At 44.9% G+C, this 240,246-nt stretch overlaps 3 protein-coding genes, 1 long non-coding RNA gene, 3 other non-coding genes and 2 pseudogenes across 20 annotated transcripts, besides 26 other annotated features; 1 reads left to right on the top strand and 8 right to left on the bottom strand.

Moving 5' to 3' along the window:
• Positions 6,196-6,696: an enhancer, noted in NCBI's record as "H3K4me1 hESC enhancer chr1:28866050-28866550 (GRCh37/hg19 assembly coordinates)". NCBI's record gives its function as "activates a minimal SCP1, AML or CMV promoter by ChIP-STARR-seq in naive H9 embryonic stem cells {active_cell/tissue: H9 hESC(naive)}" and the evidence as "EXISTENCE:reporter gene assay evidence [ECO:0000049][PMID:30033119]".
• On the bottom strand, positions 7,245-40,191 carry RCC1 (regulator of chromosome condensation 1). Of its 6 annotated transcripts, none has more exons than NM_001381865.2 (13): positions 40,150-40,191; positions 38,074-38,106; positions 37,329-37,404; positions 29,367-29,509; positions 16,295-16,376; positions 14,244-14,431; positions 13,884-14,063; positions 11,088-11,184; positions 10,854-10,976; positions 10,208-10,363; positions 9,853-9,972; positions 9,335-9,487; positions 7,245-8,402 (listed from the first exon to the last, which is right to left on the bottom strand). In NM_001381865.2, the coding sequence occupies exons 5-13, from the start codon at positions 16,365-16,367 to the stop codon at positions 8,227-8,229; spliced, it is 1,266 nt and encodes a 421-aa protein (NP_001368794.1). In that variant the 5' UTR covers positions 16,368-16,376; positions 29,367-29,509; positions 37,329-37,404; positions 38,074-38,106; positions 40,150-40,191; the 3' UTR covers positions 7,245-8,226. The 6 variants fall into 6 exon arrangements, with proteins under 6 accessions (NP_001368794.1, NP_001368795.1, NP_001041664.1 ...); NM_001381866.2 differs by having other exon boundaries at positions 37,333-37,404; NM_001048199.3 differs by lacking the exon at positions 29,367-29,509.
• PRDX3P2 (peroxiredoxin 3 pseudogene 2) lies at positions 18,996-19,876 on the top strand (annotated as a pseudogene).
• Positions 21,674-22,175: an enhancer, noted in NCBI's record as "H3K27ac hESC enhancer chr1:28850571-28851072 (GRCh37/hg19 assembly coordinates)". NCBI's record gives its function as "activates a minimal SCP1, AML or CMV promoter by ChIP-STARR-seq in naive H9 embryonic stem cells {active_cell/tissue: H9 hESC(naive)}" and the evidence as "EXISTENCE:reporter gene assay evidence [ECO:0000049][PMID:30033119]".
• Positions 26,529-27,379: an enhancer, noted in NCBI's record as "H3K27ac hESC enhancer chr1:28845367-28846217 (GRCh37/hg19 assembly coordinates)". NCBI's record gives its function as "activates a minimal SCP1, AML or CMV promoter by ChIP-STARR-seq in primed H9 embryonic stem cells {active_cell/tissue: H9 hESC(primed)}" and the evidence as "EXISTENCE:reporter gene assay evidence [ECO:0000049][PMID:30033119]".
• Positions 27,026-27,235: an enhancer, noted in NCBI's record as "active region_600". NCBI's record gives its function as "activates an Ori minimal core promoter by ATAC-STARR-seq in GM12878 lymphoblastoid cells {active_cell/tissue: GM12878}" and the evidence as "EXISTENCE:reporter gene assay evidence [ECO:0000049][PMID:35858748]".
• Positions 27,376-27,465: a silencer, noted in NCBI's record as "silent region_542". NCBI's record gives its function as "represses an Ori minimal core promoter by ATAC-STARR-seq in GM12878 lymphoblastoid cells {active_cell/tissue: GM12878}" and the evidence as "EXISTENCE:reporter gene assay evidence [ECO:0000049][PMID:35858748]".
• Positions 27,376-28,231: a biological region, named in NCBI's record as "H3K27ac hESC enhancer GRCh37_chr1:28844515-28845366".
• Positions 27,380-28,231: an enhancer, noted in NCBI's record as "H3K27ac hESC enhancer chr1:28844515-28845366 (GRCh37/hg19 assembly coordinates)". NCBI's record gives its function as "activates a minimal SCP1, AML or CMV promoter by ChIP-STARR-seq in primed H9 embryonic stem cells {active_cell/tissue: H9 hESC(primed)}" and the evidence as "EXISTENCE:reporter gene assay evidence [ECO:0000049][PMID:30033119]".
• Positions 27,516-28,155: a silencer, noted in NCBI's record as "silent region_541". NCBI's record gives its function as "represses an Ori minimal core promoter by ATAC-STARR-seq in GM12878 lymphoblastoid cells {active_cell/tissue: GM12878}" and the evidence as "EXISTENCE:reporter gene assay evidence [ECO:0000049][PMID:35858748]".
• On the bottom strand, positions 28,659-28,758 carry LOC124904836 (small nucleolar RNA U13). Its single transcript, XR_007067432.1, has one exon. It is a non-coding gene; the product is annotated as a small nucleolar RNA U13 (small nucleolar RNA).
• Positions 29,306-29,365: an enhancer, noted in NCBI's record as "active region_599". NCBI's record gives its function as "activates an Ori minimal core promoter by ATAC-STARR-seq in GM12878 lymphoblastoid cells {active_cell/tissue: GM12878}" and the evidence as "EXISTENCE:reporter gene assay evidence [ECO:0000049][PMID:35858748]".
• Positions 33,875-34,443: an enhancer, noted in NCBI's record as "H3K27ac hESC enhancer chr1:28838303-28838871 (GRCh37/hg19 assembly coordinates)". NCBI's record gives its function as "activates a minimal SCP1, AML or CMV promoter by ChIP-STARR-seq in primed H9 embryonic stem cells {active_cell/tissue: H9 hESC(primed)}" and the evidence as "EXISTENCE:reporter gene assay evidence [ECO:0000049][PMID:30033119]".
• Positions 34,925-34,974: an enhancer, noted in NCBI's record as "active region_598". NCBI's record gives its function as "activates an Ori minimal core promoter by ATAC-STARR-seq in GM12878 lymphoblastoid cells {active_cell/tissue: GM12878}" and the evidence as "EXISTENCE:reporter gene assay evidence [ECO:0000049][PMID:35858748]".
• SNHG3 (small nucleolar RNA host gene 3) lies at positions 35,342-40,291 on the bottom strand. 2 transcript variants are annotated; one of them, NR_036473.1, is made up of 4 exons: positions 40,150-40,291; positions 39,907-40,014; positions 38,074-38,106; positions 35,342-37,404 (listed from the first exon to the last, which is right to left on the bottom strand). It is a non-coding gene; the product is annotated as a small nucleolar RNA host gene 3 (long non-coding RNA). The 2 variants fall into 2 exon arrangements; NR_002909.2 differs by lacking the exon at positions 39,907-40,014.
• Positions 35,828-36,593: an enhancer, noted in NCBI's record as "H3K27ac hESC enhancer chr1:28836153-28836918 (GRCh37/hg19 assembly coordinates)". NCBI's record gives its function as "activates a minimal SCP1, AML or CMV promoter by ChIP-STARR-seq in naive H9 embryonic stem cells {active_cell/tissue: H9 hESC(naive)}" and the evidence as "EXISTENCE:reporter gene assay evidence [ECO:0000049][PMID:30033119]".
• Positions 35,835-36,054: an enhancer, noted in NCBI's record as "active region_597". NCBI's record gives its function as "activates an Ori minimal core promoter by ATAC-STARR-seq in GM12878 lymphoblastoid cells {active_cell/tissue: GM12878}" and the evidence as "EXISTENCE:reporter gene assay evidence [ECO:0000049][PMID:35858748]".
• Positions 37,472-37,676, bottom strand: SNORA73B (small nucleolar RNA, H/ACA box 73B). Its single transcript, NR_004404.2, has one exon. It is a non-coding gene; the product is annotated as a small nucleolar RNA, H/ACA box 73B (small nucleolar RNA).
• Positions 38,126-38,891: an enhancer, noted in NCBI's record as "NANOG-H3K27ac-H3K4me1 hESC enhancer chr1:28833855-28834620 (GRCh37/hg19 assembly coordinates)". NCBI's record gives its function as "activates a minimal SCP1, AML or CMV promoter by ChIP-STARR-seq in primed H9 embryonic stem cells {active_cell/tissue: H9 hESC(primed)}" and the evidence as "EXISTENCE:reporter gene assay evidence [ECO:0000049][PMID:30033119]".
• On the bottom strand, positions 38,663-38,869 carry SNORA73A (small nucleolar RNA, H/ACA box 73A). The gene has a single exon (NR_002907.2). It is a non-coding gene; the product is annotated as a small nucleolar RNA, H/ACA box 73A (small nucleolar RNA).
• Positions 39,083-39,377: an enhancer, noted in NCBI's record as "tiled region #7965; K562 Activating non-DNase unmatched - State 2:TssF". NCBI's record gives its function as "activates a minimal TATA promoter and a strong SV40 promoter by Sharpr-MPRA in K562 cells {active_cell/tissue: K562}" and the evidence as "EXISTENCE:reporter gene assay evidence [ECO:0000049][PMID:27701403]".
• A 5,578-nt stretch (positions 40,292-45,869) lies between the features above and the next one.
• PHACTR4 (phosphatase and actin regulator 4) lies at positions 45,870-176,494 on the bottom strand. 6 transcript variants are annotated; one of them, NM_001350159.2, is made up of 16 exons: positions 176,409-176,494; positions 153,293-153,392; positions 138,771-138,824; positions 88,379-88,402; positions 86,976-87,149; positions 85,942-86,022; positions 80,385-80,549; positions 79,466-79,852; positions 72,083-72,680; positions 69,943-70,127; positions 65,630-65,783; positions 57,009-57,064; positions 55,222-55,283; positions 54,447-54,584; positions 53,143-53,219; positions 45,870-49,700 (listed from the first exon to the last, which is right to left on the bottom strand). In NM_001350159.2, exons 3-16 carry the CDS (start codon positions 138,784-138,786, stop codon positions 49,685-49,687), a joined length of 2,133 nt encoding a protein of 710 aa, NP_001337088.1. In that variant the 5' UTR covers positions 138,787-138,824; positions 153,293-153,392; positions 176,409-176,494; the 3' UTR covers positions 45,870-49,684. The 6 variants fall into 6 exon arrangements, with proteins under 6 accessions (NP_001337088.1, NP_001337089.1, NP_001337090.1 ...); NM_001350160.2 differs by lacking the exon at positions 88,379-88,402; NM_001350161.2 differs by lacking the exon at positions 153,293-153,392 and having other exon boundaries at positions 88,375-88,402.
• RNU6ATAC27P (RNA, U6atac small nuclear 27, pseudogene) lies at positions 64,754-64,872 on the bottom strand (annotated as a pseudogene).
• Positions 95,412-95,461: a silencer, noted in NCBI's record as "silent region_540". NCBI's record gives its function as "represses an Ori minimal core promoter by ATAC-STARR-seq in GM12878 lymphoblastoid cells {active_cell/tissue: GM12878}" and the evidence as "EXISTENCE:reporter gene assay evidence [ECO:0000049][PMID:35858748]".
• Positions 108,682-108,976: a silencer, noted in NCBI's record as "tiled region #2241; K562 Repressive DNase unmatched - State 8:EnhW". NCBI's record gives its function as "represses a minimal TATA promoter and a strong SV40 promoter by Sharpr-MPRA in K562 cells {active_cell/tissue: K562}" and the evidence as "EXISTENCE:reporter gene assay evidence [ECO:0000049][PMID:27701403]".
• Positions 128,722-128,781: a silencer, noted in NCBI's record as "silent region_539". NCBI's record gives its function as "represses an Ori minimal core promoter by ATAC-STARR-seq in GM12878 lymphoblastoid cells {active_cell/tissue: GM12878}" and the evidence as "EXISTENCE:reporter gene assay evidence [ECO:0000049][PMID:35858748]".
• Positions 136,211-136,270: an enhancer, noted in NCBI's record as "active region_596". NCBI's record gives its function as "activates an Ori minimal core promoter by ATAC-STARR-seq in GM12878 lymphoblastoid cells {active_cell/tissue: GM12878}" and the evidence as "EXISTENCE:reporter gene assay evidence [ECO:0000049][PMID:35858748]".
• Positions 145,863-146,080: a silencer, noted in NCBI's record as "fragment chr1:28726665-28726882 (GRCh37/hg19 assembly coordinates)". NCBI's record gives its function as "represses an EF-1alpha promoter that drives an FKBP-Casp9 reporter gene in an ReSE screen in K562 erythroleukemia cells {active_cell/tissue: K562}" and the evidence as "EXISTENCE:reporter gene assay evidence [ECO:0000049][PMID:32094911]".
• Positions 176,121-176,340: a silencer, noted in NCBI's record as "silent region_538". NCBI's record gives its function as "represses an Ori minimal core promoter by ATAC-STARR-seq in GM12878 lymphoblastoid cells {active_cell/tissue: GM12878}" and the evidence as "EXISTENCE:reporter gene assay evidence [ECO:0000049][PMID:35858748]".
• Positions 176,367-177,322: an enhancer, noted in NCBI's record as "H3K27ac hESC enhancer chr1:28695423-28696378 (GRCh37/hg19 assembly coordinates)". NCBI's record gives its function as "activates a minimal SCP1, AML or CMV promoter by ChIP-STARR-seq in primed H9 embryonic stem cells {active_cell/tissue: H9 hESC(primed)}" and the evidence as "EXISTENCE:reporter gene assay evidence [ECO:0000049][PMID:30033119]".
• Positions 176,422-176,716: an enhancer, noted in NCBI's record as "tiled region #70; HepG2 Activating DNase unmatched - State 1:Tss, and K562 Activating DNase unmatched - State 1:Tss". NCBI's record gives its function as "activates a minimal TATA promoter and a strong SV40 promoter by Sharpr-MPRA in HepG2 and K562 cells {active_cell/tissue: HepG2 | K562}" and the evidence as "EXISTENCE:reporter gene assay evidence [ECO:0000049][PMID:27701403]".
• Positions 210,269-217,194, bottom strand: MED18 (mediator complex subunit 18). Of its 3 annotated transcripts, none has more exons than NM_017638.3 (3): positions 217,054-217,194; positions 215,499-215,637; positions 210,269-211,817 (listed from the first exon to the last, which is right to left on the bottom strand). In NM_017638.3, exons 2-3 carry the CDS (start codon positions 215,569-215,571, stop codon positions 211,264-211,266), a joined length of 627 nt encoding a protein of 208 aa, NP_060108.2. In that variant the 5' UTR covers positions 215,572-215,637; positions 217,054-217,194; the 3' UTR covers positions 210,269-211,263. The 3 variants fall into 3 exon arrangements, with proteins under 3 accessions (NP_060108.2, NP_001120822.1, XP_005245971.1); NM_001127350.2 differs by having other exon boundaries at positions 217,110-217,194; XM_005245914.5 differs by lacking the exon at positions 217,054-217,194 and adding an exon at positions 215,859-215,948.
• Positions 216,145-216,652: an enhancer, noted in NCBI's record as "H3K27ac hESC enhancer chr1:28656093-28656600 (GRCh37/hg19 assembly coordinates)". NCBI's record gives its function as "activates a minimal SCP1, AML or CMV promoter by ChIP-STARR-seq in primed H9 embryonic stem cells {active_cell/tissue: H9 hESC(primed)}" and the evidence as "EXISTENCE:reporter gene assay evidence [ECO:0000049][PMID:30033119]".
• Positions 216,653-217,160: an enhancer, noted in NCBI's record as "H3K27ac-H3K4me1 hESC enhancer chr1:28655585-28656092 (GRCh37/hg19 assembly coordinates)". NCBI's record gives its function as "activates a minimal SCP1, AML or CMV promoter by ChIP-STARR-seq in primed H9 embryonic stem cells {active_cell/tissue: H9 hESC(primed)}" and the evidence as "EXISTENCE:reporter gene assay evidence [ECO:0000049][PMID:30033119]".
• Positions 232,097-232,597: an enhancer, noted in NCBI's record as "H3K4me1 hESC enhancer chr1:28640148-28640648 (GRCh37/hg19 assembly coordinates)". NCBI's record gives its function as "activates a minimal SCP1, AML or CMV promoter by ChIP-STARR-seq in primed H9 embryonic stem cells {active_cell/tissue: H9 hESC(primed)}" and the evidence as "EXISTENCE:reporter gene assay evidence [ECO:0000049][PMID:30033119]".

Genomic DNA, 240,246 nt, shown 5'->3' with positions numbered 1-240,246 from the left:
TGAGGAAAAAATACTGAGGTTCTGGGCTCAGGTGGAGGCTGAATAGACTATGCACTTGGTAGCCTCCTGACCTCAAGCAAGTCACTTCAACTGGCAGGGACTGTTCCCTGAAGGATAGTAGAGCTGATGTGAGGATTAAACAAGCTATTGCATGTAAAGTGCTCAATACGATGCCTACCCTACTCGAAGTCCCAATGCATATGAGCTATTAAGAATGAGATACTGGCCGGGCATGGTGGCTCACGCCTATAATCCCAACACTTTGGGAAGCCGAGGCAGTTGGATCACTTGGGGTCAGGAGTTCGAGACCAGCTTGGCCAACATGGGGAAACCCCGTCTCTACTAAAAATACAAAAAAATTAGCCGGGCATGGTGGTGCATGCCTGGACTCCTAGCTACTCAGGAGGCTGAGGCAGGAGAATCGCTTGAACCCAGGAGGTGAAGGTTACAGTGAGCTGAGATCGCACCCACTGCACTCCAGCCCGGGAGACAGAGTCTCCAAAAAAAAAAAAAAAGGAGGTACTATTTTCTTTCTTTTTTTTTTTTTGAGACAGTCTCGCTCTGTCACCCAGGCTGGAGGGCAGTGGCACAATTTCGGCTCACCGCAACCTCCCCCTCCTGGGTTCAAGTGATTCTCGAGCCTTAGCCTCCTGAGTAGCTGGGACTACAGCTGCATGCCACCATACCCAGCTAATTTGTTATATTTTTAGTAGATTTAGTAGATACAGGGTTTCACCATGTTGGCCAGGCCGGTCTTGAACTCCTGACCTCAGGTGAGCCACCCACCTCAGCCTCCCTAAGTGCTGGGATTACAGGTGTGTGGGCGGCAAGCCACCCAGCTGCTGAGGCGAGAGACTGAAGGCACAAGCTGTTCCAGTATAATAAAGAAAATCCTTAAAATAAGAATAGGTATATTAGACATAGAATATAGACATGATTTTATATGAATATTATCAATCATTACTTTGTAGCATTACTCTTTATCCCAATATTATAATAATATCTGCTCTACAATTATAACCTAGGAAAAACCAGGCCATACAGAGATAGGAGCTGAAGGGACACGGTGAGAAGTGACCAGAAGACAAGAGTGTGAGCCCTCTGTCACACCCGGACAGGGCCACTAAAGGGCGGTAACGGCAGTGCCCAGGAAGGCACCCGTTACTTAGCGACCTTGGCCTAGCAGTAGCGCCAGTGCCTGGGAAGGCACCCATTACCCATTACTTAGCAGACCGGGAACGGTAGTCTCCCTTTCCCCTGGGGAGTTAGAGAAGACTCTGCTCCACCACCTCTTGTGGAAGGCCTGACATCAGTCAAGCCTGCCTGTAGCCATCCGGAGGCCTAAACGTCTCCCTGTGATGCTGTGCTTCAGCGGTCATGCTCCTGGTCCACTTTCATGTTCCACTCTGTACACCTGGCTCTGCCTTCTAGATAGCAGTAGCAGAATTAGTGAGAATATTAAAGTCTTTGATCTCTCAGAGAAATGCATAGAAGAAATAATGACGTACGCTGTCCCCCCTCTCTCTCCGCCTTGGCTACCAAACAGGGAAGGGCCCCCCCGTCTGGTGGACACGTGACTCACATGACCGTTACCTATCATTGGAGATGACTGACACTCCTTACCCTGTCCCCTGGCCTTGTATACAATAAATAACAGCACAGCCAGGCATTCAGGGCCACTACCAGTCTCCGCATCTTGGTGGTAGTAGTCCCTGGGGCCCAGTTGCCTTTTTTTTTTTTTTTTTTTGAGATAGAGTCTCGCTCTGTCGCCCAGACTGGAGTAGAGTGGTGTGATCTCGGCTCACTGCAAGCTCCACCTCCCGGGTTCACGCCATTCTCCTGCCTCAGCCTCCTGAGTAGCTGGGACTACAGGCACCCGCCACCACGCCCGACTAATTTCTTTTTTTTTTTTTTTTTGAGACGGAGTCTCGCTCTGTCGCCCAGGCCGGACTGCGGACTGCAGTGGCGCAATCTCGGCTCACTGCAAACTCCGCTTCCCGGGTTCACGCCATTCTCCTGCCTCAGCCTCCCGAGTAGCTGGGACTACAGGCGCCCGCCACCGCGCCCGGCTAATTTTTTGTATTTTTAGTAGAGACGGGGTTTCACCTTGTTAGCCAGGATGGTCTCGATCTCCTGACCTCGTGATCCACCCGCCTCGGCCTCCCAAAGTGCTGGGATTACAGGCGTGAGCCACCGCGCCCGGCCGACTAATTTCTTTTTGTACTTTTAGTAGAGTCGGGGTTTCACCGTGTTAGCCAGGATGGCTATGATCTCCTGACCTTGTGATCCGCCCACCTTGGCTTGCCAAAGTGCTGGGATTACAGGCGTGAGCCACCGCGCCCAGCCCAGCTATCTTTTCTTCTATCTCTTTGTCTTGTGTCTTTATTTCTACAATCTCTGGTCTCCACACACGTGGAGTAAAACCCACAGGCCCTGTAGGGCTGGTCCCTACACAGGTGTGACCACCGCACCTGACCAATAACGAAGTACTTTTGTAGGTGTAGTGGCTCACGCCTGTAATCCCAACATTTTGGGAGGCTGAGGCAGGCAGATCACTTGAGTCCAGGAGTTCGACACCAGCCTGTACATCGTGGCAAAACCCTGTAGCTACAAACAAATACAAAAATTAGCCAAGTGTAGTGACACATGCCTATGGTCCCAGCTACTTGGGAGGCTGAGGTGGGAGGATCACCTGAACCTGAGGAAGTCAAGGCTGCAGTGAGTGGTGATCATGCCACTGCACTCCAGCCTGGGTAACAGAGTAAGACACTGTCTCAAAAAAAAAAAAAAAAAAAAGAGGTACTTTCACCCTGCTATATTATATTGCTGAGTGGGAAAACTCCAATAAATATAATTCCAAAGGATTTTTTTGGGGCTGGAGTAGCGGACATACAAGTACTTTTCGCAAAGCAAATATTAAAATATAGTGCCTGCATCAAAACTACAAGTTCAAGAAAAAAGAGTATATATATATATATATATATATATATATATTTTTTTTTTTTTTTTTTTTTTTCTTTTTTTGAGACGGAGTCTTGCGCTGTTGCCCAGGCTGGAGTGCAGTAGCGCGATCTCGGCTTACTGCAAGCTCCGCCTCCTGGGTTCACGCCATTCTCCTGCCTCAGCCTCCCAAGTAGCTGGGACTACAGACACCCATCACCACACCCGGCTAATTTTTTCTATTTTTAGTAGAGTTGGGGTTTCACTGTATTAGCCAAGATGGTCTCGATCTCCTGACCTTGTGATCTGCCCACCTCAGCCTCCCAAAGTGTTGGGATTACAGGCGTGAGCTACCGTGCCTGGCCTTAAATTTTTCTTAAATTTACTTTTATTTTTTATTTTTATTTATTTATTTATTTTTTTTTGAGACGGAGTCTTGCTCTGTCGCCCAGGCTGGAGTGCAATGGTGCTATCTTGGCTCACTGCAAGCTCCGCCTCCTGGGTTCACACCATTCTCCTGAATCAGCCTCCCAAGTACCTACAGGCGCCCGCCACCATGCCCGGCTAATTTTTTTGTATTTTCAGTAGAGATGGGGTTTCACTGTTAGCCAGGATGATCTCGATCTCCTGACCTCATGATCCGCCCACCTCGGCCTCCCATAGTGCTGGGATTACAGGCATGAGCCACCGCGCCCGGCCTATTTTTTTTGAGATGAGGTCTCGCTCTGTCACCCAGGCTGGAGTGCAGTGGTGCAATTGCGGCTCACTGCAACCTCCACCTCCCAGGTTCAAACAATTCTCTGCCCTAGCCTCCCGAGTAGCTGGTATTACAGGCGCTCAACACCACACCTGGCTAATTTTTTTGTATTTTTTAGTAGAGACGGGGTTTCACCATCTTGGCTGGTCTTGAACTCCTGACCTCGTGATCCACCCACCTTGGCCTCCCAAAGTGCCGGGATTACAGGCATGAGCCACCACACCAGGCCTAATTTATTTTGAGATGGTGTCTCACTCTGTCACCCAGGCTGGAGTGTGGTGGCACAATCTCGGCTCACTGCAACCTCCGCCTCCCAGGTTCAAGCAATTCTCCTGCCTCAGCCACCAGAATAGCTGGGATTACAGGTGCACACCACCATGCCCAGCTAATTTTTTGTATTTTTCATAGAGACAGGGTTTCACCATGACGGCCAAGCTGGTTTTGAACTCCTGACCTCAAGCGATCCGCCCGCCTCGGCCTGCCAAAGTGCTAGGATTACAGGCATGAGCCACATATTACATTTTTTTAATATCATATTCATTTTTCCAAGTCTCTGACATCCAATAATCCTCCTGGTGTTAATAAAACTTTCCTGTTACCATACACCGATTCTTTGTATCAGCACTGTCCATTGTAACTTTCTGCAATGGGAAATGTGCTGTATTTGCACAGTCCCATACCACAAGTACTAGCTTGTCACTCGTGACTACTTGAAATGTGGCTTGTACAACTGAAACTGAGTTTTTTGTTTGTTTTGAGATGGAGTCTCACTCTGTCACCTAGGCTGGAGTGCAGTGGCCTGTTATCAGCTCACTGCAACCTCCATCTCCCAGGTTCAAGTGATTTTCCTGCCTCAGACTCCCGAGTAGCTGGGATTACAGGCATGTACCACCATGCCCAGCTAATTTTTATATTTTTTTTTTGTTTTTTTTTCAGTAGAGACAGGGTTTCACCATGTTGGCCAGGCTGGTCTCAAACGCCTGACCTCAAGTGATCTGTCTGCCTTGGCCTCCCAAAGTGCTGGAATTACAGGTGTGAGCCACCACGCCTGGCGAAACTGAGTTTATTTCGTTTTAAATATATATTAATTGATTTTTTTTTTTTTTTTTGAGATGGAGTCTCGCTGTCGCCCAGGCTGGAGTGCAGTGGTGCAATCTCGGCTCACGGCAAGCTCTGCCTCCCGGGTTCATGCTATTCTCCTGCCTCAACCTCCTGAGTAGCTGGGACTACATGTGCCTGCCACCACGACCGGCTAATTTTTTGTATTTTTAGTAGAGAGGGGGTTTCACTGTATTAGCCAGGATGGTCTCGATCTCCTGACCTCATGATCCACCCACCTCGGTCTCCCAAAGTGCTGAGATTACAGGCACGAGCCACCACACCCGGACAATTGATTTCAATGTAAACAGCCACATGTGGCTAGTGACCACTGTATTGCACAAGTCAGCTGTGTGTGATTTTTGTGGGTCAAATGCTTGTGAAAATCTACAGTAATATGTTATCGTTAAGAATTACTGTGTAAGGCATGAAACCCTGTTTCTACTAAAAGTATAAAAATTAACCAGGCATAGTGGCGCATGACTGTAATCCCAACTACCTGGGAGGCTGAGGCGGGAGAATCACTGGAACCTGAGAGGCAGTTGCTGCAGTGAGCCAAGGTGGCGCCACTGCACTCCAGCCTGGGCTAAAAAAAGGCACTGTCTCAAAAAAAAAAAAAAAAAAAAAAGTGCTGGGTGTGGTGGGGCATGCCCTACTTTTTATTATTGTGCAAATAATGATGGTTAAATAAGTACATCAGTTGCTGAAAACAATACACAAGCGGCTCAGTAAGCCTTTTTTTTGAGATGGAGTCTCGCTTCTTCACCCAGGCTGGAGTGCAATGGCGCGATTTCAGTTCACTGCAACCTCCGCCTCCTGGGTTCAAGCGATTCTCCTGCCTTAGCCTCCCCAGTAGCTGGGATTACAGGCACGTGCCACCACGCCTGGCTAGTTTTTTAATTTTTAGTAGAGATGGGGTTTCACCATGTTGGCCAGGCTGGTCTCAAACTCCTGACCTCAAGTGATCCACCTACTTTGACCTCCCAAAGTGCTGGAATTACAGGCGTGAGCCACCGTGCTTGGCCTCAGTAAGCATTTCTAGAGATGGTACTGTGTTAAAAAATCTTGGTTTGGCCAGGCACAGTGGCTCATGCCTATTGTACCAGCACTTTGGGAGGTCAAGGCATGTGGATCACGAGGTTAAGAGATCCAGACCATCCTGGCCAACATGGTGAAACCCCGTCTCTACTAAAAATACAAAAATTAGCTGGCCATGGTGGCGCACGCCTGTAATCCCAGCTACTCGGGATTACTGAGGCAGGAGAATCACTTGAGCCTGGGAAGCGGAGGTTGCAGTGAGCTGAGATCACACCACTGCACTCCAGCCTGGGTAACAAGAGCGAAACTCAGTCTCTAAATAAATAAATTGCTGGGTGCGGTGGCTCATGCCTGTAATCTCAGCACTTTGGGAGGCTGAGGTGGGCGGATCAGGAGGTCAGGAGTTGGAGACCAGTCTGGCCAACATAGTGAAACCCCGTCTCTACTAAAAATACAAAAAAATTAGCCAGGCATGGTGGCACGCGCCTGTAGTCCCAGCTACTCGGGAGACTGAGGCAGGAGAATCGCTTGAACTTGGGAGGCGGAGGTTGCAGTGAGCCGAGATCATGCCACTGCACTCCAGCCTGGGCAACAGAGCGAGACTCCGCCTCAATAAATAAATAAATAATTTTAGAAATTAGCTGGGCTCGGTGGTGTGTGCCTGTAATTCCAGCTACTTCAGACGCTGAAGCAGAAGAATCACTTGAACCCGGGAGGTGGAGGTTGCAGCGAGCCGAGATCACACCATTGCACTCCAGCCTGGGCAAAGAAAGCGACTGTCTCAAAAAAAAAAAAAAAAAAATCGGCCAGGCGCGGTGGCTCACGCCTATAATCCCAGCACTTTGGGAGGCCGAGGCGGGCAGATCATCTGCGGTCAGGTGTTCGGGACCAGCCTGACCAACGGGGCAAGACCCTGTCTCTACTAAAAACACAAAAAAATTTAGCCAGGCATGGTGATGCATGCCTGTAATCCCAGCTACTTGGGAGGCTGAGGCAGAAGAATTGCTTGAACCTGGGAGGCGGAGGATACAGTGAGCCAAGATTGCGCCATTGCACTCTAGCCTGGGCCACGAGAAAAACTCTGTCTCAAAAAAAAAAAATTTTTTTTGGTTTGGTATTAAAAGATCCACCCTGCCTCTATTGTACTATGCAGCATTTAAAAATAATCCAGTGACTCCCAAAACAGAAATACCCAAACAAAATTCAAACAAAACTTTTCCTTACTTCTTGACAGATTTGAAGCCTTTGTTACAGTCACACTGACAGCTGGTTGGCACCTCAGGACATCTTGACATCACTTAAGTTGTAGCCTCAACACCAGGTTTATAGTTTATTCTGTCTTTCCCAGCAGTGCCTGGCACATAATATGTGCTCCCTTAAAAAGCAGGGAATGTGTAGAAAACAAGTGGCCTATTTTATAAAACTCTAAATTTATTCAAAATGTTAAAAGATTTTGTTCTCCCTCCAAAATATTTTACAATTAAAAAAATCAAAACTATATCCTATTTTCTCAGCCACTGTACAAGTTGCTGTTTCCATCTCAGGACTAGTCTCTGGCCCTCCAACACTCTGTCCCTCCCTCAATCCCCCACCTCCTTTCAATATTGCTGTTAAGTTTGTTTATAAAACCCTCCACCCTCTCTCCCCACCCCATACCCTGCTCTGCTCTGCCCAGAGTGGTGTCTCTTTGCGATTCCAGGCCGTTGGCTGCAGGTGAAGCCGAATGGATGGGTACGATGTACACAAGCAACACCTGAGGGGCAAGAGTATGCTTTGTGCTTCTGGGAGAATCACTTTTTTCTTGGTCAAGTGGAGGATCGTTCTTTTTTGTCCCATGGACACCTGTTCTGAGCCAAATATTTGGCTTATAGTTGCCCACAGCCATGTAGCTCTGCTTTTTTCTGCACGTTCCTCTGGGCGTGGGTCCGTGACAGATGGCTCTTATGACTGTACCATTTGTTTGCCTGTGGACTGTTAGGGACAGGAAAGGGGCACATGACTAGAATGGGGCTTGATGGAGCCCCAACTTCTCAGAGAGTGGGCACAAAACCCCAGGGGGGAAGTTTTGGTTTTCTAGTAGGCAAAGCCAGGGCCAACCAGGACCATGGAAGGTAGGGAAAAGGGGAGAAACGTCTAACCATATAGCTCTGAGTGAGCCATGTTCCTTTTGAAAACCCCCTGTCCATCCCCCCCTTTATTCTGTAGGTCCCAGGAAAATTCCAAAGAGGAGGAAGGAAAAGAGGAAAAGGATTCTGTTCTGCTGATGAGAAAAGGCAGGAACTGACACAGTGCTCAGGGCTGGGGAGAGGCCCGCTGCCATCTGCAGCTGTCACTGCTTCCCTGTTCTGTGAGGGAGGTTGTGCAGGACAGAAGCCAGGCCCTCAGAGGCTTCATCAGCTCTGTTCTTTGTCCTTGACTAATAAGACTGTATGCTGGCCCCCGCTGGACACAGATAAGACCACACGGTTCTCCAGCTGTTTGCCCATCATCTCCACAGGGCTCCAGGCGTCCTCATCCTGCCCTGTGCCCAGCTGGTAGTTGGTGCCCATGCCCCAGGCGAAAACACGACCTGCAAGAGAGAGAAATGGGTACAGCTGTCTCCAGGATCCCCAGCCCACCTTTCTGTAGCAGGAGAAACCTGGGACATGGGCGTGGACTGTGGCCTTGGCCAATAGCAGCTTGGCAAGGTACCAGACTCTGGGAGTTCAGGGAAGTTGGGAGAACCCAAGGAGATGATGGATAAAAAAGAACTCTGTAAACCAGAGAGCACAGTCCCTACACACTGCCAAAGGCTGCTCCTAGGCGTGGCATTCAAGGTCCTACCCCACCCTCTGTTCCCAGGACCAGCCACCTTTGAGACTGCCCTGATGTTCCTCTGCCTGGAATGGCATTCTTTGCTTTTCACAAGGAATGGAACCTTCAAGGTACAGTGCAAGCCCCACTTCCTGAGGAAGTCTTCCCAGATAACCTCAGGTCAAGCACCTCTGCCAGCTCCAGGCTTCTACAGGACCTCCATGGCTATCCCCCTCACCCACTCAGGCTTTGGTGGTCACTTGTTCACACCCTCCTCTGCTATAGTTGCTACAACTCTGACTACTAAGCCTTTTTTTTTCTTGATTTAGATTCTAAGTAAAAGTCCCTGGAAAGCGGGAACATACAAGGTGATATATGAAGGGGTCACCCTGAGGGGAGAGAGCAGCCTGGGTTAGGAGTCTGGAGACTTGGGTTCCAGTCCCATTGCCTCCTTAGGCCTCAGTGATATCTCACTCTTTGCTATTTCTCTCCTCTGCATAATAAGTCACCTTTACTAAAATAATTTGTGTACTCATTTCATATTCATCAATGCCAGAGCTTCTGAGAAGCAGGAACAAAGTGCCATCACAAACACTGCTCTCTGTACCTCGGCTCCCCCGAGAGTGGACATCACAGCCTATTGGGGAATTGGGTAAGAACCATGACCCCCAGGTCCCAACTAGACAGAGTGTAGGCAGCCCCACTCACCATCCTTGGTCACAGCATACCCCACAGAGGCCCCACAAGCCACCGAGGAGACAGCAGGCAGCCTGGAGATGAGGGTGGGTATGCTCTTCTCCTCAGCACCCTCTCCAAGGCCCAGCCGCCCATACTCAGCCCGGCCCAGGCTGTATGCTTTTCCTATGGGAGGAGGGAGAGAGATGAGCAATAGCAGAGGGCGTGCTACAGGCAAAATGGGTGGCAGGCTAGGTGAGTCCACCTGTCCATGGGAGTGTGTCCCTGCTCCCAGAGCGATCAGAAGGAGATCTGCAGTGTCTCTTCCCAGTTTTGGAGGAGGCCTAGGAGAATCTACATGGGCCCCCATTGAACTCACACTTGGAAGAACACCAGGACTCTAGGAGGATGAGAGTGACTCTCATGGACCCATGTATGGTACAACCCATGGAACAGACCCAGGCTCCAAGGACCATGGTCTCAGGAATCTGGCTAGGCCTAGGCCAGGGAACACTCCACCCCCAAACTAGAGAAGGACGTAAAGGCCCTACCTTCCGAATCCATGCAGACTGTATGGTGCTGGCCACCAGAGAAGCCCACCCAGGACTTGGTGGAATTCTTGAAGGATGTTAGGTTCTGGGGTATGAAGCAAGATTCTGTGCCCGGAGTTCCTGGGGGAAAGGCCGGAGCCATCAGGGGTGAAGGTGTTCTGAGAGCTGCCCTTCTCAATCTCCTCCCACAGTGAGGCCACCTCCCATCAGGATATGGACATTCTCACTTTACAGATGACAAAACTGGCTTGGAGGGGTTAGACGACCCCGCAAAGGATGCACAATGAATGAGTGGCAGAGCCAGGACAGGAACGCAGGCCACTGGGTCATGCCTGAAGCTGGGCTCGGGGCTCACCAAGCTGATGGTAGTTGGAGAGGCCGAAGCCGTACACGTGGCCCTCATGGGAGATGGCAAAGGTGAAATAGGCACCACAAAAGGCATCCTGGAATCTCACGTGGCCCCGGCTTCCCCTGGATTTCAGCATCACACACTTGGGGACCAGGAGTCGTTCTGCAGGCAAAGGGAAAGCCACGGTCAGTGACAGACAGACACACATGGCTTCTCTCTGCCCCGAGTTTAATTCTCCTCCATTATAAAAGCCCTTGAGAGGCTAAGTAGGGACTCTTATCCCTATTTTATAGAAAAGGAAACTGAGATCAAGAGAATACAAGTGCCTTGCTCAGATTCCCACAGTCATTACGGGTATCATTTACGTGGAACTTACCATCTGCCTGATATTCTTCTCATTAACTCATTTAACTTCACAGCAACCTAATGAAGTAGGTTTACAGGTAGGTAGACTTAGTGATGAAGAAACTATGTTCAGAGTCCCATAGACAGTAGGTGGCAAAACTACCAGAGCAGTCTGTCTCCAAAGTCCTAACCAACACCACAAGCCCATCTGATGCAAGCCTGACCACAGCAAATCCTTCCTGCCTTTGGCCTTCACTGTGGGGGTGGCCTGCCAATTTGCCCTGCTGGAGGTACCAAGGCCACTTACCGAGGCCTTGCCGGCCACCACGGTTGGCAAATAACTCAGGCACACGGCCTAGCTGGCCCTGTTCCCCGCAGCCCAAGGTGTAGAGGTCACCATCAGCTGTCAGCATCACCAAGTGGTCGTTTCCTAAGGATGAAAAGGTAAGGGATGCAGGCCACAACTGTAAGGCCCAAGGCTAGGCCAGCCCCAGAACAAGGTCCTCCAACTCCTGCCCTGAGCAAGTGCCCCCAGACCCACCTGAGGCCACCTTTACCACAGGCACATCCAGCTGCACCTGCACAGGCACCATGCTCTTCTTCATGGGCTCCAACAGTCCAATCACACCGTTATTGTCCTAGAAGGGAGGGACAGGGCACTTATCAGCCAGTCCTGCCTGCCCCGTGCCAGTGAAATCCAGAAGGGCAGTGGCACCAGATGGGGATGGAGAAGTGGGCAGGAGCCAGGCCACATACTCAAATACTTATGAATGAAATCATTTATGGTCTGCGACTTGCATTAAAATAATCAAGGAGTCAGAGAGCGGATGCAAATAGAGATAAACAAGTCTGGCCACAAGCTGATAATCATTGAAACTGTGTGGCAAGTAAATGGGCACTCAATATACTATTCTGGGCCAGGCATGGTAATTCATGCCAGTAATCCTAGCACTTTGGTAGGCCCAGGTGGGCAGATCGCTTGAGCTCAGGACCAGCTTGGGCAACACGGTGAAACCCCGTCCCTACAAAAAATACAAAAATTAGCTGGGCGTGGTGGCACAAGCCTCTAGTACCAGCTACTTGCGAGGCTGAGGTGGAAGAAATCACCTGAGCCCAGGAAGTTGAGGCTGTAATGAGCTAAGACGATGCCATTGCACTCTGGCCTGGGTGACAGAGCAGGATCTCGTCTCTAATTAAAAAAGAAAAGAGGCCGGGCGCGGTGGCTCATGCCTGTAATCCCAGCACTTTGGGAGGCCAAGGCGGGCGATCACGAGGTCAGGAGATCGAGACCATTCCGGCTAACACGGTGAAATGCCGTCTCTACCAAAAAATACAAAAAATTAGCCGGGCGTTGTAGCGGGCGCCTGTAGTCCCAGCTACTCGGGAGACAGAGGCAGGAGAATGGCGTGAATCAGGGAGGCAGAGCTTGCAGTGAGCCGAGATCGCGCCACTGCACTCCAGCCTGGGCGACAAAGCGAGACTCCGTCTCAAAACAAAGAAAAAAGAAAAGAGGCCAGACGTGGCGGCTCAAGCCTGCAATCCAGCACTCTGGGAGGCCCAGACGGGCGGATCACCTGAGATCAGAAATTCACAACCAGCCTGGCCAACATGGTGAAACCCCGTCTCTACTAAAAATACAAAAATTAACCAGGTGTGGTGGCGCATGCCTGTAATCCCAGCTACTCGGGAGGCTGAGGAAGGAGAATTGCTTGAGCCCGAGAGGCAGAGGTTGCACTGAGCCGAGATTGTGTCATTGCACTCCAACCTGGGTGATAGAGCAAGACTCTGTCTCAAAAAAAAAAAAAAAAAAAAAAAAAAAAAAAAAAAAAAAAAAAAAAAAAAGAAAAGAAAAGAAAAGAAAAAAATATAATTCTGATATTCTGATTACTTCCTTTTTTTTTTTTTTTTTTTTTTTTTGAGACAGAGTTTCGCTCTTGTTGCCCAGGCTGGAGTGCAATGGCGCGATCTCGGCTCACTGCAACCTCCGCCTCCCAGGTTCAAACAATTCTCCTGCCTCAGCCTCCCGAGTAGCTGGGATTACAGGCATGCACCACCATGTCCAGCTAATTTTGTAATTTTAATAGAGACAGGGTTTCTCCATGTTGGTCAGGCCGGTCTCGAACTCCCGACCCCTCAGGTGATCAGCCTGCTTCGGCCTCCCAAAGTGCTGGGATTACAAGCATGAGCTACTGCGCCCGGACTTCTTTTTTTTTTTTTGAGATGGAGTCTCGCTCTGTCCCCTAGGCTGGAGTGCAGTGGCGCGATCTTGGCTCACTGCAAGCTCCGCCTCCCGGGTTCAAGCCATTCTCCTGCCTCAGCCTCCCGAGTAGCTGGGACTACAGGCACCCGCCACCACGCTTGGCTAATTTTTTGTATTTTTAGTAGAGACGGGGTTTCACCATGTTAGCCAGTATGGTCTCGATCTCCTGACGTCGTGATCTGCCCATCTTGGCATCCCAAAGTGCTGGGATTACAGGCATGAGCCACCGCGCCCAGCCCAATTCTGATTACTTTCATGTGTTTGAAATTCTCCATGAAAATTTCAAAATAGATGTGATAAGGAAACACCCATCAGGCCGGGTGTGGTGGCCCACGCCTGTAATCCTAGCACTTTGGGAGGCTGAGGCGGGTGGATCACCTGGGGTCGGGAGTTCGAGACCAGCCTGACCAACAGGGGAAACCCCGTCTCTACTAAAAATACAAAATTAGCCAGGCGTGGTGGCGCATGCCTGTAATCCCAGCTACTTGGGAGGCTGAGGCAGGAGAATCACTTAAACTTGGGAGGCAGAGGTTGCAGTGAGCCAAGATTGCGCTATTGCACTCCAGCCTGGGCAACAAGAGTGAAACTCCATCTCAAAACAATACAAAAACAACAACAACAACAACAACAAAAACCCACAATCTGTTTTTTCAACTACACTCCTCTGTACCTTGGAAACTCTGAGATGCGACAATCCCTGCCTCCACACCTCCTTGCCCCATCCAAGCCTCTGGGAAGTGTGGAAGAGGCAGTGCTGGCAAGGTGAGGGGGAGACAGAAGTCAGGGAGATGGGTGAAGACAGCAGGCCTCCTGGATCAGCCTCAACCCAGGGACATCCTTGACCCACTCACTTCCCAGGACAGACACTTGATGACATCGGATTCAAGGAAGCAGCCAGTGGCGTGGACAGGCCCACATGAGGAAGCTAGAGTCCTGGGTCTGGGCCTCAGCTCTACCTGTGGGCTTTCATCTCCCCACCAGTAAGTACCATGGGGGCATGGAAGTGGATTATCTTTGGGGCCCCGCCAATTAATTCTGTCTTTCAGGGACCATGCAGACTTTCAGACCCAGCCTTACCCGGAAGGAGCCCCAGAGGAAGACACGGCCATCATCGGTGAGGGCTGCTGTGTGACTGTCTCCTGCTGACACCTGTACCACCTTCTCTTGCAGCTCCACTTTCCCAGGGACCATCTCCGAGCCCTCCACTGATGTGTCCCTTCCCAGGGCACCCTCATCATTGCAGCCGAAGGAATAGACCTGTGCCCAGGATGCCCTCATTAATGCAACGTCTGGCCTCGCAGTCCATTCTCATGTAGGCCACTCCCCACTTGACTAGCCAGCTCCATTTCCACAGTGAACATGCGTGGTTCAAAAGCCCTGCCCCAAGCCACCCAACCCCAGGCCTTGTCCAACCCTGTGCCAGTCCCCAACACCTACCTGGCCACTTTTGCTTAGACACACGGTGTGCATGCCCCCAGCCTCAGCCTGCACAACATCCTCCGGAATGGATACCAGGGCCGGCTTCTTCCTCTCCATCACATTCTCACCCAGCCCCAGCTGGCCCACGTCGCCCTGGCCTAGTGTCAGCACCAAGCCGGGTTCTGTGCTGTGGGACCTGTGTGAGACTGAAGGGTGAAGAAGATAGACCCTGAGTGTAGAGGATGACGACAGCGAGGAGAGGTCACAGGCTCTGGGATCAGACAAACCTGTGCAGAAGCCCCTGCTCTGCCACAGACTGTTAGTATGAACTTTCTAAGTTTTGTCATCTGTGAAATGGGGACAACAAAAGTACCTCTCTCACAGGATTTTTGTGGAGATTAAGAACTGAGCACATTATTCACGTGAAAGGGGAGAAAGGGAAACAAGGAGACACTGGATACTGTGAAATGAATCTTGGTGGAGAGGGCAAGAAGGGCTGGGTGCGGTGGCTCACACCTGTAATCCTAGCACTGTGGGAGGCCAAGGCGGGCGGATCACTTGAGGTCAGGAGTTAAGAGACCAGCCTTGCCAACAGTAGCCTGTAATCTCAGCTACTCAGGAGGCTGAGGCAGGAGAATCACTTGAACCTGGGAGGCGGAGGTGGCAGTGAGCCAAGATCGTGCCACTGCCGCCTCCAGTCTGGGCGACAGAGTGATACTTGATCTCAAAAAAAAAAAAAAAAAGAAAAAGAAAAGAAAGCTAATTATTGTTATTGTTATTTTGAGACGGAGTCTCCCTTTGTCGCCAGTCTGGAGTGCAGTGGTGGATCTTGGCTAATTGCAACCTCTGCCTCCCGGGTTCAAGCGATTCCTCTGCCTCAGCCTCCTGAGTAGCTGGGACTACAGGCGCGCGCCACCGCGCAAGGCTAATTTTTTGTATTTTAGTAGAGACGGGGTTTCACCGTGTTAGCCAGGATGGTCTCGATCTTCTGACAGGCGTGAGCCACCTTGCCCCGCAGAAAGCTAATTATAATAGCAGAATCTGCACCGAAAGCAAGGGAGACTACGTGGGTCAGAGAACAATCCCCAGTCTCCATCCAAGCCCTCCTCCATGCCCAAGCCGTCCGCCAGTGAATAAGTTCAGCTCCCGGGCAAATCCACTGCAGAAACGGACTCTTCCCTCCACCATCCAGTGGAGAGGCAGGAGGGGCGGGAGGAAGAGCGGACAGCGGCATTTGCGGGAGGTGCGCGCCCGGGGCTCTCTGTGGGCCAAAGGCGGCCCCCCAACCCGCAGCCCCGGGCAGCCAATGGCGCCCAGCCCCTCCCCCGAGGATGTGGCCACCGCTGAGGAGCCCGCGCTGGCAGCACAGAGGGCGCCCCGGGCGCGGAGCCACCTGGTCGGGTTTTCTGGTCAGGAGGGCTCGGCCCGCAGGCACCTTGGCAGGAGCGGGCGCCAGGAACGCGGCGGGAGGCAGCGGCCCTCGTGTCTGCAAAAGACAGACACTGTCTGAGCGTGGGTCCACACTTCCCCTCCCAGTTTGGTGCTGGCTTTTCTCTCCTCCCTGTCCCCCTCCGGGGTCCCAGGACAGAGGAAACCACAGCCACCTCCCTCAAATGCTGCCAGGCCATTATCTCATCTCATCCTCACACAGCCCAGAGAGGGTGACGCTGCTCTGGCTGCCGCCATTTTAAGAAGTTGATAATCCAAACTGCGGGATTAAGTGACTTGCCCAGCAGCTAGAAAGTGGCAGAGCAAGGACTTGAACCCATGTCGGAAAGTCAGTGGTCCTAACCATAATGCATCACTGCCTGGGGTGAAGCCCTAGGGTCTAGTTTTTTTTTTTTTTTTTTTGTGCCAGTGCTGCCTGAGTGCTTTGAGAGGAGTTTCTGCCCACTTTGTGATTCCCAGAGGGTAGGATTCAATGAGCTACAGGAAACCTTCCAGCTGGGTGGGGTCTCTGCACATCCACACCCTTCAGCTTCAAGCCTCAGGAAGAAAGGAGCCCAGTCCCGGGTTCTTAGGGTTTCAAGGGGCCACCTGTACCCACAAAGAGGCCAAGGCCAACTTACCCTTCACCTTCTTGCTTTTGGGGATGGCATCTGCTGGGGGGGACCTTCTTTTAGCTATGCGCTTGGGTGACATCTTCCTGTCCTGAAAGTCAGTCAAATACTACATATGAGAAATGGCAAACATTTTCCTGGGCCAATCAGACAATATTTATCAAACACTCTAGAAATACGTTAAGAGGAATTGCCCAACAATTCCACTTCTCAAAATGTATCCCAAGAACAGAATAATGGATGCACCCACAGATTAATTACACAAATATTCTCTACTGTATCCTTCATAACATTTTAAAAACAACAAAAACAGAACCCGAATGTTCAATAGTAGTGAACTAAATATGTGGTATATTCATGATAGAACAGTATGAAGCCATCAAAAGTGATGTTTTCAGAGATCAATCTATTGAATAGAAAGATGTTCCCCATTGCCAAGTAAAACAAGCAGAATGAAAAACAGACGGCCAGGTGTGGTGGCTCACATCTGTAATCCCAACACTGTGGGAGGCCGGGGCGGGCGGATTACCTGAGATCAGGAGTTCCAAACCAGCCTGGCCAACATGGCAAAACCCCGTCTCTACTAAAAATACAAAAATTAGCCAGGCACAGTGATGGGCACCTGTAATCCCAGCTACTCAGGAGGCTGAGGCAGGAGAATCGCTTGAACCCGCGAGGTGGAGGTTGTGGTGAGCCAAGATCGAGCCACTGCACTCCAGCCTGGGCAACAGAGCCAGACTGTCTCAAAAAAAAAAAAAAAAAAAAAGCCTGGGCGCGGTGGCTCACGCCTGTAATCCCAGTACTTTGGCACTTTCGGAGGCCAAGGTGGGTGGATCACTTGAGGTCAGGAGTTCGAGACCAGCCTGGCCAACATGGTGAAACCCCGTCGCCACCAAAAAAAAAAAAAAAAATACAAAAATTAGCCAGGCATGGTGGTGTGCGACTGTAATCCCAGCTACTTGGGAGGCTGAGGCAGGAGAATTGCTTGAACCTAGGAGGTGGAGGTTGCGGTGAGCCAAGATCATGCCATTGCACTCAGCACTCCAGCCTGGGAGAAAGAGTAGTGAAACTCCACCCCCCAACCAAAAAAAAAAAAAAAAAAAAGGAAGAAAAACAGCCTATCATCCATTTTTTTTTTTTTTGGAAAAAAAATGCATACACAAAAAATATGTGAGAAAAATGTGGGGAAGAAAATATATCCCATATTAACAATGGTAACCTCGGAAAATGGTATTATAGATAATCATTACTTGTTTCGTTTTATCTTCCTATATTATCTAAGATGTTTAACAAGGAGCATTACATGTATTTTTCTGTTTTTTGAGACGGAGTCTCACTCTGTCGCCAGGCTGGAGCGCACAGGCATGATCTCAGCTCACTGCAACCTCCACCTCCCGGGTTGAAGCAATTCTTGTGCCTCAGCCTTCCGAGTAGCTGAGATTACAGGTGTGCATCACCATGCCCTGCTAAGTTTTGTTTTGTTTTTGTTTTTTTGAAATGGAGTCTCGTTCTGTCACCCAGGCTAGAGTGCAATGGTGCGATCTCGGCTCATGCAACCTCTGCCTCCTGGGTTCAAGTGATTCTCCTGCCTCAGCCTCTCGAGTAGCTGGGATTACAGGCACCCACCACCACACCCAGCTAATTTTTGTATTTTTAGTAGAGACGAGGTTTCACCAGTTTGGCCAGGCTGGTCTCGAACTCCTGATCTCAGTGATCCACCCCGCCTTGGCCTCCCAAAGTGCTGGAATTATAGGCGTGAGCCACTGTGCCCAGCCCAAATTTTGTATTTTTAGTAGAGACGGGGTTTCACCATGTTGGCCAGGCTGGTCCCAAACTCCTAATCTCAAGTAATCCACCTGCCTCAGCCTCCCGAAGTCCTGGGATTACAGGCGTGAGCCACTGCGTACAGCCGATTACATGTTTTTTTTTTTTTTTTTTTGAAGCAGAGTTTTGTTCTTATTGCCCAGGCTGGAGTGCCATGGCGCAATCTCGGCTCACCACAACCTCTACCTCCCAGGTTCAAGTGATTCTCCTGCCTCAGCCTCTGGAGTAGCTAGGATTACAGGCATGTGCCACCACGCCCGGCTTATTTTGTATTTTTAGTAGAGATGGGGTTTCTCCATGTTGGTCCCGCTGGTCTTGAACTCCTGACCTCAGATGATCCACCCACCTTGGCCTCCCAAAGTGCGGGATTACAGGCGTGAGCCATCGTGCCTGGCCACATGTATTTAAAAAATTTTTAAGTCTGTTGTAAAAAATTAAAACATTGAAGAACAACATTAAATGAAATATCCATCATAACTCCATTCAACCCCATGTAAGCACCAGTAACTTTGGTAATGTGTTGTTATAATCAGAGGGGGAGAAGAGCTATTTTCTTTTCTTATTTAATTGATTGATTTTTTTTAGAGACAAGGTGCCACCACACCTGTAATCCTAGCACTTTGGGAAGTCGAGGCAGGAGGATCGCTTGAGCCCAGGAGTTCAAGACCAGCGTGGGCAACATGGCGAAACCCCATTTCTATCCAAAAAATTACAAAAATTAGCCGGGCATGGTGGTGCACGCCTGAAGTCCTGGCTACTCAGGAGGCTGAGGTGGGAGGATGGCGTGAGCCTGGGAGGCTGAGGCTAAATTGAGCTGAGATTGTGCCACTGTACTTTAGCCTGGGCGAAAGAGACAGACACTGTCTCAAAAAAACAAAAACACACATGCACTGAAGATCGCGGCTGCTGTGGGAAGGTTACTCTGAGCATCAGTTGCCCGGCATGTGAGTGCCATTCCTTGGGGGCATTTCTGCCACTGCAGCCCTCAGGCCTGCTGCTTCTGGAAGAACAAGTTTGACAAACATATTGTGGTCTGGTTCCGGTCAAGCAAAATTCTGGTACCAGTTCCTCATACCATGCACCTGATGTCACCCAGCATGCGCCCTATTTTAAGGGTACAGCCGTGGTCAATGGAGAGTTCAAAGACCTAAGCCTTGATGACTTTGAGGGGAAATATTTGGTGCTTTTCTTCTATCCTTTGGATTTCTTTCTTTTTTTTTTTTTTTCCGAGACGGAGTCTTGCTGTGTCACCCAGGCTGGAGTGCAGTGGCACGATCTCGGCTCACTGCAACCTCCCCCTCCTGGGTTCAAGCCAATTCTCCTGCCTCAGCCTCCTGAGTACCTGGAATTACAGGCGCCTGCCACGACGCCTGGCTAATTTTTGTATTTTTAGTAGAGATGGGATTTCACCATGTTGGTGAGGCTGGTCTTGAACTCCTGAACTCAGGTGATCCACCCACCTCAGCCTCCCAAAGTGCTGGGATTACAGGTGTGAGCCACCGCGCCCAGCCCTATCCTTTGGATTTCACCTTTGTGTGTCCTACAGAAATTGTTGCTTCTAGTGACAAAGCTAAGGAATTTCACGATGTGAACTTTGAAGTTGTTGCAGTCTCAGTGGATTCCCACTTTAGCCGTCTTGCCTGGATAAATACACCAAGAAAGAATGGTGCTTTGGGCCACATAAACATCGCACCCTTGTCAGATTTAACTAAGCGAATTTCTCGAGACTTCGGTGTGCTGTTAGAAGGTCCTGGTCTTGCACTAAGAGGTCTCTTCATAATTGACCCCAATGGAGTCATCAAGTACTTGTTTTTGTTTGTTTGTTTGTTTGTTTTTTTGAGACAGCATCTCACTCTCTGTTGCCCAGGCTCAAGTGCAGTGGCACAATCACGGCTCATTGCAGGTTTGACCTCTTGAGCTCAGGTGATCCTCCCACCTCAGCCTCTAGAATAGCTGGGACTACAAGTGCGCATCACAGTGTCCAGCTAATTTTTATATATTTTGTAGAGACAGGGTTTTGCCAAGTTGCCCAGGCTGGTCTAGAACTCCTGGGCTCAAGCGATCTACCCGCCTCAGCCTCCCAAAGTGCTGGGATTACAACAGCTGTGAGCCACCATGCCCGGCCGGAGCCACAGTCTTTAAGGTCATGAAAAACAATCAAGTTGTCTAAGCCTCTACCTAATGTTACGAAGGGAAGGAGAACTCCAAGAGCCCTTCTCGGTCTCAGCTCTGGGCCTAACCAGCAGCCCCCTCATTCCTTCCTTCTAGTGGTTCCCGAGAACCTCGCCTCTCTAGCTCTCCCCTCCATGGTATATGGACACAAGGCCAGGCACTTTTCTGCTGATTATCCTGGGGAAGGAGAACTAAATACTAAAGATGGGAAAGTAACCAAAGGTCTAGAATCCTGATAAGCCTTTGCAGGCTGAGCTTCTGCAGGTTGTCACTGGCCCAGTTCTGACTGATGAGGTGGCAGTTCTGAACTTCACCCAACTTTTATTCTCCCAGGGCTGAGAATCCTCCCACCTGTCTTTTGAGACCCCTTGTCCCACACTAAAAAGTGCACATTCTTTGGGATTAGAGGGAACTGGGTTCACCTTCCAGAGCTTGTGGCTGGCCAGTTGCCTTAACCTCTCTGAACTGTATCCTCATCTATAAAAGGGGATGCAATGACTACTTCTCAGGGCTGTCATCAAGACTGAATGAAATGGTTGTAAATCCACAAATATTTATAGTGCTTTACTACTAAGGGAGGAGACCACCCCTCATATTGTCTTATGCCCAATTTCTGCCTCCAAAGAAGTAAAAACTAAAAGGCAGAAATGAAATCCACAGGCAGACAGCCTGGCGCCGCGACCTGTGTCTGGTTAAAGATCGACCCCTGACCTAACCGGTTATGTTATCTATAGATTCCAGACATCGTATGGAAAAGCACTGTGAAAATCCCTGTCCTGTTCTGTTCCGTTCTGATAACCAGTGCATGCAGCCCCCAGTCACATATCCCCTGCTTGCTCAATCAATCACGACCTCTTCATGCAGACCCCCTTAGAGTTGTAAGCCCTTAAAAGGGACAGGAACTGCTCACTCGGGGAGCTCAGTTTTTGGAGACGTGAATCTTGCCAAAGCTCCCAGCTGAATAAAGCCCTTCCTTCTTTAACTGGGTGTCTGGGGGGTTTTGTCTGCGGCTTATCCTGCTACACTACTGCTTGGCTTTGGGTGAGGAGGTGTAGCAAGGATAAAGGAGACTAACCCTTTTTTACTCTCATAATTTGTTCATCCTTTGTATTTATTTTTGAGACAGGGTCCTGCCCAGACTTGAGTGCAGTGGCATGGTCATGGCTCACTGCAGCCTCAACCACCCGGGCTTGAGCCATCCTGGATAGCTGGGACTACAGGTGTGCACCACCACGCCCGGCTAATTTTTGTATATTTTGCAGAAACAACGTCTTGCCATGTTGCCCAGGCTGGTCCCGAACTCCTGGGCTCAAGCGATTCTCTAGCCTTGGACTCCCAAAGTGCTGGGATTATAGGTGTAAGCCACCATGCCTGGCCTTTTATTTTATTTTTTTAAGAGAGGGGGTCTCACTCTGTCACCTAGGCTGGAGTGCAGTGGTGCAATTAGCTTATTGCAGCCTCGAACTCATGGACTCAAGCGATCTTCCCACCTCAGCTTCCCAAGAGCCTGGGATCATGGGCACGTGCCACAGCACTTGGCTTGATTTGTTCATCCTAAAAAAGTCCAGAGGATTCTTGGCAGGCCTGCCCAAGATCCCCCTATGAGCTTGGCCAAACACAAAGACTCCCAGGCTTGGGCTTAAATGACCAGGTAGATGGTAGACTTCCATGTAGTGAGATAGAGAACACTGTTGAACAAACAGGAGAGAAGAGACGTGAAGCTCCATGTTGCTAGGTGTTTTCATTCAATCTGAAGTGCTTGGGAGCCATCCCAGAAAGGATGTCAGGCAGGCAAAGTTAGATGGGGTAGGGATGTGGGATATAAGAGGCATCTTTGTGGCCGGGCACGGTGGCTCACGCCTGTAATCCCAGCAGATTGGGAGGCCAAGGCGGGTGGATCACCTGAGGTCAGGAGTTCGAGACCAGCCTGACCAACGTGGAGGAACCCCATCTCTACTAAAAATACAAAATTAGCCAGGCGTGGTGACGCGTGCTGTAATCCCAGCTACTCGGGAGGCTGAGGCAGGAGAATCGCTTGAACCCAGGAAGTGGAGGTTGTGGTAAGCCGAGTTTGCACCATTGCACTCCAGCCTGGGCAACAAGAGTGAAACTCTGTCCCTCCACCAAAAAAAGAGGCACCCTTGTTTTAGATAGACAGCTGTATGCCAAGGCAAACATCTCATCAGTTCATCAGAATAATCTGTAGCAGTCTGCTGTGCCTGGGAGGGAGACTGTATTAGCATGAAAAGTACTCACAATAAGAAGTCAGGAGAAAAAGCAGGAAACAATTATGTCAGCACAGTTGGTGCTGATGGCTGGGCTGCCATGAGCACAGCCCGGAATGGAGTCAGACACATAAGGGCTATATGAAGTGTTGGTGTCATGGGGCATTAACCAAAAAATCTGTTATCATGGATGGAACAAACCCAGTCAACATCTCCTTAGTTGTGTTTGGCTAATATTCTGGAGCGTTTCACTACAAGCTGGCCACAATGATCCCACTCTACAGAGAAGAAAACTGAGGCTCAGAAAGGTGAAGTATCTCACTCAAGATTGGAAGAGAAGGCCAAGATCTGAACCAAGTTAGTCAGACTCCAGAGCTGGCGTCCTTGAGTGTTATTAGAAATTTCTTCTGGCCGGGCGCGGTGGCTCACGCCTGTAATCCCAGCACTTTGGGAGGCCGAGGCGGGCGGATCATGAGGTCAGGAGATCGAGACCACGGTGAAACCCCGTCTCTACTAAAAATACAAAAAATTAGACAGGCGTGGTGGCGGGCGCTTGTAGTCCTAGCTACTCGGGAGGCTGAGGCAGGAAAATGGCGTGAACCCGGGAGGCAGAGCTTGCAGTGAGTCGAGATCACGCCACTGCACTCCAGCCTGGGTGACAGAGCAAGACTCCGTCTCAAAAAAAAAAAAAAAAAAAAAAGAAATTTCTTCTGCCTCCTTCCTCCCCATGCTCCCTAGTAGTCTCTCAGCTTGCCTGGAACTGTGTCTCCTCCTCCTTTCCCTAGGAAAGACAGCAACTTTTCACTGGTCTTCCGGTCCCCACCCTCATCCCCTCCTCTCATTCTCCAAGTCATTCGTGATCAATAAATATGTGTGTGTGTATATATATACATATATATATTTATTTTTTTTTGAGACAGGGTTTCACTCTGTTGCCCAGGCTGTAGTGCAGCAGCACGTACACGGCTCACTGCAACCTCCACCTCCTAGGCTCAAGCGACCCTCCTGCCTCAGCCTCCAGAGTAGCTGGGACTACAGGCATGTACCACCACGCTTGGCTAATTTGTAATTTTTTTTTTTCTTGTAGAGACAAGGTCTCACTATGTTGCCCAGGCTGGTCTCAAACTCCCGGGCTCAAGTGATCCTCCCACCTCGACCTCCCAAAGTACTGGGATTATAGGCGTGAGGTACCATGCCCGGCCTCATTCATGATCTTTCCAAACCTCAAACCTGAAGCAAGCTGCTGGCCTGCTTGGACTCCTTAGTGGTCCCCTTTTCCTGGAAGATAAAGCCCACATTTCTTAGCTGGGTATTAGAGGTCTCCAACATCGGGTACTGACAGAACCTTTAGCTTCATTTCCTATCTATCACATCCTCCCTTCTCTTCCCACACAATCTCCTTGCCAGACCCACCAGGCCAGAATGCTAACTGTCCTCTCCATACTATTTGCATCTCTTTACCTGGAACGCCTTCCCATCCCTTATCCCACTGGAAGAACATCTACTGGTGTCTCAAAGTCACCTCCTCTGATCCCTCCTCCATCCTGAACTAGTCATTCTCTCTGAGAAACTGGGACAGACTTTTGGATCACAATCACTTTAATTTACATGCCTGTCCACCATACCAATCAACTTCCTAAAATATGAGCCCCTGGGGGCACCGGCTAACTCACTGTATCTTCCATATGCAAAACCCTTTTATTCCTCACAGGAAGCTGAAGAAGGCAGCACTGTCACTCCTATTTCACAGTTAAGGAACTGAGGCTCAGAAAGATAACTTTATCGGCCTAAGTTCACAGAGCAAGTAAAGGGCAGCCTAGAAAAGCAACCCAGGCCTATCTGACTGATTCTGAAGGCAGACCTTGGTCCAGGCAGGGGCTAAGGCAGTCTGGGCAGGCCTCCCCAGTATCCCCTATGCACTTGGCCAAGTCCAAGAAGCAGAGAGCAGAAGCCAGCTGAGGAGAGGATGGTGAGACCAGAGAGGAGACAATGAGGCAGCTAGAGCCTGAGGGAAGGTGGGGTGGGTGGTGACAGATCCACCCACAGATGTGGGGAAGGACAGTGGCGACAACTCCCTGCTGCGGTGGAGACGGCACCTGAGTGCTCTTTGAGTCCCAGAGGCTTCCTCTCCAAAATGGAAGACTTGAGGCCCTGCACTGGGCTGGCAATCGCCAGGGAAGGGCAGGGGATGGAGGGCCACCTTCTTTTTTTTTTTTTTTTTTTTTTCTGAGGTGGAGTCTCGCTCTGTCGCCCAGTCTGGAGGCAATGGCGCGATATCGGCTCACTGCAAGCTCCGCCTCCCAGGTTCACGCCATTCTCCTGCCTCAGCCTCCCGAGTAGCTGGGACTACAGGCGCCTGCCACCACACCCAGCTAATTTTTTGTATTTTTAGTAGAGACGGGGTTTCACCGTGTTAGCCAGGATGGTCTCGATCTCCTGACCTCATGATCCACCCACCTCGGCCTCCCAAAGTGCTGGGATTACAGGCGTGAGCCACTGCTCCCGGCCAGAGGACCACCTTCTAAAAGGTGGAGCCCTGTTCCCGGTACCTGCCTGCACAGCCTCTACTGCACAAATGGGTCTTGTATACAGACTTCTCTCACTGCTCTGGGTGTGTTTTCCTTTATTTGCTTTTCTTTTCTTCTTTTTGAGATGGAGCCTCACTCTGTTGCCCAAGCTGGAGTTCAGACTCACGATCTCAGCTCACTGCAACCTCCGCCTCCCAGGTTCAAGCGATTCTCCCGCCTCAGCCTCCCTAGTGCTGGGACTACAGGCGCAAGCCACCACGCCTGGCTAACTGCTTGGTATTTTTAGTAAAGACGGGGTTTCACCATGTCGGCCAGGCTGGTCTTGAACTCCTGACCTCAGGTGATCTGCCCACCTTGGCCTCCCAAATTGCTGGGGTTACAGTCGTGAGCCACCGAGCCCGGCCTCTCTGGCTGTTTTCTTAACCAGGCAGTGAGTGTCTGGGCTGGGAATAAGGAGTTGGCTTTTGGCATCATGCTTCCCCACCCCGCCCCACACAACACAGCTTCCATCTTCAAGGAGCATACAGTCTCTGGGAGAAGAGTGAGACAGTCACAGATAAGTCGGCTACAGAGTCAGCTTCCACCATCAGGCACTCCTGAATGCCCACAGCTGCCCTTTGAGGTGAGCAGACTCATCCCAGTTTTACAGCTAAGGGGAAGATGAGGCTCAGGGAAAGGTGACCCAGGTCACAGAGAGGTGGAATGAAATCCCAGTCTCATGACCATGCTCCACCAGAGCTGGAGCTGCCCTACCCCCACCTCACCTTCCTTATTTATTGAAGAAAGTGGGTAGGCACGCCAGTCTAGACAGTCTGCCCGGAGCCTGGTGCTCCTGCCCTGACCTCCAGTGACCTCACCACAGCCTCGATTTCTGTAAAAGGAGACAGAGCCCTCCCAGGCCACTGCAGCTGTGCCCTCCGTCCCCCACACCAGGAGGAAGAACTTGCCTGCCAGACTAAGGCTGAAAAATCTCTGTGTGTAAGGTCCCCAGGAGGGAAGGGAGGAGAGGGCTCATGTGTCAACAATATACATTTGGTGAGCTGCTGTTATGCCAGGCACACAGGTGGTATATTTCACACTAGGAGTTTCTCACCTGGGATCCCCGTTCTATACAACCTGTGCCTGGGCCTATGTGTTCATTTTTCCTGGGGGAAGGGACACACAACTTCACTGCTTTATGAAAATTATAGGATATTACTATTCGGGAGGCTGAGACAGGAGAATCGCTTGAACCCGGGAGGTGGAGGCTGCAGCGACTGAGAGCACGACACTATACTACAGCCTGGGCGATAGACCAAGATTCTGTATCAGAAAAAAAAAAAAAATTGGCCGGGTGCGGTGGCTCACACCTGTAATTCCAGCACTTTGGGAGGCTGAGGCAGGTGGATCACCTGAGGTCAGGAGTTCAAGACCAGCCTGGCCAACATGGTGAAACCCCGTCTCTACTAAAAAAAAAAAAATACAAAAATTAGCTGGGCCTGGTGGTGTGTTCCTGTAGTCTCAGCTGCTCAGCAGGCTGAGGCAGAATTGCTTGAACCTAGGAGGTGGAGGTTGCAGTGAGCTGAGATCGCGCCACTGCACTCCAGCCTGGGTAATAAGAGTGGAAACTCCGTCTCAAAAAAAAAAAAATTATATCCTCACCACATGCCCCCTACCATTGCTTTACAGATAAGGAAACCAATGCTCTGGGGGACTGGGTGGGTTGCCCAAGGGCATCTGATGAGAAAGTTGTAACGATGAACAGAACAGGATTCCTGCTCTTGGGATGTCTTTGAAACAGGAGCCTCGTGAACTCCTAATTCATCTGTCCAGGTTTCACTCTGATACCCTTCTTGGGGGAAATCTTCCCTGCCTCCTCCACCCCGCAGAGTTCCTTAGTCTTGCACACAAGACGCTTCGTGACCCAGCCCCTGCTGTATCATCTTGTTACTCTCCTCCTCCAGTCACCTCAAGACCTGTGGTATCCCTGACCACAATACCTATACCTTCATGCCGTTGCACGTGCAATCCCTCTGCCTGTATCACCCTAATCCCACTACCCTCAGACTGCCTGAAAAACTCTGTTCCTTCAAAACCCCATTCAAGAGTCACTTCACCTGGAAAGCCATCCCTGAGCCTCCTGGGCAGGGTGGGGGATCCCCCTGAGGGCTCCCCGTAACACCCCACACACTCAACTTCTGCTAGGGCACACAAGTCACACGTGGTCGAAGTTAGGTCAATATGTGACGTATGAATGACTTGCCAGTAGCGTCCGTCGCCTGGGTTCAAGGGCATAGTTCGCTAATGACACGGGCCTGCTCTTCTCACTACTGTCCCCCAGCCCCGCAAGAGAGGGACGCAATAAATGGCCAGCAAATAATCTGCTGACAGACTGAGCTGCTGCGGAGTTCAAGACACACGGCTCCCAAAGGTCCACAGCGGGAGACCCTCGAGCTCCTACGACCCACCCTCTCCCGGGCAGGGCTCCCTCCCCGATCTGCAAACCGCCTTCTCCAAGCGCATGCCGGACAAAACCATCCTCCTCGCGGCAGAGACCCATCCCCCGCCCGGGCGGCCGCGCGCACCCGGCCCGCCGCGCTCGCGCAGTTTGAATCTCCCGCCTGCGCGGGCGCCGCGGTGCGGGCGTGAGAGGCGCGGCGGCGGAGGGGCCGCGCGGCCCTAGCTCCAGCGAGGCAGCGCCCAGCCGCTGCTGGAGCGCCCCGCGGGGCCGGGGAATCGCGAGCCCGCACCGCGCCTTCCTGCCTCCGGGCTTCACGTGGGGCCGGCGCCGCGCGACACGGGCGAGAGCGGGCAGCGACTTAGGCCCGCGTGGACCGGCCCGTGCTCCGGCTGTGGCCGCTCCGCTTACCGCCCTCTGCCCGGACCCTCCGCGCGTCCCAGGCGAGACCTACCTTGGTGCACGTCGGCCACAAGGAACTCCGGCGCTCCCCGCCGGGCCGCGAACTGCCCCAGAGCATGCGCTCTGCAGGCCTCTGGCCCCGACCCGGGTGAGAAAGGAAAACAAAGAGCCCGGCGGCCCCTGGCGGCCATCCCAGGATCTGCATGTGGCGCGCTCCCGGGCTGGGGGAGCCCTTGGCCGGGCTGGGGGAGCCCTTGGCCAGGCTGGCTCCCCTGGCCCGGTTCCAGTGGGCGTGTATTTTGGAAACCCCAAATCGGGACACGTGGACTAACAACCAGAAAGACTCCTTGAGTTCGGTCTGTTTAGGAAAATCTTGTGCGGTAGGGTCTGTACGGAGAAAAAAGATACTCATCTTCCCTACCCTCAAGAGGGCATGGAGAAGGTTGAAAAATCAGACTATCAACAACCACACAACGCTATGACAGGGATACCCAGAGGGGCATCTGACTCAGTCCGGGGCTTAAGAACAGCTTTCCAAGTTAAGTCTAGGGGGGCAGGACATCCTAGGAGAAGCGACGTTTGCAATGACAGGGAACCACGAGAACCCAGGGAGGTTGTGGGAAACTGCCAAGTAGATGGGAGTAGAGGGTGCCTGTGGGAGTGACAGATCATGGATACAGGGTCTTGTGTGTCTAAGGGGTCCAGCCTCTATCCTGAGGCAGTAGGGATATATGGGAATTTGGGCACGGGAATGGCATGATCAGATTTTTTTCCCCGTGAGTTAACATCAGATGGGTATGTGCCCATGTCTTAACAAGGTTTGAGGGAGGCACATCTCATATGCGTGTGAACACCCAGTCATCTTCTTATGAGCTACAAGAGCATCCTAATATGATCAGATCTTATAGAACAAAATAGAGAATGGACTTGGGGAAAACGGGAGCCAAGTGGGGAGGAGCAAGAGGAATGAGAGAGACCAGATAAAATAGAAGGGTGTGAGTTGGGGTTGGGTTAGAGATGGAAAACAGGTACCAAGAAAAGGCTGTCTCTTATTAACACCCATTCTTCAGGATGGATACAAACAGTTCTTCAGGATTTCAGGTGTTCCCTGAAACCCTTGCAAAGGACGTTTTCTCGATTTCATGTTGATTCAGACTCTGAGTCATTCTACGGCACCCAAAGTCTAGATGGACACTTTTGATGAGTTCTTACCAACTGAACTGAACTTTTTTTTTTTTTGAGATCGAGTCTTGCTCTTGTCACCCGGGCTGGAGTGCAATGGTGAGATCTCGGCTCACTGCAACCTCTGCCTCCCAGGTTCAAGCGATTCTCCTGCCTCAGCCTCCCAAATAGCTGGGATTACAGGTGCCTGCCACAAAGCCTGGCTAATTTTCGTATTTTTAGTAGAGACTGGGTTTCGCCATGTTGGCCAGGCTGAATTCTTATATGCAGAGCCTGCCACAAAGCACTCCCCTGTCTTCAGGGTTTCTTACCTCTCCAAGTTTACCTCTGCCTCCATCATGGACTCCTCTTTTGGATGATGTACTGTGAAATTTCTCCAACTTTTAACCCTGGGATCTCTGATCTCTCTCTCTCTCTCTGCTGTCTTCCTCCAAGATCTTACACATTCATGTAGCTTCATGTAATAATAATAAGTGATTATTATTATTATTGCCTATTTTGTAAGACCCTTTATTTTGTTAACTACAGAAACATCCATGTCAGCTCATTTGTTCCTCACAAAAACCTCATGGCAGTTGGAAGATAAGAAAACTGAAGTTTAAAGAGGTAAAGCAAGTTTTCTGGGGTCTTCACACAAGTGGTGGAAGGAGACCTCAACTCTTTTTTTTTTTTTTTTTGAGATGGGGTCTCACTCTGTTGCCCAGGCTGGAGTGCAGTGGTGCGATCTCGGCTCACTGCAGCCAGGTTCAAGCAATTCTCCTGCCTCAGCCTCCCAGGTAGCTGGGATTACAGGTGCCTGCCACCACACCCAGCTAATTTTTGTATTTTTAGTAGAGACAGGGTTTCACCATCTTGGCCAGGCTGGTCTTGAATTCCTGATCTCATGAGCCACCCACCTCATCCTCCCAAAGTGCTGGGCTTACAGGCGTGAGCCTCCGCGCCCAGCCTTAATTTTTGTACTTTTAGTAGAGATGGGGTTTCTCCATGTTGGCCAGGCTGATCTCGAACTCCTGACCCGCCCAGGCTAGAGTGCAATGGCACGATTTCAGCTCACTGCAACCTCTTCCTCCTGGGTTCAAGCAATTCTCCTGCTTCAGCCTCCTGAGTAGCTGGGATTACAGGCGCCTGCCACCATGCCCAGCTAATTTTTGTATTTTTAGTAGAGACGGGGTTTTACCATGTTGGCCAGCCTGGACTTGAACTCCTAAACGTCAGGTGATCCACCCGCCTCAGCCTACCAAAGTGCTGGGATTACAGGCGTGAGCCACCGCGCCTGGCCATTTTGTGTATTTTTAGTAGAGACCGGGTTTCACCATTTTTGCCAGGCTGGTCTGGAACTCCCGACCTCAGGTGACCTGCCCATCTTGGCCTCCCAAAGTGCTGGGATTACAGGCATGAGCAACTGCACCTGGCCTTTATTTTTATTTTTTTAGTTTTGTATTTGTATTTTTTATTTTATTTTGAGATGGAGTCTCATTCTGTTGCCCAGGCTGGAGTGCAGTGGTGCAATCTCGGCTCACTGCAACCTCTGCCCCCTGGGTTCAAGCAATTTTCCTGCCTCAGTCTCCAGAGTAGCTGGGATTACAGACACGCACCACCATGCCCGGCTCATTTTTGTATTTTTAATAGAGACAGGGTTTCACCATGTTGGCCAGGCCGGTCTTGAGCTCTTGACCTCAAGTGATCCACCCATCTCGGCCTCCCAAAGTGCTGGGATTACACGTGTGAACTACTGCGCCCAGCCCCAGTTGTTTGTCTCAAGAGTCTCACTCTGTCATCCAGGCTGGAGTGCAGTGGCAGGATCTCGGCTCACTGCAACCTCTGCCTCAGCCTCCCGAGTAGCTGGGACCACAGATGTGCACCACCATGCCCAGCTAATTTTTTTTTTTGAGACGGAGTCTCACTCTGTTGCCTAGGCTGGAGTGTAATGGCGTGATCTCAGTTCACTGCAATCTCTGCCTCCTGGGTTCAAGCAATTCTCCTGTTTCAGCCTCCCGAGTAGCTGGGATTACAGGCGTGCACCACCACGTCCAGCTAATTGCCCATCTAATTTTTGTATTTTTGGTAGAGACAGGGTTTCACTATGTTGGCCAGGCTGGTCTTGAACTTCTGAGCCTCAGCAGTCAGCCTGCCTTGGCATCCCAAAGTGTTGGAATTACAGGAGTGAGCCATCGCAACTGGCTGATATGGAGGTTCTGGCTGTAATAATGTACTGTGGGTTTTATAACATATATAAAAGTAAGACACATGACAATATCAAAGACTATATAGTGAGAAATGGAAGAAATATTTATTTATTTTTTCGAGACGGAGTCTCGCTCTGACCTCGTGATCTGCCTGCCTTGGCTTCCCAAAGTGCTGGGATGGATTACAGGCGTGAGCCACTGTGCCCAGCCGGAAGATTGTTTTTTTTTTTTGAGATGGAGTTTTGCTCTTGTTGCCCAGGCTGGAGTGCAATGGCATGATCTCGGCTCACTGCAACCTCTGCCTCCCAGGTTCAAGCAATTCTCCTGCCTCAGCATCCCGAGTTGCTGGGATTATAGGCATGTGCCACCATGCCCGGCTAATTTTGTATTTTTAGTAGAGACGGGGTTTCTCCATGTTGGTCAGGCTGGTCTTGTACTCCCGACCTCAGGTGATCCGCCAGTCTCAGCCTCCCAAAGTGCTGGGATTACAAGTGTGAGCCACCACACCAGGCCGCCAGAAGGTTTTTTTTTTGTTTTTTTTTTGAGACGGAGTCTCGCTCTGTCGCCCAGGCTGGAGTGCAGTGGCGCGATCTTGGCTCACTGCAAGCTCCACCTCCTGGGTTCATGCCATTCTCCTGCCTCAGCCTCCCTAGTAGCTGGGACTACAGGCACCCGCCACCACGCCCGGCTAATTTTTTGTATTTTTAGTAGAGATGGGGTTTCACCGTGTTAGCCAAGACGGTCTTGATCTCCTGATCTCGTGATCCGCCCGCCTCGGCCTCCCAAAATGCTGGGATAACAGGCGTGAGCCACCGGGCCCCGCCTTTTTTTTTTTTGAGACGGAGTCTTGCTCTGTTGCCTAGGCTGGCACGATCTCAGCTCACTGCAACCTCTGCTTCCAGGTTCAAGCAATCTTCTGCCTCAGCCTCCCAAGTAGCTGAGACTACAGGCGAGCACCACCACACCTGGCTAATTTTTTTTTTTTTGTATTTTTAGTAGAGGCGGGGTTTCACCATATTGGCCAGGCTGGGGAAGATTCTTATACTACAAGTGAACTGGTTTAATATCAATTGAATGTGGACTATTGTAAGTTAAAAATGTATAATATGGCTGGGCATGGTGACTCATGCCTGTATTCCTAGCACTTTGGGAGGCCAAGGTGGGAGGATTGCTTGAGCCCTGGAGGTCAAGACCAGCTGGGACAACATCATGAGACCTTGTCTCTACAAAAAATACAAAATTTAGCCAGCCATAGTGGCACATGCCTGTGGTCTTCACTACTCAGGAGACCGAGCTGGGAGGATGGCTTGAGCCCAGGAGTTCCAGTTTAAGGCTGCAGTGAGTCATAATCTTGCCACTGAACTCTGGCCTGGGTGACAGAGTGAGACCCTGTCTTAAAAAAAAAAAGTAAATAGCCTAAACACTCCAATTAAAAGACATAGACTGTCATACTGAAAAACCCAACATGTTACCTACAAGAAATAAAATTTTAAAATAAGGCCAGGCACGGTGGCTCATGCCTGTAATTCTAGCACTTTGGGAGGTCAGGGCAGGCGGACTGCCTGAGCTCAGGAGTTTGAGACCAGCCTGGGCAACATGGTGAAACCCCATCTCTACTAAAATACAAAAAAATTAGCCAGGCATGGTGGTGCATGCTGTAGTACCAGCTGCTCCAGAGGCTGAGGCATGAAAATTGCTTGAACCTGGGAGGCAGAGGTTGCAGTGAGCTGAGATCGCATCACTGCACTTCAGCCGCGCAAACCCCATCTCTACTAAAAATACAAAAAAATTAGCTGGGCGTGGTGGTGCGTGACTGTAATTCCAGCTACTCCGGAGGCAGAAGTTGCAGTGAGCTGAGATTGTGCCACTGCACTCTGGCTTTGGCAACAGAGTGAGACTCTTGTCTAAAAAAAAAAAAGAGGCTGGGCGCGGTGGCTCACACCTGTAATCCCAGCACTTTGGGAGGCCGAGGCGGGTGGATCACAAGGTCAGGAGATTGAGACCATGGTGAAACCCCATCTCTACAAAAAATTAGCAGGGCATGGTGGCAGGCACCTGTAGTCCCAGCTGCTGGGGACGCTGAGGCAGGAGAATGGTGTGAACCCAGGAGGCGGAGCTTGCAGTGAGCCAAGATTGTGCCACTGCACTCCAGCCTTTGGAGACGCAGTCTCCAAAAAAAAAGAAACTAGCAAGGATAGATTTGAACAACACTAATACAACAACAATAATACACTTTCAAGTAGCCCATAGATCAAAGAATAGAAAAGGAACTCAAAAATATTTTGAAATGAATTAAAATGAAAACAAAACATACCAGAATTTGTGTGTTGTTAACAGTATCTGGAGGAAATTTATAGCACTAAATGCCTACATTAGAAAAAAAGAAAGGTCTCCAATCAATGAGCTCAGCTACTAGCTTAAGAAACTAGGAATAGATGAGCAAACTAACCCCAAAATAAGCAAAGAAAATAATAAAGATAAAAACAAATCAATAAAAAAGAACACAGAAAAATTAAATCAGCCAGTGCTTGCTATATGGCAGGCACAGTACAAGAATAAGTACTGAGTTTACATATGCAGTCTCTTGAGGATCCTCCAAGTAGGTTAGATGGACATAAAATGGAAAATAACCAGATCAGAATACTAATGACCAGGAAGAATGATCAAGGTGCCAGCCTGCCTTCAAGAGCCAGTGAGGCCATTGTGGATCCTTAGGGAAAGGGGAGGTGAGGATAGTGGTTAAGAGATCAAGGCTCTGCCGGGCGTGGTGGATCACCTGAGGTCAGGAGTTTTGAGACCAGCCTGGCCAACATGGCGAAACCCTGTCTCTACTGAAAAAAAAAACACAAAAATTAGCCGGGTGCGGTGCAGGCGCTTGTAATCCCAGCTACTTGGGAGGTTGAGGCAGGAGAATCGCTTGAACCCAGGAAGCAGAGGTAGCAGTGAGCTGAGATCACGCCACTGCACTCCAGCCTGGGAGGCAAAGACTCCATCTCAAAAAAAAAAAAAAAAAAAAGGATCAGGCTTGAGGCTAGGCGCAGTGGCTTACGCCTGTAATCCCAACACTTTGGGATGCTGAGGCAGGTGGATCACTTGAGGTCAGGAGTTCGAGACCAGCCTGGCTAACATGGTGAAACCCGTCTCTACTAAAAAATGCAAAAAAAATTAGCCGGGCATGGTGGCGTGCGCCTGTAATCCCAGCTACTTGGGAGGCTGAGGTGGGAGAATTGCTGGAACCCGGGAGGTGGAGGTTGCAGCAAGCCAAGATGGCTCCATTGCACTCCCTCCTGGAGACAGAGTGAGATTAGATCTCAAAAAAAAAAAAGCTGGGCATGGTGGCTGACGCCTGTAAACCCAGCACTTTGGGAGGCCGAGGTGGGCGGATCACGAGGTCAGGAGATGGAGACCTTCCTGGCTAACATGGTGAAACCCCTTCTCTACTAAAAATACAAAAAAATTAGCCGGGTGTGGCGGCGTGCACCTGTAGTCCCAGCTGCTGGGGAGGCTGAGCTTGCAGTGAGCTGAGATTGTGCCACTGCACTCCAGCCTGGGCGACAGAGCGAGACTCCCTCTCAAAAAAAAAAAAAAACAAAAAACAAAAAATTGGATACTGTATCCTTGGTTTCTGAGAAGTCACAAAAGAATGTTATTTAATAAGTGATCATGCTGCTGCACTCCATCTAGAGACCCTAAGAATCTTTTCACAAATACCAACTCCTTTGTCCTTATTACAACTCTATGAGGTAGTTTATCACTTATTTTGTGAACATGAAATTGAGGCAGAGGGGCTGAGTAACTCACCCAAAGTCTCATGAACAGCAAGTGGTGGGATCAGGATTCAAACCCAGTCTAGTACTCCTAAGATAGGCAACCAATACTGTCTGCCTACACAAAGAACAAGGCCAGAAGTGCCTGTTTGGAAAGTCTAAAAAAGGGGTATTGCAAGCTGAAGTTTAGCAGAGTGGGACCTGAACACCTACTGACAGCTTTGCTTCACCTCTACCTTGCAAGTCAATAGAAATTCATTCATTTCCTGCCCAGCACTGCAGTTACCCAAACCCACCTGAGTATATGGATTGAAAACATACTAAAACCACTGGTTCAGAAAAAAATCACTTTACTCAGGTGAGATCTATGTAGTTACAGCAGGACACGGATGGGACTGGGCATACAGACGAATGGGGCTGACTCATCTGGCTTCTTCCTGAGCAGGGAATTTGATGCTTGTTTCTGCAGAGGTGCCACTTCTAGTTGTGGACTTGGACAATTAGTCTTTTGGTTCCTGGGATTCCCCATTGGAATATGCTGTATTAAAGCCCACTTAGTGCTTACCTAGAACAGTGCCTGGCACAGGTAAGCACAAATACAATTGCTTTAGGAAGATGCCTTTTTTTTGAGACTTAACTCTGTCACCAGGCTGGAGCGCAGTGGCAAGGTCTCAGCTCAGTACAACCTCCATCTCCCGGGTTCCAGCAATTCTGCCTCAGCCTCCCACAGGTGCACACCACCATGCCCAGTTATTTTGTATTTTTAGTACAGACAGGGTTTCACCGCGTTGGCCAGGATCTCTAGATGTTGTGATCCGCCTGCCTTAGCCTAAGTGCTGGGATTACGGGTGTGAGCCACCAAGCCTGGCTGCATTTAACATGCCCTCTTAAACACTGCCTCACTCCTCTTAGCTTGTAAGAAAAATCAAGCTGTGTTCCCCCACAATCATAGCTAGTAACTAGCTTCCATTCTCAAACCAACCCTGACCTCAACACCTTGGCAAGCAAGCTCTACAGTCCACCAAACTCCAATCTCACCCACCTCCCTCAAACCTGTCTCCATCAAGTTCCAAATGGCTTAACGGCTGTCCCACCTCCCCTATGCCAGTAGGTAACTTTACCTTCTAGATGATCCCCCTTCAGTCCCATCCTTCAGGGTACTGAACATTTATGTTGGCAGCCAGTGCAGGGGGCTTGACAAAGTTTCCATTGTGACTCACGTCATGAGGCAAGCAATTCTGGCAATCTTCAGGCGGAGGTGCGCCAGGTAGTAGAGGCTCATACAACTCATCAGCTAGGGATACAACCTCCCGTTGCTACCATCGATTTTTCCTCCACTACACTGCAGGAAGCTAAAGAATCGGTCTAACTCATCTTGCACTCAACCCAGACTTACGGTCCTATTGGTCAGGACCTAATATCCATTTTCCCAATAAACTGCCAATATAAAGTGAACCCAAGGGGGACCCACCTGAGACTAGGTTTCAGGGCCTTTAGAACTGAAGCTATCATGCTAGTTTCCTTCAACAGTACCATTCAGATTCTTGGCTGATGTCACCACAGCCACCTCCACAAAAATGAACCACAAACATGCAGTCGTATTTATTTTAATTCATAAATACATTAACATAGCAGATTAGGCAATTTGTTAGGTAAATTACAAATACATTAGAAATCATACAAAAGTGGCCGGGCAGGGTGGCTCACAGCTGTAATCCCAGCACTTTAGGAGGCTGAGGTGGGCGGATCACGAGGTCAGGAGTTGAGAACAGCCTGGCCAATATGGTGAAACCTCATCTCTACTAAAAATACAAAAATTAGCCAGGTGTGGTGCTACACGCCTGTAGTCGCAGCTACTTGGGAGGCTGAGGCAGGAGAATCGCCTGAACCTGGGAGGCGGAAGTTGCAGTGAGCAAGATCATGAAAAGCAAAATACTCAAGGACTTTTAATATAACCACCAACACAGTGTGCCTTCTGGCCAAGCAGAGTCACTTCTGTGGTTCTTAAAGTATGAATGAGGTGAAAGAATGTGCATTCCTAGCTAAATGCCAAATTCCAAAGCCTTTAGTACAAAAACAGCAGACTTTCTGCAAAACAGGTCGACTTTTAAAAGAGGTATGAGGGCTGGGCGTGGTGGCTTATGTTTGTAATCCCAGCTACTTGGGAGGCTGAGGTTGCAGCCAAGATTGCGCCACTGCACTACAGCCTGGGCGACAGAGCAAGACTCTCAAAAGGAGGCATGAAATGCACCTCAATCTTTTGCTCCAAGTCTGCCAAAGATTGTCAAACCCTCCCTGTTAAAAAAAAAAATCAGTTTACCTACTCTCCCTTCTATATAAAGGACCCTAAAATTAAATGTCAATGCCAAAATGCGAAGTGCAGATCGTCTTCTCTCCTAAAAGAAAAGAAATAATGATTAGACTCCTGAAGATCCTACTTCAACTTAAAATCTAGTATACTAGATATGTTTCCTGCATGGTTTGTCTCCCCAGTCATTGTCCACAGGACTCTGGGAAGCTGTAGGAATATGCAGGCGCAGACACGAGGCCCAGCTTCATCTTCAACGTTGTGGAAAGGGACTGTACATCATGGGGCAGAGCCCTAAGCTCCCCTATGCCACTTGGACAGAGCCTGGGGAGAGTGACCTCCCAGGGTATCCACGTTGGAATGCTCATTAGTGAGGAATTGGAGTAACCGACAAATCCAATATTGCTAATCACCCACAGTATTTTCAAGGGCTAGTATCTTTCTCAGCTCAGGCTACACATGTAGATAAAGCCAATTAGGCTTCCTACAGTTCACTAGGGCAGCTTTTACTACTTTGCACTTTTAATGAGCTGACTAAAAAAAGCAATTTTTACAGAACAGAGCATATGTTGAAGTTATGTCAACATGCCTACAAAAATGCAGCAAAGTCGATATTTGGCTATTGCTCTGAGAATGATTAAATGCCTCAGAGGTAAATCCTGACCAACTAGAATAAAAGTCTCTTCAATCCTATTTCCATTACAGAAATCATTGACAAAGAGCTGATAAGCAAAAAACAATTAGCAGATTTACTCACCAAATAAGAGTTACTTGGAATCCTTAACAAATCCTGCAAAACAAGATATTAATCTATTAGTACAGCAAAACCCTAAACTTTTTCAACGAGGGGCCTCATGCTATCGCCTGGGGTTGGAGTACAGTGGCACTGGAGTATAGGTTTGAGTATAGGTCACTCCTGGGCTCCAGCGATTCTCCTTCCTCCAGCTACCTATCATCATGCCTGGCTACTTTTTAGCCAATTTTTCTTAAACATGTATTAAGACTTCAATCCAGCCAGGTGTGGTGGCTCACGCCTGTAATCCCAACATTTTGGGAGGCCAGAGGCTGGCGGATCACAAGGTCAGGAGTTTGAGACCAGCCTGACCAACATGGTGAAACCCTGTCTTTACTAAAAATACAAAAATTAGCCTGGCGTGGTGGCGGGGGCCTGTAATCCCAGCTACTCAGGAGGCCAAGGCAGGAGAATCACTTAGCATAATCACTTGAACCCGGGAGGCAGAGGCAATGGAGTGCGCCACTGCACTCCAGCCTGGGCAACAGAGCGACTCCATCTCCAAAAAAAAAAAAAAAAAAAAAGACTTCAATCCAGATTCAGTGCTCTAGAAGGCTGTTTCCTGCATGGTTTGTCTCCCCAGTAATTGTCGACAGGACTCTGGGAAGCTGTAGGAATATGCAGGCGCAGACACGAGGCCCAGCTTTATTTCCAACGTTGTGGAAAGGGACTTGTACATCATGGGGCAGAGCCCTATGCTCCCCTACGCCACTTGGACAGAGCCCGGGGAGAGTGACCTCCCGGGTGTATCCACGTTGGACAATCAGTGTAACGCATAAATTTACAGAATCCAATAGGAAACAATTTCATCCATTCATGTTACTACAGATCTTAAACAAGAAAGCAAACGAGTTTCCACCCTGTCCACAGTGGGGTGTTAAAAAAAAATCGGTTTCTAGACTGGTAACATGCATATTCAGCTATTCTAATTACTTTACAATAGGCGGTTAGTACTATGTGGAAGGTACCGCAGAAGCAAAGACAACAATTAGGCCCAGCTATCCTAAATTCAAATGAAACACGTGGACTTGTTAATTACCCCCAAATCGGCCAGGCACGATGGCTCACGCCTGTAATCCTAAAAATATAAAAATAAAAATGACCCAAATCACAAAAATACGAGAAAGCATAATTACGAAACGCAATGCTTCCAAATTATGAAAATCTTCGGCCTGGCGTGGCGGACCACAAGGTCAGGCGTTGGAGACCAGCCTGGCCAACATGGTGAAATCCCGTCTCTACTAAAAATACAAAAATAAGCCAGGCGCGGTGGTACACGCCTGTAGTCCCAGCTACTCGGGAGGCTGCGGCAGGAGAATTGCTTGAGCCCAGCAGGCGGAGGTTGCAGTGGTGCGATCAAATAAAAAGAAAAATTGAGAAAATTCTTAAAGGCAAATGAGGATCCAGAATAAAACTGTGTGCAATTATATTGAGAACGACAATGTGCCTACTATGAGGCAGTAAGATAAACAGTGGGGGTGGCGGTGCACCTTCAGAGGCTCGCTGGGTCGGGCGGCAGCCCTGCGGGTCCCGAGGTCTCCATGGCCCACTTCTGGCCCAGGCCCGTCTAACGCGTACTTTAGAGTTGGGACCGATGCCGCCTAAGACACCCATATATAGTTTTAAATTACATGATTTCCGGCCAGGCGCGGTGGCTCACGCCTGTAATCCCAGCACTTTGGAAGGCCGAGGGTGGTGGATCACCGGAAATCAGGAGTTCAAAACCAGCCTGACCAACATAGCGAAACCCCGTCTCCACTAAGAATACAAAAATTGGCCGGGCGTGGTGGCACGTGCCTGTAATCCCAGCTGCTGGAGAGGCTGAGGCACGAGAATCGCTTGAACCCGGCAGGCGGAGGTTGCAACGAGCACTGCAGTCCAGCCTGAGTGACAAACCGACTCCGTCTCAAAAAAAAAAAAAAAGTAAATAAATAAAATACTATATGATCTTCCTAGGGAAGCTCGGCTACTGATCTATAGCATTAGACCCACAACTCCGGTGGCAAGCATCTGATCACACTTACCAAGGATCACACTTACCAAGGAGAAGAAGCGACCACTGCGAATCTGTCTCCAAAAAGGAGAGAGAAAACGCGAAGCATCCTTTTTAAACCTTACGAAGTGCCCGGAAGTCCTGGAATGTCTATTGCGCGTGCGCAGAAGCATGCGCAGTTAGAGAATCAGAAACTCACTGAGGCTTCTGGGAATCTACTGCAGATTGAGCCCCACCCCTTCCTGGCTGGGAGGCCTCTCGCGGTAGTGGATCCTTCCCGCGGGACCTTGCTGGGGAATGTACGTTACAGAAATAGGTTTGTAGGTATGTAGCTGCAGAGGACGTTTACTTCTGTGCAATCACTGGACTCAGTCTGTAGGATATGCCCTTAGATAAACTGGCCAAAAAGTTTTTGGAAGAGTCGAACGCGGTGGCTCACGCCTGTGATTACAGCAGCTCTGAAGGCCGTGAGGGGCGGATCGCTTGAGGCCAGGAGTTCGAGACCGGCCTGGGCATCATGGCGAAACCCCGTCTCTACAAAAAATACAGAACATAAGCCAGGCATGGTGCCGCGCACCTCCAGTCCCAGCTACTCGGGAGGCTGAAGCATGAGAATCGTTTGAACCTGGGAGGCGGTGGTTGCAGTGAGCCGAGATCGCGCCGATGCACTCCATCCTGGTCGACAGAGCGAAACTCTCTCTCCAAATAAATAAGTAAAACGTTGGAATAATAAGAATGCAGAATGAAAAAAATACATATAGAGAAATACGGAGTATCAAAAGGAATTGAATCTGCTCTGTCACCTGTGAAAGAAATAATTTGATAAATGTGAAGGTAAATAAGATGAAAGTGCCCCTAGACGAATCAGATAAAAGTTTAAAAACTCCAGGCCTGGCCCGGATAAAAATAAATAAAAATAAAAAATAAAAAACTCCATTGCACAACAGTGTGAATGAATGTAATTAAAAGCACTGCCCTATACTCTTTCTTTTTTTTTCGAGATGGAGTTTTGCTCTGTCACCCAGGCTAGAGTGGAATGGCGCGGTCTCGGCTCACTGCAACCCCGGCCTCCCGGGTTCAAGCGATTCTCCTGCCTCGGCCTCCCCAGTAGCTGGGATTACAGGCGCCCGCCACCGTGCCTGGCTAATTTTTGTATTTTTAGCAAGACGGGGTTTCACCATCTTGGCCAGGCTGGTCTCGAACTCCTGACCTCAAGCAATCCACCCGCCTCGGCCTCCAAAGTGCTGAGATTACAGGCATGAGCCAGCGCACCTGGACTTTTTTTTTTTTTTTTTTTTTGAGACGGAGTCTCGCTCTGTCGCCCAGGCTGGAAGGAAGTGGTGTGATCTCGGCTCACTGCAACCTCCACCTCCCAGGTTCAACCAGTTCTCCTGCCTCAGCCTCCCGAGTAGCTGGGACTATAGGCATGCCACCATGCCCGGCTAATTTTTGTATTTTTAGTAGAGACCGGGTTTCACCATGTTGGCCAGGCTGCTCTCGAACTCCTCACCTCAAGTGATGCCCGCCTTGGCCTCCCAAAGTACTGGGATTACAGGCCTGAGCCACCACACCTGGCCCCCTATACATTTTAAACTAGTTAAAAATGGCAAGTTTTATGTATATTTTACCACACACAAAACCCTCTGAATATGAAGTAGGCAAGTAAAGAATGCTTACGATATATATACATAAGAAATGTTGCAAATATGATGGAATTTTTAGTGTGGTGTAAGGTGGAAAAACGTTGGCTAGAGAGACAGAGCTATCACAGCTGGGCTATCTTGAGTAGTAACGTTTATGGTGTTCCTCCTACATATTAGATTTTGTTCTGAATGCTTTATTACGTACATTATTTACTATCGCAGCAATTCTTTTTTTTTTTTTTTTTGAGATGGAGTCTTGCTCTGTTGCCCAGGCTGGAGTGCAGTGGCTCGATCTTGGCTCACTGCATTCTCTGCCTCCTGGGTTCAAGCAATTCTCCTGCCTCAGCCTCCCGAGTAGCTGGGACTGCAAGCAAGTGTCACCATGCCCCACCAATTTTTGTATTTTCAGTAGAGACGGGGTTTCACCATATTGGCCAGGGTGGTCTTGAACTCCTGACCACGTGATCTGCCCGCCTTGACCTCCCAAAGTGCTGGGATTACAGGCATGAGCCACCGTGCCCGGCCTACAAATTTTTTTTTTTTTTTAGATGAAGTCTCACTCTGTCCCCCAGGCTGGAGTGTAGTGGTGCGATCTCGGCTCACTGCAACCTCCGCCTCTCAGGTTCAAGCAATTCTCCTGCCTCAGCCTCCTGAGTAGCTGGGATTACAGGCGCCCGCCACCATGCCCAGCTAATTTTTGTATTTTTAGTAGAGACGGGTTTTCAGCATGTTGGTCAGGCTGGTCTTGAACCCCTGACCTCATGATCCACCTGCCTCGGCCTCCCAAAGTGCTGGGATTACAGGCTTGAGCCACTGCGCCCGACCCCGGCCTACAAAATTTTAAAAAAAATGTTAGCTGAGTGTAGTGGCACATTCCTGTAATCCTAGCTACTTATGAGGTGTGAGGATCACCTGAGCCCAGGAGATGGAGGCTGCAGTGAGTCGTGATCATGCCACTGCACTCCAGCCTGGGCAACAGAGCAAGAACCTATCTCAAAAAAAAAAAAAAAAAAAAAAAAAAAAGACATTTCTGATGTAGGGTTTGTCGTCCCACTGGAATTGCAAGGTAAGAGAAGAACTTGAGGATACCAGAGTTTCAGGCTTAGGAGGCTGAACATACTATGGTCTCTAACCTTGATAAGTGGAAATGCAGGCAGTGGGGGAGGAGTAATGTCCACATTGGAGTATATACGAGTTACCTGAGTAACATCTGGTTGTATATAAGTCCAAAGAGCAATTAGATATATGGGGTTGGGCTTCCTGTAAGAAATCTGAGTTGGTGATAAAATATTTAGAAGTTGTAAGAATTAGCATGGTGGCTAAAGTCGTCTTGGAAGAATGAGGAGAGTGATGGGAAGACATGAAACCCCAGCATTTATTTTATTTTGAGACAAGATCTCGCTCTGTTGTTGAGGTTGGAATGCAGTGGTGTGATCAGGACTACTGCAGCCTGGACCACCAGGGCTGAAACGATTCTCTCACCTCAGCCTCTTCTGAGTAACGGGAACTAGAGGCATGCACCACCATGCTCAGCTAATTTTTTAAATTTTTGGTAGAGATGGCCTCTCACTATACTGCCCGGGCTGGTCTTGAACTCCTGGCCTGAAGCGATCTGCCAATCTTGGCCTCCGAAAGTGCTGGGATCACAGGCATGAGCCACCACACCCGGTAAAACACAGCATTCATTTATTTTATTTTATTCATTTATTTTTGGATGGAGTCTCACTCTTGTCACCCAGGCTGGAGTGCAGTGTTGTGATCTTGGCTCACTGCAACCTCTGCCTCCCGGGTTCAAGCAATTCTCGTGCCTCAGCCTCCCAAGTACCTGGGACTACAGGCACATGCCACCACACCCAGCTAATTTTTTTGTAGTTTTAGTAGAGATGGGGTTTCACCATGTTGGCCAGGTTGGTCTCGAACTCCTGACCTCAGGTGAACCACCTGCCTCGGCCTCCCAAAGTACTGGGATTACAGGCGTGAACCATCGCACCTGGCCGAAAACCCAGCATTTAAATGGTGTTCGAGGAAGAAGCCAGCAGCACAGAGAAAGGTCAGTCAGGGAAGGAGAACCAGAAGACAGCGGTGCCTCAGAAGCCAAGGAAGAAGAGTTTTGAGGACTAGAACATTGTCCAAAGCACCAAATGTTGCAAAGCAGCCAAGTGCAATAACCGAAGGCTGAGAAATCCCTGGTGACCACAGGAAAGCCATATTGGTTTGGATTTCGTTTAGATTTTAATGAGCTGAGTGAATATGGCCTTAGGTAGGGAAAACAATGTGCACAGACCAGAGGTTATGAAGCAAGGCCAAGAAGCCTGTTCAGTTTACATCTCCATCACTAGTTCTTCCTCTGTCAATCATTTAGCCCAGCTGCCTGGCCTGAGAACTTGGGTTGTTTAACATTGGAATAGATTGTGTGAAGGGAGTATAGGAAAAGCAGGAGAGAGGGTAATAGATTGAAGAGAAATTGGGGTCACGGGAAGATTGTGTCTTTGTTGCGGGTGAGGGTAGGAAGGAGGTAAGCATTAAATAATTTATTTAATGCTCCCCCTCCCACAATCCTCACTGAGGACTGTGTGTCCTCAGTGCCAAATGAAGGAACATTAAAGCTGTTTGTTCCTGTCAGATGACCTCTATGCTCTACATAGGAGGCAAAATTCTTTGGGGAAGAAATTAACAATATCCACACAAAATGACAGATGGAGCAAGAGGTCTGGGTTGCTGGTCATTCCTGGTTTTCCCTTCATGCCTCCTAGGGCTGAAATGGAATAGAACGTTGAAACAGTGGTGCTGGCTGTATTTTGGCTTCAAGGATAGGATTTTCTTTGTTGCACATTGTCATCTTTTTATGCTTATTATTTCATCCTTTGCCTATTCAGTGTCCATTGGACCTGCTCCTCTTTTTTCAAGAGACAAGGTCTATGTTGCCCAGGCTGGTATTGAACTCCTGGGCTCAACTGATCCTTCCACCTCAGCTTCCCAAGCTGCTGGGACTACAGGTGTGCATCACTGCACCGGGCTGGACCTGCCTTTTCCTGGGGTACAGTTATATAAATCCACAGAGACCCAAAATTCATTCATTGTTTTGGCAAACACTGGGCAATCTTCATCTTCAAAACAGCTTTCTGGAGACAATTTAACCTCAAAAGGGCAATAGCAATTTGAGGCTTCTTTGGAGGGCTAGTAGAAGGACAATCTGGAAGCAGGTGGACACAAGGAGTTCTGACTCATGGTTTCTTTTAACTCTTGGTAAAGGGTGGTGCACTAAACAAGGCCAGTCTCTTAAGTGACAAATAGAAGTGAGTCATTGCTGAGGCCACCTGGACTGAAACTGGGCTGCTTGCTGGAAAAGATAACATGAAGTACTAAGTGTCCTGGGCCGGGTGCAGTGGCTCATGTCTGTAGTCCTAGCACTTTGGGAGGCTGAGGCAGGCGGATCACCTGAAGTCAGGAGTTCCAGACCAGCCTGGCCAACATGGTGAAACCCCGTCTCTACTAAAAATACAAAAAATTAGCCGTGGGTGGTGGCAGACGCCTGTACTCCCAGCTACACAGGAGGCTGAGGCAGGAGAATTGCTTGAATCCGGGAGGCAGAGGTTGCAGTGAGCCGAGATCATGCCACTGCACTCCAGCCTGGGTGACAGAGCAAGGCTCCGTCCTGGGGAAAAAAAAAAAAAAGAAAAAGTACTAAGTGTCCTTTTGTAATGTCATCTTGGGGGTCCAATTATATGTGGTTAATATAAATTCTTTTTTTTTTTTTTTTGAGACGGAGTTTTGCTCTTGTTGCCCAGGCTGGAGTGCAGTGGCGCGATCTCAGCTCACTGCAACCTCCGCCTCTTGGGTTCAAGTGATTCTCCTGCCTCAGCCTCCCGAGTAGCTGGGATTACAGGCATGTGTCACCACGCCTAGCTAATTTTGTATTTTTAGTAGAGATGGGGTTTCTCCCTGTCGGTCAGGCTGGTCTCAAAGTCCTGACCTCAGGTGATCCGCCTGCCTTGTCCTCCCAAAGCGCTGGGATTACAGGTGTGAGCCACTACACCTGGCTTACATATCATTTTTAAGCTGGATTTAATCTTTTGGGATAGAGTGTAATGTAAAAGAAAATACCTCACACCAGAATAGTATAGTTGGTATTTAAAAATTCTAAAATATTTAATAATTAATATTGATGAGAAGACTGATATACAATGCAATTATTTATTTTACAAGGAGATTCTATACATCAGGGAGGCATCTTGAAGTACAATACACCAGGCTTTCATTTCTTCTTTACATTATGATTGTGAGTTTCCATATAAGTTGGTACTTACATGGAAAGGGAACACAAAATCCATTTTTATATACATAAAAACAAAACACCCAAAGAGACTTGACCCCCAAAATGTCTTGTTTCACTTGAAAATAACATGAATGAGACGAAAGATGAACCAGATTACTTGGTGACGCACAGAAGGCGAACAAGTAGCTCAGGAAATCAAATCCTGTTTCAAGCTTGGCACATTAAGGGTAAGAAAGGTAGTGAAAGAAGGGTTCGAAAATATCATCTCAAGCCACAAAAAATCTGGCAGAAGACAGCCTCCAAATCAATAAGATAGAATGGTTAGAAGTCAAGTTAGAGTTATTGTGTGGCTACCTTATATCCAGACCTCTAATAGACTGAGTGGAATTGTCACTTCTCTTCCCTCAGTTATCCCAATTGTTAGTAAACTTCAAGGAGGCTGGGCATGATGACTCACACCTGCTATCTCAGAACTTTGGGAGGCGAAGATGGGCAGATTCCTTGAGCCCCGGTGTTCAAGACGAGCCTGGGCAATATGGCAAAACCTCATCTCTAACAAAACACAAAAATTAGCTGGGCCTGGTGGCACGTGCCTGTAGTCCCAGCTACTTAGACTGAAGTGGGAGGATTGCTTGAGCCTGGGAGGCAGAGGTTGCTCTGAGCCAAGATTGTGCCACTGCACTCCAGCATGGGTAACAGAGTGAGACCCTATCTCCAAAAACAAAACAAAACAAAACAAAACAAAACAAATCAAAACCAAACAAAAAACTTCAAGGAAGGCTCGGCACGGTGGCTCATGCCTGTAATCCCACCACTTTGGGAGGCTGAGGTGGGTGGATCACCTGAGGTCGGGAGTTTGAGACCAGCCTGACCAACATGGAGAAACCTCATCTCTACTAGAAATATAAAATTAGCCAGGCGTGGTGGCTCATGCCTGTAATCCTAGCTACTTGGGAGGCTGAGGTAGGAGAATCGCCTCAACCCGGGAGGCGGAGGTTGCAGTGAGCTGAGATTGCACCATTGCACTCCGGCCTGGGCAACAAGAGCAAAATTCTGTCTCAAAAACAAAATAAAACAAAAAAAACTTCAAGGAGATGTGGATTCAGGGCTTGCTTTCCTTCCTTCCTTCTTTTTTTTTTTTTTTTTTGATGGAGTCTCGCTCTGTTGCCCAGGCTGGAGTGCAGTGGTGCAATCTTGGCTCACTGCAATCTCCGCCTCCTGGGTTCAAGCGACTCTCCTGCCTCAGCGTCCTGAGTAGTTGGGATTACAGATGCGTGCCACCACGCCAGGCTAATTTTTGTATTTTTAGTAGAGACAGGGTTTCATCATGTTGGTCAGGCTGGTCTCAAACTCCTGACCGCCTTGGCTTCCCAAAGTGCTGAGATTATAGGCGTGAACCACCATGCCTGGCCTAGGTTTTGTTTTGAACTGATATTCTGTTTCTTCAGCAAGTCCACATAAGAATGTGGATATGAAAGGATGAAAATCTACTGAAAGATTACATAAAGAACAGATAACAGGGACCCACAGAATAAATCAGAAGAAATCTATGAAATAGCCACAACTTCTTGAACATTAAAGTGAAGGGAAAAAAAGCCACATTCATCAGATTAAACAGAAGCTATTAATTTTTTTCTTCCATTTATAGTGTGGATAGGAATTAAAGCAAAACAGTGAGACTGTATGGTTTTCAATACAAGTTCAAAGAAAGCAACAAAATCTTCTGTTTTAGGAAATCATATTAATATCTATTACAAATGCAGAAAGCAGGGGGGCTGAGTCAATGCCCCAGCACCAACCATACTGGTTATAGTGTGGAAGAGGGGCGGGTGAGGTGGAAGCTGCCAGAGAGAGCAGGAGGATCAGCACTGGAGTGAAGAGGAAGCACGCAGCAGGAGAGGGCAAAGAGCACTGAGAAGAAGAGGGGAGCAGTGGGCCATGATTGTGCCCTTCTTGCTTCTCCAGAGACCCTTTCCTATGCAGCACCCCACACCCAGCCAGACCTTATTGTGATTCTGGCTAGAAGTGTGGGGACTGACAGCTCATAAATGCTCCCACAGAGTTGATACAACTCTGCTTTAAGGAGGAGAATACATTTATTGGTCGAAGTGATTTAGAGAATATCATTTGGTAAATAAAACTACAATAGCCTATAAAATGTAACCTGCTAGTTTTCTGCCACGTTAGCATTAATATTAAGGCTTTTTTTTTTTTTTTGAGACGGAGTCTCGCTCTGTCACCCAGGCTGGAGTGCAGTGGCGCGATCTCGGCTCACTGCAATCTCCACCTCCCAGGTTCAAGCAATTCTCCCGCCTCAGCCTCCCCAGTGGCTGGGACTACAAGGCACAAGCCACCATGCCCGGCTAATTTTTTTTACTTTTTAGTAGAGACAGGGTTTTGCCATGTTGGCCAGGCTGGTCTTGAACTCCTGAACTCAGGTGATCCACCCGCCTCAGCCTCCCAAAGTGTTGGGATTACAGGCGTGAGCCACTGAATCTGGCTAAGGCTTTTTTTTTTTTTTTTTTTGCAAGGAAGGAATAAGGGGATTTATTGAAAATGAAAGTACACTCCACAGTGTGGGAGTGGGCCTGAGCACAGGGGCTCAAAACGCCTTTCTTGTTTTTGTATATAGAAAATATACATGCTTTCTCATCTAACCGATTTTTTTTTTTTTTTTTTTTTTAAGACAGAGTCCCACTTTGTTGCCCAGGCTGGAGTGCAGTAGGCATGATCTTGGCTCACTGCAACCTCCACCTCCTGGGTTCAAGCGATTCTCATGCCTCAACCAGGCGCCACCACACCTGGCTAATTTTTGTATTTTTAGTAGAGATGGGGTTTCACCATGTTGGCCAGGCTGGTCTTGAACTCCTGACCTCAGGTGATCCACCCACCTCGGCCTCCCAAAGTGCTGGGATTACAGGCGTGAGCCACCGCGCCTGGCCTCATCTAACCAATTTGGATTCTGGTTGGAGTTCAGGAAAAACTAAGTTCCCATTACTTCCAGATTATTTTAAAATAAAAAATCATGATGACTTGTGAGGAAAAGGAAGAACATGTCAGATCCTGAGCTTCCTCTCAGGCTTGAGTGCCTCAAGAGGACTGTATTGCTGTGTTACGAGAGGTACAGTGCAATGCTTTCATCTGATATGCCAGTGTGGTAAGAAGGCTTTCCCTGGAGGTAGAGACTCTTTTATCAGAAGGTTGGGGGTCTCCAGAAGGTTTTCCCCACCAGGAATTGGATTTGATGGCTGGAATTTAGAGCCTACACATTTGGGTCTCACAATCAGGGCAGGGCAGGTAAGGCTAATGGTGCAAACTGTGTCTCTGCACAGGCAGTCATCTAGGGGAAGGGGTGTGGTGCAGCCAGTAAAACCTGGAACCTGCAAGTGGTTCAGAACTTTGGTGGCCAGTAAGGGAAAAACTCCTCAAGCATGCTACAATATTGAAAGGTTCAAAAGCACTGACAAAGTGTTGTTTTGCCCCCGGTGCAGCACATAAGACTCTGTTCCAGTGAAATGCTACATTCAAAGTGCTGTCCACCTCAGAAGATCCCAGAGGATGCAATTCTGGCTGTGCTGGGAAGTGCTAAAGTTCCCTCCATATGTCACTTTGGAGAAGGAAGCAGCAAAGCAGCCATGTTGATTCCTCTCTCAACCTTTGGCATCATGGACGATGGTAGCTAAAAGAGATTAAAAAAGAGACAAGTTACCACATGATGTACATTGCTTTGCTATTAATGTATCAGTAGTAATGAAATGTTATACCTAATTAACACTGCCTTTCCTCTGCTCTAATTCGACCTGACCTTTCTGTTGCATCTGATACTCCTCATCTGCTTCCTTCTTAAAACTCTTCTCGGCTGGGCGCAATGGTTCACACCTGTAATCCCAGCACTTTGGGAGGCCGAGGCGGGCGGATCAAGAGGTCAGGAGATTGAGACCATCCTGGCTAACACGGTGAAACCCTGTCTCTACTAAAAATACAAAAAATTAGCTGGGCGTGGTGGCGCGCACCTGTAGTCCCAGCTACTCGCGAGGCTGAGGCAGGAGAATGGCGTGAACCTGGGAGGTGGAGTTTGCAGTGAGCCGAGATCGCGCCACTGCACTCCAGCCTGGGTGACACAGCGAGACTCCGTCTCAAAAAAAAAAAAAAAAAAAAAAAAGAACTCTTCTCTTGGCTTCTGTAACACTATCTTTTCCATAATTTTCTCTCTTCTTCAATTGATCTTTCTCAGTATGCTGTCCTGGTTCATTTTCCTCTGTCTACCCTTTAAATAAAAAACAACTTTCCTTGGCCAGTCACGGTGGCTCATGCCTGTAATCAATCCCAACACTTTGGGAGGCCAAGGTGAGAAGATCATTTGAGACCAGGAGTTTGAGAGCAGCCTGGGCAACATACGGAGACCCTGTCTCTACAAATGATCAAAAAGTTAGCCAGGTGTGGTGGCCTGTGCCTGTAGTCACAGCTACTGAGGAGGCTGAGGTGGGAGGATGGCTTGAACATGAGAGGTTGAGGCTGCAGTGAGCCACGATCATGCCACTGCACTCCAGCCTGGGTGACAGAGTGAGACCTTGTCTCAAAAAATAAAAAAAAAAAAAATAAATAAATAAAAATAAAATCCCCCCTAAAGGTCCACTATCTTCTTTCATTTGTATCTTGAGACTTTGCTTTCTTTCTGGATTCTAGGCTGCATATCTAATGGTCTTCTAGGTATCTCCATGTGTCATAGGCTCCTCAAACTAAACACATGCAATTTATTTTCTAGCTTGTTCATTGTCTGCCTTCTTCTTTTAGAATAAAAGCTTGGCCAGGCATAGTGGCTCACACTTGTAATCCCAACACTTCGGGAGGCCAAGATGGGAGGATCACTTGAGGCCAGGAATTCAAGACCAGCCTGGGAAACATAGTGAGACCCCATCTCTATTAAAAAAAGAAAAAAAAAGAATAAAGCCTCATTGAGGACAGAGACTTTATCTTATTTCCTGCTGTAGCCCAAGGACCTAGCACTATACCTATCGTGGTAGGTGCTCAGTATTTGTTGAATAAACTAAACTGTTCAGCTAAACTTATCACCTTCAAAGACCTCAAAAAATACAAGTTAAAAATATCAGAGTCATTTTGACTACTCCTTTATTTCATCTCTGGAATCCAACAAATTGCCACATCTTGTTGATTCTATGCTTGAAATGTCTTACAAATCTATCACCTTTGCATTCTCACTATCTCTGGTGTGAGCTACCACTATGCTCACTAAGATTATTTCAGATACTTCCTGTTTTCCTTGCTGCTAGTCTCTTCATCCTTCCATATCATCTTTGTTGTTTGCATCAGAGCTTGTTCTGAAATACACAGAATTTCCTGCTTATGAACTGCCAATGGTTCCAACATCCTAGCATAACAGTCAAAGCATTGCGAGGGACTGCAACCCATTTTCTAGTTTATTTTCACCACACTGCCCCAAACATCCTCTGATCCAGCTACATTTTCTGTTACCCAGAAACACCATGTGTTTTCCTCTCTCCCATCGTCTTGCTTAAGCTGGTCCTTCTTTTTCTTTTTTTGAGAGACAGTCTTGCTCTGTTGCCCAGGTTGGAGCGCAGTTGCGCGATCTCGGCTCACTGCAACCTCTGCTTCCGGGGTTCAAGTGATTCTCCTGCTTCAGCCTCCCAAGTATCTGGGACTACAGGCATGCCACCATGCCCGGCTAATTTTTGTATTTTTAGTAGAGACAGGGTTTCACCATGTTGACCAGGCTGGTCTCCAACTGGCCTCAAGTGATCCACCTGCCTCAGCCTCCCAAAGTGCTGGGATTACAGGTGTGAGCCACTGCGCCTGGCTGCACCTTGCTTATTTTTTTTTTAAGTTTATTTTTTGTAGAGATGGGGCTCACCGTGTTTCCCAGGCTGGTCTCAAAGTGATCCTCCCACCTCGGCCTCCCAAAGTGCTAGGATTACAGGTGTGTACCACTGCACCAGGCCCCTGCCTAAATCAAAAAATAGATTTTTTTTTTTTTTGTAGGGATGGAGTCTTACTATGTTGCTCAGGCTGGTGTCAAACTCCTGTGCTCAAGCGATCCTCCCGCCTCAGCCACTCAAAGTGTCGAGATTACAGGCATGAACCACTGCACTCAGCCTCATTTGCCTCTTTTTGTAAATGTTCTAAGAATCATGTAAAGATACTTTCACTGATTCCATTTGTGGCTAGCTGATTCTTTGGATATGGGTGGGTCCTTAATCACAACCGTAATTCCAAATCAAAACACTTGATTTGTTGGCTTGTTGGCTTTGTTGGATTTCTTGGCTTGTTTCATGAAGACAGCTAATTAAAATGTTGTTTATACATTAAGTTGGTAAGATCAACTGTGCTAGACAGAACTGAACCAGAGAGGGCAAGATCTTGTCTAACTTAGCACAGTCTCCTCATTTATAACCTGAGAGAGTAAGGTACAAGGAAGAGAGCACCTCACATCCTTGAAGTCATTGATTTCTTTCTCCGAATCCTGGTTCTGCAATTTACTAGCAAGTCAACCAAGTTACTTAACCATTGTGAGCCTCCATTTCCTCAGTGATAAAATGGGGATGTTAACACATCTTGCATGTTTATTACAAGGATTAAATAATATACATGAAATGCCATAATCAGAATACACATTTACTTATTTTTTTTTTTTTTTTGAGATGGAGTTTTGCTCTTGTCACCCAGGCTGGAGTGCAATGGCATGATCTCAGCTCACTACAACCTCCATCTCCCGGGTTCAAGTGATTCTCCCGCATCATCCTCCCTAATAGTTGGGATTACAGGCGCCTGCTACCAGGCCCAGCTAATTTTTGTATTTTTAGTAGAGATGGGGTTTTGCCATGTTGGTCCGGCTGGTCTCAAACTCCTGACCTCAGGTGATCCACCTGCCTCAGCCTCCCAAAGTACTGGGATTACAGGCGTGAGCCACCGCACCTGGCCTAGGCATTTACTATTGCTTCTTACTTTTCATCCCTTTGAATGCAGTCTTGCAATCAACACTGAGTGTTTTCCTTTTTACTGATGTCATTAGAGCCCTTCATATCTGAACAATTTTTTGGAAAACTCTACCTAGCACATATATGATTGGGTCTTTTGGGTCTTACCGTGTAAAATGTTTGCTCTCTTCATGAACCTCCATCTCGGAGCTTTTAAATTCATTTAATTCTTTTCTTATGGCAGCCTGTGGAGTAGAGACAAAAATGTTTCAGCTTCTTCTGGCTGCTTTGCACAGCAGTGTAACTTGTCATTTTTCTGTACTGTGTTTAACTTTGTAAGTCACTGCAACCCCTCACAGGCAACCCAGACACCAGGTCAACACAATGATACCCATCTGTCTCATAATAAACCTAAAATTTTTAGTTTAATCAAAATACTTGAAAATCTTGAAAGATATATTGTAGCTTTTATAGTTTTGTTTTTATTTTTGTTTTTCCCTGAGATGGAATCTCGCTCCGTTGCTGGGGCTGGAGTGCAGTGGTGCAATCTCAGCTCACTGCAACCTTCAGCTCCTGGGTTCAGGCGATTCTCCTGCCTCAGCCTCCCGAATAGCTGGGATTACAGGTGCGCACTACCACGTCCGGCTATTTTGTATTTTTAGTACAGACAGGGTTTCACCATGTTGGCCAGGCTGGTCTTGAACTCCTGACCTCAAGAGATCTACCTGCTTCGGCCTCCCAAAGTGCTGGGATTACAGGTGTGAGCCACTGCACCTGGCTAGTTTTGTTTTTTTTTTAATTTTAATTTTTTATTTTTATTTTTGAGGTGGAGTCTCACTCTGCTGCCCAGGCTGGAGTGCATTGGCATGATCTTGGCTCACTGCAACCTCCACCTCCTAGGTTCAAGCAATTCTCCTGCTTCAGCCTTCCAAGTAGCTGGTATTACAGGTGCATGCCATCACACCCAGCTAATTTTTGTATTTTTAGTAGAGATGGGGTTTCACCATGTTGGCCAGGCTGGTCTCGAACTCCTTACCTCGAGTGATCCCTCTGCATTGGCCTCCCAAAGTGCTAGGATTACAGGCATAAGCCACCACGCCTGGCCAGCTTTTATAGTTTTTCACAGCATTATAAAAATGAAATATTGGTAATTACTAAAATATATAGCCCAAACTCCCTCTAACCAAACAACCACTGTTTGAAATGTATTTATTCCTTCCAGTATTTTTACTCTGTGAGATAGCAGGGATTTTCTTTCTTTCAGTATTGGTGGTGGAGTTACCAAAACATACTGAGTTAGTATAACATTTTGACTTGTTCAACTTGGCATTTTGTATCTTGATTTGAAATTTAATATTATATTAAAACTAGAAGTTTTGTTTATGGTTCTCCCTTCTAGTTAGTATCTTGGATCCTCCAAATAAAGAGAAAAAGAGAAAGAGAAAAAAAGCAAGAGAGTGCTTTCCAGGTACCTTGTCAGCAGGGGTCAGTTTGGTCCAAGGTTTGTCGGCTCGCCGGTCATAATCTTGAGCATCTGTTACCTCTACATATTCATTAAACCTCAGAATCTTCCTGGCAAGGAGTTCAGCGACAGTTGGCCTTTGACTGAGCTGAAGGAAACGGAGCCTCTTAGTTCACCAAGCCAATAATTAGGCATCAATCATGCATTCAAATTGCCTCTAACCCAGTGCTTCAATCTTCATTGGAATCACCTGGGGGAGCTTTAGACACTATTGATCCCTGGAGGTCCCACCCCCAGTGATTATGGTTATCAGGTGGTTTTTTGTTTTGTTTTTTTTTTTGAGACAGGGTCTTGCCCTGTCACCCAGGCTGGAGTGCAGTGGCACAATCACAGCTCACTGCAGCCTCAACCTCCCAAGCTCAAATGATCCTCCTACCTCAGCCTCCCAAGTAGCTGATATTACAGGCGCATACCACCATGCCTGGCTAATATATATTTTTTTTTGTAGAGGTGGGGTCTTGCCATGTTGCCCAGGCTGCAAATTCATTTTTTTCTTTTTCTTTTCTTTCTTCTTCTTTTTTTTTTTTTTAATGTAGACACAAGGTTTCACTGTTTTCCCCAGGCTGGTCTTGAACTCCTGGGCTCAAGCAATCCTCCTGCCATGGCCTTCCAAAGTGCTGGGATTACAGGCGCAAGCCACTGTGCCCAGCTGTGAATTCATTTCCAATCAAATAGGCCATCCAAATATAACACATATAGTTAACTGAACACACAGGCAGTAGTACCTTTCTAGTGAGCCGACGTTTAATTTCTCGTTTTTCTGCCTGACGATCAGCTTCATTTTTAGCTACAGTTGACAATCAGAAGGAAGGAATATTACTCACAAATGACAATTTGCATATCAAACGTTTTAGTAATTACATTACAGATATTTCTTTTTTGTTTTTTTTTTTTGAGACGGAGTTTTGCTCTTGTTGCCCAGGCTGGAGTGCAATGGTACAATCTTGGCTCACTGCAACCTCGGCCTCCCGAGTTCAAGCGATTCTCCTGTCTCAGCCTCCCGAGTAGCTGGGATTACAGGCACATGCCATGCACAGCTGATTTTTGTATTTTTAGTAGAGACAGAGTTTCATCATATTGGTCAGGCTGGTCTCAAACTCCTGACCTCAGGTGATCCACCCGCCTCGGCCTTCCAAAGTGCTGGGATTACAGGCGTGAGCCACCGTGCCCAGCCCAGATATTTCTTTTTTTTTCTTTTTTTTTTTTGAGATGGAGTCTTGCTTTGTCGCCCATGCTGGAGTGCAGTGGCGCAATCTCGGCTCACTGCAAGCTCCGCTTCCCGGGTTCACGCCATTCTCCTGCCTCAGCCTCCCGAGTAGCTGGGACTACAGGCGCCCGCCACCATGCCCGGCTAATTTTTTTGTATTTTTAGTAGAGACGGGGTTTCACCATGTTAGCCAGGATGGTCTCGATCTCCTGACCTTGTGATCCACTCGCCTCGGCCCAGATATTTCTTATAGGCCCAAATCAGAATAAAATACTAACTTTGGGGATGGCTAAACAAAACAATTTTCTTGTCAACGATACAAATACTTAAAAGCAAGAGTCAGCAAACTATGGCACCACATCTCGCCAGTTGCCTGTATTTTTCCTGCCCATGAACTAAGAATAGTCTTCACATTTTTAAATGGTTTTGTAAGGACCTATTACGTATAGTTGTTCATTTGCTTTTTGGCCTGCAAAACCCAAAATGTTTACTATGTATGCTTTAAGGAAAAGCCTGCAGATTCTTGCTCAAGAGTAACTGCTAAGAATGGACAATGGTGATCACACTGAGTTTTGTGTGATACGTTATAAGGGCTCCCACACTAGAAAATGTACTAAGTTATTAAGTTGTGTATACCCAAGTAGTGCTGAGAGAACAGGGGATGGATTGGTCAGACTGAACATGCTCACAAATAGCCCCAAGGAAGCCCAAACCTTCTCAGTGAGGAGACTTTTAAGGCCAAATTTCACTCTATATTCTGGAAAAACAAATGAAATATGTACTAGATTAGAATGCTATTTCAGGAAATTAATTATGTACACAGACAGCAAATTAAATATATGGTCCCATTTGGTAACTACAGAGGTAAGAAAGTCTTAAGGGATTAAACCAAGAGAAAAGCTGCTGCATTTGGGACTTGCTTTGGGCCCCAGCCCTCACATTCTAGGAATAGGAAGGTCTCCATATGCACAGCTACCTCCTTAGCTCCCTGAAAACAGAAAAATTGGGCACATCTCCCATATACTGTCAAAGCCTCCCAAATGCCCAAGGCAGTTCCAGGATACAGTGAGAACACTGAAACAAAGCTTTCTAGAGTATCACAGCACACTAAACAATACCATAATAGCATCTTCCAAAGGAAGCTTGGTAAGCTCTGTTCCTTCATGGGGAAATAAATAGTCCTTGCCTGGCTGGAACACTCTCCCTTAGCCCTTGTAGCAAACGCTTCTTTTTTCTTTTATGTATATTAAAGTCAGAAACATACAAAGAAAATCTATACAACTTTATTTCCATAACTGGACTCACGTTGCAATATATTGCGTTGTTCTAGTTCTTCTGGTGTTGGTCTTTGACTCAGTCGCCTAAAAATGAGATAAATAAAGGTAATGTTTATGTTAAACCTCCCAATCTTGTTTATAAAGATTTTTTTGGTCACAGTATATATTAGCCCCTATATAAGTAAGAAATCAACAAATTTTCAAACTGATATATTTCATTTATTTATGATTGTTTATAAAACAATTTCACATTAAAAGTGTTAACACAGATATCACATTATAAAAAGGAACTGTATATGCAAACAAGTGGCCAGGATTCTAGTTCTAGACCTTGATAAGAGCTATTAGCACAAAAAAGTTCAGTTAGACCTTGAGTGTCCTCATCCGTGAAGCGAAGGTTTGGACCGAACTGGTGGCTCCTAAACAAATTTGCTCCTTCAGAAGCATTAGAGACTTTTTAGAAAACACAGATTCCCAAGAAACGTTAACAGAAATTCTGATTCAGAAAATCAGGATGAAAAATGAAATTACATATATCTATATATAGATTTTTTTTTTCACAAAACTTCTTCTATGACTCAGATGCCCCTCTTTAGATTTTTTTTTTTTACAATTTTTTGAAAATAGAGATGAGGGTCTCACTCTGTTGCCCAGGATAGTCTTGAACTCCTCCTGGGCTCAAGCTATCTTCCCGCCTTGGCCCCCCAAACTGCTGGGATTATAGGCGCAAGCCATTATGTCCAGCTAGGTTATTTTTGAGATGGAGTCTTGCTCTGTCACCTAGGCTGGAGTGCAGTGGTGCAATCTCGGCTCACTACAAGCTCCGCCTCCCGGGTTCATGACATTCTCCTGCCTCAGCCTTCCAAGTAGCTGGGACTACAGGCGCCTGCCACCACGCCTGGCTAATTTTTTGTATTTTTAGTAGAGACGGGGTTTCACCGTGTTAGCCAGGATGGTCTCGATCTCCTGACCTTGTGATCCGCCTGCCTCGGCCTCCCAAAGTGCTGGGATTACAGGCGTGAGCCACCACGCCTGGCCATGCCCAGCTAGGTTTTTAAATCAGTGGTTTAGGAACCACTGGAATTTAAGTTTGTCTCTTTCTGTGTGATATTCTATAATTCTATGATTTAAATCTCAGTCTTCTCTGTGAAGCATTTGATAAAGTTATCTCACCTCATCACAGTTCTGAGATGTTATTCACCAATAACAATTTGTTGGCCAGGTGTGGTGGCTCATGCATGTAATCCCCAGCACTTTGGGAAGCTGAAGCAGGTGGATCACCTGAGGTCAGGAACTCAAAACCAGCCTGGCCAACATGGTGAAACCCTGTCTCTACTGAAAAATACAAAAATTAGCCGGATGTTGTGGCGTGCTCCTGTAGTCCCAGCTACTCGGGAGGCTGAGGCAGGAGAATGCTTGAACCTGGGAGATGGAGGTTGCAGTGAGCTGAAGCTCATGCTACTGCACTCCTGCTTGGGCGACAGAGTGAGATTCCATCTCAAAAAAAAAAAAAAAAAAAAAAAAAACAACAAAAAACTACAATTTGTCATTTTTGAAATCAGAAAGTTATTCATTTCTTACTTTTAATTTATACTTCTCAGACAGTATTTGGGCTAATTAGCTAGTACTTGCAAAATTTTCAACTCTTCTGTTGCTTGCATAAGGAACTTCCAGTCCCATTCTATATACAACTTTTCTTTCTGAACAAGACCTTCCTTTTTTTTTTTTTTTTTTTGTGTGTGTGTCAGGGTCTCACTCTGTACCCAGGCTAGAGTGCAGTGGTGCGATCACAGCTCACTGCAGCTCCACCTCCTAGGCTCAAATGATCCTCCTACCTCAAGGATCTTCCATTTTATTTATTTATTTTTATTTTATTTTTATTTTTTTTTAGGCAGAATCTTGCTCTGCCGCCCAGGCTGGAATACAGTGGCTTGATCTCGGCTCACTGCAACCTCCGCCTCCCAGGTTCAAGAGATTCTCCTGCCGCAGCCTCCCGAGTAGCTGGGACTATAGGCGCGTGCCACCATGCCCGGCTAAGTTTTTGTAGTTTTAGTAGAGATGGCGTTTCACCGTGTTAGCCAGGATGGTCTCAATCTCCTGACCTTGTGATCCGCCTGCCTCGGCCTCCCAAAGTGCTGGGATTACAGGCGTGAGCCACTGTGCCCCGCCCCATTTTATTTTTTAAAAAGTACGTATGTATGTATGTATGTATTTATTTATTTAGAGACTGGGCTGGCTAATTTTTTTATTTTTGGTAGTGATGGAGTTTTGCCATATTGCCCAGGCTGGTCTCAAATTCCTGGGCTCAAGTGATTCCCCCAGCTCAGCCTCCCAAAGGGCTGGAATTAGAGATGTTAGCCACCACACCCAGCTGGACCTTCCTGTTTTTTTTTTTGAGACAGAGTCTCACTCTGTCGCCCAGGCTGGAGTGCACTGGCGCCACCTTGGCTCACTGCAACCTCAGCCTCCTGGGTTCAAGTGATTGCCCTGCCTCAGCCTCCTGAGTAGCTGAGACTACAGGCATGCACCACTAGGCCCAGCTAACTTTTAATAGAGATGGGGTTTCAGCATGTTGGTCAGGCTGGTCTTGAACTCCAGACGTTAAGTGATCTTCCTACCTCAGCCTCCCAAAGTGTTGGGATTACAGGCATGAGCCACCATGCCTGGCCTGGGCCTTCCTTTTTAAATGTTCTTCGGAAAAACAAAAAACAAAAAACAAAAAACAAACCAGCTTTAATACGATATAACTGACACAATAATACTGTAAATATGTACAACTGTGTACATACTTAACATGTACAATTTGGCCACTTTTGCCATATATCACCTGTGAAATCATCATCACAATTGCAAGAATGAACATATCACTCCTGTATTTATTTCCTTTCCTTTCTTTTTGAGACAGAGTTTTGCACTGTTGCCCAAGCTGGAGTGCAGTGGCCCGATCTTGGCTCACTGTAACCTCTGCCTCCCCGGTTCAAGTGATTCTCCTGCCTCAGCCTCCCAAGTAGCTGGGATTACAGGCATGTGCTACCACGCCCAGCTAATTTTGTATTTTTAGTAGAGATGAAGTTTCTCCATGTTGATCAGGCTGGTCTCGAACTCCCAACCTCAGGTGATCTGCCTGCCTCGGCCTCCCAAAGTGCTGGGATTACAGGGGTGAGCCACCACACCCGGCCTTGTCAGTCTTTTAAATTGCATAACTTTAGCCATCCTAGTGTACTCGTGGTGGTCTCTTATTGTGTGTGTTTTTTTAAATTTCAATCTTATTTTATAGTGATAACACTTACTATGAGATCTACCTTTTGAACAGACTTTTAAGTGTACAATACAGTATTATTATTATTTTTTTTGAGATGGAGAGTCTCACTCTGTTGCCCAGGCTGGAGTGCAGTGGCGTGATCTTGGCTCATTGCAACCTCTGCCTCCCAGGTTCAAGCGATTCTCCTGCCTCAGCCTCCTGAGTAGCTGGGATTACAGGCATGCGCCACCACACCCGGCTAATTTTTGTATTTTTAGTAGAGATGGGGTTTCACCATGTTGGTCAGGCTGGTCTGGAACTCCTGACCTCGTGATACGCCTGCCTCGGCCTCCCAAAGTATTGGGATTATAGGCATGAGCCACCACACCTGGCCAATACAGTATTAACTATTGACTGATTGATTGAGACAGAGTCTCACTCTGTTGCCCAGGCTGGAGTGCAGTGGCACGGGATCCCGGCTCACTGAAACCTCTGCCTCCCGGGTTCAAGCAATTCTCCTGCCTCAGCCTCCTGACTAGCTGGGATTACAGGTGCCTGCCACAACACCCGGCTAATTTTTGTATTTTTAGTAGAGATGGGGTTTCATCACGTTGGCCAGGCTGGTCTTGACCTCCTGACCTCGTGATCTGCCTGCCTCGGTGTCCCAAAGTGTTGGGATTACAGGCGTGAGCCACCGCGCCCAGTCTACAGTATTAACTATAAACACAATGTTGTACAGTGGATCTCTAGAACTTACTCATCATGCATAACTAAAACTTTATACTTATTTATTAGCAACTCCCTATCACCCCTGCCTTCAATCCCGAGCCCCTGACAACTATCTTTCTACTCTCTGCTTCTATAAATGTGACTATTTCAGATACCTCGCAGAAGTGGAATCATGCAGTATTTATTGTTCTGTGACTGGCTTACTCATATTAATGTCCTCAAGGTTTGACTATGTTGTTAGCATATTGGAGGATTTCCTTCTTTTTTAAGATTAAATAATATTCCACTGTATGTATAAACTATATTTTCTTTTGAAACGGAGTTTCTTTTGCTCTTGTTGCCCAGGCTGGAGTGCAGTGGTGTGAACTCAGCTCACTGCAACCTCTGTCCCCTGGGTTCAAGCGATTCTCCTGCCTCAGCCTCCCGAGTAGCTGGGACTACAGGTGCCTGCCACCACCCGGCTAAATTTTTTGTAATTTTAGTAGAGATGGGGTTTCACCGTGTTAGCCAGGATGGTCTCTGTCTCCTGACCTCGTGATCCACCCGCCTCGGCCTCCCAAAGTGCTGGGATTACAGGCATGAGCCACTGCGCCCGACCCATGTTTTTATATTTTTAAAGGTAGGAAAAAAAAAAAGAGAGAGTTTATATGGCCATCAAATCCATATATATATATGGACATATATACACACACGTACACATATATATTACATACACACATATATATTACATACACACATATATATACACATACACACATATATACACATACACACATATATATACACATACACACATATATATACACATACACACATATATTAAATATATTAAATATAACTATATTTATGCCCTGTCTAGTATATAGACTACTGGGCTTAAGTAGTTCTGCTGCCACAGCCTCCCACGTAGCTAGGACTACAGGGGCATGCTACCATGCCTGGCTATTTTATTTATTATTTTTTGAGATGGAGTCTTACTCTGTCGTCCAGACTGGAGTGCCATGGTGTGATCTCAGCTCACTGAAACCTCTGCCTCCTGGGTTCAAGTGATTCTCTTGCCTCAGTGTCCTGAGTAGCTGGGATTACAGGTGGGCGCCACCACGCCTGGCTAATTTTTGTATTTTTAGTAGATGGGGTTTCACCATGTTGGCCAGGCTGGTCTGGAACTCCTGATCTCATGTGATCCACCTGCCTCGGCCTTCAAACGTGCTGGGATTACAGGTGTGAGCCACTGTGCCTGACCTATTTTTATTTTTGTAGTGATAGAGTCTTACTATGTTACCCAGGCTGGTCTCAAACTCCTGGCCTCAAGCAATTCTTCCACACTGGCCTCCCAAAGTACGGAGATTATAGGCATGAGCCACTGCACCCTATCCTAAAATATTTACTATTTGGTTCTTTACAGAAGAAGTTTGCCAAATCCTGGCTTATAGGGTATAGGATTATGGCTGATTTATCTCTCTCTTTTTTTTTTTTTTTTTTTTTGAGACGGAGTCTTGCTCTGTCACCCAGGCTGGAGTGCAGTGGCACGATGTCAGCTCACTGCAAGCTCCACCTCCCAGGTTCATGCCATTCTCCTGCCTCAGCCTCCCGAGTAGCTGGGCTACAGGCCCAGCACCACACCCAGCTAATTTTTTTGTATTTTTAGTAGAGACGGGGTTTCATCGTGTTAGCCAGGATGGCCTTGATCTCCTGACCTCATGATCCACCCGCCTCGGCCTCCCAAAGTGCTGAGATTACAGGCGTGAGCCACCGCGTCCGGCCATGATTTATCTCTTTTTTTTGTAATTTTTCAAACTACCATATAATAAACATGTCTTTCTTTACTTTTTTTTGAGACAAGGTTTTGCTCTGATGACTGGGCTGGAGTGCAGTGGGGCATGAGCACAGCTCACTGCAGTCTTGACCTCCTGGGCCTTGATCGCCTGGGTCTTGACCTCCTGGGCCGACCTTGAGCCCCTCCTGGGCTCAAGCAATCCCCCTGCCTCAGCCTCTTGAGTAGCTGGGACCATAAACGTGTGTCACCATGTCTGGCTAAGTTTTTTGTTTTTTTGTCGAGACAGGGTCTTGTCATGTTGCCTCGAACTCCTGGGCTCAAGTGATCCGCCCACCTCAGCCTCCCAAAGTGCTGGGATTACAGGAGTGAGCCACCGTGCCCAGCCTTCTCCCTTAATTTCAAAGTAGTCAGACCACAGAGGTCATACAGGCTGATAATTATGTTTAAGTAAAGAAATTGCAGAGAACAATTTCTGGATCCAAAAAGTGTCTATTAGAAGACAAAGGGAAAACTTGCCCTGAGGTACAGCATACACAGTAAAGCCAGGTGTCTCTTTTTTTTTTTTTTTGAGACAGGGTTTTGCTCTGTCACCCAGGGTGGAGTGCAGTGGTGCAATTACAGCATACTGCGGCCTTGATCTCTCAGGCTCAAGTGATCCTTCTACCTAAGCTTCCAGAATAGCTGGACTAGAGGTATGTGCCACCATGCCCAGCTAATTTTTTAATTTTTTGTACAGATGGGATCTCACTTTGTTGCCCGGGTTGCTCTGAAACTCCTGGGCTCAAGTGAGCCTCCCACCTCAAGTGAGCCTCCCAAAATGTTGGGATTATAGGTGTGAGCCACCTTGCCCAGCCAAAACCAGGTATCTGCAATAGTACAGAAAAAGAAATTTTAATTAGTAGACATGATCAATTAATTATTTTGTAGGGAACTGTGCCACGAGTTCCAGCTCCTTATCCTCTCTTTACTGGGAGAAACATCTGTGTCAAACAAAAACCCATCTATACAACCTGGATTCTTACACTGTTACATATGCAGAAAGCTGGCTTGCATTCAGTTTCTCTATACTTTTGGTTCCAGTTGACTTGAAAAATATACCAACACTTTGAAAGGAGGCAGTTACACGGAACATATGAAACAGATATAATGCAAATATGGGTGTGACTGTTAATTGGGTTGGCATCTTATGGTTAAGCAACCAGATAAAAAAAGTGACAGAGGAGCCTTTCTGTTCTGGGAACCATTCTGATTTATGTAGAAACTTTTGCAAAACCATATGTCTATCTCATGGTTTAAAGCTCTCACAGGCTGGCCAGGTGTGGTGGCTCACACCTGTAATCCCAGCACTTTGTGAGTCGAAGGCGGGCAGATCACCTGAGTCAGGAGATCGAGACCAGCCTGGCCAACATGGTGAAACCCCATCTTTACTAAAAATACAAAAATTAGCCAGGTGTGGTGGTATGAGCTTGTAGTCCCAGCTACTCAGGAGGCTGAGGCAGGAGAAGCACTTGAACCCGGGAGGCAGAGGTTGCAGTAAGCCGAGATTGCACCATTGCACTCCAGCCTGGGTGACAGAGCGAGGCTCCATCTCAAAAATAAAATAAATAAAATAAAACTCTCACAGGCAGCTACATCTTCAATTTCCAAATTCTTAGAGGATACCCAACTGTGTCCAATATATATTTTTTTGTTTCTTTTCTTTTCTTTTTTTTTTTTTTAGATGGAGTCTCACTCTGTTGCCCAGGCTGCAGTACAGTGGCGCGATCTCAGCTCACTGCAGCCTCTGCCTCTTGGGTTCAAGCAATTCTCCGATCTCAGCCTCCCGAGTAGCTGGGACTATAGGCGCATGCCACCATGCCTGGCTAATTTTTGTATTTTTAGTAGAGATGGGGTTTCATCATATTGGTCAGGCTGGTCTTGAACTCCTGACCTCAGATGATCTGCCTACCTCAGCCTCCCGAAGTTCTAGGATTACAGGCATGAGCCACTGCACCCAGCCTCTTTTCTTTTCTTTTTCTTTTTTTGTAAAGATAGTTAGATGCCACGTAGTAGGTGGCAATGCCTTGTATGTGTGTTGTCAGGCCCAAAGGGCCTCTTCCATCCTTGTCAAGTGGAGTGCTAACCTTCTCTCCTTTCATGCAAAACCCAATATGTATTTTTTAAAATTATACTCAAAGTGATGGGTGTGGTGGCTTACACCTATAATCCCAGGACTTTCGGAGGGCAACGTGGGAGGAATGTTTGAGGCCATGAGTTTGAGACCAGCCTGGGAAACACAGAGAGACCCTGTCTCTACAAAAAATTACAAAAATTAGCAGTGCATGGTGGCGCATGCCTGAGGACCCAGCTAGTCAAGAGGCTGAGGTGGGAGGGTGCCTTGAACCCAAGAGTTGGAGGTGGTGAGCCATGATTGAACCACTGCACTCCAGCCTGGGTGACAGATCAAGACTCTGTCTGAAAAGAAAAAAAAATCACACTAAAAAAGATAAATGAATACTCCACAACAAAGTAAACATATAGACTAGGTATAGGGGCTCATGCCTGTAATCCCAGCACTTGTGGAGGCCAAGGTGGGTGATCACTTGAGGCCAGCAGTTCGAGACCAGCCCGGCCAACATGGCGAAACGCTGTCTTTGCTAAGAATACAAAAATTAGCCTGGCGTGGTGGCAGGTGCCTATAACGCCAGCTACTCAGGAGACTGATGCAGGAGAATTGCTCGAACCTGGGAGGTGGAGGTTACAGTGAGCCGAGATCGCGCCACTACTCCAGCCTGGGTGACAGAGCAAGACCCTGTCTCAGAAAACGAAACAAAACACACACAAAAAAACAACACATCTAACAACATCTAACACAAATACTGGCATAACCAAATCAATCAAGCAAATCTAAGCAAAGGCCTACCGGATCAGTGTGTTTCCAATCTGGTGCCGTATTTCATTCCACTCCTCCTTGCTTTTACAAGGCCAAGAATTCAGGTTCAACTCTGGTTCACTGGGTCTGTGGTTCAACTTCATTGCCAGTGTGTCTTTCCTCTTCACTTTGTTGGCGAGAGCACCTTTGCACACGGGGAAGAAAAAAATGTAGAACTTGAGGCTTAAAGCCAAAGGTTCAACCTTACCTGGAGCTAGTCAAGAGTCTGAACAAATACAATATTTAATTCCCAGTTCCCACCTGGCCTCAAATGATCCAGCTGAACACTGAGGTGGGGGTAAAGCTAAAGACACCTAAAAATCTTTTTAGCCAGGTGGACTAAGATGGTTAAAAGGTATCTTTTCTCTTCTATCAGGCCTCTACATTTTTCCTCCTTGGTAAGAGTTGCTACAGGAGAGAGAATCTAAGCATGGGACAGCCCTCTGAATTAAAACATAAAGGCTTTCATACTAACACCTCATAGTCTATCTGTTTTTAAAGCTGCCTTTCTACTTCAATTAATCAGGACTCAATTATTTGCAAAGATGTGAGGGTATGAAAATGTTTATTTTTCTCTGCCCTGTGGCAATAAGTTCATTAGACCAAAGGGAAAACATCACTTTTATCTTTTCACCTTAGCCCATGTGCCACCTTTCCTCTACTCCATATTGTTGTTGGTTTTTTTGTTTGTTTGTTTGTTTGAGACAGAGCTTTTGCTCTTGTTGCCCAGGCTGGAGTGCAGTGTCACGATTTCAGCTCATTGCAACCTCCGCCTCCCAGGTTCAAGTGATTCTCCTGCCTTAGCCTCCTGAGTAGCTGAGATTATAGGCGTGGGTCACCACGCCCAGCTAATTTTTTGTATTTTTAGTAGACACCGGGTTTCGGGTTTCGTTATGTTGGCCAGGCTGGTTTGAACTCCTGACCTCAGGTGATCCACCCACCTCGGCCTCCCAAAGTGCAGGGATTATAGGCGTGAGCCACCACGCCTGGCCTCTTTTTTTTTTTTTTTTTCTGAGGCGGAGTCTTGCTCTGTTGCCCAGGTTGCAGTGCAGTGGCAAGATCTCGGCTCACTGCAACCTCCGCCTCCCAGGCTCAAGCAATTCTCCTGCCTCAGCCTCCTGAGTAGCTGGGGTTACAGGTGCCTGTCACCATGCCTGGCTTTTTTTTTTTTTTTTTGCGACAGAGTCTCGCTCTGTGACCCCGGCTGGAGTGTAGTGGCACAGTCTTGGCTCACTGCGACTTCCGTCTCCTGGGTTCAAGCAATTCTCCTGCCTCAGCCTCCTGAGTAGCTGGGATTACAGGCGCCTGCTACCATGCTCAGCCAATTTTTTATTTTTAGTAGAGATGGGGTTTCACCACATTGGCCAGGCTGATCTCGAACTCCTGACCTCAGGTGATCCGCCTGCCTCGGCCTCCCAAAGTGTTGGGATTATAGGTGTGAGCCACCGTGGCCAGCCATGCCTGGCTAATTTTTTCTATCTTTAGAAGAGATGGGGTTTCACCATGTTGGCCAGGCTGGTCTCAAGCTCCTGACCTCACCGGCCTCGGCCTCCCAAAGTGCTGGGATTAGAGGCACTTAGGTGAATAGTTTTAAAATTGGGGGCAAACAAAAACCTGAAATTAGTACAGCCATTGTGGAAAACACTATGGAGGTTCCTTAAAAAACTGAAAATAGGCCAAATGAGGTGGCTCATGCTTGTAATGCAGCACATTGGGAGGCCAAGGCAGGAGGATTGCTTGAGGCTGGGAGTTTCAGATCAGTCTGAGCAACACAGCAAGACTGTGTCTCTACTTAAAAAACAAAACAAAACAAACAAAACACCCTTAAAAATAGAACTACCGGGCCAGTCACGGTGGCTCATGCCTGTAATCCCAGCACTTTGGGAGGCCAAGGCAGGTGGATCATGAGGTCAAGAGATCAAGACCATCCCAGCCAATATGGTGAAACCCTGTCTCCACTAAAAAAACAAAAACAAAAACAAAAACAAAAACTAAAATGAGCTGGGCATGGTGATACACACCTGTAATCCCAGCTACTTGGGAGGCTGAGGCAGGAGAATCGCTTGAACCTGGGAGGCGGAGGTTACAGTGAGCTGAGATCGTGCCTCTGCACTCCTGCCTGGTGACAGAGTGAGCCTCCGTCTATTAAAAAAAAAATAGAACTACCATACGATCCAGCAATCCCACTGTTGGGTACATATCCAAAAGAAAGGAAATCAGCAAATCAATCAGTCATGCTTATTGCAGTACTATTTATAATCCCCAAGATATGGAATCAGACTAAATGTCCATCAATAAATGAAGGGATAAAGAAAACGTGGTGTATATACACAATTGAAGATTATTCTGCCATGAAAAAGAAAGAAATCCTGTTATGTGCAACAAAATGGATGGAACTGGAGGACAATTACGTTAAGTGAAATAAGCCAGGCACAGAAAGATAAATGTTGTATGTTCTCACTCTTACGTGGGAGCTAAAAAAGTTGATCTCATGGAGGTAATAAATAAAATGGTGGTTACCAGAGGCAGGGAAGGGTAGAGGGGATGGGGGAGAGAGAGACTGGTTAATGGGTATAAAAACAGAATTAGATAGAAGAAATAAGATCTAGGCCGGGCGTGGTGGCTCATGCCTGTAATCGCAGCACTTTGGGAGCTGAGGTGGGCAGATCACTTTGAGCTCACAAGTTCGAGACCAGCCTGGGCAACATGGTGAAACGCTGTCTCTATAAAAAAATACAAAAATGAGCTGGGCGTGGTGGCTCACACCTGTGTTCTCAGCTACTTGGGAGGCTGAGGTTGGAGCATTGCTTGAGCCAGGAAGTGGAGGTTCCATTGAGCTGAGATTGTGCCACTGCACTCTAGCCTGCAGAGTGAGACACTGTCTCAAAAAAAAAGGAATAAGATCTAGTGTTCGGTGGCACAATAGGGTGACTATAGTTAACAATAATTCATTGTATATTTCAAGATAACCAGAAAGGTAGATTTGGAATAATCCCAATACAAACAAATGATAAGTGCTTGAGATGGATAGCCTAATTACCCATACACACATGCTTATATCAAAATATCTCATGTACCCCATAAATATATATTACTATTATATATCTATAAAAATTAAAAATAGGCTAGGCACGGTGGCTCATGCCTGTAATCCTAGAGCTTTGGGAGGTCAAGGCAGGGGGATCACATGAGGTCAGGAGTTCAATAACAGCCTGGGCAGCTGGGCACAGTGGCTCACACCTATAATCTCAGCACTGTGGGAGGTGGGCGGATCACGAGGTCGAGTTCGAGACCAGCCTGGCCAACACAGTGAAGCGCCGCCTCTACTAAAAATAAAAAAAAATTAGCTGGGCCTAGTGGCAGACGCCTGTAATCCCAGCTACTTGGGAGGCTGAGGCAGGAGAATTGCTTGAACCCGGGAGGTGGAGGTTGCAGTGAGTTGAGATCGTGCCCCTGCACTCCAGTCTGGATGACAGAGCAAGACTCTGTCTAAAAAAAAAAAAAAAATTATATATATATCTTTTATGGCCAGGCACGGTGGCTGACACCTATAATCCCAGCACTTTGGGAGGCCGAGGCAGGCAGATCACCTGAGGTCGGGAGTTTGAGACCAGTCTGACCAACATGGTGAAGCCCCATCTCTACTAAAAATACAAAATTAGCCAGGTGTGGTGGCACATGCCTGTAATCCCAGCTACTTGGGAGGCTGAGACAGGAGAATTGCTTGAACCTGGGAGGTGGAGGTTAAACTGAGCCGAGATCGCACCATTGCACTCCAGCCTGGGCAACAAGAGCAAAACTCCGTCTCAAAAAAAAAAAAAAAGAACAGGCTAGGCAACCTAACGAGACCCTGTCTCTACAAAAACAAAAAACAAAACAAAAAATCAAAGAAACCTAACCAGTTGTGGCACACATCTGTCCTAGCTATTTGGGAGGTTGAGGCGTAAGGATCACTTAAGTCCAGGAGTTGGAGGCTACAGTGAGCGACGATTGCACCACTGTACTCCAGCTGGGTGACAGATCAAAACCTTGTCCAAAAAAAAAAAAAAAAATTAAAACAAAAAAAAACAAAAAACCTAAAACCTGAGTGACTCAATCTACTTGGATCCCTGTCTTGGCTTGTTTTAACAGAGGGGTGATAATAGGGACAAGGAGTCCTTCACAGTGGCTTCCAACATCAGTTAGCCAGATGACTTAATGGGAGAAGGTACCTGTTTCCATATCTCTTTTGACACTTGCTAAGATCAGCAAATAGTTTTATCTGGAAAAGAATTCTCTGTTTTGCTTTTCCCTCCCTTTCTTACTCTGATAGCTTTCATCTTCATCTTCTTCATCTCGGTACTGAATGGGACCTTCTGAATCAGAGTCGCTCTCCTTCTCTTCTTCCTCCCGTAGACACTGTGGTAATTTAGGAATGACTGAGGTAGGTGTCATTTCTTCACTGAATGTGGATGGACAGGTTTGCTCCTCTTCTTCTTCATCGTCTGGACTAACAAATTAACATAATTATATTTTCCTTTTAGAAATGAAGAGGATAACTGACTTTTAAGACAAAGGACTGAAATAAAGACTGGGCGTGGTGGCTCATGGCTGTAATCCCAGCACTTTGGGAGATGGAGGTGGGCAAATTCACCTGAGGTCAGGAGTTTGAGACCAGCCTGGCCAACATGGTGAAACCCTGTGTCTACTAAAAATACAAAAATTAGCCTGGCATGGTGGCAGGTGCCTGTAATCCCAGCTACTTGAGAGGCTGAGGCAGGAGAATCTCTTGAACCCAGGAGGCAGAGGTTGAAGTGAACCGAGATTGTGCCACTACATTCCAGCCTGGGTGACAAGAGTGAGATTCTATCTCAAAAAAAAAAAAAAGACAAAGGACTGAAATAACCATAAATACAAAAAAATCTATGGATGAAGTAACTTATAATTAATTCTCTCCCTTAACTTTAACAATCTTACTAAGAAACTTTTTAGCAGGTATTAATCTAAGGGTTCAGATCCCAGCTTTACCACTTATTAGGCACTGGTGCTTTCCAGAATTTGTCTAATGTCATTCTCACAAGCCTACAGAGTAAATATTATTCCCATTTAGAGATGATATAACTAAAGAGCAGAAGGCTTCAGTAACTTAACACTACTATAAGCTAAGAGTGGTAGTGCTGCAATTTGAACCCAGGGCTATCTCACTCCAAGGTGAATGCTCTTAAGCACAACATTATACAATGCCTTCCCTGTAGTATATAAAACTAGCGGTTGTAATTTTTCATGTACATAATTTTGTAAATTTTGTGTCATCACAAAAATCTCCATGAAAAAAAAAAAATCACAAGAGTAAAAAATCAAAATTTGGCCAGGCGCAGTGGCTCACACCCATGATCCCAGCATTCTGGGAGGTTGAGGCAGGCAGACTGCTTGAGCCCAGGAGTTCAGGGTGAGCCTGGGCAACATGGCAAAATCCCATCTCTAACAAAAAATATAAAAATTAGCTGGGTGTGATGGCATGCGCCTGTAGTCACAGTTACTCGGGAGGCTGAGGAGGGAGAATTGCTTGAGCCCAGGAGATGGAGGTTGCAGTGAGCCAAGACTGCACCACTGACTCCAGCTTGAGTGAGAGAGTGAGAACCTGTCTCAAACATAAATAAATAAATAAATAAATAAAAATAAAGTTTTAAGGTAAGATTAAAAAAAGAAAGAGTCCAAATTCTATAACTTATTCTTTTGGCAGAGTATTCTTTGTACTTTAAATTTATTCACAATGCTGGGCGCGGTGGCTCACACTTGCAATCCCAGCACTTTGTGAGACCGATGCAGGTGGATCACCTGAGGTCAGGAGTTCGAGACCAGCCTGGCCAACATGTTGAAACCCCATCTCCACTAAAAATACAAAAATCAGCCGAATGTGGTGGCACATGCCTGTAGTCTCAGCTACTCGGGAGGCTGAGGCAGGAGAATCGCTTGAACCTGGGCGGCAGAGGTTACAGTGAGCGGAGATCGTGCCACTGCACTCCAGCCCGGGTGACAGAGCAGGACTCCATCTCGGAAAAAAAAAAATTATTCACATTTTCTTTTTTTCTGTGAGACAGAGACTCGCTTTGTCGCCCAGGCTGGAGTACAGTGGCACAGTCTTGGCTCACTGCAACCTCCACCTCCCTGTTAAAGCGATTCTCCTGCCTCAGCCTCCCGAGTAGCTGGGATTACAGGTATGTGCCACCACGCCTGGCCAATTTTTGTTATTTTCATCGAGACAGGGTTTTACTGTATTGGCCAGGCTGGTCTTGAACTCCTGACCTCAGGTGATCGGTCCATTTGCCTCAGCTTCCCAAAGTGCTGGGCTTACAGGTGTGGGCCACTAGGCCCGGCCCACATTTTCTTTTTATAAGTAATTTTTTCCAAGCAGGGCTATCTAGAGTAAAGGAGAAATAAGAGGCAAGCTTTAAAGGCACTTACACTTTTAGCATTTCAATAGTGATGGGAAGAGACCTGGTCCGACCCAGCGTACTGCTGTCCTCAGAAAAGCTGTCACTGTTTTCAAAAAGCAACGAATGAGCTCTGTGAGAACCCTCCAGAATAGGAGTCATGGGAAGTGGGCTGGTGAGGGCCTGCTGGATTCGAATATGCAGTGGGAGTGGAGGCAGCCTAGAGGGTATATGGGGCTCCCCAAAGTTCTGGTCCAGTATCCTCTTGGGGACTTCCTTTTTCTGATCTTCCTGCTGGGGAATCTCCTGGTGTAGATCTAAGGATGGTGGAAACTCAATTTCTGGCACAACTTGAAAAGTCTTAGCAGGGAATGGAGGGGTGCGTGGAGGCTCTGGAGGTATATGAGTAGGCAGTGGGGGGGACGGAGAGCGAGGTGAGATCATTGGTAGTAGTTCCGAGCCCATAGAACACGTGCTCTTCTCTCTTTCATCACTTGGTGTTTTTGTGGTGATGGCAGCAGCAGACTCCAAGGTGGGTACTGAGGTTGATGGAATGCCTCTCTTAGGTGGTAAGGGTGGGGACGGTTTTGATAACAATGTACCACTGTTTATTGCTTGGGACAGTTCAGCTGGAAAAGAGAGAGCAACACATCAATTTCACGACTTTCCAATGCTTTGAAGGGCCGGCCCAGGGCCTAGAATTAAAGTTGAGTTCAGTTTTAATCTTTTAAGCAAGTTAAATAATTTCATAGTTTTGCCATTCCCTATATATTTTATCCTGAAATGAAGTTTATATTTATTCAAATAGAAGGCTTAATAAATGTACAGAGGTGTAGGAAGACTGATGAGTAGCTTACTTCATTGCTATGGCAACAGATATGACAATTTTTTTTTTTTTTTTTTTTTTGAGACAGGGTCTCACTCTCTCGCCCAGACTGGAGTGCAGTGGCGCGATCTTGGCTTACCGCAACCTCTGCCTCCCGGGCTCAAGCGATACTCCTGCCTCAGTCTACCAAGTAGCTGAGATTACAGGCGCACGCCACTACGGCCCGGCTAATTTTTGTATTTTTAGTAGAGGCGGGCTTTCACCATGTTGGCCAGGCTGGTCTCGAACTCCTGACCTCAAATGATCCACCTGCCTTGGCCTCTCAAAGTGTTGGGATTACAGGCGTGAGCCATGGCACCCGGCTGACAACTTTTTGTAACTTGATCTTGGTGTAGTTAATATGAATAGAGACAAAAAAAATCTGATAAAAAGTTATCTTGTGGCTGGCACGGTGGCTCACACCTGTAATCCCAATACTTTGGGAGGCCGAGGTGGGCAGATTACTTAGGTCAGGAGTTCGAGACCAGCCTGGCCAACATGGTGAAACCCCGTCTCTACTAAAAAAAAAAAAAAAAAATTACAAAAATTAGCTAGGTGTGGTGGTGGGCACCTATAATCCCAGCTACTCAGGAGAGGCTGAGGCACGAGAATCTCTTGAACCTGGGAGGCGGAGGCTGCAGTGAGTCAAGGTCATGCCACTGCACTCCAGGCTGGACAGCACAAGACTCTGACTCAAAAAAAAAAAAGTTATTTTGTATAACAGTACTCCATTAAAAAATTTAAACATTCAGATAGCATAAAATAAGTATTAGTGGGTATTGTTACCATATCCTGATAATGGTATCTAGATATCTTAGCTCTGTGTTATAAAACTGTCAATACTGACATCTTGAATTTTTATAGCAATTGCAAAGTCCTTTGAAGAAATCAAAGTGTTTTTTGTCCTTGAAGTCATATTCTCCTTATACCACCTGAGGTGACAGGGGAAAAAATATAGCATCTTTACCATTTTTCAGAAGGAAAAGGCAAGGCCACAGAAGCTAGGTGACTTTGCCCAAGATCATACTACAAACTGGCATGGACTCAGCTGGTATCCAAGTCTCTGACTATTTGACTGCATCCTACTGTCTCTAATTTTTTTTTTTTTTTGAGACGGAGTCTTGTCGCCCAGGCTGGAGTGCAGTGGTGCCATCTCGGCTCACTGCAAGCTCTGCCTCCCGGGTTCACACCATTCGCCTGCCTCAGCCTCCCAAGTAGCTGGGACTACAGGCGCCCACCACCACTCCCGGCTAATTTTTTGTGTATTTTTAGTAAAGACGGGGTTTCATCATGTTAGCCAGGATGGTCTCAATCTCCTGACCTCGTGATCCGCCCGCCTCGGCCTCCCAAAGTGCTGGGATTACAGTCGTGAGCCACCGCGCCCGGCCTACTGTCTCTAATTTTTATTGGTATGCACACCTCTTATGTTCCCTTTGCACCTCAGCTTCCCATGTTCACTCTCCACTATATCATGGGCTCCTTGATGGCAGGGCAACCTTGTCTCCATCAACATATCATCCACAGGGCTGTGCACAGTACCTGGCATCTAGTGGACCCTCAATATATGTTTATTAGATGAGAAGCCTTCACCCTGTATCATGACAGTATATATTCCTATAGTTTCACCAAAGCCCACAATGACTCAGCAAAGGTGTTGGTGTTGTTTCAGCAAAGTCCCTTTGGAGGGCTCCAGATGACCTGTAAGAAGTGGATCATCAGATCACACAGGAGTAAAACTGGTAAAGTAATTAAAGGGTAGTTATTTTTTCCCTGCTGACAGGAAAAAAAAAAAAAAAGTAGTTCTTTTGATCACCAACCTCTAACCTTCTACTCAAACCCTTTAGTTTCATCCCACTCAGTATTCTCAAACACTCTCAAAAACTTCCCTTAAATAAAACTGTATTTGTCCTAAATCTCCAAAATTGGAGATGTTCAAAGTAAAAGGCTAGCTAATTATTTTTTTCTTTTTTGAGATGGAGTTTCACTCGTTGCCCAGGCTGGAGTGCAATGGCGCCATCTCGGCTAACTGCAACCTCCACCTCCTGGGTTCAAGTGATTCTCCTACCTCAGCCTCCTGAGTAGCTGGGATTACAGGCATGTGCCACCACGCCCGGCTAATTTTTTGTATTTTTAGTAGAGATGGGGTTTCTCCATGTTGGTCAGGCTGGTCTTGAACTCCCGACCTCAGGTGATCCACCCGCCTCGGCCTCCCAAAGTGCTGGGATTACAGGCATGTCCGCTTTGCCCGGCCAAGGCTAGCTAATTTTATAATTCTTTTTTTTTTTTTCTTTTGAGACAAGGTCTCCCTCTGTTGCCCAGACTGGAGTGCAGTGGCATGAACAATAGCTCACTGCAGCCTCGATCTCCTGGGTTCAAGTGATCCTCTTGCTACAGCCTCCCAAGTAGCTAGGACTACAGGCCCATGCCCCCATGCCTGACTAATTTTTTTAATTTTTAGTAGAGACAAGGTCTCACTATGCTGCCCAGGCTGGTCTTGAGGTCCTGGGCTCCAGTGATACACCTATCTCAGCCTCCCAAAGTGCTGGGATTATGGATGTGAGCCACCACACCCAGCCTCTTTTCTTTTTAAATTTATTTTTATTTTTAAATTAAATTAATTTATTTTAGACAGGGTCTCACACTGTGTCACTGGAGTGCAGTGGCGCAGTCACGGCTCACTGCAATTTTGACCTCCCTGGGCTCAGGTGATCCTCCCACCTCAGCCTCCCAAGTAGCTGGGACCATAGGCATGTGCCACCATGCCCGGCTAATTTTTGGGGGGGGTATTTTTTGTAGAGATGGGTTTCTCCATGTTGCCTAGGCTGGTCTCAAACTCCTGGGCTCAGGTAATCTACCTGCCTCAGCCTCCCAAAGTGTTGGTACTACAGGTGTGAGCCACTGTACCTAGCCTTTTCTTTTTTTTTAGAGACAGGATGTTGCTCTGTTACCCAGGCTAGAGTGCAGTGGTGCAATCATAACTCACTGCAGCCTTGAACTCCTGTGCTTACCCAATCCTCTTACCTCAATCTCCCAAGTAGCTAGAATTACAGGCACATGTCACCATGCCCAGCTAATTTTTAAATATTTTATAGAGATGGGGTCTTGCTACGTTGCTCAGGCTGGTCTTGAACTCCTGGCCTCAAGTGATCTTCCCACCTCGGCCTCCCCAAATGCTGGGATTATAGGCATTGAGCCACTGTGCCTGGCCTAATTTTGTAATGTTTTAATGTCTCTCATCATAAATAATTTTTTTTTTTTTGAGACAGAGTCTCGCTCTGTTGCCTAGGTTGGAGTACAGTGGTGCAATTTTGGCTCACTGCAACCGCCACTTCCCGGGTTCAAGTGATTCTCTCCTGCCTCAGCCTCCTGAGTAGCTGGGATTATAGGCATGCACCATCATACCCAGATCATTTTTTGTATTTTTAGTAGAGATGGGGTTTCACCATGTTGCCCAGGCTGGTCTCAAACTCTGGGCCTCAAGCGATCTGCCCACCTCGGCCTCCCGAAGTGCTGGGATTACAGGCATGAGCCACCATGCCTGGCCCCATAAATAAATTTTAAAAAAGGCTTTCTAGAAAAACACTGCATACACACACAAAAAGATTCTAAAAATGTGAATTTTAGGAGCAGTGAAAGAGATATTTTTGGAAAGATTGGATTTTTGCTGATTCTCTAAAAATAGCTGTTAGCTATTCCATCTACAACAAAACTCATTCCTGATGAGACCATAAATGAATATTTTTACTTTTGAATTAATAAAATAAATTCTATTTGGTAATTTGAGGAAGGCATATATGTTAAGGAAGTAAATTCTGGTATATATACCCTGACAACAGCATCTGGCTGTAGTTCTGTGGAAAAATTTCAGAGTGTTTCTGGGATGGGTAATAATTCCCTTTCACCCGTTCAGCTATTGCTGGTGGTTTTTCCTTAGTCGTAATACTCCATGTTATATGGATGAGAAGACAGTAGTACTTCTGAAGCAATGATTTCCAAACTTTTGGATTTCAGTGACCAAAACAATAACAAAAATCTTGATCAACCTCAGATTGTTGGTTTTTTTTCTAGTGTTTTTTTGAGGTTGTCATTTTCTAAGATTTCCAAATAAGGCTTGATATTAAGTAAACCATTTATGATCATAATCCTTTTGTGAAAGAAATGGCATTTTAACACCAAAGGATTAGGAAGGTTGTAATTTTAGAATAAAAGAGAGTCCTTTAAATTAAATCTATTTAGCTCTAAGAAATGCTCTGTGAACTGTTCTATTTTTCTTCTTTTGTTGAGGACCCCTCATGGACTAATACTGATTCCTCAGTTACAAGGTCTATTGTTTTGGGCTATTTACCTCAAGCTAAGAATGAGCTCTGCAGTTTAGTCCAGGGTATCATACACAAATTATCATTTTATATGTTGCCTTAACTTGAAAAGGGTGGTATGCCACTGGTGTAGAGCAGAGGCTCTTAATGTGTGCTCCCTGGAGAGCAGCATCAGTGTCATCTGGGAACCTATTAGAAAGGCAAATTCTCAAGCCCATCCCAGGCTTACTAAAATCAGAAACTCTACGGGTAGTGTCCAGCAGTCTGTTATCATAAGCTTTCTAGGTGATCCTGAGGAGAACACCAGTTTGCAAACACTACTGTAAGGAACAGAGGTCTGGACCTGAGAGTTGAAAAGCCTATGTTCAGTTTCTATCTTTCACTAACTACAACCTTCTTCTTTTTTTTTGAGATGGAGTTTTGCTCTTGTTGCTCAGGCTGCAATGCAGTGGCACAATCTCAGCTCACTGCAACGTCTGCTTCCCACGTGCAAGCAATTCTCCTGCTTCAGCCTCCCGAGTAGCTGGGATTACAGGTGCCTACCACCATGCCCGGCTAATTTTTTGTATTTTTAGTAGAGATGGCGTTTCACCATGTTGGCCAGGCTGGTCTTGAACTCCTGACCTCAGGTGATCCACCCGCCTCTGCCTCCCAAAGTGCTGGGATTACAGGCATGAGCCACTGCGCCTGGCCTACAACCTTGAATGAGTCACAATGTCTTCATGTTCTAATTGCCCTACCTATGGAAAAGATAAAATTGGTTTCCTGCAGCACAAGGTAGTTTTGAAAATAAGTATGTGAAAGCTCCCCAAGTTCCTCACAGATAAGTCAACATGACACTATCCATCCAAAGTGGTGGTAATAACAACTTCATCCTGTTTTCATCAAGCTACTCCAAACTGTCATACTCATAAAATATTCTAAGCCTGTTTTTCAAGGTTTGAATCACTCCACCCAACATGGTGATATTAAATATTTAATGAGTATAGTTTTTATTCATTCGTTCAATCGTGAACAAGAACTTTAAGCAATACTAAGCCTAGTATCATTTTTCCTGAAAAAACTATATTTTTATTAGCTTTGAAGCACTCATTAGCTTTCCTCTCCCTTTCTTGAAAATTCTTCTAAGAAATTGTGCATTTATATAAAGAAAGTAGACTTAAATAGAACTTTGGGTAAATGCAAAAAATTTACTAAACCCATACAAATTTTACTGATTATATTCCCTGCTTTCTCTACCATCACTTATTTTAACATAAGAATAGCATTCTTAATTCTCCCAAGATAAAACATGATTTTATCAGAACAATTTAAGTAATAGCTTCTGCAGTTCCCTGTGAAGATAACTATGCCAGACACTGAATCCCAAATTCCACTGGCATCTACAGAATCATCCTTTTATCTACTAGACTCATTAATGCTTATGGAAGGCATAGGTAGTTTTAAGTAGATTTAAAAATTTTCATTTGAAAAGTTTGCCTTGCCCCTTGTGAGCTGAGGCATTATTCTAATTTTTCAGCAAGTGCCACAGATAATTCCATGCAGGTGGAATCTGTTATGGTTTTCACATATCCAGTCCAATTACACACACACACACACACACACACACACACACACACACAAATATGTATAGTGTTTTGGAATCATTGTTTTAGAAAAACAGATTAAATATTAGATTAAAAAATAGGTTAAAACCCCCAAAACTTAAATCTAATCTTAGTGATGTTTACATTTATGGCCATCTGCCTCAGTTTCATGACTTTTTTTGTTTGTTTGTTTTTGTTTTTTTGAGACGGAGTCTCTCTCTGTCGCCTAGGCTGGGGTGCATTGGCACAATCTTGGCTCACTGCAACCTCCGCCTCCTGGGTTCAAGCAATTCTCTTGCCTCAGCCTCCCAAGTAGCTGGGACTACAGGCACGTGCCACCACGCCTGGCTAATTTTTTGTATTTTTAGTAGAGATGGGGTTTCACCATGTTGCCAGGATGGTCTCAATCTCCTGACCTTGTGATCCACCCACCTCGGCCTCCCAAAGTGCTGGGATTACAGGCGTGAGCCACCGCACCTGGCCTATTTTTTCTTAACCTAAGACTTTTCTCCATATTGAGGTCATTCAAAGGGACAAGATATGGAAAATTCTCACAGACCAAATCAATGTTGTACCAGTTATCAAATAAAATAACCATCCAACATCAAACCAAACCCAAAACACTGGAAGCCTAAAGACTTACTTACCAATGACAGGGTTGCTATTTCTGTGAGCTGGTTTAGGGGGAGGGATAGGGGGCTGCTTGGCAGGGACCATATGAGTGAGGCTTGGGGTAGCAGTAGTGTTAGTGCTGGCAGGAGCAGCAGGCAGAGTCCTGGGTGCTGGGGAAGGGGTGACAGAGAGATTAACAGTCTTTGCAAGGCTTGTGGCAGCAGTGGTGGCAGCGGGTGCTGTGGTGATGGAGGTGGAGATGATGAACCTTGCCGTGCCGCCAGAGGAAGTGGCATCCTTTGCTTGCCCTTCACTTGCTTCATGAGAAGAGGACAAGGGTCTTTTGGGAGGAAGTAAAGGTGGTTTGGGTACATTCTCAGGAACAGACTCTGCTTCAGAATTAGGCTGGCTTCCAGTTGAGCCTGTGTAATAACATGTATGGTATAAAAAGGGAAGAGAGAGTAACAAGAGAAACTGAAAAAGCTAACACATCTATGAATTTGTGGCCAATTTCACCAATTAATTTATAGATTAGCTTATAGGTTACCATTCTCAATGCCTCCCAACCTCCCCATACTTAAGAAATGTCAGTAAGAAAGGCTCACTAAGAGATGCTCATTGTGGTAGTGATTCTTCACACAAGGGCCAGGCTACTGGAGGAGAGCCACAACAAAATTCCTTGGGTGAAAGAAGTGGAATGTGTAGCTGGAAAAAATCCTATAGGTATCTGATACTTAACATCCTCTTCCCTTCTTGAGGATCACAAATTTAGGTATTTAGTGAATAAAAGCGGGGTGGGGGAGGAAATTCCCCTTGAAGTTGCTAGTTAAGGTATTGTTAAAGGAGAATGTAATTCTCTCTAGATTTCACTTTTCCCTGTTCTCTTGCAAACCCCTTATGTAAGGAGAATAACTGGCCCGTGGCTCTTAAACTCAAAAATCCAGAGTTTCTTACCTAGTCGTTTCTTTAGGTCCTCTTCTGGAATAGCTTTCCTAAGACTTGCTAATCTTACTGGCTCTTCCTCTACTTGGACTGGACTAGATGATCTGGCATTCCCTATGGGGGTGGTATGGCCATTCTTTAACATGGCATCGCTTGGCTTTCCTGGATCCTCACCACCTGCAAGGTGAAAGAAGAGTACAAAGTGATGAAGTTGGCATGAACAGATAGAAAGAAGAGTTAGTAATTTCTTTTTTTCTTTCTCTCTCTTTTTTAAATTGAGACAGGGTCTCACTATGTTGCCCAGGCTGGTCTTGAACTCCTGGGCTCAAGCAATCAGCCCGCCTTGGTCTCCCGAAGTGCTAGGATAAATGGCATGAATCACTGCGCCTGGCCAGAGTTGGTGATTTGAGACAGGGTCTCACAGACCAGGCTGGAGTGCAGTGGCATGATCTTGGCTCGCTGCAGCCTCTGCCTCCCGGGTTCACGCCATTCTCCTGCCTCAGCCTCCTGAGTATCTGGGACTAGACGCCTGCCACCACGCCCGACTAATTTTTTGTATTTTTTAGTGGAGACGGGGTTTCACCGTGTTAGCCAGGATGGTCTCGATCTCCTGACCTCGTGATCTGCCCGCCTCAGCCCCCAAAGTGCTGGGATTACAGGCGTGAGCCACCGTGCCCGGCCCAGGGTTGGTGATTTCTAACCTTTCTTATCTTCTTTCCCTCGTCTTCCTGTTTTAGTTTATTATTGAGATCTAGATTATCTGGATGCTTAAACAGAAACAAGTGATTTCTTTTTCCAATACATGTTTGATAGCCTACTATGTGCCAAGTACGTTGTTATATGAATAAGACAAATAAAAGCCGGGCGCAGTGTCTCACACCTGTAATCTCAGCACTTTGGGAGGCTGAGGCAGGTGGATCACCTGAGGTCAAGAGTTCGAGACCAGCCTGTCTAACATGGTAAAACCTTGTCTCTACTAAAAATACAAAAATTATCCAGGCATGGTAGCAAGCGCCTGTAATCCCAGCTATTCAGGAGGCTGAGGCAGGAGAATCAACTGAACCCAGGAGGCAGAGGTTGCAGTAAGCCAAGATTGTGTCATTGCACTCCAGCCTGGGCAGCAGAGCAAAACTTCCAACTCAAAGAAAGAAAAAAAAAGACAAACGAATAGGGCAAACTTATATATAAGTAACTACAATGTTAAATGTCAAGAGCTCTAATTAGTGAAGTACTGTGGTAGGAATGAAGAAGAAATCATTTTCCTGGAGTGAGAATAGAGTTAGGAAGGCATCACAGAAAGTATCTGAGCTGGAGTTGAGATGGTCTTGCTATGTTACCAGAATGGGCCTTGAACTCCTGGGCTCAAACAGTCCTCCTCTCTCAGACTCCCTAGTAGATGGGACTATAGCACACACCACCATGCCTTGCTTTGAACTGGATCTTGAAGGAGTAGGAGCCTACCACACTGAATAAAGACAGTCTGTTTGGAAGAAGGACAGCATGTATAAAGGTGTGAAGTTATTCAACGTGTTTGGGGCACTGGCAACTAGTTTGGTCTGGCAGGAGAATAGATTCACATAAGAAATGGTTATGGGGGGCCGGGTGTAGTGGCTCACGCCTGTAATCCCAACACTCTGGGAGGCCGAGGCGGGTGGATCATCTGAGGTCAGGAGTTTGAGACCAGCCTGGCCAACATGGTGAAACCCCGTCTTTACTAACAATACAAAAATTATTCGGGTGTGGTGGCAGGTGCCTGTAATCCCAGCTACTCGGGAGGCTGAGGCAACAGACTCCATCTCAAAAAAAAAAAAAAAAAAGAAATGGTTATGGGCTGGGCACAGTGGTGCTCATGCCTGTAATCCCAACAATTTGGGAGGCTGAGGCGGGAGGATCGTTGAGCCCAAGAGTTTGAGATCAGCCTGCGAAACATAGTAAGACCCTGTCTCTACAAAAAAGTAAAAAAACTAGCTGGGTGTGGTGGCACATGCCTAGTCCCAGCTACCTGGGAGGCTGAGGTGGGAGGACTGTTTGAACCCAGGAGGTCAAGGGTACAGTAAGCCATGATCAGACCACTGTGCTCTAGCCTGGGTGACAGAGTGAAATCCAACATCATTCTTCATGAAGTTCCAATAAGAGGTGGAGTGTAGGCTCAAAGTAATGAAGATTCTAAGGCAAGTGAAAAGGTACTTCTAAAGCCAAAGTAATCTGACAACTACTTTTTATTTTTAAAACAGGGTGGGGGTAAGATGACAACAACTATACAAAAATAGTAAGTTACTGCCCATGTTTAACAAAAACAAGATTTTCTAGAATACTGAAGCAATGATTTCAAAGTCAACAAAGGCTGCTCTTTGTGAAAACAACATAATAAAGTTTAAGACAGTGTTAATTAGTTTCTACTCAGCACACACTAGTGAAATACATGCAAAAGTGATCAGTTATCTCAAGTTACTTAATCAGGGATGTCTACTTTGCAGTATCATTTCTTATATTAAATATAGAGGGTTCTGCAATGTTAATGAAGTGGAGTAGTACTATGGGGCTTTAACATCACTGAATGTTCTCCCTAAACCCAGAAAATCAATTAAAATCAATTAAATATTTTACAGTACAGTCAAGTTAGCACTATAATCAAGCCAAAAGCCACCTTTTTTTAAAAAAAAAAACAGGGTCTCACTCTGTCGCCCAGGCTGGAGTGCAGTGGTGCAATTAATACTTACTGCAGCCTTCAATCTTCTGGGCTCAAGCCATCCTCCATCTTTTGGGCTCAAGTAGCTAGGACTACAGGCCTGCACTACCATACCTGGCTAATTTAAAAAATCTTTTATAGAGATGAGGTCTCACTATGTTGCTCAGGCTGGTCTGGAACTACTGAGTTCAAGGGATCCTCCCACACTGGCCTCCCAAAGTGCTGGGATTACAGCATGAGCCACCGCGCCAGGCCAGCCAAAAGTTCCCTTTAAGTATGCAGAGGACTTCAAGGTTCAAACACTACTTTTGGCCTAAAATGCAGATCTATAAGCCAGCATGAGGCCCATCCCTGTTTTTAGATACAGAATAAAGCTTAGGTCATTTATCTGGTTGGCAGAATGGCATCTTGTCCAATGGCTGCAACTCGTTTATTAATTGGGCCTGTGAACTTGTAGGCTAAAAACAACTTGGATTAGGGGCTAATAGAAAGTATAGGGCAAAAGATCATCAGGCGTGGTGGCTCATGCCTATAATCCCAGAACTTTGGAAGGCCGAGGCAGGTGGATCACTTGAGCTCAGGAGTTTGAGACCAGCCTGGCCAAAACGGTGAAACCCTGTCTATTAAAAATACAAAAATTAGCTGGGTGTGGTGATGCATGCCTATAATTCCAGCTACTCGGGAGGCTGAGGAAGGAGAATTGCTTGAACCCAGGAGGCAGAGGTTGCCGTGAGTGTAGGGCAAAAGAGACTGAAGGTGAAAAACAAGAAATGAGTAATGTATGTGGTTTATGATAAGTGAGCAAGAAAGGTGAAAAGAAAGGCCATGGAAAGTGGAACAGCTGTATCAAAAAAGCAAGGGCCAGGCCAGGCATGGTGGCTCACGCCTGTAATCCCAGCACTTTGGGAGGCTGAGGTGGCTGGATCACTTGAGGTCAGGAGTTCGAGACCAGTCTGGCCAACATGGTGAAAACCCCAACTCTACTAAAAATACAAAAATTAGCCAGGTGTGGTGGCGGATGCCTGTAATCACAGCTCCTCGGGAGGCTGAGGCTGGAAAATTGCTTGAACCCAGCAGATGGAGGTTGCAGTGAGCCAAGATCACACCACTGCACTCCAGCCTGGGAGAGAGAGTGAGACTCTGTCTCAAAAAAGAAAGCAAAGCAAGGGCCAAAGAGGTGCTACAGTGAAACCATTAAAGTAGTACGTAACTACCTAAATACTGAGAAGATTTTGTGTCCTAATGTAAAAAAACAAATAGAGTTATATAAAACAAAAGTTATATATGCTCATAACTAGTCACATACAAAAAAAAAAAAAGAAAGAAAGAAAACATCGCATAGCACCTGGGCACAGCAGCTCACGCCTGTAATCCCAGCACTTTGGGAGGCTGAGGCAGGAAGACTGCTTGTGCTGCCCATGAGTTTGAGACTAGCCTGGGCAACATAGGGAGACCCTGTCTCAATTAAAAAACAAAAAAAAAGCCCACCCATGTTCCCACCTCAACTTCAGAGGTAACCAATTGTAATAATATTTCAAATTGCTCCTTCAAGCTTGTTGTCTCTGGTTAGTTTTTATACAGTTGAGATAATAAATCTTCAATACATACAATTTAATTTTTTGAATAGGCAATATATTCGCATGGTTTAAAGCCCAAAAAGTATACAGTAATACTCCATCTATTTGGTTCCTTTCCCCTATTCTTCAAAGGATATGATTTTTTAAATTTTTTTGAGAAGGAGTCTTGCTCTGTTGCCCAGGCTGGAGTGCAGTGGCGCCATCTCAGCTCACTGCAACCTCTGCCTCCTGAGTTCAAGTGATTCTCCTGCCTCAGCCTCCCAAGTAGCTGGTACTACAGGTGCCTGCTACTATGCCCTCCTAATTTTTTGTATTTTTAGTAGAGATGGGGTTTCACCATTTTGGCCAGGCTGGTCTCAAACTCCTGACCTTAAGTGTTCTGCCCGTCTCGGCCTCCTAAAATACTGGGATTACAGGCGTGAGCCACCATGCCTGGCCAGTATACAATATGGCTTTCAGATTTTGCCTCATGCAACATAACTCAGATGAAGAGAAATGAGATGCAACCAATGTACTATACTTTCACATTTGCAATAACTTGCTTCATAGAGTCACACATTGAAGAAAGTCTTGACATTATTAAACAAACAATGACTGGTAGACTGGTGCAGTGATATGGGCATGGGGACAAATGTGTTCAAAAAAGAAAATGAGCTGGGCGCGGTGGCTCAAGCCTGTAATCCCAGCACTTTGGGAGGCCGAGGTGGGCAGAACACCTGAGGTCAGGAGTTCGAGACCAGCCTGGCCAACTTGGTGAAACCTCATCTCTACTAAAAATGAAAAAATTAGCCAGGCACAGTGGCTCACACCTGTAGTCCCAGAACTTTGGGAGGCCAAGGCGGGCGGATCACCTGAGGTTAGAAGTTCAAGACCAGCCTGACCAACATGGTGAAACCCCATCTCTACTAAAAAGTCAAAAGTTAGCTGGGGGTGGTGACAGGTGCCTGTAATCCCAGCTACTTGGGAGGCTGAGGCACGAGAATTGCTTGAACCCAGGAGGCAGAGGTTGCAGTGAGCCAAGATTGTGCCACTGCACTCCAGCCTGGGCAACAGAGCAAGACTCTGTCTCAAGGGGGGGAAAAAAAAGACACGCAATATTGTAGCTGGCACAAAGTTGAGGATGTACACAGAGGAAAGGAATGTTTGCCCCAAGGAAGGAAGGGTGAACTTTTTTTTTTAAAGGCCACCCTCCAACCCAAAAATAGCAATATAAAAGAAAGAAAGAAAATTCAAATATCTCGTCAGACCCAATCAAAGACCAAGTGCACAGAGACAGGCATATGCTATTTATTTGTAAACTCACCTTGCTCAGGGTCTTCCAACAGAACCCCTCTTTTAACCAGCTCTTCTCTTGGCTTTCGCATAGATATTTTCCGTTCTAAAACTAACATTAAATTGGAAAATGGCACTCAGAAATGTGACAGTTGAAAGTCAACCTTACACTTAGCATTCTAATTCTACAGGTAAAAGAATAAAGTAGTTTAAGTTTATATTCTCAGGAAAGAAAATAACTAGCAGACTAACTTCAAATTAAAACTCTTAAATTTCTTTTATAACCTGTGCTGTCAGGAAAGCATCACTTCCAAAAAACTAGCCTTACATAATTGTAACTTAAGAGAAAATTTCATTAGTAAGTTATTTACGGATGAACTTTGTGTGGATGGGCAGAGTAGAAAATAAGCATTTTATTTATGTATGTATCAACTCATTCAGTCATTTTCTTCACCAAGTTCTGATGGAAAGAAGCATCTTAGATTTGCGACAGTTCAGGAACTCCATTCACCACTCAATAGATACTTATATGCCATCAAAATACAAACCTGGGAATGAGGGTATACAATATTAGGTTTAGTACATGACCATTTTGATGTTTAATTCTAAAAGATTAAACTCTGGCCAGCCACAGTGGCTCATGCTTGTAATCCCAGCACTTTGGGAGGCTGAGGTGGGAGGATCGCTTGAGCCCAGGAGTTCAAGACCAGCCTGGGAAACATAAGGAGACCCCATCTCTACAAAGAATTTAAAAATTAACTGGGCACAGTAGCTCATGCTTGTACTTCCAGCTACTTGGGAGGCTGAGGCAGGAGGATTACATGAGCCCAGGAGGTTGAATCTGCAGTGAACTGTGATTGCGCCACTGTACTCTAGCCTGGGCAACAGAGGGAGATCCTGTCTCACCAAAAAAAAAAAAAAAAAAAAAGAAGAAGGAAAGAATAAAACATTAAATACCCTCTTCAAATAGAGGACTACAGAAACTTGGGAAGATAAGGAAAAATTAAATACATCTAACATAGAGAATTCTAACTCAGAACACACATTTAACCCTTAATATCTCACCTTCTGAAGTCTCTTTAAATTTATCACTACTTTTTTTTTTCCTCCATTTCCAGGGCTTGAAGATCTTGCCAAAGCCTGAGAACTTGCTCTTCCTTTTGGTAGGAGGTGTTGTGTCTCCTGCTTCCACACTGTCCAGGACCATGCCTGGCTCTGTAGTGGGCTGGTCTGCTTCCTCTGTTACATGAAAAGAAGAGAGGGAAGGAAGCAAATGTATTATTTCAGCATAATCTCTAAAATGTCCCTTCCCCTCTCTTCCTGTGGTAGTTGGAAAGGATCGGAGCAACGATAAACAATCATGCAGACAGGGAGACTCCTGGACATCACATGGACACCAAACATCAAAATCCATTAACAGATAAACTACTAAGGAGAAAAAGGAACCAAACCAAGCTGACATCATTTTAGGACAAAATCTGGTGAAATGATCAGAGCCGGCTCAAAATCTTTTAAAGGCGCATGTATACAAAATGTGGATATCTTAACAAATGCATGAGATCTTGCCTTACTGAGGCAGGGAATTCCTGCCTCATTAGTGAGTGAATCATTTTCTCTATTAAACATTGCCCTTTCCCTGCCCTTTTCAGGATATAAATAGTTCAGGGAGAGGTAACACATTGTTAGTACCTTACTTATATCTGCTCATCAAATTATTTTCTCCCTTCACAAAAGGACCCTAGGTATTGGAAAGTGCTCAGGGTTGCGGGGCAGAAGCATTAGAAAGCGGGTACATTAAATTGGAGGGAAATGTTTTCAGAAAGTAGAGGTGAGATTCCAATTTGTTTACCATAGTAGTGCCTTAGAGACAATCATAGGCTGAGCACAGTGGCTCATTTCTGTAATCCCAGCACTGTGGGAGGCTGAGGCAGGCAGATCGCTTAAGCTCAGGAGCTTGAGATCAACCAGGGCAGTAAGGTGAAACCCTGTCTCTACAAATAATACAAAAACAAAAATTAGCTGGGCATGGTGGTGTGCACCTGTAGTCCCAACTACTCAGGAGGCTGAGTTGGGAAGATGGCTTGAGCCTGGGAGGTCAATGCTGCAGTTGGCTGTGATTAAGATACTGCACTCCAGCCTGGGCAACAGAGTGAGAGCCTGTCTCAAACACACACACACACACACACACACACACACACACACACACACACACACAAACACACACACCATAATATTAAGGATTTGACATAAAACATAACTGACATGATACATGTGCAGAACTGAAATAAAAGGCCATGAACCCCTCATAATGACCATGCATGCAGGGTTTAGTTAGTTAGTTTTAATGGCAGAGAAAGGAGAGCCAAGGCGGGGCCAAGAATTTAAAGAAAGGAAAAAAAAAAAAACCAGCAGGAAGGCAACCAAAAAAAAGCAGGAAGGTACACAATGCAGCTTTGCACTCCACCTACTGTTCCAAGGTTCTCTGGAGAAGTCTAGAGAGGAAGAAAAAAAGAGTCATGTGGAAAAACCATCCTGAAATTAAAGTGGAACCTCTACTTTGTAGAAATACATCAAGGAACAGCATATGATAAGCTAACATGTTGACTGTAAACAATTTCACATCTGAAGCAAGTAACACTTTTGGAGGAGGGTAAAAAGGTCATAATAGTCACTAAAACATCTTTTTTAAAAAAATTTATTATTATTATTATTATTATTTTAGAAACAGGGTCTCACTCTGTTGCCCAGGATGAAGTGCAGTAGTGTAATCACAGCTCACTGCAGCCTCAAATTCCCGATCTCAAATGATCCTCCTGCCTCAGCCTCCTGAGTAGCCAGGACTATAAGCATGTACCATCACTCCTGGCTAATTACAAAAACAATTTTGTTTTGTAGAGATAGGGTCTCACCAAATTGCTCAGGGTGGTCTCAAATGCCTGGTCTCAAGAGATCCTCCCTGCTTGGCCTCCCAAAAGCACTGGGATTAAAGGTGTGTACCACCACACCTGGCCTCTCTCTCTTTTAAAACTAGGTATTTTCAAAAGAGAAAATATACAACCAACAGCATTAAATTTTTAAAAGAAACAACTGCCAAATTCAATCTTTTTTTCACTTGATTGATGGAGGTTTAGGGAAGTTTTTCAATAAAGGTTAGATTTATACAATCGTAATTATCACAGTAAATGCAATGGTGACTACTGATGCATTAGTTTGCTATGCCCAGAAGACTTAGGCAAAATAGCATCCTCATTACTAAAGTGCAAAAGATGGAAATGACAAGAGGACAGTGACTCTTCCTAGTTGCATGACTTATACAAGGACATTCTGGGTCTCAATTACTTTAACACTTTACATGAAATACACTAGAATCTGATTATCTATCTATCTATCTATCTATCTATCTATCTGTCTCTCTATCTATTTATCTAGTTATTTTAGAGACAGGGTTTCGTTCTGTTGCCCAGCATGGAGTGCAGTGGCACAATCACAGCTCACTGAGCCTTCAACTCCAGGACTCAAGCAATCCTCTGCCTCAGCCTCCTGAGTAGCTGAGATTACAGGCAAATAGTTGAAATTATGAGAATGTCTCAGATTACAGACACTGGCTACAGCATCTGGCTTCTCTTCTTTTTTAGGTAAAGAAAGACCAGCCTGGGGAACATGAAGAAACCCTGTCTCTTAAAAAAAAAAAAAAATTAGTTGGGCAGGGTGCCATGTGCCTAGTCCCAGCTACTTGCGAGGCTGAGGTGGGAAGATCGCTTGAGCTCAGCAGGTCCAGGCTGCAATGAGCTGTGATCGTGCCACTGCACTCCAGCCTGGGCGACAGAGCCATACTGATATAGTTTAGATATGTGTCCCGCTCAAATCTCAGGTTGAATTGTAATCTTCAGTACTGGAAGTGGGGCCTGGTTGGAGGTGACTGGATCATGGGGGTGGATTTCTCATGAATAGTTTAGCACCATCCATATGGTGCTGCCTTAGCAATAGTGAGTGAGTTCTCGTGAGATCTGGTCGTTTAAAAGTATGTGGCATCTCCCTCTTTGCTCTCTTGTTCCTGCTCTGGTCACGTGACATGCTTATTCCTGGTTGGTTTTCTGTCATGATTCATGATTGTAAGTTTCCTGAGACCTCCCCAGAAGCAGGGCAGTTGCAAGCATTATGTTTCCTGTACAGCCTACAGAACCACGAGTCAAATAAAGCTCTTTTCTTTATAAATTATCCAGTCCCAGGGATCTCTTTATAGCAATGCAAGAATGGCTTAATACAGGGACCTTGTCTCAAAAAAAAAATAGTTGATACATAAGCAAAATATGTATAAAAAAAATAAAGCCACTGAATACAAAAAACAGAGCAACATTTTCTTTGCTTCTCATGCAAATGTGCTTGATTTTCACTTTTACAAAACTTTTAGAGGCAGATGTCCTTCTTTCCTCTTACCTCCTGTGTTGGGGTAGAGCCACACCTGGCCCTGACTCAGTTATCTCAAATTCACACATACATATTCATATCCTCATATTCTCCCTCCTTCCTTCCCCTCTTTTTCCTACTCTCCAGGACAAACAGTACATTATTTCCAAGACTCCGAAATCTGTCCAAATACTTGGAATCAGCCCAATTGCCTTTTCAAAATACAGAATCTCCAGGAGGTAGGACTTTCAGAATCTGTTTTAAAAAATCTCTCCAGGTCAGCCTAGGGTCCTAAGGTCAGTCAGGTGTGTTAAACCCAATACCAGATTATTATCTGGAAACCTCATGGAGGTTAAAAGAGACAGAGGCAGACATTTTCTGGCTATAGGCTGCTTCTTTGTTGAAGAAAAATGAATTAGGGGCCAGGCATGGTGACTCATGCCTGTAATCCCAGCACTTTGGGAAGCCGAGGCAGGCAGACCACCTGAGATCAGGAGTTTGAGACCAGCCTAGCCAACATGGTGAAACCTCGTCTCTACTAAAAATACAAAAATTAGCTGGGTGTGGTGGTACACGCCTATAATCCCAGCTACTCGGGAGGCTGAGGCAGGAGAATCTTGAACTTGGGAGGCGGAGGTTGCAGTGAGCCAAGATCACATCACTGCACTCCAGCCTGGGTGAAAGCAAAACTCTGTCTCAAAAAAAAAAAAAAAAAAAAGAAAGAAAGAAAAAGAAAAAGAAAAATGAGGCCAGATGCGGTGGCTCATGCCTGTAATCCCAACACTTTGGGAGGCCGAGACAGGTGGATCACTTGAGGGCAGGAGGTTGAGACCAGCCTGGCCAACATGAGGAAACCCTGTCTCTATTAAAAATACAACAACAAAAAAAAATTAGCTGAGTATGGTGGCAGGCACCTATAATCCCAGCTACTTGGGAGGCTGAGGCAGGAGAATGGCTTGAATGCGGGAGGTGGAGGTTACAGTGAGCTGAGCTGGTCTCAAACTGCTGGGTTCAAGTGGTCCTTCCACCTCAGTCTCCCAACGTGGTAGGATAATTGGAGTGTTTAGGCCATTTATATTTAATGCTTTTCCTATATATCTCAAATATGGTCCAAGTTGCAAATAAACAACAGAAGCTTACAGTTGTTTCTTCCCAAATTTATAATACATTATCTCCAATTATGTGTTATTGGAAAGTGTATTGTGCAATTGTTGGGTATGGTGTTCTAAATATGCCAATTAGGTCAAGGTGGTTAATCATATACAAATCATTAAGATCCCTTCTGATTTGTTGTCTGTTTGCTCTATCAGTAACTGAGAGAGGTATGTTAACATCTCTAATTATGAAAGTGATGGCCGGGCGCGGCGGCTCACACCTGTAATCCCAGCACTTTGGGAGGCCGAGGTGGGCGGATCACGAGGTCAGGAGATCGAGACCATGGTGAAACCCCATCTCTACTAAAAATACAAAAAATTAGCCGGGCGCAGTGGCGGGTGCCTATAGTCCCAGCTACTAGGGAGGCTGAGGCAGGAGAATGGCGTGAACCCGGGAGGTGGAGCTTGCAGAGAGCCGAGATCACGCCACTGTACTCCAGCCTGGGCGACAGAGCGAGACTCCGTCTCAAAAAAAAAAAAAAAAAAAAAAAAGACAAAGTGATTTCTCTCTTAGTTCTATTAATTTTTGCTTTATATACTTTGAAGCTGTTATGAGGTATATACAAATTTAGAGTTATTATATCTTCCTTTTGAATGGACTTTTTTATCTTTCTGGGTTCAATCAATCCTCTGGCCTCAGTCTCCAGAGCAGCTGGGATTAAAAGCGTGTGCCACTACACCTGGCTAATTAAAAAAAAAATTTTTTTTTAATAGAGACAAGGTCTTGCTATCTTGCCCAGGCTGGTCTCAAACCCCTGAGCTCAAGGGATCCTCCCACCTTGGCCTTCCAAAGTGCTAAGATTACGGGCGTGTGCCACCGTGCCTGGCCGTGTTCCATGTATTCTTTTCCTGCCTGAATTACATCCAGGGTCCTCTTCTTTTGGTCCTGATCCAGTAGCAACTTTTATGCTTTGTCCACAGCTTCAAAAGCCTTTTGTGCTCTGTCAGCATCATGATTTTTGTCAGGACGCACCAATGTGGATAACTGCTGAAACCTCTTTTTTTAATTTCTTCATCTGTAACTTCAGGATCTAACTGAAGAACCTCAAATGGGTTCAAATTGAAGTAAGAGGAACCAGGACGGGTCCATCTTTCAATCTGATTTTTGGATGTTAGAACCGAGTCTCTCTTCTCTATTTGTTTCACCTCACTGTAGAAGGTCAGAAATGCATCCACTGTGCTGCCTCTGCTGCCCAAGTCCCACTCTCTCGTGAAGCCGCCATTTCCCCAGCCCAGCCACCACCTATGTATATATACTTATAAAAATGGCAGGCAACTGCAGCTACAGACCTCAATCTATGGTATGCATCACATCAGGCGATTCAACTTTTCCTTGTGTTTTCTCTTTTTTTCGTTTTCAACTTTTTCTTATAATGTCATGACTCTTCTCTGCTTCTTAAGAGCAATTCCAGTATCATTAGTGGCACGTGTTGTAGGTCCCGTGGTGTTATTCAAGATTTATGATATTGCACTAAGCTATGAAGAACTGCTCACTAGAAAATTAGCATCATACAGCATTTTAAGTGGATACTGGCAATACTTGAGCTCACTTCAATAGTAATAGGAGGTGGCTATGAAATTACAGCAGTACAGTATATGCTAGTTAATTTAATTCATTTTTATTTTTATTTATTTATTTTTTTGAGACAAAGTTTCATTCTTGTTGCCCAGGCTGGAGTGCAATGGCGTGATCTCGGCTCACCACAACCTCTGCCTCCTGGGTTCAAGCGATTCTCCTGCCTCAGCCTCCCAAGTAGCCGGGATTACAGGTACGCAAAACCACACCCGGCTAACTTTTGTATTTTTAGTAGAGATAGGGTTTCGCCATGTTGGCTAGGCTGGTCTCGAGCTCCTGACCTCAAGTGATCCACCCACCTTGGCCTCCCAAAGTGCTGGGATTACAGGCGTGAGCCACTGTGCCCGGACTTATTTTTATTTTTATTATTTGTTTGTATTTTTTATTTTTTGAGATGGAGTCTCACTCTGTCTCCCAGGCTGGAGTGCAGTGGTGTGATCTTGGCTCACTGCAACCTCCGCCTCCCAGGTTCAAGTGATTCTTCTGCCTTAGCCTCCTGAGTAGCTGGGACTATAGGCGTGTACCACCACGCCCAGCTAATCTTAGTAGAGATGAGGTTTCAACATGTTGGCCAGGCTGGTCTTGAACTCCAGATCTAAAGTGATCTACCCACCTTGGCCTCCCAGAGTGCTGGGATTACAGGCATGAGCCATTGTGCCCAGCCTCTTTTTAAAATTTTTGAGACAGCATCTCACTCTTGCCCAGGCTAGAGTGCAGTGGTGAGATGAGAGCTCACTGCAGCCTCCAACTCCTGGTGGGATCAAGTGATCCTCCCACCTCAGCTGTCTGAGTAGCTGGGACAACAGGCATGTGCCACCACACCTGGCTAATTTTTTAATTTTTTGTAGAGATGGGGTCTCACTATGTCGCCCAGGTCGACCTTGAACTCCTGGCCTCAAGTAATCCTCTTGCCTCAGATTCCCAAAGTGCTGGGATTACAGGCAAAAGCCACCACATCTGGTCTGCCTGTGAGTTTTTTTTTTCAAATTGTTGTAAATCTCCAAACAATCTGTCAATACATTTATTGAAAAACATCCACACATAAGAACCCACACAGTTGAAACCTGTGTTGTTTAAAGGTCAACTGTAATCTGGATTCTAAGAGTTCTTTTAAGTATATTCTCCTAGTTTGCCACAAGTAAAATATTGTGCTAAAGGAGCTAGAAACCAAATTTAATGAAGATCTAAATATGCCAGGTAAAAGTGTTTTAGCTGTATAATAAAGAGTTTTGAAGAATGCATAAATTTGCCAGGCATGGTGGCTCATGCTTTTAATCCTAGCACTCTGGGAGGTCGAGGTAGTGGGGATCACTTGAGCCCAGGAGTTTAAGATCAGCTTGAGCAACATAGGGAGACCCTGCCTCTACAAAAAAAAAAAATTAGCCAAGTGTGGTGCTTGCCTATAGTCTTAGCTACTTGGGAGGCTGGGGCAGGAGGATCCTTTGATCTGAGGAGGTTGAGGCTGTAGTGAGCTGTGATTGTGCCACTGCACTCCAGCCTGGGCAACAAGTGAGACCCTGTCTCAAAGAAAAAAATTAATGCATAAGTGCTTCATAGCAGTGGCTGATTAGATCTAATTAAGCCATTTATCTCTAAAACTGCTACAATAACACTGGGCAGGGCACAGTGATGCGCACCTGTTGTCCTAGTTACTCAGGAGGCTGAGGCAGGAAGATTGCTTGAGTCTAGGAGTTGAGGCTGTATTGTGATATGTATCATTGCACCTGTGAATAGCCACTGCACTCCAGCCTGGGCAACACAGCAATACCCTGTATCTAAAATTAAAAAAAAAAAAAATCCTGCTACAATAGTTCAAGCTTCAAGCTTCTTAGTATGAATTTCTGTTTGACAGGAGGATTCAATTGCAATGCTTAGAAACTGTAATAGAAACAAAGAGAAACTGACAGATGAATACATTACAGAACAAAGAGTAGGCTGGATGCAGTGGCTCACGCCTGTAATCCCAGCACATTGGAAGGCCAGGTGGGTGGATTGCTTAAACCCAGGAGTTCAAGACCAGCCTGGGCAACATACTGAGACATCATCTTTACAAAAATACAAAAATTAGGCTGGGTGCGGTGGCTCGTGCCTATAATCCTAGCATTTTGGGAGGCCGAGGTGGGCGGGTCACTTGAGGTCAGGAGTTGGAGACCAGCATGGCCAACATGAAACCCTGTTTCTACTAAAAATACAAAAAAAAAAAAAAAAAAAAGCTGGGTGTGGTGGTACATGCCTGTAGTTCCAGCTACTGGGGAGGCTGAGGCATGAGAATCTCTTGAACCCGGGAGGCAGAGGCTGCAGTGAGCTGAGACAACTCCACTGCACTCCAGCATGGGCCACAGAGCAAGACTCCCTCTCAAAAACAAAACAAAACGAAAACCACACACACACACACAACAATTGGCTGGGCGTGGTGGCATGCACCTGCAGTCCCAGATACTCGGTAGGCTAAGGCGAGGGAACTGCTTAAGCTCAGGTGGTTGAGGTTGCAGTGAGCTGTGATCATACCACTGTACTACAACCTGGGTGACAGAGGGAGAACCTGCCTCAAAACAAACAAACAAACAACCAAAAAAAACAAAAACAAAAAATATACTCAGGTATCCAGAAATCATCACTGTTTTTTAAAAAATTATATAAGTACACCCAAATTTGTTTTATACTAATAAAGGACTAAGAAAGATGGGCCTGAAACTGTTCATACGCCAATTCTGCACATAAATCTTTGTTCTCAGCATCTGATTTTATAAAATGCTCCCTCTAATTTCCAATTTGACAGAGAACATATAGGCATGCAGTCACATTTGGATAGACTGTTGTTTCTGTTTAAACTAGTTATGGCATTTTAAATGGCCTATGGCCCCATTCTGTTTTCTATGAGTGAAAAAAAAAAAAAAAGGTAGTTTTCCTTTGTTTGCCAGAAATCAGGGTGTAGGATGCTGGGTATAGTTTTACAATTGTGTGTTCCAAAGAAAACACCTTTTTCTTTGAGTCATGTAGCTACAGGCCATTAGGAAAGCACGTCACAGAGTTGACAGTCTTGGTGTTTTTTGGAGGGGGTGGAGGCTGGGAGTGGAAGATAACTAACCAAATTACAGTTTGGAGTTTCCTGTTTGAGTAGTACCCTGAAACCAGGCCTGGTATTTAAACTACTTACTCCCTCATTCAAGTTGTAGCACCTCACATATCATAGGCTTGTTTCTTACATCATTAATTATGCAGAGTTCTAGTAGTTTCTTCAACCACCATATTTTTCCTAGTAAATATTTAATTGAAGTTTTTAAGTGCAAGTGTAGTTGTTTCATATGAATTTCAGGGGTGATTTTTTTTTTTTTTATACAGAGTGTCACTCTGTCACCCTGGCTGGAGGGCAATGGCACGATCTCAGCTCACTGCAACCCCTGCCTCCTGGGTTCAAGGGATTCTCCTGTCTCAGCCTCCCAAGTAGCTGGGATTACAGGTGCCCACCACCACGCCTGGCTAACTTTTGTATTTTTAGTAGAGACAGGGTTTCACCATGTTGGCCAGGCTGGTCTCAAACTCCTGACCTCAGGTGATCCACCCACTTTGGCCTCCCAAAGTGCTGGGATTACAGGTGTGAGCCACAGCACTGGGCCATTGGCTGTGATTTTTAAATAAATGTATGATATTTATAAAAACCACTTAGCACCTTTCATCTTCGGATAAAGTATTCATTAACTATTTGCTATAGATACATATTATACCTGCATAACTTGATGGAGATATGAGATAAAACAGGATTAAACAATATGCCCTAGGTCAAAGATAATGTTAATTTTAGAATTAGATTTACAACCAATTATTTATTTTATTATACATATATATTTTTATTTTTTAGATATGGGGTATGTTACCCAGGCTAGAGTACAGTGGCTATTAATGGGCGCGATCATGGCACAGTGCAGCCTCAAACTCCTGGTCTCAAGCAATCCTGCTGCTTCAGCCTCTCAAGTCACTGGGGCTCTAGGGGTGCACCACTGCACCTGGCACAGCCAGTTGTTGTTGTTGTTGTTGTTTTGTTTTGAGACAGTGTCTCACTCTTTCACCCAGCTTGGAATACAATGGCATGATCATAACTCACTGCAACCTTGGACTCCTGGGCTCAAGCAATCTTCCTGCCTCAGCCTCTGAGAAGATAGAACTACAGGTGCAGACCACCTTATCTGGCTAATTTTTTTAGTAGAGATCAGGTTTCGCTATGTTGCCCAGGCTGGTCTCGAACTCCTGGTCTCAAGCAATCCTCCTGCCTCAGCCTCTCAAAGTGTGTGAGCTACCATGCCTTGTCCCCCCACCCCCGCCCCCCGCTTTACTTGACTTGGTAATAAGTAACAAAGTTATTGGATCTGTATGAACTCTCTGTATGTTTTACACCTTATCAGGTTTTTTTTTTTTTTTTTTTTTTTTGAGATGGAGTCTCGCTCTGTCGCCCAGGCTGGAGTGCAGTGGCACGATCTCGGCTCACTGCAAGCTCCACCTCCCGGGTTCACGCCATTCTCCTGCCTCAGCCTCCCAAGTAGCTGGGACTACAGGCGCCCACCACCATGCCCAGCTAATTTTTTTTTTTTTTTTTTTTTTTAAGTAGAGATGGGATTTCACTGTGTTAGCCAGGATGGTCTCGATCTCCTGACCTCATGATCCGCCCTCCTCGGCCTCCCACAGTGCTGGGATTACAGGCATAAGACACAGCGCCCGGCCACCTTATCAGGTTTCCTTTCCTTTCCTTTCCTTTCCTTTCCTTTTTCCTTTCCCCTTTCCTTTCCTTTCTTTTCTTTTCTTTTTTTTTGAAACAAAGTCTTGCTCTGTCACCCAGGCTGGAGTGCAATGGTGTGATCACCTGAGGTCAGGAGTTCCAGCCAGCCTGGCCAACAGTGATCTATCCGCTTCGACCTCCCAAAGTGCTAGGATTACAGGCATGAGCCACCGTGCCCAGCCTATTTGTCCAAAATTTTAATGTATGATTTTATTCAACAAGGTATACATACTTCACTGTGAAGAAGTACCAAATATCTTCATAATATAATGGTTTAGTCTGTTTTTAAGCCCACCTAGCTGGAAACAGATTTGCTATAAACAACCTTTTCACAGTATCAGAACATTGTAAACGTAGAACATTCATTTATGGTATTTACACTACTGTACTTATTCATTTTTGCCTTCTAAAAGAGGATTATTATTGGCTTTAAACAACTGTTTCAGAAAACTTCGGCAAAATTACAGAAAATAAACCTGCCACTAATGAACAAAGCAGGCTTTGTATAGAGAAGGCCCACAACTTCCTGTGGAAATATTGCATAGATCTGACCCTTGGGAATTAGAAAGAACTCGGTAAAGCCGTCAGGAGAAGATAGTCAGGTGGAAGGTCTCTCTCTGAACTTGCAGGTACAGTTATGTCTGAGATTCTACCTCTGGAAAAATAGTTTTCTGCCTATGATTGTATCAAGAAGTGAAGTTGCTTTACCACTGGCAACTTAATGTGCACACTGTTCTGACAAAAAATTCCAGGTTAAGGGTATGTTTTTATAGTGAAGGGCCAGAATATAAGCTATTCACTCATGGAAAAAAAACTTCAAACTTTCCAAAGTTTACTTGCAAGTAGAAAGACGAAATACATAGCCAGGCATGGTGGTGGGCACCTGTAATGCCAGCTACTTGGGAGGCTGAGGCAGGAGAATCACCTGAATCCAGGAGGCAGAGGTTGTAGTAAGTCGAGATCGTGCCACTGCACTCCAGCCTGGGCGACAGAGTGAGACTGTCTCAAAAAAAAAAAAAAGAAAAAAGAAAGAGGAAATACATATGTAGGTTGTGATAATAGGTCTATTAGTCCATTCTTGCATTGCTATAAAGAATTACCTGAGGCCAGGTACAGTGGCTCACACCTGTAATCCCAGCACTTTGGGAGGCCAAGGCAGGAGGATCACCTGAGGTCAGGAGTTCAAGACCAGCCTGGCCAATACGGCGAAACCCCGTCTCTACTAAAAATACAAAAAGTAGCCAGGCTTGGTGGCACGCGCCTGTAGTCCCAGCTACTCAGGAGGCCAAGGCAGGAGAATTACTTTGAACCCAGGAGGTAGAGGTTGCAGTGAGCTGAGATCGCACCACTGGACTCCAGCCTGGGCAACAAAGTGAGACTCTATCTAAATAAATAAATAAATAAATAAATAAAAAGAAATACCTGAGACTGGGTAATTTATAAAGAAAAGAGGCTTAATTGGCTCATGTTTCTGCAGTCTGTATAGGAAGAATGATGCTAGTATCTGCCTGGCTTCGGGGGAAGCTGCAGGAACTTACAATCATGGTGGAAGATGAAGGGGGAGTAGACACGTCACATGGCCCAGAACAGGAGCAAGAGAGCAAGGGGGCAGGTGCCACACACTTTTCTTTTTTTTTGAGATGGAGCCTCACTCTGTTGCCCAGGCTGGAGTACAGTGGCGCAATCCTGGCTCACGACAACCTCCGCCTCCAGGGTTCAAGGGATTCTCCTGCCTCAGCCTCCTGAATAGCTGGGACTACAGGCACACGCCACCATGCCCGGCTAATTTTTGTAGTTTTAGTAAAGACAGGGTTTCACCATGTTGGCCAGGCTGGTCTTGAACTCCCGACCTCATGATCCACCTGCCTCGGCCTCCCAAAGTGCTGGGATTACAGGCATGAGCCACTGCACCCAGCCTCCACACACTTTTAAATGACCAGATCTCATGAGAACTTACTATCTTGAGGACAGTACTAAGTGGATGGTGTTAAACCATTCGTGAGAAATCCACCCCAATCACCTCCCACCAGGTCCCACTTCCAACACTGGGGATTACAATTTAACATGGGATCTGGTTGGGGACCTAGATCCAAACCTTATTAATGGCCTATTTAGAAAATCCACTGGAGCAGAGAGAGGGATCAATAAGTTTTGGTTGGTAGTCCAAATTTGATAACAGAGAATCTTTTAAGGAGTTTATGACAGACCCCTATATTGCCACCTCCTCCTGAACACTGGATTACATGAGGAAAGTATGCCTGTTTCTCCTTTTTTAAAAGAAAGCATTTACTGTTAGATAAACAGCAGACAGGTATGAGAAATGTCTTTATAATTCTGATAACCAAATACTACTAAGCCTTTTTCTCCAAAATCTCATGAAGTACTTTATTTTAAATTAACCTATTATTTACTCCAGTTTTATTGTTGTTATGTAGCTATGTTAAATTTTATTCATCCTGCAATCTCCTTAGGATTTTGCCTCTAAGTGATAATATATTTCTTTTCCTTTCTTTTTTGTTTTTCAAACACAGTCTCGCTCTGTTAGCCAGGCTGCAGTGCAGTGACATGATCATGGCTCACTGCAGCCTCAACCTCCTGGGCTCAAGTGATCCTCCCATCTCAGCCTCCTGAACAGCTGGGACTGCAGGTGTGCACCACCACACCTGACTAATTGTTACATTTTTTTTGTAGAGATGGGGGATGATATATTTCCAAATCACGTTCCCCAAAACTGCTTCCAGTATCATAAGGGTGAGAACCCCATAACTCCAAGTTTCAGAGAAAATAAATCAAATGGTTATGGAAAAGGAATGTAGGAAAGAGAACATACAGTATCTTTTATAGCAATATATTATTATGCAAAAGAAAAGTGGGGGGAAAAGTTAATTAGTGAATTAGGGTAAATGAAGGGGCAAAAAGGAAAAAAAAAGAGAGGTAAAATGGAAAGACAGAGAAGGAAAGTTCCAAGCCAAATGGTTGGAGAGAATTTATTAAAAATCTTTGGTCCTTCTAATTAGAATTAGGAAGGGCTGGGTGCAGTGACTTATGTTTGTAATCCTAGCACTTTGGGAGGCCAAAGTGGGAGGATCGCATGAGCCCAGGAGTTCAAGACCAGCCTGGGCAACATAGCGAGACTCTGTCTTAAAAAAGAATAATTAAATATGGCCAGGTGAGGTGGCTCACGCCTGTAATCCCAGCACTTTGGGGGGCTGAGGCAGGTGGATCATGAGGTCAGGAGTTCAGGACCAGCCTGGCCAAGATGGTGAAACCCCGTCTCTACCTAAAATACAAAAATTAGTCGGGCATGCTGGCAGGCGCCTGTAATCCCAGCTACTCAGGAGGCTGAGGCAGAGAATTGCTTGAACCCGAGAGGTGGAGGTTGCAGTGAGCTGAAATCGTGCCACTGCACTCCGCCTGGGCAACAGAGAAAGACTCTGCCTCAAAAAAATAAAATAAATAAATAAATAGTTAAATAATATAAAAATGGGAGGCTGGGCGCAGTGGCTCACACCTGTAATCCCAGCACTTTGGGATGCCGAGGCAAGTGGATCACGAGGTCAGGAGATCGAGACCATCCTGGCTAACACGGTGAAACCCCGTCTCTACTAAAAATACAAAAAAAAAAAAAAAAAATTAGCTGGGTGCGGTGGCAGGCGCCTGTAGTCCTAGCTACTTGGGAGGCTGAGGCAGGAGAATGGCGTGAACCCGGGAGGTGGAGCTTGCAGTGAGCCGAGATCGCGCCACTGCACTCCAGCCTGGCCAACACAGCGAGACTCTGTCTCAAAAAATAATAATAATAAAAATAAAAAAATAAATAATATAAAAATGGGAAAGACCAAATGATCTGAAGAGACATTTCTCAAAAGAAGACATAAAAATGCCCAAATAGGCCAAGGGCTGTGGCTTATGCCTGTAGTCCCAGTACTTTGGGAGGCTGAAGTGGGCGGATCACAAGGTCAGGAGATCAAGACCATCCTGGCCAACATGGTGAAACCCTGTCTGTATTAAAAATACAAAAATTAGCTGGTCATGGTGGCACGTGCCTGTAATCCCAGCTACTCGGGAGGCTGGGGCAGGAGAACAGCCTGAACCAGGGAGTCGGAGGTTGCAGTGAGCCAAGACTGCTCACGCCACTGCATTCCAGCCTGGCGACAGAGCAAGACTCTGTCTCAAAAAAAAAAAAAAAAAAAAAAAAAAAAAAGCCAAATATATTTTTTTAAATGCTCAACATAACAAATCATCAGGTGAATGCAAATCAAAACCACAATGAGGTATCATCTCACCCCAGTTAGGAGGCTATTATCAAAAAGACAAAAAGTAGCCAGTGCTGGTGAGGGTACAGAGTAAAGGGAACACTATACACTGTCGGTGGGAATGTAAACTAGTATAGCCACTATGGGGAACAGTATGGAGGGTCCTCAAAAGAAAGAAAAACTACAAATAGCGCTACCATATGATCCAGCAATACCATTACTGGGAATATATCCAAAGGAAAGGAAATCATTATACTGAAGAGATATCTGCACTTCCATGTTTACTGTAGTACTACTCAACAACAGCCAAGATATGGAATCAACCTAGGTGTTCAACAACAGATGAATGGATAAAGAAAATGTGGTATATATACAAAATGGAATACTATTTAGCCATAAAAAAGAATGAGCCAGGTGTACTAGCTCACAACTGTAATCCCAGCACTTTGGAAGGCTGAGGCAGGAAGATCACTTGAGTCCAGGTCCAGGAGTTTGAGACCAGCCAGGGAAAGAGAGTGAGACCTCGTTTCGTCAAAAAATAAAAAAAACTAGCCAGGTGTGGTGGCATGTGCCTGTAGTCCCAGCTACTTAGGAGGCTGAGGGGGGAGGATCGCTTGAATCTAGGAGGCTGAAGCTGCAGTGAGCTATGATTGTGTCACTGTACTCCAGCCTGGGTGACAGAGTGGGATTCTGTCTCAAGAAAAAAAAAAAGAATTAGCTGGGTATGACAGTGTGCACCCGTAGTCCCAGCTACTCGGGAGGCTGAGGCAGGAGAATTGCTTGAACCTGGGAGGTGGAGGTTGCAGTGAGCCGAGATCGCGCCACTGCACTCCAGCCTCGGTGACAGAGTTGAGACGAAAGAACGAAAGAAAGAAAGAAGAGAGAGAGAGAAAGAAAGACAATGAAATCCTGTCATTCTCAGCAACATGGATGGAACTAAGGACATTATTTTAAGTTAAATAAGCTAGGAACAGGAAGTTTAACACCACATGTTCTCACTCATACATAGAAGCTAAAAAAAAGTTGATCTCATAGGAGTAAAAAGTACAACAGAGGCTACTAGAGGCTGGGAGAGATAATGGGAAGGGATGGGTAGGGAAAGATTTGTTAAAGAATACAAAATTACAGCTAGATAAGAGGAAAAAGTTCTAGTGTTCTATGCCACTGCAGAATGACTATAGTTAATAATATGTAGTTTCAAATAGCTGAGGAGGATTTCAACCTTCCCAATATAAATAAATACATGTTGGAGATGATGAATATGCTAATTACCCTAATCTAATCACATCATACATATGGAAATATCCATTATGTAGCCCATGAACAGGTACAATTATTTTCAATTAAAAAAAAAATTTGCCAGGCACAGTGGCTCACACTTGTAATCCCAGCACTTTGGGAAGCCAAGGCAGGCGGATCACTTGAGGTCAGGAGTTTGAAAGCAACCTGGCCAACATGGCGAAACCCCGTCTCTACAAAAATACAAAAATTAGCCAGGCTTAGTGGTGGGCACCTGTAGTCCCAGCTACTCGGGAGGATGAGACAGGAGAATCACTTGAACCTGGAAAGCAGAAGTTGCAGTGAGTCGAAATCACGCCACTGCACTCCAACTTGGGTGACAGAGTGAGACTTCATCTCAAAAAAAAGTAAATAAATAAATACACAAACAAACAAACAAAAACTTTTTTTTCTTTTTTTTTGAGACAGAGTCTCACTCTGTCGCCAGGCTGGAGTGCAGTGGCACGATCTCGGCTCACTGCATCCTCCGCCTCCTTGTTTCAAGCGATTCTCCTGTCTCAGCCTCCTGAGTAGCTGGGACTACAGGCACGCGCCACCATGCTCAGCTAATTTTTGTATTTTTAGTAGAGACAGGGTTTCACCATGTTGGCCAGGGTTGTCTCATCTCCTGACCTCGTGATTCACCCGCCTTGGCCTCCCAAAGTGCTGGGATTACAGGCATGAGACACTGCGCCCAGCCAAAAAAATACATTTAAAAAATAAAAAATAAATTGAAAAAATTCTTCGGTCTTGTGCCTAATTTAAGGATATGTGATAATTAGCTAGTTGTTTTAATATGACACATAGTAAAGAATTTTGGTGAGCAAAAAAACAGTTTTTATGTTCATTAAGAACTACAAAGTAGGATTTGAAAGTTTGTGTTTCTTTTTCTTGAGACAGTGTCTCCCTCTGACACCCAGGCTGGAGTGCAGAGGTACAATCATGAGTCACTGCAGCCTCAACCTACCAGGCTCAAGCGATCCTCCCACCTAAGCTTCCCAAGTAGCTGGGACTACAGATAAGTACCACCACAGTGGCTAAATTTTTATTTTTGTAGAAACGGTGTTGCCCTATGTTGCCCAGGCTGATCCCAAACTCCTGGACTCAAGTGATTCTCCTGCGTCAGCCTCCCAAAGTGCTGGGATTATAGACACGAACCAATGCACTCTGCCCTGATTGCAATGTTTTATCTAGATAAATCTACATGCTTCTCCTATGAACGTATTTTATTTAATTTTTTTCAATGAACTGATGAGAACTTATTTCCTTGAATGGATACCACAGCATAGATTCCTAATGTACATTCAAATACTCAGTTCACCAGTTGTTAGAAAGATCCTACAGTAGAAACTCTGGTTGGATATGGTTATAACATCTCATAAATTTGCATATGAATCCTCATGCAAAGGTTATTTATTTGAAAGCAGACTCTTTGGTTAATAGCGCTGGCCTTCCATTACAAGTCAAGGGAATCAATTAACTTAAAGGAGTGGGTCCTTTTTTTAACTGCAGGACTGGTGGCTCACACCTGTAATCCTAGCACTTTGGGAGCCCGAGGTGGGAGGATCAATTGAGGCTAGAGTTCGAGACCAGCCTGGTCACGACAGTGAGACCCCATTTTCACACACACAAATATTTTTTAAGTAAAAAAAAAATAAAATTAAATTAAAAAAAAAGAAGTATGCCTTAATCTTTAAAAAAATTTTACAAATATTTTGGATACTTTTTCATATTTTAAATTCTCAACTAGAAGACAAACTTCTTGAGGGCATAGACATGAATAATATCTACATAGGGGCCTCTATGTTATTCACAGTGCCTGAAAGTAATAATAAATCAATTCAATATATTCATTCATGTGTTTTGCATCAGTTGACTTGCTAAATCTAGTACTATTAATTTCAAAGCTCAAAACTAAGTGCTGTATTATAGGCCTAGAATAGTAAACAGATAATTTAGGTTTTAATTTACTTTGTATATTTATCATTCCAAGTAAAATGGTGAGATTTTCCAAACAGCTACCCACATAAAGGCTTTGAAAATTAAATTAAGAAACTGTTGTTTGGTGAAAACCTTTATTGGAATTGGTATAGTCCTCAAGGTTTTCAGTTAAGCCTTCATAACCTGGTCCTGATCTGCTCAAACAGAATACATCCTGAATTATAAATAGCATAATAATGGAGTCAGTCCATGAAAACTGCTGATAGTCAACTACTTATTATCTAGGTAATAGGAAATAAAACCCCAAAATTAAATCCAGAGGAAACATAAAAAACTTAGTTAAGCTCCTGATTTCTATTTCTTCCTCAAATGTCTTTTATTAGGGCTACTGGTAGGAATAGAATTGATGAATTTCAGCTACTCGGGAGGCTGAGGCAGGAGAATGGCGTGAACCCGGGAGGCGGAGCTTTCAGTGAGCCGAGATCAAGCCACTGCACTCCAGCCTGGGCGACAGAGTAAGACTCCGTCTCAAAAAAAAAAAAAAAAAAAGAATTGATGAATTTGATTCTTACTTTTTTTCAGAAGCATACAAATACCAAACGTTACTCAGATGAACTTTTTTTTTTTTTTTTTTTTCTTTTTGAGACGGAGTTTCGCTCTGTCGCCCAGGCTGGAGTGCAGTGGCACGATCTCGGCTCACTGCAAGCTCCGCCTCCCGGGTTCACGCCATTCTCCTGCCTCAGCCTCCCGAGTAGCTGGGGCTACAGGCGCCCGCCACCACGCCCAGCTGATTTTTTTGTATTTTTAGTAGAGACGGGGTTTCACCGTGTTAGCCAGAATGGTCTCGATCGCCTGACCTCATGATCCGCCTGCCTCGGCCTCCCAACGTGCTGGGATTACAGGCGTGAGCCACCGCGCCCGGCCTCAGATGAAGTTTTTAATACAGTATATAGATCTTAGATGGGCATTCTTCTTAAATACCACCACTCACCACTAAATTTTACTTGCTTTACAATTTATTGTTTGTCAAAGCCCTTTCATTTCCATCTCATAGATAAATGCCTAGCATTGAGTCCTTACTATACTTGCTAACAAACAACTAATGTTTGGCGTAGAAACCACAGGAGAATTTACAGCCCAAAAGTGAGTTATTTATCAAATATAGGAGAGTGTTTAATTCTGGAAACAAAGAAGCAAAATGTCATCAGAAGGGAATGCAGAAGAGAAGGATAGTGTGAGGTTTATCTTTATGTTCTAAATTTCATCTGTTAGGCTGGGGAGTGGCCCCAGATGATTCTTTATATTTTTCTTTATACCTTTTTCTATTTATGAAACATTTCATTTTTTTAAATGAGTTAATGAATTGATAAAGACACAGCCCTAGTGATCAAGGTAAAGTGAGTCAAGTCCTGACTTCAGTTCTGAAAATCTGTTGCTGAATGACTCACTTTGTGATCCATGTGCCTCAGTTTCAATAATACATGAAAAATACTGAAGATATTTCATCTAGGAAGCTCTCAGGTGAAAATACTACCTTTAGAAACAAAATCTCACTACATTATGAAACATTTGGGAGTGTTACCTGTGTTTCCACACTTTATGCTTTTTTTTTAAGTCACCAACATTTTTTGTTTCTGAAAAACAAAAAACAAAAAATGCAGCCTAGGACTGAACATGTTTTCTGCTGCTCCATAAATCAAAGTGAAGGTATAAATCTTTCTTAAATATTATAATGTCTAGAAATGATTCACAGGCTTTCCCTAGTTTTGCTTATACTTAAGCAACCCTTTAATGAACATCTGCTTAAAACTGTTTTTCCCAATTTATGATTGTCATATAAAACCCTACAAGATTAGGAAAATGAGCTTGCAGTGACAAGTGACTACCATTTCACATAGAAGATTTGAAACTCTGAGCTATACTCACAATCAGCTTGCTCTCTAGCTATCCCTTAGTAACATTTCAAATGTAAAGTACTAACTTCAGAAAAGTTTATATCAAAGTGTTGACTTAAGAGAAACGGAAACACTAGTGCAATGGAAAATGCCTGAGACTTATTAGGAAAATGTATAACCAAGTCTAAAAACTTAATTCTTAAAAGTGGTTCTGTCTATAGAAGTCAACAGTTCTATTTTCCAAGTTCTGTAAAATACTAACAAAATATCTCTGAATTCTAAATAAGTTTCTGTAGCATTTATCTTTAGTAACGGCAAGAAATTAACAGATAATTCCTTAGCAATATAATATAAAAAACTTCAAAGAGATCAAGTAAAACAAAACTGTGAGCGATAAATTAATAAACTGAATTTAAGTTTTTAAGTTTTAAAAAACTTAATTTTTTAAAGTTTCTCGCCATGTTCCGCATGACTTCATTCATTCTTCACAAACATAAACATTTCAAAGTTGGGATCATCAACATTCTCGTGTTTAACTTCACATAAATACTCAAGTTCACCTGTAAATCTGCCTTGCTTCTGTCAAGATTTTCTGTTTCTCTGCCTTCTATTACTCACCAACTGCATCTGGATTTACCGGTCTGGAGACATCAGCTTGTCCCATGATTATATTGTCTGATGTATCTCACGACAACAAACTGTCCCGGACAAAAGCAAACTTTTCATAAAAGATAAATCCACATAAAGAGGGGACATGCGGTCCTCTTTCAGTGTCACTGCCAAACATCAGGAAATGGCATAAGGTCAGTTCATCTGCTGAAGTTTCTGTTTCCCATACAGCCTGAGCACTTGCAGTTCTTACAAAACTGTCTTCACACTGGCACTCTTCACACAGGAATGCCTGTCATTCCAGAATGCACACTGTGTAGAGCTGAAGTGCAGGAAGGGGAGGAGACTGCCAACCACATTCTGGCTGCTGACTGGCATAGCCCAAAAGTCCACACCCCCGTTCCTGACTTTTGAGCTTGGCTGCAACGCTCCAGGCTCTGAGTCACAGAAGAAAGGGAGCCTGCTCAAGAGTACACCAAAGAATTTACAAATTTAATCACACAAAAACACCAGGATGGTTTTGAGTAAAAGGCTAATAGGAGCAGTAGTCCATTCAAAGGTGTGTTTTAGACACAGGTTTACCTCAAAAGTATCAGATTTCACTGTGTTATGGACTGAATGTTTGTGTCCCCTTACAATTTATATATGGAAATTCTAATGACCAATGTGATGGTGATAGGAAATGGGTTCTTTGGGAGATAATTAGGTCATTGAGGGTTTTAAAGCCCTCACTAATAGGATTAGTACTTTATCAAAAAAGACCCAGAGAGTTCTCTTTTTCCATCATGTGAGGCTACGCAAGAAGACAACTGTCTGGAAACCAGGAAGAAGGCCCTCACAGATACCCAGTCTCCTGGCACCTTGACCTTGGACTTCCCAGTATCCAGAACTGTTAGAAATAAATGTCTGTGGCTGGGCCTGGTGACTCATGCCTGTAATCCTAGCACTTTGGGAGGCCAAGGCTGAAGGATTACTTAAGCCCAAGAGCTCGAGATCAGCGTGGGTAACATAATGAGACTCTGTCTCTATAAAAAATTTAAAAATTAGCCAGGCATGGTGGCATGTGCCAGTAGTCCCAGCTACTGGAGGGAGGGGAGGTGAGGTGGGAGGATTGCCTGAGCCCAGGAGGTGAGTTGTGAGCTGTGATTACACCACTGCACTCCAGCCTAGGCAACAATGCAAGACCCTGTCTCAAAAATAAATAAATAAAAATAAAAGAAAGAAAGAAATGTTTGTTGTTTAAGCCCCCCAGTCTATAGTATTCTGTTATAATAGCCTGAACAGACTAAGACATGCTGCTTATTCTAAAATTTTATTTCCTACCTGTAGGTGGGCATGCCTAAAGCAAGGTGAGATCTATGTACTGGGAATTAATAACATTAGAAACAGTATTTTAGGATTGAATATACCTTTTCTGAGAATACAAACAAATATTTCTGAAAATCTGCTTACTAAAACAATAAACGAAATAAATATTTGGAAGGTATTATATAACAGTCTCTTCTTGCTAAAACTCAATAATTTCCATATGATCTTGGGGAATAAAAAATTACAAAGAGTAGCCCTACATGCTGGGCATAATACATGGAAAGATCAGCTAATCACATGCAGCAAATGAACGTCCAGTTTGCACATTGATTTTTCCTTTTTTATCCGTAACTAACTTACATATAGCCAAGTACATAAATATTAAGGATACAGCTTGATAAATTTTTATTTAGTATACTAACACTAAATTTTCTAAATGTAAAAAAGACACACATAACACAACCTTAACATAACCTCCACATAACCTGGATTATTCCACTAACATCTGAAGGTAAAAGAGGAAGCTAACAATTCTGAGTAATATATTAAGGAGTTTTACACTTGTTACTGCATTTAATCATCACCACAACTAACCATGCATTGTGAGGTATATTTATTTACCCTATTTTCAGGTAAGAAAACTAGGGCTAGTAAGGTCAAATCCTGTGTCTAATATCACCAAGCTAGTAAGTACCAAAGCCCTAATATTCCTTCAATAAAAGACAGCTACCACTGGGTGGAGTGGCGTGCACCTGTAGTCTCAGTTACTCAGGAGGCTGAGGTGGGAGGATCACTTGACACCAAGAGTTTGAGTCCAGCCTCGGCAACACAGTGAGCCCTGTCTCTAAAAAAAAAAATTAAAATAATTTTTTAAAAAAAGACAGCTACCAAAAAATGGGAGTTTTTCATTTAAATCTTTATTCTCCAAACTGAGATCCCAGAAAGATTTCTAGCATCTGAACTTTCCTGTACTTAGCTTGTCCTTGGTACAATCCCTTCTCTATTATCTTAGCCCCATTATCTGCTTTTGATAGAGAAAAAACAGCAAAGGTAACAAATAAGAAAACCTCAATGCTAAGGCATCAGTAAGGGAAAAAAGTACAGAAACATTCAGACAACATTAAATTGTTAATACTGGTAGTAATTAGAAAAACATTATGATGTTGACCATTAAAACAGGAAAGAAAGTAAAAGGAAAAATGCACTGAAAGCACAATTCAATAATGCCCAATACTTTGGAACCTAGGTACTTATACTTATTAGCCTAAAAGCAGACCATGAGCAAAAGCAGTTTCCACTATTGTAAAATGGGAATGCAAAAGGTGGCAATGCATTGCTTGTCACTCAGGAGGTGCTCAACATATTGTAATTAACAACATCGTTATCACCATCATCATCATCATGGAACTAACACAGTATATTGCTTAAGAGCATGAGCTTTGGAGTCAGATTGAAATTTTAATTCCAGCTCTACCACTTATTAAGTGTTAACACTAGACAAGTTACTTCACCTCTCTAAGTCTCAGTTTTCTAGTATTATAAAAGTATACAACAATTACTAGTACAAGGCTGGACGTGGTGGCTCACGCCTATAATCCCAGCACTTTAGGAGGCCAAGGCAGGCAGATCACCTGAGGTCAGGAGTTTGAGACCAGCCTGGCCAACATGGTGAAACCCTGGCTCTACTAAAAATACAAAAATTAGCTGGGAGTGGTGGCACATGCCTGTAATCTCAGATACTCAGGAGGCTGAGGCGTGAGAATCGCTTGAACTCAGGAAGCAGAGGTTGCAGTGAGCCATGATCATGCCACCGCACTCCAGCCTGGGCAACAGGGCGAGACTCTGTCTCGAAGAAAAAAAAATTGTTAATACAGGGAATTTGTAAGGATTAAATGACATGAACAGAAATAAAGTGCTTTGTAATGTTCCTGGTACCTGAAAACCTCTCAATAAATGCAAATCGAGAAAGGAGGGGCCAGGTCAAGAGTATGACTCCAGGGAGCAAGTTGGAAGAAGCAGGCCAGAGAGAAAGTCTGAACACAACCAGTTGGTGTATAGAAATATTAAGCAAATGGAAGGACCCAGATAAAAGCATTACCTTGAATATTTGGGTAAGTTCAAACTGGGCACATTGAAAATACACACACACACACAGCCCAGAAACAGTACCTTCTAATCTAATTTATGTAGACATGACCATACAAGAGTATAACAAGATAGATTTATGGATCTAGGTATAGCTGCTAAAACCATCTGCCAAATTTAAATGCCAAAATAAAAACGACCTGCCAAATGTAAAAGGCCAGGCACAGTGGCTCATTCCTATAATCCCAGCATTTGGACAGGCGAAGGTAGGAGGATCCCTCGAGCCTAGGAGTTTGAGACCAGCCTGGGCAATATAGTAAGGCCCTGTCTCTAATAAATAAAATAAAATAAAAGCCAAATCTTGGCATGGCTCACTGCTGATTCTACGATATTGTGAGAGTGTCAATAAAACTTAAAGAATGAAAGGGGCTGGGCACAGTGGCTCATGCCTGTAATCCCAGCACTTTGGGAGGCCAGGGTAGGCAGATCGCAAGGTCAGGAGATTGAGAACATCTTGGCCAACATGGTGAAATCCCGTCTCTACTAAAAATACAAAAATTAGCTGGGCTTGGTGGTACGTGCCTGTAGTCCCAGCTACTCAGGAGGCTGTGGCAGGAGAATCACTTGAACCTGGGAGGCAGAGGTTGCAGTGAGCCAAGATAGCGCTACTGCATTCCAGCCGGGGTGACAAGAGTGAAACTCCATCTCAAAAAAAAAAAAAAGAAAGGATTCTTAGCAATCTTTTGGCTCAATTTCAATCTCCTACTTTTTGCAGAAGGAGGAAACTGAGGTTCAAAGAGGTTAAATGCCTGCTCAGAGCCAGGACTAAAATCCAGGTATCCTTAGTCTGACTCCCGGACTTACTGAAACTCTTGTATAAATGGCCAAGAATTTTTAAGCTCCAAAAGAAATATTTATTTTCCAAGGAAGTCCATGCTCTACAACTAATCTCTTAGAAATGCTAAATTTAGACAGGTGCAGTGGCTCACGCCTGTAATCCCAGCACTTTGGGAGGCCAAGGTGGGCGGATCATGAGATTAGGAGTTCAAGAAGAGCCTGACCAACATGGTGAAACCCCTCTCTACTAAAAATACAAATATTAGCCGGGCGTGGTGGCGGGAGCCTGTAATCCCAGCTACTCAGGAGGCTGAGGCAGGAGAATGGCTTGAATCCAGGAAGCGGAGGTTGCAGTGACCAAGATTGCACCATTGCACTCTAGCCTGGGTGACAGAGCGAGACTGTCTCAAAAAATAAAATAAAAAACAAAATAAAATGAAATGCTAAGTCTAGGCCCGGTGCAGTGGCTCACTCCTGTAATCCCAGCACTTTCAGAAACCGAGGCGGGCGGATCACCTGGGGTCAGGAGTTTGAGACCAGCCTGGCCAACATGGAAAAACTCCGTCTCTACTAAAAATACAAAAAGTAGCCGGGTGTGGTGGCTGGCACCTGTAGTACCAGCTACACAGGAGGCTGAGGCAGGAAAATTGCTTGAACCTGGGAGGCAGAGGTTGCAGTGAGCTGAGATTGTGCCAGTGCACTCCAGCCTGGGTGACAGGGCGAGACTGTCTCAAAAAAAAAAAAAAAGAAAAAAAGAAAAAAAAGAAAGAAAGAAATGCTAAGTCTGTTGCCTATGTGCCAAGACACTACATGTTCCCTGACCATCATGTTTCATTTTTCTTCTAACAATCAGTATTTACTCTGTGCTAATTGGTAAGTAGACAAGCAGAAAGGTAGGACGATACTGGCACACTAATGACATTAAAATTAACAATAAAGCCTTGAGTTCATTTTAGTCTTCCATGCATTATGTTTTAGAAATGTAAAAGGAAGAATCACTTTAACTTTGTAAGAAGTAGACAGCTATCTCTTGTTATTTGTTAGCTAATAAGATACTCCCTTTTTAGAGTACTTATTCTCCCCAGCTTAGTCCCTCAAGGGGAAGTAGCAGAATTAAAATTTGTGATTCTCTTCCTATTTTACTTAGGGAAAGAACAAGAAACCTTAGGTCAGGTGCAGTGGCTCACGCCTCTAATCCCAGCACTTTGGGAGGCCAAGCGGGGGTTGCTTGAGTCCAGGAGTTCAAGACCAGCCTGGGTAACATGGTAAAACCCCATCTCTACAAAAAAAAAAAATACAAAAATTAGTCAGGCATGGTGGCACATGCCAGTGATCCCAGCTACTTGGGAAGCTGAGGCAGAAGGATTGTTTGAGCCCAGGATGCGAAGTTGCAGTGAGCTGAGATCGTGCTATTGAACTCCAGCCTGGATGATAGTGAGACCCTGTCTCAAAAAAAATAAAACACCTTAGAAAAATAAGATTTAATAGGCAAAGGAATTGAAGCTACCATTGAGATTTAGACAGCACTTAAAGCCCTCTAATGAGAGCCTTTTTTCATTTTTATTTTTTTTTACAGACAGAGTCTTGCTCTGTCACTTAGGCTGGAGTGCAGAGGTGCGATCATAGCTCACTGGAACTCCTGGCCTCAAGTAATCCTCCCACCTCAGCCTCCGGAGTAGCTAGAACATCAGGCATGTGCCACCCACCCAGCTAATTTTTTAATTTTTTTTTATAGAGACAGGGTCACACTATGTTGTCCAGGCAGTCTCAAACTCCTGGACTCAAGAGATCCTAGTGGGAGAAAAATTTAAAGTTTTACTCAAAAAAAAAAAAAAAAAGAGAGAGAGAGATCCTCTAGCCTCAGCTTCCCAAAGTGCTGGGATTATAGGCATGAGCCACTGCACCCGACCTAAGCCTTCCTTGTTTTATTAAAGAACTGTTTCTAATTACCACATATAACCTATAAATTGCTGGGCATACCAAAGATATTCTTTTTTTTTTGATACAGAGTCTCGCTCTGTCACCTGGGCTGGAGTGCAGTGGCACGATCTCGGCTCACTGCAACCTCCACCTCCTGGGTTCAAGTGATTCTCCTGCCTCACCCTCCTGAGTAGCTGGGATTACAGGCGTGAGCCACCACACCCAGCTAATTTTTGTATTTTTAGTAGAGATAGGGTTTCACCATGTTGGTCAGGCTCGTCTCGAACTCCTAACCTCATGATCTGCCCACTTCGGCCTCCCAAAGTGCTGGGATTACAGGCGTGAGCCACTGTGCCCGGCCAAGATATTATTTTCCTAAAAGCCCAGATTTGGACAGTTCCACAGGTAGTGCTCAACAGAGAAACTTAAGATCATCAGCTAACAGCACAAGTTGCTCCAAAGCAGGCCACATAAATGTGAACTGAATTTCTCATCAGGAAGCCATGAATTGTTCCTTCCCTCCATTAAGCTAATGCTGATTTGTTAAAATTGTTTATAAGCAGTAAGACACTGTGGAATATCTTTCCCAGGTTCCATCCAGAAGATGTGGAAGACTTTATCTTCCTTTTCCTGAACAAAGTATAGTTTGAATTGTCTTCTTATATGTTAGTCATTGGGCTTCATTACTAAAGACAGACTGAGATCACGGTAAGCTTTTACTGTTGGTGTCTGACTCAGAGTTCTTTTTGGAATGTGGTGTTTGGTGTTTTAAATTCACTATAAAAATTGTATTGTAGTGGCTGGTGCGGTGGCTCACGCCTGTAATCCCAGCACTTTGGGAGGCCGAGGCAGGTGAATCACGAGGTCAAGAGATCAAGACCATCCTGGCTAACATGGTGAAACCCTGTCTTTACTAAAAATACAAAAATTAGCTGGGCATGGTGGCACGTGCCTGTAGTCCCAGCTACTTGGGAGGCCAGAATGGTCTAGATCTCCTGACCTCATGATCCACCCGCCTCGGCCTCCCAAAGTGCTGGAATTACAGGCATGAGCCACTGCACCCAGCCCCATGTTTATATATATATATATATATTTTGGTTTTTTTTTTTTTGAGATGGAGTCTCGCTCTGTGGCCCAGGCTGGAGTGCAGTGGCGCGATCTCAGCTCACTGCAAGCTCCGCCTCCTGGATACACTCCATTCTCCTGCCTCAGCATCCCGAGTAGCTGGGACTACAGGCGCCTGCCACCACGCCTGGCTAATTTTTTTGTATTTTTTAGTAGAAACAGGGTTTCACTGTGTTAGCCAAGATGGTCTCGATCTCCCGACCTCGTGATCCGCCTGCCTCGGCCTCCCAAAGTGCTGGGATTACAGGAGTGAGCCACTGTGCCCAGCCTATATTTTTAATAAGCAGTTTACAAGATCAATCACAAGAGTAGAATGCTTTAAATTAAATGTATTTTTATGCTGAAGTATGAATACAAATTGGATTACCTAGGAAAATCAGCTATTGACTATTTTAATTATAGCTCCCTCAGCTTAATTCAGCATACTTCTTTCTTATGGCTTGAGATGTCTGAGGGAGGTAAACTCCAGTGAGGGGTTAGGAAGAAGTCACTTTCCTCTAGGACGTGATGACCAACAGAAATTACTAGCAAATCACACAAATACATATTCACATCAAAGACTAATTTTCAACCTCTGAATATATAATTAGGGGAAAGAGCAGCTTTCTTTTCTTTACCCCATGATCTACTCTAGGCTGGCTGGCACTGGATAGTTAAGGGAGGTAACATCCTACAATTGATAACATGTGCCTCAAGCTACATGTGGAAATTAGAAAGCCTTGCTGGTAATCTGCAAACTCTTCATTTCTCATCTATTTGTACAAATTGCTCCCTTCGCCAGGAATTTCTCTCCTAGATATATTTGGCAAATTCCTACCCATCCATTAAGAACTGTCTGGAAGGCCGGGCGCAGTGGCTCATGCCTGTAATCCCAGCACTTTGGGAGGCCGAGGCGGACAGATCACGAGGTCAGCAGATCAAGACCATCCTGGCTAACATGGTGAAACCCTATCTCTACTAAAAATACAAAAAAAATTAGCCTGGTGTGGTGGCGGGTGCCTGTAGTCCCAGCTACTCGGGAGGCTGAGGCAGGAGAATGGCGTGAACCCGGGAGACGGAGCTTGCAGTAAGCCGAGATCACGCCACTGCACTCTAGCCTGGGTGACAGTGCGAGACTCTGTCTCAAAAAAAAAAAAGAACCTGAAAGAGTCAGCCATAGGAGGGATGACAGAAGTGAGAAATAGGTACAAGCATCAAGGGATAATACAGGAGAGGTAAAGAGCTAATCATAACTATGGTTTTCTGGACACACCACCAAAAAAAAGTTTTTTTCTCTGACCTCAGGACAAAGCTAGACACACTTACACCTACCAATATATGTTGGCACAGTGCCTAAGTTATCATACTCTGTTATTAAGTACACCAGCCTGAAATGCAGTAATCTTCAGACTTCTCAATTAAGCTAGAAATTCCTTGTGGGCAGGGCCCATGATGTATTTATCCTTAAACTCTCAATGCTTGTCACATTTGATGTACAGTATACACGCACCGAGTATTATTAATCTTGAGTATAAGGAAAGAAACAGCATTCTTTAATTTTAAACTTTTCTCAGAGATTCTATTCTACCATAGACTATTTTACCCTGGCAGAATATTCATCCACTATATTCATCCAAGGTAGGCTATTCATCCACTATTCTACCATGGATAGAATAGCCCATCATCTCTACATTTCTTCCGACCTCCAACAGTGGAACTTTTCTCACGGAGGCCAGAAAAAACGTCGAGACCATAGACTACTCTATCATTCCACACAATCCTGGGAGCTGCTGTGAAACTCTTGCTTTTGTGGGGAAAAAATGGTATGTTCATGTGGTTTTTGAGAACATACTGCTTTGCAAGTAGTAAGAAAGGGGATAGATTTGTCATATGAAGCTTCACATACTCCCTCATTTAATCACAACTGTGAGGCTCAAGATCCTTAGTAGGAAGTGTTTGTACTTCATGTGAACTAGCCTGAAGAACAGGCTGAAAGCGACAGAAGGTTAAAGTTAAGGCAGGGCCACTGGAATCACCAGATACTCATGCCACTTACCACAAATAATACTGGTTTATTTATGTGGCTAGCTCACTGGATGTGAAAAACAAACAAACTGCCTCCTATTCTACATCAAACGCTGTAACTCTTGTTCCCTCCCTTGCCTCCACTTCTAGAAGGCAGCATGGCTTACCAATGGAAAAAAGCACAGGGTTTACAGTCATATAACTATGTAAAATCTCAGCTTTCCCATTTACTGATTAGGTTACTCTGGAAAGTTACTTTACTTACATGCACTTCAGTTTACACATCTGTAAAATGAAGAAAACTGCTCATAGAGTTATGAGGATTAAATAAGAAAAATTTCCAAAGACTACCTAATGATTAGAGGTGCTTAATATATTTTGGCTCCTCTCCTTCCATTTAGATTCTCTATATAAATGAACCCCACCTCCCCAATAGTTTAAATTAAACCACCACAGTTCTTTAGGAAAAACTGGAGAGGTTCTGTCATGCTTTTATGTCACAGAAGCTACATTATTTCTTCTTCTCTCAATAATGGTAGGCATGAAGTAATGTATATGTTTAAAACCTACAATATGTTGGACTTTTATTAGCGAGAGAAACTGAAATTATGCCAGCAGGATGGCTTTCAGCTCCACAAAATGAAAGATCACACTCAAAGAAACTGGAGATATAGGGATTCTGCCTTGTTGCTTTCTCTTCAAGTTTTGGTTTTCAGGCCAATAAGCTCTTGAGGATATCCCAGGGGATAGGGAGAAGATTCTGGAACTGAGGAAGGAGTTATAAGAAATCATAATCAACAGGAAAGTTTCAGTTAATATTGGATAGGGATTTGAGGAGTTCCTTAAGGTCCAGTAAAGTCAGTGGGAAAGGCAGGCCTAGAAGAAAGTGAGAACTAGCTGAATGGAGATGAGAAGATGTAGAAAAAGTAAGTGAGCAAAAGGTTCATATGTTGTGGGATGAAGGAAAAGGGGAAATGAGAAGAGGATGTAAATGACACTGATGGAACTTTAAACCACCATGTGACATCAGACAACTGATTCAAATCATTGCCAAGTCCCTTCCAACCAATGATTTAACCGATTCAATATTCTGTTTTAAATAATGGTTCAAAGAAATGTTTTTAGTTTTCTAAATTTTTTTCTTGTCAGTGATTTGAAGCTCACAAAGAAATAAATGTTTTACTATGGAAAGGGTAGTGACCATAGTGTACTCTATATAACTAATCTAACTCAATGCTTGCTATATGCAAAATAAGTGTTAAATGAATTAGATTATAATTATTGAGAAACCACAACCCTCACTTATTCACTCCACAAATACTTGCTGAGTACCTCTAATGTGTCAGGTATCATTCTAGGTGTTGGGACACAGCAGTGAATACAACAGGGGAAAATAATCCCTGCCCTCTTCCCATTACATTAGATGGTGACAAGTACCACAGAGTAAAAAAGGGAGGAAAGGAAAATAAGGTGGGCTGAAAGGAAGGGTGCTAAATTATAAACTGGGTGAGCGGAAGGGCCTCAGTGGGAAGATGATGTATAAGTGAAGACCCGCAGTAAACAACACATTCCTAAATTAACTTCCTCTGTCTTCTTCCTAATACTATAGCCTTTTTATTTTTTATTTTTTATTTTGAGACAGGGTCTCGCTCTGTTGCCCAGGCTGGAATGCAGTGGTGCAATTTCAGCTTACTGCAACGTCCGCCTCCCGAGTTCAAGTGATTCTCCTGCCTCAGGCCCCCAAGTAGCTGGGATTACAGGTGCGCACCACCATGCCTGGCTAATTTTTGTATTTTTAGTAGAGACGGGGTTTCACCATGTTGGCCAGGCTGATCTCAAACTCCTGACCTCAAGTGATCCACATCCCGCTGCCTCCCGAAGTGCTGGGATTACAGGTGTGAGCCACTGCGTCCGGCCAAATATTATACTGTTATTGGTTCTAATGGCAGCAAAACAAAAAGCAACATTTCCAAGCATACTAAAAGTAAATAAGAATTACATTATTTTAATCATTGGTAGAGAAGTATTGGTTATCAAACTTGCTGCTCAGTTCTCAAATGTCTATGTGTACTGTCCAATACTGTGGCCACTAGCCACACATGATTATTTACATTTGTATTATTAAAATGAGATACAATTTACAATTCAGTCTCTCACTTTTACTAGCCACATTTTAGGTGCTCAGTAGCTAGCTACATATGACTACACATGGGAGAGTGGCAGATACAGAACATTTCCATCTTTGCAGAAAGTTCTACTGGACATGCTGAACTTAAAAGGATTTTTAAAGCCCACTCAGAATTCTTCCACGGCCAGGTGCAGTCCAGGTTCATTACTGTAATCCCAGCACTTTGGGAGGCCAAGGTGGGAGGATTGCTTGAGCCCAGGAGTTTGAGACCAGTGGGGGCAGATCTTGTCTCTATTAAAAAAAAAAAAAAAGTCTTCCAGTAATAACAGAGTATCTCAAAGAACCAATTCCACGTTTCTTTTTTTTTTTGAGACGGAGTCTCGCTCTGTCGCCCAGGTTGGAGTGCAGTGGTGCAATCTCGGCTCACTGCAAGCTCCGCCTCCCGGGTTCACGCCATTCTCCTGCCTCAGCCTCCAGAGTAGCTGGGACTACAGGCGCCCACCACCACGCCTGGCTAATTGGGTTTTTTTTGTATTTTTAGTAGAGATGGGGTTTCACTGTGTTAGCCAGATGGTCTTGATCTCCTGACCTCGTGATCCACCCGCCTCAGCCTCCCAAAGTACTGGGATTACAGGCGTGAGCCACCATGCCTGGCCTCCCAATTCCACGTTTCATCAGCATGTGTTATCTGTTTTTCATAGTACCAACTACTATTGGTAGTATGCGCTGAAGAAATCTTCACAGCTAAATAAAAGTTTCATTTTATTTAGTTTCAAACTATTGGACTATTTATATTCACAATTTTTTTTTTTGAGAAGGTTTCTCGCTCTGTTGCTCAGACTGGAATGCAGTGGTGTGATCTCAGCTCACCGCAACCTCCGCCTCCCGGGTTCAAGCGATTCTCCCGCCTCAGCCTCCCGAGTAGCTGAGATTACAGGCGCCTGCCACTACGCCTGGCTAATTTTTGTATTTTAGTAGAGACTGGGGTTTCACCATGTTGGTCAGGCTGGTCTCGAACTCCTGACCTCAGGTGATCTGCCCATCTCTGCCTCCCAAAGTGCTGGGATTACAGGCGTGAGCCACCGTGCCCGGCCCAGTTGACATCTATTAAGGAACCAAGAGGTATCACTGATGTGTAGAAACTAGTCAGAAATCAAGGAGCCCACATCACAGAGGTTTGAAACATGTGACTATGACTAGTGACTCAAAGAGATGACTATTAGCCACTGCCAATTATTCTTCCTTCTCTCTCTTTCACAACTCTTCCTAATTCGGCTGGCCCTCAATATTCACTTTAAGTGAGTGAGAAAGAAACCTGAATATTACCAACACTAGATATCCAGTGGGAACACAGTATGTGTCTGATGACAGCTAGCTATAACATTTGTAAAAGTTATGCAGAAATTCCTAACAAGAAATCTCCTTAAACAATATCATTTTCCAGTACATGAATAGGAGAATATAGCCTTCATTCTCTACTAAATAAAAATTCTCAGTAATGAACACCTAGTTACACTACGACTCAATAAAAATTCCTGTAGAAGAACTAGGATGACTATATAAATAGTGTTTATATCAAACCTCTTCAAGCCAGTAATTCAAAAGCACTTTGTTGTGGTCAGGCTTGGTGGCTCACTCCTGTAATCCCAGCACTTTGGGAGGCCAAGGCAGGCAGATCACGAGGTCAGGAGTTTGAGACCAGCCTGGCCAACATGGTGAAACCCTGTCTCTACTGAAAATACAAAACTTAGCTGGGTGTGGTGGTGGATGCCTGTAGTCCCAGCTACTGGGGAGGCTAAGGCAGGAGAACTGCTTGACCCTGGGAGGTGGAGGCTGCAGTTAGCTGAAGATCGTGCCAATGCACTCCAGATTGGGTGACAGTGAGACTCTGTCTCAAAATAAAGAAATACATAAATAAATAAATAAAATTTAAAAAATAAGGCTGGGCGTGGTAGCTCATGCCTATAATCCCAGCACTTTGGGAGGCCAAGGAAGGTGGATCACCTAAGGTCAGGAGTTCGAGACCAGCCTGACCAACAGTGAAAATGCCATCTCTACTAAAAATACAAAAATTAGCCGGGGTGGTGGTGCATGCCTGTAACCCCAGCTTCCCAGGAGGCTGAGGCAGGGAGAATTGTTTGAACCTGGGAGGAAGAGGTTGCAGTGAGCCTAGATTGCACCACTGCATTCCAAGCTGGGCGACAGAACACGACTCCATCTCAAAAAAAAACACAACAAAAAAACAGGCCAGCCACGGTGGCTCACACCTGTAATCCCAGCACTTTGGGAGGCTGAGGCGGGCAGATCACAAGGTCAGGATATCGAGACCATCCTGGCTAACACAGTGAAACCCCATCTCTACTAAAAATAGAAAAAATAAGCCAAGTGTGGTGGCACGTGCCTGTAGTCCCTGCTACTTGGGAGGCTGAGGCAGGAGAATCGCTTGAACCCAGGAGGCGGAGGTTGCAGTGAGCTGAGATGGTGCCACTGCACTCCAGCCTGGGTGGCAGAGAGACTCTGACTAAAAAAAATAATAAATAAAATTTAAAAATAAAAATAAATGAAAATAGCTCTTCAGCTGGATATGGTGGCTCACACCTGTAATCTTAGCACTTTGGAAGGCTGAAGTGGGAAGATTGCTTGAGCTCCAGAGGTGGAGACCAGCCTAGGCAACAAGGTTGGGAGTGGTGGCATATGCCTGTGGTTCCAGCTACACAGGAGGCTGAGGCAGGAGGGTCACTTGAACTCAGGAGGTGAAGGCTGCAGTGAGCCCTGTTCACACCATTGTACTCCAGTCTGGGCAACAGAGTGAGACCCTGCCTCAAAAATAAAAATAAAAAAATAATTAATTAATAATTTTTAAAAATAGCTCTGCTTTTCTAGTTCCTGTAAGAAACACTTAGAAGGACAAAACTGCAGCACTACCAGTTTTTAATCACTCAAAGCTGATTTCTGTTCTCTATTTCTTCTCTCCTTGATTTATGTTTCCTGGTTTCTGATCATTTCCCTAAATGGTAAAAACTGGTATCTGAAAAATTAGAACATAAATAAAATAAAGTTAAGTTCAAATTTATCTACTCTGTTATGTGTGAAAAGATTTGAAGAAAGCTAAAACTTAGAAAATAAACTAAATTCAACTTCCCAAGTATTCCTTCTCCCAATTCTGTTTGAATAATAATAGCTAACATGAATTGAACGTGTGTTATAATCCCAACGATTATTCTAAATATTTTACATATACTAACTTGTCTAATTCTTACAAGTCTATGAGCAAGACAGCATTTATTATTCCCATTTTGTATATGAGGAAACTGAGTCACATAGGAGTAAACTGGTCTAAGTTAAAAACTGGCAAACTGGCAAAGTTAGGATTCACATCTAAGTAATCTGGATCTGAGTCTCCATTCTTTGCTACACCATAAACCTACATATACAACAAAAACTCTCTAGCCATAGTCTTTCATGAGAAACCCAAAATTACTGAAGCACAGGTTTATATAACCTTTTAACCATACTTATGCTACATGGAGCATTATTATTAGCAATGTACAAGTATGTTTTATGAGAGCGCAAGATATTTATTTACTCATTTATTTATTTATTTATTTATTTATTTATTTATTTGAGGCAGGATCTTGCTCTGTTGCCCAGGCTGGAGTGTAGTGATATGATCATGCTTCACTGCAGCCTCGACCTCCCTGGCTTAAACAATCCTCCCATCTCAGCCACTTAAATAGCTGGGACTATAGGCATGCACCACCACACCTGGCTAATTCTGTTTATTTTTTGTCAAGACAAGGTCTTGCTATGTTGCCCCAGAAAGGCCTTGAACTCCTGGGCTCAAGGGATCCTCCCGCCTCCCAGAGTGCTGGGATTACAGGCATGAGCCGCCATGCCCAGCCCTATCTATACTCTCTAAGGTAGTTAAGAAGTCTCTAGTTTTAGGCCGGGTGTGGTGGCTCATGCCTGTAATCCCAGCAATTTGGGAGATGGAGGCAGGCGGATTACCTGAGGTCAGGAGTTTGAGACCAGCCTGGTCAACATGGGGAAACCCCGTCTCTACTAAAACTACAAAAACATTAGCTGGGCGCAGTGGCATGCGCCGGTAGTCCCAGCTACTTGGGAGGCTGAGGCAGGAGAATTGCTTGAACCCGGGAGGTGAAGGTTGCAGTGAGCTGAGATGGCACCACTGCACTCCAGCCTGGCGACAGAGTGAGACTCTGTCTCAAAAAAAGAAGTCTCTAGTTTTTACCTATTTCCCCAGGGTCACCAAATTCTCTTTTTAGATACAAAACAAACACGGTAAAACAAAAAACTTGCCCTAAAGAAATCGCCACTAAACTGTTCAAAGAACACAGATACAGGAAAAGAAATATGGGCTGGTCAGAATGCAGTGGGGTTTACAACTAATTGATCACAACCACTTAAGATTTCTTTGTTCCTTCTCCCCTCCCACTGCTTCATTTGACTAGCCTTAAAAATAAAAAGTAAAGGAAAAGAAGGGAAATACAGTCATCCTTCAGTATCCAAGGGGGATTTGTTCCAGGACTCTCCTTGGACACCAAAATCCATGGATGTTTAAGTCCCTTATATAAAGTGGCAAAGTGTTTACATATAACCTATACACATCCTCCATAATACTTAGTCTTCTCTAGATTATTTATAATACCTAACAGTGTAAATGTGATGTAAAGTTTTTATACTGTATTTTTTAAAAATTGCATTATCATTTATTGTTGTATAATTATTATTTTTTCCCCAAGCATTTTCAATCTGTGGTTGGTTAAATCCATGGATGTGAAACCCTCAGAAACAGAGGGCTGACTACACATGCTATACAATTAAGTTTTAATAATTTCCACAAGTACAAATCATGCTGAATAACATGGCAGGAAATTCCAATAACACAAGTATTTTTATTTGTATAAAATAACTTCACTCTGTCTCACATTAAAAGTTCTCAATCTCCTCTTTGAGAGCTGAAAATGTAACTTACTCATCTTTTTCCTGCATGGCAGTTAGGGCAGTGAGCCAACAAAAATTTATTGAATGAATTAATAAGTCATTCAGTCAGCCAATCATACATCCATCCATCATTCACCTTTGGGGTGGGGTTAGGATAGTAACTGGCCTTCACTGAAACCAACATTAAGCCATGTATCCCGGATGTATTATGAGATTATAACCAGAACTAAACAAATACACACCTTTAGTATTAAGCCAAGCTCCCCATCCTAGCAGGAATGTCCTTCCTTTGGTGCCACTTTTGTCTTATACTATTTAAGACATAATTCTTAAGCCTTCTTGCTATTTGTGCCCTTTGATTACTGAGCTCTAAACTGAAGTGAGGAAAAGACTGACTCACCCTGTGCGGGGAAATGGACAAAATAAAGCAGCCAGGCCTACGTTTTAGAGCATCTAAATTATTTTAAGAAATCAATGAAAAGAAACAGAATATAGCAGCATTAAAGGAAACCTAAATAAGAAATCTAAAAATTCTTAAAGAGGTCAAATATAATATTAATTTTTATGCAATAGTAAAAAGGAAAGCTATAGCTATAGATTACAATCTGATATGATGTTACTCTGGCTACCGCAAGATAAAACACTGGTTTGATGAGGAATCAAAAAAAAAAAAACAAAAAAACCCACGAATCTTCAACGAGGATTAGAGGCCATCAGCACCATCTACAAGATGGTCCATTATACTACCATTACTTTCATTCAATGGAAGCCTCAATTATAACATGTGAGTGTGTATGTGTGTGTATATATGTGCACATGCCCATGTGCTCTGGTTTCATTGACGTTTCAAACAGTAATCTTGTAAAAATTACCCTGCCTTTGGGTCAACTCAAAGCTCTGATCATGAAAGGTCATTTTGAATAAGATAGGACATGCAGAAGTCAGCCAGTGACGTTGTTTTGACTGTAGTAATAAACACATTGTAGAACTGGTACAAAAACTGACAAATTGTTCAACAGAAAAGAACATAAAGTCCAAAAATACACCCAAGACCTTACAAAACTTAGTGTGACCAAACTGGCATCATAAACCCATTAAAAAGGGGAGTTTGTTAACTTCTTAGCTTTAATTTTTTTCTAAGTTATATTTGATCATCACTTTGTCAAATATCAAAAGCTAATGTAAGTTCTCTTCAACTATTAATGTTGTATTAAACATATATAATAAATTTAGGAATAAATGACACCAATAACTTTTCCAGTTTTTCCCATTACTTGACATAATGGATCTATTTATTTATCTACAGCACACTTCTAGTTTTATCATATGGGCTATGTTGCTGAGATCACTCCTAGGTATTTTATAATTTGGGTTGTTATTGTAAATAACTCCTTTAGATTTTCTATAGATAACAATCCTCTTTTATTTTGAGACAGGGTCTCATCCTGTCACCCAGGCTGGAGTGCAGTGGCACAATCATGGCTTGTATTAGTTTGTTCTCACACTGCTATAAGGAAGTGCCCAAGACTGGGTAGTTTATAAAGGAAAGGGGTTTAATTGACTCACAGTTCAGCATGGCTGGGGAGGCCTCAGGAAACTTACCATAATGGTGGGAGGTGAAGGAGAAGCAAGGTGTCTTCTTTACAAGGTGGCAGGAAGGAGAAGGGCTGAGTGAAGGGGGAAGAGCGCCTTATAAAACCATCAGATCTTGTGAGAACTCAGTATCATGAGAACAGCATGGGGTAAACTGCCCCCATAATTCAATTACCTCCACCTGGTCTCTACCTTGACACGTGGGGATGATAGGCATTATGGGGTTTACAATTCATGATGAGATTTGGGTGGGAAGACAAAGCCTACCCATATCAATGGCTCACTGCAGCCTCAATCTCCCAGGCACAAGTGATTCTCCCAGCCTCCTGAGTGGCTGGGACCACAGTACTGCGAGACCACTCACAGTTCATTTTTGTATTTTTTGTAGAGATGGGGTCTCACAATGTTGCTCAGGCTGCGCTCAGACGATTTGCCTGCCTCAGCCTCCCAAAGCACTGGGATTACAGGTGTGAGCCACTGCATCTGGCCTAGAGAACTGGTCTTGATCCTATCAAAGTATGTAAGCAATGTTGTAACAGAAAAAAATGAACTAGAAGGATATACACAACATTCGTGGTATGTATGGGTTGTCACTAGACAAAGGTGGTCAAAGGAGACTTTATCTAACAAGTTTTACTTTATAAAATGTGTCTTAATGTTATCAATTTTTAAATCAATTTGGTAGAAATGCAGATGTTGATATTATTTAAGTATTTAAGAATAAAAATACATTATCCTATTCCTAGGGTAACTAAAGCTTTTAACTAGAAGAGTTGAATTTTCCCATCTACAAAGATAAGCAAGCATATCATTTTCGTTCTAGTTTTTGACCTATCAAGGTAATAATTTGTAACTATTTATAGATTAGCCAGGCATGGTGGCTGCTCACCTATAGTCCCAGCTACTCGGCAGGCTGAGGCAGGAGAATCGCTTGAACCCAGGAGGCAGAGGTAGACTTCATCTCAAAAAAAGTGTGTGTGTGTATATATACACACACACATACATGTATCACTTTATATATGTTTTTTACACTATATACACATATATATTTACACTTTATATGTGTGTGTGTATATATATGTGTAAAGTGATAATATATCTACATAATCCTTAGATATTGCAATAAATCCTCTTGGGTCATATTCTTTCAATATATTTATAGATTTGACATATCAAATGGGGACAAAAACAGGCCAGCCACGGTCGCTCACGCCTGTAATCCTGGCACTCTGGGAGGCCGAGGCGGGTGGATTACTTAATTTCAGGAGTTCGAGACCAGCCTGGCCGACATGGTGAAACCCTGTCTCTACTAAAAATACAAAAAAATTAGCTGGGCATGGGGGCGGGCACCAAACAAGCAGAAAACAGCTAGCTATAAATTGGCATGTTAAAAAATGTAACTACTGTACATAGAAAACTTCCCTAGAAAAAAATCATAAAAGTAGATATATCAAAATGTTATTAGTAATTACCAATGGATAGAAAGGTCAAATGATTTAAATTTTTCTCCTTTTTTTATTTTTTGAGATGGAGTCTCTCTCTGTCACCCAGGCTGGTGTGCAGTGGCACAATCTCAGCTTATTGCAACCTCTGCCTCCAGGGTTCAAGCAATTCTCCTGTCTCAGCCTCCCAAGTAGCTGGGACTACAGGCGCACACCATCATGCCCGGCTAAATTTTGTATTTTTAGTAGAGACAGGTTTCCACCATATTAGCCAGGCTGGTCTCGAACTCCTGACCTCAGGTGATCCACTGCCTCAGCCTCCCAAAGTCCTGAGATTACAGGTGTGAGCCATTGCACCTGGCCTTAAAATTTTCTCCTTTATGCCATATTTTCTCATTTTTCTCAAAGAAATATATATTGTTTTTGTAATAAGAAAAAATAATGATTTGTTGGATTTAATCTACATGTAATTTATATAGACTTTCTACAGCTGTATTAAGTGGAATAGAACAAATGTATTTGTTTGTTTGTTTTGTTTTGTTTTTTGTTTTTGAGATGGAGTCTTGCTCTGTCACCCAGTCCAGAGTGCAGTGGCGCAATCTTGAGTCACTGCAACCTCTGCCTCCCAGGTTTAGATGTTTCTCCTGCCTCAGCCTCCCAAGTAGCTGGGGTTACAGTTGCCTGCCACCACGCCCAGCTATTATTATTATTATTTTTTTTTTTTGTATTTTTAGTAGAGTCAGGCTTTCGCCATGTTGGGCAGTGTGGTCTCAAACTCCTGACCTCATGTGATCTGCCTGCCTTGGCTTCCCAATGTGCTGGGATAGGCATGAGCCACCACACCCAGCCGGACAAATGTATTTTTCTACTATCTTTGTCAGCATTTATTTATTTAGAGATAGGGCTGTGCTCTGTCCTCCAGGCTGGAGTGCAGTGGCACAATCTCATTTCACTGCAGCCTTGACCTCCTGGACTCAAGCAATCCTCCCACCTGAGCCTCCCAAATAGCTGGGACTATAGATGTGTGCCACCATACCTGGCTAACTTTTTAAAAGATTCTTGTGTCTTTTTTTTTTTTTTTTTTGTAGGGTCTCCCAATGTTGCCTAGGCTGTTCTTGAACTCCTGGGCTCAAGCAATCCTCCCGTATGGGCCTCCCAAAGGACTGAGATTAGAGGCATGAGCCACTATGCCCAGACTGTCAGCTTTTAGTTATCAAGATTTTGCCAACTTTATAAAATAAACAGGTATACTTTCTTTTTCTCTGCTATACTGATTGATATAGCATTATAGAGCTGTCCCCTCTTATCTGTGGTTTCACTTTCTGCAGTTTCAGTTACTTGTGGTTGACTGCAGTCCAAAGATATAATATGGAAAATTTCTAGAAATAAATAACTTGTAAGTTTTAAATCATGTGCCACTCTGAGTATCATGATGAAATCTCATGCCATCCTGCTCTGTCCTGCCCAGGGGTGAATCATCCATCACCTTGTCCAGCATATCCACACCGTATGTGTTCACTGCCTGTTAATCACTTAGCAGCCATCTCAGTTGCCATATCAACTGTGGCGGTATTGCAGTGCTTGTGTTCAAGTAATCTTTGTTTTACTTATTTGTTCTATTTTATTATTAGTTATTGTTATTAAATTCTTACTGTGCCTAATTTATAATCCAAACTTTATCACAGGTACATATGTATGTATGTATATACAGGAAAAAAACAGTACATATTGGGGTTCAGTATTATCCATGATTTCAGGGATCCACTGGCATTCTTGGTCTTGGTATATCCCCCATAAATAAGGAGGGACTACTGCAATCATCTGCTTCATCAACATGAATTAAATTGTCCACAAAACCCCTGGCCTAATCACATTTTAACACTAGTCTACATAGGATTTTTATTTCTTGAGTTCCTTTGGCAAATTATATTTTCCTAGAAAATTACCCATTTCAGGGGGAAGGAAGGGGGGAACAGCAAAAAAAAGAAAAAAAAAAGCAAGAAAGAAAATTACCAGTTTCATCAGGAATTCAACAGGGTGTCAAGGTAATTCAGTGGACAAAGGAGAATATTTCCAACTTTGTACCATATCTAAAAATTAACTCAAAAAGAATCAACAACTTAAAATAAAACCTAATCTTTGGTTAAGCAAAGATTTCTTCAAGAAAACACAAAAATTATGAACTATAAAAGAGAAAATGGATTAAATTGGATTGCATTACTTTAAAAGCCTCTGAAAGCAAATAGACAAGCCACAGGCTGGAAGAAAACATTTGTATGACATATATCATCGTCTGTCCAGGGTGCATGACACATTGATAAGGGCTCAGTTTGCAGCAATAAATTCAGATGGAAACCAGTCCATGCATTTAGTCAACCTATCCCACTTGCTATGATTTTCTAGGAGTAAGACGTAGTCAGAAGTGATAAAAAGTGGTGAGAGGACACAGGCAATAGTCCAGAATGTCAGCATTACTGCCTTTCCAGGCTTCTACTACTACTACTACAGCTCATCTTTTTCTACTGACAGAAAAAATAATTACATAATATCTGTTATTCAGGTTCACAGAATTTGGTGCCTGTGTACTCTGTTTTCCTTAAGATTGGTAATTCTATCTTATGCAGAAAAATTAAAACCACTGGAAGAAACACATACAGATATGTATTGTGTGTTTACTACTGGGCAGTGGGTAGGATGTAACAGTAAAAACATGTTGACCTTTATACCCCTTCAGGAAATAAGATGACAGAGGATATTTAATATATATTTATAATAATGCTATATTAAATTTCTCATCAAGACCACTAGGAGAAAAAATGGAACTAGCATCAATTTTGGCATCATGTAATACTGGAGGAATTTAACTCCTACACCCTGAGGACCTCAAAACTAATTAAGCTTGTATTTTGTCTTTCATTCTTAAAGAGGAGGGAGGGAAGGACTATGTTACTGGCATATTTTGAGCTTCAAGTGATAACAACATAACATCAAAAATGTTTTCCCATGAACTTTGAAGTGCATTATGTCTTGAGTTTGGCTCCTTGGCAAATGTTCTTAAACAGCTAGAAAAAAACTCCTTTATAGCATCATCATAATAATTCATAAATTCAGATACAGAATAAGAAAAAAATAATTGACTTTGTTTAGGAAATAATAAATTCTATTTGCTACCTTAACAAACTACTTCTCCTATTTCCTATATGATACAAATTCTAATCAAAAGGAGGTATTATCTTATAAATTTGTTTCCAGAATGCCATGCATATGAATAAAGCCTTTGCAACTAGCTTTAAATTCAGAATGCAAACTGATAATCTACATCTCATTAAACAATCACCAAACACACCCAAAAAAGTATTTTCAACAAGTCATGTTCATATTTATACAAGAGAGGGTATATAGAAACTTAATGAAGTATTCAGATGATTTAAAACATTTTGGGAAGGCAATTAGTATGCAGATCCTCCTCCACCTCAAAAATCTTTAGAAGGAAGTCACAACTCAGTACTTTTAAATAAGTGATATGCTAGGGTTTCAGTCCCTTTTGTTCTGGTATGCTCTTGGGAGAATGACTGTTAACTCCATAAGCAGTTGAAAAGGGAGGAAGAAAGCAGAAGCACGAATTAGCTATTTTTGAAAGTAGTGGGGTGTGGAGCATCATGGTAGCACAAATTCTATGCACATCCTCTCTGGATCCTTCCTTCACTCAGCACTTATGTACAGTGTAGCCATGAATTTTTTTCTTTCTTTTCTCTCTCTTTTTTTTTTTTTTGAGACAGAGTCTCGCTCTGTTGCCCAGGCTGGCGTGGAGTGGCGTGATCTTGGCTCACTGCAACCTCCGCCTCCCGGGTTCAAGCAATTCTCCTGCCTCAGCCTCCCAAGTAGCTGGGACTACAGTAGCACGCCATCATGCCTGGGTAATTTTTTGTATTTTAGTAGAGGCGGGGTTTCACCTTGTTGCCCAGGCTGGTCTCGAATTCCTGAGCTCAGGCAAACCGTCCACCTCGGCCTCCCAAAGTGCTAGGATTACGGGGGTGAGCCACCGCGCCCAGCCTAATTTTTTCTTTTAACTGGTAGTATACACCAGTATAGGTTAACAAGTAATACATTCATTGTATTTTATCCAGGTCTCTGAAATGAGATGAAAGGGAGGTGACCTAAAATCAGGAGAAGCAAGGTAAAAGCTGTTTGATTCCTCTATCACTTTCCCTACTCCATGATCTTCAATGTCTGTCCTACACTAACTCTGGCGGAATTTTGGAATCTGTTTTCCAAGAAAGTGTAAAGCAAATGGTCTCTGGAAAGGGGTCGCAAAAGGCAACTGATGGTAGGGATATGGTACAAAAAATGGAAGGGGTTGGGTGCAATGGCTCATGCCTGTAATCTCAACTTTTGGGGAGGCCGAGGTGGGAGAATCACTTGAGCCCAGGAGTTCAAGACCAGCCTGGGCAACATAGGGAGACTGCATCTTTACAAAAAGTAAAAAAATTAGTCAGGCATGGTGGTATGTGCCTATAGTCCCAGCTACTTGGGAGGCAGAGGTGGGAGAATTGTTTGAGCTCAGGAGGTCGAGGCTGCGGTGCTTTTTTTTTTTTTTTTTTTTTTGAGACAGAGGAAGACTGACCCCAAAAAATAAAAATAAAAAAATAAAATGAAAAAGAAAATAAGGCCAGCTGCAGAGGCTCATGCCTGTAATCTCAGCACTTTGGTAGGCCGAGGCAGGCGGATCACCTGAGGTCAGGAGTTCGAGACCAGCCTAGCCAACATGGTGAAACCCTAAAACTACAAAAATTAGCCAGGCAGTGATGGGTGCTTGTAATCCCAGTTACTCGGGAGGCTGAGGCCAGGAGAATCATTTGAACCCAGGAGGCAGAGGTTGCAGTAAGCTGAGATGGCGCCACTGCACTCTAGCCTGGGTGACAGAGCAAGACTCCATCTCAAAAGATAAAAATAAAGTAAAATAAAATACAAATACAAGTAAAATTAAAAATGGAAGAGAATTAAGTGAAAATATGCATAATTAATGCTGAATGCAGCAGTCTCTTCAGTCAGTTTTCTTCACCCCTTACCATCCAAACACAGTGGGAAGACTGTGCCCCTTAGACCCTGATACTGATATGAGAATGTTCATCAACAATAAGGCCAAGAAGCTCACCCAAAGGCAACCTGCCTATACATTTAAAGCTTCTAACTGGCTATTTAGTCCCTCACTTTTAACCATCAGCAGACAGTTAATTATTACTAGACATCAGAGAAAAACTCTAACATAAAAGAAACCAAATCAATATTTAAAAACAATGTTAGGAAAAAAAGAGACTATGCAGGGCAAGGAAAATCTGTTGAAAGAATGAAAGGATAGTATAAAAAGAAACATGCAGAGACTTCAAAAAGACCTCCTGGAGATTAAACTCTAATAGTAGAAAAGAAAAATTTAATAAAAGTAGAAGATAAAGTTGAATAAATCTTGCAGGAAACATATCTAAAGGAAAAAGAAATGAATTAGATAATTATTCCAGGAGGTTCAACATCAAAAAGCTACTGGCAACCAAGACAGAGGAAGACATGAGGGTTTAGGAAACAAAGGAGCTAACACAGGAAAGAAGCAAAGCTGTCAGGAAAATGGAGACTGGATAACCCAGGATGACAGTTGCGTACCACCTCTACAGACTGCAAGGCCACCTGTACACAGACTGGAGCAATGTGACTCAAGAGATATATTGAAAGCTGTCATCACCAATATCTCTGCTGCTATTTATCCTTTTTAAAGCTAAGAACACAGTACCCAGGTGAGCCTGGCCCTCAGCCTGTCTTGACTAAATGCTTATGGATTTCTTCTTTGAACATACTTGATTGCCTAATGAGTTCCAGACTCATTTCGCTCCACAAAAGTTTCTTTAACCCAGCGGTCCCCAACCTTTTTGGCACCAGGGACCAGGTTCATGGAAGACAATTTTTCTACAGACGGGGGTGTTGGGGTGGTTTGGGATGAAACTGTTCCACCTAATCACTGATCTGACAGGAGGTGGAGCTCAGACTGTAATGCTCACTGGCCCACTGCTCACCTCCTGTGGCCCGGGGGTAGTGGTGCAGGGTACTCCTGCTTAGGAGAAACCACAGAGCTAATCACTCCCTCTGACCATATTTCTGTCAAATGTCCAAGACCTAGTCCACACTGAAACCCTGCCCAATACAATCTCCAGGATTAAATCTTAACTTTACTCATGACTTCCATAGAAGGGCCTCTAGGAACCTCAGGAAAATGAAGCAAGTATAATCTGCTGATCTCTGGGGATCCCTGAGATCCTTTCAGAAGTCCAAGAGGTAAAACTAAATACATAAGAATACAAAAAAATTATTTGCCTTTTCCACTGTGTTGACACTTGCACTGATGGTACAAAAGCAATGGTGAGCAAAACTGTTAGCACCTTAACACAAATCAAGGCAACAGCACCAAACTGTAGCAGAAATCATTGTATTCTTCACAACTACACAGTTACAGTGAAAAATAAATTCAACTTTAAGAATGTCCTTGATAAAGCAATAAAAAATATTAGTTTTAATAAATATCAACCCTTTAGTACATATATTTTTATTACTGTTTATGATGAAACAGAAATATGTATAAAGCACATTTGTATACTAAGTATGATGGTTATCTCCAGGAAAGGCATTTGTGTGACTGAGTTGCAAACTGAACTAGACAGTTTTCTTCATGGAATACTATTTTTACTTGAAAGACTGAACAACAAGCTATGTTATTCAAGCTTAGATAGCTGACAGGCATTTTCTCAAAAGTAAGCCTGTCACTAATAAAGAAAATTAACAGTATTTGTTGCTAGTGATAGAATTCAAGCTTTCAAGTGAAATTCCTATTTTGGAAAATTTACATCCAGAATGAGCTTGACAGCTTCCCAACATTTAACATTTTTTTCAACGAGACCAATAGTGATATTAACGAACATGATATTTAAATATTATATAATGAAATGTGTAAGCATCTGTCCAGGTAGAAAAGGTCCTAGAGACCTTAGGTCTATCCTTCTGGTACTTTATTCGTAAAAATCCCTCACTACTTTTATTTCCAGAATACCACAAATAATTCTTTCTTTCTTTCTCTTTCTTTCTTTCTTTTGTTCATTCGTTCTTTCTTTCTTTTGTTCATTCGTTCTTTCTTTCTTTCTTTTGGGTGGTTTCTGTTTTCTTTTTTTCCTTTTTTATGTCATTTTTTACTTCAATAGGTTTTGGGGAATGGGTAGTATTTGGTTACATGAATACGTTCTTTAGTGGTGATTTCTAAGATTCTGGTGCAACCATCATCCAAGCCGTGTACACTGTACCCAATGTGTAGTCTTTTATCTCTTTTTCAATATTTCTACTTAATTATTAGCTAACTTGATTATAACAAAATTCTCACTCCACCAAAAGAAACAAACTCATTTTACATCCTCAATTCTTTTCTTTGTCAAATGACACTGAGTACACCAAATTCTTATCATATGTATATGTGTGTATATGTATAGTAAACAACTAAGAAAAAAATCATTATAACATTTAGAAGGAAAAATGGAGACAGAGGAGAATGGTAGTTAAATATGAGTCATTTCTGTTTTCCTATAAACTCCATATTATGATTGAATGAATGTTAATTTACAAATTCCAAGATTTAAATAAGTGTTTAGAAAAAAATAATCTCAGGCCGGGCTCACACCTGTAATCCAAACACTTTCGGAGGCCGAGGCAGGTGGATCATCTGAGGTCAGGAGTTCAAGACCAGCCTGGCCAATATGGCGAAATCCCGTCTCTATTAAAAATACAAAAATTAGTTGGGTGTGGTGGCAGGTGCCTGTAGTCCCAGCTACTTGGGAGGCTGAGGCAGGAGAATTGCTTGAACCCAGGAGGCGGAGGTTGCAGTGAGCCGAGATCACACCATTGTACTCCAGCCTGGGTGACAGAGCAAGACTCCACCTCAAAAAAACCCCCAAAAAACAAAAACAAACCAAAAAAATAAAAATAAAAAATAATCTCAGCCGGGCATGGTGGCTCACGCCTGCAATTCCCGCCACTTTGGGAGGCCACGGCGGGTGGATCACCTGAGGTCAGGAGTTCAAGACCAGCCTGGCCAACATGGTGAAACCTCATCTCTACTAAAAATACAAAAATTAGCTGGGCATGGTGGCAGGTGCTGGTAATCCCAGCTACTCAGGAGGCTGAGGCAGGAGAATCACTTGAACCCGGGAGGTGGAGGTTGCAGTGAAGTGAGACTGTGCCATTGCACTCCAGCCTTGGCGACAAGAGCAAAACTCCGTCTCAAATAAAAAAAAGAAAAGAAAAAGAAAAAAATAATCTCACTAGCACAGAACCCAAATTTCTACCTATCTTAGTAAACAATCAAAAGCACATTTCACTTTATGCCTCAATTGACTACTGGTCAACTATAACTTCTATAGCAACTCTCACGTTGATACTCCCTAGAAAATTTAAGTTATATTTAAGGTTAATTTCAGTTTAATTTAATTGTTTAATAATAAATTTGATTGATAAGATTATATTAAAATTTAGGTTATGTTTACTTAAGTGAAGCAAGGAGGTCACTCAGAATGAAAACTTAGGTTTCCAGTACAAACCTACGGAGTTGTCATGTATTATTCTAGTTTATCATATGGTCATGTTCTTTAGAATTTGTCACCAGACTACTATAATAAAACTCAGTTTACCAAATTCTTCAAGATTTAACCTGGTAATGAAGCTACAAACTTTAGGAATAAGTGGCTGGGCACGGTGGCTCACGCCTGTAATCCCAGCACTTTGGGAGGCCAAGGTGGGCAGATCATGAGGTCAGGAGCTCGAGATCATCCTGGCCAAGATGGTGAAACCCTGTCTCTACTAAAAATACAAAAAATGAGCTGGGTGTGGTGGCACGTGCCTGTAGTCCCAGCTACTCGGGAAGCTGAGGCAGGAGAATGGCTTGAACTCGGGAGGCGGAGATTGCAGCGAGCCCAGATCACCCCACTGCACTCCAGCCTGGGGACACAGCGAGACTCTGTCTCAAAAAAAAAAAAAAAAAAAAAAAAAAAAAAAAAATTTATGAAGAAGTACAGACTGCCCTCTTGTGTTCAAACTAAGGATGGATCTAATTGATGATGGATCTAATTGATGAACTAGGCATAATCCTAAAAACTACTCTTCAGGGGGGAAAGAAAGCCAAGGTCCTAAAGAAATTATCTAAGGTCGTTAAAAGCAGAAAAATTCTGATATTACAAAGTAATAAAGGGCAGTCTTCTCAAAGCAAGACAAAAGCTCTTAATCTGAGCCAGATGATTGCTAGTACTAGTAGCCCAAAAAGCCTAACCTCAGTTAGTATTATATAGTAGTATTTTTACTATACTTCCTCAAGCTGCACTGGCATAAAAAGGGATTCAGACTTCTTTCCGTGTGATGAAGGATCAGAAAATGCTTGAATCGGATGCTTCCTCCAGTACGCTGAAATTAAACAAGTAAAACTGCCTCTGATTTCTTTTTTTTCTTTTTTGCTAATGTGTATTTTAAAATGAAAAGTACTTCCTAACTAGTCTTCCTAGTCAATGTTATGGTTTCAAAAAATCTGATATCCTAAGACATATCTCTCACTTTGAAATGAGCATCAGTTAAAAATAGGGCCAGGAGTGGTGGAGTATGCCTGTAGTCCTAGCTACGTGGGAAATATGCATAATTAATGCTGAATGCAACAGCCTCTTTACTCAGTCTTCTTCACCCCTTACCATCCAAACACAGTGGGAGGCTAAAGCAGGAAGACTGCTTGAGCCCAGGAGTTCAAGGATGTAGCATGCTATGATTGCTTCTGTGAATAGCCACTGAACTCCAGCCTGGGCAACACAGTGATATCCAGTCTTGGAAAAAAAAAAAAAAAAGAAAGAAAGAAAAGGGGTTCCACACACAGTAAATGACTTTATCGCCAAAAAGGCAGACATTAAACCTTTGTATATCTAGACTTACATTCCTTTACTCATGTTGCTAGATGAAATATACACAGGCTAAACTTAATTAGAAATATTAGGCTGGGTGCAGTGGCTCACGCCTGTAATTCTAACACTCTGGGAGGCCAAGGCAGGTGGATCCCTTGAGCCTATGAATTCCAGAGCCGCCTGCTCAACAAGGCAAAGCCCTATCTCTACCAAAAAAAAAAAAAAAAATCAGTCGGGCATAGGGGTGCACACCTATAGTCCCAGCTACTCAGGAGGCTGAGTTGAAAGGATTGCCTGAGCCCGGGAGGTCAAGGCTGCAGTGAGCTGTGATGGTGCCACTGCACTCCAGCCTGGGCGACAGAGTGAGACACTATCTCAAAAAAAATAAATTAAAAAAAAATATATATATATATACACACACACACATATATAGACACACACACGTACATATATATTACACATGCCTGCTATTATGATTACTTCCACGTTATCTTTCTCTTTTCTTTTCTTTTAAGACAGAGTCTCCCTGTGTTGCCGAGGCTGGAGTGCAGTGGCATGATCCCGGCTTACTGCAACCTCCGCCTTCCAGGCCTCAAGTGTTTCTCCTGCCTCAACCTCCTGAGTAGCTGAGATTACAGGCACCCACTACCATGCCCAGCTAATTTTTGTATTTTTAGTAGATGGGGTTTCACCATGTCAGCCAGGCTGGTCTCAAACTCCTGACCTCAAGTGATCTGCCCATCTCAGCCTCCCAAAGTGCTGGGATTACAGGCATGAGCCACTGCGCCCAGTCACTTTCATGTTATCTTCCATTGGCCAAGTACTAATGAAGCACTACAAAGCACACATTGTTTCTGAAATATGAGCAGAACTACATTTCCAACCAAAGAGAAGTATACATAAGTTACTGAGTGATTAAGACAGAGTTTATTTACTTATTTTTCTTTTTTTGAGACAGAGTCTTGCTCTGTTGCCCAGGATGGAGCGCAGTGGCGCGATCTCAGCTCACTGCAACCTCTGCTTCCTGGGTTCAAGCGTTTCTCATGCTTCAGCCTCCAGAGTAGCTGGGATTACAGGTGTGTGCCACCATGCCCAGCTAAATTTTTGTATTTTTAGTAGAGACGGGGTTTTGTCATGTTGGCCAGGCTGGTCTCGAACTCCTAGCCTCAAGTGATCTGCCTGCCTCAGCTTCCCAAAGTGCTAGGATTATAGGCGTGAGCCACCACTCCTGGCTAAGATAGAGAAATTTAAATTTCTCATTTTATCTTGTCAAATGGTTCTTGATTTTTTTAATTAAAAATGTTATTTGTGTAATATATAATGGGTTTATCAATGTTGTTTTTAAACAAATTAATATTTTTAAAGTTTCTCAGGTTTAATTTGTAATACAGCAAACATCAATAGATATGTCACATAAACAAAAGGTAATTGGCACTCTATCATTAAATATATAACTGAATTCTTATAGAAGCAAAAAGTTTGAGACCCATTATTCTAGAGAGTAGCATACTGAATATGAAAAAAAACCAATTTACTCTCAAAGCTTTAATGGAGGTGAGGATAAAACAGAAATGTCATTTACTAAGAACAATGTAGGTGATACTCACCAAATGGATCTTCCATGCCACTATTAACCAGTTTAGGGAGGTGAGATACTGTTTCTAAAAAGAGAAAAAGGTAAATGATACACTTAATACATATAGTCCATCACCTTTTATGCTTTTAAAAAAATAATCCTAATTCAGTAACATTGACTATAGTTTAAAAGTGGAACATTATAGAAATGTACAACTTATTAAATGATAGTTTTTTTTTTTTTTTTGAGACAGGATCTCCTTATGTTGCCCAGACTAGATTTTAATTCTTGGGCTCAAGTGAGCCTCCCATGTCAGCCTCTTGAGGATTACAACAGCCTGAGACTGTGCCAGGCTGGGAGTTATTTTAGGGGAATTGAGATACAGATGTACAATACTAGATTATCATAAAACATTTAAGGCTAATTTTTGTCTTAAAATATATTATTGTCAGTTTCCTCAAATAAGCTCCCTTTCCAATCCTCATTTTGAATTTACTAGAGTATAGGGAAAAAGGCAAGTTTTTTTGTAAGAAAAATACAACACCTGAGAAAGGGCATGAGGAACATCTTTGAAGAAGGGAATTGGTTTTGCCTAAGGAAAATGGAAGTTATTTTAGACACAGGAGGATGGTTCAGTAAGCTGTAAGTTTATCCACTCAAGTATGAAAATAAAACAAAAAACGTTTCAAAAGAAAGTTGACTAAGTATAATATACAACCTCCTGCACCCCCAATCAAGGCAAGTGTCAAATCTGCCCTACCCAGCTTCCTACTCCTCCTGTGGTTTTTATCCTAAGGTCATTCCCTAACAGTCTAAATACTAAACTCCAATTCAGAGCCTGCTTTTTATAAGTCACAACCTACTGACAGGAATGACTGGAGAAACTTGGGAGTAAGATGCAGTTGTAGGGCCGGGCGCAGTGGCTCATGGGCTACTCGTACTAGCAATCATCTGGCTCAGATTAAGAGCTTTTGAGAAGACTGCTGTTTATTACCTTGTAAGATCAGAATTTTTCTGCTTTTAACAACCTTAGATGATTTCTTTAGGACCTTGGCTTTTTTTTTCCCCCTCAAGAGTAGTTTTTACCTAGTTCATCAATTAGATCCATCCTTAGTTTGAACAGTCTGTTCAAAAAGGGCAGTCTGTACTTATTCATAAATTTTGTAGCTTCATTACCAAGTTAAATCTTGAAGAATTTGGTAAATTGAGTTTTATTATAGTAGCCTGGTGACAAATTCTAAAGAACATGACCATATGATAAACTAGAATAATACATGACAACTCCATAGGTTTGTACTGGAAATGTAAAGTTTTCATTCTGAGTGACCTCCTTGCTTCACTTAAGTAAACATAACCTAAATTTTAATACAATCTTATCAGTCAAATTTATTATTAAACAATTAAATTAAACTCAAATTAACCTTAAATATAACTTAAATTTACTAGAGAGTATCAAAGTGAGAGCTGCTATAGAAGTTATGGTTGGCCAGCAGTCAATTGAGGCATAAAGTGAAATATGCTTTTGATTGTTTACTAAGATAGATAGAAATCTGGGTTCTGTGCTAGTGAGATTATTTTTTTCTTTTCCTATTCCTTTTTTTTTTAAGATGGAGTTTCGCTCTGTTGTCCAGGCTGGAGTGCAATGGTGCAATCTCAGCACACTGCAACCTCTGCCTCCTGGGTTCAAGTGATTCTCCTGCCTCAGCCTCCTGAGTAGCTGGGATTACAGGCACCTGCCACCATGCCCAGCTAATTTTTGTATTTTTAGTAGAGACAGAGTTTCACCATGTTGGCCAGGCTGGTCTCGAACTCCTAACTGGTGGTCATTCCCTGGTCACTGAATGTGAAATTGAAATACACATACTTGGGGCCAGGCGTGGTGGTTCACACCTGTAATCCCAGCACTTTGGGAGGTCGAGATGGGTGGATCACCTGAGGTCAGGAGTTTGAGACCAGCCTGGACAACATGGTGAAACCCTGTCTCTACCAAAAATACCAAAATTAGCTGGGCATGGTGGCCTGTACCTGTAGTCCCAGCTACTCAGGAGGCTGAGGCATGAGAATTGCTTGAACCTGGGAGTCGGAGGTTGCAGTGAGCTGAGAACATGCCACTGAACTCTAGCCTGGGCAACAGAGTAAGATTCGGTCTCAAAAAAGAAAAAGAAAAAAATTTAAAGTTTTGTGCTTCAAAGGACACCATCAAAAAAGTGATAAGGCAACCCACAGAATGGGAGAAAATTTTTGCAAATCATCTATCTGATAAGGAACCTATATCTAGAATACATAAAGAACAATAACTCAATAACAAAAAGACAACCCAATTTAAAAATGGGCAAAGGATGTATATAAACATTTCCTAAGAGAAGATATACAGTCAATAGGCACATGAAAAGATCTTCAACATCTCATTTTTAGCCCTACAGGAAATGCAAATCAATGTCACAATGAGATAACACTTTACACCCATTATGATGGCTATAATAAATAAAAGAGGTAATAACAAGTGTTGGGAGCTAAACCGAGAACACATGGATACTAGGAGGGGAACAACAGACACTGGGGCCTGCTTGAGGGTGAAGGATGAGAGGATCAGAAAAAATACCTATCAGGTGTTATGGTTATTACCGGGGTGACTAAATTATCTGTACACCAAACCCCCGTAACACACAGTTTACCTATATAACAAACCTGCAAGTGTACGTGTAACCTGAACGTAAAATAAAAGTTAAATAAATACATAACAAGTATTAGGAAAGATGCAGAGAAACTGGGGCCTCAATAAACTGCTGGTGAGAATGTAAAATGATGTAGCCGATTTGGAAGAGTAACAGTTCCCCAAACAGTTAAACATAGAGTTTACCATATGACCCACTCCTAGGTATATATCCAAGAGAAATAAAAACATATGTCAAGGCCAGGTGCGGTGGCTCACGCCTGTAATCCCAGCACTTTGGGAGGCTGAGGCGGGCAGATCACCTGAGGTCAGGAGTTCGAGACCAGCCTGGTCAATATGGTGAAACCCTGTCTCTACTAAAAATACAAAAATTAGCTGGGCGTGGTGGCAGGTGCCTGTAGTCCCAGGTACTCAGGAGGCTGAGGCAGGAGAATCGCTTGAACCCAGGAGGCGGAGGTTGCAGTGAGCTGAGATCGCGCCACTGCACTCCAGTCTGGGTTACAGAGCAAAACTCCGTCTCAAAAAAAAAAAAAAAAAAAAAAAAGGATGTTCATACAAAATCTTGTACACAGGCCAGGTGCAGTGGCTCATGCCTGTAATCCCAGCACTTTGGGAGGACAAGGCAGGCAGATCACTTGAGGTCAGAAGTTTGAGACAAGCCTAGCCAACATGGTGAAACCCCGTCTCTACAAAAAATACAAAAATTACTTGAGCATGGTGGCACGTGCCTATAGTCCCAGCTAACTACAAAAACAAACGTCCCCCAAAACAAACAAACGAAAAACTTGTATACAAATGTTCATAGCAGCATTATTCATAATAGCTAAAAAGTGAAAACCACCCAGTGTCTTTCCACTGATCACTGGATAAACAAAATTAATACAACGGGACATTCAGCATAAAAAGAAATTAAGTATTGATACGTGTTGTAACATGGATAAACGTTTAAAACACACTAAATGAAAGGCTAATCACAAAGGACCATGCAGCGTATTATTCCACTTACATGAAATGTCCATAATAGGTAAGTCTATAGAGACAGAAAGTTTGCGGTGGCCTATGTTGGGGGTGGGTGGGGAGGAGATTACAGAGTGACAGCTAAGGGGAACAGAGTTTTTTGGGGGGTAATTAAAATGTTCTAAAATTGGTTAGAGTGATGGTTACACAACTTGCAAATATATTAAAAGCCATTGAGTTGTATACTATAAACTGTAATTATAAATTTTACAATAATGAATTATATCTCAAAAATACTGTTTTTTTGTTTTTTAAGTAGTAGATCTGAGCAACACAAGGGTATACTGTGGTAGCATGCTGTTGCACTGGCTGGATCCTCCATTAAGGAATGACAGGACTGCTGTTGGGAGACAGCCTACAACTGTCAATCCTTTCAGGGAGTGCCTCAGATATGAAGAGTTGACTCAAGGAAGGTCACAACCTTCTCAGGGGTCCACATCCAATCAAGACCAGGGTGTAAGCCCAGCCGTTACAGCACATATAAGACAACTCTAAAAGGTCATTTTAGCTCCAGAGCCCCCGTGGGGTCCACTAAGGCTCCTGTTGGATCTCTATTGCCACTTGACTTCTCCCTATGGCCAAATACTGCTGCTCCTGTCCCCTCCCTTCTACGGGTGTTGATCCCAAGGGCACTTCCTAATAAGCATTCTTCAGGCTATACTATCAGAGTCTGCCTCAAAGATAACCCAACCTAGGACAGTACTCCTTTAAGAATAGGACTTTACTGACAGTTTGCCAGCCATCTGATACCTTCCAATTCTAATATTAAGCTATCGAAATCACAGATCGCAATTTTCAATACCACATGGTCCTTTCACATGTTCCAAGGGACTCTTATAGACCTTTAATTTCTCTATTAGATTATACTGAACTCTTCCAAAGCCACAGAAATCATTTACTTCTTTTGATTGATGTTGTTATAATATCAATCCTAGGGGATGATCCTGGTTTGTGATGGAAAGTTTCCATTAACAAAATACCCCTGTTCTTACAGAATCACAAACAGAAGCATGTCTTGCTAGAAAAATCCTGTGTAGTTTTTGCAGAGGAGAAGCCTACTTTGTGTTTCCACTAACTGGACACCTGTGCAAGACAGAAATATTCCTATGGCCTCTGTAACCACCCATAAACAGATGATGCTCAAACCTATATGGTGAGCCACAGCACCTAGTAAGCACCAAATTAGGTGCCCGGCCTAAATTTTTAAAAATTTTTGTAGAGACGGGGTCTCACTATGTTATCTAGGCTGGTCTCAAACTCCTTACCTCAAGTGATCCTCCCATCTTGGCCTCCCAAAGTGTTGGGATTACAGACATAGGCCAACATGCCTAGCCTAGTTCTACCATTTTTAATACCCCCTATATACACTGATGATACAAACAAATTCTTATTTCCAGGCTGAACATCTCCCCTGAACTTCAACAGACTGATATATCTACAGCATACTCAATACTCTATTTGGAAATCTAGGAAGTTTCATAAACTTACTATGTTTTAAAGAACAAACTCTTGATTTCCCACTCCCAATTTTTTCCCCCCCAGGTATTCCCTATTCATGAGTAGGGCAACAGATGTAAAGCACTTAGAAAAAGAGCTGGCATCTGTGTTAGCTGCTATTTTGTATCATTTCAGTAAAATGGCAGCTTAAGTTTTCTAGTTGTTCAACAAGGTGTCATCCTTGACTCTTCTCTTTCTCTCACAGCTACAATTAAATCATTACCAAGTCTTATTGCCTCCACCTCCAAAAGATATCCATAATTTAACCACTTCTCACTCTAGTCTAAGCTATCACCATCTCTTGCTAGACTAGTACAATCAACCCCTAATTAACCTCCCTTCTTCTCAGACTCTTATATTCTGTTATCCTCAGACTGGCCTGGGTGATCCTTTCAAAAAGTAAAGCAGAGCTGGATGCAGTGGCTGATGGCTATAATCGCAGTACTTTCAGATACTGAAGTGGTAGGATCACTTGAGGCCAGGAATTCAAGGCCAGCTTGGGCAACATAGTAAAATCCCTGTCTCTAAAAAAATTTAAAAATTAGATGAGCGTGGTGGTGCGTGCCTGTAGTCCTAGCTACTCTGAGGCAGGAAGACAGCTTGAGCCCAGAAATTTGAGGTTACAGTGAGCTATGACTGCACCACGGCACTCCAGCATGGGCAACAGAGCCAGACCCTGCCTCTATTAACAACAACAAAAAAAAGGGCATGGTGGCTCATGCCTGTACTCCTAGCATTTTGGGAGGCCAAGGCGGGCAGATCGCCTGAGGTCAGGAGTTCAAAACCAGCCTGGCCAACATGGTGAAACCTCGTCTCTACTAAAAATATAAAAATTAGCCGGGCATGGTGGCGGGCGCCTGTAATCCCAGCTACGTGGGAGGCTGAGGCAGGAAAATGGCTTGAACTCGGGAGGTGGAGGTTGCAGTGAGCCAAGATCGTGCCACTGCACTCCAGCCTGGGTGACAGAGCGAGACTCCATCCCCCCCAAAAAAAAAAAAAAAAAAAAGTAAAGCAGGTCATATATCCCTGTTGTAGCCAAGTATCTCAGCCTCAAAATGCGTTTTAAAACTTTTTTTTCCTTTCTTGCTTTCAGCCTTGAAACATACTTTGAAACTCTTTGTTTCCCTTTCCTACCAGGTACTTCCATGAACAATGCTCACTTATCTAATTATGTGCTTGCTTACAAATTCCAGGGGCCAATTTTGAAACAAATCAGGCAGAGAGAGCCAGTTGCAGAATCCTCCCACCTAAGGGGAGTTCTGAACAGTTGGCTCACCACTATTAGGCAGAAATCAGGATGAAAAAACCAGAACTCCAGACAGGTGATTACTCAAGACAGCCATGGGAACAAGATTTGAAGGCCTATCCCCTCCTGCACCACTATCACATATTTCCCATATCTTTGCCTTCTTAAAACCCTTCACTCAGGCCGGGCGTGGTGGCTCATGCCTGTAATCCCAGCACTGTGGGAGGCCGAGGCAGGCAGATCACCTGAGGTCAGGAGTTCGAGACCAGCCTGGCCAACATAGGGAAACCCCGTCTCTACTAAAACTACAAAAATTAGCAGGGCGTGGTGGCGCGCGCCTGTAGTCCTGGCTACTCTGGAGGTTGAGGCAGGAGAATCGCTTCAATCTGGGAGGCAGAGGTTGCACTAAGCTGAGATTGCGCCACTGCACTCCAGCCTGGGTGACAGAGTGAGACTCCATCTCAAAAAAAATCCTTCACTCAGCCCAAAAAACTGGAATGGTCTTTTGAAGGCATGAGCCTGGCCATTCCCCAGCTCCTAGCATTTGATTAATAAAACTGCTTTCCTTAAACCGCACCTGGCTTCTCTTTTTTTTGGCCTCTGAGTGGCAAGCAGCCAGACTTAAGCCGGCTACATTATTACATCTGAAATTAACTCCAGATTTCTCTTTTTTTTTTTTTTTTTAATTGAGATGGAGTCTTGCTCTGTCACCCAGGCTGGAGTGCAGTGGCACGATCTTGGCTCACTGCAACCTCCGACTCCCAGGTTCAAGCGATTCTCCTGCCTCAACCTCCCAAGTAGCTGGGATTACAGGCGTGCGCCAAGACGCCCGGCTAATTTTTGTATTTTTAGAAGAGATGGGGTTTCACCATGTTGGCCAGGCTGGTCTTGAACTCCTGACCTCAAGTGATCTGCCCACCTTGGCCTCCCAAAGTGCTGGGATTACAGGCATGAGCCATTGTGCTTGACAACTGCAAATTTCTTACCACGGCCTATAAGATCCTACATGTCCTGGTCCCTGTCTGCTCCACTGACCACATTTCCTACTTCTCTTGCTCACTCTGTTTTACCCATACTGAGCTTACTATTGTTTCTGTAACATAACAAGCACATTCTTACCCTAGGGTTTGCAGTTGTTATTCAGTCAGCCTGGAATGCTCTTTTCCCAGAAACTGCGTGATTTGCTCCATTATTTCAGGTCACTCAAGTGTGACTCCCTCAGAGAGGCCTTTCCTTGGCACCCCCTTTTCAAAACATTCTATCCATTTACCCTGTTTTATTTTTATTTTAATGTATCACTATCTGATGGTATACTATCTGTAATTTATCTATAGATATGCTTACCTAAGTTCTTATTGTGTCTCTCCCAATCTAGAAAGTATCATTAGATACTTTATCTGTTCTGTTCACTACTATATCCCTGCATTTAGAAGGTGCATACACTAGGTACTAAGAAAATACTTACTGAATAAATAAATGAACACTAGCACCAAACAGTACTACATAGTCCGAGACCAACAAGAAATTAATAGAAATGGAATTAGGTAAGTATCCATGACGTATGTGAGCCATGAGAAAACCAAATAACTTCAAAGGAACAAGTTTCCTGGCAATGTGAATACCGAAAAGTGGTAAAAGAAATAAATCATGCCATATCACTTAACAGTAGAGACATACTAAACTCAAAAAATATTTATACACAGCAGAAATTTCATCAACACAAAATTATTCATCATATATATATTTTTTGAGACAGAGTCTTGCTCTGTCGCCCAGGCTGGAGTGCAGTGGCATGACCTTGGCTTACTATAACCCCCGCCTCCTGGATTCAAGCGATTCTCCTGCCTCAGCCTCCCCAGTAGCTGAGATTACCGGCATGTGCCACCACACCCAGCTAATTTTTGTATTTTTAGTAGAGATGGGGTTCCACCATGTTGGCCAGGCTGGTCTTGAACTCCTGACCTCTGGTGATCCACCCGCCTCGGCCTCCCAAAGTGCAGAGATTACAGATGTGAGCCACCGCACCCAGCCTTTCCTACCTCTTTACACAGCTAATTCCTTTAAATCTCAAGCTTGGCTAACGTGTCTTCCGGAATACCTTCTGTATTAGGGTTCTTCTCAGAAACAGAACCAGTAGGATGGATACAAAACATACATATTTGAGATCTGATAAAACTATTGCCTCAAAAGTGCTTCTTTTTGAATATCAGTATTTAATTAATTAAATTTTTTTTTCTTTTTTGAGACAGAGTCTTGCTCTGTCACCCAGGCTGGAGTGCAGTAGCGCGATCTTGGCTCACTGCAACCTCCAGCTCCCAGGTTCAAGCAATTCTCCTGCCTCAGCCTCCCAAGTAGCTGGGATTATAGGCATGTGCCCCCACGCCCGGCTAATTTTTGTGTTTTTGGTAGAGACAGGGTTTCACCATGTTCACCAGGCTGGTCTCGAACTCTTGACCTCAAGCGATCCGCCTGCCTTAGCCTCCCAAAGTGCTGGGATTACAGGCATGAGCCACCGTGCTCGGCCTATTTTATTTTTTGAGACAGGGTCTGTCTACTCTGTTGCCCAGGCTGGAGTGCGGTGGCATGATCTCGGCTCACTGCAACCCTCCGCCTGTGGGGTTCAAGTGATTCTCCTGCCTCAGCCTCCTGAGTAGCTGGGACTACAGACACATGCCACTATGCCTGGCTAATTTTTTGTATTTTTAGTAGAGACGGGGTTTCACCATGCTGGCCAGGCTGGTCTCAAACTCCTGACCTCATGATCTGCCCACCTTGGCCTCCCAAAGTTCCAGGATTACAGGCGTGAGCCACCCCGGCCAGCCACCCAACAGATATTTAATGCTGCTGTTGCTAATGGCAGCCACAGCCTTGGTGGTGTTAACATAGGTATATGAGAATTCTAAAATATATTATCCTCTTCCCACCTTTAACAGAACTCTTCGAATGTATCAATTCCTCAACTTGGTAACTGTGGCTAGGTCAGTTCAGTGAAAGAAACACAGAAGCATGTACTGCAGGCTAGAAACTTGATATTAAAAGCAAAAATTAGGCCAGCGGCGGTGGCTCATGCCTGTAATCCCAGCACTTTGGGAGGCCGAGGCGGGCGGATCATGAGGTCAGGAGATCAAGACCATCCTGGCCCAAATGGTGAAAACCCGTTTCTACTAAAAATACAAAAACAACAACAACAACAAAAAATTAGCAGGGCATGGTGGCACGCACCTGTAGTCCCAGCTACTCGGGAGGCTGAGGCAGAGGAATCGCTTGAACCCAGGAGGTGGAGGTTGCAGTGAGCCGAGACTGCGCCACTGCACGCCAGCCTGGCGACAGAGAAAGACTCAAAAAAAAAAAAAAAAGCAAAAATTATTTTTTTCTCAATTACCCTAATAATAGCTTCATTCCTTGTTTCATTTTGAATGTCCAAGATAGCCTCAGATTGTACATACAAATATAAATTAATCTACTCAGATGGAAACCGTCAAGAATGAAATTATTTTCTGCCTTTTCTATTCCTTTCTGGGTAATTGCTGTAACGCTAGACCCGTGTTATTCAAAATAACCTTCTCCCTCCTGAGAAAGCTTAACAAGCCAGGCAAAAATCAAAAGAACAAAAGTTTACTGGTTAAGAGAACTTGCATTATCTTTCATTGGACAAATTAGCACAAGTTAGTTTCAAATATCAATCATATACAAACTGGTTAATGATTTTGGTTACAAAAGATAATATTGCAGAATAATTTAACCTTCTTGTCTTTGGGGATTCAAGTGGGATTAATAATACTCATCTTTAATGAGAATCTCATGAAATAGCATTTATTATAAAATAAAACAGGAAGAAATGGGCTGTGCCTGGCATATAGTTGGCAGTCTTAAAGCTCACCTCACTCCTCCATTTCAGTTCTAAAACAAAAAAAGCAGTTTTTAATTCTATCATGATTCAAAGCCTGATCAAAATACACAATGTCTAAAAACACCATCAAGATAATGAAACCTAAATTTACATTGGCAGACTGAACAACTAAAGTGTTATTTCCACATTTTCTTGGACTTGATTTAAAAGCATATCACGGCCAGGCACGGTGGCTCACACCTGCAATCCCAGCACTTTAGGAGGCCGAGGCGGGTAGATCACCCGATGTCAGGAATTTGAGACCAGCCTGGCCAACACGGTGAAACCCCGTCTCTACTAAAAATACAAAAAAAAAAAAAAAAAAAGAAAGAAAGAAAGAAAGAAATTAGCCGGGCGTGGTGGTGTAAGCCTGTAATCTCAGCTACTCAGGAGGCTGAGGCAGGAGAATCGCTTGAACCCAGGAGGCAGAGGTTGCAGTGAGCCGAGATTGCGCCATTGCACTCCAGCCTGGGAGACAAGAACAAAACACCGTCTCAAAAAAAAAAAAAGCACATCACTAGAGAAAATTAAGAAAGTAATAAGGTATCTATTCTTCTAGAGTGACCTTCAGATGCTACTACATTAATATAAGGAGTAAATACTGTAATCTACACGCATCTTTATTATCTTCTTTTTTTTTTGAGACAGAGTTTCGCTTTGTCACTCAGGCTGGAGTGCAATGGTGCGATCTCAGCTCACTGCAACCTCCGCCTCCCAGGTTCAAGTGATTCTTCCGACTCAGCCTCCCGAGTAGCTGGGATTAAAGGTGCATACCACCACGCCCAGCTAATTTTTGTATTTTTGTAGAGACGAGATTTCACCATGTTGGCCAGGCTGGTCTTGAACTCCTGACCTCAAATGATCCGCCTGCCTCGACCTCCCAAAGTGCTCGGATTACAGGCATGAGCCACCGTGCCTGGCTACATGCATCTTTATTATCTGTCACCAATTTACCCTTTTCCCTGGAAATCTGGAAGTGTAGAAAACCTCTACATTTCCCTAAAATAACTTTCTTTGCTATTTCTAAACTATTTTTGTTACACTTAGCAGAGAAATTTAGTAGCTACAAATAAAAGCAGTTAATAAAGAACTTAATTTGTTTTTGCCTATCACAAAGAAAATGAAACATTATATAGAGACTTACAATCATGTTCTTAGTAAGGACTGAGTTTTACAAATGGAAAAGCCTGTTCAAAAAAAAAAAAGTTGGCCGGGCGTGGTGGCTCACGCCTGTAATCCCAGCACTTTGGGAGGCCGACGAGGCGGGCGGATCACGAGGTCAGGAGATCGAGACCATCCTGGCTAACACGGTGAAACCCCGTCTCTACTAAAAAAAAAAAAAAAAAAAAAAAATTAGCCAGGCGTGTAATTGTAACAGTAGCTGGCAGGTGCCTGTAGTCCCAGCTACTCGGGAGGTTGAGGCAGAATAGCATGAACCTGGAAGGTGGAGCTTGCAGTGAGCCAAGATGGTGCCATTGCACTCCAGCCTGGGCGACAGAGTGAGACTCTGACTCAAAAAAAAAAAAAAAAAAAGTTATGCTTAAGAAAAGTTTGTTTTTAAGCACAAATATTCAATATGTAACATATTACTGAGGAGTAAAGACATAAAAATGAAACTTTCTTCTTTGAAGAAAAACTGACCTCCTCCTCTTTGTTAAACATAGTACTTCTGTTACCACTAAGAAGCATGAATCAGCTCTTTAAAACAGAGGTGTGGCTTATTGATAAGCAAAAGCATTGCGTGCTAATCCAAATTATCCCAGAAAATAACACTAGTGAGTTATAAAGGACATTAATTTCAGAAAACATGCTTACAGAGCACAGGAAGGGCAATTCATCATCATCACTGATCATGACAAAATCAACACCCACAAAAATGAAGCCGTATATATTTCTGGCATCGTTATGTATCACATTTTGAGGAAACCTCAAAGACAAAACATACTTTTAAAAGATGGCCAGCCGGGCCTGGTGGCTCATGGCTGTATCCCAGCACTTTAGGAGGCCAAGGCAGGCAGATCACCTGAGGTCTGGAGTTTGAGACCAGCCTGGCCAACATGGCGAAACCCCATCTCTACTAAAAGTACAAAAATTAGCCAGGGTGGTGGTGGGCGCCTGTAATCCCAGCTACTCAGGAGACTGAGGCAGGAGAATCGCTTGAACCCGGAAGGCAGAGATTGCAGTGAGCTGAGACCGTGCCACTGTACTCCAGCCTGGTCAACAAGAACAAGACTTCATCTCAGAAAAAAAAAAAAAAAGAAAAAAAGGATGGCCAGGTCCAGGCATGGTGGCTCACCCCAGTAATCCCAGCAATTTGGGAGGCTGAGGCAGGTGGAACACCTGAGGTCGGCAGTTTGAGACCAGCCTGACCAACATGGAGAAACCCCATCTCCACTAAAAATACAAAATTAGCCAGGCGTGGTGGCACATGCCTGTAATCCCAGCTACTCGGGAGGCTGAGCCAGGAGAATCACTTGAACCTGGGAGCCAGAGGTTGTGGTGAGCCGAGATCGTGCCACTGCACTCCAGCCTGGGCAACAAGAGCAAAACTCCATCTCCAAAAAAAAAAAAAAGAAAAGATGGCCAGGAGAGGTGGCTCACACCTGTAATCCTAGTGCTTCTGTAGGTCAAAGCAAGAAGATCACTTGAGGCCAGGAGCTTGAGACCAGCCCAGGCAACATAGCAAGATCCCATCTCCATAAAAACAATTTTTTAAAAATTAGCTTGGTGTGGTAGGACACATCTGTTGTCCCAGCTATTCAGGATGATAAGTCAGGAGGATTTCTTTTCTTTTTTTTCTTTTTTTCTTTCTTCCTTTCCTTTCCTTCCTTTCTCTCTCTGCTCTGTCTCTCTCCTCCCTCTTCCTTCCTCCCTCCCTCCTTTCCTTCCCTCCGTCCCTCTTTCTTTTTTTTTTTTTTTTACTTTCTAAAACTTTTTGTTAAAAACTAAGACACTAACAACACATTAGCCTAGGCCTCCACAGGGACAGGATCAAGAATATCACTGTCTTCCACTTCTACATCTTGACTTCTTGAAAGGTCTTCAGGGGTACTAACAGGCATGGAGCTGTCATCTCCTATGATAACAGTGCCTTCTTCTAGAATACTTCCTGAAGGACCTGCCAGAGGCTGTTTTACAGTTAACTTTTTTAAAAAATAAGGCTGGGTGAGGTGGCTCACACCTGTAATCACAGCACTTTGGGAGTCCAAGGTGAGCAAACTGCTTGAGCCCAGGAGTTCAAGACCAGTCTGGGCAACATGGCAAAACCTTGTCTCTACAGGGAAGAAGAAAAAAAAAAAGTTAGCCAGTATGGTGGCATGTGCCTGTAGTCCCAGCTACTTGGGAGGCTGAGGTGGGAAGATCACCTGAGCCTGAGAGGTCAAGGCTGCAGTGAGCCCTAATTGTGCCATTGCACTCCAGCCTGGGCAACAAAGTGAGACCCCATCTCAAAAATAAAAATAAAATAAAAATATGTGTGTGTGTGTGTGTGTAGAAGGAATACACACTAACAATTAAAAAGTATAGTAAATATATAAACCAGTAATATAGTCATTTATTATCAAGTATTATATACTATACATAATTGTATGTGCTATAGTTTTATATGACTGCCAGCACAGGTTTGTTTACTACCAGCATTACCACAAACGTGAGTAATGCATTGTGCTATAACATCATGATGGCTACATCACCAGGCAATAGGAATTTTTCAGCTCCATTTTAACCTTACAAGACCACCATCATTTGTGCAGTCCAGCATTGACAGAAGTGTTATTATGCAGTGCATTCATTTAATAGAATGAGCCTACTATAGTGGTTTGCATTTACCAATAAATTAGTGTTGCCATAGTGGAAGGATGAACCCTTCTCCCAAGTATATAAAGATGTTGTCCCAGAAGTCCTATCTCTTACCTAATTTTATTTAAGAAGGTAAAGTATGTAAAAGATTGTTAGTAAAATTCCCAATCTTATTGGTATCACCAATAGCTTAAAAGAGATTGTGCCATATTTTGTTTAACTGACAAAAATTATATATAGTTACGGTGTGTAAAATGACATTCAGAAATACAGTAGTCCTCTCTTATCCTTGAGGGATACATTCCAAAGCCCCCAGTGGATAACTGAAACAATGGACAGTACTGAATCCAATTGCACTCAATCAAAGTACGTTTTTGTTCATGTCTCCCACCCACAAATTTAGTGTCTTTTCCATCTTCACTAGGAACTTACTGTGCACTGTGATTGTAACTTCTGCAATGTGGAGTACAACAGCAAAACTAGCACAATTTTCTTTTTTCGTCTTCACAATTTCACAGATAGAAAATTCATTCTTTCAAATACAATATGCAGGGTTCATAAAAAACAAAAAAAAAATCATTTTTACTATAGATTTTAGCAATCTTGGCATAAGATTTTTTTTTCCTTAGTAAGTCTAGAACTTTCATCTTTTTGCTTAAAGGATACACTTAATAGCTTCTTGGCTGGGAGTGGTGGCTCACACCTGTAATCCCAGCACTTTGGGAGGCTGAGGTGGGTGGATCACTTGAGCCCAGGAGTTCGAGGTAACATGGCAAAACCTCATCTCTACAAAAAATACAAAAATTAGCCAGGCATGGTGATGCACATCTGTAATCCCAGCTACTCTGGAGGCTGAGGTGCAAGGATTGTTTGAGCTCAGGAGGTGGAGGTTGCAGTGAGCAATGATGGGGCCACTGAACTCCAGTCTGGGCAACAGAGCAAGAGTCTGTCTCAAAAAAAAAAAAAAGAAAAAGGAATTTATCCTTGGTATATCCAAATTGCCAGCATCACTACTCTTGCACTTTGGGGCCATTATTAAGTAAAATAAGGGTTACTTGAACACGAGCCCTGCAATAGCCTGAGTTAATTTGACAACCAAGTCTGCTACTAAAGGGCATGTAGCAGACTCAGTGTGGAGACACCGAGCAAAGAGATGATTCATGACATACGCAGGACGGCAAGAGAGATTTCATCACACTACTCAGAATGGCATGCTGTTTAAAACTAATGAATTGTTTGTTGCTGGAATTTCTTTTTCATATCTTCAGACCATGGCTGATCTTGGGTAACTAAAACCACAGAAAGCAAAACTGTGGATAAGGGGGAGCGCTACTGTATGTGAAGACTGTGGAATGGCTAAATCAAACTAATGAACATATCCATTACCTAAAATAATTACGTTTCTTTGTGGTGAGAACACTTAAAATCTACTCTCAGCAATTTGCAGGTACAGAATATATTTTTAGTGGCCGGGCGTGGTGGCTCACACCTCTAATCCCAGCACTTTGGGAGGCTTAGGCAGGCAGATCACCTGAGGTTGGGAGTTTGAGATCAGCCTGACCAACATGGAGAAACTCCGTCTCTACTAAAAATACAAAAAATTAGCTGGGCATGGTGGTGCATGCCTGTAATTCCAGCTACTTGGGAGGCTGAGGCAGGAGAATCGCTTGAACCTGGGAGGCAGAGGTTGCAGTGAGCCAAGATCATGCCATTGCACTCCACCCTGGCCAAAAAGAGTGAAACTCTGTCTCAAAAAAAAAAAAAAAAAAAAAAAGAATATATTTTTACTAAGGTCACTATGTTGTACAACAGATTTCTTGTGCTTATTCCTTCTGTCTAACAGAAATTTTATATCCTTTGACCAACACCTTCCCAATCTCCACTCCCACCCAGCTCCTGGTAACCACCATTTTATTCTCTGCTTCTATGAGTTTTACTTTATTATTATTATTATTATTTTATTTATTTATTTTTTGAGACAGAATCTCCCTCTGTAGCCCAGGCTGGAGTGCAATGGCTTGATCTCAGCTCACTGCAACCTCTGCCTTCCGGGTTCACACCATTATCCTGCCTCAGCCTCCCGAGTAGCTGGGACTACAGGTGCCCACCACCACGCCCGGCTAATTTTTTGTATTTTTAGTAGAGACGGGGTTTCACCATGTTAGCCAGGATGGTCTCCATCTCCTGACCTCATGATCCGCCTGCCTCGGCCTCCCAAAGTGCTGGGATTACAGGCATGAACCACTGAGCCTGTCCTATTTTTATTTACTGTTTTTAGACAGGGTCTCACTCTTGTCGCCCAGGCTGGAATGCAGTGGCACAATCACGGCTCACTACAGCCTCAACCTCCCTGGGCTCAGGTGAGATCTTCCCACCTCAGCCTCCCAAGTAGCTGGGACTACAGGTGCACACCAACACACCCAGCTAGTTTTCGTATTTTTTGTAGAGATGGGATTTCACCATGTTGCCCAGGCTGGTCTCAAACTCCTAGGCTCAAGCAATCCGCCTGCCTCCACCTAGCAAAATGCTGTGTTACAGGCTTGAACCACCTGCGCCCAGCCTGGAATTTTTTCTATTTTTTGAGATGCAGTCTCTTTCTGTTGCCCAGGCTGGAGCGCAGTGGCGTGATCTCGGCTCACTGCAACCTCCACCCCTGGGGTTCAAGTGATTCTCCTGCCTCAGCCTCCTGAGTATGTGGGATTACAGGTATGGGCCACCACGCCCGGCTAATTTTTTTGTACTTTTAGTAGAGATAGGGGTATCACCATGTTGGCCAGGCTGGTCTCAAACTCCTGACCTCAGGTGATCCACCCGCCTCGACCTCCCAAAGTGCTGGGATTACAGGCATGAACCACCATGCCCTGCCCCAGCCTGGAATTTTTATTAGAATTATATTCTGTAATACTAAAAGCCTTGGTCTACAGTTTACCCAACAGATATTTAATGCTCCTGTTGCTAATGGTAGCCACAGCCTTGGTGGTGTTAATATAGGTATATGAGAATTGTAAGATTGAGTTTGACATTTTAGATTCCATATATAAGTAAAAGCATGTGGCCAGCCATGGTGGCACCTGCCTGTAGTCCCACCAACTCAGAAGGCTGAGGCAGGAGGATCGCTTGATACCAGGAGGGACTTCGAGGCTATAGTGTGCTATGATTGCACCTGGGAATAGCCACCGTACTCCAGCCTGGGCAACACAGCAGCAAAAAACCCTGTCTGTAACAACAAAATAAGAGCATGCAGCATTTGTCTTTCTGTGCCTGGCTGACTTCACTTAATGTAATATCCTCTAAGTTCATCCATGTTGTCCCAAATGACAAGATTCCCTTCTTTTTCAAGGCTGAATAGTATTTCGTTGTGTATATATACCAAATTTTCTTTATCCATTCATCTACTGATGGACACTTAACACTGATTCTGTATCTTGGCTCTTGTGAATAATGCTGCAATGAACATGAGCGTACAGATACCTCAACATACTGATTTCATTTCCTTTGGATATATACCCAGTAGTGGAATTGCTGAATTGTATGATAATCCTATTTTCAATTTTTTGAGGAATCTCCATACTGTTTTCCATAGAACAGTAGTGTACAGGCCAGGCGCGGTGGCTCACGCCTGTAATCCCAAAACTTGGTGGGGGGCCGAGGCAGGCGATCACGAGGTCAAGAGATCAAGACCATCTTGGCCAACACAGTGAAACCCCATCTCTACTAAAAATACAAAAATTAGCTGGGCGTGGTGGCACGCGCCCGTCGTCCCAGCTACTCGGGAAGCTGAGGCAGGAGAATCGCTTGAACCTGGGAGGCGGAGGTTGCAGTGAGCCGAGATTGCGTCACTGCACTCCAGCCTGGCAACAGAGCGAGACTGTGTCTCAAAAAAAAAAAAAAAAAAAGTAGTATACAAATTTACATTTCCACCAACAGTGCATGAGGGTTCCCTTTTCTCCACATCCTTGCCAACACTTGTTATTTTTTTTCTTTTAATTTTACATTTTTTTCTTCACCAGTATGGTATCCCACAAATCTTTCATCTTTCTGATAAAAACCATTCTAACACGGTGTGAGGTAATATCTCATTGTGGTTTTAATTTGCATTTTCCAGAGGATTAGTGATACTGAACATTTTTTCATATACTTGTTGGCCATTTATAGGTCTTCTTTTGAGAAATGTCTATTCAGATCTTTTGCCCATTTTAAAATGGGATTGTTTCCTTGCTGTTGAGTTCCTCATAACTTTTCCTATTAACCTCTAATCATACATATAGTTTACAAATATTTTCTCCCATTCTATACGTTGTCTCTTCATTCTGTTGTTTCCCTTGCTGTGCGGAAGCTTTTGAGTTTGATGTAATCCCCTTTGACTATTTTTGCTTTTTGTTGCCTGTGCTTTTGGGGTCATAATCAAAAAATCATTGCCCAGACCAAGTCATGAAGCTTTCTCTTGTGTTTGCTTCTAGTAGTTTTACAGTTTCAGGTCTTACATTTAAGTCTTTAAATCCATTTTGAGTTGATTTTTTTTTTGAGATGGAGTCTGGCTCTGTCGCCCAGGCTGGAGTACAATGGCATGATCTCAGCTCACTGCAACCTCCGCCTCCTGGGTTCAAGCGATTCTCCTATCTCAGCCTCCCAAGTAGCTGGGACTACAGGTGCACACCACCACGCCCAGCTAATTTTTGTATTTTTAGTAGAGACGGGGTTTCACCATGTTGGCCAGGATGGTTTTGATCTCTTGACCTCGTGATCTGCCCGCCTCAGGCTCCCAAAGTGCTGGGATTACAGGCGTGAGCCACCGTGCCCAGCCAGAGTTGATTTTTTAAGATGGTGAGAGACATGGATCTAATTTCATTCTTCTGCATGTGGATATCCACTTTACCCAACATCATTTACTGAAGACACTGATTGTCCTTTCCCCACTGTGTGTTCTTGGCATCTTTGTCGAAAATCAATTGACCATACCTACGTGGACTTATTTCTGGATTCCCTAGTCTATTCAATTTGTCTATGTCTTTTTATGGCAGATCCACGCTGTTTTACTTCAGTTTTGTCGCATATTTTGAAATAAGACAGTATGATGCCTCTGGCTTTATTCTTTTAGCTCAAAATTGCTTTGACTATTCAGAGCCTTTTTGTGTTCCATACAAATTTTAAGATTATGTGACATCTTTTTTTGGTGTTTTTTTTGAGACAGAGTCTCACTCTGTCGTCCAGGCTGCAGCATAATGGCACCATCACAGCTTACTGCATCCTCAGTCTCCTGGCTCAGGTGATCTTCCTGCCTTAGGCTCCCAAGTAGCTGAGACCACAGGCCCACGTTGCCATACTTGGATAATTAAAAAAAACAAAGGCCGGGCATGGTGGCTTACACCTGTAATCCCAGCACTTTGGGAGGCCAAGGCGGGTGGATCACCTGAGGTTAGGAGCTCGAGACCAGCCTGGCCAACATGGAGAAACCCTGTCTCTACTAAAGATACAAAAATTAGCCAGGCGTGGTGGCGTGCACCTGTAATCCCAGTTACCCAGGAGGCTGAGGCAGGAGAATCGCTGGAACCTGGGAGGCAGAGGCTGCAGTGGGCCAAGATCGTGCCATTGCACTCCAGCCTGGGCGACAGAACAAGACTCTATCTCAAAAAAAAAAAAATTGTTTTTTGTAGAGACAGTGTCTTGCTATGCTGCCCAGGCTGGTCTCAAACTCCTAGCCTCAGGCAATCCTCCAGCCTCAGCCCCCGCAAAGTGCTGGGATTACAGGTATGAGCCACCATGCCCAGCCTTTCACCCTTTAATACATACAGCAAAGGTGCACTGATATCCTGAATCATAATGCTCACCCTGAAATAAATTCAAATTTAGAGGAAGGGACAGGAGGCAAAATTGGGTATGTGCAAGTAAAAGGAAGAAGAAAGTCCTTTTATATCCTATGATTGGTTCTATACAGTTATTCTTTGCTATTTACTGGCAGCATTTTTAACAGGGATTAATCCATGAATGAAGGGAAGAAGATGTAAGGCTATTTTTAAATATTATCTCTTGGAATCCTCCCTCTTTCTATTTGTCACTCACTGGAGGAGGGGGAAAACTGTTTGAGGGCTCTAATTTTTTTTTTTTTTTTTTTTTGAGACAGGGTCTCGCTCTGTTGCCACACTGGAGTGCAGTGGCACAATCTCAGCTTACTGCAACCTCTGCCTCCTGGGTTCAAGTGATTCTCCTACCTCAGCCTCCCGAGTAGCTGGGACTATAGGTGCGTGCCACCACGCCCAGCTAATTTTTGTATTTTTAGTAGAGACAGGGTTTCACCATGTTGGCCAGGGTTGTCTCGATCTCTTGACCTCGTGATCCACCTGCCTCAACCTCCCAAAGTGCTGGGATTACAGGCGTGAGCCATCTCGCCCAGCCTGAGGGCTCTAATTTTTAAGCTTGCTTAATAAACAATCAACTCACCTAAGCTTTCCCAAAGAACAACCATTTCTCTATGAGCCCTATACTCAGGTAAACAAGAAATATACACATCATCAACACTAGTGTAAGAAAGATACTTCACTATTTTTTTAAATATCGTTGGTCCTATATAAAGTGCAGATTTTAAATATCTAATGACCTAGGTGGATACTAGTATCACAAGACTAATAAAAACACGTCATTATTTGGTGTCTTACAAGGTTCAAAATGCCCTCACAAATCAATTGCTACTGAAAATAATTGGATAGCATTATTTAAAAAAACACAAGGCTGGGCACGGTGGCTCACACCGCCACATATATATACCCAACATAGGAGCACCCAGATTCATAAAGCAAGTTCTTAGAGACCTTCAAAGGGACTTAGTTTCCCACAAAATAATAGTGAGAGTCTTTAACACCCCACTGACATTATTAGATCATCGAGACAGAAAATTAACAAAGATATTCAGGATTCAAACAGCAGTGGGTGAAAGGGACCTGATAAGACACCTACAGAACCCTCCATCCAAAAACAACAGAATTGGTCAGGCGTGGTGGCTCATGCCTGTAATCCTAGCACTTTGGGAGGCCGAGGCAGGCAGATCACTTGAGGTCAGGAGTTCAAGACCAGCCTGGCCAACATGGTGAAACCCTGTCTCTACTAAAAGTCCAAAAATTTGCTAAGATTGGTGGCACATGCCTGTAGTCCCAGCTACTCGGGAGGCTGAGGCAGGAGAATTGTTTGAATCTGGGAGGTGGAGGCTGCAATGAGCCGAGATCGCACCACTGCACTCCAGCCTGGGTGACACACCAAGACTCTGTCTCAGAAAAACAAACAAACAAATGAAAAACAGAATACACATTCTTCTCATTGCCACATGGCATATACTCTAAAATTGGTTGCATAATCGGAAGTAAAACACTTCTCAGCAAATGCAAAAGAACTGAAATCATAGTAAACAATCTCTTGGACCACAGCGGAATCAAACTAGAAATTAAGACTAAGAAATTCACTTAAAACCAGCCGGGCGTGGTGGCTTACGTCTGTAATCCCAGCACTTTGGGAGGCCAAGGAGGGCGGATCACCTGAGGTCAGGAGCTCAAGATCGGCCTGGCTAACATGCTGAAACCCTGTCTCTACTAAAAATACAAAATTAGCTGGGCGTGGTGGCACACACCTGTAATCCCAGCTACTCGGGAGGCTAAGGCATGAGAATCGCTTGAACCCAGAAGCGGAGGTTGCAGTGAGTTGGAATCGCACCACCGCACTCCAGCCTGGGCAACAGAATGAGGCTCCGTCTCCAAAAAAAAAAAAAAAAAAATTCACTTAAAACCATACAATTACATGGAAATTGAATGACCTGCTCCTGAATGACTTTTTTTTTTTTTTTTTTGAGACAGAGTCTTGCTCTGTCGCCCAAGCTGGAGTGCAGTGGCACGATCTCAGCTCACTGCAACCTCCGCCTCCAGGTTCAAGCAATTCTCCTGTCTCGGCCTTTCAAGAAGCCAGGACTATAGGCATGCACCACCATGCCTGGCTAATTTTTGAATTTTTAGTAGAGATGGGGTTCTACCATGATGGCCAGGCTGGTCTCAAACTCCTGACCTCTGGTGATCCACCTGCCTCGGCCTACCAAAGTGCTGAGATTACAGGCATAAGCCACTGTTACTGGCCCTGAATGACTTTTGAGTAAATAATGAAATTAAGGCAGAAATCAAGAAGTTCTTTGAAACTAATGAAAACAAAGATATATCATACCAGAATCTCTGGGACACAGCTAAGGCAGTGTTAAGAGGGATATTTAGAGCACTAAGTATCCACATCAAAAAGTTACAAAGATCTCAATTTAACAACCTAACATTACAACTAAAAGAACTAGATAACCAAGAGCAAATCAATCCCAAAGCTAGCAAAAGAGAATAATCAGTATCAGAGCTGAACTGAAGGAGATTGAGACACTGAAAACTCATTCAGAAGATCAACAAATCCAGGAGGGATTTGGGTTTTTTGTTTTATTTTATTTATTTATTTGTTATTATTTTTTGAGATAGAGTCTCACTCTGTTGTCCAGGCTGGAGCACAGAGGTGCAGTCTTGGCTAACTGCAACCTCCACCTCCCAGGTTGAGGCGATTCTCATGCCTTAGGCTCCCAAGTAGTTGGGATTACAGGTGTGCACCACCATGCATGGCTAATTATATTCTTAGTAGAGATGGGGTTTTGCCATGTTGGCCAGGCTGGTCTGAAACTCCTTGCCTCAAGGGATCCATCCACCTTGGCCTCCCAAAGTGCTGGGATTACAAGCATGAGCCCTTGCGCCTGGTGGAGTTGGGTCTTTGAAAAAAGTAATACAACAGACTGCTAGCTAGACTAATAAAGACAAAAAGAGAGAAGATTCAAATATAATCACAATCAGAAATGAAAAGGGGCTATTACCACTGACCCCACAGAAATACAAATAACCATCTGATAATATTATGAACACCTCTATGTACATAAACTAGAAAATCTAGAAAAAATGGATAATTCCTAGACACATACACCCTCCCAAGACTGAACCAGGAAGAAATTGAATCCCTGAACAGACCAATAACGAGCTCTGAAACTGAGTCAGTAATAAATAGCCTATCAGCCAAAAAGAGCCCAGGACCGGATGGATTCACAGCTGAATTCTACCAGATGTACCAAGAAGAGCTGGTACCATTCCTGCTGAAACCATTCCAAAAGAATGAAGAGGAGGGACTCCTTCCTAACTCATTCTATGAGGCCAGCATCATCCTGATACCAAAACTTGGCAGAGACACAACAAAAAAAAGAAAACTTCAGGTCAACATTCTTGATGAATATCAATGCAAAAATCCTCAACAAAATACTGGCAAATCAAATCCGCAGCACATCAAAAAGCTTACCCACCACAATCAAGTAGGCTTTAGCCCTGGGATGCAAGGTTGGTTCAACATATGCAAATTCGTAAATATGATTCATCACATAAACAGAACTAAAGACAAAAACCACATGATTATCTCAACAGATGCATTAAAGGCTTTCGATAAAATTCAATACCACTGCACGTTAAAAATTCAATGAAGTAGGTATTTAAGGGCATCTAAATAGGAAGAGAGGAAGTCAAACTATCTTTGTCTGTAGACAACATGACCCTGTATCCAGAAAACCTCATGGTCTCAGCACAAAAGCTCCTTAAGCTGATAAACAACTTCAGCAAAATTTCAGGATACAAAATCAACGTGAAAAATCACTAACATTCCTATACCTCAACAACAGTCAAGCTGACTGCCAAATCAGGAACACAATCCCTTTCACGACTGCTACACACACACACACAAATACCTAGGAATACAGCTAACCAGGGAGGTGAAAGATCTCTACAAAGAGAACTACAAAACACTGCTCAAAGAAATCAGAGATGACACAAACAAATGGAAAAACGTCCCATGCCTATGGATAGGAAGAATCAATATTGTTAAAAGGGCCGCACTGCTCTAAGAAATGTATAGATTCCATGCCATTCCTATTAAAATACTATTGACATTCTTCATAAAACTAGAAAAAAAAATTATTTTAAAATTCATATGGAACCAAAAGAGCCAAGGAAATCCTAAGCAAAAAGAACAAAGCTGGAGGCATCATGCTATCCAACATCAAACTATACCACAGGGCTACAGTAACCAATACAGCATGGTACTGGTACAAAAAAAGACACATAGACCAATAGAACAGAATGGAGAACTCAGAAATAAAGGCCACACACCTACAAGTATCTGATCTTTGATAAGCCAGACAAAAATAGGCAATGAGGAATTCCCCATTCAATAAATGGTGCACGAGGCCAGGCGCGGTGGCTCATGCCTGTAATCCCAACACTTTGGTAAGCCAACGTGGGTGGATCACTTGAGGTCAGGAGTTCGAGACCAGCCTGACCAACATGGTGAAACCCTGTCTCTACTGAAAATACAAAAATTAGCCAGACATGGTGGCGGGGCCTGTAGTCCCAGCTACTCAGTAGGCTGAGTCAGGAGAATCACTTGAATCCAGGAGGCAGAGGTTGCAGTGAGCCAAGATCGTGCCACTGTACTCCAGCCTGGGCAACAGAGCGAGACTCTGTCTAAAAATAAATAAATTAATAATAATAAACAGTGCTGGGATAACTGGCTAGTATGCAGAAGATTGAAAATGGATCCCTTCCTTACTCTATATACAAAAATTAACCTAAGACAGATTAAAGACTTAAATGTAAAACCCGAAACTACAAAAACCCTGGAAGACAAGCTAGGCAATACCATTCTGGACATAAAAATGGGCAAAAATTTCATGATAGGCCGGGCGCGGTGGCTCACGCCTGTAGTCCCAGCACTTTGGGAGGCTGAGGCGGGCGGATCACGAGGTCAGGAGATCGAGACCATCCCGGCTAGCACGGTGAAACCTTGTCTCTACTAAACATACAAAAAATTAGCCAGGCGTGGTGGCATGCGCCTGTAGTCCCAGCTACTCGGGAGGCTGAGGCAGGAGAATGGAGTGAACTCAGGAGCCGGAGCTTGCAGTGAGCCAAGATCGTGCCACTGCACTCCAGCCTGGGCAACAGAGGGAGACTCTGTCTCAAAAAAAAAAAAAATTTCATGACAGAGACACCAAAAGCAATTACTACAAAAGCAAAAATTGATAAATGGGGTCTAATTAAAGAGCTCCTGCACAGAAAAGGAAACTATCAACAGGGTGAACAAACAACCTACAGAATGGGAGAAAATTTTTGCAAACTATGCATCTGACAAAGGTCTAATATCCAGCATCTACAAGGAACTTAAACAAATTTGTAAGAAGAAAACTAAACAACCCCATTAAAGAGTAGGCAAAGGGCTGGGCGCAGTGGCTCACGCCTGTAATCCCAACACTTTGGGAGGCCAAGGCAGGTGGATCACTTGAGGCCAGGAGTTCGAGACCAGCCTGGCCAACATGTTGAAACCTCATCTCTACTAAAAATACAAAAATTAGCCTGGCGTGGTGGTGTAGTCATCCCAGCTACTCAGGAGGCTGAAGCACAAGAATCATTTGAAGCTGGGAAGCAGAGGTTTCAGCGAGCCAAGATTGTGCCATTGCACTCCAACCTAGACAACAGAGCAAGACTCTGTCTCAAAAAGAAACAAGAAAAAAGTCGGCAAAGGACATGAACTGACATTTTTCAAAAGAAGACATACATACAGCCAACAATCATATGAAAAAAGCTCAACATCACTGACCATTAGAGAAATGCCAATCGAAATGACAATGAGATACCATCTTATACCAGTCAGGATGACTAGTATTAAAAAGTAAAAAAATAGGCCAGGCCAGGCGCAGTGGCTCATGCCTGTAATCCCAGCACTTTGGGAGGCTGAGGCGGGCGGATCACGAGGTCAGGAGATCGAGACCATACTGGCTAACATGGTTTAACTGCGTCTCTACTAAAAACACAAAAAATTAGCCAGGCGTGGTGGCATGCACCTGTAGTCCCAGCTACTCGGGAGGCTAAGGCAAGAGAATCGCTTGAACCCGGGAGGCGGAGGTTGCAGTGAGCTGAGATCACGCCACTGCACTCCAGCCTGGGTGACAGAGCAAGACTCCGTCTCAAAAAAAAAAAAAAGGCCAGGCGCAGTGGCTCACGGCTGTAATCTCAGCACTTTAGGAGGCCGAGGCGGGCAGATCACGAGGTCAGGATTTCAAGACCAGACTGCCAACATGGTGAAACCCTGTCCCTACAAAAATACAAAAATTAGCCGGGCGTGGTGGTGTGGGCCTGTAATCCCAGCTACTGGAAAGGCTGAGAGGAGAATTGCTTGAACCCGGGAGGCAGAGGCTGCAGTGAGCCGAGATCACTCCACTGCACTCCAGCCTGGGTGACAGAGCAAGACTCTGTCTCGGAAAAAAAAAAAAAAAATTCAAAAAATAATGCTGGCGAGATTGTGGAGAAAAAGAAATGCTTATACATTGTCAGTGGGAGTATAAATTAGTTCAACTATTGTGGAGGACAGTGTGGCAATTCCTCAAAGACTTAGAAATACCATTCAACCCAGAAATCCCATTACTGGTTATATACCCAAAGGAATATAAATCATTCTATTATAAAGACATATGCACACATATGTTCACTGCAGCACTATTCACAACAGCAAAGACACGGAATCAACCTAAATGCCCATCAAAAGTAGACTAGATAAAGAAAAGGTGGTATGTATACACCATGCAATACTATGCCACCATAAAAAACAACAAGATCATGTCCTTTGCAGGAACATGGGTGGAGCTGGAGGCCATTATCTTTAGCAAACTAATGCAGAAACAGAAAAACAAATATCACATGTTCCAAATATTGCATGATGAGAACACATGGACACAGAGGGGAACAACACTCACTGGTGCCTATTGGAGAGTAGAGGATGGGAGCAGGGAGAGGATCTGGAAAAATAACTAATGGGCACTAGGCTTAATACCTGAGTGACAAAATAATATACACAACAAACCTCCATGATACAAGTTTACCTGTATACCAAACCATGCACATATATCTCTGAACATAAAAGTTACATTTAAGGCCGGGCGCGGTGGCTCACGCCTGTAATCCCAGCACTTTGGGAGGCCGAGGCGGGCGGATCACGAGGTCAGGAGATCGAGACCATCCTGGCTAACACAGTGAAACCCCGTCTCTACTAAAAATACAAAAAATTAGCCGGGCGTGGTAGCGGACGCCTGTAGTCCCAGCTACTCGGGAGGCTGAGGCAGGAGAATGGCGTGAACCTGGGAGGCGGAGCTTGCAGTGAGCCGAGATCGCGCCACTGCACTCCAGCCTGGGCGACAGAGCGAGACTCCGTCTCAAAAAAAAAAAAAAAAAAAAAAAGTTACATTTAAAAAAACACAGAATAACATTTTTATCCCACACATCTAAATTAGTCTGTCCAAAAGTTAAAAAAAAGTTGATAATAGAAACACAAGTTGAGAATATAATATTTACTCCACTTATGGAAAAATAATTTTACAATTATGGAATATAAGAAATTATAGGCTGGGCGCGGTGGCTCACACCTGTAATCCCAGCACTTTGGGAGGCCGAGGCGGGCGGATCACGAGGTCAGGAGATCGAGATCATCCTGGCTAACACGGTGAAACCCCGTCTCTACTAAAAATACAAAAAATTAGTCGGGTGTGGTGGCGGGCGCCTGTAGTCCCAGCTACTCGGGAGGCTGAGGCAGGAGAATGGCGTGAACCCGGGAGGCGGAGCTGGCACTGAGCCGAGATTGTGCCACTGCACTCCAGCCTGGGCAACAGAGCGAGACCCCATCTCAAAAAAAAAAAAAAGAAAAGAAATTATAGGCCAGGGCCAGCCACAGGGGCTCACACCTGTAATCCTAGCACTCTGGCAGGCCAAGGTGGATGGATCACTTGAGACCAGGAGTTCAAGACCAGCCTAGGCAACATGGCGAAATCCCATCTCTACAAAAATTTTAAAAAATCAGCCTGGCGTGGTGGCCCGCACCTATAGTCCCAGCTACCCGGGAGGCTGAGGTGGAAGGATCACCCACCTGAGCCTGAGGAGGTAGAGGTTGCAGTGAGCTGTGGTCGCACCACTGCACTCCAGCCTGGGTGACAGACTGAGACTCTGTTTCAAAAAAAAAAAAAAGAAAGAAAGAAATTATAGGCTGGCCATGGTGGCTCATGCGTGTAATTCAAGCACTTTGGGAGGCCCAGGCAGGAAGATCGCTTAAGCCTAGGAGTTCAAGACCAGCCTAGGCAATGTGGCGAAATCCCATCGCTACAAAAAACCCAAAAATTAGCCAGGCATGGCGGTATGCCTGTAGTCCCAGCTACTCAGCAGGCTGAGACAGGAAGATTGCTTGAGCCCAGCAGGGGAGTTGAGGCTGCAGTGAGCCATGACTGTGCCACTGTACTCCAGCTTGGGCAACAGAGCAAGACTCTGTCTTAAAAAAATAAATACATACATAAATAAAAATAAAAATAAATAAACCTAGATCAGTGCCTGGGTAATAACAGTAATCAACTGGTAACAACTACTCTTATTTCACCTTCCATGTCCACCACTTCCAAATATATCTTCTCTCACCCTTTATTTCTTCATATTCCTCTTCAAAGTTTACTGTTTCATGAGCTTTTCATTCTATTTCCTCCTAAGACTTCTTCATTATCTACATTTTCTCTGTGCACATCTCCAATATCTGCCTCTCTGCTGGCTGCTTTCCCTTTCCCTTCAAACATGTCAAACCTCTCCCATCCTTAAAATCAAAACAAAACAAAACATTCTAAATACTTCCTCTATTTTTTCCCCCTTGTGCCCTTGGGTTGTTAAAAAAAAAGGGGGGGGGGGCTGGGGGGAGAAAGAAAGAAAGAAAAACAAAAAAATGGTTAAAAAAAAAACTTTTTTCTTTTTTTTTGAGATGAAGTCTCACTCTGTCACCCAGGCTGGAGTGCAATGGCATGATCTTGGCTCATTGCAACCTCCGCCTCCCGGGTTCAGGGATTCTCCTGCCTCAGCCTCCTGAGTAGCTGGGATTACAGGCACTTGCCACCACACGCAGCCAATTTTTTTTTTTTTTTAGTAGAGACGGGGTTTCACCATGTTAGCCAGGCTGGTCTCGAACTCCTGACCTCAGGTGATCCACCCGCCTCAGCCTCCCAAAGTGCTGGGAATACAGGTGTGAGCCACTGCGCCTGGCCAAATTTTTTTTTTTTTTTTTTATGAGATGGAGTCTCGCTCTGTCACCCAGGCTGGAGCGCAGTGGCACAATCTTGGCTCACTGCAAGCCGTGCCTCCCAGGTTCACGCCATTCTCCTGCCTCAGCCTCCCGAGTAGCTGGGACTACAGGCACCCACCACCATGCCCGGATAATTTTTTGTACTTTTAGTAGAGACGGGGTTTCACCGTGTTAGCCAGGATGGTCTCAATCTCCTGACCTCGTGATCCGCCCGCCTCAGCCTCCCAAAGTGCTGGGATTACAGGCGTGAGCCAACACATCTGGCCAAAAATTTTTAACAAGTACATAAATACCTTCTCTAAACCCTCTCACCAACCATCAAGATAGTAAGCAATTTTTTTTTTTTTTTTGAGATGGTCTTTCACTCTGTCTACCTGGGCTAGAGTGCAGTGGCGCAATTACGGCTCACTGCAGCCTCAACCTTCCAGGCTCAGGCAATCCTCCCACCTCAGCCTCCAGAGTAGCTGGGACTCATAGAAGCGTGCCACATGCCAAGCTAACTTTTTTGTAGTTTTTGTAGAGACAGGGTTCTGCCATGTTGGCCAGGCTAGTCTTGAACTCCACCTTGTGGCCTCATGATCCTAGGATTACAGGCCGCAGCCACCACTCCTGGCCTACAGATCATTTCAAAAAGCTTTGATGGGCTGGGTGTGGTGGCTCATGCCTGTGATCCTGGCACTTTGGGAGGCTGAGGCGGGCGGATCACTTGAGGTCAGGAGTTCAAAACCAGCCTGGCCAACATGGTGAAACCCCATCTCTACTAAAAAAAAAAAAAATTAGCAGGGCATAGTGGTGCACGCCTGTAACCCCAACTACTCAGGAGGCTGAGGCAGGAGAATCACTTGAACCCAGGAGGCGGAGGTTGCAGTGTGCTGAGTTCACGCCACTGCACTCCAGCCTGGGTGACAGAGCAGGACTCCCGTCTACAAAAAAAAAAAAAAAAAGGCTGGGTGCGGAGGCTCACGCCTGTAATCCTACCACTTTGGGAGGCCAAGGTAGGTGGATCACCTGAGTTCAGGAGTTTGGAACCTCAGGACCAGCCTGGCCAACATGGCGAAACCCTGTCTCTACTAAAAATACAAAATTTAGCCGGGCATGGTGGTGAGCGCCTATAATCCCAGCTACTTGGGAGGCTGAGGCTGGAGAATCGCTTGAACCCGGGAGGCAGAGGTTGCAGTAAGCTGAGATCACACTGTCACTCCAACCTGAGTGACAAGAGCAAAACTCATTTCAAAAAAAAATTAAGGCCGGGCGCGCTGGCTCACGCCTGTAATCCCCACACTTTGAGAGGCCGAGACAGGTGGATCACGAGGTCAGGAGATTGAGACCATCCTGGCTAACATAGTGAAACCCTGTCTCTACTAAAAATACAAAAAAATTAGCCGGGTGTGGTGGTGGGCGCCTATAGTCCCAGCTACTTGGGAGGCTGAGGCAGGAAAATGGCGTGAACCCGGGAGGTGGAGCTTGCAGTGAGCCGAGATTGCACCACTGCACTCCAGCCTGGGCGACAGAGCAAGACTCCGTCTCAAAAAAAAAATTAAAAGGTCTACATAGGCCCAGCGCAGTGGCTCACGCCTGTAATCCCAGCACTTTGGGAGGCCAAGGCGGGTGGATCGCTTCAGCTCAGGAGTTCAAGACTGGTCTGGGCAACATAATGAGACCTTGTCTCTACTAAAAGAAAAAAAAAAAAAAGAAAAAATTAGCCAGGCATGGTGGTGCATGCCTGTAGTCCCAGTTACTCAGGGGGTTGAGGTGGGAGGAGTGCTTGAGCCTGGGAGAGAGGTCAAGGGTTCAGTGAGCCCTGATCATGTCACTGGACTCCAGCCTAGGTGACAGAGTAAGACTCTGTCTCAATTTTTTTTTTTTTTTGAGACAAGGTCTCACTCTGTCACCCAGGCTGGAGTCCAGTGGCACAATCTTGGCTCATTGCAACCTCCACCTCCTAGGCTCAAGTGATTCCTGTGCCTCAGCCTCCTGAGTAGCTGGGACCACAGCAGTGAAAAAAAAGAAAAAGAAAGAAGAGAAAAGAAAAAGGTCTACATAATTTGGTTATGGTAGCCCCTGTGAAGACACGGCTGTGAAAGTTTTTTTTGTTTGTTTGTTTGTTTTTTTGAGATGGAGTTTCGCTCTTGTTGCCCAGGCTGGAGTGCAATGGTGTGATCTCAGCTCACAGCAACCTCCGCCTCCCGAGTTCAAGCCATTCTCCTGCCTCAGCCTCCCAAGTATCTGGAATTACAGGCGTGTACCACCACGCCTGGCTAATTTTGTATTTTTAGTAGAGACGGGGTTTCTCCATGTTGGTCAGGCTGGTCTCCAACTCTGGACCTCGGGTGATCCACCCACCTCGGCCTCCCACAGTCCTGGGATTAGAGGCGTGAGCCACCGCGCCTGGCCGATTGTGAAAGTTTTACAACAGGACTTTAGAGCTCCCTCAGAATAAAGAATCCATCCATTCCCTTCTCTCTTTCCTATTTTACTTATTTACTTATTTTTTGAAACAGGGTCTCCAGCTCTGCCACACAGGCTGTAGTGTGGTGGCACAATCATAGCTCACTGCAGCCTCAAACCGTGGAGCTCAAGTGATCCTCCTATCTCAGCTTCCTGAGTAACTGGGAGTACAGATGTCCACTACCATGCCTGGCTGATTTTTAATTTTTTTTTTTGTAGAGACAAAGTCTTGCTATGTTGCCAGGCTGGTCTCAAACTCCTGGGATAAACATAAAGTGATCCTCCTGCCTTAGCCTCCCGAAGCACTGGGATTACAGGCATGAGCCACTGGGCCCAGCCTCTCTCTTTATAAATAATCTTCTTCCAATGCTCCTTGTTTTCTTTTCTTTTGTTTTTTTTTTGGGGGGGTGGGTGGGGGCGGGCAGGGGTGGTGGGAGGATGGAATCTTGCTCTGTCACCCCGGCTGAAGTGCAGTGGCACAATCTCTGCTCACTGCAACCTCTGCCTCCTGGGATCAAGCAAGTCTCATGCCTCAGCCTCCCAAGTAACTGAGACTACAGGCATGGGCCACCACCCCCAGCTAATTGTTTTATTTTTAGTAGAGATGGGGTTTCGCCATGTTGGCCAGGCTCGTCTCGAACTCCTGGCCTCAAGTGATCTGCTTGCCTTGGCCTCCCAGAGTGCTGGGATTACAGGCGTGAGCCACCGTGCTGGGCCTCTTCTTCTAATAGTAGTAAAAATAACTTGCTACAGGAATTTGAAGCGAATAATGTATCCAAATACTTATTCTACTCCCTCTTAGAAACAATCCACAAGATAGGAAGAGCAGGAATCAATTACATCCATGTTAAAGACAAGAAAACTAAAGCTCAAAGAGGTTGAGTTGCTCAAGGTTGCAGTTATATGAGGGAATTTTATTTATTTAGTGCTTATTTACTGTCAGACTCCTTCCTCTTCCCAGCCAACCCTAATCAGTAGGTAAACCCCAAGAGGGAAAATACTTGTTTTCACTGTTTTGTCCTCAATGTCTACAACAGTGCCTAGAATATAACAGACTTTCCGTATTTGTTGACTGAATGAACAGATGGTTTTGGAAATGAAGTAAACCAACAGCAAAAGCACAAGGAAAAAAAGTTCTTTCCCATTATAATGCAATAATAAAAGATTTCAAACAGGCTACTACCAGTTAGAAAGGCTAGACTACATAATTGTATTGACTCAATTCCATTGGCATGTTATGCATTTTACCTAATAAGTAAGGGAGGTGAAATAGGTTTCTGTTTCTGATGTCACATTCATGGCATGTACTAACATAAATCCAAGACTTAACTGCAGGTTTGAAACTGATTAAAAGTTTTTATTAAAAGCAGAAACTAGAGAGAGCATTCTCTTGAGTCCCGATGGTCTGACTAAAAAAGTACAGTATCTTAATTTTGGTTCTGTCTTCAATGTTAGTTTCAGCAGCCAAAGCTATTGTATTTATGTTCTCCAACATATTTAATAAACCTTATAGCAAAGATTAGGGGGAACCAAAACTGAGTAACTCACCACTTTTTGAGCGTTGCATAAAACTGCCATTCTGCCTAGGCACAAGGTAATCACAGCATATGAGAAGACAAAGTAATGGGACCAATGTTCAATATAATTTAAGAGAAAGACTCATTGTTTATGGTTCCAGAAATTCCAGTTCCTTGTAAATCAATTTGCCTTAATTGGAAAATATTTTCCATTTTCTCCAATATTTAGATTTTAGCAAATTAAAGCTGTTGGTGCTGCTAAGATTAGTAGCTGTAATAAGTGTGAGGTAACTGAAAGAGGACTAGATTTGAAGTATGGTTTACTCTGATATTTCCTACCTGGGTTAACTATAACCTTGGGCAAGTCACTTCAACATTTTAGAGGCTAGGCTTTATCAGCTGTAAAATGAGAGTAACAACCATCTCACAGAACTGTAGTGAGGATTAAATGACACAATGTGTATTAATTTGTTTAAAAAATGGTACTGGGAGGCCGGGCATGGTGACTCATGCCTGTAATCCCAGCACTTTGGGAGGCTGAGGTGAGAGGATCGCCTGAGCCAAGGAATTTGAGACCAGGCTGGGCAACATGGCGAGACCTGTCTCTATAAAAATTATAAAATTATGGGCCAGGCGTGATGGCTGACGCCTGTAATCCCAGAACTTTGGGAGGCTGAGGTGGGCGGATCATCTGAGGTCAGGAGTTCAAGACCAGTCTGGCCAACATGGTGAATTCCCGTCTCTACTAAAAATACAAAATTAGCCAGGCATGTTGGCACATGCCTGTAATCCCAGCTACTCAGGAGGCTGAGGCAGAAGAATCACTTAAACCCGGGAGGCAGAGGTTGCAGTGAGCCAAGATCGTGCCATTGCACTTCAGCCTGGGCAAAAAGAGTGAAACTCCATCTCAAAAAAAAAAATTATGTTTAAAACAAACAAAATAAATGAATAAATATATAGCTAGACACACTGGCTCACGCCTATAATCCCAGCACTCTCGGAGGCTAAGGTAGGAGGACTGCTTGAGTCCAGGAGTTCAAGACCATCCTGGGCAACACAGGGAGACCTCGTGTCCACAAAAAAATTAAAAAATTAGCCAAGTGTGGTAGTGTGCACCTGTAGTCCCAGCTACTCAGAAGGCTGAAGTGGGAGGATCATTTGAGCCCAAGAGGTTGAGGCTACAGTGGGCCATGATCATAGCATTTTACTCCACCTGGGGGACAGAACAAGACCTTGCCTCAAAAAAATAATAATAATCATAAAAATAAATAATATTGAGAAAATTGTCATGTTTGTACAATTAAGCAATAGTCAATAGTAACTGCTGTTTCTTAGTTTATTATTTCTGTGTTTTTTTTTTTTTTTGAGACTGAGTCTCCCTCTGTCGCCCAGGCTGGAGTGCAGTGGCGCAATCTCAGCTCGCTGTAACCTCCGCCTCCCAGGTTCAAGTGATTCTCCTGCCTCAGCCTCCCAAGTAGCTGGGATTACAGATGCCCACCACCACACCTGGCTAATTTTTATATTTTTAGTAGAGATGGGATTTTACCATGTTGGCCAGGCTGATCTCGAACACCTGACCTTAGGTGATCTGCCTGCCTCAGCCTCCCAAAGTGCTGGGATTACAGGTGTGAGCCACCGCGCCCAACCAGTTTATTATTAAAACTAGAGCAATTCTGTGGTTGCTTCTTCAAACTATAGCCAGGAAAACACAAAAGACCCTCACTCACTGCTGGATTAAAAATTGAAGAACTGCATTAAGGATCTACCATCCCTATACAGTATTACTAATACAATCTAGGATTCTCAAGAGTAAGTCACTTCCATTATGAGATATCAAACAAAGTAATACAGGGTGAAGGGCTTTATTTTGCCTACTCGGCTAGGGCAGGAATTAACCTATCTAACTTCAGTAACCTTCCCTGATTCATGTAAAGGGGTCCTCCTGGCTGTCCTCATCCCAGAGACTTGAAACACGAATTAACCTATTTTTCAAAAGGGTTATTTGCAATGACCTTCTTTAGAATTTTTTATTGGCCAGGCACGGTGGCTCACACCTGTAATCCCAGCACTTTGGGAGGCGGAGGCAGGTAAATTACTTTAGGTCAGGAGTTCCAGACCAGCCTGGCCAACACGGTGAAACACCATCTCTACTAAAAAAAAAAAAAAAATTAGCCGGGAGTGGTGGCACATGCCTGTAATTCCAGCTACTCGGGAGGCTGAGGCAGGAGAATCGCTTGAAACCAGGAGGAAGAGGTTGCAGTGAGCCAAGATCACGCCACTGCACAGCCTGAGCAACAGAGCAAGACTCTATCTCAAAAAACAAATACAGTATTCTTTATCTTAAGGTTTAATACCAGCACTTTGGGAGGGAGGATCACTTGAGCCCAGGAGTCCAAGACCAGCCTGGGCAACAGAGTGGGACCCCAATCAATACAAAAATTTTTTTAAAAATTTTTTTAATTAGCTGCGCTGGTGGCCTGTGTCTGTTGTCCCAGCTACTCTGGAGGCAGAGGCTTGAGCCCAGGAGGAGGTCCAGGCTGCAGTGAGCAGTGCTCAACTCACTGCACTCCAGCCTGGGAAACCCAGCGAGACCCTATTTCAAAAAATAAATACATAAAAATTGGCCAGGCACGGTGGCTCACGCTTGTAATCCCAGCACTTTGGGAGACCGAGGCGGGTGGATCACCTGAGGTTAGGAGTTCAAGGCCAGCCTGGCTAACATGGTGAAACCTTGTTTCTACCAAAAATACAAAAACTAGCTGGGCATGGTGGCACACACCTGTAATCCCAGCTACTCAGGAGGCTGAGGCAGGAGAATCGCTTCAACCTGGGAAGTGGAGGTTGCAGTGAGCCAAGATCGTGCCATTGCATTCCAGCCTGGGTAACAAAGTGAGATTGTCTCAAAATAAATAAATAAATATAAATAAATTAAATTAAATAGTCGGGCACAGTGGCTCATGCCTCTAGTCCCAGGCATCTGGGAGCCTCTGGTGGAAGGATGGCTTAAGCCAAGAAGTTCGAGGCTACAGTGAACTAGGAGCTCTCCACTGTACTCAAGCTTCAGCAACCAAGCTAGACTCTTGTCTCTTAAATGAAACAAACAAACAAATTTTACCTTAAGCTGATTCTAGCAATGCAGTCTTCCAACAGGAGGACATACACAGTTACCATTATCTAGCCAAATTTGATCGAATCCACAATCCACGCAGTTCCGCGGTTTCCGGTAAGAATCTACCACACCTCATCCCCTAAACTGGCTTCATTTCTAAACGGGCTTCATTCCTTTTTTTTTTAAGATGGGGTCTTGCTGTGTTGCCCAGGCTGGTCGCGAACTTCTGGCCTCAAGCGATTCTCCTGCCTCAGCCTCCAGAATAGTTGGCATTACAGGCGCGCGCCACCACGCCCGAAATTCATTTCTTTAATTTGGCGAAAAAGTAAGTGACTTCTAGAAGCCACTGGGTTTCTGGTTCCTCTATAAAGCAAATTCTTCCACTGAAGGACTTTTTCCTTCCACTGTTTGTTTTAAAAAGAACAAGAAAAGGAAGAGGTTGGAAGGAGCGAGGAGCTGAGTGTCCGAATGAAGCACTGGAGGGTTTTTTTTTTTTGCAAGCAATCAGTGATGCCCTGTAAGTCACTCTCCTCCGAGATTTGGGAGGTGCGTGAACTGCCATTCTACCATTCACCACTGGTTCTTTGGTCCACCGATCACAGATGTGAGCTGCACAGACATCGCAGCAAATTCGATGCCTTCCCGGTTTCCCGGAGCCGGGGTGTAGAGGGTGGGAGAGAGGGGTCGCTTCTTTTCCTTAATCTCATCTCTCCACCAAGAAAAACGTCGGGAGTTTCGTGCCCTGAAGCCGCCCAGGCTGATGTTTGAAAGTTAAATAATAACCTCCAGGTTTTTACAGAAACTCCGCCTGGCTCCGAAGCCCCCGTTCTGCCCAGCAGGGGTGCAGAGGTCTGAGGCAGGACGGTTTTGAAAAATGTACTTTGACCCGATCCGGTTACTGTAACCGGATCCCCAGGGAGCAGTCCCTGTTGGGGACCGGGGGAACAGGCTCCCCCGTGGCGGAGACTCCATGCACGGACACAAAGGGGGAGCAACGCAGCCCAGACAAAAGGGCCCAGCCAAGTCTCGGGGGGCGGAGAGGGCGAGCCTGCGCGGGCCCTGCCTCAGGCGGAGAAGCCCGGGTTGGACCGTTGTGGGAGGGCCGAGGAGGGAGGCGGCGGCCCCGCCCCGCCCTGGCCCGAAGCGACGGCGACCCGGGCCGTTACCTTCTGCCCGGACCGGGACCCTCTCGCAGAGCCAAGAAAGGGGCCGCAGCCTGAGAGGAGGCCGCAGCCTGATACTGAGCGCGTCCTGCTCACTTTCCCTTGCTCGCTGAACTTACCCAGATCTCCGCCGCCGCCTCCTCAGCCTCCACAGCAGCCTCTCCCGGAAATCCTACCTGGCCCGTTGGCCGCCAGGCAGCAGCCGGAGCCCTTGGCCCCCGGGGAGGGGGAAAAAGGGAGCCGGCTGGACAGTGTAGGGTAGGACGTGCCGCCGCGGAGGCTTACGGGACTTGTAGTCCCCAGCAGGGGCCGGTTGCCCGGCAAGCTGAACAAAATGGCGGGAAGCGTGCGTCCTTTCTCTCCGGGCGGTCGTCCTCCTTACGACCTCTCTGGGCATGCGCTGGCCGCTCTGCGCACCTTGTGTGTAAAAGAACTTGGGCACCTTTCCTGGTACTATGGGAGGCAAAGGTCTTTGGGCTTGGGAGGACAGGGTTCAATACTGGGCTCCAGGCAGTACCCAAAAAGGGAACTGATACAAGAGTGTTGTTTGAGAAAACTGTATCCCTGACTGGCCAAATTTCAATCATAACCTCCCCAAAGGAAAAACTATTTATTGAGGACCAATTTGAAGTGCAAAAAACGTACAAGCAAGTTATCTACCCTCAGTGTTGTGCGTAAGAAACCCAGGAATCATTCTGGACACTTCCCTCAAGCCATTAAGTCCAGTCATTCTACATCCCCAGTATTTTAATTCATTTCGATATCCTTCACTACTATCACCTAGTGAAAGCCACCATCACTTCTCTCCAAGTCTCAGTAGTTTCAGGCCCTAGGCTATCACCCTCCGAAAACCTTCCTTGCTGCTGCCAGAGGACCCTTCTAAATGCAAACCCATTGTATCACACAACCTAAATTAGACCTACATGTAAAACTTGAAGCTACGGCACATCTAGAGGACATTCCAGGAGAAAAATCGATGTGACTTTTCAAATACACTATCCATAAAATTAAAAAAATTGGCCAGGCGCGGTGGCGCATGCCTGTAATCCCAGCTACTCAGGAGGCTGAGGCAGGAGAATCGCTTGAACCCAGGAGGCGGAGGTTGCAGTGAGCCGAGATCTTGCCATTGCAGTCCAGCCTGGGCGACAGAGCAAGACTCCGTCGCAAAACAAACAAACAAACAAACAAACAAATTATCCGGGGCCTAGTGCCAAGCTCCTGTAGTCCCAGCTACGTGGGAGGCTGAGGTGAGATGATCACTTGAGCCTGGGGGGTCGAGATCGCACCAGTGCACTCCAGCCTGGGCAGCAGAGCAAGACCCTGTCTCAATAGAAAAAGAAAAAAGAAGAAAAAAAAATTGGCCGGGTGCAGTGGCTCACACCTCTCATCCCAGCACTTTGGGAGGCTAAGGCGGGAGGATCCCTTGAGCCCTGGAGTTTGAGACCAGCCTGCCAGCCTGGGCAACAGAGTGAGGCCCCATCTCTACAAAAACAATTTTAAAAATTAGCTGGGCATGATGGAACGTGCCTGTAGTCCCAGGTACTCAGGAGGCTGAAATAGGAGGATTATTTGAGCTGGGGAGGTCCAGGCTGCAATGAGCTGTGATGGTGTCGCTACACTCCAGCCTGGACGACAGAGGGAGACCTTGTCTCAAAAAAATATTTAAAATATATTTATTGGCCTGGCACGGTGGCTCACGCCTGTAATCCCAGCACTTTGTGAGGTTGAGGCTGGTAGATCACCTGAGGTCAGGAGTTCGAGACCAGCCTCTCCAAAATGGTGAAACCACATCTCTACTAAAAATACAAAAATTGGCCGGGCACGGTGGCTCACACTTGTAATCCCAGCACTTTGGGAGGCTGAGGCGGGCGGGTCACGAGGTCAGGATATCGAGACCATCCTGGCTAACGCAATGAAACCCTGTCTCTACTAAAAATACAAAAAATTAGCCGGGCGTGGTGGAGGGCGCGTGTAGTCCCAGCAACTCGGGAGGCTGAGGCAGGAGAATGGCGTGAACCCGGGAGGCAGAGCTTGCAGTGATCTGAGATCGCGCCACTGCACTCCAGCCTGGGCAACAGAGCGAGATCCCGTCTTAAAAAAAAAAAATACAAAAATTTATTGGGCGTGATGGCCCACCCCTGTAATCCCAGCTACTCAGGAGGGTGAGGCAGGAGAAGCGCTTGAACCCAGGAGGCGGAGGTTTCAGGGAGCCGAGATCGCACCATTGCACTCCAGCCTGGGTTACAAGAGGGAAACTCAGTCTCAAAAATAAAATTAAAAAATATATTTTTTTAAATTAATAGGCTACACATGATAACTCATGCCTGTAATTCCAGCACTCTGGAAGGCCAAGGCTGGAGGGCTGGTTGAGACCATGGGTTCAAGACCAGCCTGGGCAACACAGTGAGACTCCATCTCTAAAATATAAATAAATAAATTTTAAAAAGAAAAAAATTGCCGGGCGTGGTGGCTCACGCCTGTAATCCTAGCACTTTGGGAGGCCGAGGCAGGTGGATCACAAAGTCAGGAGATTGAGACCATCCTGGCTAACACGGTGAAACCCCATCTCTACTAAAAATACAAAAAATTAGCTGGGCGCGATGGCGGGCTCCTGTAGTCCCAGCTACTCGGGAGGCTGAGGCAGGAGAATGGCGTGAACCCGGGAGGCAGAGCTTGCAAGTGAGCCGAGATCTTGCCACTGCACTCCAGCCTGGGCAACAGAGCGAGACTCCGTCTCAAAAAAAAAAAAAAGAAAAGAAAAGAAAAGAAAAAAATTGAATAAATTGTATATCATCAAAATTTCAAACTTTAGTCAAGACTGTTATGAAAATAAAGATAAAACCGGGCGCGGTGGCTCACGCCTGTAATCCCAGCACTTTGGGAGTCCGAGGTGGGCAGATCACGAAGTCAGGAGATCGAGACCATCCTGGCTAACACAGTGAAACCCCGTCTCTACTAAAAATACAAAAAATTAGCCGGGCGTGGTGGTGGGCGCCTGTGGTCCCAGCTACTCGGGAGGCTGAGGCAGGAGGATGGTGTGAACCTGGGAGGCAGAGCTTGCAGTGAGCGGAGACTGTGCCACTGCACTCCAGCCTGGGCGACAGAGCGAGACTCCGTCTCAAAAAAAAAAAAAAAAAAAAGAAAAGAAAGATAAGCTGGCCAGGCTCAGTGACTCACCCATGTAATCCCCACACTTTCAGAGGCTGAAGCGAGTGGATCACCTGAGGTCAGGAGTTCAGGACCAGCCTGGCCAACATGGTGAAACCCCATCTCTATTAAAATACAAAAAAATTAGCCAGATGTGGTGGTGCATGCCTGTAATCCCAGCTTCTTGGGAGGCTGAGGCAGGAGAATTGCTTGAACCCAGGAGGCTGAGGTTGCAGTGAGCAGAGATTGCGCCATTGCACTCCAGCCTGGGCAAAACTCCGTCAAAAAAAAAAAAGAAAGAAAGAAAGAAAGAAAAGAGAGAAAGAGAGAGAAAATGAAGACAAGCCACAGATCAGAGTAAAATTGCGCAAAACATGTAACCATTACCTGGAAATATACAGAGTTATTTCAACTCAACAAGAAGACAAACAACCCAATTTGAAAAACAATTAGCAGAGACAATTTACCAAAGAGAGAAACTAAATGGATGGCAAATAACATGAAAGATGTTGGGGGGAAAAAAGGAAACGCAATGAGATTACACTACACACCCACCAGAATGGCTGAAAGGACTGGCAATACCAAGTATTAGCATGAATGTAGAGCAACAACAATTCTCATACACTGATGGTACCATTTTAAGGTGATAAAACCGCTTTGGAAACTGGTTTGGCAGGTTTTTTTTAATATCCTGATTGTGGTTATGGTTTCAAGGGTGTATGGTTATGGTTTCAAGGTTGTATAAATATATCAAAACTCGTCAAGGCTGGGTGCAGTGGCTCCTGCCTGTAATCCCAGCACTTTGGAAGGTTAAGGCAGGCAGATCGCTTGAGCTCACTAGTTCGAGACCAACCTGGACAACATGGCAAAACCCTGTCTCTACAAAAAAAAAAAAAATACAAAAATTAGTCTGGGCGCGGTGGCTCACGCCTGTAATCCCAGCACTTTGGGAGGCCGAGGCAGGTGGATCACAAGGCCAGGAGATCAAGACTATCCTGACTAACACAGTGAAACCCCATCTCTACTAAAAATACAAAAAAATTAGCCAGGCCTGGTGGCGGGCACCTGTAGTCCCAGCTATTCAGGAGGCTGAGGCAGGAGAATGGCATGAACATGGGAGGCAGAGCTTGCAGTGAGCCGAGTTTGCGCCACTGCACTCCAGAGCCTGGGTGACAGAGCGAGACTCTGTCTCAAAAAAAAAAAAAAAAAACAAAAATTAGTCAGGTATGGTGATGGGCACCTGTAGTCCCAGCTACTTGGGAGACTTAGTTGTGAGGATAGCTTGAGCCTGGGAGGTGGAGGTTGAAATTGTTGTAACCAAGCGAGTTATAGAGAAATGCCACACTTTGAGACAAATTAAAGAGTCCTTTATTAGCCGGCAATCGAGAGGCAGCTAATGCCCAAAATTCTCTCGGCCCCGAGGAAGGGGCTAGGTTAGTTATTATACCTTGGTCTAAATAGGGGTGGGGGGCTTTTAACTGAAACAATTTTTACAGAAGCAGAACTGGCAAAAGGTTAAAAAATTAATTGGTTACAAATGCAGTTACAAAAAAATAAACAGTTCCAGGTGCAGGAACTTAAGCTATCACAAAGAGATAAACGCAGGGGTGTTGGGTGCCATCCACCGCGCACACCCCCAGGAACTGCTGGTGCAGCTTGCCTCACCATCTTATCAACAGGTGCATTCCTGGACATGCCTTGAGTCAGATTTACACTAGCTATGCCTGGAGGGAGGTGAAAGGGGTTACAAGTGAAGAAACTAAAATGGAGTCTGTCTGGCTCTCTTTCTGCTAGGAGAGAGTCACTCAGGTTAAAACAAGGTAGCGTATCACAAAATGAGTCAAAATCATGCCACTACACTCCAGCTTGTGTGACAGAGCAAAAGCCTGTCTAAAAAAAAAAAAAATTCATTTTATTGCTCATCAATTATACTTCACTAAATCCGAAAAATAGTACAGTAGAAAAAATGTTTAAAAGAAAGAAAATTCATCAATGGCTTTCCAGTACCCTCAGGAAAAAGACAAAATTATTTTGCCACAGAAACTCTATTGTAGGCTGGGCGCAGTGGCTCACGCCTGTAATCCCAGCACTTTGGGAGGCCGAGGCAGGTGGATCACCTGAGGTCAGAAGTTTGAGGCCAGCCTGGCCAACATGGTGGAACCCCGTCTCTACTAAAACTACAAAAAAATTAGCTGGGTGTAGTGGCAGGCACCTGTAATTACAGCTACTCAGGAGGCTGAGGCAGGAGAATCACTTGAACCCGGGAGGCGGAGGTTGCAGTGAGCAGAGATCACGCCACTGCACTCCAGCCTGGGCAACAAGGGTGAGATTCCGTCTCAAAAAAAAAAAAAAAAAAAAAAAAAAGAATAGAGGTTGAGGCAGGAGAATTGCTTGAACCTGGAAGGCAGAGGTTGCAGTGAGCCGAGATCACGCCACTGCACTCCAGCTTTGGTGACAAGAGTGAGACTCTATCTCAAAAAACAAAAAACAAAACAAACGAAACTCTATTGTAGAGCTTCAATATCATCCATGGTTTCAGGGAAGAGGACTAATGGATGGCAACTTGAAATCCTAGGTAATAATAACAGTGGGAACAGTAGTAGCAGTAATAGTAGTAATAATAAAACTGCTATTTTTTCTTGAATACCTACCATGTAGCAGATATTTTGCACACATCTTAAGATTCCGTCCAGAGGCTGGGCGCAGTGGCTCACACCTGTAATCCCACCACTTTGGCAGGCCAAGGCGAGTGGATCGCCTGAGGTCAGGAGTTCGAGACCAGCCTGGCCAACATGGTGAAACCCCATCTCTACTAAAAAAATACAAAAAAAAATAGCTGGGCATGGTGGTGGGTGCCAGTAATCCCAGCTACTTGGGAGGCTGAGGCAGGAGAATCGTTTGAACCCGGAAGGCGGAGATTGCAGTGAGCCAAGATCGCACCATTGCATTCCAGCCTGGGCAACAAGAGCAAAACTCTGTCTCAAAAAAAAAAAAAAAAAGATTCCATCCAGAAAGTAGAACCTAAGACAGGTGTTAGTTACAGGTAATTTACTTAGAAGGTGATCCCAGGGATTTAAAGTAAAAGTCCAGAATAAAATAGGAAGAGGAAAAAAGCCAACACAAGGATGTATTAACAAGGTGTTCACTGCTGTGGGCACCTGGGGCTGGATCCTACCAAGCCCATCTGATAATTTTCTTTCTTTCTTTCTTTTTTTCTTTTTTCTTTTTTTTTAAATTGGGCAGCCTCCTGAACCAAAGCGGGCTCAGAGACTCCCCATCTGAGTTCTGTAATGCCTCTCATTATGGTCTTCCAAAAGACTGCCAGAGAAGCATTTAACCCTTGGTTTATATCCTCCATTGGTTTGGATTTCCCCAGGAGGCATCAACTTCCCTTGCACTTCTGGGTAGGCACTCACCAGTATCCTACATTATGGTTTAGGAAAAGCTCCAGAACAGAGAGAAAGATACAAGGAGAATTGAAGCCCTCACTGAATTGTTTTCAAAAGCTTTGCCCATTGGGAAGGCTGAGAGGATGGAAGGAAAGGTACAAAACCTCCCAGACCATCCCTTGCAGTGCTCAGATTCATCCATGTGCTCCATTAGATCCAGTCCATCACCTAGTTTTCAAGATAATGGCTAGCTATCATCTTGACAGAAAACTCAGTGGTGCTAAAAATTCTTTGCAAAATGTTTGTTGTCCCTTACGCCTTTTGTGCCCTATAACATACCATACTCAACCATATAGATGATTCTCACAAATAATGTTAAGTGAAAGAAGCCAGACCACAGTACTATGTTTGATTTCATGTGGATAAAATACAAGACAAGCAAAAATATTCTGTTCAAGGCCAGGATAGCAGCTACCCTTTGGGGTGAGAGAGCAGTGTCTAGAAGGGGGAATGAGAGGAGATTTTGCAGGTGATACTTATCAGATATGTGATTTACAAATATGTTCTCCCAATCTGTGGCTTGTCTTTCCTTCTTCTTTATTTTATTTATTTATTTTTTTTTTGAGACAGAGTCTTGCTCTATCGCCAGGCTGGCGTGCAGTGGCGCTATCTTAGCTCACTGCAACCTATGCCTCCCAGGTTCAAGCGATTCTCCTGCCTCAGCCCTTCAGCCTCCCGAGAAGCTGGGATTACAGGTCTATGCCACCACACCCAGCTAATTTTTGTATTTTTAGTAGAGACGGGTTTCACCATGTTGGCCAGGATGGTCTCGATCTCTTGACCTCGTGATCCACCCAACTCGGCCTCCCAAAGTGCTGGGATTACAGGTGTGAGCCACTGCGACCGGCCTGTGGCTTGTCTTTTCATTCTCTTTACAGAATCTTTCACACAGCAGAATTTAAAATTTTTGAAGGCTAGGCATGGTGGCTTACACCTGTAATCCCAACACTTTGGGAGGCTGAGGCGGGCAGATCACCTGAGGTCAGGAGTTCAAGACCAGCCTGGCTAACATGGTGAAACCCCGTTTCCACTAAAAATACAAAACAATTAGCTGGGCGCGGTGGCGCACGCCTGTAATCCCAACACTTTGGGAGGCTGAGGCGGGCAGATCACCTGAGGTCAGGAGTTCAAGACCAGCCTGGCTAACATGGTGAAACCCCATTTCTACTAAAAAATACAAAAAAATTAGCTGGGCGTGGTGGTGCAAGCCTATAATCCCAGCTACTCAGGAGGCTGAGGCAGGAGAATTGCTTGAACCCAGGAGGAGGAGTTTGCAGTGAGCCGAGATCGGGCCATTGCACCCCAGCTTGGGCAACAAGAGCAAAACTCCATCTCAAAAAAATAATAAATAAAATAAAAATAAATAAATAAAATATTTGAGTAAGTCCAATATTTCCATTTTTTAATCTTATGGATGGTATCATATCTAAGAAATCTTTGCCTAATCCAAGATCACAAAAATGTCCCCCTAAATTTTCTTCTATAAGTGTATAGTTTTATTTTTATTTTTATTTTTTTGATATGGAGTTTCACTGTTGTTGCCCGGCTGGAGTGCAATGGCGTGATTTCGGCTCACCGCAACCTCCACCTCCTGGGTTCAAGCGATTCTCCTGCCTCAGCCTCCAAGTAGCTGTGTTTTAGTGATCCCTAACCCTTGCCACCACCATGCCCGGCTAATTTTTTGTATGTTTAGTAGAGATGAGGTTTCACCATGTTGGTCCGGCTGGCCTCGAACTCCTGACCTTAGGTGATCCACCCACCTTGGCCTCCCAAAGTACTGGGATTACAGGCATGAGCCACTGTACCTGGCCGTGTATATTTTTAGATCGCCATTTTTTAAAAGGATTATTTGGGATAGAGTCTCACTCTGTCACCAGGGCTGGAGTGCAGCAGCCGATCATGGCTCACTGCAGCCTTGACCTCCCAGGCTCGGGTGATCCTCTCACCTCAGCCTCCAAACTAGCTGGGACTACAGGTGCACACCACCATACACTGCTAATTTTTTTGTGTTTTTTGTAGAGACAGAGTTTTGCCATGTTGCCCAGGCTGGTCTTGAACTCCTGAGCTCAAGTGATTCTCCCGCCTCGTCCTCCCAAAGTGCTGGGATTACAGGCGTGATCCACCACACCTGCCCATGCATATACTTTTCTATTCAGTCTAAACCTGAAAGAATACACAGCTTTCCTCTGGGGTAGGAAGATAGTGGGATTTGGGGTAAGTATGCTAGAAAGATTGGCTTTTCACCGTATACCCTTTTGTGCTATTGAATTTTTTTTTTTTTTTTTTTGAGATGGAGTTTCACTCTTATCCCCCTAGGCTGGAGTGCAATGGCGCTATCTCGGCTCACTGCAACCTCTGCCTCCCAGGTTCAAACGATTCTCCTGCCTCAGCCTCCAGAGTAGCTGGGATTACAGGCACATGCCACCATGCCCAGCTAATTTTTTGTATTTTTAGTGGAGACGAGGTTTCACCATGTTGGCCAGGCTGGTCTCAAACTCCTGACCTCAGGTGATCCACCTGCCTCAGCCCCCCAAAGTGCTGGGATTACAGACGTGAACCACTACACCCAGCCAAATAATTTTTTAAAACGCAAACTCAAAAAGGGTTGGGAATCACTAAAATACAGTTCCACTGAACAGTTTAAAATCACCATAATGGGCCTGGATCAGCACTTTGGGAGGCCAAGGCAGAAGGCTCACTCTTTTTTTTTTTTTTGAGATGGAGTCTCGCTCTGTTGCCCAGGCTGGTGTGCAGTGGCACGATCTTGGCTCACTGCAACCTCCGCCTCCCGGTTCAAGCAATTCTCCTGCCTCAGCTTCCTGAGTAGCTGGGACTACAGGCGTCTGCCACTGCACCTGGCTAATTTTTTGTATTTTCAGTAGAAACTGGGTTTCACCATGTTAGCCAGGATGGTCTCGATCTCCTGACCTCGTGATCCTCCCGCCTTGGCCTCCCAAAGTGCTAGGATTACAGGCGTGAGCCACCACGCCCGGCCAGAAGGGTCACTCTTGAGCACAGGAGTTCAAGACTGGCCTGGGCAACACAGCAAGACTCCCATCTCTATAAAAATTAAAATAATAAAAATGAGCCAGCTGTGGTGGATGCCTACAGTCTCAGCTATTCAGGAGGCTGAGGCAGGAAAATCGCTTGAGCCCAGGAGTTTGAGGTTACAGTGAGCTATGATCGTACCATGGCACTTCAGCCTGGGCGACAAAGTGCGACCCTACATCTAAAAGAAATAAATAATAATAATAAAATAAATAAATAAAATCACCACGATGCTTGTTGGATTGGATGATTTCACTGCAGCTTCAAATCCTGAGGGTTCTCTCAAGCCTGGCAGTTCTCACTGAGCTAAGAAACTAAAAGTCACATTTATTGGCAAAGAATGGATTGGGCCCATCAGAAGATAATATGCAAATGATGAGTGTGAATTTATAGTTTCCTCTCTATAGCTTTGAACATTGCTGAATTTAGAGAAGAAACTATGAATGTTGCTGCCACCTGCCGGCCACATCTCTCAATATCAGGTTCCTGGAAGTACCTGGTGGGATTCTTCTTTCAATTGAGTCCTCTATTAGGCTCTGGATTGGAGAAAGACTGATTTACAGATTTCTCCCTTTTTGCTGTCATCATCCCATAATCTGCCACAAAACCAAATTGCTAAAAGCAGGGAGCTGTGGCATTCAATTGTCTGCATTTGAATTCTGTCTTTACCTCGGGTAAATCAGATACCTGTTCTATACCTTGGGTAAATCAGATACCTATTCTTTTTTTTTTTTTTTTTTTGAGATTGAGTTTCGCTCTTGTTGCCCAGGCTGGGGTGCAATGGTGTGATCTCGGCTCACTGAAGCCTCCGCCTCCTGGGTTCAAGCAATCCTCCTGCCTCACAGGCGCCTGCCACCATGCCCGGCTAATTTTTTGTATTTTTAGTAGAGACAGAGTTTCACCATGTTGGCCAGGCTGGTCTCTAATTCCTGGTCTCAGGTGATCTGCCTGCCTCAGCCTTCCAAAGTGCTGGGATTACAGGCGTGAGCCACCGTGCACAGCAATCAGATACCTATTCTACACTTCAGTTTCCTCATCTATAAAATGGGGATGATAACAGCAGCTCCTTTACATAGGTGTTGTGAGGATTAAATTAGATCACATAAAGCGCTTAGCACAAGGCCTGGCACACAGTGAGCACGCAACAAATATTAATGGTTGTTGTCATTGTCAGGCAGAGCTTCAGAGCCTCTCTCATCCTTTTTTTTTTTTCCAGCTGAATTTAAGATTCAAGGCCCTCCCATTCTAAACTGACAAATTGTACCTGGACACACAAAAGTCTATTGGAAAGACCTATAGCATCTGGTTCCACCACTTCCTGACCGTGGGCAAGCGTCTTAACCTCTCTGAACCTTACTTGACCTCACAGATGGTTTTGGAGATTACATGAAATCATCTGCGTAAAGCACCAAGACAGTGCCTGGCATGGAGTGGACAGTTAATAAGTGGAATGATGATGGAGTGATGATTAACACAGAAATACTTACCAAGTATAGCTAAAGGTTGAGCAGCACAGGTTGCAAATAGGCAGGCCATAGGCAGTCACTAACCTACAGATATTTGGCCCACAGTGATTTACATTTTAACCCCAGGAATTTTACATTCAAGTCTGAATTCTTAATTTCTCTTTTAAAATGTGAAGATCTGCCGGGTGCAGTGGCTCACGCCTGTAATCCCAGCACTTTGGGAGGCCGAGGCGGGCGGATCACCTGAGGTCAGGCGTTCGAGACCAGCCTGACCAACACGCAGAAATCCCGTCTCTACTAAAAATACAAAATTAGCTGGGCGTGGTGGAGCATGCCTGTAATCCCAGCTACTCCGGAGGCTGAGGCAGGAGAATCGCTTGAACCCGGGAGGCGGAGGTTGCGGTGACCTGAGATCGCACCACTGCACTTCAGGCTGGGCAAAAAGAGCTAAACTCCGTCTCTGGGCCGGGCGCAGTGGCTCACGCCTATAATCTCAGCACTTTGGGAGGCTGAGACGAGGGGATTGCTTGAGTCCAGGAGTTTGAGACCAGCCTGGGTCAACATGGCGAAACCTCGGTCTCTACTAAAAATACAAAAAATTAGCCGGGTGTGGTGGCACGCATCTGTAGTACCAGCTACTTGGGAGGCTGAGGTGGGAGAATCATCTGAAGCCTGAGAGGTCGAAGCTGCAGTGAGCCGAGATCGCACCACTGCATTCCAGCCTGGGCAACCAGAGTGAGACCCTGTCTCAAAAAAGATTTTTTTTAATTTTTATTATGTTTTAATTTTATTTTATATTTTATTTTATTTATTTTATTTTATTATTTTATTTTATTTTATTTTTTATTTATTTTAATCTGTGAGAGGGAGTCTCGCTCTGTCCCCCAGGCTGGAATGCAGTGGCACCATCTCTGCTTACTGCAAGCTCCGCCTCCCAGGTTCACGCCATTCTCCTGCCTCAGCCTCCCGAGTAGCTGGGACTACAGGCGCCCGCCACCATGCCCGGCTAATTTTTTGTATTTTTATTTTTATTTATTTTTATTTTTTATTTTTTTTGGAGACGGAGTCTCGCTCTGTGGCCCCGGCTGGAGTGCAGTGGCAAGATCTTGGCTCACTGCAAGCTCCGCCTCCCGGGTTCACGCCATTCTCCTGCCTCAGCTTCCCGAGTAGCTGGGACTACAGGCGCCCGCCACCACGCCCAGCTAATTTTTTTTTGTATTTTTAGTAGAGACGGGGTTTCACCGTGTTAGCCAGGATGGTCTCCATCTCCTGACCTCGTGGTGCGCCCGCCTCGGCCTCCCAAAGTGCTGGGATTACAGGCGTGAGCCACTGCGCCTGGCTTTTGTATTTTTAGTAGAGACGGGGTTTCACCGTGTTAGCCAGGATGGTCTTGATCTCCTGACCTCGTGATCCACCCGCCTCGGCCTCCCAGAGTGTTGGGATTACAGGCGTGAGCCACCGTGCCCCCGGCCAAATTATTTATTTGTTTATTTATTTTTGAGACGGAGTCTGGCCCTGTCGCTCAGGCTGGAATGCAGTGGTGGATCTCGGCTCACTGCAACCTCCGCCTCCCAGGTTCAAGCAATTCTCCTGCCTCAGCCTCCTGAGCAGCTGGGACTACAGGCACACCCACCACACCCGGCTAATTTTGGTTTTTGGTTTTTTGTTTTGTAGAGAGAGGGTTTTACCATGTTGGGCAGGCTGGTCTCGAACTCCTGGCCTCTGGTGATCCGCCTGCCTAGGCCTCCCAAAGTGCTGGGATTAAAGGTGTGAGCCACTATGCCCAGCCTGGAAACAATTTTTGTAAATTAAGAAATAAATAAGGCCGGGCGTGGTGGCTCATGCCTGTAATCCCAGCACTTTGGGAGGCCAAGGCAGGTGGATCACCTGAAGTCAGGAGTTCGAGACCAGCCTGGCCTACATGGTGAAACCCTGTCTCTATTAAAAATACAAAAATTAGCCGGATGCGGTAGCGCGTGCCTGTAATCCCAGCTACTCAGGAGGTTGAGGGAGGAGAATCGCTTGAACCCGGGAGGCGGAGGTTGCAGTGAGCCGAGATTGCACCACTGCACTCCACCATGGGCGACAGAGCAAGACTCTGTCTCAAAAGAAAAGAAAAGACAAGAAAAGAATTAAATAAAATACAATAAAATGTGAAGTCCTGACAGTGTATTACACTGATCTATACGGAAGGTGGCATATAACAGAGAAACCTAATTTCTTCCAAGGAAGCTAAGTAATGCTCCCTGAAGAAGTGCTGCTAAAGCTGAAACAGGAGTTGACTGGGGGTGAATCCGATAAAGAGGTGGGGATGCTGCTCCAAGCGTAAGGACTGTTGGGTCCAAAGGCCTTGGTCAGGGAGATTCGTGCCTCTGGGAAACCTCAGGGTAGCCAGGTGGCCGGAGCACAGTGAGCAAGACAGCAGGAAGAAGATGAGGCTTCCATTAGCATCTTAAGGATTTTGGTCTTTATCATGAGGACAAATGTATTTCAAAGCTAAAAGCTGGGAGGTAGCCAATTGGTGTAACAAACTGAGGAGCTAGACAGAAATAGAAGGGAGAAAGGTCAGGGGTCAATAATAGCTGAGAAGGCAGAGAAGCACAAGGATAGTATGGAATCTAGAAACTGGGGGCACGCAGGACAGCATTTCAGGTGTGGTCTGGCAAAAGGCAGACTTTACGGCAACCAAGTTAAGTGGGACACCAGGATGAATATCTTATGTTCATTTAAATAGTGGAAAAATGAGAAGAACAGACATTTCGTCAAGGGCATATCACAAGTGAGATACGGAGCTAGATTCACAATACCTATCTTAATTTGTTGCTCTTCCCATTAGTTTTCTCAAGGCAAGTAAACTCAGTACAATACTCTGTTGTTAATACTACTAACAAATCTCATTTATTAAGAGTTTGCTAAATGTTGGGCTCTGTATTTATGTGCATTATTATCTTGTTTTTTTCACAGAGTTAACGAGAACAGTCCACCCAAAATATTATGAACCAAGAGACTATTAGACATTGGAGACAGGAATAAATGAAACAGACACTATCCCTCTCCTTTGGGAATTCACAGTTCAGAAAGGAAGGGAATAGTTTAAGAAGTAATTATAGGCCGGGCACAGTGGCTCATGTCTGTAATCCCAGCACTTTGGGAAGCAGAGGCAGGTGGATCACCTGAGGTCAGGAGATCGAGACCAGCCTGGCCAACACGGTGAAAACCCGTTTCTAATAAAAATACAAAAAAACTTAGCCGGGTGTGGTGGCAGGTGCCTGTAATACCAGCTACTTGGGAGGCTGAGGCCGGAGAATTGCTTGAACCCAGGAGGCAGAGGTTGCAGTGAGCTGGGATCTCGCCATTGCACTCCAGCCTGAGCAACAGAGCAAGACTATTTCCACACACAAAAAAAAAAAAAAAAAAAAAAGAAAGTAATTATAAAGAGTAATTGACAGGTGCTACAGGGAGAGTATAACAGTGAACCCAACCTACCATGGGCGGCAGGGAAGGCATTCTGGAAGAAGTGACAGTCAAGCTGAAAAATCGGGGGAATTAACAAGGTGAAACATGGAGGCCAGGCAGGGTAGCTCAAGCCTGTAATCCCAGTACTTTGGGAGGCCGAGGCCGGTGGATCACTTGAGGTCAGGAGTTCGAGACCAGACTGGCCAACATGGTGAAACCCTGACTCTACTAAAAATACAAAAATTAGCTGGGCAGTAGTGGCACGTGACTGTAATCCCAGCTACTTGGGAGGCTGAGGCAGGAAAATCCCCTTGAGCCTGGGAGGCGGAGGTTGCCATGAGCTGAGATCACACCACTGCACTCCAGTCTGGGTGACAGAGTGAGACCCTGTCTCAAAAAAAAAAAAGAAAAAAAGAAAAAAAGATAATTTCAAAAAATAAATAAAAATACAAAAATTAGCTGGGCATGGTGACACATGCCTATAATCCTAGCTACTTGGGAGGCTGAGGCAGGAGAATAGCTTGAGCCTGGGAGGCGATGGTTGCATTGAGCCAAGATCAAGTCACTTCACTCCAGCCTGGGCGACAGAGCGAGACCCTGTCTCTCTGTCTCTCTCTCTCTCTCTCACACACACACACACACACACACACACACAAAATCCAAACATGGGGTTTCACCCTTCATGAAACGAGTGTTTCAGGCAAAGAGAACAGCAGTTGGAAGGCACTATTCTCACAATAACTTCATTAAATAGATTCTATTATTATTCCCTTCTCACAGATAAGAAAACTGAAACTCAGAGATTAAGTAACTGACCCACTAGGTGATATTGAAGCCAGGATGTAAGCCTCTATCTACCTAGACTAGAGCTCATTCTTTTAGTTGCTAAACCAGATATTTCTATTAGTTTGCCCTTTCTTTCTAAGGATCATGTGAGTGGAATGGGATTATTAATTGAGATGTCTGCAATGCAGGAAGTTGAAATCGTGGCTTACAAACTATGCAAGCATGTCTGTGTCATTGTTGTCTGTAAATTTTGCAATGACAGCTATTTAGTGACACAGCTCTTGTGCTAATGTCTGAATGGATATTCATTTCAATTTAATATGATTCAACAGCTATGTACTGAGTGCCTACTACGTGCCAGGCATGATGCCAGGCATGGTGCCAGGCCTTGTCAGTTACCAAGATGATGAGACAAGTTCCTAGGTACTAGGCTAAAGATCGTGTTAATCACTAACAATTTTTAAAAAATAAATAACAAAGCCATAACCCTAGCAGTTGGAAACTGTAGGTAACTTATTGCAATAGCTATAGGTTTGAGCATCAACCATGTGCCAAGCACTGCATGAAGTACCTTAATGAAAATTTAAATGGTCATGATCGGCCGGGCATGATGGCTCAAGCCTGTAATTCCAGCACTTTGGGAGGCTGAGGCAGGCAGATCACCTGGGGTCAGGAGTTTTGAGACCAGCCTGGCCAACATGGTGAAAGCCTGTCTCCACTAAAAATACGGAAAAAAAAATAAAAAAGCTGGGCGTGGTGGCATGTGCCTGTAGTCCTAGCTGCTCAGGAGGCTGAGGCAGGAGAATTGCTTGAGCCTAGGAGGCGGAGGTTGCAGTGAGCTGAGATTGCACCACTATACCCCAGCCTGGGCAACAGAGAGTCTCCCATCTAAAAAAAAAAAGATCATGATCATAGCTAAAAATTAAAAGTGCTTACTCTGAGCTCTGTGTTAAGCAGTTTACATTATTATCTCCTTTAACTCTCATGTTCATTCCAAAAGGCTGATATCATAGTTTAATTATATTATTATTTCTCATTTTACAGGTAAGGAAATGAGCTTTGGAGATTTCATCTACTTTTTTCTTTTTTTTTCTGAGATGGAGTCTTGCTCCATAGCCCAGAGCTGGAGTGCAATGGCGCAATCTTGGCTCACTGCAACCTCCACCTCCCGGGTTCAAGCAATTCTCCTGCCTCAGCCTCCTGAGTAGCTGGGATTACAGGCATGCGCCATCATGCCCGGCTGATTTTGTATTTTAAGTAGAGACAGAGTTTCACCATGTTGGCCAGGCTGGTCTTGAACTCCTGACCTCTGGTGATCCGCCCGCCTCGGCCTCCCAAAGTGCTGGGATGACAGGCGTGAGCTACCACGCCCAGCCACTTCATCTGCTTTTACCTGGGCCAAATGGCCATTCTTCTGTTCAAATCTGTTTAAAAGCATGGACTGTGCCACACACCCAGTATCCATCCAAAAACAAGGACTGCACCCTAAATTCCAAATACCAGAGACTGAAATTTTCAGCCTTGCTAAGGGAACACCTCGGTCTTTGAACCTTTATTGTGTTTTGTACAGGGCATTCTCTGTACTAGTTTGTTGTGATTATAAAACACTTAGCAAAATTTAAAAAAGGAAGAAAGAAACTTGTAGGAAATTGAGACAATGCAGAGAGAAAGCTTTTTCTTAATTTATTTTAATTAAATATTTATTTATGGCCGGGCGCAGTGGCTCACGCCTGTAATCCCAGCACTTTGGGAGGCTGAGGGAGGCTAATCACTTGAGGTCAGGAGTTCAAGACTAGCCTTGTCAACATGGTGAAACCCCGTCTCCACTAAAAAATACAAAAATTAGCCGGGCATGGTGGTGGTCACCTGTAATCCCAGCTACTCGGGAGGCTGAGGCAGGAGAATCGCTTGAACCCAGGAGGCAGAGGTTTCAGTGAGCCAAAATCGCACTACTGCACTCCAGCCTGGCAACAGAGACTGTCTAAAAAAAAAAGTTGAGGAGATATCATAAAATAATTTAAAATATTTTCCACAAATTTCCAGATTGAAAGGGCCCACTGTGTGCCTAGCACAATGAATGAGAATAAACCTATATCATGACTCACCACTGACATGTCAGGACCTGCAGACAAAGACAAGATTCTATCAGTTTCCAAACAGAAAAGATACAAGTCCCACATAGCAGATCAGAGATCAGAATGGCTTTAGACCTCTCAATGGCAACACTTGAAGTAAAAGAAGGGAGGAATGCCTTCAAAATTCCGAAAGGTGATGATTTCCAACCTAGGATTCTGTACCTTGTTAAAACATTAACATCAGCCGGGCACGGTGGCTCACGCCTGTAATCCCAGCACTTTGGGAGGCCAAGGCGGGCGGATCACAAGGTCAGGAGATTGAGACCATCCTGGCTAACACGGTGAAACCCCGTCTCTACTAAAAATACAAAAAATTAGCCGGGCGTCGTGGCCGGCGCCTGTAGTCCCAGCTACTCAGGAGGCTGAGGCAGGAGAATGGCGTCAACCTGGGAGGCGGAGCTTGCAGTGAGCCGAGATGGCGCCACTGCACTCCAGCCTGGGCTAGAGTGCGAGACTCAAAAAAAAAAAAAAAAAAAAAAAAAAAAAATTAACACCATCGTTCAAACATGTGGGTAAAGACATAATCAGATATACAAGATCTAAACATTTTTACCTCTGATGCATCATTTCACAAGAAACTACTGGCAGATATGGTCTACCAAAACCGGAGGGCAAACAAAGATACAGTTCAGGTAACTTTAGATAAAATTCTGGAAACAGGAAATGGGAAAGTCAATACAGGAGAAAAGCAAAAGGAATCCTCAAGAGGAGGGAGGGGCTGGGTGTAGTGACTCATGCCTGTAATCCCAGCACTTTGGGAGGCGGAGGTGGGTGGATCACGAGGTCAGGAGCTCGAGACCATCCTAGCTAACAAGGTGTAACCCCATCTCTACTAAAAATACAAAAAATTAGCTGGGCATGGTGGCATGTGCCTGTAGTCCCACCTACTTGGGAGGCTGAGGCAGGAGAATCGCTTGAACCCGGGAGGTGGATGTTGCAGTGAGCTGAGATCATGCCACTGCACTCCAACCTGGGTGACAGAGCGAGACTCTGTCTCAAACAAACTAAAAAGGCCGGGCGCGGTGGCTCACGCCTGTAATCCCAGCACTTTAGGAGGCGGAGGCGGGTGGATCATGAGGTCAGGAGTTCGAGACCAGTCTGGCCAAGATGGTGAAACCCCGTCTCTACTAAAAATACAAAAATTAGCCAGGTGCTGTGGTGGCCGCCTGTAATCTGAGCTACTCGGGCAGGAAAATCGCTTGAACCCAGGAGGTGGAGGTTGCAGTGAGCCAAGAGTGCGCCACTGCACTCTAGTCTGGGCAACAGAGCAAGACTTCCATCTCAAAAAAAAAAAGGTAGTAATACTACAACTTCTGGTCTAGCGCAACCGTTGCCATCCACTCGCCACACCAATATCCTCCCCGCAGGAGGCCACTAGGATAATCTAGGGTCTCCAAAAGAAGATGGGCTTCCTGGTATTGAGAGGAGGAAAATGTTATACTTTAAAAAGGAAGCAAAGACATCACAAGCAAATGTAACATGTTGACCTTGAGTGGATCCTGACTCAAACAAACCATAAAAAGACATTTTTAGGCCAACAGTGGTGGCTCACGCCTGTAATCCCAGCACTGTGGGAGGCTGAGGCAGGCGGATAACCTGAGGTTGGGAGTTCAAGACCAGCCTGACCAACATCGAGAAACCCCATCTCTACTAAAGATACAAAACATTAGCTGGGGATGGTGGCACATGCCTGTAATCCCAGCTACTACTACTTGGGAGGCTGAGGCAGGAGAATCGCTTGAACCCGGGAGGCAGAGATTGTGGTGAGCCGAAATCTTCCCATTGTACTCCAGCCTGGGCAATAAGAGCTAAACTCTGTCTCGAAAAAAAAAATACATTTTTGAGGCAATTATGGAACTGCGAATAATAATTGGGTATCATGTGATATTAGGAAACTGTTGGCCAGATGAGGTGGCTCATGCTTGTAATCCCAGAATTTGGGGAGGCTGAGGAGGGAGGATCGCTGGAGCCCAGGAGTTCGAAACCAGCTTGGTCAACAAAGCCAGACCCTGTCTCTACAGAAAAATTTAAATACTAGTTGGCATGGTGGCATGCACCTGTAGTTCCAACTACTCGAGAGGCTGAAGTGGAAGGATTGCTTGGGCCCAGTTTCCTAATATCACATGATACCCAATTATTATTCACAGTTCCATAATTGCCTCAAAAATGTATTTTTTTTTTCGAGACAGAGTTTAGCTCTTATTGCTCAGGCTGGAGTACAATGGGAAGATCTCGGCTCACCGCAACCTCTGCCTCCCGGGTTCAAGCGATTCTCCTGCCTCAGCCTCCCAAGTAGTAGTAGCTGGGATTACAGGCATGTGCCACCATCCCCAGCTAATTTTTTGTATCTTTAGTAGAGATGGGGTTTCTCAATGTTGGTCAGGCTGGTCTTGAACTCCCAGCCTCAGGAGGTAGAGGCTACAGTAAGCCATGATCACACCACTGCACTCCAGCCTGGGCCAGAGAGTAGGACCCTGTCTCAACCCTCTTCCGCAAAAACATACAAAGAAACAAAACTCATAGCCGGGCGCGGTGGCTCACACCTGTAATCCCAGCACTTTGGGAGGCCGAGGTGGGCAGATCACCTGAGGTCAGGAGTTCGAGACCAGCCTCAACATGGAGAAACCCCATCTCTACTAAAAATACAAAAAATTAGCTGGGCGTGGTGGTGCATGCCTGTAATCCCAGCTACTCGGGAGGCTGAGGCAGGAAAATTGTTTGAACCTGGGAGGCGGAGGTTGCGGGGAGCCGAGATCGTGCCATTGCACTCCAGCCTGGGCAACAAGAGCAAAACTCTGTCTCAAAAAAAAAAAAAGAAACAAAACTTATAAAAAAGCGATATGAACAAAAATTAAATTATGCATAATCCCACTACCTATTAACCATTTTTGTATCTCTTTCTAGTAGACACATGTGTCACTATGTTGCCCAGGCTGGTTTTGAACTCCTTGGGCTCAAGTGATCCTCTTGCCTCAGCCTCCCAAGTAGCTGGGATTATATGCATGATACATTAAGTTTTTCTACAATAACACTTTAAATAGTTGCATGGTTTTCGCTATGTAAATTGTTTCCTATCATTACTGTAGGATATATTGATTCCTTCTAAATTTTTTTATTATTGTTTTATTTTTGAGACAGGGTCTCACTGTTGTCCAGGCTGGAGTGCAGTGGCATGATCTCGGCTCACTGCAACCTCTTCCTAGGCTCAAGAGATCCTCCTACCTCAGCCTCCCAAGTAGCTGGGACTACAGGCACATACCACCATGCCTGGCTATTTTTTGTAATTTTTGGGTAGAGACAGGGTTTTGCTATGTTGCCCAGGCTGGTCTCAAACTCCTGGGCTCAAGCAATCCACTCACCTCAGCCTTTCAAAATGCTGGGATTATAGACATGAGCCACCACATCTGGCCTTTTTTTTTTTGTACAGATGGGGCCTTGCTATGTTGCTGGCCTTGAATTCCTGGGCTGAAGCTATCCTCCTAACTTAGCCTCCCAAAGTGCTGGGATCACAGGTGTGAACCACCGTGCCTGGCCTGCAGCTTTAATTAATTAATTTACTTATTTATTTAAGAGTGAGACAAAGTCTCACTCTGTTGCCCGGGCTGGAGTGCAGTGGCACCATCGTGGCTCACTGCAACCTCCACCTCCCGGGTTCAAGCGATTTCTGGCTAATTTTTGTATTTTTAGTAGAGACTGGGTTTCACTGTGCTGGCCAGGCTGGTCTTGAACTCCTGACCTGAAGTGATCCGCCCTCCTCGGCCTCCCAAAGTGCTAAGATTACAGGTGTGAGCCAAGGCGCCTGGCCTGCAGCTTTAATTTAAATTCTAGAAGTTGAGGAGATGGCTGGGCTCAAGTCACAAAGAAAGCATCTCCAATTTGGGGGCTAAGTGGAGTTGTTTAAAAATGGAAACTGCTATGGGAAGCATGCAGGAGTGATGCAGGGTACAGGCTTGTATGTGTCTTTCCAATGACTATGTTGAGTTATTGTCCACCTGGAGTGCTGGCTGGCTGGCCCCATTTCAGCTGCAGCGGGACTGTTGATTAACCTCACTGAGGTAATCTCATGGGGAAGAATTCAGCGCTGGGTCTCCATGCCTGGTTAGTTTCAAGATCAGCCCCTGGAATGAACTTTTTTCTTTTTTTTTTTTTTTTTGAGATGGAGTCTCGCTCTGTTGCCCAGGCTGGAGTGCAGTGGCATGATCTCAGCTCACTGTAACCTCTGCCTCCTGGGTTCAAGCGATTCTCCTGCCTCAACCTCATGAGTAGCTGGGATTACAGGTGCCCGCCACCACCACGCCTGGCTAATTTTTGTATTTTTAGTAGAGACAGGGTTTCACCATGTTGGTCAGGCTGGTCTTGAACTCCTGACCTTGTGATCCACCCACCTTGGCCTCCCAAAGTGCTGGGATTACAGGCATGAGCCACTGCACCCGGTCAGCCCCTGGAATTTCTAAATGAACATATACTCAGATAGGTGTGCATGGTACAACAAAGTGTCAGGTGGGAAAGGGAGGGAAGATAATTCTAAAATAGGTTTCAAGGCTACATCTTAAAATTAAGAAGGAAGGCCAGGTGCAGTGGCTCATACCTATAATCCCAGCACTTTGGGAGGCCGAGGTGGGTGGATCACCTGAGGTCAGGAGTTTGAGACGAGCATGGCCAACATGGTGAAACCCCGTCACTACTAAAAATACAAAAATTAACCAGGCATGGTAGTGGCTGCCTGTAATCCCAGTTACTCGGGAGGCTAAGGCAGGAGAATCACTTGAACCTGGGAGGCACAGGTTGCAGTGAGCAGAGATCACGCTATTGCACTCTAGCCTGGGCAACAAGATCGAAATGCGGTCTCAAAAAAAAAAAAAAAAAAAGATTAAGAAGGAAAGGAGGAGAAAAAAACAAAATACATTTTAAGGCTGAGATACTCAGTTAAAATAATAATAATTTTAATGGCTGCATAATATTCCATCAAATGGGTTTGCCAAAATTTATTTAACTGCTTCTCTCTCTTTTTTTTTGTTTTTGTTTTTTTTGAGACGGAGTCTCACTCTGTCGCCCAGGCTGGAGTGCAGTGGCATGATCTCGGCTCACTGCAACTTCTGCTCCCCAGGTTTAAGCAATTCTCTGCCTCAGCCTCCTGAGTAGCTGGGATTACAGGCACGTGCCACCATGCCCAGCTAATTTTTTGTATTTTTAGTAGAGACGGGGTTTCACCATCTTGGCCAGGCTGGTCTTGAACTCCTGACCTTGTGATCCACCCACCTTGGCCTCCCAAAGTGCTGGGATTACAGGTGTGAGCCACCGCGCCCGGCCAAATGCTTCTCTGTTTCAAGATTTTTATTACTAAGAAATATAAGTGGCTGGGCGTGGTGGCTCAGGCCTGTAATCCCAGCACTTTTTGGGAGGCCGAAGCGGGCGGATCACCTGAGGTAGGAGTTGAAGACCAGCCTCGCCAACGTGGTGAAACCTGGTCTCTACTAAAAATACAGAAAAATTAGCTGGGCGTGGTGGCAGGCACCTGTAATCCAAGCTACTCAGGAGGCTGAGGCAAGAGAATTACTTGAACCCGGGACGTGGAGATTGCAGGGAGCCGAGATCACGCCACTGCCCTTCAGCCTGGGCAACAAAAGCGAAACTGCATCTAAAAAAACAAAAAAAAACCCCATTTTAGGGCCAGGCATGGTGGCTTATGCCTATAATCCTAGCATTTTGGAAGGCTGAGGTGGGAGGATCACTTGAGGCCAGGGTTCAAGATCAGCCTGGCCAACCTAGCAAGAGTAATGGGTATACTTTTTTTCTTCAAGAAATACCATACCTAAAATAGTACCGTAAACCTATTTTGAAATCAATTTGTTTGACATCTCCCCAACCCACCCCAAAAATCCAATGATTACTTGAACAATGCTAAAGTGTTCATTTATCAAAATAAATACTTTGAAGGAAACTACTTATTTAAATGTTTATCTTCTGATATATTTGTTTGTTTTTCTAAATTAGTCTTGTCAGTTCATATTCATACCACGGAGGACAAACACAGAAACAATTATAGTCAACTTGACGAAAGGCCAGTGTGATGACTCACATCCTGTCTCTGCCTCTAGAGTTAAATGTTGGTTCTTTATCCTTGGGCCCCATATTTGATCTGTCAAGAAACTGTTGGCTGGGAACTCCTGAGGTCAGGAGTTCGAGACCAGCCTGGCCAACATAGGGAAACCCCATCTCTACTAAAAATACAAAAAATTAGCTGGCCATGGTGGCTGGCGCATGTAATCCCAGCTACTTGGGAGGCTGAGGCAGGAGAATCGCTTGAACCTGGGAGGCAGAGGTTGCAGTGAGCCGAGATCGCACCACTGCACTCCAGCCTGGGTGACAGTGCAAGACTCCGTCTCAAAAAAAAAAAAAAAGAAACTGTCATTGCCTAAAAGCATCCTGGGGATCCTTTCTCATTTGAAAAAAGAGGAGATCACTTTTCAAAGGAGATGGAGAAGGCTGACTCCTCCTTCACACTCATATACTGGCCACAGGGGCTAACAAGCATGGCACAGGCAAGGTGGAAAATCCCAGACATCCTTACTCCCCTACTAAAGCAACACTCTTTCTCTGTTTTATGTTTTCTTTGTGTGTGTTGTTGTTGTTATTGTTTGAAATGGAGTCTCACTCTGTTACCCATGCTAGAGTGCAGTGGCGACATCTTGGCTCACTGCAACCTCAACCTACTGAGCCCAGGTGATTCTCCCACCTCAGCCTCCCGAGTAGCTGGGATTACAGGTGTGTACCACCATGCCCCCCTAATTTTTGTATTTTTTTGTAGAGACAGGGTCTTGCTACGTTGCTCAGGCTGGTCTCAAACTCCTGACCTCAAATGATCCATCTGCCTTGGCCTTCCAAAGTGCTGGGATTACAGGTGTGAGCCACTTATTAACGTTTTGAAATATTTACTTTCATACCATTATATCTATGTACATGTACTATAAAAAAGTAGCATATTAACATACTATTTTAAAGCTTTTCTTACAATAATTACAATTTATATGTATATAATGTTTACTCTAGGCCAGGTACTATCCCAAATGTTATTACATATAATAACTCATTTAAACCCCATGATAACACTATAAAGAAGGCACTATTAGTATCCCATTTAATGATAAGGACACTAAGGCAGAGGAGTTAAGTAATTTACCTTAGGCCACACAGTTAATAAGTTAACTATCTGGGATATTTTTCCATTAAATTCATTTCTACAAATTCTTTTTGTATAGCTGTATCTTATTATATGGATGTGCAGTTTCATTTAATTATTCCATTCCCTTTTATTAGACATCAAGATTATTTCCGCTAAGCATGGTGGTGCACGCCTATAACCCCAGCACTTTGGGAGTCTGAGGAGGGAGGATTGTTTGAGCCCTGGAGGTCAAGGCTGCAGTGAGCCATGTTGGCACCACTGTATTCTAGCCTGGGCAACAGAGCGAGACCCTGTCTCAAAAAAATAAATAAATAAAAAATGGAAAATTATTTCCATTTTTTGCTAAATCACACACATCACTAAGATAAGCATCCTTATACTAAACCTTTGTGAAAATTCTTAATTATTTTCTTAGGCTAAATGAGCTTAAGAAGAGTTGGCATTGATTTTTATTTCCTCCAAAAATGTACTCCTTTCTCCATGTTCTCCGTGACCTTAAATGTTGTAAATTTTAACATTTTTGCCTAGAGCAACTTTTTTTTTTTCTGTGACGGAGTCTCGCTCTGTTGCCCAGGCTGGAGTGCAGTGGCGCCATCTCGGCTCACTGCAAGCTCCGCCTCCTGGGTTCACGCCATTCTCCTGCCTCAGTTTCCCGAGTAGCTGGGACTACAGGCACCTGCAACCATGCCCGGCTAATTTTTTGTATTTTTATTAGAGGCAGGGTTTCACCGTGTTAGCCAGGACGGTCTCAATCTCCTGACCTTGTGATCCACCTGCCTTGGCCTCCCAAAGTGCTGGGATTACAGGTGTGAGCCACCGCACCCGGCTACCTAGAGCAACTTTTTAAAATTTGTTTTTTCAGTTCTGAGAAATAAATTAGAGTACTAAAGCGTGAATGGCTTCTTCAGAGTGAAAAAGCCACAGCTGGCCAGGCACAGTGGCTCACACCTGTAATCCTAGCACTTTGGGAGGCCAAAGCAGGCAGATCGCTTGAGCCCAGGAGTTCAAGACCAGCCTGGCCAACGAGGCGAAACCCTGTCTAAAAATTTTATCTAAAAATACAAAATATTTAGCTGAGCATGGTGGTACATTCCCAGCTACTTGGGAAGCTGAGGTATGAGAATCGCTTGAGGCACGAGAATTGCTTGGGAGGCAGAGGTTGCAGTGAGCCGAGATTGTGCCACTACTCTCCAGCCTGGGTGACAGAGTGAGACTCTGTCTCAAAAATAAAATAAAATAAAATAAAATAAAAAAATAAGCCAGGCATGGTGGCTCACGCCTGTAATTCCAGCACTTTGGGAGGCCGAGGGGGGTGGATCACCTGAGATCAGTGGTTTGAGACCAGCCTGGCCAACATGGTGAAACCCTGTCTCTACTAAAAATACAAAAAAATTAGCTGGGTGTGGTGGCGCATGCCTGTAATCCCAGCTACTTGGGAGGCTGAGGCAGGAGAATCGCTTGAATCTGGGAGGTGGAGGTTGCAATCAGCTGAGATTGCGCCACTGCACTCCAGCCTGGGCAACAGAGAGAGACTCTGTCTCAAAAAAAAAAAAAAAAAAAAGGAGAAAGCCATGGTCAAAAAGCTACCCCCTTTCCACAATTTCCTCCTGCTTACTACAGATGCTGAGCCTCATGGCGTACATACCACCTCATTGAAGAGGAATGTTAACCTGGGACAAACCAGCTTACACAGGCAAGATTCTTTTGGTCTCCAAGTCAGCATTCACAAGTTCACTCACTCATTCACTCAACAAATATTTGAAAGGTCAATTATATGAGTAGTACTAAGCTAGGTAGGGGTTATGGGGTTCATAGAAATAAAAAGTATTTAGAACACTGCTAAATAAAACATTTAACACAGTGCCTGGCATAAATATTTATTTATTGATCAATTATTATGTCCCAGGCACTGTGCTAAATGAGTAGATTATCTCATTTAATCTCTACAACAATCTCTAGGAACAGTCTATGATCATATGCATTTTGCAGACAAGAAAACTAAGGCTTACGGAGGTTTACCCAGCTTGAACAACATACATGCAGTGGAGTTTAGATTTAAACCTAAGATTCCAAAGTTTGTGCTCTTAATCATTATGCTATACTACAAAACACAGCTCCTCTCCTTAGGAAGCATACAGTCTTGCTAATAATACTAAAATTGGGCCGGGCATGGTGGCTCATGCCTGTAATCCCAGCACTTTGAGAGGCCAAGGTGAGCAGATCACTTGAGGTTGGGAGTTCGAGACCAGCCTGACCAACATGGAGAAAGCCCGTCTCTACTAAAAATACAAAATTAGCCAGGCATGGTGGTGCATGCCTGTAATCCCAGCTACTCGGGAGGCTGAGGCAGGAGAATCCCTTGAACCTGGGAGGTGGAGGTTGCAGTGAGCCAAGATAATGCCATTGCACTCCAACCTGGGCAACAAGAGTGAAATTCCATCTCAAAAGACAAAAATTAAAAATAAAAAATAATAAAGTCAGATAGTAATATGAAAAAAAAGGCCGGGCACGGTGGCTCACGCCTGTAATCTCAGCACTTTGGGAGGCCAAGGCGGGTGGATCACAAGGTCAGGAGATCGAGACCATCCTGGCTAACAAGGTGAAACCCCACCTCTACTAAAAATACAAAAAATTAGCCGGGCATGGTGGCAGGCTCCCAGCTACTCGGGAGGCTGAGGCAGGAGAATGGCGTGAACCCGGTAGGCAGAGGTTGCAGTGAGCCGAGATCGCGCCACTGCACTCCAGCGTGGGTGACAGAGTGAGACTCCATCTCGAAAAAAAAAAAAAAAAAAGAAAAAAAATAAAGAGGCTGGGTGCGGTGGCTCATGCCTGTAATCCCAGAACTTTGGGAGGCTGGGACAAGTGGATTGCTTGAGGTCAGGAGTTCGAGGCCAGCCTGGCCAACACAGTGAAACCCCAACTCTACTAAAAATATAAAAATTAGCTGGGCATGGTAGTACACGCCTGTAATCCCAGCTACTTGGGGGGCTGAGGCAGGAGAATCGCTTGAACCCGGGAGGCGGAGGTTGTAGTGAGTCCAGATGGTGCCACTGCACTCCAGCCTGGGCAAGAGAGTGAGACTCTGTCTCAATAAAAAAGAAAAAAAAAAGATAAAGGGATAGAGAGTAGAGAATGACAGAGAATGAGTTTGCTACTTAATTCTGGATGGTCAGGGAAGCTTCTCTGACATTTTAGCAGAGACCTAAAAGGTGAAGAAAGCCAGCCACACTGAATTCTGGGCAGGAAATGTTCCATGAAAAGATGTTGGTTCTCTTCCAAATTAATCAATACATATTCAATGAAATTCCAATAAAATTCCAGTAGTAATGTTGAGAATCTACAACTTACTCTAAAATGAATATGAAAGAATAAAGGCCTATGAAAACCCAGTCTATATTTGTGTTGTTGTTGAGACAGGGTCTCAATGTGTCACCCAGGCTGGAATGTAGTGATCTCATCACAGCTCACTGCAACCTCAACCGCCCAAGCTCCAGAGATCCTCCTACCTCAGCCTCCCACATAGCTGGAACCACAGGTGCATGCCATCACACCTGGCTAATTCAAAAAAAATTTTTTTGGAGAGATAAGTTCTTGCTATGTTGCCCAGGCTGGTCTTGAATTCCTGGCCTCAAGTGATCCTCTTGCCCCGGCCTCCCAAAGTACTAGGATTATAAGCATGAGCCATCATGCCTGGATGCTAGATCTATTTTCTTTTCTTTATTATTATTTTTTGAAATATTACTACACTATAAGTCTATTTTAGAGGACAAAAAGGTAAGGGTACCTGCCCTATTGGTAGAAATGGCTCTACTATAAAGCCATAACAATAAAAACATTGTGTTGCGGGCACTGAAACAAAGAAATAAAAAATGAAATAGAATGGAGAGCTTAAAAATAAAGTATATACGAGGAAACCTAATATGTAACAACGGTAGCATCAGAAAGCACTGAAAATTGTTTTTCAGATGGTGGTAGAAAAACTAATTCACTGCAAGGAGAAGAAAGCTGGATTTTTACTTGAAACCACCTAGAAGATAGACTCCAGATGGATTAAAGACCTAAATGTGAAAGTTAAAACTATAAAGCTAAGAAGGAAAATCTGTTCCCTAAGGGTAAATGAAGACTTCCTACACAAAATTCTATGCCGGGCGCTGTGGCTCATGCCTCTAATCCTAGCACTTTGGGAGACTGAGGCGGGAGGATTGCCTGAGCTCAGGAGTTCGAGACCAGCCTGATCAACATAGTAAAACCCTGTCTCTACTAAAAGTAAAAAAATTTAACTGGGCGTGGTGGCATGCACGTATAGTCCCAGCTACTCAGGAGGCTGAGGCATGAGAATTGCTTGAACCCGGGAGGCAGAGGTTGCAGTGAGCTGAGATCCTACCACTTCACTCCAGCCTGGGCAAAAGAGTAAGACTCTGTCTCAAAAAGAAAAACTAAGGAACAAGATTCCAAACCATAATATAGTCAAAATTTAGGATCTCTGCTTAATTAATGACATCACAGATAAAGTTAACAGAAAGGTGACAGACTGAGAGAAGATATTTGCAATGTTTTAAGCAAAGGATTAATATCTAGAATATACAAAGGTTCTGCAGATCAATACCATTGAAAATAAAATATAAAAAATGGGCAAAGAATATAGATACCTTAGTTTCACATACTAAAAAAGTCTATATACTGTTACATACAAAGAAAGAAATGAAAAGATTCAAATGTAATTATAACCAGAGACAAGCAAATCAAAACAACCAAGAGCTGCCATTTTACATCCATCAAACTGGAAAAAACTAGAAAGACGGGTCATGCCACATCACACCAACTGGTGAGGATGTGGCTATGAGTTCTTGTTCACTAGCAATAGGAAAGTAAATGTTACAGACATTCTGAAAAGTAACCTGCAATAGTTGGCAAATGTGAGCATGCTCATAGCTATACAGCCCAGGGGATTTTTTTTTCTTTTTTTTTTTTGAGACAGAGTTTTGCTCTTGTTACCCAGGCTGGAGTGCAATGGAGTGATCTCGGCTCACCGCAGCCTCTGCCTCCAGGGTTCAAGCGATTCTCCTGCTTCAGCCTCCTGAGTAGCTGGGATTACAGGCATGCGCCACCACATCTGGCTAACTGCATTTTTAGCAGAAACGGGGTTTCTCCATGTTAGTCAGGCTGATCTCGAACTCCCGACCTCAGGTAATCTGCCCACCTCGGCCTCCCAAAGTGCTGGGATTACAGGAGTGAGCCACTGAGCCCAGTCTTTTTTTTTTTTTTGAGATGAGGTCTCTTTCTGTTGCCCAGGTTGGAGTGCAGTGGCGCAATCTCAGCTCACTGCAGCCTCCGCCTCCACCTCCCAGATTCAAGCAATTCTCCCACCTCAGCCTCTCGAGTAGCTTGGATTACAGGGGCATGCCACATGCCCGGCAATTTTTTGCATCTTTAGTAGATATAGGGTTTCACCATGGTGGCCAGGCTGGTCTTGAACTTCTGACCTCAGTTGATCCACCCACCTCGGCCGCCTGAAGTGCTGGGATTACAGGCATGAGCCACCGCGCCCAGTCATCCAGGGGAATTTTTATAACAATCTACGAATTTGCTTATTTTAGCATTTTTTATGGTAGTGAAGAGTTGCAGGCAATCTCAGGTGTTTTTGTTTTTGTTTTTGTTTTTTTTGAGACAGAGTCTCGCTTTATCGGCCAGGCTGGATTGCAGTGGCACAATCTCAGCTCACTGCAACCTGTCTCCTGGGCTCAAGCAATTCTCCTGCCTCAGTCTCCTAAAGAGCTGGGATTACAGGCGTGTGCCACCATGCCCAGCTAATTTTTATATTTTTAGTGGAGATGGGGTTTCACCATGTTGGCCAGGCTGGTCTCAAACTCCTGACAGGTAATCTGCCTGCCTCGGCCTCCCAAAGTGCTGGGATTACAGACATGAGCCACTGTGCCCAGCCAGGTTTGTTTTCTATTGTTGTTGTTGTTTTTAATAGATACAGGGTCTCGCTGTCCCTGAGGCTGGAGTGCAATGACACCATAATAGCTCTGCAGCCTCAACCTCCTGGGCTCAAATGATCTTCCTGCCTCAGCCTCCCAAGTGGCTAGGACTACAGGCCTGTGCCACCATGCCAAGCTTAAAAAAATTTTTTTTTTAGAGATGGGGTCTCACTATGTTGTCCAGGCTGGTCTCAAATTCCTGGCCTCAGGCAATCCTTTCACCTGAGCTTCCCAAAGTGCTGGGATTATAGGCATGAACTACGCACCCAGCAGCAATCTAGGTTTCTATGATATAAAGGGACTAAATGAATAAAACATGGTGGATACACAGTGATTACGTGTCTAGATTGTGGAGATGATCTGCCTGATTTGAAATTCAGGCTCCACCACTTACTAGTTCTGACTTTGGACAACAGAAAAAAGAAATTTGAAGTTGGTTGTAGTGGCTCATGCCTGTAATCCCACCATTTTGGGAGGCCAAGGCAGGCGGACTGTTTGAGCCCAGAAATTTTAGACCAGCCTGGGCAACGTGGTGAAACCCTATCTCTACAAAAAAATGCAATAATTAGCCAGGTGTGGTGGTGCATGCCTGTAGTCCCAGCTACCTGGGAAGCTGAGGTTGGAAGACCACCTGAGCCTGGGATGTCGAGGCTGCAGTGAGCTGTGATTGTGCCACTGCGCTCCAGTCTAGGCAACAGAGTGAGAAGACTATCTGAAAAAAAAAAAAAAATTGAGAAACCTCTCTGTATAACCTCATCTATAAAATGGAAATAATAACAACTCACAACCCTCATACAGTTGTTATGAGAAGTACATGAGTTGAAACATTTAAAGTACCTGTCATGGCTGGGTGCGATGGCTCAAGTCTGTAATTCCAGCACTGTGGGAGGCCAAGGCAGGTGGATCACCCAAGGTCAGGAGATCAAGACCATCCTGGCTAACATGGTGAAACCTCATCTCTACTAAAAATACAAAAATTAGCTGGGCATGGTGGTGGCCGCCTGTAATCCCAGCTACTCGGGAGGCTGAGGCAGGAGAATCGCTTGAACCCGGGAGGCAGAGGTTGCAGTGAGCTGCGATTGCATCATTGCACTCCAGCCTGGCAACAAGAGCAAAACTCCCTCTCAAAAAAAAAAAAAAAAAATCAAAATTAGCTGGGCGTGGTAGCACATGCCTGTAATCCTAGCTATCCAGGAGGCTGAGGTAGGGGCATCGCTTGAACCCGGGAGAAGGAGGTTGCAGTGAGCCGAGATGGCACCACTGCACTCCACCCTGGGTGACAGAGCAAGACTCTGTCTCAAAAAATAAATGAATTAATAAATAATAAAAATAAAGTACCTGTCATGGAGCAAACACTATTTAAACACTAATACTTTTATTAGTATGAAAGCATATGCAAGTTGGAAGTTATGAGTTAGATTTACATAGAGTAACAAGTACATATCAGGCCAGGCACAGTGGCTCATGTCTGTAATCCCAGCATTTTGGGAGGCTGAGGCAGGCAGATCACTTGAGTTCAGAAGTTCGAGACCAGCCTGGCCAACATGGTGAAACCCCCTCTCTACTAAAAATACAAAAATTAGCTGGAAATCACCTGAACCCAGGAGGCGGAGGTTGCAGTGAGCTGAGATCATGCCATTGCACTCCAGCCTGGGCGACAGAGCAAGACTCTGTCTCAAAAAAATAAATAAATAAAAGCTCTATTGTTACACAGCTTATAAAAGCAAAAAAAATGGGATCAAACTGAAAATCATAGAGGATTCAATTAGATAACTTATAGCAAATCCATATGATGAAATAGAAATAGCAATTATAATTGTCAATATTTAAATACCAGCTCTGCCAATCAGTAGCTGTATAGCTCAGGGAAAGTTAATTAATCTATATGTACCAGTTCTCCTGTTTACAAAACGGGTTTAACATACCTGAAGCACTTAGGATAGCACTGACACATAACAGGAACTCAATAAACTAGCTTTAAAAAGAAAAAAATTTTGGCCGGGTGCGGTGGCTCATGCCTGTAATCCCAGTACTTTGGTGAGGCTGAGGTAGGGAGTTCGAGACTAGCCTGACCAACATGGTGAAACACCGTTTCCTTCTTCTTTTTTTTTTTTTTTGAGACGGAGTCTTGCTCTGTCGCCCAGGCTGTACTGCAGTGACGCGATCTCAGCTCGCTGTAAGCTCCGCCTCCCGGGTTCAAGCAATTCTCCTGCCTCAGCCTCCCGAGTAGCTGGGACTATAGGCGGCCGCCACCACGCCCGGCTAATTTTTGTATTTTTAGTGGAGACGGGGTTTCACCGTGTTAGCCAGGATGGTCTTGATCTCCTGACCTCATGATCTGCCCACCTCGGCCTCCCAAAATGCTGGGATTACAGGCGTGAGCAACGCGCCCTGCCCGAAACACCGTTTCTTAAAAACACAATGCCACTGCACTCCAGCGTGGACAACAGTGAGACCCTTTCTCGAAAATAAAAAATATAATACAAAAAATTAAGGCCGGGCGCGGTGGCTGACGCCTGTAATCCCAGCACTTTGGGAGGCCGAGCGGGGCGGATCACGAGGTCAGGAGATTGAGACCATCCTGGCTAACACTGTGAAACCCCGTCTCTACTAAAAATACAAAAAATTAGCCGGGCGTGGTGGCGGGCGCCTGTGGTCCCAGCTACTCGGGAGGCTGAGGCAGAAGAATGGCGTGAACCCGGGTGGCGGAGCTTGCAGTGAGCCGTGAGTGCGCCACTGTACTCCATCTCAAAAAAAAAAAAAATTAGCCGGGCATGGTGGCCCATGCCTGTAATCCCAGCTACTTGGGAAGCTGAGGCAGGAGAATCACTTGGACCTGGGAGGTGGAGGTTGCAGTGAGCTGAGATCATCGCAGTACTGCACTCCAGCCTGGGCAACAAGAGCGAAACTCTGTCTCAAAAAAAAAAAAAAATTTTTTTTAACAAAAGGGGAGTGTAGACAAATGTCCTGGAAAGATGTTAATGATAGATGAATGGGAAAAAAGGGTTATAAACCAGTATATATGGAATCTTTTTATAAAATAAACACATTTCATATACATAAATTTATAAAAAAATAAAGACTAGATGGATATATACCAAAATAGAACTAGTACTTCTCTTTGGATAATAGGTGTTATTTTCTATCTGTACTATATTTTAAAAGTTTTCAACAATAAATATGCTACTTTTATGAAAGGTGAAAACTCTCATCCTCATCTCTGCCACAATTAAAACTAGGAACTGTCATTTTTTTTGCTTCAACTGGTAATGAATCTACCCCAAATTTACAGGGTAAGGGAATAAAGAATCAGAATTACACAGACATGTCTCTTCATTGGCTTTATTACCATGTAACACAAGCTCACAGCCTCTAATGTTACCAACCTTATACACAAATGGCCAAACAAGAAATTGTCCTTTCCAAAAGATAATTTATTCTGGTTTCCCCTCTTCATTTTTATTTTTTTTTGAGACGGAGTTTCGCTCTTCTCACCCAGGCTGGAGTGCAATGGCGTCATCTCTGGTCACTGCAACCTTCACCTCCTGGGTTCAAGCGATTCTCCAGCCTCAGCCTCCCAAGTAGCTGGGATTACAAGCGCCTGCTACCATGCCCGGCTAAATTTTGTATTTTTCGTAGAGATGGGGTTTCACCATTTGGCCAGGCTGGTCTCAAACTCCTGACCTTGGGTGATCCACCTACCTCAGCCTCCCAAAGTGCTGGGATTAGAGGTGTGAGCCACTGCGCTTGGCCCGGTTTCCCCTCTTAATACAGTGGGATTAGATAGATTCTCCGTGACATCCTGAGCCTTTAATATAGAAAGGCTGTCATGAAAGTGAAATCGCCACATGAGGAGAACAGTGCAAAGAACCAATTAATTCTCACCATCCTCTCCCTGAAGGAAGAATGCCTGCCTGGCAATGGTGAAATGGGACATTTAAAACATATTTTTTTGGCCAGGCGTGGTGGCTCATGCCTGTAATCCCAGCACTTTGGGAGGCCAAGGTGGGTGGATCACGAGGTCAGGAGTTCGAGAATAGCCTGACCAACATGGTGAATCCCCATTTCTACTAAAAATACAAAAATTAGCTGAGCATGGTGGCATGTGCCTGTAATCCCAGCTACTCAGGAGGCTGAGGTGGGAGAATTGCTTGAACCCAGGAGGCAGAGGTTGCAGTGAGCCGAGATCGTGCCACTGCACTCCAGCCTGGGAAACAAAGCGAGACTCTGTCTCAAAAACAAAACAAAACAAAAACCAAAAAAAGCAAACATATTTTTTCAAACAAGTAAGGATAGGCCCCAAATGTGGACAGATCCTCTTAGTCACATGAGCCTCTTGGGGTCTATTTTCTCTAGGTGAACCAGAGGTTTTAGCTGTTCTGCGAAGTTCTTCATGTCATCAGAGACCATGTCCTGCCCAGCGGGTGCTACCACACTTAATTCCACGAGATAGGAGAGTGACAAGGCCTCAGTGCTGTCTGTGTTCCCTGGCACCAGGATGCGGAAAATCTTGTACACCATAATCTTCATGATGCCCTTACGGAACAAATGTCCCTTAGCAACAAACTCATGGTCCATGCGGAAGCCCATTTCCATCAAGAAGTCGGTGAGGTTCTCAGATGTGGCAATGTCCACGCAGTTTCGCACCAGGGCATGGCGGTTCTTGTCTCCCATTTCTGGCTGTCCCAGGTAGCGCAGATGCCAGGGTGCCCCTGCCCTGTCCATAGAGCGTCGGGCCCTGAGAACAAATGGGCTGGCTTGCTGGCCCTTAAGGAGGAATACCATCTCATGGTCAAGGAAAGTCTCAGGTTCCATGTTGTCACACAAACCACGAAGGCGGTGGATGAGGCTTTCCAAACTGTGATCTAAAACACTTCCTGAAAACGGAAAAAGCACCACTGAGTCCTGTCTTTCATTTTAGGTCATGGAGTTAGTATACAATTGAAAAAACTTAAATGAAAAACCAAAACAGTTTAGTGAAGCATTTCATAAAACATACAGCCAAACATGAGATTTTACAGAAATTACACTACCAAGGTATTGTATAACGTTGTGAGAAAGTTATTTTCCTTTTCAATTTTTTTGGAATTTTCTTATTTAGCACTACAAAGTCTTTAGGCCTCTTCTAATGCTCATCTCCAGCAGGCCTGGGGCTTAGAGCCTTTAATCAGCGACAGTGTCTATCTAGAATGTAATAATACTGTTTTAGTTATGTATTTATTTATTTTTGTAGAGTTGGGGTCTTACTATGTTGCCCAGGGTGGTCTTGAACTCCTGGCCTTGGTCTCCCAAAGTGTTGGGATTACAGGCACAAGCCACCATGCCCAGCCAATAACACTATTTTGTTGTTATATATTTTAACAATTGCCTTCTATTTCCAACAAATCAAAGTCTTCCATTTATAGAAGAAATATAAAGTCTCCCCCGCTTTTTTTGAGACGGAGTCTAGCTCTGTCTTCAGGCTGGAGTGCAGTGGTGCGATCTCAGCTCACTGCAACCTCCACCTCCTGGGTTCAAGCGATTCTCCTGCCTCAGCCTCCTGAGTAACTGGGACTACAGGCGTGTGCCACCACGCCCAGCTAATTGTTGTATTTTTAGTAGAGACAGGGTTTCACCATGTTGGCCAGGATGGTCTCGATCTCTTGACCTCGTGATCCGCCTGCCTCAGCCTCCCAAAGTGCTGAGATTACAGGCATGGAGCCACTGCACCTGGCTAAAGTTTCCTTTTTATCAGGAAAAGTTTTCCTCTTCTGTATGTAAGTAGAAGAGAGTGAATTGCTTCATAGAATCTTCATCCTCTTGGCAACATCTGACATAATTGTTACAGTAGATTATACCCACTATGAAATCTATTCTTCCCTTGGCCTCTGAGACACAACTTTCTTGTCTTCACTTAACTTGCTGACCATTCCGTTTAAGTCTTCTTTGCTTGGTCTCTCTCATCTTCCCCAAACACTGGAGGACTAGGACTCAATCCTGGTCCTCTTCTGTATCAATACTCTTTTCCTGCCTAGGTGACTTTATTTGGTCCCATGGCTTTAAATATCATTTAGGCCCTGAGGACTCCCACGTTTTTATCTCTGAACTACAGATGAAAACATCCAACTTCCTACTCAGTTTCCTCACTTGGATGCCTAACAGACATCTTTATCTTAACATGTTCAATATCAAACTGTTGATTTTTTCCTCCAAAATCTTATTCACCCTACAGTCTTCAACATCACAGTAAATGGCAACTCTCTGTTTTTAGTTGGTTACCCAGGCCAAAAACCAGAAAATCATCTTTGACTCACACCCTCTTTCTTTCTCTCATACCCTCCATTGAATCCGTATTTTTGAAATAAATGCAGAATGCAATCACTTCTCACTCATCTGGTCACTTCAACCTAGTCCCTTCAAATGAAGTCACCCTCATTTCTTGCCTGGTCTTTGCAATCGCCTCTTTCTACCTTTGCCTTCTTCCTCTCTTCTCCATATGAAAGCCAAATGGTCTATTAAATTATTGGGCAGATAATAACACTCCTCTACTCAGGACACTACAGTGGCTTCCTGTGTCATTCAGAATAAAAGCCAACATCTTTACCGTTGTCAACAAGGCCCTACATATTATGGTCTCTGCTACCTGCCAAACATCATCTCCTTCTATTCCTCCCCTTGATCATTCTCTCCAGGAGTGACCTTCCTGCCACACCCCTTCTCCTATTCTCTGTGCTTAGGATGTTCTTCCCATCTGCATGTCTACTCTATCACTTTTGTCAGGTCTCTGCTCAAGTGACTTTATCATCAAGGCCTTTTCTGATCACCCTAATAAAATAGTATGTGTCCTACCAATCTCTAGCCACTTTCCTGCTTTATTTTTATGGCATAGTTTTGTTTTTTTTTTTTAGGTAGGGTCTCACTCTGTCTCCAGGCTATAGAGCAGTGGCGTGATTATAACTCTTTGCAGCCTCCATCCCCTGGGCTCAAGTGATCCTCCCGCCTCAGCCTCCCAAGTGGTTCAGACTACAGGTGCGCACCACCATGCCCAGCTAATTTTTTTTTTTAGTAGAGATGAGTTCTTGCTATGTTGTCCAGACTAATCCTGAATTCCCGAACTCAAGCAGTACTGCAGCCTTAGCCTCCCAAACAACTGGAATTACAGGCATAAGCCTGTAACAGCTGGCTTGACATACATTTTTTTAGTCATCTTTCTGCCTCCATGGCTATGGCTCAAATGTTAGGAACATATTCAGATACTTGTTTACAAAATCTGGCTGGGCGCGGTGGCTCACGCCTGTAATCCCAGCTCTCTGGGAGGCTGAGGCAGGTGGATCACCTGAGGTCAGGAGTTCAAGACCAGCCCGGCCAACATGGAAAAACCCTGTCTCTATTAAAAATACAAAAATTAGCTGGCCATGGTGGTGCACACCTGTAATCCCGCTACTCAGGAGGCTGAGACAGAAGAATCGCTTGAATCTGGGAGGCAGAGGCTGCAGTAAGCCAAGATTGCACCACTGTGCTCCAGCCTGGGCAACGGAGTGAGAATCCATCTTAAAAAAAAAAAATCAGAGAAACAGGACCTAGAAAGATAGTTGCTAAGGGTTTGGCATAGAGGGGAGTGGTAATTAGTGTTTAATGGGTATAGAGTTGCAGTTTTATAGGATGAAAAACTTAAGTATTTTAGGCCAGGCGCGGCAGCTCATACCTGTAATCCTAGCACTTTGGGAGGCCAAGGCAAGTATATCACTTGAGGGCAAGAGTTCAAGATCAGTTTGGCCAACGTGATGAAACCACAACTCTCTACTAAAAATACAAAAATTAGCTGGGCGTGGTGATGCACGCCTGCAATCCCAGCTATTTAGGGGGGCTGAGACACAAGAATCCCTCGAACCCGGGAAGTAGATAGAGGTTGCAGTGAGCTGTTATTGTGCCACTGCGTTCCAGCCTGGGTGACAGATTGAGACTCTGTCTCAAAGAAATAAAAAGTTGTACTAAGTATTTTTTCAAGCTACTCACAATAAACCAAAGTTCTAAAGATCTGTTGTTTAACAATGTTAATATACTTAACAATACAGAACTGTACACTTAAATATGTTAAGATGGCAATTTTTTTTTTTTTTTGAGACAGAGTCTCACTCTGTCGCCCAGGCTGGAGTGCAGTGGCGCGATCTCGGCTCACTGCAACCTCTGCCTCCCAGGTTCACACCATTCTCCTGCCTCAGCCTCCTGAGTAGCTGGGACTACAGGTGCCCGCCACCACGCCGGGCTAATTTCTTTTGTATTTTTAGTAGAGACAGGGTTTCACTGTGTTAGCCAGGATGGTCTCCATCTCCTGACCTCGTGATCCGCCCACCTCGGCCTCCCAAAGTGCTGGGATTATACGCGTGAGCCACCATGCCCAGCCAAGATGGCAAATTTAGTATGTTTAGTGCATATAAAACTATAATTTAAAGTAACAGTTAAAAACATAGCTGGGTGCCAGAAACTGTGCAGGCTGCTTTTGTGTTAAGTCTCTCATCTTAAGGGAAGCTGAACAGAGAAGAGGAAAACAGGTAATCCAAGTTCCCTAGTTCACTTACCCTGCAACAGGTACTCCATCATGTTAATGGTGCCCCCAGTGACAGGCATCATGGTGACTGGAGGTGCCTCCATGGTGTCTAAGTTGAAGACAACACAACTGGACTCAGAGCCCCCAGTCAGGTAAGGCACGGGATATACCTGGAAAAGAGTTCACTTGTTTATACATCAAAGTGGTGGAGAGAGACCAGATCTGTTGTGGCACTGGCCTTCAAATCAAAGATTCATTCATTCAAAAACGTTTGAGTATTTCCTTATATGGCCAGTTCCAGGAACTGATGACACAGAAATATAGAAAGGAGATCTGGTCATGGAGTTACAGCATTACCTTCTAGTCTCAAGTTCTGAAACCTCCACATTACCTGTGCAATCTTGAGAAAGTCCTATCTATAACCCCTCACCCTGGGACTCAATGTCTTCCTTATAAAATGAGGCCAGTGATTTTTTTTTTTTTTTTTTTTTGAGACGGAGTTTCACTCTTGTCGCCCAGGCTGGAGTGCAATGGCGCAATCTCTGTTCACTGCAGCCTCTGCCTCCCAGGTTCAAGCGATTCTCCTGTCTCAGCCTCCCGAGTAGCTGGGATTACAGGCGCCCGCAACCAAGCCCAGCTAATTTTTTTTGTATTTTTAGTAGAGACGGGGTTTCGTCATGTTGGCCAGGTTGGCCTCGAACTCCTGGCCTCAGGTGATACTCAGGTGATCCGGCCTCCCAAAGTGCTGGCATTACAGGTGTGAGCCACCGTGCCCGGCCAAAGGCCAGTGATTTTTAACTCCCAAGGCTATGTGGCTCAAACGAGATAATAAAGAGGCAACAAAATTCAGAAGAACTGAAAAAGTGACTTAAGGGACCTTCGTTTTATAGATGAGGATATTGAGACTTGGAGAGGGACAGAAGGATACACACAGCAAGTTGGTAGCAGAGTTTGGACCAAACTAACATCTAGGCGTTCTATCTCTCTGAAAATGCCTTCCCCCGTACGCTTTTCTTTTTTGGTGACAGGATCTCGCTCTGTAGCCCAGGCTGCAGTGCAGTGGGGAGTTCCTAGCTCACTATAACCTCGAACTCCTGGGCTCAAGCCGAGTAGCTGGGACTACTACAGGCGGGAGACCACACTGCGGCTAGCCTAAAAATGCCTTTTAAAGAGAGCCAAGGCCGGGCGCGGTGGCTCACGCCTGTAATCTCAGTACTTTGGGAGGCCGAGGCCGGCGGATCAACTGGAGGTTGGGAGTTCGAGACCAGCCTGACCAACATGAAGAAACCCCGACTCTACTAAAAATACAAAAAATTAGCCAGGCCTGGTGGCGAGCGCCTGTAATCCCAGCTCCTCAGGAGGCTGAGGCAGGAGAATCGCTTGAACCCGGAAGGCGAGGTTGCGGTGAGCCGAGATCGCGCCATTGCACTCCAGCCTGGGCAACAAGAGCGAAACTCCGTCTCAAAAAAAAAAAAAAAAAAAAAAAGAGAGAGAGAGCCAAGGGGAAGTTATTTTAAGATGATGGTATATAGGTCCTTCTAAGCCGGCATCCATAACACGTATCCAATTAAACACTAGAAGCACACCTCCTTGAGGCTGTAGTGTCTTCTCGAGAAGCCGGGAATTATATCCACCCGCGCACCTAGGAGCTTTTGAGCGACGATTAGATACCAGCACTCCGGTTACCCGAGCCCGGGAAGCCCCCAGATCGGTGCAACCAGCCAACTTCCTCCTCTTCTCACTTCCGGTCGGAAGCCGACGTCTCACAAACCTCGAAACTGCCGTTCCCAAACGTATGGGTGCCGAGAAGGCCGAAGAGCTTCATTGCGGACAGACAATCAGAGGCGCATGCGCAAAATTCCGGGCTGCTGTATGAAAGATGGCGGCCTCCTTTGGCGCTTTCCTCCGGGCGCTACCTGGATCCTTGACGTCATAGGCCATGCTCTAGGAAAATCTTTTTAGGTTTGACAACCTGGAGATGTATTTGTGTAGAAAGTCTCTTGGAACTGATAGGACTTACAGAGATTATAGTGGGTTTCAAAAGAAAAAAGAACTGAGGGGTTGGGCGCGGTGGCTCACGCCTGTAACCCCAGCACTTTGGGAGGCCGAGGCAGGCGGATCACTTGAGGTCAGGAGTTCGAGACCAGCCTGGCCAAGATGGTAAAACTCCGTCTCCATTAAAAATACAAAAATTAGCCGGGCATGGTGACGCGCGCCTGTAATCCCAGCTACTAGGGAGGCTGAGGTGGGAGAATCGCTTGAACGCGGGAGGCGGAAGTTGCAGCGAACCGAGATCGCGCCACTGCATTGTAGCCTGGGCTACAGAGAGAGACTCTGTCTCAAAAAAAAAAAAGAGTCTGGAAAAGGAGTAGGTCCAGATCCAGGAGTACTCTGCAGTGCCATACCAAAGAATACATGTGAGCTTTAAAAGAACCCTGGCTACAACATGGAGAAAAGTTTGGGAAAGGAGAGAGCCTAGAGAAAAAAGACCAGGCCGGACACGGTGGCTCAGGCCTGTAATCCCAGCACTTTGGGAGGCCAAGGCGGGCAGATGGCTTGAGTTCAGGAATTCAAGACCAGCCTGAACAACATGGTGAAACCCTGTGTCTACAAAAAATACAAAAAATTAGCTGAACGTAGTGGCTCGCACCTGCAGTCCCAGCTACTTGGGAGGCTGAGGTGGGAGGATTGCTTGAGTCCAGGAGGCAGAGGTTGCAGTGAGCTGAGATAGCGCCACTGCACTCCAGCCTGTGCAACAGAGGGAGATCCTGTCTGGAAAAAAATTAAAGAAAAACGACCAGTTAGGCGCTTTGGTACAACTCCAGCTGAGAAACAAATGTCAGAAAAAGATTTTAAAAATGTAAAAAGAGGACAGGCGCGGTGGCTCACGCCTGTAATCCCAGCACTTTGGGAGGCCGAGGGGGGTGGATCACGAGGTCAGGAGATCGAGACCATCCTGGCTAACGGTGAAACCCTGTCTCTACTAAAAATACAGAAAATTAGCTGGGCGTAGTGGCGGGCGCCTGTAGTCCCAGCTACTTGGGAGGCTGAGTCAGGAGAATGGTGTGAACCTGGGAGACAGAGCTGGCAGTGAGCCGAGATCGCACCACTGCACTTTAGCCTGGGCGACAGAGCAAGACTCCGGCTCAAAAAAAAAAGTAAAAAGAGGAAATTAGCCGGGTGTGGTGGCACACGCCTGTAGTCCCAGCTACTCAGGTGGCTCAGGTGGTCAAGAGACCAAAATTGCTTGAACCCAGGAGGCAGAGGTTGTAGTGAGCTGAAATTGCACCACTGCTCTCCAGCCTGGGCTACAGAGCAAGACTCTGTCCTCTATATATATATGGAAAATAATTCTTTAATGACTAACCAGAGGTAAAGACAGAGATGAAGGAGTCACAGATGTCTTGGGTGGCTATCGTAGCACTTTTTTTCTCTAAGCTAGGAAACACAGAGCAGTGTGGGTGAGACAGGAAAGATGAGTTCATATGTAGACCCACTGAGCATCAGGTGTCTGTGGGACACCCAAATGGCAAAGTTCAGGGGAGAGAAATGGGCTACAGATAGAGATTTCAAAACCATAGCCTCATAGATGGTAGCTAAAAGCCATGACATTGAATGAGATCATCGTGAAAGAGTGTACTAAGTAGGAAAAGAAGATTGACAAGGATTGCGTATGCCCTAGGGTTTAGGATGTGCCTCCTGATCAACCTGGTGATTCACAAGATTGGGCAGAGTGACCAGCTCTCAAGTGCTGTAATGATTAGAGGAGGCTGTGAACTTCTTTGGCCTCTCTTTTCCTATACAGACACTAATTGCAGCATAGAAAGTCCAGTGAATTACAGGTCATTTGAGGCACCATAGGGTTTACCCAGATTTTAGCTGGTATTTTAAAGAAGGGTAAATTTTTTTAAAAAGGTAGGGGAGATAGACAGAAAATGGGTAAACAATATGATAATACCTGAAGGAGGCCTGGAGATTACAGGGATGGGTTTCTCTGATAAGGATATGATGCCTAGAGCTTAGGATGGGGCCCACCCCTGTACTTTGCCACTACCCAGCTGTGCAACCATGGGCATTCACTTCCCCTCCCTGAGCCTCAGCTTCCTTTTTTTGTAAAATAGAGATAATAATAGTACTTTCAAAGGAGTTTGCCAAAATCAAATGAGATGGTTATAAAGCATTTAACATAGTGCTTGGCTTATTGTAAGCACTTAATATTTTTATTTTCTTTTATTTTTATTTAATTTTATTAATTTTTTTAGAGACGGAGTCTCACTATGTGAGACCCAGGCTGGTCTCAAACTCCTGGCCTCAAGCCATCCTCCCATCTTGACCTCGTAAAGTGCTGGGATTACAGGCATGAGCCATCATGCCTGGCGTGTAGGCATTTAATAAGCAGTAGTTATTAGCTTTTTTTTTTTTTTTTTTTGAGATGGAGTCTCGCTGTGTCGCCCGGGCTAGAGTGCAGTGGCGCAATCTCGGCTCACTCCACTTTCCGGGTTCACGCCATTCTCCTGCCTTAGCCTCCTGAGTAGCTGGGACTACAGGCGCCTGCCACTACGCCCAGCTAATTTTTTGTATTTTAAGTAGAGATGGGGTTTCACCGTGTTAGCCAGGATGGTCTCGATCTCCTGACCTCGTGATCCACCCGCCTCGGCCTCCGAAAGTGCTGGGATTACAGGCATGAGCCACCGCGCCCGGCCTTTTTTTTTTTTTTTTTTTGAGGCAGAGTCTTGCTCTGTTGCCCAGGCTGGAGTACAGTGGCGCGATCTTGGCTCACTGCAACCTCCGCCTCCTGGGTTCAAGCTATTCTCCTGCCTCAGCCTCCCAAGTAGCTGGATTACAGGTGCATTCTATTTTATTGTTTTCACTCTTTTTTAAATTCATTTTTTCAAAATTATTTTTTTCATTTTTCGGGGGAGTCACTGGATCTGTGAATGTATTTTGTGCATGGCTTATCTCCCTGGATAGATTGTAAACATCTTGAAGTGAGGAATCATATATATATACACATATACACACACACATATATATATATACACACACATATATACACATATATACACATATATATACATATATAAAAATGTATATCTACACATAAATATATATATATATATATATTTTAAACAGTCTCACTCTGTCACCCAGGCTGGAATGCAGTGGCGCCATCTTGGCTCACTGCAACCTTCGCCTCCTAGTTTCAAGTGATTCTTGTGCCTCAGCCTCCTGAGTAGCTGGGATTACAGGCGTGAGCCACCACGCCTGGCTAATTTTTGTAGTTTTAGTAGAGATGGGATTCACCATGTTGGCCAAGCTGGTCTTGAACCCCTGACCTCAGGTGATCTGCCTGCCTCGGCCTCCCAAAGTCCTGAGATTACAGGCGTGAGCCACCGTGCCCAGCCCCAGCCTTTTTTTCTTTCCTTTTTTTGTAGAGACAGGGTCTCACTATATTGACCAGGCTGGTCTCCAACTCCTGGGCTCAAGAAATTCTGCTGCCTAGGCCTCCTAAAGTGCTGGGATCATAGGTGTGAGCCACAACACCAAGTCAATATTTTTTTATATAGAGTACTTGCTGAAATGATAATATTTTGGATACTGGGGTTAAATAAAAATATTTTATTACATTTAATTTAACTTGTTTATTTATTTTTATTTATTTGTTTTGTTTTGTTTTGTTTTGAGACGGAGTCCTGCTCTGTCGTCCAGGCTGGAGTGCAGTAGCGTGATCTTGGCTCACTGCAACTTCTACCTCCCAGGTTTAAGCAATTCTCCTTCCTCAGCCTCCCCAGTCGCTAGGACTACAGGCGCCCGCCACCACATCTGGCTAATTTTTCTATTTTTTAGTAGAGACAGAGTTTTACCATGTTGGCCAGGCTGGTCTTGAACTCCTGACCTCAGGTGATCCACCTGCCTCAGCCTCCCAAAGTGCTGGGATTACAGGTGTAAGCCACTGAGCCCAGCTTATTTTTACAGGGTGCTACTAGAATATTTATTTATTTATATTTTTATTTATTTGGAGACAGAAGTCTTGCTCTGTCTTCCAGGCTGGAGTGCAGTGGCACAATCTGGGCTCACTGCAACCTCTGTTTCCCAGACTCAAGCAATTCTCATGTCTTAGCCTCCTGAGTAGCTGGAACTACAGATGCATGCCACCATGCCCGCCTGATTTTTTTTTTTTTCTTTAAGTAGACCAGGTTTCACCATGTTGGCCAGGCTGGTCTCAAACTCCTGTCCTCAAGTGATCCTACTACCTGGGCCTCCCAGATTGCTGGTGTGAGCCCCCATGCCTGGCCTAGAATATTTAAAAGTATATATGTGACTCACATATTTCTGTTAGACAGTACTGCTATAGGATCTAGATTTGAAGGTGTGGCTTTACAGTCAGACAGATCTATAATTCTGGCAACTGCTTGTGTGGGTCTAGGCAGTTTATTTAACTTCTTAGGCCTTTGGCAGTGCCTGGTATATACTGTATATTGTAGGTATGCAATGAATCAGATTTACTGTTAGGAGAATGGTTTAGGAATTGGGGAATGTTTAATTAGAAAAGACTTACGAAGGGTGGACATGACATCTGTCTTCCAGTATATGAATATATGACAAAGCCAGTGGGGACTGAGGAGAGATGAAGAGGAAAGGGCTAGGGTTAGGGTTAGAGTATATTTAACTCATTTAACTCTCACAACCATGGGGACTTCAGCCCACTTAGCAAATGAGGAAATAGGCTCTGAGAAGTTAAGTACATTGCTGATAAGTGTCAGAGTCAGGTTTAAAAGCCAAATCTGTCTGCCTCCAGAGATTTATTGTACTAAGACTTTGCTCTGTGTTAGTTTGGATTGCTATAACAAGTTACCAAAGACTGGGTGGCCAAAACAACGAATGATTTCACATATTTCCCGGAGGCTGGGAAGTCCAAGATTGAGGTGCTGATAGATACAGTGTCTGGTGAGGGTCGGCTTCATGAATTGCAGATGGCTGCATTCTCATAGCATCACATGGCTGAGAGAAAAATCATCTCTCTTGTTTTTTCCTACAAGGGCACTAATCTCATTAATGAAGACTTCACCCTCACGACCTAATTATCTCCCAAAGGCTCACCACCACATTGGAGGTTAGGATTCTTTTTTTTAAAGGCCCTCCAGGTGTACACAGTGCCTATGTAGTGCTGGGCAAATTTCTACTTCTCCCAGGATTTAGCATATGAATTTTGGGGAGACACAAACTTCAATCTGTAATAGCCTCCTGAAAAAAACTAACTGCTTTTGTATAGTTCCAGAGGACAGGACTAGAATTGTTGGGTGAAAATTATAGGGATATAGATTTCAGCTTAATAAAAGGAACAACTTGTCGCAATGGTGGTGTCCAGTAGTGGAAGGGGGGCCCGGATATGAAGTAGACTCCCTTCCAGTGGAAATACTGAAGGAGAGACTGTGGTAGAAAGAATTATTGGCTGGGCGTGGTAGCTCATGCCTGTAATCACAGCACTTTGGGAGGCCTAGGTGGGCAGGTCACCTGAGGTCAGGAGTTCAAGACCAGCCTGGCCAACATGGCGAAACCCCATCTCTACTAAAAACAGAAAAATTAGCTGGGCATGGTGGCACATACCTGTAATGCGAGCTATTCAGGATGCTGAGGGAGGAGAATCGCTTGAACCTGGGAGGCAGAGGTTGCAGTGAGCCAAGGTGGTGCCACTGCACTCCAGCCTGGGCAACAGAGCGAGACTCTATCTCAAAAAAAAAGAAAAGAAAGAATTCTTGTTCCGAGTGGGAGAGATTGAATTATCATATTTCCTTGATTCCTAGACACTGTCCACTCTAAGTCATAGTATTGATTTAATAACAGAGTTTCAGTCGATTGATAAACACTCTCTCTCTATGTGTGTGTGTGTGTATATATATATATATATATATCTGTTATAAATTGAAGCCCGATAAACCCAGACACAAAATGCATCTTAGAGTTGAGAAAATGCAGTAGTCGAACTTTATGATTTCATAGATACTTAGCCTTAGTAATTCTATGCCTTTGGATTTTTTTCCTATTATGACAACTACAGCATTATTATTAATAGTAATGACCATCAGCAAACACCCAATGACAAATAAGAAATGACACCATTCTTAAGGAGTTTAGTTTGCTGAGAGACAGGTAAAACACCTCATATAATTTTGTGCCTAGTGTTCTTCATTGGGTGCTGACTCAAGAAATTCACCTCCCCACCCCACTGGCTGAATGACAGGCAGCATTAGCCATTTAATTCTCTTAATCTCAAGGCGGGGCCCTAAGAAAGTCTGTTGCAGAAGGGTAATTGGCCTATTTACTTGCTCCCTTCCTCTTAGCCCAGCCAACCCAACTCTAGCCTCTGGTTGACCAGGTGTTGAGGTGCCTTGAGGGGATAAGCTATAATAGTTAATGTATTACATGTATCCATAAAAGATTAAAGATTAGCTCTGTTTTAGCTGAACTGTAACTGTCTGTTTGGGTTTCTCCCCTCCCGGGCTGTCTGGGGAAATCAGTGTTGGTTTTAGTCTGAAGATAATTAACCGATAATTAACCCACTGGGTCTCAAATTTCCTGGACAGCTCCCCTTGAGTGTGTGATTACTGGGTGCCAGGCTCTGTGGTAAGCACTTTCTGTGAATCTGTATTTTTTTTTTTTTTTTTTGAGATGGAGTCTTACTCTGTCACCCAGGTGGATGTGCAGTGGCATGATCTCGGCTCACTGCAACCTCCACCCACCAGGTTCAAGTGATTCTCCTGCCTCCGCCTCCCAAATAGCTGGGATTACGAGCGTGCACCACCACACTCAGCTAATTTTTGTATTTGTAGTAGAGACGGGGTTTCACCAAATTGGCCAGGCTGGTCTCGAACTCCAGACCTCAGGTGATCCACCTGCCTCAGCCTCCCAAAGTGCTGGGATTACAGGTGTGAGCCACCATGCTCAGCTGAATCTGTATAATTCATTTCCTCCTCATACTAGCTCTCAGAAGCAGGTGGTATTCTCTCCATCTCACAGCTGCCAGAATTGCAAGTCTGCTGTATAATCTATGTGGAAGTAAAAGAGTTTGTTTCTGGTCCCCTAAGATCTCATCACAATTACCCCCTTCCTTGGGTCAAATGGTTTTATGCCATTATTTATGCCATCAACTCAAATGTTTTCTGGAGGAGACTCTTTGTACAACCCAGAGGAGAGGAGAAAGCCCAAAAAGACTTCATGGAGAAGCAGAAGGGCAGAGGTTAACACACTAGTGCTTAGGACTTAAGATGGGTCCTGGACATGGTGGATCATACCTGTAATTCCAGCACTTTGGGAGACCGAGGCAGGTGGATCACTTGAGCCCAGTAGTTCAAGACCAGCCTAGGCAACGTAGGGAGACCCCATCTCTACAAAAAATTAAAAATTAGCCAGACATGGTAGCCCTCGCCTGTAATTCCAGCTACTTGGGAGGCTGAGATGGGAGTGTCATTTGAGCCCAGGAGGTCAAGGCTATAGTGAGCTGAGATGCTTCCACTGCACTCCAGCCTGGGTGACAGAGCCAGACTGTCTCAAAAAAAAAAAAAAAAAAGAGAATTAGTGAAAAGAACATTGTAAGGAGAGTTGGCATATTCTCCATATGGGCATAGCAAGCACATTGTGGCACACAATACAGTCAGCACTTACTATGTGCCTGCGGTAGGAGAGGCACCATGCTGAACTTTGGGAATATAAAGAATAACTGGGACAACCTAAACCCCTGCCCTGAGAGAGTCCACATTCTAGTGATAAAATATTAAATAATATTAAAAATGGTTACAAAAGAAAGAAGGTGGAAAATATTTATGATATAATATTAACTACTCAAGCCAGTTACAAATGTACAGTGTGATTTTAATTATATAGAGTCCTTAAAACATCTTTACACAGGAGAAGAAAACATAGCACTCTAATACTAACAATAATTGCCTTTGTTTAACTTTGTTTAATGGGACCAGAGATTATTTTATCTCCACTTGTCTCTGTTTTCCTTTTATTTTTTTTTTGAGATGGAGTCTCACTGTGTCACCCAGGATGGAGTGCAGTGGCGCAATCTCAGCTCACTGTAACCTCCACTTCCAGGGTTCAAGCGATTCCCCTGCCTTTTTTTTTTTTTTTTTTTTTCGAGACAATGTCTCACTCTGTCACCCAGGCTGGAGTGCAGTGGCAAGATCATAGCTCACTGAAGCATCAATCTCCCAGGCTCGAGCAATCCTCTCGCCTCAACCTCCCAAGTAACTGGGAGTGAGCCACCACGCCCAGCCTATCTTCCAAATTTTTGATGAGTGTGGGTTACTTAAAAAGAGTAAAAGAAAATAACCTTTTTTTCCTTTTAAATGAAAAAAAAATGGCCAGGCGCGGTGGCTCATGTCTGTAATCCCAGCAATTTGGGAGGCCGAGGCGGGCCGATCACTTGAGGTCGGGAGTTCAAGACCAGCCTGACCAACATGGAGAAACCCCGTCTCTCCTAAAAATACAAAATTAGCAGGGCGTGGTGGTGCATGCCTGTAATCCCAGATACTCAGGAGGCTGAGGCAGGAGAATCGCTTGAACCCAGGAGGTGGAGGTTGCAGTGAGCTGAAATCGCGCCATTGCACTCCTGCCTGGACAATAAGAGAGAAACTCTCTCAAAAAAAAAAAAAAAAAGCCTGCGCAGTGGCTCATGGCTGTAATCCCAGCACTCTGGGAGGCCAAGGCGGGTGGATCACGAGGTCAGGAGTTCAAGACCAGCCTGACCAATATGGTGAAACCCTGTCTCTACTAAAAATACAAAAATTAGCTGGGTGTGATGGCACATGCCTGTAGTCCCAGCTGCTCGGGACGCTGAGGCAGGAGAATTGCTGAACCCAGGAGGCAGAGGTTGCAGTGAGCCGAGATGGTGCCACTGCACTCCAGCCTGGGTGACAGAGAGAGACTCCATCTCAAAAAAAAAAAAGAAAAAAAAAAAAAAAAAACTTGAAACAAACAAAATGTCCACACACAAGTGGATAAACAAATTGTGATTTATTTCTACAATGGAATACTACTCAGCAATAGAAAAAAACTACTGATGTACATAAGAAGATAGATTAATCTAAACTGAGCGTGGTGGCATGCAACCATAGTCTCAGACATTCTGGAGGCTGAAGCAGGAGGATCCCTTGAGCCCAGGAGTTTGAGGCTGCAGTGCGCTATGATTGTGCCACTGCACTCCAGCCTGGGCGATGGAGCAAGACCCTTTCTCTAAAATAATAATAACAATATTCTAAGTGAAAGAAGTCAGACACAAAAGAATATGTAATTTATGATTCCATCTATGTGATATTCTAGAAGAGATAAAACTAATCTACAGTGAGAGAAATAAAATCGTGCTTGTCTAGGGCAGGAAGTAGGGAGGACTCATTGCAAGGAGACATAAGGGACCTTTCTGGAAAAATGGAAATATTTATATTTTGATTGTGATGTCAGGTGCTCAAGTGTGTATATTTGTCAACACTCATCAAGATGTACATTTAAATAGATACATTTTATTTTATTTTATTTATTTGTTTTGAGATGGAGTTTTGCTCTTGTCACCCAGGCTGGAGTGCAATGGCATGATCTCGGCTCACTGCAACCTCCGCTTCCCGGGTTGAAGCGATTCTCCTGCTTCAGCCTCCCAAGTAGCTGGGATTACAGGTACCCACCACCATGCACAGCTAATTTTTGTATTTTTAGTAGAGACAGGGTTTTGCCATTTTGCCTAGGCTGGTCTTGAACTCCTGACCTCAGGTGGTCCACCTGCTTCGGCCTCCCAAAGTGCTGGAATTACAGGTGTGAGCCACTGCGCCCGGCCTACCCAGATGCATTTTAATTGTATGTAAATGTAAATGTATCTCAATAAAATTGATTAAAATAATGAAAAACATTTATAGTTTTTTTTCTGGTTACAAGAGCATTATGTGCTCATTGTAAGAAATTCAAATGTATTTTATTTTATTAATTATTTATTTTGAAATGGGATCTCACTCTGTCACCCAGGCTGGAGTGCACTGGGCACTGCAACCTCCACCTTCCGGGCTCAAGTGATCCTGCCACTGAAGACTCCCAAGTAGCTGTGAATGGCTGGGCGAGGTGGCTCACACGCCTGTAATCCCAGCACTTTGGGAGGCCGAGGTGGGTAGATCACCTGAGGTCAGGTGTTCGAGATCAGCCTGGCCAACACGGTGAAACCCTGTTTCTACTAAAAGTACAAAAATTAGCTGGGCATGGTGGTGCGTGCCTGTAATCCCAGCTACTCGGGAGGTTGAGGCAGGAGAATCGTTCAAACCTGGGAGGCAGAGGTTGCAGTGAGCTGAGATCACGCCACTGTACTCCAGCCTGGGTGACAGAGTGAGAATCCATCTAAAAAAAAAACCCAAAAAAAACAAAAAACAAAAACAAAACAAAATACCAAGTAGCTGGGGACACAGGCACCCACCACCATGCCTGGCTAATTTTTTCTATTTTTGGTAGAGATGGGGTTTCACCATGTTGCCCAGGCTGGTCTCAAACTCACAAGCTCAAGCGATCCTCGCGCCTTGTCCTCCCAAAGTGTTAGGATTACAGGCATAAGCCACTGTGGCAGGCCTAGAAATTCTAATATTTTAGAAGAAAACTCTAAAATGTACAAAAAAAATACTTTTTCCATTTTGAGAAATTAGAAAGTCACTACAATTCTAAGCACAGGGTTTGGTACACAGTAAATATTAGTAAATAAAATAACAGAGTAAGAGTAGGAGAGATAATCCCATCAGGAAGCAGAGAAGAATGAATAGACTGGAGTGTCCAGAAATCCCAGGTTTCTGCAGAAATCTAGAAGTCCTGCTAGAGGATAAGATTGTCAGTTGTGGCAGACAGGTGTGTGACTTTGACAGGTGGGAGAGAAGTGAGAATGGAGGTTAGACAGGTGAGCTCATAAGGAATCAGTGTTTGAATGGCTTTTCTACAAACTCTTAGGATTCTCTTCTCTCATTTCCTAGGGGGAAAGAGTGAGAATGTGAGGCCAGCGTGGCGGCTCATGCACTTTGGGACACCGAGTAGGGAGGAATGCTTGAGCTCAGGGGGCATTTGTTTGTTTGTTTGTTTGTTTTTGAGTCTGTCATCCAGGCTAGAGTGCAGTGGTGCGATCCCAGCTCAATGCAACCTCCGCCTCCTGGGTTCAAGTGATTCTCCTCCCTCAGCCTCCCCAGTAGCTGGGACTATAGGCACACGCCACCATGCCCGGCTAATTTTTGTATTTTTAGTAGAGAGGGGGGTATTGCCATGTTGGCCAGGCTAGTCTTGAACTCCCGACCTCAGGTGATCCACCCGCCTCGATCTCCCAAAATGCTGGGATTACAGGCATGAGCCACCATGCCTGGCCGAGCTCAGGAGTTTGAGACCAGCCTGGGCAACATAACAATAACTCATTTCTACTAAAAATTAATAAAAATTAGCCAGGTGTGATGGCACATGCCTGTAGTCCTAGCTACTTAGGAGGCTGAGGCAGGAGGATCGCTTGAGCCTGAAAGATAGAGGCTGCAGTGAGCTTGATCACGCCACTGCACTCCAGCCTGGGCAACAGAGCAAGACCCTGTCTCAAAACAAACAAACAAAAGAGAGTGAGAATGTGTCAGGACAAAAATGACAAAAGTCATAACGGCAAAGGAAAGCTAAGAATATGAATGGGCGTGGTGACTCGTCCCTATAATCCCAGCACTTTGGAAAGACGAGACAGGTGGATTGTTTGAGCCCATGAGTTCAAGACCAGCCTGGGCAACATGCCAAGGCCTCGTCTCTACAAAAAATACAAAAATTAGCCAGACATGGTGGTGTATACCTGTGGTCCCAGCTACTCAGCTTCCCAGCTGAGACAGGAGGATTGCTTGAACCCGAGAGGTCAAGGCTGCAGTGAGCTGTGATGGTGCCACTGCATTCCATCCTGAGCAACAGAGTGAGACTCTGTCTCAAAAAATAAAATATGCCAGGCACGGTGGCTCACGCCTGTAATCGCAGCACTTTGGGAGGCTGAGGTGGGTGGATCACCTGAGGTCAGGAGTTCGAGACCAGCCTGGCCAACATGGTGAAACCCCATCTCTACTAAAAATACAAAAATTAGCCAGATGGCCAGAGGTGGTGGCTCATGCCTGTAATCCCAGCACTTTGGGAGGCCCAGGTGAGTGGATCACCTGAGGTCAGTAGTTCGCGACCAGCCTGGCCAATATGGTGAAACCCTGTCACTACTAAAAATACAAAAAAATAGCCTAGCGTGGTGGTGGGTGCCTGTAATCTCAGCTACTGGGGAGGCTGAGGCAGGAGAGTTGCTCGAACCCGGAAGGCAGAGATTGCAGTGAGTCAAGATCGCGCCATTGCACTCCAGCCTGAGCAACAAGAATGAAACTCCGTCTCAAAAAACAAAACAAAACGAAACAAAAAAAATTAGCCGAGCGTGGTGGCAGGCGCCTGTAATCTCAGCTACTCGGGAGGCTGAGGCAGGAGAATTGCTGGAACCCAGGAGGCGGAGCTTGCAGTGAGCCGAGATTGTGCCACTGCACTCCAGCCCAGGCGACAGCAGCAAGACTCCGTCTCAAAAAAAAAAATAATAAAATAAAATAAAATAATGAAAAGACAAAATCTAAGACTAAATAAAGGGGGAAGGCTGGGCGCAGTGGCTCACGCCTGTAATCCCACCACTTTGGGAGGCTGAGGCGGGTGGATCACTTGAGGTCAGGCATTCAAGACTAGCCTGGCAAACATGGCGAAACTCCGTCTCTACTAAAAATACAAAAAATTTGCAGGCATTGTGGTGGACGCCTGTAATCCCAGCTACTCGGGAGGCTGAGGCAGGAGAATTGCTTGAACCCAGGAGGCAGAGGTTGCAGTGAGTCGAGACTGCGCCATTGCACTCTAGCCTGGGCAACAGAAGGAGACTAGGTTAAAAAAAAAAGGGGGGGGGGGCGGGAAGTGGGCATAGCTGCTTGGCAATGACCAAGCCAACCACAGAGCTAATTCTCAACATTGTTGTCCTTCCTGCTTGGCCGGAATATTATTGACTAATTCCACCTGCTTGTCCTTAGCGAATAGAATTATATCAGTCAGCAATTATGTACCAAGAACCCATAGAAAGGCCCACATTGGCATTATTTGTGGATGCAAAAACAGTTGAAGACTCAAGTCCCAGCTCCCATTATAATGGGAAAAAGCGAGCCAGTAACATCGGGTCACCAGGTGCTTTTCATTCATCATTTCAGTGCATTCTCCCACCATCATGGCTAGGAGAGGAGAAGCAGTATGGCGAAGGGCAAAGAGGCAGACATGCCTAGGCTGAGACAGCAGCTCCACTTCCTATAAACCGGGTGGCCTCAAGCAGTGACATCGTCTTCTAGGTCATTATAAGATAAAGAGGAAATGTAGATGACGCACCTAGCACAATGGTGTGTACTGTGACTGGGTTGCTGGTACTATGGTCATCCCAATTTCACAGATGTGGACATGGCTCAGTGGAAGTCACAACAAAGTTGTCATGTGCAAGAGCTGCAGCTTGCTAATCCCAGCACTTTGGGAGGCCGAGGCGGGCGGATCACGAGGTCAGGAGATCGAGACCACGGAGAAACCCCGACTCTACTAAAAATACAAAAAAATTAGCCGGGCGCGGTGGCCGGCGCCTGCAGTCCCAGCTGCTCGGGAGGCTGAGGCAGGAAAATGGCGTGAACCTGGGAGGTGGAGCTCGCAGTGAGCCGAGATGGCGCTACTGCACTCCAGCCTGGGCGACAGAGCCAGACTCCATCTCAAAAAAAAAAAAAAAAAAAAAAAAGAGCTGCAGCTTGCTAGGAAATCTCCTGCTGTCTGCTCTTCCCCCAGAGGAAGTTCAAGAGTGGGCTGTACGGGAAGCAAAGACCACACTCTAGGCGTGACTGAGGGAAAGGCCTTCTGCGTAAAATCTTAGGACCATAGACTTAAAGGCGAAAGAGGCCTCCAGCCTCATTAGTCCAGCTTCCTATCTCCCACCCCACAGAACGGATGGGGAAACCAAGACCCACAGAGTGACCCACAGAGTGGAAGGGACTTGCCTAAATTACTCAGCAGGGAATTACAGGCCCCGAGCCATAGCCAGACTTTTCTCCTGAACATTTCCTTCTGAACCCACACTCTTTAGTCATACAGACTTAGGGTTGATTCCTGACCCTGCGCTAACCAGCTGTGTGACTTTGGTGAGTGACGTAACATCTCTGATCTTCAGTACCTGCATTTGTAAAATGAAATAATAGCATCTACCTCACTGGTTTGCTATAAAGATTAAATGATACAGGGCATGTAGGATGCACAATAATTTAAATATGTATGTAGTTCCCATCTTACAGATGAGGAACTGGAGCTTGTTGAAACTTCCCTTGGCTCAGGATAATACCTCAGGTTAAAGAGAGAGCCTACAAGAAGAGAAAGAAAACTCGGGTGAGAACTGGATGGGTACAGGTGAGCCAGGCTCCACCTTTCTGTCCAGGAGCTCAAGGTGACATGGGCCACCCAGTGACCTTTCCTGCCTCTGCTGCCTCAATGCACAGACAGGTTGGTTGTGAAACACCCCTGGGCGGTGACTCAGCCTGGAGGCCTGCTCTGCTGGTCAGCGCGGGCAGGCTGGAGCTGTTTGGTTGAGCCTGGAAAGGACAACATGTCTAACAAACACATTGCTTGTCAAAGCTCTGACGGGGGTGCCAAGCACAGACTGTGAACTCTGGTCCTTGAGGCATCACAGATGACTGAAGTGGGGTGCCTAAGTTGCATGCAACATCTCCTGGTTGTTGTTCTGGTCTAACAACCTTCCAGGGCCAATGTCAGGAAGAGGGTAATGTTTTAGAGGCTGGGGAGCTCCTATTTCTCAAGAGGCAGCTTGGCACGGTGGCCAGGACCTGGGCTTTTGGCATCCATATCATGCAGACCTGAGTTCACATCCTGGCTCTGGCTTCTCACTGGCTATAAGACTTTGGGCAAGTGGCTTAATCCTTTCAGATTTAAACTTCCTTATTCTATAAAATGCCCACCTTTTTATTTTTATTTTATTTATTTTTTTGAGACAGGCTCTTGCTCTGTTGCTCAGGTTGGAGTGCAGTGGCGCTATCTTGGCTCACTACAGCCTCAACCTCCCAGGCACAAGCGATCATCCTACCTCAGTCCACCCCCTGAGTAGCTGGGACCACAGGCATGTGCCACCAAGCCTGGCTCATTTTTTAATTGAGATAGGATCTCCCTATGTTGCCCAAGCTGGTCTCAAACTTTTGGACTCAAGTGGTCCTCCTACCTCAGCCTTCTAAAGTGCTGGGATTACAGGTGAGAGCCACTGTGTCCAGCCAAAATTGTCTTTTAGAGATAAAAGATGTAAAATTCATGAAACATAGAAACTCTTCATAAACAATTATTAGAATCCTGCGCCCAAATCTGCCCCTTCCTTCACTCCAAATGGAAATTGCCCCTCCTGGCTGGGTGCGGTGGCTCATGCCTATAATCCCAGCATTTTGGGAGTCTGAGGCAGGCGGATCACCTGACATCAAGAGTTCAAGACCAGCCTGGTCAACATAGTGAAACCCTGTCTCTACTAAAAAAATACCAAAACTTAGCCAGGCGTAGTGGCGAGTGCCTGTAATCCCAGCTACTCGGGAGGCTGACAGGAGAATCGCTTGAACCCAGGAGGCGGAGGTTGCAGTGAGCCGAGATCACACCACCGCACTCCAGCCTGGGCAACAAGAGTGAAACTCCGTCTCAAAAAAAAAAAAAAAAAAGAAAAAAGAAAAGAAATAATAAATTGCCCTTCCTGCTCTCTTGCTATTGTAGTGTACTTTCTCATTCACCCAGAGGTAGTAAAAAAACCACCCATTCCAGGCCGGGCGCGATGGCTCATGCCTGTAATCCCAGCACTTTGGGAGGCCGAGGAAGGTGGATCATGAGGTCAGGAGATCGAGACCATCCTGGCTAACACGGTGAAACCCCGTCTCTACTAAAAATACAAAAACATAAGCCGGGTGCGGTGGCTTATGCCTGTAATCCCAGCACTTTGGGAGGCTGAGGCGGGTGGATCACGAGGTCAGGAGATCGAGACCATCCTGGCTAACACGGTGAAACCCTGTCTCTACTAAAAATACAAAAAATTAGCCGGGCGTGGTGGCAGGCGCCTGTAGTCCCAGCTATTTGGGGGGCTGAGGCAGGAGAATGGCATGAACCCGGGAGGCGGAGCTTGCAGTGAGCAGAGATCCTGCCACTGCACTCCAACCTGGGCGACAGAGCAAGATTCCGTCTCAAAAAAACAAAAACAAAAACAAAAAAACATTCCCAATGGTCTTGAGGTCTAATAACAACAACAACAAAAAGCAACCAGCACGCACTTATATATATATATTTATGGATAAGTACAAAAAATAAATCCTGTTTTGCATCCCAGAACTCATTGTTCAGTATGAGTTTGTTTTTTTTTTTTAATTGGCTGGGTATCGAGGCATGTGCCTGTAGTTGCAGCTGCTCAGGAAGGGGAGGCAGAGGCAGGAGGATCGAGCTCTGGAGTTGGAGGCTGTGCTGAGCTTTGATGGCACCACTGTACTCCAGCCTGGGCAACAAAGACAGACCCTGTCTCTTTTTTTGGGATGGAGTTTCAGGCTCTTGTTGCCCAGGCTGGAGTGCAATGGCGGGATCTCGGCTCACCGCAACCTCCGCCTCCCAGGTTGAAGCGATTCTCCCGCCTCAGCCTTCCAAGTAGCTGGGATTACAGGCATGTGCCACCACGCCCAGCTAATTTTGTATTTTTTGTAGAGATGGGATTTCTCCATGTTGGTCAGGCTGGTCTCAAACTCCCAACCTCAGGTGATCTGCCCGCCTCGGCCTCCCAAAGTGCTGGGATTACAGGCGTGAGCCACCATGCCCGGCCGACCCTGTCTCTTAATAAAAAAATGTTGATTCTAGGATTGTAGAATAGATAATTTAAAAGCATAGGATATGAGGGAAAACCTCAGCTATATTAATTTTGTATTTCAATTTCATGCTGACTTGATACATAAGATGGCTTTTTGTTTTAAAGGCTTTTATCTTGAGAACACGATATCTGGAGTTAAAGGTATTGGCATATTCCACACATCTGTACTTATTCTTGAGTGTGATTGCTTAGGAATGAATATGATTTAAACTCATTCATGTTTAGAGAGGGTGTCAAATTGAGAACCAGGAAGATCCACGTACGCTAAAAATGACCCTAAAGTAAGTTGGTTAAAAAATTAGATTCCAAACATTCTTGGTGAATTTTGAAGTCTTCTTCAGTGTACCCATATTATTATTATTATTATTTTTTTTTTTAATTTTTTTTGAGATGGAGTTTTACTCTTGTCACCCAGGCTGGAGCACAATGGTGCAATCTCAGCTCACTGCAACCTCCGCCTCCCAGGTTTAGGCGATTCTTCAGCCTTGCCTGCTGAGTAGCTGGGATTATAGGCATGTGCCACCATGCCCAGCTAATTTTTTTTTCTTTTTTTGAGGCGGAGTCTCGCTCTGTCACCCAGACTGGAGCGCAGTGGCGCAATCTCAGCTGACTGCAACCTCCACCTCCCAGGTTCAAGTGATTCTCCTGCCTTAGCCTCCTGAGTAGCTGGGACTACAGACTCCCAACACCACACCCAGCTAATTTTTGTATTTTTAGTAGAGACGGGGTTTCACCATGTTGGCTAGACTGGTCTTGGACTCCTGACCTCAGGTGATCCGCCTGCCTTGGCCTCCCAAAGTGCTGGGATTACAGGCGTGAGCCACCACGCCCAGCCTAATTTTGTATTTTTAGTAGAGATGGGGTTTCACCATGTTAGCCAGGCTGGTCTCGAACTCCTGACCCCAGATAATCCACCCACCTCAGCCTCCCAAAGTGCTGGGATTACAGGCAGGAGCCACTGTGCCCAGCTACTATATCCACATTAAAAGGAGATGACAGAAGCCAAAATAAAAGAATTATGGGCTGACAGGACAACTAGATTAAAATATGCCTCAGTTCCATTAAAAAGGGCTAACTTGAAGATAAATTTTGACTCCAGCTCTTTAGAGGATCTATAGTGACCTTGGTGGACAGTGGGAAAAAATCACAACATGAAATTCCTTGAATAAAAATGTACTGACTTAAAAAAACAAAAAAAAGCAAAGCACAACTATCATAGACAGAAGCACCAGGCTGGTTGTATCACTGTTATCCTATTGATCACTTGATTCATTTCCTGGTGTTAGAAGAGAAAAGACATTTTGTTTATTTATTTATCTATTTATTCATTTATTGAGATGGAGTCTCACTCTGTCACCAGGCTGGAGTGTAGTGGCGCGATCTCAGCTCACTGCAACCTCCACCTCCCAGGTTCAAGCGATTCTCCTGCCTCAGCCTCCTGAGTAGCTGGGACTACAGGTGCCCACTACCATGCCCGGCTAATTTTTGTATTTTTAGTAGAGATGGGGTTTCACCATGTTGGCCAGGATGGTCTCAATCTCTTGACCTCATGATCCGCCCGCCTTGGCCTCCCAAAGTGCTGGGATTACAGGCGTGAGCCACTGTGCCCAGCCAAAAGACATTTTAAATCAAGGAGAGTGGTAGCCTGAATAATCCCTCTCAATGATGCTCAAGCCCTAATCTCTGGAACCTGTCAGTGTTACCTTATATATAACATAATTGCTTTGCAGAAGGGATTCAGTTAAGAATGTTGAGATAGGGAGATTATCCTGGATTATCCAGGTGGGCCCTAAATGTAATCATACATATCCTTATAAGAGGGAAGTAGAGAAGGATTTGACTGCAGAAGAGAAGGCAATGAGATGATGAAAGCAGAGATTGGAGTGATGCAAACTCAAGTTGAGGGATCCAACAGCCACCAGTCGCTGGAAGAGGCAAGGCATAGTTCTTCCCTGGAGTCTTTAGAAGCAACCAGCCCTGCCAATGCCTTGATTTCAGCCCCTTAAGACTTATTATACACTTCTGGCCTCCGGAACTGCAGGGGAGTATATTTCTGTTGTTTTAAGTCACTAAATTTGTGGTAATTTATTGCAACAGCTATAAGAAACTAATTCAAGGGATGTGGTTGAATCATTATTATTATTATTACTTTTTTCTCTTTTTTTGGAGACAGTCTCATTTTTGTTGCCCAGGCTGAAGTGCCGTGCACTGGTACAATCACAGCTCACTGCAAGCTCCACCTCCTGGGTTCAAGCAATTCTCGTGCCTTAGTTTCTGGAGTAGCTGGAATTACAGGCATGCACCACCATGCCCAGCTAATTTTTGTATTTGTAGTAGAGATGGGGTTTCGCCATGTTACCCAGGCTGGTCTTGAATTCCTGGCCTCACTTGATCTGCCTGCCTCAGCCTCCCAAAGTGCTGGCATTACAGGCATAAGCCTCTGCACTCAGAGTATTATTATACTTTTAGAGATAGAGTCTCAGTTTGTTGCCCAGGCTGGTGTGCAGTGGCAAGATCACTGTGTGAATTATTTATTTATTTATTTATTTTTTGAGACAGAGTCTCGCTGTGTCACCCAGGCTGGAGTGCAGTGGCGCGATCTCGGCTCACTGCAAGCTCTGCCTCCTGGGTTCACGCCATTCTCTTGCCTCAGCCTCCCAAGTAGCTGGGACTACAGGCATGTGCCACCACACCCGGTTAATTTTTTGTATTTTTCAGTAGAGACAGGGTTTCACCATATTGGCCAGGCTGGTCTCGAACTCCTGACCTTGTGATCCACTGGCCTCAGCCTCCCAGAGTGCTGGGATCACAGGCGTGAGCCACCATGTTCAGCCACTGCATGGATTATTGATTATAAAAATTAATACTTGTGGTATATCCACATATGGAATATTATTCAACAATAAAAAGGAATGAGGCATATGAAATGTCCAGAATAGGCAGATCTATAGGAACAGAAAGTATATCAGTGGTTGCCTAGGGCTGGAGGGATGTAAGGGGTGGGGGAGTGATGGCTAAGTGGCACAGGGGTTATTTTGAGGGTAATCAAAATGTTCTAAAGTTGATTGTGGTGACAGTTGCACAACTCAACATTCTAAGAAGCAATGAAATGTGCATTTGTATAGTATATGAACTATATCTCAATAAAGCTGTTCAAAAATACTGAAAGCTAACATTTAGCTAATGTATACTGAACACTTGCCATTACTGTGCTGCAATTTATGTGCCTTCTCATTTAATCCTGGAATAATAATAATACTGTATACCTAGCATTAGCACTTGCTACATGACAGGAACTTTTTTTTTTTTTTAAGACGGAGTTTCACTCTTGTTGCCCAGGCTGGAGTGCAGTGGCACAATCTCGGCTTGCCACAACCTCCGCCTCCTGGGTTCAAGTGATTCTCCTGCCTCAGCCTCCAGAGTAGCTGGGATTACAGGCAGGCGCCACCACGCCGGGAAAATTTTCTATTTTTGTAGTAGAAACGGGGTTTCTTCATGTTGGTCAGGCTGGTCTTGAACTTCTGACCTCAGGTGATCCGCCGCCTGCCTTGGCTTCCCAAAGTGCTGGGATTAAAAGCTTGAGCCACTGCGCCCAGCCAGGAACTTGTTTTTTTGTTTTGTTTTTTTCGAGAAAGGGTCAGCCAGGCGCGGTGGCTCAAGCCTGTAATCCCAGCACTTTCGGAGGCTGAGGCGGGCGGATCACGAGGTCAGGAGATCCAGACCATTCTGGCTAACATGGTGAAACCCCGTCTCTACTAAAAAAATACAAAAGATTAGCCGGGCGTGGTGGCGGGCGCCTGTAATCCCAGCTACTCGGGAGGCTGAGGCAGGAGAATGCTGTGAACCCGGGAGGCGGAGCTTGCAGTGAGCCGAGATTGCGCCACTGCACACTCCAGCCTGGGCGACAGAGAGACTCCGTCTCAAAAAGAAAAAAAAAGAAAAAAAAAGAGAAATGGTCTTGCTCTGTCACCCAGGCTGGAATGCAGTGGCACAATCATAGCTCACTTCGTACTTGATCCTGGGCTCAAGGGATCCTCCTGCCTCAGCCTACCAAGTACCTGGAATTACAGGCATGAGCCACTCTGCCTATTTTTTTTTTTTTTTTTGAGATGGAGTCCACGCCCGGCTAATTTTTGTGTATTTTTTTTTAGTAGAGACGGGGGTTCACCGTGTTAGCCAGGATGGTCTCGATCTCCTGACCTTGTGATTCGCCCGCCTTGGCCTCCCAAAGTGCTGGGATTACAGGCGTGAGCCACTGCGCCCGGCCTTTTTTCTCTCTCTCTCTCTTTTTTTTTTTTTGGGACGTAGTTTCCCTCTTGTTGCCCAGGCTGGAGTACAATGGCGCGCGATCTTGGCTCACCGCCACCTCTGCCTCCTGGGTTGAAGCGATTCTCCTCTCTCGGCTTCCTGAGTAGCTTGGATTACAGGCATGCACCACCATGCCCAGCTAATTTTATATTTTTAGTAGAGACGGGGTTTCTCCATGTTGGTCAGGCTGGTCTCGAACTTCCGACCTCAGGTGATCCGCCCGCCTCGGCCTCCCAAAGTGCTGGGATTACAGGCATGAGCCACTGCGCCCGGCCTGCCTGACTCCTTTAAAGCATTTTTTATATGCATCAACTCATTAATCTCCATATGAACCTAATACTGTAGATGCAATTATTACCCCATTCTATTTTATTTTATTTATTTTATTTTATTTTATTTTAGACAGGGTCTTGCTCTGTCACCCTGGTGGGGCGCAGTGGTGCAATCATGGTTCACTGCAGCCTCAAGCTCCCTGGCTCAAGTGTTCCTCTCACCTCCGCCTCCCAAGTAGCTGGGACCATAGGTGGGTGCCACCATGCCTGGCTAAATTTTTTTTTTTTTTTAGAGAGACACAAAGTCTCACTATGTTGCCCAGGCTTATTACCCCATTTTAAGATAAGGAAACTGGGGTCTGAGAGGTTAAGTAACTTGCCTAGGGTCACATGGCTTGTAAGTGGTAGAACCAGGATTTCAACTCAAGTTGTTGGACTCCTGAGCCCAAGATCTTATTTTGTTTGCCTGCAACTACACTTGCACCATGGGACTGGCCCCCTGGGCTGGCTGATTGGATCTGCAGAACTCTCCATTTCCTAACTCCAGTCCTTTGCATGGGTCAGCTGCACCTCCTGTACCTTCAGAAAGAGAGTTCCCTTTCTAGCTTAAAGCTGAGGAGGTTTCTGTTACTTACCTGATTCAAAAAGGATAATTTCTGCCTACAGGGTAGCACAGGGGCTTCCTAAGAGCTCAGTGAGCAGCGAACATGTGATCCTGGCATCTGAGGACCCACAGAGACCACATGCCAGAGAAAAGATGAAGTGCTTAAGCTTCCGGAAGGCCAACAGCTCAGCAGCCCTTGGCTGTATGTATTTCAATGTGTAAGTGTCCTGTGAAGAGTTTTTAAAATAAAAAATAACTTATATTGCTGTTTTTTTTTTTGTTTTGTTTTGTTTTGTTTTGTTTACTGTATGCTTACTAAAGTTCATCACAGCCATAACAGGAAGAAAATTTCTTTTTATTCTTTTAAAAATAAAAGATTTTATAGGTTAATTTATAAGCAGTAGAATAGTGTGATTAAAATCCTGGGCCCTGCACTCTGGAAAACTTTGTCAGTTTCTTTTTCTTTTTCTTTTTTAAGACAGAGTCTCGCTCTATCGCCCAGACTGGAGTGCAGTGGCGGAATCTTGGCTCACCGCAACCTGTGCTTCCCAGGTTCAAGTGATTCTCCTGCCTCAGCCTCCTGAGTAGCTGGGATTACAGGCGTTCACCACCATGCCCGGCTAACGTTTGTATTTTTAGTAGAGAC

Source organism: Homo sapiens, chromosome 1 (assembly GCF_000001405.40).
Source record: "Homo sapiens chromosome 1, GRCh38.p14 Primary Assembly".
In the NCBI taxonomy this organism is placed as follows: Eukaryota; Metazoa; Chordata; class Mammalia; order Primates; family Hominidae; genus Homo; species Homo sapiens.
Note: the sequence above shows the minus strand (reverse complement) of the source record. Positions and strands in the feature narration are given on the sequence as shown.

What these genes read in the sequence shown, in the direction of transcription:
- RCC1 (NM_001048194.4), bottom strand. Translation starts at nt 16,367, where the DNA reads ATGTCACCCAAGCGCATAGCTAAAAGAAGGTCCCCCCCAGCAGATGCC. An exon ending in GTCTAAGCAAAAGTGGCCAG is followed by an intron (nt 14,064 to 14,243) that starts GTAGGTGTTGGG and finishes TCCTGGGCACAG; the next exon opens with GTCTATTCCTTCGGCTGCAA. An exon ending in TGGTGGCCGGCAAGGCCTCG is followed by an intron (nt 10,364 to 10,853) that starts GTAAGTGGCCTT and finishes CTTTGCCTGCAG; the next exon opens with AACGACTCCTGGTCCCCAAG.
- PHACTR4 (NM_023923.4), bottom strand. Translation starts at nt 107,849, where the DNA reads ATGGGACAAGCTGATGTCTCCAGACCGGTAAATCCAGATGCAGTTG. An exon ending in AAATAGCAACCCTGTCATTG is followed by an intron (nt 72,681 to 79,465) that starts GTAAGTAAGTCT and finishes TCTCTTTTCCAG; the next exon opens with CTGAACTGTCCCAAGCAATA. An exon ending in ACAACGCAATATATTGCAAC is followed by an intron (nt 55,284 to 57,008) that starts GTGAGTCCAGTT and finishes TGTCAACTGTAG; the next exon opens with CTAAAAATGAAGCTGATCGT.
- MED18 (NM_017638.3), bottom strand. Translation starts at nt 215,571, where the DNA reads ATGGAGGCACCTCCAGTCACCATGATGCCTGTCACTGGGGGCACCATT. An exon ending in GATGGAGTACCTGTTGCAGG is followed by an intron (nt 211,818 to 215,498) that starts GTAAGTGAACTA and finishes TTCCGTTTTCAG; the next exon opens with GAAGTGTTTTAGATCACAGT.